The 243,793-nt window shown below is 43.3% G+C and overlaps 1 protein-coding gene across 2 annotated transcripts; it reads left to right on the plus strand.

Annotated features, from left to right (window-relative positions):
• Nucleotides 1–77,727: 77,727 nt before the first annotated feature.
• LOC128414733 (uncharacterized) lies at nucleotides 77,728–243,422 on the plus strand. Of its 2 annotated transcripts, none has more exons than XR_008330719.1 (2): nucleotides 77,728–77,987; nucleotides 243,037–243,422. XR_008330719.1 is itself a non-coding variant. In XM_053390442.1 (2 exons), exons 1-2 carry the CDS (start codon nucleotides 77,802–77,804, stop codon nucleotides 92,518–92,520), a joined length of 780 nt encoding a protein of 259 aa, XP_053246417.1. In that variant the 5' UTR covers nucleotides 77,728–77,801; the 3' UTR covers nucleotides 92,521–92,655. The 2 variants fall into 2 exon arrangements, 1 of the variants encoding a protein (XP_053246417.1); XM_053390442.1 differs by lacking the exon at nucleotides 243,037–243,422 and adding an exon at nucleotides 91,927–92,655.
• Nucleotides 243,423–243,793: the final 371 nt, after the last annotated feature.

Raw genomic sequence — 243,793 nt, forward strand, 5'->3', positions numbered from 1 at the left:
TGATTCAGTGGCATCATTTAGCTTGCAAACATGACCTCGTTATCTCCCCCCCCCCTTCGTTCCTCCTCCCCTCCTCCTCCCCACTTGCTCTGGAGGCTTTAGCAAAGCCAACTGCTTTCCCATCAAATAATCTCTCTGCAATATCCGGGCCAAACTCCTGTCCTTCTTCTTGTCTCCTGTTGACCTGCCTTCCTTGAATTGTGAGGTTTTGTCAGCGTTGGAGCATATGGGATGCTTTGGGATAAGGAAGCATCCTGTGGATTTACATCCTTGTATAAATAATTAATGCCACCGTGAACAGCATTTGGAGGAGTTTTTACTGACGCCTATACGTCAAAGCTGGTTTTAATTGTATTGATAGACAATCTGGGGAAAGGCTCCTCTGCACGTCAGCTTATTGCCGTGAAATAACTGCTTACCAGGTTTGTCCCTTTCCGCAAGGCTAATGAAAGTTTCACACGCTGGCATTAAAATATGTAGGCTCTTACATTAATATCAGGCTGTTGTAAATTATATGCACTCCTTAAAGTGACGCACTATTTCAAAAAGGAAAGGGGGGGGGAACTACTGCTGCTTAGCATAGATCGAGAAAGTTTTTATGCAACTACTGACTCTGCATGCACAGTTCCCTATTTGAAAGCATTCTCTTCTTTTTACAGATGCAGCAAAGGATTGATGCTCTCTTGGGTTCTGCTTTGCAAAAAACACAAACCCCTTTTTACCTCTTAAATTGCATCAAAATATAGGTTGGTAAGGTCACACTGTCCTGTTGTTTTCAGTGAAAAGAATGTAAAGTCAAGCAATACAATAATTTATTTTCTTTTCTTTTGTAGTTATACCCCACCATTTTGGCTTTTTGAATGGTCTTTTTGGGAGAGAAATTAGGTTTGGTACACAGTTGAATATGAACACAACTAATTTGCACTTCCTGAAACAATACACAAGCTAGGGGAAATACACACACATACATACAAAAATGCATTTTATTAGGGACAATTGTTCAAGAAAATGTGTACAAGGCATAACTGCATCCAAAGAAGTTTTTATAAGGGGAGAACTGGGCACTAAAATGCTAACATATTTTCATGAAGACTTTTCAAAAAAAATGTGGGACAAACTGAATTTAAGGCTGGCGAGGGAATGAGAACCCAAGTGCAACTGAAATTGAGAGATTTGTCTGCCCCCACCCTGATGTGGGCATTTTGGTGAATTGCAGGCCTTATTGCAATCCGAGAAAACTCATTTTTACCCTGTCTCTTCTTTGGAGTGAGATTTGATATCAATTAAGCCATACATTCTTTTTTAAAAAAATCATACCCTAGAATTGAAAGAGCCTCCAAAGTTCCTCATTCTGCTCTGTGCAATAAAGAGAGAGATTACAAGGATCTGTAGCACTGGCTTTCGCCTTTTGTAATGCTTACTCTTGCTTAGTAAATAATAATAAGGTTGGTGTGGGGGGAAAGTGTTGCAATAAGCTCCCTATTTGTGTTTGCTTTCTGCCTCTGGTCTGGCATAAGCCTGTTTGATCCCTGAAGAATGGCTGTACAGAGTATAATTCTGAGGAGACTTGTCCAGCATTAGCGTAATCCTAGCCAAAAGGGCGTAAATAAACTGACAGTTGGGGGAGGAGGGGGGAGGGCTGTTTCTCTATAACAAGGACCGATCTCATTTCAGATTATAGCTAGAAGCTGTAGGGGTGGGATAGCTTTAGGAGTGACGGACGACTGCCACCAAATGTGCACCACATAAGTTATTTGCATGGTTGCCATGGGGCAGAATGGCTTCTACCATCCTTAAGCTATGAGCACCCGATTCCGGCTTCCCAGATGCCCAGAAGGGCATCTTAGCTGTATTTTAAGGCTCTAATAAGGGAAGGAGGGGAGAGAATGAAATGTGCTTACCAGTTGCCAGGTGAAACAGGGAAACGGGCCGAAAGAAGAAAAAGAGAGGTGAAGAGGGAGAGAAAAAGGACATACAGGTTGTGAGAAAATCAGATGAGGCTGAAGTGTGATATTTTCAATCTTCTTTGGGGAAAACAGATTGAACAGTTTGGGCTGCATCGCCAAGACCAGTACAGTTATATCTCCAAGCAAAACCATGAAGTGGGTTTGAGGTGAAACATCATAAAAAGGTGCAAGCAAATATTGTATAAAGAAAACTTGGTACTGGAAAGCCCCGCTGCAGTTGCGAAAGTGTTCCTACTGTAGAATGAATGCAGTGGTCTAAATGTTATGGGTGGTACCGAACTAAGTTTTTCCATGAGTAGACCTATTGCCTCAGTCCCTTCATTTCCACTGGTAAAATTTAGTCCCTCAATTTCCTCAGTAAAACCCATTATGCATCAATTTATTAACGGATGAAAGAATTGTTTGTTGATTTACTGCCTTTTGGGCTTCCCTTGATGTTCTCAGATATTTTACCTCAGGAAGTAACCATAAATTTTGCTTCAGGAAGAGTTTCCATGGCAGTTGTAGCTACAGTTCAAGGTGTGTGCAGAGGTGAAGATGGATAGATGTGTAATTCATGTGATATGTTATCAGCAGATATCAGTGGAGAAGATAGCAAATTGCCTTAGGTGAATATAGAAATAATAGAGTACAGGAATAATGGACATAATCCACTAGGCAGTCCTCTCATGCAAGGCAAGGCTAGTTGAAATGAATGGATGAGTTGACCGCACTGCGTTTAAGGGACCTATGGTTGGATTTGAAGTAAACTGGTTTGTATGTTCACAACTGTGACGAATTACAATGTTGCTCCCAAGAGATTTCTTATTAAAAACCGCAGGTGTAAATAAGAACCATTCCACTGATCTTTCCTGCAGGGAAAAGGGGCTTTGATGTGTGGCAAGAGTGTGGGTTGTGTTCTTTTGGGGAAGGCTGGCTAGGGAGCATGACAGCTGAAGACCTACTGCACTCCTTAATGGAAGCATAAGGCATTTATCAGAAGCATTAATGAACTCTTTGATCTCTGTAATCACATAATTCAAAGAAACTGATTTCGTGACCGTTCGAGGAACAAGTTCCAAAATGATTAACAGTCATTCTCCAAAGACTTGTTTTAACCTCCTTTGCCCCAGAGATCCTGCCTTTAAGTCGGCTACAATGCTGTTCTATTTCAGTTCATTTTCATTCTAATTTCCCAAGCCTAGCTTTCATTAGCTGCCACTCTGTTAATAAGACTATAGAGTGAACTCCATAGACCTTCCTTCTGTCACTGGGAAGCTAAAGGATTGGCACAGACCTCACAAAAAAGGATATTGGGCAGTGGGGATGTGAAGCTATTCTGTTAGAATACAATATTTGCTTTGCTTGGGTCTATACCATTCAACATTCCCCCCCCCCCTCCAGCAGCAACCAACCAGCTGCCTCTGGGAGTTTACAAACAGGAAATGAAGCTGATGGCTCACTCCGTTCCCAATATTTGACATTCAGGGATAGAGTGCCTCTGTAAATGGGGCTTCCATTTAGCTGCCATGACAAATGGCCTTTCCTCAATTATGAACTGAAAGCAGAGTTGTCAGAACACCATGTGGGCAGCAAATTCCATGAGTTATATTTAGGGGGGGGGGATCCTTTTTGTCTGTCCTGAACTGCCTGGTAATCAGTTTGAACATTGTTTTATCAATGTGAGATACTGGAAGTGGGAATGTAACACTACGAATTTGTGATTTAGGCCAGTCAGCTGACATGCAAAGTGTTATTTGGTATAGGTCTCTGTGCCTGTGAATACTTGCTTTCCCGTTTATGATGGCATTACCACTGCCAATTCAGACTGGAACACCAATAGATCATCCATGGCAAACTCCTGTTGGAGCCATTGTTTGGAGGGATCCACCCGGTTTTTGCTGACACTGGTTCTTTTTGAAGAATGAAAGGAGTTTTGGTAAAGTCAATGTCATGTAGGAGAGTGCTGGCTGAATAAAGCAATTTCATATGCTGTTGGGGCTGGAATGATGGTGCTGAACTATGGGACAAAACTGGAAATCAGTACCAGGTTTTTCGTCCTACTTTAGTGGATTTCAGGGCAACATGTAACAGGGAAATATCACAATTCAAAAGTGATTCTCTCGGATCATTAGCTTTATTGACAATATTTTGGAATGGTAATTCTGGAACCAGAAGTCAATTAAAGCAAACAGTGGCAGAAGTATGAGGATACCTAGATGAAAAGTCTGGTTTTCAGAATGTTTACAGAGCAGTTCCTAGAACTTCTGCCCATTTGAAACCATATTGGGCAAAAAGATTCCTGCATCTCAGGAGGGTTGGACCCTTGTGGTCACTTCCAACTGTACAATTCTATGATTCTATGATCTCTAAATTGGTTTGATGAGCTGACCAACTGACCCGGTCACTTTCACACCATGGTTACCCTAATCTGGGTGTGGCTGACCATGATAATGTGAGAAGTAGCTATACCAATCAGTCTGTCCATGTGGCCTCTTCCTTCAAAGATTATCAGAGTAGAGTGCAAAGCTATAAGTCCTCCCATATCACTCAGACAATACATTAGTTGACAGTCATAATCAATGGTTTCTCATTCATATGAGTGCGCATCTCCGCAGTATTATTCTCACTCTGATATGAAATGTTTTTTACTGGATTTTGATGGAATACTTGCTAGCAATTTTAGGAGCACCATCCCATCTTGACAGGCTCACCACACACACACACACACACACACACACACACACACACAGTGAGACCTAAGATTGTGTGGGCAAAATAGAAATGTTAAAATTTTTGAATCGCAGCAGTTTTTCTTTTACCCATTTTTGATTACCCATGAGCTGTGCACAGTGTGTGAATGGAGAAAATCATTTCTTAATTTCATTTGCATTTCATGATCGTCATCACCATCCTCATTTATCATTGGGGGTTGTATCCAATGCTACGTAAGTGGAGTTTGCATGCAACAGGATCCCTGTCCTTCACCACCCTCCGTAAGTTGCCTCAGTAGGGTCTCAGCCCTCTAGAGGAGATGTTGAGAGTACATAGGAGTCTGGGGAAAAGAGACTGGGAAAGTTGCATTGGTGCAAGCAGAAGTCTGCTGAGTGAAAGGAACAGCAACATTGGGTACAACCCTATATTCCTACAGCAATGTCACAGCAGCAATGAGGCACACTCAGAGAGAAGGTCATTCATGCTATTGCCCAGAATGACCTTCTCATGCCAGTTAGTGGACCGTTAGAAGCACATAGCATCCCAACAATTGGAGTTAATGAATGGACGCCCTTAACTGAAAAACGACATCCAATCTGTGAGTGCACCTCATTGTCCTAACATTTCCCCCTGAATGCATCATAACCTGAATTTGAATTAGCACTTTCTCTTACAAAAGGGTCACTTTGGAAACTGCAGAAGAGTAGACATTGTCTTCATTTGCAGCAGCAAAGAATGTTCCTCTTAAAATAAATGTGTTCTGCCTACTTTTAGATCTATAGCCTGAAATTCATGTGAGTCTTTCCCTTGAGCTTATTGAATTCATTATTATTATTATTATTATTATTATTATTATTATTATTATTATTATTATCATCTTGCTGAGAAAGACACCAAGGTGATACCTAGAGAAGAGGCTCCCATCATCTGGCCATTTCTTCTCTCCTTCAGCAGCCACATTGACTTCCTCCCACTTTTCTGTTTCTTTCCGTAAGAGTTAAAGGAGAGGGGGAAAAGAATGGTTTTGTTTCCACATCTCAATTCAGTAAAGCAGTGCAATATGATGAAGATGATAGCTGGTTTACCAAGCAAACAAAAGTGCTTTAATCAAGCATGAGGAGACAAAGAGTCTACATTGCACAGATGGGCAGTTAATTTCTTTTCCATTGCATTTGCAATGTTCTCCATGATATTATAGCAGCTGTGATGAGAATGGTGGATGTCCCCAGTCTATGCTCCATTTAACTCTTGGAATTCTAAAAGCATCACATTGTGCAGGAAATGAAAACTCCCCTTCAACAATGAAATGTGGCATCCCAAAGCAATGTCAAGTGCTTTAATAATTTTTGGATTCGTGTCTTTTCCTAATGCCCAGTAATTGTTCATGCTGTTCAAATACCGAAGCAGCCCCCATAGATTTCCTGCAACCATCTCCTAACACTTCAAAAATAAGTGTAAATAGTGTGGTTTGGTCACCTCTGTAGCATTTTTTTCCTCATTGTACAAAATGGCATGCAACTCTTATCTTCACAATAACCATGCAAAGTAGGCTGGATCAAAACTACTGTACTAAGGCATTACTATTTATTATTATTTATTGAATTTATAGTCCGCCCTATAACCTCAGGCCGCAGGGCAGTTCACCATTTAGAAACCTTAGATAAGTGCATAGAACTTGAATTGCACTTATCTAAAGCAAGAACCACTGATGGTGTTAACCAGCAGAAAATTAGGCAAGAGGAGCAATATTGGCGACAAAACTTGGAAAGCTTGATTGCTTCAGTCAGTTTCTTGGCATGCAAAACTAGGCATTCTGTAATACTACTGAAAAGCTGTACAGTGAATTTTAACCTTTGTAAGGTAGGTTCGAAAGCACGTCAAAGTGCAAGGAGATAAATAGGTACCGCTCCTGCGGGAAGGTAAACGGCATTTCCGTGCGCTGCTCTGGTTCGCCAGAAGCAGCTTAGTCCTGCTGGCCACATGACCTGGAAGCTGTACGCCGGCTCCCTCGGCCAATAAAGTGAGATGAGCACCGCAACCCCAGAGTCGGTCACGACTGGACCTAATGGTCAGGGGTCACTTTACCTTTTTAAGATAGGTTAACATCTTCACACTTACTCCCCACCTCTACCCTCCATCGAAGCAAGCGAGAAGCATCTTCAGAGTTAAAATGTACATTCCCACAGGACATTCAAGCCAGGTGGAAAGCAGGAATGGTAAATGGCATGGATGGGGCAGATGGAGGTGATATGGTGAGGGGCAGATGGAGATTTATGGAGGGCCACATTTACAAACACACACCCCGCCAAGGCCTGAGGTTCTTCATTGCAGCTCTAAAGCAACCAGAACACAGTCTGCAAACCATTGTCCTAGAATAACGCTTGGCAATGAGGAAGAAATAATTTTGTTGTTGCTGTTAATATTCCATCTATGAATAGTTTCCTGTAGACTCAACATTATCAATATGGAGATAAGTGCACAAAGAGATCTAATTTCAAAGTTAGAATGACTCAGACTTTTTTTTTAAAAAAAGGAATATTGAGAACCACGTTTAATAAAAATTAAAACATATCCAATATAAATTGTTAGAATTCAAAAGGACAATGATATAATGCAAATCACATTTGGCAGGTATACCACAATGGCTTAAAACCAGGATGAGGACTGGATTAAGGGAAGGAAAATAGAGTAGCCTGCTGTGCATCGGCCATTTCAAAGAAAACCAGTAGGGCTTTCTGTAGGCTGAGTCTGGATGAAAGGGAAGTTTAAAAGCTTCCTGATGTTTGGTACATATTGGTAATGTGAGAAAAGGAATAAAAAGTATCAGTAGGCATCATGAAGAAATGACATGGGGAGGGACCTATTCTATTTCTAATAAACATAAAAGCAGAAGATGAACCTGCTAGATCAGGCCACTGGCCCATCTTGTCCCACAGCCTGTTATTACAGTGGCCAACCAGACTTCCACTCGAGGAAGGGCTGTAGCTCAGGGACAGATCATCTGCTTTGCATGTAGAAGGTCACAGGTTCAATCTCTGGCATCCCCAGGGAATCAGCTACATTAGTCTAAAAACAACACTTTGCGTGCATTATAAACACACAACACCAGATGGCGCTGGGGAGCAAAGAAAATGTCTAAGCAATTTTTACACAGCGTTTTTTTCTCTTTCTTTCATTATAATGATTTAATTTCTGACTTAATTATAGCGTGTGTTTTTCCTGTGTATAGAGCCACCCCAGGTCAGATTGTGACAGACTCCAGCACCTCCGTATGAACTGAATGTAGAGTTCTTTGAAGAGATACCATCACAAAACTAACAGCACCTCACACACACTCTCTCACACATGTGATATGTCATGTACTCAGTAATTTCATGTGATTCCAACCAGGATGAGCCACCAGCGCATTTCAAGAGATCATTGCATCAAGCTCCATTGTCACTGAGAAGTCTACAGAAGTCTATGTCCATCTTACAGTTTTGATCTATAAACCAGTTAAGCCTCACTCCGTAGATCTAATTTTAGCCAGTGGGATTTTACATGACTTAAATCCAAGTATTTGAGCACACATCATTTATAGATCAGGTGGTAAGACACAAAAATATTTGATCTTTTGCTTGGTGTGTTCATGATGTTTGAAAGTGGGATGCTTTAAACTAATGGTCCAGTTAATTAATTGCAAATTGCACTCGAAATCCCATTGATGTACTTATAGCCTCTGCACTTACATCAAATGAGTTCTTCATGATTAATGTTATTACAATAATTACCTAAAGAATTAATAATGATGAGGTTATTATTCTGAAGAGGTATCGGTGCCATTAAACTTTTTCCATAGTTATAAACTACTGCAGCCCAGGAAGTGTACACTGGCACTGATATTTCTCTCTCTCTCTCTCTCTCTCTCTCTCTCTCTCTCTCTCTCTCTCTCTCTCTCTCTCTCATATGATAATCCAGGTTGAGACAATTGGCTCAGTTCAGATGCTTACCTGAACTCAAGACCCCACCTCCCATTGTGAATGAGAATTCAGTCATGTTCCACTTGATTACAAGGTACATAACGTAACGTGCAATGTGTGAACTTCAGGGGACAAGCAGAGGCCAGAACTGTACAATTATTCCCTCTCCAAAAAAGGAAGGACAATTTAGCATTCTGCATACAGTAGTACCTCATGTTACAGATGCTTCAGGTTACAGACGCTTTGCTTCAGAATGAGAACAGAAATTGCGCAGTGGTGGCACGGTGGCAGAGGGAGGCCCCATTAGCTAAATTGGTACCTCAGGTTAAGAACAGTTTCAGGTTAAGAACAGACCTCCAGAACGAATTAAGTTCTTAACCCGAGGTACCACTGTATAGGTATCTACTTTGAGCATCCAAATCAGACGCAATACTGGTATGAAGGTGTGTGTGTGTGTGTGTGTGTGTGTGTGAGAGAGAGAGAGAGAGAGAGAGAGAGAGAGAGAGAGAGAGATATGGTGGGTTCTTGTACAGCTCACTAAAAAACATTTCAGCATCAGCATCTTTTTTGTTTTCTCTAGCATTTGGACAGCAGCCATCATTGGTTGTTTTTACTCTGATTCATATTTTAATGTGTTTAGCTATTTTGATTGTGTTGCTGTATTCTTTTCTTGTAAATTGTTCTTATAAATCCCTTTAAGACGTTCTGTTGCAGGAAGCTGTTTAGGGAGCAATCCTATGCACATGAAGCTGGTACAAAGCAGGCCAGTGTAAATTAAGTCAGTTACACCTGATCCAAACCCTGTTCAGTTGTGGGGCAGCTGCTCACTCTACTCTGCCTAGACCTGACATAGGGAAAACCAGCCTTTAAACAGTGTTCTATGCATTGTTGCCATATCACATGACCAAGCTGAATAAGCTTAGGATCAAGCCTAAGACCCCCGGTCCATGCTACGACCCCAGAATGCCCTTTTTGGGGGGACACACCAGCCTCGGCTGATTCAGATTCAGCTCAGCTCCTCAGCTGGAAAGAGCAAGTTAAGCCAGTATATCTTTGGCTGAACCAGGTTTGGGGACTTTGGCTGAGACAGCATTGGACTGAGCTAGGAAACTTGCCACAGGATTGTCCCCTTAATACAATAAACTAAACCAGTGTTTCCCAAATGTGGGTCTCCAGCTGTTTTTGGACTACAACTCCCATCATCCCTAGCTAGCAAGACCAGTAGTCAGGGATGATGGGAACTGAAGAAGAAGAAGAAGAAGAAGAAGAAGAAGAAGAAGAAGAAGAAGAAGAGGAGGAGGAGGAGGAGTAGTAGTTTGGATTTGATATCCCGCTTTATCACTACCTGAAGGAGTCTCAAAGCGGCTAACAATCTCCTTTCCCTTCCTCCCCCACAACAAACACTCTAAGAGGTAAGTGAGGCTGAGAGACTTCAGAGAAGTGTGACTAGCCCAAGGTCACCCAGCAGCTGCATGTGGAGGAGCAGGGAAGCGAACCCGGTTCACCAGATTACGAATCCACCGTTCTTAACCACTACACCACACTGGCTCAAACGTAGCTGGGTGACCCAAGTTTGGGAGACACTAACATCATGAATGGGACGCGGGTGGCGCTGTGGGTTAAACCACAGAGCCTAGGACTTGCTGATCAGAAGGTTGGCAGTTCGAATCCCCGCGACAGGGTGAGCTCCCGTTGCTCGGTCCCAGCTCCTATCAACCTAGCAGTTCGAAAGCATGTCAAAGTGCAACTAGATAAATAGGTACCGCTCCGGCAGGAAGGTAAACGGCATTTCCGTGCGCTGCTCTGGTTCGCCAGAAGCGGCTTAGTTATGCTGGCCACATGACCCGGAAGCTGTACGCCGGCTCCCTCAGCCAATAAAGCGAGACGAGTGCCGCAACCCCAGAGTCGGCCATGACTGGACCTAATGGTCAGGGGTCCTTTTACCCTTTACCTTTAACATCACAAAAGGCTTTGCTTTATAGTCAGCTGCATCATAGAAGCTTCTTTCTCTTTGGTTATGGCCAGGGGGGACCCGTGACCCCCAGTCCTTTTTGCTCCTTGCATATCTAGCAGTGCGAGATTTCTGTGTGGTTGCAGAGCGCTACCCTGTAGAAGGAGGCTCACCAAATGCAGTACTTGTTATGCTTGTCCCATCTGACTCTTGGAAGCAGAGATTAGAAAATGAGAGGAAGAGAATTCTACAGAGGAAGGGACTTATCCGTCTTGTCAGCTAATCGCACTGCAAACAAGAAACAACACCGGGTATATTTGACTGGTTTTCTAATGTTCAACGAACCACCCACACCCAACAGAGCAGTCTGATTACCAGTGTTGCTTTTGACAAGCCTTGTCTGATTTCCCATCAGTGATCTAATTGCTAGACCACATTTCCTACTCAGTATGGTGACAGATTATTTATTATGTGCTATGTAAGCTTTTAGCACATTAGTCCTCAAGGTACATGATAAATAGAAATATTATGTGCTGTTTCTCACCATTCAGGAAATGTCACTATGTGTTGACGCAGTAGGATCTTCTTAGATCAGGAATGTAGAATTTATCTGTTTTATTCATTCATTAAAACATTTATATACTGCTCCACACTTAAGAGAGTACTGTATTTATGTGAATCTAATGTGCCATCAAATCTAATGCGCAACTCCAGTTTCAAAACCTTGAAGCCAGAAAAAAGTATTTGCTGGCAAATGTAAATGTGCCATCAAATCTAATGTGCACCCTAATTTTCACGACTTAATTTGGCCAAAAAAGGTGCACATTACATTTGAGTAAATGGCTCAACCCCCCAGGCTATCACCTCACACAGGAAGCTTAGCCTATCTTAATTAGCTTTGGACACTAGCTGATTCCAGGGGATTAGAAGTGTCTACTACACAACTTTTAATACACATGGGTCTGGCTCCCAGTTTTAGCACTCCAAGCTTTGATTAAATTCTAACAGTTACTGATTTTGAGAATTTAAAAGTGTCTGGCACCCAGAAATTCATAACAGTATAATACAATGCATAGACAGGAATTGGTTGGGCTAAACGTCAATGGCCAGTGCAGGGTTGGGCACAGATTTATGTTTTAATTGATGGAGAAAACAGAATACTGTATGTGATGGCAGAATTCCAGAGTAGAGACTATTCCATAATGTTAGCACCACCACAGAAAAGGCCCTCCCCCTGGTTGCCATAAGCTGATGTAGGCCAGGACACATACCAGGCGAGCTAAGCATCTTAGTAAATGAGCAAAGTTTATATGGAAGGAAGAGTTCTCTTGAATAACTTTGATCCAAAGTTGTTCAGGGCTCTGATCAGGATCAGAACTCCAGAGATTACTGTTCTATAGCACAAAAGGCTCAAATTGAATAGGAGTCATCCCCCCCCAAAAAAAATACAGATGAAGGGCAACGCCGATCTAGAATGGGACCACAGCAGCAGATAAAGAAGATGAAACTCCCTTACATCCAAACCATTATATAATAATAATAATAATAATAATAATAATAATAATAATAATAATAATAATAATAATTTATTATTTATACCCCGCCCATCTGGCTGGGTTTCCCCAGCCACTCTGGGCAGCTTCCAACTGAATATTTAAAACAACACAGCATCAGACATTAAAAACTTCCCTAAACAGGGCCATCTTTAGTTGTCTTTTAAAAGTAAAATACTGTATTTTTCATTCTATAGGACGCACCCGATCATAGGACGCACCTAGTATTAGAGGAGAACAAGAAAAAAAAACTCTCCCTCTCTGCACAGCGCCCCTTCAGCGAAGCAGCAGAAGAAACGGAGCCCCTTTCATTTCTCCTCCCGCTTCAGTGAAGGGGCACTGTGCAGAGACGGAAAGCTGTGCAGCGCCTCTCCAGCGAAGTGAAGCCAGGAGAGCAAGAGGGATTGGTGCACACCGATCCTTCTTGCTCTCCTGGCTTCAGCGAAAGCAACGCAAAGCCATGGAGCCTGCATTTGCTCCTTAAGACACACACACATTTCCCCTTAATTTTTGGAGGGGGAAAAGTGCATCTTATAGAGCGAAAAATACGGTAGTTGTTTATTGCCTTGACATCTGGTGGGAGGGCGATCCACAGGGCCAGTGCCACTACCGAGAAGGCCCTCTGCCTGGTTCCCTGTAACTTGGGTTCTCACAGCAAGGGAGCTGCCAGAAGGCCCTTGGCGCTGGACTTCAGTGTCCGGGCTGGATGATGGGGGTGGAGATGCTCCTTGAGGTATACAGGACCGAGGCCTGGCTCCTCCCTGCCTGAATTTAAAGGCACAGATACACAGCTAACATAAGACAAAGTTTGACTCCGAGTGGCTTCTATGTGATTACAACACCACCTCACAGTCATTTCTTCCAGCAAAAATCATCTCTTGCAGCAGCTAGGGATGTGGGAAGTGGGGGGCAAGGTTCATTTCAATTTCCATTTGAGGGCAAACTTACATAATGTGCACTTTGCAAAACAATACACGAACTAAAACACAGCGATCTTTCGAAACCTGCACTTCTGTGAATTTTGCAGTACAGTTCTCCAGCCAAGCAATGTATGCGAGAATGCATCTATTGGGGCAGTGTGTGCATAAATGAGCGAAAACAGTAATAAAAAAATGCATTATCTTAGGTAAAATTGAATGCAGACATCTATTTTAGGAGAAACCCGTACTAAAATCTTAGTGAATTTCCACGAGGACTTTTTAAAAATCACAGCAATGTGGAAAACGGAACTCTACACTGGTGCAGTGATGAAACTGCAGGCACGTTTGCAAAGCTAAGCAGGATCCAGTGGGAGATTGTGTCTTGAGATTCCTGCATTGCAGGGGGTTGGATTAGATGACCCTCGGGGTCCTTTCCAACTCTGCAATTCTATCATTCTATGAAAAATGAGAAAAGGCGAGGAGGAACTAGCCCTGCATGACCTGATCACCAATCTGTGTAAGTCCAGTGTTGATCTGGACAGTCTTATCAGAGTCAAAGTTGGTTTGCAAGGGCACAAATTCCCACGGCCTTGAGTTTATTCCAAGCACTAAAGTGACAATCCCATCTTTAATCGTTTTAATTGTTCAGAGCATCATTGGCTTCCCTGGAGGAGCTCTTCAGTATGTTACCCTAGGATGCAACTTTTTAAATTATAAGGTTTTTTAAAATAATAATAATAATAATAATAATAATAATAATAATAATAGAAAAGCTAAATACAGTAAGTAAAAGAAACATTCGCCCACAGCAGCTGAGCCTCGGCCACTTTTGCACTGGACTTTACCAACTTCTGAGTCAAAGCAGACTGGTGTTTCTTCTGTGATGCTCTCCGAAATAGCTGCACTGGCATTTTATTTTTGTGCCCACAACATAACTGTGTTTCCCGTCATGTTCAGGTAATGCTCCACGCTAAACTAATTTCCAATTATGGCTTCCTTCCATTCTGCCACCCCCATTTCTTGCTAGATTGCACTCCTGGCTTGCAGACCACTTGATAATTTACTATGCAGAGAAGCTTCTCTCCCTGTTTCTCTAGCGTGAAGAGAAATCAACCACATCTCTTCTCTCTTTCTCTCATTGCCCCTTCTACCTTCCTGGGCTACATCAAGAATGAATCTGGGTGGAATTTTCCAAAAAAAAAAATCTTGATGTCAAGCTTACCCACCTATATTTTTGTCTTAAATTCCTGCCTCGCTCCTCGATCTCAATGAGAAGTGAGATGTCCCACCCATTTTACTTACCTCTATTACAAATACCTGTTCAGTAGTGGGGCTATTGCTAGATGAGCCAGCCTGAGGGAAGGAAAACATGCCCTTAAAATAGAGTTTGACTTAAAGGTAAAGGTAAAGAGATCCCTGACCGTTAGGTCCAGTCGCAGAAGACTCTGGGGTTGCGGCGCTCATCTCGCTTTACTGGCTGAGGGAGCAGGTGTACAGCTTTCAGGTCATGTGACCAGCATGACTAAGCCGCTTCTGGCGAACCAGAGCAGTGCACGGAAATGCCATTTACCTTCCCACCGGAGTGGTACCTATTTATCTACTTGCACTTGATGTGCTTTCGAACTGCTAGGTTGGCAGGAGCAGGGACCAAGCATCGGGAGCTCACCCCATCGCGGGGATTCGAACTGCCGACCTTCTGATCAGCAAGCCCTAGGCTCTGTGGTTTAGACCACAGCGCCACCACCATATCCCACAGTTTGATTTACATCATCTTTCTTTCTTTTTTTGCTGGAGTCGTTTCTGCTGGGTTGCTACGTCACATGGCTATGCTGACAGAGGTTTGCAATAGGTGTAAGTCTTCCCTTGCTTCATCCTGCCCCCCCTTTGTTTGGGACCTGCACTGCCATAAATTCCACCAGTTTAAATTGGGCCAGCTGAGCCACTGCAGCCCCAGCTTTCAGGGTTGGAGTCAGGTATAGAGGTCATCAGCAAACCAATAAATCACTCAAGTCCAGTGAAGTTAACTATTTATTCAAGGAAACAATCCACAGCTCTGGCCTAGTGGTCTCAGTAACTCATTCTAGGAGGTCTTGTCCCAATGAAGCAGTTGTGAGGACTGAAAGTCCCCACCTTCCCAGTGCCCCCTAAGTCTCCTCCTCTCCAGGGTCTCTCCCACACAGCCTCAGGCTGTGTCTGTGCACAACCACCCTCTGCTCTGCCCCTTTCATTTTTGGCATGTTCTAGGAAACCAGGGGGAGAGGATCTGGCTGCAAGAGGGGAAACAAGAGGAGAAGACTCCCTGGCTTCCTCAGCATCCTGCCTCTCTGGCTCCTGGCTCCACCCTCTGCAGCCTCTGCTTCTGCCCCGGAGTCTGAACTGTGCTCTGTCACAGTCTCTTCTTGTTCACTAAACCCTGTCACCTCTTCAGCTTCTGACAGCACCTCCTCCCCTCAGTTTGCTCCTTCTCTCTCGGACCGCTCATCGTCATCCCACCACCAGTCCCCTGGCTCCAGTGCCAGATTTACATATAAGCTAAACAAGCTATAGCTTAGGGCCCCACTCTCTTTGGGGGCTCCAAAAAAATTAAAGGGGGGAAACTGGATGTACATTTCCAAAATACATGATGAAAAACAAATAAAATAAAATCTACATACAGCAACAGTGTTTTGTGTTATGTAGGCTCCTATGATGTAAATAATGGCCCCCGCCTGCTAGCCTGCTCCCTAAAATATCACTGGTTTGCTCATTTCTATATATAGGGTGCCTATATTCTGCATGGACTGATTATTTTGTTATGTGGAAATGGCTTTAGATACCTATTAGGTCCATAAATTACCATATACCATACAGCGATGATTTGTTGTTGACAAAGGACAGCTGGACATATAAAGGGCCCCATTACCTTCAGTAGCTTAGGGCCTCATCAAACCTAAATCCGGCCCTGCCTGGCTCTGAACCATTTCCCCCTGGGGGTTCCCTAGGGTGTCCCCCAGCTGTGCTTCTCACCATTCCTCTCACCAGTCCATAACACCAGCTCAGCCAGGTTGAGGGAGTTACACTGGCATAGGCCAAGATCCACTCTTCCAAACTCGCACATCCCAGTAGGCCATGGGTTTGGTTTGCACTGAACCACTGAAACAAATGAGACAGATCGATTTAAGTTCATTTATTTCAGTGGGTCTACTTTGAGTATGACCTCCACACTTCTGTTTCCTCAAGTAACCAACATATACCTACGGGATAGCTCAGTTGGTTAGAGCATAATGCTGGTAACGCCAAGGTTGCAGGTCCGATCCCTGTAAAGGACAGCTGCATATTCCTGCATTGCGGGGGGTTGGACTAGATGATCCTCAGGGTCTCTTCCAGCTCTATGATTCTATGATAAACAGGCACATTTAATAATGAATATAACTAAATATAATACACATCTATTAATATAAAATTATGCTTCTGAATTAGAGTACACAATGAGGCTTCATATATAATGTGTGTAATTTTTTTGCATATATGTGTGTGTGTGTGCTTGGTTTGAGTCCGAACCACTAAATTCCATTTAATAAAAGACAATAACAACTTGAGGAGAATGGAATATATAAATGAGGTGGTATGTGGATCGGGCTCAGTTGTAAAAGTATTTAGCTCAGCTTTTTAACCCATGGCCACCTCAATCAAATCTCATTCAACTTTTCCACACCCACCCACAGTTATAGACATTCTCTCCCTCACCTTTGGCAGGGGGACGGGGGATGAAGCTCAGGTGAAGCTGATTAGTATTGGCCCTGCCCAGGTTCACATTTCTTTCTTCAGGAAAAAAGTACTGTAAATGAAACTATAAGCTGGGGTGTAATTGAGAGTGGGCAAATCCCTGACCTTCATTGGGTTCACCCATCACCTCAGTGCTGACCCTGAATGCATCTTCTTTTTACTATTGTGCTTATTAGTGAATGATTGAAATTACAGTCATTAGAGAAGATTACAGGACTGTGCTTGAGGAGACGGTGGTAGTGGAAGCACGGCATTGGATAGAGAACCATGGAAAAGGGGGGGATGCATTAGGTGTGACATGCATTTTGCTAATGATGGGGGACAAATTTGGTTCTATTCGCATTTCAATGAATGCAGTCCACATTTCCCCAAACAAGCCATTAAGCTGCTATCCTTCAAAACTTGCATTTCTCTGAATTCTAAGCTGCAGTTCCCCAACCCAAAAATGTACCCACACAGGTATATATTAGGAGAAAGGGTACATAAATATGCATATATTTGTGCAAATGACATACAAAAATTCATTGCAGAAGAGGAAACTGCTTGCAAAAAAATGTATATACTTATGCTGTCCAAATGCTAATGAGGACTTCTTAAAATGTTCAGGAATGTTGTGAACTGAATTTGAGATTAGGAAATAAGAGAAGCTGACATATCCACCCATCCTTATCAACATGTTGAATACTGTTGTTGTTTTACACAGAGTTGTGTGAAAATCATATCCTGCTACATCACACAGTAGACTCATGTTAAGCTTGTGGTTTACTAAGATCGCTGTGGCAGGAATGTAAACAGTGTTTCCATGTGCTCTGGTTTCTGTCACGATGTTCTGTTGTGCCAGAAGCGGTTTAGTCCTGCTGGTCACATGACCCGGACAGCTGTCTGTGGACAAACGCCGGCTCCCTTGGCCTGAAAGCGAGATGAGCGCTGAAACCCCATAGCCACCTTGGACTGGACTTAACCATCCAGGAGTCCTTTGCCTTTACCTTGTGGTCTACTAAGATCTCTAGATCCTTTTCACATGTGCTTCTGCCGTGCCAAGTGTCCCCTTGCCTCCTATACAATGGAACCTTGGGTTACATACCATCCTCCTTACGAACACTTCAGGTTACAAGCGCTGCTAACCCGGAATTAAGTGTTCCAGGTAGCGAACTTTGCCCCGGGATGTGAGAGGAAGTTGCGCACCGGTGTCATGGGAGCAGGAGGAGGCCCCATTAGTGAAAGTGTGCCTCAGGTTAAGAACAGATCTCTGGAATGAATTAAGTTATAAACGGAGGTAACACTGTATATTTGCATCTGATTATTCCTCTCTAGGGACGCGGGTGGCGCTGTGGGTAAAACCTCAGTGCCTAGGACTTGCCGATCGCATGGTCGGCGGTTCGAATCCCCGCAGCGGGGTGCGCTCCCGTCGTTCGGTCCCAGCGCCTGCCAACCTAGCAGTTCGAAAGCACCTCCGGGTGCAAGTAGATAAATAGGGACCGCTTACCAGCGGGAAGGTAAACGGCGTTCCATGTGCTGCGCTGGCTTGCCAGATGCAGCTTTGTCACACTGGCCACGTGACCCGGAAATGTCTCCAGACAGCGCTGGCTCCCGGCCTATAGAGTGAGATGAGCGCACAACCCTAGAGTCTGGCAAGACTGGCCCGTACGGGCAGGGGTACCTTTACCTTTACCTATTCGTCTCTAAATGGACAACCTTGTTTGGGATCCTACCCTTAATATGATCTGCCAATCCAGAGGTTTCTAATGAGAGTTCTCATGGAGTTCCTGTGCCCATAATGGTTCTGCTATTCACTTGTGGAGAGAGGAATGCTAACATGTGAATTGAGAGCAAATTGCAGAACACAGCCGGTGGGTTTGACCATGGACAATCAACCTGTGAAGACTGTGTTAGTAGTGTGTCTCAATAGTATGAGGGGGGCTTATGGGCCCAAGTGGTTCTTCTCTTCTGGTATGGCTTCCCCTCACTGCACTACTCACTGCACTACTCACAGAGGCAAAGGCATGGGTGGCAGCCTATGTTGCTCATTACATTAGCACCTATCTCATTCATTGGACTTATCATGTTGCACAGCTGTCAAACAGGTTGGCCACTACTCTCAAAGACTTACAAATTTATGTCATCCAAAACTTTGCATTATGACTCTAACAACTGGGGTAAAACATCAATTCCTGCAAAATGGACTTTTTGTGACATACATTTAATTGCGGTATATATTCTGCCTCCCATGGGATGGTGTGCCTTTGATGAATTGGATGGGAGCAGCACCAGAAAACCACACCAGTGACAGGTGATTATTATATTTCTTTCACAAGAGTATGAGAGTCTCATAACTCATAGGCTCACAAATGCTCATTGGGAAATATATATTTATTTACTAGCAAACTACTCAGTTGACGTTGGGAGAAAACATTTTATCGATCTGCATGCCAAGTATAGTGGGCAGCTAATAAACCACAAAGGAGGGTTTCTCTCTGTTTGTCAACGTTTCCATGACTTGCAGGCAGGCCTATATTTATTTGTAAGCATTTGTTGTTGACATGCTCCCCAAAAAATCACAGCAGACATGAAGGCAGCCTTTGACAAGTCAGAATGAACAATGCTAAACTCAGTCCACCAGCCATGGTGGCCCATCAAGGTGGTCCATGGTGGCCCATCAAGGATTCAACCAACCTCTGGTTTTCAGTGCCTCATTGGGTTGTCACACACCAAGCAGGCCGCAACACATGGCTGGTAGTTAGCCTTATAAAATATGGTTTACCACTTGTACACCGCAATGGAGGCTTTTTTTCTCCTAAGTGGCTGATCTATAGGTTAGGAGACAGATGAAGCTGTTGCCATAAATGACATCTTCATGTCTAGTTCTCCTCATGTTCCCTATAAGTTGTATGGTGCTTCCAGATGGCCTGTTTACTGAGCATTCATCCTGATTTGTTTGCAGAAACATTGGTATCGTCAGTGCTTTTTTTTCTGGGGATACTCAAAGGTACGCAGTACCAGCACGTTTCCCCCCCCCCCCAGGTTATAGCATTAAAACACAGCATTAAAAAGAGATTTCAAAAATTTACAATCGCAAAAATAAGGTGTGTCCTAGAAATACACACCTCAAGTGTCAAAAGAGAGTAGGTCTTCAGCATTCAGCATCTTCAGAGCAAAATATATTTGAGCCTAAAGGGAAGAACTAAGTCAGAGGGCCGGACTAGATGAAATGGGCTTATTTTGAGGCGGGCAAAGTAAGGGCAAACATGTTGATGGTAAGATCAGTTCAACAATTAAACCACCACCACAACAGCAAAAATGGATGTGTTGGCAGGGGCTGATGGGAGTTGGAGTTCAAAACATTGGGAGGGCACCAAGTTGGGGGGAATGTAGTATAGCACAGAACTACGAGGAAGATATCTGTATGAGAGCCATTCTGACAAATATTTTAAAAGTGGCCTGCAGGCAGTTGGGTGAGAATCACAAGTGTGGAGTGCACTGTTTTGCTCAAGTCCTACTAACCAGCCTCCCATGGGCATGGTGGGGGGGCGCTGTAAGAACAGGATGCTGAATTAAGCTTGCCTTTCACCTGACTCTTCTTATTTTCTGTCACCCAGCATTCAGAATTAGTGACTTGGCAAGAAATAGGGATGCTATTGTGGAATGATCACATGCCATACGAAACACAAAACAGAGAGAAACACCTTTCGCCCCTTCTAAAGGCCACCTTGTCTGTTTTATGTGCATCACGATTTCCAGAAACATATTGGCACTAAATGAAGTTATATCAAATTGTTGTGCTTCTTCAGAATGGTAGATAAGATGATTCCAAGTCATTAAGACATATTTGTCTAGCTTAGCATCCATAAAGGGTTGCTAAAGTATTTATCACTTGTTTGACAACCCAGACCGGCTACTTAATAACCGCCAAGGTATGAGCTTGAATTTTCACTGGCTCCCCCTTCTTTACAAGATATGAAACGGCAACCAGGAGAGCTAATGAATCTTAAGAATACAAATTACTGCTAGAGGGGGGGAGGGGAAAAGAGATTGGATTTGAGATAATGTATTTATTTCCCCGTTAAGATCATAATTTATTTAGAGGCATTCTCTCCCACCTTCGTCAAAAGTTGCAGCACTGAAAGCAGAGAGATTCTGGTATTTCAATTCTCTTTCAAGGGCAGTTAGTGTGTGTGTTCAGCAGCCTTGAGCACCCATTACATTTGTGTCAATTATCCTAAAAGAAGTTGCTATAGCCATCTGTCCTTAGATGAGCAGCAACTATTCTATGCTTAGAGATATCATTAGTCACATTCTAACGCAGGGTTAGGTATGTGTAAGTCTACTGAAATCAATGGGCTAATCTAATCTAACATTCTTCATTATTTAGGCCAGTCTTCCTCCTGGTGTGGAAAATCTTTGTGCATGTATATCAGAATGCAGTGGAGCCCCTCCACACACCATCTGAATATACAGGCAGCAAAAGTAATACCCATGGCAGTGGAAATGTGTCAGGATCCCACTCAAGCCTTCTATGGAAGGGGTCTGAGAGCCAGTGTGGTGTAGTGGTTAAGAGCGGTTGTCTCGTAATCTGGGGAACCAGGTTTGTGTCTCCACTCTTCCACATGCAGCTGCTGGGTGACCTTGGGCTAGTCACACTTCTCTGAAGTCTCTCAGCCCCACTCACCTCAGCAGCTTGCTGTGTTAAAAGGGACACCTGAAGATCTTGACATGGGGAATGATTCATCCACTTAATTTCTTTATAGCAGTTGCTGTTGATAACAAATAAGCAAAGGGGGAAAGTAAGTAAAAAAGCATAATTGTAATCAGAAATGAACTGGGGAGGGAATATGACTAAAAAGTAAAAAGGTACAGGTAAAGGGACCCCTGACCATTAGGTCCAGTCATGGACGACTGGGGTTGGGGCGCTCATCTCGCTTTATTGGCCGAGGGAGCCACCGTACAGCTTCCGGGTCATATGTAGGAAGGACTAAAAAATAAGGTCTGATGGACATCACAGAGCACAGTACATATCGGGAGAAAGGTGATAGATATGATGGGATTATCCCTGCTCTGTTTGAGGAACCAAGTAAGATTTGCTTAAACTCTTACAGGTGAGCCTACTGCCCAACCAACTCATTATTCTGATAGAGTCACTAATTGTGACATGACTCACTCAAGATGACAAGGGAGAAGAGAGAGAAGATTCTTTTTAAAGAAAAAGCTGAGCTGGCGTAATGCGGATTTCTCCAACGTGACATGCAGAGCTTGCTCAATCGGCTCCATGTAAAAGTTCATCCTGACAACTACAAGTACAATAGCTTCAAAACTAACAAGCCCTGTAACAGGCTGGCTTCCGTTTCTCTCGGTGAATTTTGCTAACAGACACAAGCTTTGAGAGGTGTTTCTGATCACCATTTCCCCTTCTGAAGAACTGCGTTAGGCATGCCAAGAGTTTTCAGACGTGAGGCTCAGATAGCTGTTTCGTGTATGACTGCCCGAGGATTGTCAATGAGGGAAAGGCAACCATCCCATGAATTAACCATCTGGCCAATGCATGCTTTATATGAGCATCACAGACCGGATTAAAGTCTCATGCATGAAGGTATTCTAATGCTGCTTCCACATTGGTTTTGCTTTGCAGAGCGACGAGGTGGAATCCACAAAAAAGGCAGGTGTCATGCACCCATCTGTCTGGACCCATCTCGGATCGAACACAGACTAACACATAGATCCACAAGCATTTCCCCAGAATGTTTTCTTTATCTTTAAACTGGGCTTGGACAGGACATTCTTTCAAATACAGGTCTGTCCACTCTGGTTCCACCCTGGTGGCAGAGCTGATATTTTTTGCCCGATAGCCAACTCCGTGTTCAAGGTGCCTGACTCATGCCAGGATAATGAACTCTGCTGCTCCTCAATTCTCAGACTCTGAAGTTGCTCACCCACGTACGCCATTAATTCCAAACTCAATGTTTCCTCATTTGCCGGGTTTTGTTAATTACTGCAGTTAAAACTGCACAGGCTTTCGCTTCATATCTGAGGGCACGGAAGAAAAATATTTACATCTCTCCATTCATTACGTATTACAGGGACAGATCATCAGTTTCAAAGTGACTAATGAACTTTTGAAAGTTGTTAAGGTCACTCAGCCATCAGTGCTGTACCTTTCACAACAGGCAAAATTAAAATAAAAAAATCACTAGAATTAGAGATGGAGAAAGATCCATTAGGTTATCCGGTTCATCTTTCTGCTGAGAAATGCACCAACTGTCATGTCTTATTACCTAATTAAAGGTATTACTCTTAATGGAGTCTTTTACTATGACTTTCAAAATAATGACTTCCAACGCTATTATCTGAGATTGCATTCCATTCCATCTTCTGGTGCATCAGCTTGAATTGTAACATGGCTTGATGGGTGGAAACACATGGAAAAGAGGCACTGAAAATTACACAGGTCTTGTATTTATTTTTTAAACGATGCCGCAACTTTAAATTCGTTGTAACTCCAGAGGTATGTTCACTGGCAAAAGCGACTGAGGCTTGGTCCAAGCAAGGTCCAAGTAAGGGAGAAAAGAGGGGCAGTTTGCCAGGACGTGAAGATCCTGTGGGGTGTTTGGTCTGGGTCGGAAGTGTTGAGTTACACCCAATATTGGTGTGGGGGGGAAGGCATCATGAGAGTGCAATGTTGTGTGCATGATGTCATGCATGTGTGAATTTTTTTCCAGATCTACAATGTCCTTTTGGAGGTGAGGCATTTTTCACATTTTCAAATGCTTCCCTTTATTTTTATTTTTTAAATATATATATATTGAAAATAGGAACCTAGCACAGCAGGCAAAGTGATAAGGTACTTCAGGGGTGCAGGTAGTACTGTGGTCTAAACCACTGAGCCTCTTGGACTTGCCAGTTGGAAGGTCAGCGGTTTCAATCCCCATGACCGAGTGAGCTCCCGTTGCTCTGTCCCAGCTCCTGCCAACATAGCAGTTCAAAAGCACACCAGTTCAAGTAGATAAATAGGTACCGCTGTGGCGGGAAGGTAAACAGCGTTTCTGTGCGCTCTGATTTTTGTCACGGTGTTCTGTTGCACCAGAAGTGGTTTAGGCCTGCTGGCCACATGACCCGGAAAGCTGCCTGTGGACAAACACCGGCTCCCTCAGTCTGCGAGATGAGTGCCACAACCTTTGACTGGACTTAACCATCCACGAGTCCTTTACCCTTTTTTAAGGTAACACCACTCTTCCTGAGGTGCTAGTATTCTATTTGCACAGATTTTATTATACAGTGGGACCCTTCAAATGCAGTTCTCTTCAGTGGTGATCTGAAGTGGTACTTGCCAGTCTACCAGCTCAGAGCTCTGACAGTTCATTCACATATCATCTATGGGGTCAGTAGAAAAAGATGTCTTTGTACAGCCATCTTGCAGAGCAGGGAAATCTCCTTCTCCACCTCCTGGTTACCCTTGTAATCATGAAAGCATTTCTTCTTCTCCTTTCATTTTTACCCTGCCCCAAGGATGATGTTGTACAGAGGGCAGAAAGTCAGATGGTTCTCAGTCATGCCCTGTCAAATAAATAATCTTTTTTCCCCTTAAAGGCAGGCTGTAGTTGGTCTGATCCAAGACTGCTTCAATAGTGATTGTCAGTGTAATCTCAAAGAATGAGCTCCAGGAACTTTGAAATGCAAATTCGTGTTCTATCTACTATGCTGGGCTGCAGGCATGTTGCTTCCTATTTTCCTCAAAGATGTTGCATTGGGTTTCTGTCTCCACTTTCTTTGTCATCTGCCAAAGCAAACAGGGAATAACATATATTTATGTAGCCTACTGAGAATTAATTAATTAGCCGGATGCTTCCGTGTTTTTTATTAGCTGATAGTAATCAGTGTGTTTCCTTTCAAGGCAGGGATGGGGAACCTGCAGCTTCCCAGATGTTGCTGGACTCCAACCTCCCATCAGACCCAGCCAGCATGGCCGATGGCCAAGAACGATGGGAGTTGGAGTCCATCCCTGCTTTATGGGGACTCTTTTATGAAAAGGGAAATGAAAGACATAATATTTAAGTTTGCACAGATACTATGCTTTCCTTCCCAACATCTGAATATGATCATTTCTTCCCTTGTCCATACATTCCCAGCACTAAGAAAAATGCTCAGGAGCATTCTACACTTATAATAATATCAACTTACAATAATGCACATTTTTTGCTATATCTTGGTGGAATTCACACGCACACCTTTACAGCTCTGATGGATAGCATTAGATCTTTCCACCTCTTCTTTTTAGCACAGAACTAGTTCTGCCAAAGAGGAAAGTTAATGCCTCATTATATTTTCCTCAAAGCACTGTATGTTTAAATAAATCCAGTGCTATAACTCAGAATGTAAAACTTCCCTGCTAAGGATACAGGCTGAAGAATTAAATATGGAAGTGGGAAAGGTAATAAAGAAAGAGCGTGTGAGTGGGGGGGAGGTGTTTCACAAGTGTTATGCCCTGGACAGATCCAGCGACATCTCTAGAGAATTGATTTTAATTATCAAATCAAATGGTGAAGCAGGATTGCTGGTCATCCAGCTGGTCCAGAAAGGTCAGGCAGATGTGGAGAGAGGAATGGGAAGTTGAACAGGTGAAAGCAAAAGAGTTTTGCTGCATCAGTTGATATATAATAGATAAATAGATATAGATAGATGATAGACAGATAGATAGATGATAGACAATAGATGATAGATAGATAGATGATAGATGATAGACAGATAGATAGATAGATAGATAGATAGATAGATAGATAGATAGATGATAGATAGATAGATGATAGATAGATAGATGATAGATAGATAGATAGATAGATAGATGATAGATAGATAGATAGATAGATAGATAGATAGATGATAGATAGACAGATAGATAGATAGATAGATGATAGATATAGATATAGATATAGATATAGATAGATGATTGATAGATAGATAGATGATTGATAGATAGATAGATAGATAGATAGATAGATAGATGATAGATAGATAGATAGATAGATAGATAGATGATATAGTGACAGAGACATAGAGAGAGACGATTCTACATTGCATTGGAAGGCACTATATTTCACAGACAAACTGTGCTCATAGGAAGGGGAGGGTATATACAGGAAGGGACAGGAAATGGCAGAAATCAAGCAGAACATGGATATATGAAGCAGGGAGTGGAATCCCTAAAATCACTTGGATCCAAGACTTTCCAAAGAGGGGCTATGCCTCACAGGGCAGCACTCCAGCTCAGCCCCTAGGAATTCTGTGGTTCTAGTCCATCTTCAGCAAGGTCTTTCCCCTTGCCCCTTTCTCCTGATGAGGATGTTATTTATTGGTTATATTTTGAAAAATGGGTAGTAAAGACCTCCATTTTACTTAAGGTTAGCCACCATTAGACTACAATTTCCATGTGCCCCCAGGGAATTTTTCAGAGGTAGGGTTTGCCTAACCCTATCAATATGAAAGATGCAGGGGCCACTGAGAAGGGGGGAAATGTGAATATTGCATTGTCAGGATTCCTCTACTGTTGCATCTTTAGCTCATTTGAAGAGCCATTGGCATCTACGAAACTGCTTTTCCTATGCATGACTACCTAGGATAGTCTGATATGAAGCCAGGTCATTGGTCTATCTAGCTTGGCATTGTCCACATTGATTGGCAGAAACTCTCCAAGGTTGCAGACAGTGTTTTTCCAATGTCAGCGACTAAACCTAGGAACAGTTGCTGGCAAATTTTGTGCTCTTCCACTGAGCTATCTGCTGTGTTGGGCCTGATAACTAAGCTAGTATGAGGAGCTTGGATGAAAGTAGTACAATAAGGTGTTGTTTGAATAGCCACTGTTCTCCCTGGTTCCATTAATGTTCTTTTGATACATAAACAGATTTTTTTCCTTCAAGGACAAAGGAATAAGACATAAATAGTTGCACTCTTGAGTCTTGTATAGGCTGTGCAAATTCAATTATTTGATGCTAAATATAAGCATTATACGCAGAGTCTGGGCTCCCAACCAAAAAATAAAAAATAAATACATAGCTGGAACACAAACATAAAGGTATTTCTTTGTCTCGGTCAAATAGAAGATAATTTAATGGAGAGAAACTGGAGGCAAAGCCAAAGCCATAATAAAAACACAACAAAACACAGCCATTCAAAAATAAAATAAAAATAGCAAGATTTGTAGTCTGGAAGATTGCCTTGAAGTCCACAATATTATTAAAAAAAACTGCATTCTCTTCTCTTTTGGAGTGTATGTGTTATTTAAAAAATACCATAGTTGCAAGATTTATGTGAAACGTAAGAAGAGTCTTTGTGGATTAGGGCAAATGTCTATCTTTTTTTCTTTTTGTAATTTTTTTTTGTAAATAATTTTTATTTGATTTCACAAGTGTAAAGTTATAACAATATCAGAGACATACTCAGATTTAGAGAGTTCTCTGAATATCTAGACCATGGGTAGGCAAACTAGGGCCTGGGGGCCGGATCCGGCTCAATCGCCTTCATGAGTAGAATGTGTCCTTTTATTTAAAATGCATCTCTGGGTTATTTGTGGGGCCTGCCTGGTGTTTTCACATGAGTAGAATGTGTCCTTTTATTTTAAAATGCACCTCTGGGTTATTTGTGGGGCATAGGAATTCGTTCATATTTTTTTTTCAAAATATAGTCTGGCCCCCCCAAAAGGTCTGAGGGACAGTGGACTGGCCCCCTGCTGAAAACATTTGCTGACCCCTGCTCTAGACTTCCCACCATCCCCTCCATGGTTCCTGTTGTCAACATTTCTAACAGCATGTTATTTCGTCGTGCATATTTTAAATCTCTCCATATTATCCAAAGTATTTCTAACATTACAAGGGTTGTTGAAATCTTGCTAATGTTTTCATTTGCTTACAGTGGTCTCTTAAATACATTATAAATATTTCCTATTCTTTCTTGAAACTTTTGTCTTCTTGGTTCCTGAGCCTTCCGGCCAGTTTTGCCGTTTCGGCATCGTCCAACAGCTTAATTTGCCATTCTTCTCTGGTAGGGACTCTATATTCTTTCCCGGGCAAATTTCTACCAAATGCAACATCCTCTTCTCTAACCAATGCCCATGGGAAGTCCACAAATGACATCTGAATGTAACTGAATGTGAATGTGAATGTACTCTCCCAACTTGTTGTTTACAGCAGCTGGTATTCAGAGGGATATTGCCTGTGACAGTGGCAAAACATCTGGCTGGAAAAATCATCTGCATATATACTTCAATTTTCAGGTAGCTGTTATGTCCTAGATTGTCTATATGGCATCATGGCCAACCTATAGAGTATTGCCTGCCATATGTTGGTGGGTTCTTGCTCCTGCTTGCCCCAGTAAGCATGGCCAATAGTAAAGAATAATGGGAGCTGTAGTCCAACTGGTTCTCCATCCCTTCTGTAGCTCCTTAGAGCATCAGAATGAAAGAGGCTTTGGTGTACTCTGGAAAATACTCAAGGGGAAGTACAATAGCCTGGCCCACTTCAAATCTGTGGTACAACAGTCTTGGCACAAGCAGGGGTCTTTGTCCCTCCATGTTGTGCCAAGGGCAGCTGCTGTTTTGGATTCAGAGGCAATAAACACACTTTTGGGTGTTGACCAAGTTTTATTAGTTCCACAGCAAGTATGAGACATAAAATGCACAATAAACCTACACAGAGTCACTAAGCAAAGCAGACTACTCAGCATTTCATAGAATCATAGGATTGCAGAATCGGAAGGGACTCGAAGGGTCCTTTAAACACAAGTAAAATAAAAATCTTCTCAAACTGGAGCTATAGCTGTCCCATGATCCTGCCTCTCAAGGTCACAACATATAACTAGACCTAGCAGGTGTCTACAAGATAACCACCTGAGTAAAACGTAGTTGAATACCACCCATATGAAGCAGGAAACTGAGTCACACTATTAACCCACTGAGCAGTCTATCGTCTACAATGACTGGGTCTCCAGGGTTTCAGACTTGGCTTTTCATCAGTCCTTGGTGGAGATGCTGGGGGACATTTGCATGCAAAGCATGCACTCTGCCACTTGAATTGCAGCCTTTCCCTCTCACCCCAGGGAAGTACAAGGATTCAAACTGATACAGAGTCCCCCCCCCAACCTGCGGGGACTTCTCCATTTACATTTTGACTGTGCAGCAGCATCAGTGCAAATAAATTTGCATATGGGTCTGCTCTCTGTCAAAGTTTTTATTTATTTATTTATTTATTTATTTATTTGCATTTTCAAAAACAGGAACAGAGAGAATATTTAACCCCCTCCCCTCCACCTGTCTCACTTACAACTGTACCAAATACAGCATATCTACGTATACCATAAGACTTCCCTTCCACACTTTTCCTGGTTCCTTTTGCTTTTCTACTACTCCACGTAATCCACTTCTTTTTAATCGTCCATTTTGTTATCTATTAAGTACTCTATCTATGTCAACTTTGCTGGATTGACACGAGACCTGCTAAGCTATGTATTTGTCTCTACTGGTTCTTGAAATAGTCAATAAACATGATCCATTCCTCCTTAGATTCCTTATCTCTGTTTTCTCTTATCCTGTTCGTCAGACCAGCCAGTTCAGCATATTCGAACAATTTGCACTGCCATTCTTTCTTAGCGGGTACTACACTTGTTCTCCACCTTTGTGCCAATAAGGTTCTAGCTGCGGTGGTGGCATATGGTAATAAACACTTTTGTCTTTTGGGGGACCTCTGTTGTTAACATCCACAAGAGGAAAATTTTGTGTGTTTTGGGGAAAGTTTTTTTTAAGTATCTTTTTTAATTCATTATACATTGTTCCCCAATATTCCTTAATTATTTTACAGGACCACCACCTGTGAATAAAAGAGCCCTCAATTTCATTACACTTCCAACATATACTGCTCTGTGTCAAAGTTAAGAGAGGAACCTATACAAAAAGGAGGAGTGTGCACAGGACTTTGGATCAGGGTGACAATGTTCAGAATTGCAGGGCTAGTTTCACTTGAAAGACTCCATAGAAATGAATATACTCTTGCATGCCACCCCAATCACTGAGCGGTGCAAGATTCCAGGGATTCCAGGCGCTTACCCAGGATTCATGTTTCCTTTTGAAAATGAAACACAGTGGAGACTGTGGTGCCTTCATTGTATATGATCAGAAGGTCGATGGTTCGAATCTGCGCGACAGGATGAACTCCCATTGCTCTGTCCCAGCTCCTGCCAACCTAGCAGTTCAAAAGCATGCCAGTTCAAGTAGATAAATAGGTACCACCGTGGTGGGAAAGTAAATGGCATTTCCATGCGCTCTGGTTTCTGTCACGGTGTCCCGTTGCTCCAGAAGCGGTTTAGTCATGCTGGCCACATGACCCAGAAAGCTGTCTGTGGACAAACATCAGCTCCCTTGGCCTGAAAGCAAGATGAGTGTTGCAACCCCATAGTTGCCTTTGACTGGAATTAACCATCCGGAGTCCTTTATCTTTACATTACAGCATTAACACACCACGATGGTCTTGCTTCTCCCATAGCCGCAGCCTTGGATTCAAGCAGACATCAACCATGGCTTTCTCTCTGCTTTTCCAGCCTGTGACCTTTTTTCAACCACCTCCTCACTCACATAACTCCTAACTCTAACCTCTCTACTATAACCTCTGGCTTTATCTGTAGTGGGAGGGCCTTCATCCCATTTGCAATCTTGCACTGAGTACCTTTGATCCTGTGTTCTCTTACTGGCTTATCACCCAGGCACTCACCTCAGCACAGAAAGCTATCCAGGCATAGTTATCTTTTAACACTTGTTGGATCCAGGGATTAGAGAGGTCTAGCACCCCACGAACTAAATGCACTGCCATGCATCTGCAATCTTCTCTTGTATCATATGGAATTAGCATTCAAAAGAATACTAAGAATGGTGATTTTAACTGGCCATTCCAAAAGCTACCCTAACGGTACAGAAAGCAGAACGTATATTATGTGTCTGAAGATATAATGATAACCGATTCTAGCAAGCACTTCGAAGGGAATATTTGTTTAGATCAATATTCAATTAAGGTTGTGGCTACTCAGATTCTACTGTTTGGTTCCCCATGAAATTACTAAGGCTTGGCTATTAGCAGATCTTATTAACTTCATGCTGGCCTTTTGAGAGTCTTTCCACCTGACCACTTTGTGTTCCTTAAAAGATAATTCTAAACACAGTATGATATCGATTGTCTGAAGGCTGTGATGGTAACAGTTGCAGCGAGAGTAAATCTTACTGTATGTGTACGTGTGTCAATGGGTTTCGCTAAGAGGCCATTCACTTCCCACTTAGCAAGGACATCACGGATTAACCATTAACTGAAAAATAATATACACTCACAGCCTAATAATATCTACTGACTGCCACTGGTCATCCATACTTGAGTGACCCATGCATGCTTTCTTATCCAGTGAGAAGGCATTGATGCCAACCTAGCAATAGTCATGTGTTCATAATCTCAGTGATGTATGCATTGTGCTTCATGAGGGCCTACCCTTGATGGCTGTTTCTTACTACTTTCTTTTTTTTCTCTTGGGGGACGCAGGGGTATGCATAGCCCTCAACATTTTGTGAATCTTTGTACAGTGGTACCTCTGGTTATGAACGCTTCTAGTTATGAATGCTTCTGGTTACGAACTCCGCTAACCTGGGAGTAATTGCTCCTGGTTGCGAACTTTGTCCCAGGAAGCGAACGGAAATCACACACCGGATGCGTGCACGCAGCGGGAGACCCATTAGCGAAAGCGCGCCTGAGGATAAGAACAGTTTCGGCTTAAGAACGGACCTCCAGAATGGATTAAGTTCGTAACCAGAGGTACCACTGTACTTTTGTCCATTTACTGTATTTATTTTCCCCGATTTGAAGTATAAAATGGTGATTTTCTTGAGTCAAAATGAGAGGACCCCTAAACATTTCTTTTTTATAGAAAAAAGCTCTGCATCTAAGTATGAAATCTGCATTGTGTTGCTAATTGCTAATTGCTATTAGTTCCAGTATTCTTCTTTGGACGTATTAAGTCTTTTAATAAAAGATGGTGGTATACTAGTGCATTCCCCCACAATTTAAAATTTGCTTCATTTTCAGAAAACATCTACATCTGCAGGACCCTGGGGACATATTTGCAGGGTTACACACATACAGATATATCTATAGAGATATAGACAGTGTTTTTTTTGTAAAAAAAAAAAAAAAAAGTTTAGGGGTACTCTCATTTTGACTCAAGAAAATCTTGGGGGAAAGAAATGAAGTTGCCACTGGAGGTGGTTACAACAAAGTTGACCAATCACCGTGCTAGATTCCAACTCCTACTTCACACATTAAACGCTCGCTTCTTTCTGAGACTCAGGAAACACAGGGACAGGAAATGAGGGTGCCATTAGGCGTAGCAAAGGAACTGACAATTCACCTTGTTATTGAAAGGAACTGACAATTCACCATGCTATAGAAGAAACTATATATTTATTTATTTATTGAAATTTTTAGTTTCTTCTCCCGTTAGATTCACAAAATGTTTAGGGGTATGCGTACACCTGAAAATGTGGCGTTTGCCCCTAGGATGCGTCAAGGAAAGGGTTAAAATGGGTGTGATGTGATTGGCCAGTGAGAATGCAAGGGGGGAGTAAAAGATAGAGTGGGAGGTTTTGAAAGGCAGTTGAGGTCTGGGAGTTGACAGTTGAGGTTTGGGAGTTGGGAGTTGAGGTTTGTCAGTTGGGAGTTGAGGCTTGGGTGTTGGAGAAGGAAGAGGGAGGCTTAGGTGTGGGTTGGTAGAGTTGTATTGTGAGAGAGTGAGAGGAATTGATAGGTGGAGTCAGATAGATAGTTGGGAATAATTCAGGTTGAAGTTGTTAGGAACTAAGATTTAAGAAACTGTCAAGAGAAATAAACAGAAACCATACACTTATTCTTGCAGTTTAAAAATAACTTGATTAGTTGTTTATGTTAACTACTGTCTGGACTCTGTGTGTCCCCGTGAGATACGGGGTGGTGGCAGCGAAGAAAGCAACCGCAGTGGTGGCACAGGGTCAACAGACCGTGAAACGTCCGGGGGCCCTGTATGATCGCCACAGCATCCCCCCAGAAAAAAACACTGGATGTAGATATGCACATGCAGAGACCCACAGACACACATACACAGTTTGGGCTAGTAAATTTCAAGCTTCTACCAACCATTTGCTTACCCCACTCTCTCACACACACAGATAAATGTTTCTTTCTCTCCCCTCATGCCTCACAGACTTGTTCATCTCTCATTTATCTTCCCCTCCCATCTTCAGTCCAATGTATGTGCTATTTGCTGTGAAACTTCACTGCCCCAAAGACAATGCAATGGAGATGTACAGTCAGGTGCCCAAAGCTGAGCATTTTAAAATGACATACCATATTTTTCCGTGTATAAGATGCCCCCTATTTTGGGGCACTCCAAATTAAGAAAACACCCCTCAGCACTACTTGTGTATAAGATGAGCCCCAATTTCTAACCTATTTTTTTGTAAAAACAAAACCCTAGTCTATACACGGAAAAATGCAGTACATATGCAGCATCTGACCTTAATTTGGAGAAAGCAGCAATTGCAGTGATGCATCCAGCTGTCAAAAAAGTAAAAAGGAAAGAGTAAACAAAACAAAATTATTTCCTTTTTTTTAAAAAAAGAGTGCTATGTATACTATGCAGCCTGTAATAAACACTCCTGGGGCTAGTAATTGACTAAAAAAACACCCACTAATTTATATTCACAGATGCTACTTCTGTAATATGAAAGCACATGTTAGTGTGGCCTAGTGTTTAGCTACATTATATCTGGGATTCTGGGACCATTACACTGTATGTGGATTGGGCTCTCTGACCCACTTGCAAAAAGAGGACAGAGATTTGCATATTCTTTGTGGCATATGCAAATTTGTGTTCTCTTTTGCAGGTGGAGTGAAGAGCCCAAAAATAAATCAGTGGCCACATGTGTAATAAAATGTCTGACGGACAGAATGTGACAAGCTGTTTCACATACTTGAATTTCCATACAAGAAAAGTATGGGGTCTTTGGCTGTTCTTATTCCTGTTTTTATTGTATATTTTTCTTTCTTTCTTTTTCATTTCTATGTGTGTGAACTTCCCTGACATCATCAGATGAAGGGTGGCATACAAATTAAATTATTAAATAATAAATAAAGTCTTAACTCGTTGAATTTCTGCCTGTCGCTGTAATAGGCACAAGAACCTTGATTTCCCCAATGCTAACTGTATACCATGTCTAGGCTGAAATCCTGTGTCCGCTTCCTAGTTGTAAGCCTCATAAAACACAGAGACTTACTTCTGGGTATACACGTAAACCCTTGTACTGTTTGTCAGTTATACAGTGGATTCTTAATGAGGGCTTAAGCCTCCCTGCAGTTTTCACATATTTCATTTACATTGGGGCAGGCGGTGTGTCTGTTCTTTAACATCCACCCACACTAACTGTGTAATGGCATTTTCATAAAATAATTGGTAGTGAGTACCTGATCTCAGATAAACTCATGGCAGGAAAGATACATCTTGCTTGCCAGGGAAAAGCAAAGATCAAACTACAGTTATCCCAATGGCTAGAAAAGGAGGAGCAAGAAAAATGCACTAGAGGAATAGAGAAAACAGCAGCTCTTTAGATTCCCTGGCATTGCTATTGGTTGGTGTTGCTCATCAATCACAGTTCTGACTTAACTCTTTGCTCTTTCTTGCCTTTCAGGGTTATTAGCCAACCAGGTTGACTTATCTCACAGAAATCACTTAGAAGGGTTCCCTGCACATTTTGCTTCATAACTTTTTTTTCCTAGAAAGGCTAGAAGCTTACTTTATAGAAGAAAGAATGCTCAGAGTCTGGGGGCCTGGTACATCATTACCCCCTATGCTTGCATCTTGGTAGCTCAAATATAATTTACCTTGTCATAATTCTATAGACTGGACCATTAATTTTTCAGATACAAGCAGCCACTTAATTAGCCTTTTGAAAATCTTCCAAGACATCAGTTAGGATGCAGATTAGGGCTGGTCAGTGTGGTACCCTCCACATCTTGTGGACCACAGATCCTATAATCCCAGACTCTTGGCCATTCTGCTTAGGACTGGTGGGAGTTCACAACATCAAGTGGGCACCAATTTGGGTACAGCTGCTGTAGATATATTAATCTCACTGAAGACAGAATTACTAAGTGGATCTAACAGCGTAGCCCTATGTATATTCAAATGTATGTATGTTCAATGTATATTCAAGTAAATTCAAATGTGTTTAAAGTGGCTTGCTCTCAGGTAAGCATGGATAGAATTGCATATGAAATCTACATACCCTCCAACATTTCTCTGATGAAAATGGGACATCCCATTCCATAATGATAATATTACCAGTTATACCACACACATCTTACTTGGTTTCCCCAGCCACTCTGGGCAGCTTCCAACGTATTTAAAAAACAAACAAAACCATAATAAAACATTTTTAAAAAACCACCTTATACAGGATTGCCTTCAGACGGCTCGGGGGTCAGATAACTCCATACCCTCCAACATTTCTCCAATGGAAATAGGGACATCCTAAGGAAAAGTGGGACATTCTGGTATCAAATCAGAAACTGGGACAATTTCTCCAAATCAGGGACGTCCCTGGAAAATGGGGACACTTGGAGGGTCTGAATCGAAAGTTTACTTATCTTGTTGCTGTAGCAGATCAGCAGTCAGGACTCAGGAGATAAAGGGCCTTGATTCATTTCCTGACAAAAAATAGCATCAAGTTATAAGGGGGTAGTATTAACCAACTTGAGGGACGTGGGTGGTGCTGTGGGTTAAACCACAAAGCCTAGGACTTGCCGATCACAAGGTCGGTGGTTTGAATCCCCGCGACAGAGTGAGCTCCTGTTGCTCGGTCCCTGCTCCTGCCAACCTAGCAGTTTGAAAGCACATCAAAGTGCAAGTAGATAAATAGGTACCGCTCCGGCGGGAAGGTAAACGACGTTTCTGTGCGCTGCTCTGGTTCGACAGAAGCGGCTTAGTCATGCTGGCCACATGAACTGGAAGCTGTACGCCGGCTCCCTCGGCCAATAAAGCGAGATGAGCACCACAACCCCAGAGTTGGCCACGACTGGACCTAATGGTCAGGGGTCCCTTTACCTTATTAACCAACTAGAATTGGTAGTTGGTCAAATGGCTATAATCTATGAGTCAGTTTTCCTCAGACATTTCATACAGTGGTGGGTGTACATGTTCATTTGTGACTTTTGACTGATTCCCTATCTCTCCTACAACTTAACTTTGACCAAAGGAAACTTTCTTGCAAACAGCTGAGTTCTAATTTCAGTGCACTTATTCAGGATTTCTTCTGGCATCTGGAAAATAAATTGGGTCTCCTTTTTTTGTTCTCACAAAGAGGAGGGAACATTCTTAGTATCTCCACGAGGAACTGAATGGATTCAATGATCAGAAACAAAATATGTAACACTCTGAAAATCTTAGATAAAAAAGCCTTATAAAGAAAGAATGACATAAAAAGAAAAAATAATAACTTGGAATGTGTTGTTAGGAGGACGCCAGCCTTGTTTAGGGCTTCCTCTGTGCCTGACTGCCTTTGGCACTCCTAAAATTAAGTTATTCACATTAATATTTTAATCTACATTAGACAACCAGAATTGATGTGAGAATTAAAACAAAGATGAAGCTAAGCGGGTCTTCAATTTTTTAATGTACTCCTGTAGACTCTTTGGTCGTGAAGGTTGCATATCGTTTTCTTGAGAGGCTTCATCAATAGGCATATTTTAAAGAAAGATTTTAGGCCTGAAAACTAGGTAACACTCGACTGAAGAAAAACCATAGTGGCCAAACTTTTTAAAAAAGTAGGCCTCCTAGTAGAACATTATCTTTACATGATACTTTCAGATTTTACCACGATAATAGAAAAACAGGACAAAAAGAGTGCACAGATTTGCACAGCTGTCTTATATCAAGTGAATCCATTGGTCCATTTAGCTCAGTAATGCCTGTGCTGATTGGCAGCAGCCTTCTGAGGTTTCAGACAGTGGATATTCACGGCCCCATCTGGAGATGCTTGGGATTGAACCTGGGACATTTTGTGTACAAAGCAGATGCTCCAAAACTGAGCTACTGCCCTTTCTTTGGTGATCACTTGTTGCCAAGTAAGATTGTCATGAACACGGTCTTAACAGTGAGTCCATAAGTGACTGTGGAAGCCAATTCTGGATCCACACGTCCTTCCACAGTGGGGACATATTTTCTGGGCAGGAGTTGGTCATGGTGAGGGTTTGCCAAACCTACCTTCCTCTTAGCACATTTCTCCCTTTTGTCCTGAGTTTGAGCATCTTCAAAGTCCATGACCCCTTTCGTAAAGGTTGTTCTCCAACTGGAGCACTCGCAGGCCAGTGTTTCCTACATTTTTTTTTAGATTTTCCTTGACCACAAGCATTTCACTTTCCATTTTTAAGTTCGGAATAGAGTAGTTGCTTTGGTAGACAATAATCAGGCATCTGCACAACATGACCAGTCCAACAAAGTTGATGTTGAAGAATCATTGCTTCAACACTGGTCCATATACAATACAACTGCTGTACCATGTAGAAGAATGACTATCATTTAAACAGAATATACAACGCATCTCACCGCAGTGGGGAAGACATGTGACCAAGCAACCAGCTCAGCCTGCTCATCGTGCTGTTCCTGTTGCTCATCCATAGCCTTTCCTGAGGTCACCACAACACTCTGGAAAGTCTTCTCAGGAAGCATTTAGGAGTAGGAGTACGGAATTCTCCTTGTGTGACTCAGCACCCTTATGCTATGCTGTATTGGAGCTGAAGGGACTGGGAATTGTGGGAAACCTGTAGAATGTGCACAGTACCATGTACAAAATTTGGAGATATATATATGACTCAAATGGAATGACAATGGAAAAATTATAATCCAATGGATTTATAATCCATTGGCTAGTATTAATATTTTAATTCATTACCCACCCTTCATCCTAAAGTCCCAGGGCATGTTACAACAAATTTAAATAAAACATTAAAAACAGTTTTAAAAACTTACAAATACAAAAAAACACAATCACAAAAAATAGAGTAGGTCCCAAAGGTACAGATCTCAGGGGCAAAAGGCCAAGGTTCCATTTTGTTTCCACTTTGAAAACAAGACCAGCAGCTCAGAATTACAAAATCCAAGAGAAATTACAGTAAATTAAGGAGTATTTTAGAAATATCCATGCAGTCACTTCATGGTCTCATCCACAACTTCATTTAGAAACCTGGAGGTTCACCCAAAAGCGTCATGTCATTCTGGAGGGTATGAAATCATACTTTGAAAATAATTGCAACAGAACTTTGGGTGTCCTAACCTGCTAAACAAAGGGATTGAGTATGACTAAAAATGTATCTTGATTGCTATATGACTCCCATACTAATGTGACCGTGATCCTGTAACAATTTGGGGACTAGATCCTGGATGTATTCAGGATGCTGCAAGACCACCCACCATTGGGATTTCCAGGTCTCCAGCCAAATGGGAGCTTTGGAATAGAAAATAGTTCAGTGTCCACCTTTGACATATTGTCCATAGCTTGGCATAGTGGCTGACAGAAACTGACTAGAAAAGTTCTGTAGAAATAAAAAGTGCTACCTAATAAGATTATCCTGTTGTTATTAAGGATACTGGTCACAAGCAACACATCGGTACTGAAATCAATGGCTCTTAAGCTCACTTAACTCTATCCCAAGTTGAAGCCAAGAATACTAATAGAGAGAGGTATATTCTATGATGTCACCTAATACTCTGGAGCTACTGAAATCATAATGATGTGGACATTGAGATATTATGTTATTTAATAACCTTTGGTGCTCTTTCTACTGTAAAGGACATTAAATATCAAGTAATGTACCTTCCCCCCACCCTCCGATGTCCTATGACTGCATCTGTCATGATGGCTTACTTGCTGATTAATGGACTCTAAAGGAATGCTGAAAAACTGTGTTCACCATATTGATCACTTGCTGACATTTCCCGCCTTGAACAATGTATTTTTTTTCCCCAAGAGGGGAAAAGAAATACAGAGTTGCACCATCAGATTCATGAGCAGCACACAAACAGCAAACAAACCTAATATTCTGCCTTGGAATTGGGATTTGTGGTTATGCTAAGGAGACGATATCTTTAACTAGTTTTGTAGTTTCTGCCATCATTCAGCACACCTTTGATCAGTGCCATCAGGGATTTCTGTTTCAGCAGAAGGAACAGATTGACTCAGGGATTTGACACTTTGGGTCAAATTAAAACTCTGTGAAGAAGATTGTTTTGGCGCATTATTATTTAGATGGGATATTTGGCATTCAGAATAGTTCATTAGAATGCTGCCAGCCCTGGGGAGCCACTTCAGATTTCAGCGTACGTGTATGTGCTAGAGGGGGAAGGAGATTCGAAGGAAGAGTCCCTCTCCTGGATATAGTTGAGACGAAACTGCAAAAGCGCAGTGTGTTTTAAGAGTTTTTTTGCTTATCTCATAACAACTATTGCACTATCAGTGATGCAGATCCAGCAGTAATACCACTTCTTTTGGGAAGCAAAGAGACTTTTGTCATTGGCAGGCATGCAAAGAAACCAGTTTAATTCCTTATAGAAAAGGGAGTTGCATCCAGGGGTGGTTTTATCCCAAAAGAAAACACTTCGTCTCATGAAAGTTGGAGAGCCTGAATTTTGCTGATCCCCTGCCCCACCTGCAGTCCATTTGCATGCCTGTCCACTGAAAACCTACTCCTGACATTTGTGAGACCCTTGAGAATACAAGAGGAGATGGCAGAGAAAGAGCAATTGGTGAACATAGCATAGCCAGTTTGTAAAGGTAAAGGGACCCCTGACCATTAGGTCCAGTTGTGGCTGACTCTGGGGTTGCAGCGCTCATCTTGCTTTATTGGCTGAGGGAGCTGGCGTACAGCTTCTGGGTCATGTGGCCAGCAGGACTAAGCCACTTCTGGCGAACCAGAGCAGCGCACGGAAATGCCGTTTACCTTCCTGCCAGAGCGGTACCTATTTATCTACTTGCACTTTGATGTGCTTTCGAACTGCTAGGTTGGCAGGAGCAGGGACTGAGCAACGGGAGCTCACCCCGTCGTGGGGATTCAAACCACTGACCTTCTGATAGGCAAGTCCTAGGCTCTGTGGTTTAACCCACATCGCCACCCACGTCCCGTTATAGCCAGTTTGTAGAACCCATTAAAACCTAAAGGGTACTATTCTACTGACTCATCTTGTTAGTACAAGGATTACCACTAGAACAATGGGATTTTCACCCTCTCTTTCTCCTATGACTCTTTCTTTCATGTATGTCCCACACCCTCCCCAAATCTACTATGGAAGGGCACATGATGTGGGGGGGGGGAGGAAAGAGGAATGTACCATTGCATTGTACCATCAATCTTTGGGTTGATGGGACCTTTACTTAGGGCTATAAGATGAGCACTTACTTCTCCTAACCCTAATCCTGCAGAAAGCCATCTAATTAGACTTTAATTTGATTTTGACCTGTTTTTAGGAGGTAATTTAATTATTGCTTGATTTTATACTAATGTTATATATTTGATGTTAGCCACCCTGAGCCCAACTTCGGCAGGGGAGGGGGAGATCTAAATAAAAGTTAATTTTTATTATTACTATTATTATTATTACATTGGACACGACCTACAGTCTTCACTTCAACAGGTAGCACCTTAGCTAAGTGAGAGAAACAAAAATGACCCCTCTACTCCTCCCTGCAGCCTGCCCAGGCCCAGATTGAAATACAAGGGGCCAATGTATGATCCCTATTGGAAAGTGGGGGGGGGGGCAGAGATCACCGTCATAAAATCACTATCTAAAATTAACAAATGCATTTGAATCAAAGGGAAAGGTTTTCATACATAAATCACTTTTAATAATCTTGAATTTTGCTGCGGCAAAGTTGTGAACGGCATCATTCCTCCAGGGAGGTTGAGATGGCAGACGTTCATGAATTTCCCTTTCCCCCATTTTGAAAACAACCATGTACAGAATGCAAAGCTAAGAGTCGATGACTGAGCCAAGATCACCCAGTAAGCTTCATGGATGAGCTGGAAATTGAAAGCCTAAGGCTATTGCCTTATGAGTCTAACTGTTGATCTGGTCGTGAGCCAGCCCCTAGCCTTGTGCTATTAACTACTCCACAGTCTGGTGCCCTAAGACAGAATACTTAGCTATGATCTTCCCTCTATGTTGCTCTGGCTCTACGTCTCCCTCTGAATGGTTAATGTGGCTAAACTATCTTCCTAGTTCTCAGTGCAGAGACCCACTGATGATATTGTCACCTGCCAGTGTGGTGTAGTGGTTAAGAGCGGTAGTCTCGTAATCTGGGGAACCGGGTTCGCGTGTCTGCTCCTCCACATGCAGCTGCTGGGTGACCTTGGGCTAGTCACACTTCTTTGAAGTCTCTCAGCCCCACTCACCTCACAGAGTGTTTGTTGTGGGGGAGGAAGGGAAAGGAGAATGTTAGCCCCTTTGAGACTCCTTAAAGGAAGTGAAAGGTGGGATATCAAATCCAAACTCTTCTTCTTCCTCTTGCTGACTACTTTTCATTCTTCTCAAATGTATTTTGTGGGTTGCGTGTACTCAAACCACAATCCCCCACAGAGTTTCAGGGAGCTCCCACTCCCTCTTAACTGGCAAAAATCCAATCCCCCCCTGATCAAAGATGTATAAATCATAGTCTCATTTTTCACAGGATGTTTCCTTTCTCTTAATCCCTTTGGCACGTGTACATATTTGCTGAAAAAGCAAATCCTCAAGTATGAAAATGGAGTCTTGAGGCAAGCTTCTATTGGAGTGTGACTGTTATCCAGCTGTGGACTTGGATACTGATTTCTAATTACTCTAATGCTTTTAAAGACACATTTCAACCCTTTGCTTCCCTTGTCAACAGACCAGTTATGACAGCTGACCCATTGGAAGGATGCTGCAGTAGGGTCCCTTCAAACAGCTGTATCCAAGACTAATGATCTTGGACAGCGATTGCCAAGGAACCATATTGTGAGCAAAGGTAAACAGAATCAGCTAGAGATTGGTGATGTGATGAAAGACAAACAATAACAAACAATGTCAGACAAAGATTGCCAAATAGATTAGGATGAGCAATGCCCTCTCCATTGCTGAGCACACTTAAGAAAATGAAGATGGATGATGCCAGATGTTGGTAATTGATTATGGAGTGAACAAAGAAAGTGTGGAAGAAAAGTCCAGAGGTTGGGGTTTTGGTTTTTTAAAAAATGCACCTACCCCAGATAATATCAGAGAACCTTCAGCCCACAGGCAAAACTAGGACCATCAAGACTCAGACGTTAGTCCACCAAGCTATTTTTGGTGAGCCATGCCAGCTTTCTCATGCTGGACGTGTATGATGTCATTTCCAAAAAAATTCAAGCCATGGCTGCAAAGGAAGAACCAGGAGTGCACACTAAGTTCTCTTCAATTGTAGGCAAAATTTTGCACGGTTTTCAAATTACCACCCATTCTAGTTGTCCTGCATGGTGATCTGTACATTATCTAATATTATTCAATGACATTTATGCTGCTTTGACTTATCCATTTCCTTTTGCTAGCACATTATATAGATATATAGTTTTCAAGCAGAGTTCAGGGGGGTCCTTAGGGGTTTATCAGGGGTTCCTCAATGACAGTGCAGTCCAATGTATGTTCACTCGAAAGTAAGTCCAACTGAGGTCAAGGAGGCATCTTCTCAACTCAGTGAATATAGGATTGCAGCTTGCAAGGGTCAGTAATGGTGGGGTTGCCGCTACAAATTCTGCTGGTCATCAATATCTATCTTTCTCCATCATGTACAATCACAGGGTTGCACTGAATGCTTTCTAGAGGGCACAGGGCAAGTGCTAGGTCCAATAGGACTGGCCAGCTCAGTGCATACTAATCATGCATCCTAGAATACTTCCTCATTGCCAGCATGCTCTGGAGTTGCATAACTTGCCTTCCCCAATCTGATTTTTTTTACTACAATTCCCAGCAGGCAAGTCACCCTGGATTTTAGGAAGGATGGGAATTGTTGTCTAACAAGATCTGGAGAGTGCTGGGTTGGGGAAGGCTGATGTAGGAGTTCATGACTGACACAGGATTCAGAGGAGGAGCTTCTCAATTCACATTCTTGGGCAGCTCTTGACACTGCAAGCCTGGTATGTGCAGAAACATCTACTAGCGATGTCAAGCTGATAGAATGCCCTCTAATCAAATGGCCCAGTGTGGTGTAGTGGTTGAAAGCGGTAGTCTCGTAATCTGGGGAATCGGGTTCGCGTCTCCGCTCCTCCACATGCAGCTGCTGGGTGACCTTGGGCTAGTCACACTTCTTTGAAGTCTCTCAGCCCCACTCACCTCACAGAGTGTTTGTTGTGGGGGAGGAAGAGAAAGGAGAATGTTAGCCGCTTTGAGACTCCTTAAAGGAAGTGAAAGGCGGGATATCAAATCCAAACTCCTCTTCTTCTTCTTCTTCTTCTTCTTCTTCTTCTTCTTCTTCTTCTTCTTCTTCTTTTCTCTCTCTCTCTCTCTCTCTCTCTCTCTCTCTCTCTCTCTCTCTCTTTCTCCCGCTTTTGAAGAGAGTAATATAAATCGTTTTCCCCCCTCCTTGCCACAGATGTATATTTATATAAAAAGGAGCAGTCCAAAGATATTCCACTATTCATTACCCCTTTCTTCCTATCCCATAAGAACATACAAAAAATTACTTTTAATGATGCATTTCTGCAACATCCTATTACACCAGAAATGACAAGCATGCCACCCCCATGGCAATTGAAATGCAAAACCATGCCATTAATTTTTTGATGTGGCCATCAGCTTTGTTCATTGGTTCGGGTTACCCTGACTTTATCTCCAAGGAAGAATGGGCTGCTCCCTACTAAATAGTACAGGAGAGAGAGAGAGATGCAGTTCATATGCAATATTGTATCTCAATCCTGAACGTTCCCCAATTAATTTGAATTGTGAAGCATTTCAAAAATAAAAGCAGGAAACATGCTATGCAACATTTAGTTCCATCGAGCCATTCAGTGGCATAATTGTTAACAATTCTTCCACCACATTCGCATTGTGTTCAAATCTCATAATTTGGCTCCCAACTGCAGATGGGACCATTTTTGTAAGGCAGTTAAGGCCATCCTGTCATAAACGGCAAAATGCTGCCTTGTGAGCCCCAAAATTTGAAAGCAGATCATTTGCTATGGAAAATTAATTATTATTTTTTTCATCACTTCTCTGGCTCATTTCTCTTCAAATACATATAAGGAAAGAGTAACTAAACTATAATTTAGAGGAGAAAATAGTCCAAAGAGAAAGTTGGGCCTTAACTCTGAGAACATTTACTCACAAATGAGGTCTGACATCATTCAGTTTCTGAGGTGGTGAGATTTTTCTGTCCTTTCATCAAGAGGTCCCTTCTGAATATAGTGAGATTGACCTAAGGTAAAGGTAAAGGTACCCCTGCCCGTACAGGCCAGTCGTGTTCGACTCTAGGGTTGTGTGCCCATCTCACTTAAGAGGCTGGGGGCCAGCGCTGCCCAGAGACACTTCCGGGTCACGTGGCCAGCATGACGAAGCTGCTCTGGTGAGCCAGCATGGAAACGCCGTTTACCTTCCCACTATAAAGCGGTACCTATTTATCTACTTGCACTTAGGGGTGCTTTCGAACTGCTAGGTGGGCAGGAGCTGGGACCAAAAGGTGGGAGCTCACCCCGCTGTGGGGATTCGAACCGCCGACCATGCGATCGGCAAGCCCTAGGCGCTGAGGTTTTACCCGCAGCGCCACCCACATCCCTTTTGTCCTTTCATCAAGAGGTCCCTTCTGAATATAGTGAGATTGACCTAGATCCCCCTTTATTTCATAGTGCTATGAGTCTGGATCCAGGCTTCTGTGGGATCACTTCCACTGAAAGTTTCCTAACACTGATCAACCACTGGTACTGAAAAGAAAAGTATGCAGTAATATATTATAGTTCAGAGATCATAGAATTGTAAAGTTGGAAGGGACCCTGAGAGTCATTTAGTCCAACCCCATGCAAAGCAATAATTGTTTTACCCAGTGTGGAACTCGAACCCTGACCCTGAGATTAAGACTCTCATGCTCTACCAAATGAGCTATGTTCTCTTGTTTGGGACACCACAGCCAACCCTTCCTTTGAAAACTGTTAATTTTGTTCTCATTTTTTGGAGTCTTGTTCGGTTCTCCACATTTGCACATCAGTTCATGTATATATTTTAATATTTTGTTGGAAGCCGCCCAGAGTGGCTGGGGAAATATGCGGGGTATAAATAATATATCATCATCATCATCATCAATATCAATACATGATAATTCATCAGCTTTTTAGTGTCAATTTCTCCTAATATGCATGTTTTTGAATGGGAATTTCCCAAATATAATGCATTTTCATATGCTGTTTTCACTAATTTATGCATCTATATACACGCTTTGCCCTAGCATATGCATTTTTGCACATATTACTTGGTGAGAGAACTGGAGAGGGAAAGATTTGCTGCACTGTCTCAGGGAGCAAAATATCTTGAGCCACCTCTGGCATTGCTCTCCTCCCCTCTTTCTTTCTTTCTTTCTTTCTTTCTTTCTTTCTTTCTTTCCTTCTTTCCTTCTTTCCTTCTTTCTTTCTTTCTTTCTTTCCCCACCACAGCTACTAGATATTTTCTAGGTTGGGGCAATTTAAATGTGGGAAGCAAGCAGCCTCTTCCCATAAGAGTCTCTTGAGAGGGGAAGTTAACTACTCGCAGGGGCGCTGACTAGGCCCCCACGTTGAGGGGGCACGGTCATGTGACATGTCATGTGATGCCACCCAGACAGGGGCGGGATGCGCAGAGGGCGATCTCTGTGCTTGCTCATCCCAGCCCCCGCTCCTGGGCTGCCAGGCAGAGGCTGGGGCTAGGGCAGACGGACGGTGCCCAGCGGCGGCAGTGGGTGACATCCCCCTCAATATTTTGGGGTGCTGCCCCCTGCCCAAAAATATTGTGGGAGCTGAAACTTCCTCTGCCCCCTATACCCAGTGCCGCTGACTACTCGCCACTAGTTCTGCAGCCCTGATCAAAATTGCCCCTCCAGCTTCTTTTAACCAAAGAGAAGCATGTCGGAAGATCTATTTACAGATCTATCTTGCCTTGTTTGGCCCTGTGTCTGTCTAGGAACAAAGAATGTCTGTGCTTATCAACACTCACATCCAAACACTGTGATGATTAATATACTTCTGCTGCGGAGAGCTCTTTTGGTCATTAGTGTGCATATATTTCCTAAATCACATCTTTCATCAATATTCTAATTGCGCTATACTTTCTGATCATTTAATTATCCACATGCTTTTTTCTTTTTTCTTCCAGATGCTATCGCAGAGATACACTGTGTATATCTGACCGCTCTTATAGCATTTCTCTTTCATGGTAACAACAATGAAAGAAAGCACTTCTTGGAGTGTTTTTTCTTTCTTTCTTTACCATTCCCAGAATTAATCAGCTTATTAAAGCTTCTTAAGTGAAAAGGAAACTCTCCATGAAAAGTCATTGTTGTGTAGTTCAAAGCCATTAAAATGCCAATGGCAGTTAGAACAGCAGAAATAATGCTCCTGTTTTACACATTCCACTGGTTTTCTCATAGACAGCTTGTGCATAAGGGCTGAAATGGACGTATATAGAAGCAAGAATTACTGGAAAGGCCAAGTGGCTTTTGCATGCAAAGCCCTGCTTTTGGTAGACTGTATGAAGCCCAGTTCATGGTCCTTGCCTGCAGTGAGATTGATGGATTCTTGATTCATAAATTTGGTCAAAGCATTGCTGACTCCACGGAAACAGCAGATTTCTTTTGAGTTGTACATTTTCATGAATTAGGTGCTTGTCTACACTTGACCAGCAAACACATCTCGGAAGCGCTTTGCAGAACCTTTCCCTCAGGCCCATGAAAGCCCCCTGTCTTAGAAAGTAGCTGGGGGAAAGCAGACGGAGAGATAGGTTGCAAATGAGAAGTGGTGACTGGGGTAAGAATTAAACACATAGACCTTGCCGACTCCTTTCCCCCAGCAAACTGGGCTCTCTGCCTTTCGATGGGGCAACTTTGTGCCCAGTTTGGGTAGGGAGAGGGATCCCACCAGAGAAAACCGTAACTCTGATGCCTGGTCATGAGTCAACCTCTCATCTTGGATTGGATAGACTATTTGGTGTGGTTGCTAGCCCACAGAGATGATTCTTGTCCACTAGTCTACTACCAGGCTATACAATTAAGACCTGATCGGGGCTATTCTGTTGTCATCTACCAGGTGTACCAGAAGCCTTGCTCTGCCCTAGAAGCACTTACAGTAGGTGGTTGGAGAGGGGGAGAAAAGTTGATTAACTCTTCGAAATGAAGAGCTGTGTATCTGTATTTTAGTCTGTCATGAAGTTGGAAGAACTTCTAGCTCTGGATGATGACCAGCTAATCAAGGAAACAAAATTTATTTCTACAGCTCGGGATTTTGAAAATATAACTTATTGGGTGCTATTTTCCAATTGATTTCCGTTCTGTTAAAACAGGTCCTCAAACTTATTCTACATCTTTAAGGGTGAGTAACCTTTCTTAATATGAGATAAGAAAAGCTTTGGGATTTAAGAAGCCTCTAAGAGCAGCGTGCCCTACAAGAAGTACAAAGTCAAAGTCTCATAAGTGATGGGTTATCCATTCCAGTTTTAACTGGATTTGTTGTTGGCACATACTTCATTTTATTAATTGTGGCCCACTCTTACAATCTGCTTTCCTCATTGAGGGAAAATTCCTGTTAATATTTCCATCTAATTGTGTGGTGCAGACCCAGGAACTACTCACCAGCAATCCTGGAAATCTAGCCTGCACTCAGTGTCATGTCAATCTTCATCTCACAATTTTGAGAAGACGCAATGGAGATGCTACTTCAAGCCAGTTCCACATGCCAGTGCAAGTAGATAAATAGGTACTGCTGCAGCAGGAAGGTAAACAGCATTTCCGTGCTCTCTGGTTTCCATTACGGTGTCCTGTTGCACCAGAAGCAGTTTAGTCCTGCTGGCCACATGACCTGGAAAGCTGTCTGTGAACAAATGCTGGCTGCCTCAGCCTGAAAGCAAGATGAGTGTTGCAAACCCATAATTGCCTTTGACTGTACCTAACTGTCCAGGGGTCCTTTACCTTTACCTTTATTCCAGAGAACTCCATTTAACAGGACTATTCTGGCACAGCTGGTTTCTAGATGGTAGCCCTTGACCTCAGTCTGGGTACAGATAGTCAAATAAATCTCTTCTGTAGAGCATCATATCTATTTGAGTATCCCTTGATTCCTTGCCAAAGCTCGGCTGTCCCTAATTGCTGGTTGCTATCCATCACCAAGAAAGCTAACTCTGAAGTCTTAGGTTCATGAGCTTTTCGACTTCCTGCTTTCTTTACTTTAAGAATGTGAAGGTTGGTGTGTATGGTTCTGAATATTCAGTTTTTTGTTTTTGTTGTGTTTGTTTTGAGAGAATATACTACCCAAACGTAGTATTGTTTGTTCAGGGAGAATATACTACCCAAACGTAGAGAAATGGCAAATCATGTCATCCAGGTTTATCTGGGGAAGTAAAAAGTGAAGACAAGAATGAAAGAGACAGCATTATAGGTAGGAAAATAGAATGCAAAATATTCGGCTATTTATCGTGTATCTAACTACTAGCTGTGCATTAGATTGACAATCATTAAAGGGGGGAGGGAATAAAAACCATATGTTTAGGAAAAATATGTATTTATATTTCCCATTTGTGTGTCACTTTTTTTACCCATAATTCTGTCCCATTTCTACAGTAATCTGATATGCTGGAAGATGAGTTATCTGATAATAAATTAAATATTACATGTGAAACTAACTTTAAATCCTTTAATGTTTGGTTGACATATGCAGATAATGAAACCTCCACAGGATATTAAATCATATTAGAGTTATTCATGCCACCACAATTGGCATGGTAAAGCTAGTACTGTAAACTATTTATATTTATATTATTTATGTTTATGTTTATATAAATCTTAAAATCAGCCTAATTACATGAACATTTATTTATGAAGTAAGCCCCCTTGACTTTAGTGGAACATTCTCCCACACTGAGTGCGTATAGAATTACAGTAAGGAAACCTGAATGTCTGCAAGGGTTCAAAAAATCTCTGAGAAGACTAATTTTTCAAAAAGAAAAGAAAACTGAAAACCAGGTGGGAGAGGAAGAGAATGGCATAGTTTGGAAAGAGAAAGAGACACAAATATGTAAAACTGGGTGATAGATTTTCCCAATAAACTGTTCCAGTTCCCCAGTCACCTTGGTTGCTTTGCTTATCACCTTTCCTGGGATCTTTTGCAGTTTCGAGATGATTCTAAGTTAAAACAGGGCTGCAGAAGCTGTGACCCTCTAAATATTACTGGATTGTGACTGACAGCACCCCTAACTATTGACCATGCTGGCTCTGAGGCAGATGGTATGAGGAATCCAACAATATCTAGAGAGCGTCTGGCTCCCTGTTCCTCTATTAAAAGTCTAGAATCATATTCTCTTAAAACTGCAGGACTGGGTGAAGTATATATTTGTAAAATGAAGGAAGCACGTTGACTTAACCAGGTGGATCAGACGATGACTATACTTTCATGTGACTAATTTTGTACCAGTATATTCAACAGACAGCAGGAACTGCAGAGAGGTGGCAATCAGTCTGCTTCCCCTGGATTAACCAAGGAGCAGCGGCAGAGAAATTCAGCGACAGAGAAAATTAGCCAGCCCACAGTTCTTGCGGTTCATGGAAACAGCAGGAACTACACAGGCAAACTGCAAAATTTATGGCGATAACTTGTGTTCATTTGTCAAACCCGGGTTTTGGTTTTTTAAGAAAACATTCTCCTGGATGTGTGAGTGTGAATGTATTAAAAATATGTGGATATATATGTATCCCTAGTAATTCTGAATTAATAAATATAATCCTATGCTTTGATTTCAGTGACTGATCAAGTGGGATCGCCTAGATTAGAGGCATAAGGTGATATCATACTATCAAAGTAGAACCATAGGGCTGTGAGATACCACAGCCAAAGGCTTCGGAAGAATACTACTTTCAGGGAAAGCAAATCCCATTCATCCCCAAATATGACAATAGAAGTTAAGCAGTTAGGAAATGCCATTGTAATATAGATATAGATATAGATATAGATATAGATATAGATATAGATATAGATATAGATATAGATATAGATATGCAAGATGTGATTTCTAAGATTTATTAATCCCTTTGGCAATCTCCTCAGAGACTTTTTTAGTCTCTGACCTCACTGTTTACAATTTCCTCCCCCTCACAAATCTCGAGAATTAGATTTGAGTCCAGTCTCCCTGCCTGCTATTTCATATACAGAAGCTGATCAGACTGGCAATGTGGGACAATTCAGCATCAAATCAGAAATCGGGACAGCTTCTCTAAATCAGGGACATCCCTGGAAAACAGGGGCACTTGGAGGGTCTGTTTTCAGGCCCAGTGTAGTAGTCAGAGTTTCTGACTAGGACCTAAGAGACCATGGTTCAAATCCCAACTCAACCACAAGGCTCAACTGTGTGACCTTGGGCCAGTCACTGCCTCTTAACCTAATGTACAACAGCTTGATCTACTTAGAGAAAAATGTGGTTTATAAATCCAATAAATAAGTAAATAAAAACAAGTAAAGGAACATTGGCAATTTCTGTTCCCATTTCTGTTTTCCTCAGAATTGTCTGAGATCCCTACTCATGGTATCCCGCAAAGTACACACAGCTTAATCCTCCAACATTTCACTGCTGTTCCCCAGGAACTGCTGCCTGAGGCAGCTGCTTTACTCTCCCTAATGGTAGGACCGGTCCTGTCTGTTACCCTTTCCCTGAAGAAGCCTCTTCCTGTATTCCTCCCAGTTGCAGATTATCTTAGCTTAAGACAGGCCCGGCAATCAGGGAGAAACCTGTTTCCCTTTCCTTCTTTGTTCGAGCATTCCTTGCCACTGATACAACTGAATATTGTGGCCACCTGTGACGTCAAGTCACTCCTCCAGAGAGCTGTGCCAGGCGCCTAAATAATCCAACAAGTATATCCACTGAAACTTTAATACTAATGGGCAACACAGCCATTAGGCATTCATATAAGATAAGCCATTTGAGTGAGTTACAGCCTGTCACCGTATTCAGGGATGCTGCAGATGTGACACGTTTTGTAATCAAACGATAAATCAACATATAGCTGTTCACAGGTATCACAGCCTCCCCGTTGTCCCAGCCTAGATGTAGAATGCCTTAGGAAGGAGAGCAGGTATGCCGTTATTTGCTTTCCTGCCTTTTCTTAAAAAAACCCCTGTAAATGCTTCCTGACTGGTTTCTATGGGATTAGCATACATGGCAAGGAAGCCAATTAAAGTTTATAAAGTTAGGATAGGAATGCAGCCTAAGTTTTCTTTCCGGGAAATCAAACACTTCTGGAGAACTTATCATGTCGCATATTTTCTGTCGGGGCGAGCCAAATGTTTTGCAGAAGTTTCAGAGAGAAATTTCCTTGTATGTGCCCCCCTTCCTCTTACCACATATTGTTATTATCTTTAATTTCCACAGCGAGCACTGAAATTGCCACCTGCATCAGAGTCTCCTGGGGTTTTTTGAACAGCGACTGTTTGGGTGTTTTCTTTTGACTCTCTTTGGAAACTTGACGCAGTAGCAAAGTGATTGTTTCCTCCTGAGTCAGCTTCCCAAGAACCTTGTCGTCAACTCCTTGACGGTTTTGTTTGTTCGGTATTATAATTGCCACCCCTAGTTATGCACACATGGAGTTTGACAGCCCGCGATTCTCCCAGTCCTCAAATTTCAAGAAATGGATTCTGCAACTTCTGATTTATCAACTCAAATCCAATGAAATTAAATTTGCCTCAAAGGGATAGCGTTCCAGGTTCAAATCCCAGAGACACCCAAATACCTTGTTGTTATGTTCTTAAGTGGTGATAGAATGGCAGCCTTAACCTTAAAAAAATGTCAAATGCCAAATAAATAAATAAATAAATAAGGCTATAGCAAGAGCTTTGCAGGGTCAGACCATGGGAAGCTGTGATGGCCTGGGAATCCGATTCAGAGGCTGAACCGGAGGAATCCCAGCCTGCACAGGAGTCCCCGCCTCCAGGGCCGGCTGAACTGGGGCAGGGCCTTGGATCTGAAGCGCCTGCACCTGTGCCGGATCCTCAGGAGCAGGCACCAGGTGAATCCACTCTGGCTCCGGAGGTGGTTGAGGACTCAGTGCCTACAGGTGATTCTCCCCCTGGGTCCAGTAACCCTTCAGCCTCTCCTGAACCGCAGAGGCTCAGGGCAGAGAGGCGAAGGGAACTGGTTTCTCCCAGGAGGAGTGCTTGCCTTAAGGCCAGGAGAGGCGGGTCTCCTGGGGGCTGGGGCCGCCCCTGGCCTCAGAGAAGATAAAGGCCAGTCAGCCCGGTCCCAGGTTGCAGGAGCAACGTCGTTGAAGAGCTATTTCAGCCAGCATCCAGTCCTGTTCCCCCAGAGTTCCTGTCCTTGCCTGGCTTCTTGCTGTGGACGATGCTTCGCCCATGGAGGACTGTCTGCCGTCCCTCAACTCAGGTCCTGGACCTCGCCCCATGGTAACCTCCCGCCTGGACCAGCACAGAAGCCTACTAAATGGCATGAGGCAAAGCGTGTTCTCCCTAGCAGAGAGCACGTGTTGCGGTGGGGGATACAAGCCACCCCATTGTTGCTGGGCGGATTTGCGGAGAGACCCAGGCAGTGAATTGGTTAATTGGGTCGCTGGGGAGAAATGCTTGTTGCCAATTTTGAAGGAGGGGTCAGAGGTTTTAAATACCGGATGACCAACTTTGGCCGTCCTCTTGGCTGCTTGCACCGGATCACTCGCCCGTCCTCCCTGTATTGGGGAGGTTGTTCGCTTGACCTTGCTATGCCTGTCATGGGGTCGTCTGCTTTGAGGCAGGAGCCTGGTAGGAATTTTGTCCATCTGGCTGATTGGCTGGTGCCATTTGGTTTTTGCCTACTGCGTAGCAAATCGTCACAACTTGTACGGTTGGCGGTTAGGCATTGGTTAAATTGGTTGGTGGAGGGGTAAGTGCCTACCCCTCCAATGGTGGTGCGGAAAGGGAATTCCGTTAAAGGAATCCAGGGGCTTGCCATTCTTTTCGTCCTTGTCCCTGGCATCAGACTTGGGCCATGCAAGCCACCAGGAGCATGAGGGTGAGAAGTTAGGGACTGATGCCCAGCTTCATTTTCTCCCCTAAATTGTTTCCCTGACTGGCTTCCACTGGAATCCGGAAGTCAGTTCTGTCCCTGGGCAAGGACAGATAGTCGGAACCAATGCCTAAGCAACCACTCATTTGTGTGTATTTAAATAAAGTTGTGGCAAAAATCGTGGCAAAAACCCAAACCAAAATTGATGTATGAATTATTGGGGGGTGGCTTGGGGACCTCAACACGCAACACTCTCTCACTATTTCCCCCCATCATCTGGCATTCCTCTGATTTTATATATAACAGTCTTCTCTTTGGAGGGCAATTTTTTTTTTAAGACACACAGCATTTGGTGAGGAGCACAAGCCTGCGAGCTTCTCTACAATTTATCTTTGCAACAATTATCAAGGCTGAGTCCCAGGTGTCATAAATCCTCCCTGAACATTGCAAGGAAGAAAGTTGATCTAGAAAGAAATATGCTTATTTTTACTTTGGGACAATCATGATAAACTCCTTTCCATCACAGGCATCTTACTTCTCCAAAACAATGCAATTTATGGAAATTCACATCACAATCAATCATGAGAGCATCTGGGGCTGTGATTTACATACACTGCAGAGGGTGTTCATTCGCCCAGCAAATGTTCTGCGCTGCTGTTAAAAAAAATAAAAAAATCATCTGCATAATGTTCTACTTAGAAGGCATTGTTGTTGACATCCAAAATGTGCTAAAGGTATCATAATCACACTAATATGCCATTATGCCATTTTTCCCCCTGCAAGGTAAAAAAAGGATGTTTGCAACTAAAGGAAAAAAAGCTAAAAGAGTTGTATCTGTCCAAGTTCTAGTCAGAGTAGACCCATTGAAATGAATGGTCTTAAGTGACTCGTGATGAATTTGGGATTTGGAAGTGCTAGAACATTGAACATAACAAAGATGGTAAGCATTGGTTCACACATTTATTTAGTTTTACATTTTAAAATATACATTTTAATTTAATAAAAATCACTAAATGGTTTACATAAAAATAATATACATGCAGCAACCTTCAGTAGAATTCCATAAAAACTGGATATAAACAAGATAAAAGCAAAATAATGCATCACAAATGAAATTCACCTTTGCACAGTAATTTCCAGAGTTGTTTAACAATCCATCCCTCCTCCTGAAGAATTGAATTTCTCCCTCATTTCCCTCTCCACTCTCAATCTTTCTATCGGGTCATGGGGCGCACCTTGAGGCCTGGGGTTGAAGCTCCAGGTCCCATCTTCCTTGTGGGTGATTTGGGTGCCGTCACACACAGCACACTGCGTATAGCAACATGGAGAGGGCAGAGCACCCAAGAATACTTAGGCCCACACTGCTCACGCCTCCCTTCTTTCAACTGTTGCACTCACCCTCCCACCCCTGTCTTTTGACTAACGTGGTCGCTTTGGGGCCAAGTAGGAATTTTTGGCCAGCCGGCTTTTTGGCCATTCAGGACAGGCTTTTTGCCAACTCTTCACTGTGAGAGATGGGATGGTGGGTTCGTTGTTGTTGTTTAGTTGTTTAGTCGTGTCCGACTCTTTGTGACCCCATGGACCAGCGCACGCCAGGCACTTCTGTCTTCCAGTGCCTCCCGCAGTTTGGTCAAACTCATGTTAGTAGTTTCGAGAACACTGTCCAACCATCTCGTTCTCTGGCGTCCCCTTCTCCTTGTGCCCTCAATCTTTCCCAACATCAGGGTCTTTTCCAGGGAGTCTTCTCATGAGGTGGCCAAAGTATTGGAGCCTCAGCTTCACGATCTGTCCTTCCAGTGAGCACTCAGAGCTGATTGCCTTCAGAATGTATAGGTTTGATCTTCTTGCAGTCCATGGGACTCTCAAGAGTCTCCTCCAGCACCATACTTCAAAAGCATCAATTCTTTGACGACCAGCCTTCTTTATGGTCCAGCTCTCACTTCCATACATCACTACTGGGAAAACCATAGCTTTAATTATACAGACCTTTGTTGGCAAGGTGATGTCTCTACTTTTTAAGATGCTGTCTAGGTTTGTCATTGCTTTTCTCCCAAGAAGCAGGCATCTTTTAATTTCGTGGCTGCTGTCACCATCTACAGTGATCATGGAGCCCAAGAAAGTAAAATCTCTCACTGCCTCCATTTCTTCCCCTTCTATTTGCCAGGAGGTGATGGGACCAGTGGCCATGATCTTAGTTTTTTTGACGTTGAGACCAAATTTTGCGCTCTCCTCTTTCACCCTCATTAAGAGGTTCTTTAATTCCTCCTCACTTTCTGCCATGGGTGGGTTTGTTAGATGAGCTAATAATCAGTCACTGTGGCATGGAGGTGCAGGAAGGGGAACAGATTAGGTCAGTTTGGTGACCTCTATAGACACCTTTTAGGGTGATGGGTGTCTCCCAAGTCCTGCAGCTCAGGGTTTTATGGATTTGGGCCACTTCTGGGTACATCTTTCCTCATCTGCTCAGAGTTTTGCGGGTCCAGGGAGTGGACTCAGCATATGGCTCATTTTTCGTTAGTTCTCACACCAGTGGTTTCCCTCTGAAAGTCTGCTTATGTTTGAGTTTAATTAAACCCAGCTACTGGTACCATTGCCTTTTATTTCAGCCCTCAGCCACAAGCCTATTTGAGAGGATTCTCTCTCCCCTCTTCTAAACTGACAGATGCCAGTTCACCATGCACACCGAATAAGAAGAAACCCTCCGAGGAAACTTCATTGATTCATTGCTATTCAGAAAGCCTGCATAGTGGGAGGCTTGATCTTTCCACTGGTGGGAATGAGTGTGTTCCGTCTGACATCCTCACTTCGGAAGCATACAGGGGTCTCTCCATCTCGAGGGTAGCTACATTTACAAACACTTTTAATTTTGCTTTATTTACTTATTGTCATTTAGGCAGTGATAATACATTTCTCAACATGATAACTTGCTTTCCCATCCTATGGGGGACCTTTTAATTATTACCATACAAATGCTATTAGCACTGTTGATTCTTGATGATTAGATATAGTGGGATTTGTCGCTTCTTCCCCCATGACTTAAGTGTCAGGAAGAGTGAGAAGCAATTATTAGCTGTTTTAATAATCTTTTCATCTGTGCAGCCAGCTTCTTTTCACGTTGTTTCATTTGAAAGTATCAGAATCTCCTCAGCCTCCTCCCATCTTCACCAACCAAAATCCCAAAACGACTTGGATGCATCGTGCTGGAGAAAATCACTTCCTCACTTGTATATCCTTTTTCCTTGTCTTCGTCTTCTTCTTCTTCTTCTTCTTCTTTTTTTACTTCTTCTGCTCAAGGCAGCTAGCATCAATACTATAAGTACAATAAAATATCAGAAAATACAATAAAACAGCAGTGTAATACGAAGTAAAACAACAACAACAAGCCTGTAAACATTGGTGAAGTATCCATTAAGCAGCCAAGTAGTTATTGTTTTAAACATCACCGAGAGCCTACCTAAGTAAAAGGTCAGCGGAGATATGTGGATCTGGGCCTTTCTTGGTGAGGAGTTTAAGAGCCTGGGAACATTCCCCAAGAAGGCTGGTTTCATAGGAGGGTTCAGATACAGTTCATGCTCCCTCAGATCTATGGAGGAAGACCATGTTTTACCTCAAGACAACTCACTTTCTATGTAGCTCTACACATGCATGCGTCAGTCATGTGTTTAGCGCTTCATTATACCTTGGCTCATGCAAGAACATGAGAAGAGCCCTGCTGGATCAGACCAAAGGTGTATCTATGCTGTATTGTTTTTAACACTCGATTGGAAGCTGCCCAGAGTGGCTGGGGAAACTCAGCCAGATGGAAGGGGGAATAAATTTATTATTATTATTATTATTATTATTATTATTATTATTATCATCATCATCATCATCATCATCATCATCATCATCTAGGCTATCCTTCTGTCCTACACTGAACAAACAGCTGCCCATGAGAGCAACTGCTGTCTTGTGATCCCTAACAACTATGGCCTTTGACTTGGAGGTAGTGCCTAGCCACCATGACTGGCAACCATTCAAGGTCCTATCCTCCAAAGATTTGTCTCATCCTCTTTTAAAACCAAGCAAGTTGGTGGCCATTGCTACATCTTGTGGTAGTAAATTACAGAGTTAACCTATCCATCCCCTCCATTTTTCCTGTCCTGATTCTTCCATCATTCAGATTCATCAGATGATCTCAGGTTCTAGTATTATGTGAGATAGAGAAAAACTTCACTGTATCCATTTTCTCCATATCATGTAATTTTCTACACTTGTACCATGTCAGACCAATGGCCCATCAAACTCAGTACTGTCTCTGCTAATGAGCATCAGCTCTCCAGTGTTTCAGACACTGGATATTTTCCAGCTCTATCTATAATAATTTTCAGTCATCATCATCATTGAAATACTTTTATTATTTATACCCCACCCATCTGGCTGGTTTTCCTCAGCCACTCTGGGCAGCTCCCAACAGAATTAAAAGCACAATAAAACATCAGACATTAAAAACTTCCCTAAAGAGGGCTGCAGGGATGGGGGTGGCACTGTGGGTTAAAACACAGAGCCTAGGACTTGCCAATCAGAAGGTTGGTGGTTCGAATCCCGCAACGGGGTGAGCTCCTGTTGCTCAGTCCCTGCTCCTGCCAACCTAGCAGTTTGAAAATACGTCAAAGGGCAAGTAGATAAATAGGTACCGCTCCGGCGGGAAGGTAAATGGCGTTTCCGTGCGCTGCTCTGGTTTGCCAGAAGTGGCTTAGTCATGCTGGCCACATGACCTGGAAGCTGTACGCCGGCTCCCTTGGCCAATAAAGTGAGATGAGCGCCGCAACCCCAGAGTCGGTCATGACTGGACCTAACGGTCAGATGTCTTCTAAAAGTCAGTTTATTTCCTTGACATCTGATGGGAGGGCGTTCCACAGGGCGGGTGCCACTACCGAGAAGGCCCTTCGCCTGGTTCCCTGTAACCTCACTTCTTGCAGTGAGGGAACCACCAGAAGGCCCTCAGAGCTGGACCTCAGTGTCCGGGCTGAATGATGGGGGTAGAGATGCTAGTGATTGAATCTCGGACCTGGAGCATGCAAAGTAAATGCTCTATCACTGAGCTTCGGCCCTTTCCTATTTCTGTTTCCCTTACCTGCCTTTTCTCTAAACTAAAGGCACCAAATGTTGTTACCTCTCCTCATAGGGGAGTTGTTCCAGCCCCATAACCATTTTGCTTGCTCCATTCTGCAGCTGTAAGGTAAAGGTAAAGGGGCCCCTGACCATTAGGTCCAGTTGTGACCGACTCTGGGGTTGCAGCGCTCATTTCGCTTTATTGGCCGAGGGAGCCGGCATACAGCTACCGGGACCGAGCAACGGGAGCTCACCCCATCACAGGGATTCGAACCACCGACCTTCTGATCGGCAAGTCCTAGGCTCTGTGGTTTAACCCACAGCGCCACCCGCGTCCCTCTGCAATGTCCTTTTTAAGGTGTGGCCAGATGTTGTCCAGTAGCCATGAATAGAAGCCCACCAGGGAAATAATAAATGCCCCATGTTTGCTTCTTGTCTAGAACTGCCCATATCCCAAAGGCAGCGTCAAGCAGGTGTCAGGCAACAATGCAGGGCTGCTAGAGTCTCTTGGGCTTTGTGAGCCACAATTGCCCCAAGTGGTATAGGAGCCACTATTCCCAAATCGCTTAGACTTTTCTTCAACCTTTCATTTACGGTTGTTGGATTGCAACTCCCATTGTCCCTAATCATTGGCTAAACTGACTGGGGATGATGGGACTTGTTGTCCAACAATATCTGGGGACTCAAGGTTGAAGAATGCTCACTTACATCATCTTGTGAGTGCCTGATGCTGATCTCCTCCTCATCTGAAATGTGGTGATTGATGATGTTACACTTTATCTTTCTTCAGTGATGAAAAGTTAGGCATCTAGAACAGCAAAGATGGGTGTTTCAAGGCCGAAGGCAATGCAAGAGTGTGTGTTTTCAACAAAGCAGTAATCTGCTTTTTCTGCTTCCAGAAGTGACAGCCCAATTAAAGCTTGACTTTTAGAAGGCTGATTGCACTAACAATTCTGCTGAAAATGAGGGGTGTTCTATGGTAATTACCTCAGCCCTTTTAATATAGCAAACATATTACATCTTTTTTGGATAAGCTTTTTGGAAGGCCCTAGAATTTAGCAGAAGACATAGATTACTCTCATCCGATCCTATAGATGAGTATAGGCATTTTATTGAAAGGTTATTCTCCATTTAATGCCTCAACACTTTTTTTCTGAAGGGTACATTTGTTCCTTTCTAATGTCATGTGGTAATGGCATTTCTTATAAACTTTCCAGTAATTAAATAATGGAGGGGTATGGTGGAAATGTGACATTTTCCTTAATTATAACAAAATGCAAAGAGGAAAGCAAGATCTAAGAATTGTTCTCCAATGTCTACAAATAGTTATGGTCTATTGGATGCTTTGAAGGGGCATTTTGCTACCATTAAGATTGGGTCTTCCAGTGGTCAGCTCCAGCAACTAGGAAACAAAATGGAAATCCTGAAAGGTAATTTGGAAATAGTGTCTTTCTACATAGGGTTCAAGAAATATAACAAAGTTGGAAAAGAACATGGGATGGGGGAAAATATGCATACAGTGGGGCAACCTGAAAACTGCACTGGCTTCCAGTCAGCTACTGGTACAAATACGAGATGTTAATACTACCAGACAGAGCCCTAGATGACTTGGAAGCCAAGTACCAAAAACAGCATCTCTCCCAATATCAATCATCTTGGGTTCTATGATTGGCTGCAGAGGTTCTGACTGGTTGGCAGCAGAACTTCTTTAGTGGTGGTTCCCTGTTTGTGGTGTACCCTTCAGGATGAAGTGCATCTGGCTCCCTCAATATTAATGTTATGTACTGAAGTTCTTACCCTGGGCCAGCAGGGGAATACTGTAGATAGTTTTCACTCAGGTCCACATATGCAAATAAGGAATTGAAAGTGACGTTCAGTGATTGGATAGTTACAGAAAGTTGTTACTGTTGCGTTGTAGTGGAGCTCTATATAAGCAGGCTGGCTGAACCCTTCAGTTCAGTTCTGTTCTGGCCTGTGAATAAATAAGAGCTGTCTGAAGAATCACTGTGTTATGTGATATGTTCACCCACAACTTAACAATTAACATTCTGGAGATTTTGAAAAACATTCCTGTTCTCCCTGGAACATAAAAATTAGCTGTGAGGGATTGTGGCTATTTTTAAACATTTTGAGATTTTCTTACCAGTTTTAAATATGTGGAGCTTATATTTTAATTGTATTGTTTTACTACTTTGCCATTCACCATTCTGTGCCCTTTGTGAGGAAAAGTGGGATACTTATAAGGCATATTGGTCAAGCTGCTCATGGATAAGAATCTTTTAGGCAGAAATTAGTCACACTATAGGAAGTCATCAACCGCTAGATTTCACAGAAATGCTACAATTAGGCAATACTCAAGGACTGGTTACAAAGAACGATCAGGTATTCAGTACCTCACAGCGGCAGTAAAAAATATGTAGAGCCAGACTTTGGAATGAATCAAGGGTCCTAAGTGTTAATAGCTGGCTGAAACAAGTCTAGAATATTTTGGTTAGTAGAAAAGGAACGTGTTTTGTTAGGTTAACAGAAGCCAGAATTAATAACTGAAACTTTTGGAGGGAAAAGGTGTGCTTTTAATTTGGAAAGTGCTTGGACAAGAATACTGATTTCAAAACTATGGATGCCAAAAAGAAAAATGAAATGGAACTTTTGATGGAGATCACCGTGTTTTAGGAATATAACTTTGTTTTTAACTGTACCTCCTTTTTAATATTGAAAGGTAAATCATTTCTATGGGAGGAATTCCACATCGTGCTAAAAAGATCATTCTGTCAGAGCAAGTATTTCTGCTTGCCTGCTAGATTGCTCCATTCACTGCTTGCGCTGTGTGCTGTTCTCCAGATTGTTAATGTATAAAGGGTTTATGAACGCAGAGAAAAAGGACAGGAAAGGGTTAAGTTAGGTGTGCTGGTTAATTTGGGTGCATTTGTCCTGCACCTGCAACTAGTTAAGCATGTGAGAGTGACTCAGCACAATCTAAAATATAAATACGCTTGAGGTTGTGAAGCAAATTTGCTTTTGGCCCTGGCCTGCCTCTGCCTCTGCTTCTGCCCCTGCCCCTAGCCAGGACCTAGTCTGTGTTTGGACACTGCAAGGAGACTGTGTGCTGCTGGAAAGACATACAACTGCATGTGACTGCTAAGCTGTGGAACTACATTACTCTGTCAATAAAGGAACTGACCCTACCTAGAACTGTCTGGTGTTTTTCTGTTCCATTGGCACACTCTGCAGGCATGTTGAATGCGCACTCTGCACATGCCCCAATACTGATTTCCCTGAGCCTATCTGTGTGGAGGGAGGAGAGGGAGAAAAGCTCCATTGTGTTTGTCAAAGTCCTTGCCTAGGCTTCCGCTAGTGGGACCAGTTAGTTGAATCGTGCCAAAGGAATATTATGTTCTGACTGAAAATGTGTTTAATACAGGGGTCGGCGAGGTTTACCTCACCTGGGCCAGTTCACTCCAGCGGAGATCACTCCGTGGGCCAGATTGGTGTCTGCATCTGTGCAGACGCGATTATCGGCACTGCAGAAGTGAGTCCCTGTGCCGTGCTGCACCAGTTTAGTGCAGCACGCAGGGACTCACCGAGTGGGTGGCTTGGTTCAGGGGCGACTCGTGGGCTGTTTAAACGACCCCCGTGGGCCGCGTGTGGCCCATGGGCCTTAGGTTGCCAACCCCTGGTTTAATATCTTGCTTCTCTGTCAGTGATGGAGGTAGCGGTGGGGTTCTACCTTGTGGGCTTCTGCCGCTGGAGGCAACTTCCTTGGTTCACCTCATGGGTGGAGCAGCCCTGATGGGGGCTTTAACACAGTCAGTACTTTCTGGGCGAGATCACTAGAGTGCATGGAATTTATTGACATGAGCATCATCAATAAAAAGCAATGATAGCTGTGCTGACCTATATGAAATGTTGAAACATCCAGATTAGAACAATACCTTTGTTAGGTATCAGCTCCCCTCATTACCTCCCATACAGTGGTACCTCGGGTTAAGTACTTAATTCGTTCCGGAGGTCCGTACTTAACCTGAAACTGTTCTTAACCTGAAACACCACTTTAGCTAATGGGGCCTGCTGCTGCTGCTGCGCTGCCGGAGCACGATTTCTGTTCTCATCCTGAAGCAAATTTCTTAACCCGAGGTACTATTTCTGGGTTAGCGGAGTCTGTAACCTGAAGCGTATGTAACCTGAAGCGTATGAAACCTGTACTATCTTCAAACCCTTCTAAGCAACTTCTCAGGGTGGAAAAGAGGCAAAGTAGGGGGAGAGGAGAATCAGAGAAAACCACTACTTTGCTTTCAGTGAGATGATCTCATGAAGGAAGGGCTGTAGCTCAGTGATGGAGCATCAGGTTCAATTCCCAGACAGGACTGGGAATGTGCCCAATCTAAAACTCTGGAGACCTGTTGCCAGTCAGTGTAGGTAGCACTTGCCAGCTGAACTGATGGTTTGACTTCGTATAAGTTTATTTTGTATGCTCCTATATTATATGTAGCTCTACAGTGATACCTCGGGTTAAGAACTTAATTCATTCTGGAGGTCCGTTCTTAACCTGAAACTGTTCTTAACCTGAGGTACCACTTTAGCTAATGGGGCCTCCCGCTGCTGCCGCACCGCCATCACATGATTTCTGTTCTCATCCTGAAGCAAAGTTCTTAACCCGAGGTACTATTTCTGGGTTAGTGGAGTCTGTAACCTGAAGCGTCTGTCACCTGAGGTACCACTGTACTCACACAAATTCTGGGTTCAACCCTCAGGACAGAATCAAATGTTGTCCAAAAAACATGGAGGGGAGGGGAAGGAGAAGAAGTCCGCTTGCATGAATGGAAGCGTATTCTGCTCACGCACTGACATCATGGGGTGCAATTTTCAATGTTTCACAATTTGTAAATAAGAAGCCATGCGGGGGATGACTTTGGGAAGTAATGCTGAAACATTGTTAATAACATAAAAGAACATTTTTGTTTGAGAGACAAACTGTATTACCATATAGCCCAAGAACCTGGGGATTCTTTTCATTCATAACGTTTATTCTTTCTGTGCTAGCACAATCTCTAGTCTCAATCAGTACGATCACAGGTACCTCTGTGCTTGAAGGACACCTGCATGATTTATAGCCTGCTGCATTTGCTAAAAATGAATACAGAGATAAGTTAGGTTGCCCAAGTCATCTATATTGTCTAAAGGCCGCATTTATCCTCATCCAAGGTCAAGTTAGGTTGTTATGCAAAAAAGGACAATGATAAACAAAGGCAATTATGGCCGGTATAAAAAAAAAGGTGAACTGTTACAGAACAAGCCAAGGATCCCATCAGCTATTCATTTTTCTTCTTGGGGCTGTGGGTAAGGAGGAAAAAAATAGCTTGGTGAGTGAAATTCATCCCCGATATAAACCCACACAGCTGTCATTGAGGCAAATACCATTTGCCCCAAATTATCCCTGATTTCAGTTAGGGCTACTGTTATAGGATGAAAAATGATCAAACCTCTTTGGCCAAGCCTCCTTCTACAAAGAAATGGAAATCTGAACTGCCACCTATTCTGAATTCACCTATAATAGCTAGGTGGGCTTGTTAGACCTAGACTTGGCCAAGCATTTTGTTCCTGACTGCAGATTCATCTGCCACCTTTATGACTGTGTTAGTTTTGTACAAAATGAGCCCTGCATTGTTGTTATTCAAATAAGTTGTAGAAAGAATAATAACACAGTGGTGTTAATATTCTCCCCTCAGCTATTTATCAATTTAATTCACTGGCTGCTTCCTTATGTAGAATTCAAAAGCAAGAAATTTGAAAGGAAGAAATTTTATATTCTCCGACTTGCGCTATCAGGGGCATCCCTTAGGGAGAGCAAGAAGATCAATCCCTTTTGTCCTTCATCCATCTTCTGGACCATATGCAATTACTGTGGCACTCCACACAGCCGAGGCTGCCAGTGCTTTTACTGACAGTAATGGATCCAGGAGAACTCTTCCAAGTTATGGATCTGCCTGACCAGGTTCCCATCTAGAACAGGTTGAGCGCTACTCATCCAGTCAGAGGAACTGCTCACAAACAGCATCTCAGTCTTGTCTGGACTGAGTTTCAGTTTCTCGGTCCTTATCTAATCTATTATCAGCACATCCACTACCTCACCAGTTGGTGAGAAGGAGAGTTGTGTGTCACCAGCATAGTGATGACAATGCTCTTCAAAACTCTGAATGAGCCCGCTCAGCAGTTTCCTCTGTCCTCTCTGGATGCAAGCAGTAAGCTCTAATGAGTGATGCCACCTCAAGTAACAGCAGCATGAAGCAAAATGCCCCAAACATCTGGCTAAAAATGCTCTCCATCCACAGAACTCTGAGAGAATATGTCGGTATTGCAATAGTCATATACTGGCCTCATGCAACTGATGAAACCTGCAGAGAATCTGACAGCAATTTAAACCTGGCTTTGCACTCAAGACAATTTAGCCTTGGAGGTCATGCAGTTTTACTTCTGAAACTGTTCTCCCGGGGAATCAAGGCCTGGCCAACATAATCAATTCTTCCTTCCTGTTAAATTGAGTTGCTACTGGTAAGACAACTCCAAGTGGTTGAAAAGAAAAGAAAGGAAGTTCAAGGCAGTAAAGGAGTCTTTTTGAAAAAGTGTTGGTTTTTTTAAAAAAATATATATTTTCTTATCAAATTGAAGGAAATGGAGAGGCTTCTTTGCTACTGTGGAATATTAAGAACAGTATAGAGGTATTACCTTTCATGATTGTGCACCGGAACTGGCTGAATTGAGCTGAAGAATCTCAAGTTCACTCTGTGTCAGATCAGCTCAAGCCAGAATGATCCATGGCTGTCAAAAGGGTGGAAAGAGCAGTCTGGCAGCAAGGAGAGTGGAGACAAGAACAAAATTCAGTCTGTGTTCCTCACCTTCTTCCCTGTCCCAGCTACATATTTTATTAGGATTTTAAACACATCTCCTGTGTTTCTCCTTCTCCTTGCCTCCTGACCACATGTTTACTCTCAGGTGATGTGGTTAGGATCACAGCCTTAATAAATAAAGATTTATTTATTTTAATGTGGCTTTATTTGCCTCCCCCTTAATTGTGGAGTGATAGATTCAGCCATCTGTATGTGATGGCTAGGTAAGTGGTCCTTGAGGACATCCTTCAAGGACTCCAAGACTCATAGTCTGCCAGTCATTCACAAAATCTTTCATGATGTGAAGATAAATATAGAGATGACCTTGAGCTGATAGTGGTTGATGAGCTGAAGATGACCAAAGAGAGGCTAGTGGTAAGTTCATTCAGTAATATTGTTCTATGAGTCATTCATTCTTTTCAGGCGTATGGATTTGGGATTTCATTTCATAAGCTAATTTGGATAGTGAATTGTTTCCCTTCTCTGTAGAGAAGGGTTTTTTAAGGCTGGCAAGGGCTGGTGCTGTTGGAGACTGTAATGGCCCACAGCCCAGCAGGATTCGGCTGCTGCTGTGGTCTAAACCACTGAGCTTCTTGGGGCTTGCCGATCAGAAGGTCAGCAGTTCGAATCCATGTGATGAGGTGAGCTCCCGTTGCTTTATCCCAAACTAGCAGTTTGAAAGCATACCAGTGCAAGTAGAAAAATAGATACCACTGTGGCGGGAAGGTAAACAGCAATTCTGTGCACTCTGGCTTCCATCACGGTGTTCAGTTGCGCCAGAAGCGGTTTAGTCATGCTGGCCACATGACCCGGAAAGCTGAACATCAAGAAAAATAATTAAAAACATGAATTAAGGAATTTATTCAACCAAAGGAGGATCCGATCATATGGGTCAGGAAAGCCTTTGCAAAAAGATATGACTTTTCAATATTTCTGAAGCAGCTGATGGCTCCTGCTTCGTGTCTGGCAGAGGGAAGGGTATTCAATAGCAAAGGAGCAATCACAGAAAATGCCCTATGACACTCTGCAGAGTGGTACCATAAATAGAATTTCCCCAGGTGATCAAAGTGATCTTGCAAACCTATACAATGCAAACCTAGTCCTGAGTTGTTCAGGGCTCTTTATATGTTAGCAACAAATCATTGGATATTCAGCTTCATTGGAAATCCCTGAATTGTAGGATTATGCAAGGGGCATGTGAATTTGGCTTGTGCTTGAAAGGTGAATGGGTTCACTCTCTGTAGAAAAGTGTTTTTATAGGTGAATCAGAGCTGGCATTGTTGGGCATTTGCCAAGACTTACATCCCAGCTGAGGCCCACTGGATCCCATCCCTGGAGTCTCCTGGGCAGGTTTTTGTCCTTCCTTGGTGTCACTGCCTGCTCACCTGTCCTCTCTAACCAAGTGAGCAATGGAAGGAGAAGCAGCCTGCTTTGCCTTCTCCCTATGGCCAAAGAAAAGAGGACAAGTCAGCAGTGGCCCATCCCATTTCACCACCTGAGGCAAAACAGGAATGTGCCACCCTCTCCCCACCACAACCACCACTGGGCCCACCCCGCCACTGCTGGAACCCCACCTGTCACCAAACTTGGCAAGATGCAGTTCTGGTGGAAGCAGAAGCAGTGGGGCAACATCTCTTGCACTTCTGCAGCCTAAGGAGGCTGCTTCACCCTGCCTCATGGTTGGGCCGGCTCTGGGAGAAATGAATGGCCAGGATGAATAGCCCATGAGATGGTCCCAATCAAGGAGAACATAGGAAACAACTTATTTCTCCATCTTGCTGTTTATTGTCTACACTCTACATTGAACAGCAGTAGCACTTCAGGATTTAGACCAGTGTCTCTCTCAGCTATACCCGGAGATACCAGCGAATGAACCTGAACCCTTCTCTCAAAACAGATGCTCTGCAACTGAGCTGCAGCCCTTTCCCAAATTCACACCAGCTTCAAAACTGGAGCAGGCACTCAGAAAGGCACCTCTGATTATCTTCTGAATGCTCTAAGAAGATGCAAACTTCATGCAGACTATTAGGCTGTTCACCTAAGTCCTCTCCATGTGTTCCACTGCAATTTCACAGGCCCAGTGTCCTGTGATATGCTAGTCATTCTCCCATGGCAGCCATGCATTTGGTGTTACTGTTAAAGGGACCTAGATCCTGTATGGGTGTGTGTTCTTTGCACACTGATTCTGAACACACGGCTGTCATAGACATGACCAGCATGTGCCCTGGAATGAAGAGGGTGTGGCTAGCACATGCAATTTTTCTGTATAATTGTGTGGGATGTGTGCAAAAAGGGCTTTAATGAAAGTGTGTTGGTTTTTGTTCAGCATGTATAAAACGGATCCTCTATGCCACTACAGAATAACACAAAATTTCCCATTCTATATGATTTGCTGGGAAGTTCTATGCATTCTTGCGAATGGAATCAAATGGAACAAAATTCAAGGCAGCAGGTGGAAGCAAACTGTTCTAAACTATCCTGCATCTGTCATGACTCATTTTAACAAGATCCACATTTCCCTCAAAGAGAGATTGCTAACGCATGGCACTTCCCAACTTCTTTTGACACCTCTCTGCGCAGACAGGCTATATGTGCGTGTAGGTACAATTTTTTGATAAATCGGAAGACGCTTTCATTCTGACGCATGTTATCTCCTTGAGTAGCTGAAGGAGGAAATGGGCATAGCTGGCCAACATTTTCTCATCTTCTCTTTTGCCTATGTCTTGATGAAATCTGCTTGGCACCTTGCTAGCTGTTTCATAATCCCACTGAGTAAATGTAAAGGCTACATCTGAACCAGAGCTCTTGTCACATTTTATTTCCATTTTCTATTAATCCCCAACAGTCCTCAAATAATCAAGTCACTTTTCCAGTACAGTGGGCCCTCGGGTTACATTAACTTCGGGTAACATAACTTTTGGGTTGCGAACGCTGCATACTTCCGGGTTTTGCTGCATGTGCATAAGCACTCTATTGCGCTGTGTGTGTGCACAGAAGCGGCGCCTCTAGATGTGGACTTTTTGGGGTATGTACGGACCCCCCCGGAATGAATTAAATTCATAGCCAGAGGGTCCACTGTACACATTGCCCCCTTTGTCCTAGAAGGGAATAACTTCTCCCCTACTGATGGGTCAGTTGTCATTGGGCCCCACTCTTTTGAACTATTGAAAGACACTCATGATTCCCAGGACTTTTTGTCTGTTCGTTTCAGCCCAATAAACTTCCTTAAATTTGTTCTTCTTCTCCACTTGTAAACTGAACACATATAAGAAGGGGGGAACACCCTTGCACATTTATTTGTTTTTGTTGTTCGAGGGGGAACCTTTTATGAGCTTTTATAATTGGAGATATAATTGTGAAAATGTGGTAGTGGAGGGAGGAATTGGATGCAGTTTTCACTGATGAAAAAGATTAGCCACCCAAAGCCCTTTCATCCTTGACAGAAGGCACCCCACTGCTTCAGATAAGGAAGGTGACAGAAAAATACGTTTGCCATTGCCTTCTCACCCCCCCCCCCCCGGGAATCATTTTATCCTTCCAAGGCATTATTTGCAGATGAACTTTCCTTAGAGAAAGCTATCAGCGGCTGTGTTGTGCCCAACGATCCCTCAGATTTCCTGAATGGATTCACTGAAATATTCAAAAGCTCTTCATAGATAGGCAAACAAACAAACACATGTCATAGAACTGGATTTATGAGTCTTGTTTCACTCATTCCACAAATGCTTCACATCTTCTGTTTGCTCAACGAAGGAAGAATAGCTCTAATCATGACATTTGCATCTCATGATTGTGCAGCTGAATTCCTGTCTTGATGCTGTATGCAGTTTATACAATTGGATGCTTTCGTGGTTGTCTTCTCAATGACAGTTTCAAGAATATAATGATGACTGTTTCAAGCATCTGTTGACTTCCTCGGGAGCCTTTATGTGCATACAAAATCAAGGGCTGTGTGTACACACCGTACATTTAAGGCACATTGAAAGGACATGACTTTCCCCAAAGGATCCTGGGAACTGGAGTTTGTAAAGGATGCTGGGAATTCCTTGAAGGAAACAATGTGCTTTAAAGGAGCATTAAGTGCATGGTGTGTGCACATCCAAAACTTCAGTAACCATCTTTTGCTGTGCCTCCTTCATGCAGGTATGAAGTAAAAAACATAAAACCACAAAGCTAAAATACAAAGAAGACCAAATGATATATGTATACAAAAAAACCCAGGGCCGTCCACCAGTCTTTCCACCTACAAACATAATCCCCCTTCATGTGTGTACCACCACTATCCTCTTTTAAAATTAATATCTGGAAGTTCAAAAATGGTGGGCCAGGCCAGAGGCGAAACTGAGCAGAGCAACAAAAGTCAATTTTACCTGTGTACAGTATATAAGTTTCTACAAACCCTTTTCTTTTCTCCATCTAAACAAGCAAGAGGCATTATCAGAGTCAGATGGCATATTTTTGCCAGGAAAAAATATTTGCAAACCCTCCAACATTTCTCCAATGAAAATAGGGATGCCCTATTCTATTATTATTATTATTATTATTATTATTATTATTATTATTATTATCCGCTCATCTTTTTTATAGATATAAATTTTATTAGTTTTTAACATACCATTTTCAACAGTGATTAAACATACTTTTACATCTTATTCAATTTTTTTGACTTCCATCAGTCCTCTCTGAAAATTTTCCAATCTACTCTCTTAGTATGCATTTCTTTTTTCCCCTCTTACATTTCAAACTCATAACCAATATCTCTATCTTTTTCTACTTTGTAACACTTCGTATATTTCTCCTTACAAAACTTCTTGTAATCCTACTAGCGTAATTTGTTGATTACAGTTGCTCTTCAAATAATTCATATACTTCTTCCAATCTTCTGTAAATCTCCGGTCCCGCAGGTTTCGAATCCTTCCTGTTATTTTGTCCAATTCTGCATAGTCCATTAATTTGATCTGCCATTCTTCTTTCGTTGGAATTTCTTTGGAACCCCGCTCATCTGACTGAGTTGCCCCAGCCACTTTGGGTGGCTTCCAATATATAAAAAACATAATAAAATATTAAACTTTTTTTTTTTTAAAAGCAAAACAAAACCTTTCCTATATGAGCCATCTGAAGGCAGCTCAGGGGTCAGATAACTCCAAAGGCTTCAACATTTCTCCAGTAAAAATGGGGACATCCTAAGGAAAAGCAGGATGTTTCAGGATCAAACAAAAAACCATGACAGCTTCTGTAAATCCAGGACTGTCCCTGGAAAAGAGGGACACTTGGAGGGTCTGTATTTGAAATGTGAATTTAGTCAGTGAGTGGTGTGGTCCATGGAGACTTCTGAAGGGCAGATCGAGAGAGCTGGAAAGCCTGAACTTGCCCACCTCTGTCATATAGAAATAATTCTCAGAGATGTCAGGCCCCAGAAAAGCCATCTTGCTGTGGAAAAAGGACTGTGTGGACATGCCTCTATGCAGAGCAAACCATTTCTTTTAAAACTTCCTTGAGACGACCTCTGACAGAGTTCGGAGTGCTACGCCACAGAATCATCTCTGTCAACAGATATTACTGTAGTAAACCCTTATTACTCATGTTGTAAAATGAATAGCCAAGGTTAAAGCTGGGAATATATTATTAAAGCTGAGTGTGTAAACACTTGGCGTTTTCTAGTTAAACATTCATTAGCTGGCTAGGAAGAAGAAAAACTAGGGGTTTGCTCGTCTTTCAGCAAGCCAGAGCCCTTTCCTCCGAGCTCCCAAGTTGTGCAAACACTGCTGCTTAAATCTACACCTTCTGTATTCCAAATCTGCTGCACTTCCAGGAATGTGTTTGTACAAAGTAATCCTTCTGGAAGAGGTTATTCTGAAAACATCCCCATGGTATAAAAATGGATTTCGTATATTACAAAAGTGCCAACAATAAAGCACCATTCTTGACATGCTGGAACACAGCCTGGCTAAGTAACCCCAGAGGGGAGCTGCATGCTTTCACATGAGGCTAACCTCAACCCAAGAGCTGTCTTCAGACTTTGAGCTATGTATAATATCAAGGGAGAAAATTGCAGGTTACAGAGATTCAGAAGGGGTAAAATGAGTGGGGTCTCTGTATTGACATTCTAACACATGTTGGGGGCAGGTGGAGCCTGTTAAATATAAGTGGTTTAATTCACACTGGAGTGGGAAATACCTAAATGTGTATTGGTGAAAGAGTTTTACCAGAAGATTCCATTGAATTATACTAAGCTAAATTAAGGACAAAAAGGGCTCTCCGAGCTGCCTTTATGGGTTGATAACTATTGTTGTTTTCTGCTATGTAACACGTGAGTGTTTAACCTTAGATTATGTGATTAAGGTATTGAATTGCAAATCACCATTTTGTAGAGAGTTCCCTTTAGGTTTGATTCTCAAGCTCTCTGAGAGGGAAGATGTAAATGAAGCTGTCCAGGAAAACAGCTGCATGCTGAAATGCATGCTGTAAGGAGGGAATCTTTTGCCTGTAGGTCATGAATGAATTGATTTATTATTGTCACAGACCAGAGATGCTTTTAGTCTGTTTGAAGGATTTTGTATTTTGAAAGATGCTGAGCCTATGCCTTGGACTGCTGTGAGTCTTATGAATCTGTTTGGATATATCATTTGATGTTTCTGTTTCCTGTTATGATGAAAGTTCTGTAAGTAAAGTTTTAAGTTCATTCCACTGTCAAACAGCAGCCCATGTCAGAAGTTTTGATTTTGGGGCTAATTTTTGGTTAATTGCCAAGAAAGCTCAACAGCTTTGCCCGCCCCCAAAGCTCAATTTTAAAAAAATGGTTTTGATTGTTCAGTTGCACCCAATATGCAAAGTTCACCACATTTGGGGGCTCCAAATGTGAGCTTTTGGCATGAGGGAGTAGTGAATCAGGGCTGCAGAAGGGGCAAAGGCTATCATAGAATTGTAGAGATGGAAAGGAATCCAAGGGTCATCTAGTCCAACCTGCTGCATTACCAGAATCTTTTTGCCAAACATGGGCCTCAAACTCTTGACCCTGAAAGTAAGAGTCTCATGCATTACTGACTGGGCTAACAGTCAGGACGTATCTCCCTCCATTCACGATCCAGTTGTAGGGTGGTGTGTGTATGCTTTCACCTGTTATTTTATTTATTTTTAAGTAAATATCTTCCAAATTACTGATTGTACGAATAACGTTTGACCTCATCCAGATTTTAGCAAGAGCATCACAGAAGTGAGGACAAAATTAAAAGTCCATGTTAGTATGTCAGCCTGGCCTATCATTTGCAAATCTCTTGGGTGCTTGTGTGACAATGGTGTGCTCTGAATGAAACTATTTTAAAATCTAATCAGGTGGGGGGAAATAAACAGCACTGCTGTAAAAAATCCTATATCAACTCAGTTTGTTCATTGCATGATCTGATAATCCTAGAAGATTTTAAAACTCCGTGGACTTTTTTAAAAAAGAAAGAAAAGGAAACCAAATCCATTTGCAAAAAGCTCAGTCTTGTATCCTAAATTGCATCTTAATTTTATTTGAAATCCCCAGTACACCAGATGGTGTTACTGAGAGGAGCTGAGGACCATATAGACTGCTGGCCACCTCTTCCATCACTCAAGCGTGTGTGTGTGTTTGTGCTGTAGGCCTTGTTGAAAGCCTGCTGAATTTAAATCGATGCATTGTTTTCCAACAGAAGTAGTTTACAATTAAAAGCAATGAAAACAATGCAGCACCTAGCAATGCAGTTTGCTAGGTGACCTTAGACTAGTCACTATGGGTGAACAACTCTAGTGGCTGCCACACCATTTTGTGGCCCTCTCTCTTTTTCCGCCGCACCTCCACAACAGCAATTTTGTGTACTGCTACGCACCCCATGGCAGCCATTTTGTGAACGGTGCCCAAAGCACTTTCTATACATTCCATATCTACCCAACTATCTCAAAGAGGTTGGTGATTCCTGAGGTAAAAAATCACAGGATGTTGTTGTAAAATGACGGATTCCCACAAGACAGCAGATGAACAATATTTGGGAGATTTTAAAAAGTTAGCTTAGGTGTGTTCTCCCTCATGGAGAGCACAGGTTGCGGGCGGGGCTGACAAGACACCTCACTGTTACTAGGCAAATGGTTTGGCCATCCTGTAAGCAGGGGCGGGCTGTTACTGGGGAAATTTAGATGTTGCCAATTAGTGATTGACAGCCCTATTTGTTAAATACAAGGCACGCAGCAACGGACGTCCTCTTTCGCTGCGTGCTTCGGATCACCCGCCCTCCCTTCCCTAATGTTAGGCTGTTTGCTTGACCTTGCTATTGCCTGTCATGGGGTCGTCTGCTTTGGGGCAGGGGCCCGGTAGGAATTTTGCCATTTGGCTGATTAGTGTGTGCCACTTGGTTTTCGCCTACCGCGTAGCAAATCGTCACAATTTGTAAGGTTTGCGGTTAGGCATTGATCTGGAATTGGTTGCTGGGGGGTATGGATTCGGCTGTGCCTGCCCCCCAAAATGCTGCTGGTGGTGGAGGGGTATGGATTCGGCTGTGCCTGCCCCTCCAAAATGCTGCTGCTGCTGCTGCTGAATGGTTTTACCGTTAAAGGAACCCAGGGGCTCCCCATGCTTTTGTCCGAAACCCCCTGGCAAGGGGCTAGGGCCACGCAAGCCCCTGGGAGCATGCTGGGGAGAGGTGAGGCATGGTTCCCAGTCCCGTCTCTCTCCCCAGGTCTCTTACCCTTCCTGACTTCGCGGGGGGTGCGAATGTCAGAGCTGTCCCCGTGCGGGGGCAGTTAGTGCTACCAATGCCTAAGCAACCACTCACATTGCTGTATTTGAATAAAGTTGTGGCCAAAATTATGCCAAAAACCTTAAACAAAAATTAAGTGTCAATTGTGTTTTTCTTGGGGGGGTGTCTTGGGGTCCTCGACGCGCAAGTAAGTTGTGCCAAATTCAGCTGACCTGACCACATTTAAAAGTTCATTCGTGGTTTGTTTAGCCCTCTGGTGAGAAATCAGCTGTGCCAGAGACCCATTTTGTTTTGTTTTTTTGTTTTTTAAATGATATTTATTAAAATTTCAAAAGAAATTACAAAAATAATAAAGAAATAGAAAAAAGAAAACAAAAGATACAAAATACAGAAAAAATAAAAACAGTAAAAAAAAGATCCATCTTTCCATACCTTGCCTTTCATTTACTTGTTTCCCTGACCTCCTCACACCTCTCTTTTTTGTATTCCAGTTCGAATGGTTAATTCAGCAAATCCTTTCCCTCTTTGTTTTTATCTTAATTCTTTATCTAAACATATTATAACTTTATATTTTCATCTATTAACAATCCATTTTTACATACTCCTTTTTAACATTATTGCTAAAACCACTTCATTTCATTCCGACATCATTTTAACATTCCTTAATTTTACAATGTTTCTGTAAATAATCTTTAAATTTCTTCCAATCTTCTTCCACCGACTCTTCTCCCTGGTCTCGGATTCTGCCAGTCATTTCCGCCAACTCCATATAGTCTATCACTTTCATCTGCCATTCTTCCAAGGTGGGTAGATCTTGTGTCTTCCAGTACTTTGCTATGAGTATTCTTGCTGCTCAGAGACCCATTTTGTATAAGGAATTGACTACCAGGGACATTCACTTGGAAAACAATAGACGACTTGCCCCCATGGCACATCGAAGGGATGTGTAGTTACAATTTTCAATCGGTGTGGCAAGTGTCTCACTTTCCAGCTGATGCAAACAGCTAGAAAAGGAAGGAAGGAAGGAAGGAAGGAAGGAAGGAAGGAAGGAAGGAAGGAAGGAAGGGTGAGCCAAGGAAATCTTTGACCCACTTCTTACAAATGTAGGTGTGTTTATTTATTTCCATATTTATAGACTGTGTTTTCTATTTTTAAAAAATACAGCAAGGAGATATAACATACAAAATTACAGTAAGATCAATAAATCCTCAATAAAAAACCTCAATAAAAACTGGCTGGGAAAAAGAGATTCGTGTTTCTAAGATCTTACTGAATAACACCATTTTCAGAAGGTCGCTTCAGTAATAAATTGTAGTAAACTGTGCTCTGGAAAGTTCCACAGGCAAAAGGCATGCATTCTAATCCACATGTCTACATTCTGATCCGGGCAGGATCCAGAAGGTATGGAATGGGGAAGTTTGCTCCAAATCGCCTGTGAAATCCTCCCCTGTCCCTTATCTGAAGCAAGCTTACAACAGCTCGCTCATCTCCACCTGTGACCTATTCGTATGGGGTAGTATTTAGTAGAGGCTTTTCATTCCAAGGAAATGAATCCTGATATTGACTGTGCTGACTTCTTTTGCCACATACTGAAGTGCCGTTCTATTCAGGAAAGTCGGTCAAGTAGATCGGTGCGAATAAAGGCACTTGAAAGCTGCACTCTCACACTTGCTGCTTGTGTAATGAAATGTCAGGTTAAATGAGAGGTGGGGAAAGCCCTCTGAAAATTATGTGCTTGGAAATAGCAGACTGGACCCACGCTGATAACCATCTTGCGACACAGAAGGCAACCTCTTAATACACACTAAAACTTTCCAGCCTGAAAGATTGCAGTGGCTCTAATTGCAACAAATTAAATTGTTCAAGGGAAAGCTTGCAAACACAGAAGGCATTATGAGCTCACCGAACAATACTGGAACGCCATCTCTTTTGTTTTTGTCGTGCCTTCTCTTCTGCCTCTTGGTTACAACGCTGAAACGTCAGATGAGCTCCAGATGCAGGAAGGAGCTGAAGTGAAACTCTAGAAAATATTACTATTTATCATCATCATCATCATATATTGAATTTATATACTGCCCTATACCCGGAAGCCTCAGTGCAGTTTACAGAACAAAATCAAAATATAAAACCACAAAATAGATAGCAAAACTAAAAACAACAACCCAACAACCCCCTCTCAAGAAAAACCACATTTTAAAGGGTAAGGTAAATGTAAAGGGACACCTGACCATTAGGTCCAGTCGTGACCGACTCTGGGATTGCGACGCTCATCTCGCTTTATTGGCCGAAGGAGCTGGCATACAGCTTCCGCGTCATGTGGCCAGCCTGACTAAGCCACTTCTGGCGAACCAGAGCAGCGCACGGAAATGCCGTTTACCTTCCTGCCAGAGCGGTACCTATTTATCTACTTGCACTTTGACTGCTTTCGAACTGCTAGGTTGGCAGGAGCAGGGACCGAGTAATGGGAGCTCACCCCGTCACGGGGATTCAAACCGCCAACCTTCTGATCGGCAAGTCCTAGGATCTGGTTTAACCCACAGTGCCACCCACGTCCCATTTTAAAGGGTATAGGATGTCAATTAAATCAATCAAAGCCTGGTTAAAAAGGAACATTTTTGATTGGGGCCTAAAGGTGTACAGTGAAGGCACCAGGCAAACTTCCCTGGGGAGAGCATTCCAAAGATGGGGACACACTGCAAAGAAGGTCCAGTCTCATGTTGCCACCCTCTGAACTTCTCAAGAAGGCACACAAAGAAAGGTTTAAAGGGTTGCCATATCTTGAAGAGCAAAAAGCAGGACAGCTGAGCTGCTGCCAGCCTGAGCCAGGGACAGAGAGAAATACAGATATTATAAACTTCTAACACTTCAATTCTTACTCCCTTTTTCTCTATAAACTAAAAAATCTTGAACACTACAGCCTTTCCTCATATGGAAGATACTGTGCCACTAAGCTACAGTCCTTAACGCCCATCTATGTTCCTTTTTGCCACTCTCTTAAGACTACCGTAGTTTTCCTCTCCAGTCAAGAAAGCGCAGTGGGGAAAGGATTAACAGGAGTCAGCAAACTTTTTCAGCAGGGGGCCAGTCCGCTGTCCCTCAGACCTTGTGGGGGGCTGGACTATAGTTTTTTGAGGGCTGGGAGAACAAATTCCTATGCCCCACAAATAACCCAGAGATGCATTTTAAATAAAAGGACACATTCTACTCATGTAAAAACATGCTTATTCCCAGACCATCCATGGGATGGATTTAGAAGGTGATTGGGCTGGATCCGGCCCCCAGGCCTTCGTTTGCCTACCCATGGGTTAATGTTGCTGTTGTTTAGTCGTTTAGTCATGTCCGACTTTTCGTGACCCCTGGACCAGAGCACGCCAGGCACTTCTGTCTTCCACTGCCTCCCGCAGTTTGGTCAGACTCATGTTTGTAGCTTCGAAGACACTATCCAACCATCTCGTCCTCTGTCGTCCCCTTCTCCTTGTGCCCTCCATCTTTCCCAACATCAGGGTCTTTTCCAGGGAGTCTTCTCTTCTCATGAGGCCAAAGTATTGGAGCCTCAGCGTCACGATCTGTCCTTCCAGTGAGCACTCAGGGCTGATTTCCTTAAGAATGGATAGGTTTGATCTTCTTGCAGTCCATGGGACTCTCAAGAGTCTCCTCCAGCACCATAATTCAAAAGCATCAATTATTTGGTGATCAGCCTTCTTTATGGTCCAGCTCTCACTTCCATACATCACTACTGGGAAAACCATAGCTTTAACTATACGGTCCTTTGTTGGCAAGTTGATGTCTCTACTTTTTAAGATGCTGACTAGGTTGGTCATTGCTTTCCTCCCAAGAAGCAGGCGACTTAATTTCGTGGCTGCTGTCACCATCTGCAGTGATCATGGAGCCCAAGAAAGTAAAATCTCCGCTTGTAATTGTCCTCCGCTCTTCCCCAGTAGCATGTTGGACGCCTTCCGACCTGAGGGGCTCATCTTCCAGCGTCATAACTTTTATACACCTGTTGTCTTTGTCCATGGAGTTTTCTTGGCAGGGATACTGGAGTGGCTTGCCGGTTCCTCCTCCAGGTGGATCACGTTTGGTCAAAACTCTCCACTATGACCTGTTCATCTTGGGTGCCCTGCTCGGCATAGTTCATAGCTTCTCTGAGTTCTTCAAGCCCCTTCGCCACGGCAAGGCAGTGATCCATGAAGGGGCATGGGTTAATAGCACCCACCAAATCAGTCTTCCAATCAAATGTCCCTCCCTTTGCATGTCGGAGACAAAGCAGTCCAGCATCTCCTGTTTGTTACAATGCCTCACATACCATCAGCTCTCTTACAATTTGTTCTTCCCATCATCAGTCCTCAATCCCCTGTCATAATCTGTGCCCACGTTTTCCCCTATTATCGCCGTCACCCTTGCAAAAAAAGGCACCCAGATCTAGAGCTTCTGTCAAATGAATAGGGCCACAACATGGATAAGGGAGAAGGATAGCTCATGAAATATGCTCCATGACTCAAAATTAAGGGCCAAAGAGATGATTTAAGGCAAGACAGCTGAAAATGTGCAAGGTGTCATTTAGACAAATGGGAAGGTCTACAGGTTTTCTTCACAGCGAGTGTTCAGAAACAAATAGGGCATTGTGTGTTTCCATATAAACTATGATTGGAACCAGAAACATTTCCCCCCTTGGGTTACATATAAATGAGAAAATGGGTGTTAGCATTTTTATGAGGTTGCAGTATGTCATTTATTGAATTGATAACTATGAATAACTGTGCCATCCACAGAATTTTGATCTTCTTTCTGTTTACAGTTAGTAGCAATATCAGCAGTGAAAGGTACCTTTTCCCTTTGTTGTCCCCCACCCCAGTACTCTTGTTTTGCAGAGAATTCAACCCAGTTTGGACTTTACCATCGAGCTCCTAACACAAGTTAGGAGTGCAATGCATACATTTTGATGGTGCAGTCTGATATCACAAGTGGCAATGAAGCATTATGTCACATGGAAACTATTACCCACAGTACTGACAGACGTGAGCCATCATTGCACTGGAACCACTGGGGCACACTGAAGGTTAAAAGAAAAGGGGGGTGGAGCCTAGGCTCATAATCCAATTCTGTGGCTTATGATCTTCAGAGTTTGTAGTGGAAAGCAGAATTGGGAAGAAGATGGGTGTTCTTGAGCCCAGTGGAATTCAGTGGTTACTTGCTGCTCAAAATGTGGACACAGGAGACTGGATAACGCAAAGGAACATCGGGAGATGCAGGTACATCAGATCAATGTGCCGTCTAGTCCAGCACTGTACTCTCACAGTGGATGACCAGATGTCTATGGGAAAACTGAAGGAGGACCTGAGTACAACAGCAGGTTCTGATTTTTCAGTCCTTGCACATATCAATCTGTAGAGCTTCGTAAGCAGCATTCTAGTCCCTGGTGACAAATATCTTATTTAGGACAGCTGTCTACCCATGTATTTTGAGGTACGGCAGAAGCGATGAACAATGGCTGGTTCCATGGAGTGGGCAGAAAGTCAGGCTTCTAAAATGCACACGTCCAGGAGACAGTCACTCTCCAATTTACGGAGGGCATTGCAATGGTGGCAGAGTCAGCATGCTTATCCCTGCAGTGTTTGCTTAAGGCCACATTTGCATCATTAATGATGGCACTTTAAACAGTCATGGCTTCCCCCAAGGTATTCTGGGAAATGTAGTTTTTTAAGGGTGCTGTGAGTTGTTAAGAAATTTCCTATTCCCTTCACAGAGCTACAATTCCCAGAGTGGTTTAACAGTCATTCCCTCTTCACAGGTAACTCTGGGAATTGCAGTTCTGTCAGGGGAATAGGTTCTCCTCACAACTCGTAGAATTGTAGAGTTGGAAGGGACCCCAAGTGTTATCTAGCTTGACCTCCTGAAATGCAGGAACTCTCAGCACCTTTAACAAATTACTGCTCCCAGAACTCTTTGGGGGAAGTCAGGAGTGTTAAAAGTGGTATCATAGCGCTTTAAATGTATGGTGTGGATGTACTTACAAGAAGAATTCCTGAAGAGCACTGTAAAGGTTCTTATAATGCCCAGCATGAAAGGAAAGAGTTCGGGGGGGGGGAAGAGCCAAATGGTGTGGTCTCTCAGCAGAATCAATCAATTGGCCTGGTTTTGCAGTATATCCTCTGCTGCAGCCTGGTGGAATAGCCACTGCCAGTTGACAGCTGAGGGAGCTAAGAGTCCGATGGAGCTGGTGTCTCAGTGAAGCCAACAGAGAAGCCCTGATTCCCACATTTTTCTCTACTAATGGACACAGAATACTGTCAACATACATGCAATCATGTTGACAGGTAGGCTTGCTGCTGTAGGAACATCATGGGAATAACGGTTGGTGGTGTTGTTTGTGCATTTTTGTGTTTTTATGTTGTAAACCAACCTGTGATCCTTGGATGAAGGGTGGTATGAAATAAACATAAATTGAGGATTTTTGGAAAAGGCACTAAATAACTTTTTTTTTTAAGAGGAGAGTGTGGTGGGCACTGCTAGGCTTTGAATGAATGTGCTAACCTTAATGCCAGGCAGACAAGCTGTTCAGAGCAACACAGCTTAATGTTGCATCACCAGTTATGTACAGGCTGTACCAGGGATTGGTCTGTTGATGAAAATACAATTCCTAAATTGAATTAAGCACAATGGAAGTGATGCAGTATAATGTTAAGAGGCATAGACAAGAGGGACGCTCTTTCCCAATGAGATTTTTTAAGGATATGGGGGAATCAATGAGGCGGAGAGATGAAGAGAGCATGTTCCAGATGGCAGGATCTTCTGGGAAAGGATTTGCACATCAGGCCGTTGGATGTGACAGCAAGGAAATGGGCAAGAGATGAGTTGAGGGAATCCAAAGATGCACCAGAGAAACAAAACACTGCATGGTCGAATGAATCGGAACCCAAGAGATGCGAGTTCTGTTCCTAGTCTACAACTGAAATGCCAGTTGACCTTGGGCAATGTCTTCACTTCTGTTGCCTTCGCTAATTAAATGAAGGATTGTTCTTTGCATTTGCACTGTCTAGCACAATGTAGTAGCATGGGGCTCAGCTATGGGAACTGAAGCATGCTCAGTATACACACCATCAAATGTGTCTGCCAGAGAGGAAATAGGAAGGGATAAAACCCCTCAGAGAAATGTTGATGGCCTCATTGAAAGCTGGGCTTCTTTCAAATGTCTCAGTTGATTAATCCGAGGTAGAACCTGCAGATTAGCTTTGCATATTTGCTGCAGGCAATATGCGGTGACTGCCAAGACCGTGCCAATTCTGATGAGTGCATGTACAAAATCCCCCAAGTTCCACCCCTCTCATTTCTCATGGCTGTTTTCCCCAGCGCATCTCTGCTTCTTTGTTTAACATATTTTTTTCCCTTTTAAAATAAACCATATGCAGGCTTCCCAGCCAATCAGCAATCACACTAGCCCTATTAAGGTGTGCAGAGGTGAGCCCACCAAGTTCCCTCACCCTCAGTGTCACTAGGCCCGTCTCCCTCTATAAGCTGAAGGCAATGTCTGCAGTATGTGAAGACCGCCTGCAAAACCAGGGTTCAAAATTGCACAGGGGTCACACCTGAGTAGAGGAGGCTTCCTGCGCCAGACCTCACCTTCCAACCTGATGAGGGGAATGGGCATAGTGACACGGGAGGCTGAGCTTCTCTGGTACCTTGTTGTGCGACTCACATGTAGCATTTCTCCATGCCAGTGGCATGCCCACACTGAGCCATTGCGGTTGTGGGAATGTCACAGTGCCATGTAGTCAATCAGACTTGGCTGCATGGTAATGTCAATGAGAGCAAGGGGCACATTCTCAATGCCTTCAGTCTGAATGGAGAGGTGGGGGAGAAGCAAGATATTGGCCTCTTTCCCAAGCAACAGAGTCTCCATTCCTTGCCTTTTTGTGCTGTGCTGACAGTTTCATTAACTGCAAGTGGCAGCACATCACGATGAGGCCGGGAGTTTGGGCCAAGTTGCCTTGGCAATGAGTTGGTGCATCCACATCCATCAGGGATACTTTTCCACCCTTTCCAACCCACGGATCCCTTTTTCACCCCTTCAACTCTTTATCTGAACATGCTTTTGTATCCTTTGCACTGCTGCTCCAAGCACCACCCCAATGTCACAAACTTATCAGGGTTGGGGAGATATTTGCCAAAACCACCTCACCCAATTCCAGCTTTGCACTAGTGTAGAAAACCACACACCCCCATCTCCTTCCCTCGAAGAAATTTTGCCGGTTGACTTCCCCTGCAATTCCACAGGCATTTGCTTCCCATTTTGCTTAGTCAACATTTTGGTAGCTACTCTAAGCTCAGTGCAGAGTTTCAGGAAAGGCCATTCACCAGCAAATTCAGGCAGATCCTCTGCCGATACAAAGTGCCTATTAAACTCTCTGTGTTCTAATTGGAAACTCAGGCAGATGCCTTGCTACTTAGTAATTCATCGCTAACCCTCGATTCCACTTTTGTTGCATTCACATACAACAGCTAATATTGAAGGTCGCCACCTCCGTTGATCCCTGTTAAGTTTCTGTTCGTCTCACGATGAACCCTTTTAATGAACTGATGTTATTAGAACTTGGTTCTTCAAGAGTTCTCAACGGTCATGCTGATCATCTTTGATATTCAGTTCAAGTCACCTAATTTGTTTCATCCAACCCAGTCTTTTGTCAGGCTTCTCTCTTATTTATTTATTTTCCATTTACCGGGCACTTCTAGTGCATTTCTCACCATCACATCATGCAAACCACATGGGGACGGTCCCAACATCTCTGCTGGCAGCCCACATGGCTTTCCAAGCTGTTAGTGCAAGAGTGAGGAATATGTGGACAACTCCTCTCAACCCCAGCCAGCATGGTCATCAGGGGAGTTGAAGTCCGTCATGAAGGGACTACAGGTCATTGTGCTTTTGACACCTGGATGTTTGTAGTCCAACAATGTCTGGATGACTGCAGGGTCCCACGGGTTAGCAGGTCACTGTGATTTTTTCATTCCTGAATATACCTTTTCCCCAATTTCCTGTTCAGCAATGCACGAAATCAACTGCCTTCAGTTCTTCTTCCACACTCCACACTTCAGAATTTCACACAAAGGTGGAAGATTGCCATTTGGAATAGAAATTCCTTCCTTCGTGGAGAATCCAGAAAGATGGAGGGGGGGACCACATTATTCATATTTATTCTTTAATTGTTCTGCTGAAACATCTAGACCAAACTTGATAGTTCTCCACCAGTTGTCTGACAGACTCTGAACATAGGATTTTGAAGATAGAGCTATGTTATGAGAAGTATGAAACTTTTACCAAACTTGGCAGACCCAAGCCAAGTCCTCTCTTGGTTTCCTGTACACCTCTCTAGTGTTTTATAATATTAGTAGTTTATAAATAGCAGATTTATACTTTAAAAGAAACACAAAATATAATAATTTGTGGTCCGTCAGAAAAATAAATAATAACAATGCTTGATGGGATCCATTTATCTCCTGAGGGAATGGTGGTCCCTGATTTTCTAGATTGTTACAACCACAGATGCTGTTCTAGGATTTAAAATACATTAAATCTTGTTGTTGTTGTTGTTTAGTCGTTTAGTCGTGTCCGACTCTTCGTGACCCCATGGACCAGAGCACACCAGGCACCTCTGTCCTCCACTGCCTCCCGCAGTTTGGTCAGACTCATGCTGGTAACCTCGAAAACACTATCCAACCATCTCGTCCTCTGTCGCCCCCTTCTCCTTGTGCCCTCCATCTTTCCCAGCATCAGTGTCTTCTCCAGGGAGTCTTCTCTTCTCATGAGGTGGCCAAAGTACTGAAGCCTCAGCTTCATGATCTGTCCTTCCAGTGAGCACTCAGGGCTGATTTCCTTAAGAATGGATGCGTTTGATCTTCTTGCAGTCCATGGGACTCTCAAGAGTCTCCTCCATCACCATAATTCAAAAGCATCAATTCTTCGGCGATCAGCCTTCTTTATGGTCCAGCTCTCACTTCCATACATCACTACTGGGAAAACCATGGCTTTAACTATATTAAACTATATTAAATCTTAGAATATATTAAATCATCCACCTCATACATTGTGGTGAAACATGTGGCATGTGATGGGTTATATCCAAAATGTTATAATCCACACACACACCCATCTTGCCATAAATCCACAGAAAATATCATTGCCTTAAGTCCACAAGCCTGAGCATACCTATTACAACATAAGTAACATTTAACTCAGTGAGACTTACTCAACTTTCTTGCTTGGAAGCACCAGTCTGTTGTTGACCTTATGCAATTAACATGGTATTTAACTATCACCTCTTTTCACAATGACTGGAATCACAAGGGATACACCCTCTGCATCTTAAAATTAATTTCTGCATTTATCTTGATGATCTTCTGGATTTATTGAAGTAATCTGATAAGAGTGTTATTTCTAATAAAATTACAGTCACTCATAACCATTCCTTTGCCTAGAAATCCCCTAATGTTAACATTAAATAACCTACTAAGGATTTGCAAGGTTAGAATGCCCTGCTCACAACCTGTGATCATGACAAAATGCTGACACTGGCCGATTGTGGACAGCTCTCAATCTTTTATTTATATCTCATGCTTATGAATATTTTAGCATATCTATCTATCCATGAAAAATGTCCAAGAAATAAAGAAATGCAACATTTTATCAGCACTATGAGGTTATTATGGCTTTATTAACACACATTTATAACACTTGATCTTCATCACTTGAGTACAGAAAAGTAGATAACAAGTATCTGAATGTGTTCAGTTGACGCCATTGAAAAGTGTTGTGCTTGATGACTTGATCAATGGAACACATATCACACAAACCAGTCATTCTGGCCAATGGTTCCTTTGGAAAGCGATGTGCATCCGTCTGACCTGGTCCTTACCAGGGTCACACACAGAGATTACTTGTATTCTGAGCAAGAGCAACTTGAATTCAAGGAAGGAACAAGGCATTTGGATTTGACAAAAATGCCCTGCAAAGCAGTTTACAACCATATAGATGACAAGTCCAGAAAATCCAACGTTAAATTATGGAACATTACAATCTATTTCCATCCAAGGTACACAGACCAGCACACCATAAAAGGAAAGAAAAATAACTCAGGTAGCTTAGAAACAATATCCAATTCACAGAGCTCAAGTAGACCCAGAAGGACATGATCAGAAACACCTGCTTTAAAATAATGAAGCATGGGGATTATGCAATCTCACTTGAAATCAAATTTTATGATGTGGGGGTCACCACTGAAGAGGCCCTGTTTTGTTTTTAAAAGTGAGCATCTCATCAGGCCCCCAAAAGTGAAGATACAGGCAGGTTGATATTGGTGAAGGTGGTTCTTAAGGCAACCCACTTAGGTCTATAAAGGTACCAGCATTTTGAAATGGGTCCAGAAATGTACTCGTAGCCACAAGAATTGACACAACATTTATGTAAAATGCTCTGACCTCTTTATCCCCCAACTAGTAGCCAGGCAGCTGCATTCTGCACTAGCTGAAGTTTCTAAGCCATCATCAATATGGATAAAGTAAACTTTCCCTCAATGACAACGCACAGCAAAAATAGCAAGTGAGAGGAAAGGGGGAAAGGAGTAAACAAAAGTTAAAAAACTGATGAAGGCTTCCTAAACCCACCTCTTAAAATTTTTGCTGCTATAGTTTCCCTCCTTCTGACTCTTAGCTTTGAATGAAGTGAGACCATGATCAGTAGAAAGAAAGAAAGAAAGAAAGAAAGAAAGAAAGAAAGAAAGAAAGAAAGTCAAACGGCTCACGATATGGTGGGCCACTGTGCAGCAGGTGCTCACTGCTCTTTTTTCACATAGTTTGAGTCTTAATCATGGAATTGGCATTTTGATAACCACCAATCTCTAGCGGGAATCAATCTGTTGTGTTAGACTATTCCTGGAAGATCAATAAGCTTCAGCAATACAACTAAAATTTTTAAAAAAGAGTCAGATTTTTATTTTACCGTCCCCTCTTATGCCAATCCTTCTGTCCTGAGAATCAGATACTGCGACAACCCACAGTTACAAGAACACCAGGCAAGCGAAATAAATAAATGACTTCTATGTGTTAAAAAATAGTGGTATGATGCCATCTACCTGTTAGTTTTGAAAATTACCAGGTGAGGGAGAACAACAAAGAATCATATGGCACCTCTGATACAATTAAGGCTGCAATCCTATATGCAATGACCTGGAAGTAAGCCTCACTGAAATGAATGGGACTTACTTCTGAGAAGCACCTTTTTAAATTATGGAATTTGCTCCCACCCAACTTGGATGACTTTAAAAGGGGACTAGAAAAATCCATAGAGGATAAGAGATATACTACCCATAATAATGGTTCTGTCCCACCTCTACTGTTGAAGGCAGCATGCTTCTGAGTACCAGTTTCTGGAAACTATAGGAGCTGAGAGTGCTCTTGTGCCCGGGTCCTGCTTGTGTGCTTCCCACAAGCCTCTGGTTGGCCATTGTGAGAGCAGGATGGTGAATTAGATTGGCCATTCGCCTTTTCCAGCAAGCTATTACATAAGAACATAAGAAGAACCTACTGGATCAGACCAATAGGCCCATCTAGTCCACCATCTTGTTCTCACAGCAAGCAGCACAGGAATACAGGCTGCTGTTTGTAGCTGTTTAAAATTCGTTGGTGTTGAGATTGCAGGTCCAAAATGATGGAACATCAGGTGGTTGCATGCCCTGGTTTCTCTGGTTAGCATATTACTTTTCTGCCCTCTATCAATTACAAACAACAAACGATGTGGATATTTGGCATGCTTTTGCTCTACCAACTTTTTCAGAACTTTTATTTTCCACGTAAAAATTATTAGAGTGTGTGTGTGCTATGAAAGGGTCTGGGAGAAGAAAACGACACATTCGTTCATGTAATTTCTTTCTCATCTGCCCACATCTTCTGATCACTGTCTTTGTTCCTTATCTGCTGCTACTGCTTTAGCATTTCCGCTTCCTCTCCTTCACAGTGGCAGGAGAATCATCATTAAGGTCTTCTTCACTGCATGATCTCAACCAACCAGGGATCACATCATGTGAAAGGGATGATGTTATGACATGGTATAACCTGCCAGACCTGGTGCTGTGTCAGTGTTGCTGAGAATAACAAAGGCTTTGCATTGCCCTCACTCTGAGTGGAAGGATAAGAGAGAACTGAACCCTGCACAGTTTTTGCACACAGCAAGACTTATAACCTGACCCAATTGCACTCCCGTATTTCTTAAGAGTCACTTCTCCATCCACGTTCTACCCAAACTATGCAACTAACTGCATCCATTGTATGTGACTGATTGGGATAAGGAGTGTCAACTAGAATGCTGGCTCCCATATTTTCCCCTTTCCACCTGCGTGTAAACATTAGACACACAACTTCACCGCTTTGGAGATGAAAACTTTTGCACTCTTTACCAATAAATATGGAACATCACCAAAGGGAGGGTGGGACGTCATTTCATGGGGGCACAAATAGTTGTCCCATTTTTGACCCAGCACAAATGTTTACTACCAAATAGTACGTCGGTAGAAAGTGCTGGGGGGGCTTGAAAGTAATGAACATTTTAGTAGGCCTCCGTTCCTTTGTGCCTAATTCTTACAGCCAAACTACAACCAGGCCCATGAACCAGGTCCTTTGTGACTTTACAGGGTTACAGTCACTATGGAAACCAGCCCCTTCCTATCTTTGCACTTGGTACATCTGTCTTACTCTGTCTGCCGCTCTCAAAGAGGAAACCTGCTGTGATATAACGCAGGATAATAGGGGGAAATAAACAGAGGAGGAGATGAGAATCTCAACCAGATATGGGAAAAGGAAAATTCCATGCAACTTTGCAGAACCAGGACACAGCTTATCTTGGCATTGGTGCAGGGAGGGAGATTCCCCCCCCCAAAAAAAAATAAACCTCTTTGTCTGTGTCAGGCTGTCACTATGGTTAGGATTATTATTTTTAAAATAGATATTTTTAGGAGGAGGAGGACAAGGGATTATCTTTTTTGTTATGCTTTGTTTCATATTAGCTTCCATCATCTGAATCTGCAGCAATAGGCCTAAGTGAGTCGGGAAATCTGCAAGAGTGTGCCGTGCCAATTATTAACAGCGGGTAGAGATCATACTGTATCTAATGCCGGGAAAGTAATAACAACCTTTCGCATTTATACAGCACTTCACCCTTTCAAAGCACTGCACAAACATTAATTAATTAGGCATTGTAAGCGGCCCTTTGAAACAGGCAACAATCGCTGCTTTACAGATGGCAAATTCAGGGTAAATTGAAACACAGCCTGATCCTTTGAAAGGGTTAGCACCTTCCTGTAGAGTCATATTCCCATGTACACTTACTAAGAAGTAAGTCCCATTAGCCTCAATGAGTTCCACCGCTGGGTAAACATGCATAGAGTGCTTTTTCTATTTTGGGGCTGGCTGCTCCATTCAAAAAAAGTAGAGACATCACCTTGCCAACAAAGGTCCGTATAGTAAAAGCTATGGTTTTCCCAGTAGTGATGTATGGAAGTGAGAGCTGGACCATAAAGAAAGCTGATCGCCGAAGAATTGATGCTTTTGAATTATGGTGGTGGAGGAGACTCTTGAGAGTCCCATGGACTGCAAGAAGATCAAACCTCTCCATTCTGAAGGAAATCAGCCCTGAGTGCTCACTGGAAGGACAGATCCTGAAGCTGAGGCTCCAATACTTTGGTCACCTCATGAGAAGAGAAGACTCCCTGGAAAAGACCCTGATGTTGGGAAAGATGGAGGGCACAAGGAGAAGAGGACGACAGAGGATGAGATGGTTGGATAGTGTTCTCAAAGCTACCAGCATGAGTTTGACCAAACTGTGGGAGGAAGTGGAAGACAGGAGTGCCTGGCATGCTCTGGTCCATGGGGTCATGAAGAGTCGGACACGACTAAACAACTAAACAACAACACAACAACAAGCTCCATTCAACCATTTTTTTCTCCTGCAGCAAAAACCTATGATCCTGATTCCTTCTTTGACAACCTGGCATTTTGCATTGCTTTCCATTAAGGATGGGGGAGACATTCAAATTCCGTTTGCATTTCAAGACATACCTACCTAATCTGCAATGTGAGAACTGAGACATACCTTCAAATTCACACTTATCTGAATTTTGCAGCCCAATTCTCCAGCCAAGTCATTTGTACCAAAATGCATATACTAGAGTTAAGTGCACATAAAATCCCAAGGGGAGTGAGGCTAACCTATTCTATCGCCCCAAATTCCATCCCACTCCAGTATCTCATCCTAGATCCCTTTCTCTCTGTCTTGGTTAGAGTTTTGGTCCCTCGTGCCACTCTCAGAGTGGTGACTCTCCAAAGTGGTGACTCCCCTGGCTGGTTCACACATTCCGGCATTTGTTTATTCACTTTATTAATTAAATTCACATACCGCCCTTCATCTGCAGATCTCAGGGCTGTTCGCAACATAAAAATACAAAATGAAAACACAAAATGCATAATGAAAACGAAAACAACCCCCCTCCCAAAACTAATAAGCCACCCCTGCATCTGCAACATGGGCACCAGAAAATTGTACCTTGTTCAGGAGAAAGCTACCTTATATACTGAGTCAGATCACTGGTCCAGCTAGCTCAGTACACTGACTGACAGAGGCTGTCCAGGGTTTCCAGCAGAGAACATATCCAGCAATAACAGGAGATACCAGGGATTGAATTTGGGACCTTCTGCATGCAAAGCAGATGCTCTACCACTGAGCTACAGCCCTTCCTAATTCTAGCCCTAACACACCCATTGCGCTGCTTTCACTGCATATTAATCTGAATATGTATTAAAATGCATACAACTGCCAAAACTTACACCACATTTGGAAAGGTGCAAAATCCAGTGGATAGCTAAGTTTCGATTCAGATTTTAGAATCATGCCATTTCATCCGGAGCTCTCCCCGAATTCCTCAAAGGGGAGAGTTGTAGCTCACTGGAAGAGCATCTTGTTTGCATGCAGAATATCCCAGGTTCAATCCCTGGAACATTCAGGATGGGCTGGGGGGAAATACACTCTGTCTGAAATCCTGGAGCGTCTCAGCCAATGTAAATGATGCTGGGCAAGATAGCAGGGCAAGTGCTCAGTGTGCTTAGGTAGGAGGGCTCTAGGACCCTGGCAGAGGCTTGTCCTCCTTCCCAAAGCCCAGCTTAAACCAGTGTCATGAGAGCTGTAGGGAGGGCATCAAATGGGCTTCATCTTACCAAGGTCCTCTTCTGGACACAGCCATGTTGCAGAGATTGATTATGTGGGTTATTCGTAAATGATAGCCCATGCCCTCGCCTCGCTCCCATGTTGTTTGTAACTAGGGAGGGTCATATCATGAACCACAGGTACATAAGAAGGGGAGCCATCTGTGTGCTGGAGAGCAGTACTTACATTTCTTTCCAGAATTTATACTTTCAGTACTGCTGGCTGTTTTGGTAGTTTTCTATTGCAAGGATTCGCTTTTCATGCTGGCTTCTGAAATTGCATACCTAAAAGTTTGTGTTGCATGCTGAGCACACAGATTTTGTGCAGATGGGCATTTTTGTTTGTTTGTGTGTGTGTGTGTGTGTGTGTGTGTAAACTGGGTCACTGGACACACAATTGCACTACTTTGGAGATTAAAATATTTTGGAGGCATTTTTGCTCCATGTAATCTTAATGCTAGGTAATATCCCGAATAGCAAGATTCATGGCCCTGAAATCTAATTCACTAAATCATTACTCATCTTGGAAGACTTTGTTCACCTGAGCAATCATAACAGTCGCCAATTTAACCTGCCACTGCATATTGTAATTAATATAACAGGTTTTCAGAAACATACAATACTTCATGCTCAATGTGCTAACTAGGATGGAGTAGCCCTCATAAAGTGTGCTTTGTATGCATCACATGGAAATATTTGCCGCAGAAACAAAACTCTCAGGAGGACCAATGGCTCAGATGATTGCTAATGGAATTTGCAGCTTTTCATGGATAAAGTCATGTGCTGAATTACGAGCAGGTACTTTAACAAACCATCTAAATTCCCTTCAAATTTAAATTTCGGTGGTGTTTGGTTCCATCTGTGATGTCATTGGCTTAACTCCATAGTCCCCATGCTCTACTGTAGCGGAAGCCAACATGGTGCCGTCCAGATTTTGTTGGACTACAACTACCATCATCACTGATAATTGGCCATGATGCCTGGGACTGAAGGGAGTTTCAGTCCAACAACTGGAGGGCACAGCATGGACTTTCTTCCTGTACCCTACTGTGGGTGACTAGACTGCTGACTCCCTATGTAGGAGAGAGACCCTGGGAGCACACAAGGACTTGCTGTGGCCACCTGGATGCACATTTGGAGATTAAGTCACTTGACTTTGGAGTGACCTAGAAGATGCAGTGCAAGCTGCAAAAGGGGCCTTCTTCACAGTCTGCACTGCCACATGGTAGGCACCATTATTCACACTAACCAGTGTTTGATCAGGTTCAGAGCAGGACTTGTGATACCACTTTAACTCTAGTTCATCTGCCTTGCTTCATAGCCCAAATAAGAAGGAGTCACTCCAAAGAGCCATTTGTTGGAGATGGAACTCAGGAGTAGTCATGTCAACTGCCCATTTCATTCAATAGCAAGATCAGGGTCTCAAGTACACCCTGCCAGCGTAAAAGAATCTTTCAGAGATATCTGAAAATCAGCAGCAAAAATCCCTGCCTAATCTATGTTTCAACAGTATTCCACTGTATGAGACTGCTGTTGGGGATTGGAAGGGCTTTGAAGAGTGTGTGGCAGAGGCAGGGGACCAGGGAAGTGACTGAGGAGAGGAGGCCAATAATTTATGGGGTGTCATGGGAGTGCCTGATCATCTCATCTGTCTCCTAAGAAATCTCTATGTGGGACAAGAAGCTACAGTTACAACTGGATATGGAACAACTGATTGGTTCAAAATTGGGAAAGGAGTATGACAAGGCTGTATATTGTCTCCCTGCTTATTTAACTTATATGCAGAATTCATCATGCGAAAGGCTGGACTGGATGAATCCCAAGCCGGAATTAAGATCGCCGGAAGAAGTATCAACAACCTCAGATATGCAGATGACACAACCTTGATGGCAGAAAGTGAGGAGGAATTAAAGAACCTTTTAATGAGGGTGAAAGAGGAGAGCGCAAAATATGGTCTGAAGCTCAACATCAAAAAAACGAAGATCATGGCCACTGGTCCCATCACCTCCTGGCAAATAGAAGGGGAAGAAATGGAGGCAGTGAGAGATTTTACTTTCTTAGGCTCCATGATCACTGCAGATGCTGACAGCAGTCACAAAATTAAAAGACGCCTGCTCCTTGGGAGAAAGGCGATGGCAAACCTAGACAGCATCTTAAAAAGCAGAGACATCACCTTGCCAACAAAGGTCCGTATAGTTAAAGCTATGGTTTTCCCAGTAGTGATGTATGGAAGTGAGAGCTGGACCATCAAGAAGGCTGATCGCCAAAGAATTGATGCTTTTGAATTATGGTGCTGGAGGAGACTCTTGAGAGTCCCATGGACTGCAAGAAGATCAAGCCTATCCATTCTTAAGGAAATCAGCCCTGAGTGCTCACTGGAAGGACAGATCATGAAGTTGAGGCTCCAATACTTTGGCCACCTCATGAGAAGAGAAGACTCCCTGGAAAAGACTCTGATGTTGGGAAAGATGGAGGGCACAAGGAGAAGGGGGTGACAGAGGACAAGATGGTTGGACGGTGTTCTCGAAGCTACAAACATGAGCCTAACCAAACTGCGAGAGGCAGTGGAAGACAGGATTGCCTGGCGTGCTCTGGTCCATGGGGTCACGAAGAGTCGGACACGACTAAATGACTAAACGACTAAACAACAACAACATGTCACTCACAAGATAGGAGGCAGGGAAGGAGGGAGAGTTGGGGCAGTCCAAGATGGAGGAAGGCACACAAGTTATGGCAGAGGAAGAAGGGACAGCTCAGACAAGGGATGGGTCAATAGATTCCCCATCTTCTCCTGCCCCACTGTCTCCTAGAACCAGGAGAGGCTTGGAGAGGGAAAAGCACTGACGACTTCCATGCTGGAGAAGTCTCAGGTAAAAGGCCTCTAGTGAGAAAGATGTATCCCAGAGCCCTCCCACTCTATGTACCCTCTCCTTCGGAGGGAGTGCAACCCCATCCAGGGCAGGAAATTGACCCATTTTGCAGACAAGGGAACCATTTACCCACAGAGCCTTCATCTTCCCAGTTTACTGGCCCTCATCCAGTCTACAACTGCATTAGGACACTGACCCATAGTTTGCATTGCTAGTCTTAATTTAGATGCTATGGAGCAGGGGTCAGCAAACCTTTCCAGCAGGGGGCCGGTCCACTGTCCCTCAGACCTTGTGGGGGCTGGGCTATATTTTGAAGAAAAAAATGATGCAAGAGTACCACGAGCCCCGGTGGCTGCTTACCTGTGTCTTGCGAGCAGCAGGGGCTGGCGGCGGTGGAGGAGGAGGGGGAGGGACGATGAGCAGCGTGCAATAGGGCTCCGGAGAGGGGCTGCTTAAAATGGCAGCCACTCGAGTGCTGCTGCTGCTGACACCAACAAAGCCCAGCCCCCTTCTTCCTCTAGGCAGGGCGGGGAGAAGCCAGGAGGAGGGAGGGAGGAAGCGCCGCCGCTGTCATGTGAAGGAGAGGGAAAGAACGCGTGCACTAGCAATCCACGTGGCGATTCCCAGGCCATCCGCAGACCGGATCCAGAAGGCAATTGGGCCTGATCTGGCCCACGGACCTTAGTTTGCCTACCCATGCTATGGAGCAATCATGCCACCAGGCTACATCTTGACCTTCACCTATGGCAGCAATACGTTCTTGGCTGACCCTTGAAGATGTGACATATGACATATTCTCCTGTGCTTTTTGGATAGATAGATCATGTGTAGGTACACACACAGAGAGAGAGAGAGAGAGAGAGAGAGAGAGAGAGGGAGGGAGAGAGAGAGAGAGAGTGTTACTGTCACTGTTATCCCCATTAAAGCATCCTTTCATCAATAGATGCAATGTAATGAGAGATACGTTTATCTAGGTTGCTGGCATTTCTGCAAGCCTGTAACCTACATTTTTATTTTCTGTTCAATGGATGAATGTTAAAGGATGACCCAAGCTAGAATATATTTTATAGGTGCTGAACCTGCAGAATACTACTGCTATGCTAGCAGAGGCATTTTCCTTATTATTCACTTGATTTACTTCTCGGAAGGTACATCTAGCATCAGTATTTTTAACAGGAAGAAGAAAGAAAAACTCAGTGGCTTTGCGATGTCCAAGTCTCAAATTATGTAATGGCTGCCATCATAAATGCTCAACTTGGAAGTTGCATCTATCTTGGTTCCATGCAAAACACAGAGGAATAATTTCACTAGCAGTTCCAGTTCCATTTTCTTAGCTCTAAACTGTAGATTGTCAGCCAATTGTCAACTGGCTTGGTGAGTTGGTATGTTAGAGAACCGACCTCCTAACTCCGGTATCAGGTATGGAGGTAGGGCAGAGTGACAGTAAGGTCAGGGCTACACAGAGACAGCAGCAGGAGCCCCATATTAGGTCCACTGGTGTGCCTGTGCTACCCCAACCTTGCTGCCACCCTACTCCACCCACACCATACCAGTAAGTGGCAGCAACATTGACATGGGGAGGGTGGCTCCACACCACCACACCACCGTACCAGCTGCTCCTGCCTTAAATTGTTTGTTCCTCATGTTTTCATGCAGCAGTTTTTGTTCACATTTGCAATGCATTGTGGGGATTTGTCCTCCATTTAGGATATCTAAATGTATAGTGATTCTGTTGCATGTATTTGTAACTGTGGTCACACCGCCTTGTGGGTTTTCTAGTCAAGTCACTCTCCAGTCATTTTCAGGCATGTTGTTTTTGTTCACAGCCACTCTGTGTTTAGGTTTTTGCAATCTTAAAAGCTGTGTAAAACTTCCGTCTCATTGACTGTCAGTGATGCCGACAGGATCTTTCTCTTCCACAAATCACGAAGTTTGCAGTTCAGCTCCATAATTCCAATTGTTTGAAAGCCATGCTCAGCAGGGATGCATGAAGGACCCAGCCTCCTCACCCACCACTAAACAGGACACTATTTACACACTTCTCCTCTATTGTCTAGCATTGGTCCTCATGCACCTGGAGTAATAGTTTGATATTTCTGGCTGTCTTTGAACACTCATCCATGTTGCTTCCTGTGGAGTTGTGACCTAGAACAAGACTCCATCTGATGACTCCAGTTCTCAAAACCCACATTGACCTGGCTGTTAGAAACCATCGCTTTGCCCCTTCCACTAAAATCTGCAATGTATCAGTGGGAGGTTTCCTTCCTGTTTCATAAAATCCTAGGTGATGGATTAAATGAAGGGAGGGTTATTTATAGTCTACATTATTTTCCACCCATTTTCATGAGGATTTACTAGTTAATGATTTCTCTCTCCCTCCCTCTCTTCCCTCCCCCTTCTCATATTGCAAAGTACTACTGCTTGAGGCAGTGCAATAAAAACATCATACATTTAATATGCCCCTGGTGCAGCAGGTGATGCCACAGCTGGGGATAATGGCAGGGCGAGACTGTCTATCTAAATCACTTCAGGTGCCCGTGGAACATTTTTCAATTGTTGAAAGCAATTTCTAAAAAAAAAAAATCCCTACCTCTTTTCCACCCACAAGAGGATCAGCAAAATCCCCAGCTCCTCTATGCAGCTACATTAGGCTTTGAAGCTCACGAATGTTTCGAGAGATCCATGACCACTGATGCAATCAGGGAGTATTCAGTATATTCTGCGCTCTCTTTTCCGGTTCCATTTGGCTGCTTGAGAAGCAAGTGGAAATGAGCAATTGAGAGGTGGGGGGAGGGGGCGTTGAAGGGAAATGGAGAATTGTTTTCCCCATTTAGGCTTTGTCAGAGAAAAACAGTTTGGCGCCCGTTCGCTTCCAATACAACACCTGTTTTCCCAGTGTTCTGAACAATGCCTGCTTTACATCGAAACAAACAACGATCTTAACATTAAAATGAAATGAGCAATGAGACATAAGGGATGCTTGTGTTGTATACAAACAAACACACAAGTTGTTCTTAGTGTCCCTTCTGCTTTGCTGCCAGAAGGCTCAAGGGACAGTGGTTTGCAGGGGGCCAAATTGCACATGACTTGGTGGGTGGAAGGATCAGACCATTTCTGGCCCAGGTTCATTTTGCATGTCATCTACAAGGCCATTCTGCCCCACTTCTGCAGGAGCTTACATTTAAACAAACAAACAAACCAAAAGCTGCAAGGAAAGGCACCTCTAAATGCTATCTGATCACAAAATAAGACTCTAAAGATGCATTTCATCTCAATGTATGCATTTCCAAATTTGAGCCGAGAGCTGTAATGCAAAATTCAGAGGACAAAAATGTGAAGGACAATTCGCGCTTCCATTCACATATTTGTCTAGAAGGAGTAGATCAGATCAGTTTCACATTGGAATTCACATAAATCAATTTTTTTCAAGCATCTTCTCTTACAGAAATGAGAGGCCCAATCAGGAGCATGTGGTGAAGGGTGTTAATGCTTTTCATCTATGCTGCAGTACCACCACCACCCTAATTCTCGATTTGTCTTTGGTTGCTATTTGGCACAGTGTGGAAGGAAGCTTCCTTCTTACAGTGATTTTTATGAAACCCACATTGTAGAAGGGAAAAGTTAACACTTCCATCCCCACATGCTGGAGTCCTGATCCTCATTGGGCAACTCTGCAGCCATTCATTACATGATTTTAAGGATCCATGAAGCTGAAAATTCAATGTCCAGCCTTAAGAGTTCAACTTTTCTGCACCTGTTCCATGATTGTTGTTGTTGTTTAATCGTTTAGTCGTGTCTGGCTTCTCGTGACTCCATGGACCAGAGCACGCCAGGTACTCCTGTCTTCCACTGCCTCCCGCAGTTTGGTCAAACTCATGCTGGTAGCTTCGAGAACACTGTTCAGCCATCTTGTCCTCTGTCGTCCCCTTCTCCTTGTGCCCTCCATCTTTCCCAACATCAGGGTCTTTTCCAGGGAGTCTTCTCTTCTCATGAGGTAGCCAAAGTATTGGAGCCTCAGCTTCAGGATCTGTCCTTCCAGTGAGCACTCAGGGCTGATTTCCTTAAGAATGGATAGGTTTGATCTTCTTGCAGTCTATGGGACTCTCAAGGGTCTCCTCCAGCACCATAATTCAAAAGCATCAATTCTTTGTCGATCAGCCTTCTTTATGGTCCAGCTCTCATCACTACTGGGAAAACCATAGCTTTAACTATACGGATATGATTATCACTGAATAACTTGAATTGATACAGATGAGTAGCTGAGATTATATTTGCATTGTGTCAGGTCGCTTTGATTCTTGTATTAAAAAAATAAGCATTTACATGGTGGCAAGAATCTTCACAACGTGGAATTCTTGGTAACATATATGGTTCTGTTTTTGGCTTCATAACAACTCTGTGAGGTAAAAGTGCATTTTGAAGGATTTTGCATATGGTTTCAAGAAGCACAAATTACTAAACTGAATTTATCTCTCCTCCCTAACCCAGAGAATTGCATTGCCCACCCATCACACCTGTAATACATGGATTCCTATCCCTTCCAAACCCCTGTCCATCACAATGGTAGGTATCTCTCTAGTTCTTCTGATAAAAAGAACAATACAGATAAACAGCTTAAATATTTGCTAAAGCAAATTAGAGATGCTCCTTGCCTTTTAAAAGAAAGCTAACACTGTGTTCTGAAAGTTATTTTTTTTTAAGATCCACATACAGCCAAGAGTAGCTATAGCATGTCTGTCAACCTTTTCAATGCAATTGCTTCTGAACTGTTCTGTAATAATATCTTACATAACTTTTTATTCATCAACAGATTGACAGAGGCAGCACCGCGTCCGAGAATAACCCTGACAATAAAATTACTGTGTCACACTATTATTAGCACCACAATCAGTCAAATGCTTGAGATTTTAAAAAGAAATGTGAGAGCACTGATATCTTGTCAGCAACGTGCTAATGACGGCAATTCATGGTCACTGAAATCGTGCACTGAGACTTAACATTTCAAGGGAAAGAAGGGGCTTTTGATCTTCTGTCTTGATCTTGTGTTCTCAGTCATTCTGCCTTTGGAGTTGCTGGCATATATAAGATATTTCCTTTTCCTTTTCTTTCTTTTTCTGGCCAGGTATCAGTCACAATTCGTTTCTCTGATAGGTACGTCAAGCACTGACACTCATATGTCCTGCTTCCAAGGTCAAGCTGAAAGGAAACAGGGAGGCGGCTTAGTCAGAGACAATATTGCATAGAGCTGAGGTCAAAACCCTCTGGGGACCTAGGGGCACATTTGCAAAGTGAAAGAACTGTTTCAAATATTATTTCATCAAGGGGCAGAGAAGAAGACCCTGTGGGCACCAGGAAAGGCCTCTTTGGGCATATGTGTGCCCATGGGCACCACATTGGCAACCCGTGGCATAAGTAGGGAAAGGTCATATATATGATGGCCCCCTAACCACATAAAAAGCTCCTGTTGGAAGAAAATTAAAACACCAGAAATTAAGGATTAATGTAGCCATCTCCCTGATGGGATAAGGTGTATCCACAGCAGTGACCGGAGGAGGAATGACTGCTGGGAGGAGAAATACTATGGTGCATCTGCAGTAGCACAACTGGACGCCTTCATCTGCCCCAGCTGCAACAAAACATGTCTCTCCCAGATCAGTCTCTATAGCCACAGCAGGCACTTTAAACTTCCAGCACTTTGACTTCACCTCCAAAGAGCACATTCCTCCATTGTCTCAAGACAGAAGGATAACAACAACAACAACAGCACTATTTTTCTAGAAAAAGAACTCCCCATGAATACCTCTCTTGTTCTCAGAGAATGGCAAAGGCACCCACTTGAGGGGTACTGCAACCCACCTAAGAGGTGTCAGAACTAAGTCCTGCCATGTTCTGGTTGAAAAAAAGCAACCCTGAACAACACACACATGGTTTTAAACATATAACACTTCCCTGTGTGCAGTCATGACATTCATTCTACATAACTTGGGACTGGAGTTTGCCCCTGCCTGAACATTTAGGAGATTCTGAAGTTCTGGTAGTCTTCAGGAGACAAATTCAAGTGTTTTAAAGCTTTTTCCCACATGCAGAGCACTAAAGTGCATCCTCTACAACCAGACTTTGAGAAATATGAAAGCAAGGCTCTCCTGGACATCTAGCCAAGAGTCACTACTATATTGCTCTGAAGGTGTCATTCATGAAGTCTGAGCTGCCATTTGCAGCAGCACTTCCATGATCCTCAGGATGGCAACAAAAGACAGGGACCTTTCAGCTCAGCATGTGCACGAGAACACAGATCTGATCCATGCATCTATATTTTAAAGCAACCATAGAATCGTAGAATTGGAAAAGATCCTGAGGGCCACCTAGTCCAAATGATCTCAAAGAGTGGTGCTGGGAACTTCTTCTGCCTGAAACCTATGAGATCTGCTGACAAGTCAGAGCAGCCGGTGCTAAGGCTAGATAGAGCAATCTTCTTCTTTGGCGATCACTCGTAGCCGAGTAAGACTGTCTTCTATAAACACGGTTTTAACAATGAATCCGTAAGTGATTGTGGAGGCCAATTCTGGATCCACACGTCCCTCCACTGTGGGAACATTGCTTTCCGGGAGGGAGTTGATCACGGTGTGGATTTGCCAAGCATGCCTTCCTCGTAGCACATTTCTCCTGTGTGTCCTGAGTCTGAGTGTCTTCAGAGCCCATGACACCTTTGGTAAAGGCTGTTCTCCAACTGGAGTGCTCGCAGGCCAGTGTTTCCCAGTTGTCATTGTTTATACTAATTTTTCTTAGATATGCCTTGAAACAGTCTTTAAACCTCTTTTGTTGACCACCAGCATTACGCTTTCCATTTGTAAGTTGGGAATAGAGTAGTTGCTTTGGAAGACGGTCATCAGGCATCCGCACAACATGACCAGTTCAACAAAGTTGATGTTGAAGAATCCTTGCTTCAACACTGGTGATCTTTGCTTCTTCCAGTACACTGATATTAGTTTGCCTGTCTTCCCAAGTGATGTCCACAGGGCAGGATGATATTCTACTTTGAGAAACACATTTTCAAAGTATTTAGCCTGAGGTAACAAGAATGCAGCGTGTGGGAACCTTGAGGTGTCAGGACCCAAACCTGAGACATAGGGATGGCCCCTGGAGATGTCAAAAGGGCAGGCCCTGGAGATGGAGGTTAATTGGGAGAAGGGAGTAGAAGGTAGAGACCCCGTGGACCCCGAATGTCTATGCTATAATTTTCAGCCAGGTCCTACTGGGCTGAAGCTTACAAGCTATATACAGTCTTAATATGTTTTCTTTCCATTATTAAAGGGACTGTCACCCACCTGGAGATGCAAGCCCTTCATCTGCCACCAGCAGGCTTTAGGTGAGGCCTGGTGGTCTGGCAACCCTAACAGTGTATGCTTTTTCAACCCCTGTTTTGTTTCATTTTCTTACGTCCACAACATTCCTGTGAGCTAAAGTTCGATAATGACTTGTCCACTGAGCGTCAGGGATTTGGATTCCAGCTCTCTGAGATCTTCTTCTAACACTAGCTGCAACACCACACTGGTAATAACACTCTGAATTTAATCCCATGATGGTGGTGATTTAATGCTTCAAATTGTAATGGAGGATTTCCTGCAGAGGCTATTTCTGCAGGAGGTGAGAAAAAGAAAAGTATGAATGTGTGGTCAAATATCACGCTGACATTGTGCCACAGGAGCTGGGTTGCTTTTTCTAGTGATGTGTGTGTGTGTGCTGAAGTTAATTAGCTCACAATATACAAATGGTTTTAGCCTGTGAGCTCAATATGTGAACTCAGAACATTAAATTGCTTCTCATTTTCAAGTCAAACAGAGCACTCCCTAACGCAAAAGAATCAACTTCCATTTCCAACTCAGTGATCTCAGTAAAATGGGTCACTCTGTTTTAGAAATGACTTAGATTCATCATAAAGAAAGTGTCTTAACCCTGCTATAATTCCACACTATTTAGTTAGGCTATTACTCATGGAAATGGCCCAGTGAAAACCCAGGTTACATGAGCACGTTAAGTGGTCCCAATTATACAGTTAGCGGTCCTTTGCCTCCCAACCTGTACCTGTATTTCACAGTCCAAAAGCACCATCAGTACAAGCAAAGTTAGGATGCTACACAGCAAAGGATCTGTGTAGACATTTTATAAGCAGTGCCATCCTTTTCAGTGTCTGGGACAGAGAACATGGTATCACCCACTAGTCTTCCACATAGAAAGCAGCCTTGTATTGAGACCATTTATATTTCCTAGGACTTCTGCATAAGGTAAAGGTAAAGGTACCCCTGCCCGTACGGGCCAGTCTTGCCAGACTCTAGGGTTGTGCACTCATCTCACTCTATAGGCTGTCCGCAGACACTTCCGGGTCACGTGGCCAGCGTGACAAGCTGCATCTGGCGAGCCAGCGCAGCACACGGAATGCCGTTTACCTTCCCGCTGGTAAGCGGTCCCTATTTATCTACTTGCACCCGGGAGTGCTTTCGAACTGCTAGGTTGGCAGGCGCTGGGACCGAACGACGGGAGCGCACCCCGCCGCGGGGATTCGAACCGCCGACCATGCGATCGGCAAGCCCTAGGCGCTGAGGTTTTACCCACAGCGCCACCCGCGTCCCTGAGGACTTCTGCATACAAAGTATCTATTCCACCACGGACCTAGGGATTTTCTTGTGATCTCCTTCAGCATATTTAAAAGTCGGGAGAGGACTCCCCCTTGACATTTAATCCCTTCCAACTGTCCACTTTCTTCTTATTCTCAACTCTCTGCCTCTGAAAACTCTGATTTTAGTTGCCATAAAAGGTCAGGAAATGGTTAATTATTCAGTTTACTCATTGTATTTTGAGGAGGCAGTTCCAAGGGTGGGAGGGGGGATTTTCTGCCTTAGCTGCCAATATAACTTGACCAGACTTGGGTACTATTTGCCATGTTGGTGGGGGAACCATTTACTGTTCTGCTTCAGGCAGCAAAAATACATTGGGCTGCCTCTGCAGAGAAATGTACCCCAGGACTTACATTTTGTGAAGCTGCATGCCTCACCCCCAAACACTCCATCCCTGCTTCAGAATGGGGGATACCCAGAGGACTTTTTTTGAACTCTTAAAAGGTGAATAAAGTTTTTACCAGAAGAGAGACAGTGCTGCAACTCTCATACTAGAATTGGCGGGACTGTGGATTCAGAAGCAGACCAATATCCAATCTGGGTCATGATCCACTTGGATCAAATCCAGGTGGTCCACTTCAGAATATGGGTTGGGCAGATTCCTCCCCTTACTTAGCCCTTAATAAACTCATTAGGATGGATAGCTGCTGAAAAATGAGAAAGCCTTTAATTTCCTGTACAGCCTAGGACCCTCATATCTACGGGATCGCCTCTCCTGGTTTGTGCCACGGAGGACCTTACGGTCTTCAAACAAAAACATCTTGGAGGTCCCAGGCCACAGAGAGGTTAGGCTGGCCTCAACCAGAGCCAGGGCTTTTTTGGCTGTAGATCCGATCTGGTGGAATGCTCTGTCACAAGAGACTAGGGCCCTGCAGGACTTGACATCTTTCTGCAGGACCTGCAAGACAGAGCTGTTCCACCAGGCCTTTGGCCAAGGCACAGCCTGACCCCCTCCTTTGGTAATTCTTCACAGAACTCTAGCCCAATGGTTGCCATCAATTTGATTTGAACTGATTTTATAATGAATTGATTTTAGAATTCTATATTATTTTACTGTTGTTAGCCGCTCTGAGCCCGGCTTCGGCTGGGGAGGGCAGGATATAAATAAATTATTATTATTATTATTATTATTATTATTATTATTATTATTATTATGGTAAAAAGGTAAAGGGTAAAGGGACCCCTGACCATTAGGTCCAGTCGTGGCCGACTCTGGGGTTGCGGCGCTCATCTCGCTTTATTGGCCAAGGGAGCCGGCTTACAGCTTCCAGGTCATGTGGCCAGCATGACTAAGCCGCTTCTGGCGAACCAGAGCAGTGCACGGAAACACCGTTTACCTTCCCACCAGAGCAATACCTATTTATCTACTTGCACTTTGATGTGCTTTCGAACTGCTAGGTTGGCAGGAGCAGGGACCGAGCAACGGGAGCTCACCCCGTCGCAGGGATTCGAACTGCCAACCTTCTGATCGGCAAGTCCTAGGCTCTGTGGTTTAACCCACAGCGCCACCCTCTTCCTTGTTATTGTGGTAAAAGGACGTATATTCCAAAGAAGGTTTTATTTTTATTGATAAACTTACAATTGCTCATGGGAAAGGCAGGGGAAAGGAATGCAGCTCAAGCATTAATCATTGTTCAAAGGTATGACAGCAACTTGCCATATCACCAAAACGTTTTCCTTTGCAAATCCAGCAACCCCTAAAAATGTATCATTCCTAGAAGCTGATTATAAAGCAATTTAAAGGAGCATGTTAACACAGAACAGAAGACCAAAGGACCAAAAGGAACAAAAGCAAAGCCAGCTCTTTGTACAAATAGTTTTCCACGCCATCAGCCAAGTTGTTTTACCATTGCTATGGCAACTGTAGTAAACCACTGGTAGCTTCCTGGGATACACTAATATATCTTGGCTGTTTATGCCACAAAATTTGCTGCTGCATATGGGGAGAGGCGAAGCAGCCAAGGAAAATTTTCTGGGATTATATACAGTTTACACTGGGGCAATAAAATGTGTTCATTTAGCTTGTATTTGTTTAAGTGGTTTCAGGCTTAAATGTCAGAAACACCATCTCCTGCTGAAAGTTCCAAGAAAATTCTGTGCAAACCAAAAAAAATAAAATAAAAGGAAAGGAAACCCACAATGTTTTAAGGTTGTTAATGGTTTATAAAGGTCTCTTCACCTCTCTTAGAATCTAAAGAGCTTTGAAGACATACAGAAAATACCACATTCCCACAGAGCTGATTTGCACAGTATTTACTTTTGTATATAAGAACATCCCCAGCAATCCATAGAAATATGACGATATTAAAGATTAGGGTATAAGAAGGCACCATTTTCCGTTGCAGCATGTGTTTGCTCCACGCAGCACTATTTCTCTTCTGCTGCAATTCATATTCTACCCCAAACCACATTATTCATCTTTCTGTCCACTGTGGTGAAATGTGATTTACATGAGTTAAGTAAATAATTGTGTGAATCACAAAAGTTACTCTTCCATTCCACTGATTTCATTGTAAAGGAAACACAATGCAAGTGGCAGGGGTGGGGAAAACATAAACAGTTATGTTTCATTTGCAGATTGAAAGCAACAAGAACAACAAGGCACCAAGTGAGCTGTCCTGGGGGGAGCATTGCACAAACAGGAGCTGCTGCAGAAAAGGTCTATTCTTGCATTGCTGCCCTCCATGTTGCAAATATTAATACAGTGGTACCTTGGGTTGCAGACGCTTCAGGTTACAGACTCTGCTAACCCAGAAATAGTACCTTGGGTTAAGAACTTTGCTTCAGGATGAGAACAGAAATCATGCGGCTGCAGTGGGAGGTCCCATTAGCTAAAGTGGTACCTCAGTTTAAGAACAGTTTCAGGTTAAGAATGGACCTCCAGAACAAATTAAGTTCTTAACCTGAGGTACCACTGTACTGCATAGTTTGAAATGACTGAATTCATAAAAACTGACTCCTTTTTGGAAATAAAACATTGTCAAGGCCCACAAGTTTAATGAAAACTCTATTTGCAGAACCTTTTTCAAAACATAACAAAAAACAGTAAATGATATATCCAAACAGTTCCATAAGGCATATGCCAATCCAGCACATAGGCTTAGCATCTTACAAAATATGAAATGCTCCAAATAGATGTATAAGCAAAAGTCTCCTTCCTTACAACATCCATTTTGCCTGGAGCTGTTTTCCTGGAGAGCTTGATTTACATCCTTACTCCATGGAGCCTGGGAACAAAGAACTAAAGGCAACTCCCTTCAAAATGGTGCTTTGCAATTCAATAGCCTCCCATGTGATCTAAGGTTAAACACTCACGTGTCAGATAGCAGAATACATTCAACAGTTAATTATCAACTCAGTTAAAGCTCAGAGTTCCATTCTTGCTCTTAATTTAGCTTCAATGGATTCTCCCCATGTTAAACATTTTCACCATTACACAGGCATTCACCATTTCACTGTCAATTAAACCAATTATACATAATGCTCCAGACCTCTTGCAGAGGAGGCACACAAAGAAGTGCCTAGGATGATGATTGTAGGATCTAGGTTGGTTCATATGGAGAAAGGCAGTCCTTGAGGTATTGCAGTCCTGAGCTGTTTAAGGCTTTATAGGTCAAAACTAGCACATTGACGTGGCTACGGAAACTAATTTACAGCCAGGGCAGTTGGACCAGGATTGGTGCTGTAAGCTCAAACCCAGGGAGCAACCTGGCCAATGAATTCTACACCAGCTGAACCATCTTCAGAGGTGGTCCCATGTATTTCTCTGTGTGTGTGTGTGTCTCTGCTCTCCTCTTTTCTGATTTCAAAAGATATTTTTACTGTACCATGATTAACCACGAGCTCCTTTTTAACTGATCACAAGGTTTTAAATAGATGGATCTAACCAATGAATCAACTCAACAATGTGGCTGTAAGAAAGAAGTATATAAGGAAAGAGAGCTATTACTGTTCACCATGGGGGGTCTGAAAGGTTGCTCCTTTTTTTAACCAAAAAAAAAAAAGTCACCGTGAGATTGAGAATCCTCACTGCAAGGTCATTTTAAGTGTGTCAGCTTCACCATGTTGTACTATAGGGTGAGAATTAGCAGAATGCAAAACAACTACAAAACAAAATACAAAAACCATCTGGCATGGAAACTTGTACTCAGCAGATGCAGTGCCTTTGAAAGCGGACCATTCATTTTTATTGTGCACTAAAATTAGATTTAACGTGTACTCAAAAGCATAACTAAAACAGATTGCCCCTTCTAGCATTTATGTTGCAGGCATCAACAAGAGACTGTATCTGCTGATTCTTTGCTCAGACCTTTGATCTGCTTATTATCCCTGTCGAGATATTAAATGGGGAAACATCTTTCTTTCATCTAACTGTAACTCCAGGTAATCACGTAAATTGTTCCCTTAAACTTGTTAGCTGTTCAAAAACAGCCCCCTTTTTTGAAAACAAAAAACAAAACTCACGTTCTTTCAACTTCAGGTTCTTCCTGAAGTTGTGAGAGCCAGTGTGGTGTAGTGGTTAAGAGCGGTAGTCTCGTAATCTGGGGAACCGGGTTCGCGTCTCCGCTCCTCCACATGCAGCTGCTGGGTGACCTTGGGCCAGTCACACTTCTTTGAAGTCTCTCAGCCCCACTCACCTCACAGAGTGTTTGTTGTGGGGGAGGAAGGGAAAGGAGAATGTTAGCCGCTTTGAGACTCCTTAAAGGGAGTGAAAGGCGGGATATCAAATCCAAACTCTTCTTCTTCTTCTTCTCTTCCACTTGAAATCCATCAGGTTACAAAGCCGTCCCACTGGAAGGGAGAGCATTTATTTATTTATTTATTTATTTATTTATTTATTTATTTATTTATTTAACAAAATATTTCCCTAACAGCGTAAAAAACCAACACTATAGTGGCACGGGGGGGGGGTATTTCCTCTTTGCCTGATGCCCCAGTAGCCACAATTTTTTGAACAACAATATCACAAAAAAATGGGTTGGATTAGCAACGGCCCCATTTAAAACATGTGCATGAATGCAAGTGCATATAGAAGCTGCTGGCCTGTGGAACTACCAACCACAAGAAGAGATGGTAGGCAGTTTCACTGATTTGAAGAAAAAATGATTAGATGGCTTAGGGGTGTTGCATTCAATGTGTGTACAATTGTACCTGTCTACACAAATTGTGGAGCTGTATACAGTCGTACCTTGGTGGTCAAATGTCTTGGTACTCGTACGTTTTGGTTCCCGAATGCTGCAAACCCAGAAGTGAGTGTTCTGGTTTGCAAACGTTCTTTGGAACTGGAATGTCCGACGCTGCTTTCTCAGCTTCCAACTGAGTTCAGGAAGCTCCTGCAGCCAATCAGAAGCTGCACCTTGGTTTTTGAACATTTTCGGAAGTCGAACAGACTTCTGGAATGGATTCCATTTGAGAACCAAGGTACGACTTTACTTGGACACCTATTGTTCACATGTAACATTCAGCAATTACACAGTCTGTGTACCTGTGCACAGAACTGTTGAACCATACAAAGCAACAGTGCATCACCTGTCACACAACTTATACCTGTGTCAAGCGAGTGTGTACTTGTGTTTAGTGCAATGTGTCCACAAGTCTAAAATCAGAAGCACTGAGATGCAGGAAATGCCGTCCTGTATCTCACCAACAGGATTCTCTGCAGAGCCTATCTGGGTGCCCTTTATGTATGAGCTATGCAATATGGTCAGTCTAAACTTGTGAATAGTCACGGTTTCGGCAAAATCCTGCCAGATATGCTTCAGATATTTGGCACTTTAACAAGGAGGTTTTTAATCACAATCAGGCCAACACACTTATGACTTCCCCTTCAGATCATGTGTTAAACATGCAGAGGTTGGGGATAATAATAATAATGATAATAATAATAATAATGATAATAATAATAATAATAATAATAATAATAATAATTTATTTATACCCCGCCCTCCCCAGCCAAGGCTGGGCTCAGAGCGGCTTACAAGCAATAATAAAAACAAGATGAATGATTACAACTTAAAAACAAAAATAAAAAACAACATTAAAATAATGGAACATTAAAATATTAAAATGTAGCCTCATCGCAGGAGGAGAAGGAAAAGAAAAAAGAAAGGGAGGGAGGGAATCAAATTGGCTCCAAGCCAAAGGCCAGGCGGAACAACTCTGTCTTACAGGCCCTGTGGAAAGAAATCAGATCCTGCAGGGCCCTGGTCTCATGAGGCAGAGCGTTCCACCAGGCCGGAGCCAGAGTTGAAAAGGCCCTGGCTCTGGTTGAAGCCAATCTAACTTCCTTAGGGCCTGGGACCACAAGGGTGTTGTTATTTATGGACCTTGAGGCTCTCCGTGGGGCATACCAGGAGAGGCGGTCCCGTAGGTACGAGGGTCCTAGGCCGTGAAGGGCTTTAAAGGTCAAAAGCAGCACCTTAAATCTGACCCTGACCCTTAGATCTGAGTCGGTCTATCTGGTGCAAATGGAGTTACTAGGGGTGCTACTGATGCATGTACCCCAGACCTTCTATACACTTTAATTAACTGATTTTTCATTTTGGCTTTCCATTTTTATACTTAAAAAAAAAAAAAACAACCACCAGTGTGTTATAAAACATATCAGCTGATGGCAGCATGTTGGGCAGGTGGGATCTAAAGCAGAGAAATGGCCAGGAAAGAAGGGGTTAAACACCCTCCTCTCCCTCCCTCCCCAGCACTGACCCTCTGATCAAATTAGTGCATACCCACTGCCTGTCCAGCTCCAACTGTCAAGAGCCAGTTATATCCATATAATATGTCATGTCAGTTTTGGTCCCCAAGTAAAGCAGAAGGCATGCATAAAGAGCTGGATTTGATGTGGAGGTGATGGATGTGGCCCTTGTTTTTCCATCTATTGGCTTGAGAGAAAGGCAGAAAAAACAGAATGCAATAACCTAGCAACACTTGCATTGTTGTTGGTTGGCTAACTCACTAGAGCAGGCACAGCCAAACTTGGCCTGCCAGCTGTTTTGGGACTACAATTCCCATCATCCCTGACCGCTGGTCCTGTTAGCTAGGGGTGATGGGAGTTGTAGTCCCAAAACAGCTGGAGGGCCAAGTTTGGCCATGCCTGCACTAGAGACTGAAGCCGGTCTCACAAAGTGGAGTTCCGGATGGTTCTATGTGAGCTCAACCCTTGGGACAGGCAATGGAGAAGGGAATTCAGGTCCTCATTCCCTGGTTGTGTGATCTATGGATGTCCGATGACTTGCCAGTGAGAAAAAGTAAGAGGTGGATTTAGGGGAGCATGACTGGGGCATCACAACTATGATGTAGAAAGAAGGCCCAAGGCGGCAGGGGATACCAAATTTTGACGTCACCCAGGGTGCTGATGAAATTTGAGACCCCAAGGTCTGCCACTGCGAAAAGTAACACCTGACTAGCCCGCACAACACAGGGCAGTTGGGCTGTGTGTGGGTCACAAGAGGTCCAGCCCTGGTCTGCATACCGGTGGCCTTGTGGATTGCTGATTCGTCAGTAGGCAACACTGGAAAGAACATCGTTCCGCATTGTGAATAATGCAGTATCTTGTTTACAGCTACTACTCTTGCAAGCAAATCCTTTTAGATTTGAACTGACAACACACACAAGAAGCTACTGAACAGCACCGAGTACCAGCACTATGCAGCACATTCTTGGTTCTCTCAAAGAGGCAGAAAGACAGAGAGAGAGGAGGGTGGGAGCTTTCCGAGTATTCTGCTCCAACTCCACAAAATGTATAATATTGGAAACAGCAACATGCTTCCAAAAGAGTAAGCAACAGAGATGAGAATGCTAAAAAATGCTCACGCATGAATGGTCCTTATAAAGTACTTAGCAATATTCAGCTAGTCAGGCTGCTCCGTTGGTTTAACAGTCCACAAGCTATAATTAAGCAATAAGAAGTGACAGACAATGCATTTTAATGAGTTTGTGGCGTGACTCCCCTGCCCTTTTCAGATAAACTGGCTTCTGGAACGTTCCCACTTTTGCTCACGACCCTCCCGGAGAAGAGAGGCGATTTTATCACCTGGACCTGGAAATAAAGTGGAAGTTGCTGTAACTTCTGCTCTTTATAAGCAAAGCAAACAAAAGGCACCGTCGGGCCTCCATATTTGGCCACAGGATCAGACTGGTTTGGCACCACCCAGGCAACCGATACTGAGTGTATCTGAAAGCTAGTGCCACATTTTGGCCAAACTGAAGGGATGGCTCAAATGGAGGGAATTAAACAATGCTGACAGAAAAGATCCCCCGATGGCACAGAATAAAGTGGTATGTCCACAGAGATGTTCCGGTGCTATACAACGCAAGGCATTTATTTTTATGCATCAGCCTCTATTCAAAGCATCATCATAATACTTTATAGCCCACATCCATCATGAGCCACAAAGACAAGCCTAACCATGGTGTTATGGAATCCCTGAAGTTTAGAGAGTGGAAATTTAAGGAGGATATAAAAAAGGAAGGGAATTGCAATACAGAAGAAGGGAAGGGTGGTGTCTGTCCTATTAATACAGGTTTCTGATGAGTATTGGGATATGCTTTAGGATATTCATAAACAAATTGAGATAAGAAAGAAAAAGGGGAGAAATTGAATGGTATGAGCTAGACTGGATACACAAGGTAGTAAAGGGGCTGCATGCTCTCCCTCTTAACCTTACTTACAGTGCTGTATCTGTAACGATGGATGCTAGTCTGTGGAATATGGCATTGGTACATCTGGCATAAATTTGAGGTAGAAGTCATTCCCCCCATAAACTAGCTGTAACCCTGGTACAGCTCCCATCTCACACGTGACCTGGAAGGAATAGCATGCATCCCGACCCTAATAGTTGCAGAAAAGATCAGCACACAAATCCTTGTGTCTGTCAGAAGGCCTGTTTATCCATCTCCTATAAGCAGAAACCAAACTTCAATCAGACATGAGTAGATTTGTGATCCAGGAACTGTAAAGATAAAGATGTGGTCTTCACAAAATTGAGGTTGTGTCCTCTTCACTTCAAATTTATCTCACAGACACATAATGGTAAACCAGGAGGAATAAACAAAAGTTCAAAGGACTTGGTGTCATATTAGTCACTCCCTAAGGAAGCCCCTTCCCTTCTCTACAGAAGTTACTTAGAGTCAAAGTATGTGCGAACCCCGGCTTTTCAATGGTTAATTAGCTGCAGCTCCATATAGATTTGTTGCAGTATAGTACAGTCGGTGCTTGGGTTGTGAACGTGATCCATGCAGGAGGCACATGCACATGCGCAAACCCGTTCTGGTACTTCCAGGTTTTGACGCGTCCGTAACCCGAAAACGTGCAACCTGAAGCGTCTATAACCCGAGATATGACTGTATAGCATAGTAGCTTCATATACATGCTGAACAGCATAGAAGGCAAGATTAAACAATATGGGGCACCACAGGCCAGTTCAGATAGTGTTGATCAAGAATTCCCCAGGGCTGCTCTCTCAAAATGGCCCTGAGGGATGAGTGGAGCCTTTGTAAAATAGTGCCTCCAATTCCTAATCCATGGAACCTTTCAAGCAGGAAACTGTGGTCAACAGTATCAAGCCACTGAAAGGTCAAGGAGAACACACAATGTTATACTCCGCTTTCCTGAAAAAGATAATCAACAAGGGTGAGCAATGTCATCATAGTGGAGCAGACTGCAACCAGGGAGACCTATGCCTGCTCAGTCTGTTGTCTGGGTACGAACTGTTGACAGGCAATGTCACAGTCCTTTAACTTTAAACCAGGCTTGGGCTGGACTGGGCTTCCCTTCAAACAGATGAATATCCTTTGTAAAATAGCACACATAGACACCCTAGCATAAGACTCTGATTGTTTTACCCTTATCCAAACTCTAGAATGAAATGTAGATTCCCTGGTTAGCTACTGACCTTTCTCCACTCTTCCATCCAGAGGGAAATGTCACATATCTGGCACAAACAACGCTACCCCCTCCTCTTGCAGATGCATCTACAAAGGCACAGCAAATCGCACTTCTTGGACAACAGCTTCCTCCCATCCCTCCCCCTACATTGCTTTCTTATGGAAATATTCAGCTGTGATGTTTTCATCACTATCTTTTTCAACTCAAGCCACTCTCCTTTGCTGCTAAGGCCTGCAAATTCTTTGGTTTGGTGGAGTGGGCTTTGTTGAAAAATGTCAAAGGTGTTTCAGTGTAGAACTTATTAAATGTGGCTTTGAGGCATGTGCCGGTAGGATGAAGATCAGTAAGAACCTTGAAGGGTTGCAAGGATTCTTGTGGCTGTCAGAGATCAGTCACTCCCAATTGTCAGGTGGTGCTGAATCACTTGTAATGGCAAATTCAATGTAACAAGTGTTTGCTGCACTAGACTGCTGCATGGACAGTTAGTTGCTGCACCAAAATAATATCAATGGGAGGTGAAGATAAAGCAAGGAGACTATAAGAGGAATTGTTGGATGTTAAAACAAAATATGAGAATGGTGAGTAGACCACAATATCAATGAATCAAAGAGTTCTTTTCTAACAAATCAGAGTTCTTCATCACTATGGGATAACCTTTCCTTGAGGAGACCAACGTATCTTGAATATTTTTAGGCGTGGGGGCTAAAACTCAGTAGTCCCAGAAGGTCCTATGATCAGTTCCTTGGTGATCTATATTTAATATGATCTCAGGAGTAGGGATGAAGGAGTAATTCAGTTCATTTCACACTTCAAAAGTTAAACCAACCTAAAATGGACACACACAAAAAGCCATTCGCCAAATTTCACAATACATTTCTCCAGTCAGGTAACTTTAAAACAAAAAACAAAACAAAAACCCCAACTTGCACATAGGAGGGTAAAGTGTGACTTTTCACTACATCTATTAGTGAAAATGTGCATGTATTATATTAGGAAAATTTGCTTTCCAAAAATGTGTATTTTAGGTAAAATTACATATAAAATGAGTATATTAGGTGAAATTCACAGTAAAATGCTAACGAATTTTCATGAGGATTTTTTTAAAGAAAGAATCACAAGGTGATGTGGAAAGGGGGAGAACTGAACTTAAAATTTGAAAAATGAGAAACAGAAAGAAACCAAAACCAGCAGATTCACTCATCCCTGCTCACGGCCTCTGCTGGAGAATGCTTGGGGTGTCACTACCATTAAAATGAAGGATCCTGGGCTAGACTGCCAATGATCTGACTCAGCATAAGGTAGTTATTTATGGTAACATATATTGGCTCTTTGGGACCTCCGGCGATATTGCCAGCTATGGCACCAATTTTGATGGTAGCTTCTGAGCTGCCGACACCTGGTCATTTGAAACCAAGCTCGGACTATCCACTGACTTCACATGAGTCACCCCCACAAGCCACTGCTTTGTTAATGACTTGCAGTTTTATGTATTCAGAAATCATGGGGCTATTATCTGCAGCTGTTAGCAATTGCAGTCTTTTGAATATTCCTGTGTTTGACAGTTTGTTGGTACCTCATTCTCCCAAGAGGTGATTTTACTTATGGTGAGCAATCGCCTAGTGCTTTCTTCCTGACTGCGACGGCATTTTATTGTGATGGAAAACAAAATTATCACTATCCATTTAGAAGTGGGCTATAATTTTCATTTCCATCATCTGTTACTGAGAGTGAAGTTCACTCACCTACAATTAGATTTGGGGAAATTACTCTATTATCATCTTAACAGCTGGTGCACACCATTTGGTACAATGCGTTGGGACACTATATTCGATACCAGTATCATGACATGCATCCTCTTAAATATGGTCTGGCCTCGAGGCTAAGTAGGGGTGCATTATGCAGTCGTAGAGCCATAAATGTCTAAGGTTCAGCCCTTTTCACTGTACTGGATCCTGAAGCTGCCCTATGGTAGACCCACTCAATCTCCCAGTGGTGGTGAAATGCAGCCAAGGGAACATACGGAGGCTTTTTTTATACACCTCTCCACTAACAAACTTGCATATGAAGGGAAACGGCAACTAACAAATGAACAAATGATGGGGTTGCTTGGAAGGATCATGATCTCTGTAGCAAACTTCCATTTTTAGAAGCCTGTCTCTTTTGCTGAAATGAAAATGGTAGCTTGTGGGCTAAATAGGAATGGGGGTGGGGGAATAGGCTTGGTCCACATTTTAATGTGAGTGTACTAAATTAACGTTTACTTGAACACCATTACATTGTGAGACTAGCAAAGTAGCATTAACAGATTTCCTCTAAGTCGGGGTGGCCAGATATTGTGGGTTCTACTTTTTGTGTCTGAGATCTATCAACCAGAGTCTGGTGAAAAGGCCACATACTTAGAATAAAAGACTTCTGAGCCCCAGGCTTTTTGAGTACCAGAAGTGAACAAAATTCACAGGCCCTCAACATTACCATTGTCAATTTATTTGTATCCCGCATTTTCCACAAGTAAGTGAAAGCGGTTCACGCAAAAATAAATACAATAATTCAATAGCAACACATAATAAGACATATAGTACATACACTTCAGGTTACATACGCTTCAGGTTACAGACTTCGATAACCCAGAAATAGTGCTTCAGGTTAAGAACTTTGCTTCAGGATGAGAACAGAAATCGTGCTCCGGCGGCGCGGCAACAGCAGGAGGCCCCATTAGCTAAAGTGGTGCTTCAGGTTAAGAACAGTTTCAGGTTAAGTACGGACCTCTGCAACGAATTAAGTACTTAACCCAAGGTACCACTGTATAAACATTTAAGTAGGCATACAGCTGTCTAATAGGTCAAGTCAAGGTATCCATTAAGCAACTCCTAGGGCTACAGTGTGTGGTAACATAAGTGATTCCACCCATCTCATGATGGCAACCACAAGGAACAAAAAAACCCTTCAAGTTGGGACAGCGGAGGCTGGGGAGAGAATTACAGTGTTACATGTAAGCATGTAAGGCAGAATTATAATGATACAATTGGGGCAATTACCACTTCCACCCTCAAGAAATGGACCTCACACTCTTGTAAATTTACTCCTGGTGAGCCAACCCTCCCCAACTTGTGCCCTCTGGATGTTTTGGGCTACAACAACATTCAGCATTCCTGCCATTGACCACACCAGCTGGGGCTGATTGGAGCTGTACTCAAAAACATTTGGAGATCATCAGATATTGGGGGAAGCTCCCCCAAGCTTTCCTCATTGCAACGATATCATTTGCAGCGTCATTTTCCTGCTGCTGTCCAGCAGGTTGGTTTTAAACGGATAAATAGTTGGTGGTAAGCAATGAAACACTCTCCTTCTCTCACCATCTTGGTCATCCACTCAACCAGAGCCACCTGCTTTGCATGGTAAAAGAAAACCCTTCAAGTTGGGATGGTGGCAGGGATGGGAGAGAGAGAATTGCAGTGTTGCATGTATGGCAGAATTATAATGATACAATCTGAGCAATTACATCAGGTCCTTGCTTTCAGGAAGACCCATTGCTGTTCTGGACCACTGGCAGACGAGTCATCATGGAAAGGGTTGCAAACATGTGCTTTAGAACATATTATTGATTTCAATTAAATTAGGATCAGCCAGACTTAAAATGTACACTTCTTTTGTGATGTAATTGCTCTCTTTTCATTTTAAAGGAAAAGATGCTAGAAAAGGGAATGCTAGTCATTATGTCCATTCTTCCCCATGTTGTTTTGATTACTATTAAATCCAATTTGAAACAAAAAGGGGAGCAATGAATTGGGCAGATCATTATGAACTTGATGTCTTGGATGATTATTGTAATCTCAATCAAACGTTGGCTTTTGCTGAATACAGCGGGCTGTGCTAGGGCTTGGTTAGGCTGTTTTTGTGCTGACAGAATCACATTTCATTGAAGAGCACTTATTCTGTTCTGCACTCCCTTTTCTTCACTTGTTTTAATAACGTGAATGGAAGTAATTCAGATGAAACCATGTTAAGAAGACACCGCTTGGTTTTGCTTAATATAGGCATCCATCAGATTGGGTTTCAGGAGGTATTTGCTATTTCATACAGATGTTAGCTCTGAAATTGTTAAGATAATGGTTGTAGCAACATAGAAAGCTGCCTGAGATGTACCTACTGGACTATCTAGCTCAGCATTGCTTTCACGGGCTGGCAGGGGCTCTCTGGGGTTTCAGGCAGGGGTGCCTCCCAGCCCTACGTAGAGATGCCAAGTATTGAACCTGGAACCTTTTGCATGCAAAGCAGACCACGGATCCTGGTGCATGATTCTCCCTCTGGAGAGACGGCCCTCTATTTAGATGGCTTTAAAAAATGATAGGACAAAATCATGGAGGGCAAGGATATGGTTAGCAGCCATGGTGTCAGGGCTACTTCAGCTGCAGGTCAGCACAGAGAATCAGAGATGAACAGTAATGTTGATTCTTTATTCAGAAGGACCAAATAGAAACAAAGAACTACACAGGCAGGGCTAGTCCAATGAAGCAGTTGCCAAGACTAAGGATCTGAACCTCCTACTTTTTCCTAAGGCTCCACCCCCAACAGTCTCAAACACCTTCAAGGAGGGGCTCACTGTGCCTTTGGTTCGGCGACATGTAATGTCCTCCTCGTTCTTGGGGACAGGGGAGGAGGAGAGAGGAAAACAGTGGAACTGGCAGGTTGTGTCAGGAGTGCATGCAGGAGCCAGGCCCTGGGACCAGTAGGGCTTCGCAGGACTGGGGCCTTCCTAAGTTTGTTCTGGAGAGGCAAGGCGCGGCCACAGAGGTGAGTCCACTTGATAACTTGCTGCACCTGGTGGCAAGAGCCAGGAAGGCATATAAGGTCAGCATTTCCGTTCGGCTCTTTGCCACAGCAACACGTTTCCTGCCTTCCTGTGTTTGGCTTCTTGCTTCCTGATCCTCGGACCTCGACTTCTTGACTCCTTGCTTCTCAACCCTTGAACCCTTGACTTCGTGACTCCTTGCTTCTCAACCCTCGGACCCTTGACTTCGTGACTCCCTGCATCCTGACCCTTGGGCCCCTGGCTTCTGGACTCTCATTCTTACTCCCACCCCACCATCTTGCCCCCGGTCCCAACGTCCTCAGCCGGGACTTCGATCGCCGTAGACCAGACTGTGACAGGTTGCTGTGGATCTGTCACAGTCTCAGCCTCCTCCTCCCCAGACACTTCACTCTCACTCAAACCTGTTGTTTGCTTAGCCTCCAATCAGTCTGCCCCACCCCCTTCTTCCTGTCTTCTATATCCCAACTCCATTCTCCTGGCTCTGAGCTTTCCTCCTCTGATGCTGCCCTGGTGGTTTCCTGTCCTCCCACCATTCTTCCTCATCTAGCAGGTCCCTGACACATGATGGCTATGTTCTGCCTCCATGGTTGAAGGCAGTAATGCTTTTGGTTACCAGTTGCTGAAAACCACAGGTGTGGAGAGTGCTCTTGTGCTCAGGCCTGCTTGCAGGTTTCCCACAGGCATCTGGTTGGTCACTGTGAGACGATGTCAGACCAGATGGGCCATTCTTCTGACACAGCCATACATAATACAGCCATGTTCTTACATGACACAACATGTTCCTACATGTTGCTTTCGTTGCACAAGCAAAGATAGGCAGCTGCCTTTGTCCAAGAAGATTACAGTCTAAACAGACAATGGGTAATATGCACAGCATTCCAGAAAATACAATATGGTGGCCTTCACAAGTAGCACAAGATCCAGCTCCACCTGATAAAGTCACCAGCTGTTTGTGTGTACATATAGCTACAGACTTGATGACAGAGCCAATGGGTTAACATACTGTATATATGACTGTTCTTGCTGCCAGTGCCAGAGAATTGAGCCCAGTTCTGATTTACATTCCTCCCAAAACAAATGCTCGAATCCAGTGTGTGTGTGTGTGTGTGTGTTTGTGTGTTTGTGTGTGTGTGAAAATTGGGGATTGGTAAAAATGATTTGATACAGCCAGTAGCTCAGAAGAGCAGGCTATTTTATTAGCTGAAGATTTTTCTGCCAGAAAGAAGACATTTTTAATGTTTATATCATGGATGTGATTGCTAGAGACTTGAGGACAGTGCCAATGAGAGAACCCTTAGTTCATTGGTAGCCACTGGGTGCATTAAATAACATCTAATTAACTCTAAACCTGACAGACACATCCCAAAGAGTGTCTAAAGAACTGGGCTCCCAGATCCTTCTCTGCTGAGCTAGCTGGCCTTTTTGACATACGCATTCCCTTGCTTCTGAATGATTGTCTCGATTATTAACTCATTGCCCCTGTAGCTTTCTCTCTAGGGCTGGAAGGATGAAGATGAATTCCTTGCACAGGAAATTTCCCTTTCATGGAATGAAGCAACTTATGACCTGAAGAAGAACTGCAGAACCCTTCAAATTGCTTGAAGTATCTGTAAGTTAAACAAACATGTCTTTATTCCCAAGAGACCTTCTGTGCCAGAAATATCGAGGTGACCTATTGTACTGTGCATGTTCCTACTTCGCCACTCAAGGGATGGCCTTATCATTAGTTAGTTAGGTCCAAAGAGATGTCAATGGAGCAGAAAGTTTCAGGGGCAACCTGAGAAGAAAGTTGGGGCTAACTTCTGTCAGCAATTTATAATTAATTTGTGTGGGCAGATGGGGTTTGTGACCTCATTTGTTAAGTTTCTCATTATTTGTAATTTAGAGTTGTTCCTGAAATTCATCCTAAAGCAAATTCTCAAGTCCGTGCAGGCGTGTCTTCCTTGGATAAACCAACCTGAGGACTATTGAGAGAAACTGGGAGCTTTGGGCTAGGGTGGGGTAGCTTCTCAAAGAGAATCCTCATATTGTAAGTAACTTTAATATCCAGGCGACCCTGTCACAAAAATCAGAACACATCCCCTTTAGAATAGATCAAGGCTCAACTAGGCAGTTTGCTGCTTCTTGCTATTGCAGGCCCAGTAAAATGGATCAGGACAGCAGACTAGGGCTGGATCTATACTGATTGTAAAAACGCTTTAAAAAGAAACGTTATATAGCTCCCAATCCAATTTTACATTGACGATTTTACATTGCTCCACAGCGCCCTTTGGTGTCACAGGTGTGTAATGCATTTATAACATTTTAAATTGACCAAGATAGATGAATCCTGGATGTTGATATCCCTTAACCCTCATTGGCTACTTAACTCTCATGGCCCACCTGCCAATCACCTGACATCACCATGACACCACGTGATACATTTTCCTTTGCTTATCTGGGTTGCAGCGCTCATCTCGCTTTCAGGCCGAGGGAGCTGGCATTTGTCCACAGACAGCTTTCCGGGTCATGTGGCCAGCATGACTAAACTGCTTCTGGTGCAACCAAACACCATGATGGAAACCATAGCGCACGGAAACACATTTTACCTTCCCGTCACAGCAGTACCTATTTATCTACTTGCACCAGCGTGCTTTCAAACTGCTAGGTTGGCAGGAACTGGGACAGAGCAACAGGAGCTCACCCCATCGCAGGGATTCGAACTGCCGACCTTCTGGTTGGCAAGCCCAAGAGGCTCAGTGGTTTAGACCCCAGCGCCACCCGCACCCCTGAGTGCACATTGGTCTAGGCAAGGTCTTGTACTGTGATTGTGCTCCCCATACATGCATTCACAATACAACTTTTGACTGTGTGCATATGGAATAGGCCTAGAGCCACAGGCTTTTAAACTTAGGGGTGGGTGGGGAGACACCCCGTTGAAAGGATGCCAGCATGCCGCTTGTTAGTTTCACAAAAAGGGGAGATAAATCTTGCCAGGCATTTTGTTGCTGTTGTTTTAATTAAGCAGTAGGTGAGGCTGCCCAATAACAACATTCCAGATGGATTTGAAATGCCCTTTATCTTTCCAGCAAAGTGTTGATCACAGTCCAAAGGGTGAGGCAAGCCGAATCAGATGAGCATGTATATATCACTGCAGAGAGTGTCACACTGCAGAAAAGACGCGGGTGAAAAGCAAAGGCTCATAGAAGGAGATTGACTTCAGGATGCAATTTGGGAGATTAGAACAAGGAAAGATATAATCAACCAACCTACCAATTAGGACGGATTTATGGCCTTCTCTTATAAAGCCTATTATTATGGCAGAATATTGCTTCTGATATGATTTGACCCTGGCATTTTAAAAATAAAAAAGCCATTGTCTAAACTTCTGTCTCTAACTTGGGGCTAATTATTGCATGAAGGAAGTCATGTTTCTGCCCGTCCCCTAGACAGCAGCCCATGCTGCCCCAAGACATGGGAAAGGTGATGCTTGGGGGGGGGGGCATAGATCAATAGCAGAGTCCACATCTGTCATGCAGAAGGTCCCAGGTTCAATCCCGGCCACTGCCAGTTAAAGGATAGCTGCACTGGGATAAACATCTGCATGAGATCTTGGTAAACTGCTGTCAGTCACCATGGATGATATTGGGTTAGACTTGTTGTTGTTGTTTAGTCGTTTAGTCGTGTCCGACTCTTCGTGACCCCATGGACCAGAGCACGCCAGGCACCTCTGTCCTCCACTACCTCCCGCAGTTTGGTCAAACTCATGCTGGTAACCTCGAAAACACTATCCAAACATCTCGTCCTCTGTCGCCCCCTTCTCCTTGTGCCCTCCATCTTTCCCAGCATCAGTGTCTTCTCCAGGGAGTCTTCTCTTCTCATGAGGTGGCCAAAGTACTGGAGCCTCAGCTTCACGATCTGGGGTTAGACTTATCCATGACCTATTTCAGTATAAGGCAGCTTCTTATGTTCATAGATCTGCGGATCTGCAGATCTTCAACTCTGCTGGCTGATTTCCATCTTAGTTGGACTCAGCTGACATTAAATCCCCAATCGCATCTGGAGATATGCCAGCGTAATTTGCTCATCCCAACTCAGCCATTATGCAGCCAGCTAGGGATGGTGTAGACCAACAACATCTAGAGAGCTCCAGTTTGAGGAAGGCTGTCCCAGGACTATCTGGCTTGTACTGACCTTTTCATGCAAGTTCCACTGATAGAAGGAGAATCAAAAACACCCCCTCAACGGAATATTCTACAATAAACTGGATTTTGTTTTTCACACTTATGAAAATAATTAAGGTCCCACTCCACCTCTCAATCCCACTAGAATTGTTAAAATTATATTGATTTCTAGCAACGTTGGGTCATAGACATTATTAACCTTAAAAAGATGTCCTTATTCCATTTCTATTACATAAGTAGGCAAAACAACTACAAACCTCAAAAAGACAGCAGAACTAGAAAAATAATAAGGAAAATAATACAATAAAAGAGAAAATTAAGCACTACAGTGGAAATGCAAATACTCAGGATCTTTTACCTCATGGGAGAAAGCTCCACTAAGCTAAAATGTCTTGCAAATACAGTGGTACCTCTGGTTGCGAACGGGATCCGTTCCGGAGGCCCGTTCGCAATATAAAGAGAGCACAACCCACAGCGGTGCATCTGCGCATGCGTGGGTTGCGATTCGCCGCTTCTGCGCATGCACGTGATGTCATTTTGCGCTTCTGTGCATGCACGAGTGGCAAAACCCAGAAGTAACCCTTTTTGGTACTTCTGGGTCGCTGTGGGACGTAACCTGAAAGAACGTAACATGAAGCGGACATAACATGAGGTATGACTGTAGTTCAAACAATATACCGAACATTACAATTGATTGCAATCCCAAAGCAAGTGTTTTTAAAAGTTGAGCTGTGAGAGTGGAAGTTGACCAGGTCATGTAACAAACACCAGGAGAGGCCACCAGATATTTATCAGATGTAGCAAGACCTTTATACCAACAAACACGCTACATTAAGCATCCATTGGGGCTAGATGCCAACTCTTAACAGTGAAGGGGAATAGAAAGTGCCAGTGTTGTTCAATTTCCAGCACAGTGGCCACCAAGAAAAAGAAATGCTAAGTTCTTTATATACCACCTGGTTCATATTTGTTGAAGGGACTATTCTTCCAGATCTTATACTTCCAGCACTGCATTGATTATGAAGGGAGGCAGTGATGCTGTGATAGTTTACATTCCTAAACATGGCCAACGACTGTCTCGCAACTATGCCTTGAGAGATAACATGACACCGCCTGAAGTAATTACACAAAGTGGTGATTAATTTAACTGTTAATTTACAGTTCAACATTGGTTTCAGATGAGCTGTACCACAGAGCAGATTTAGATGAGGAACATGCCTGATTCTTATAATTGACTGTGACTAATGAAATCCAAATCTTGAAGAAGATACAGAAATAAATTCCATTATTGCCCACCAATTTGGAAAAAAGAAAAGAAAAGAAACAGCAAAAAGATAACCAGATTATAAAGTAAAGCTTTAGAGAGACAGAAATACAATCGTATTTTAATGAAGAGGTGGGAGAATCAAAGTGTAGTTGTCTGTTATCCTAAGTATAATGGATTTTAATCCCTAGCAAGGTTTTAAGGCAAAGATGTAAGAAAGATATCCAGTAATAAGTCACTTGTTGCTTTTAATTAGTATCACTGGTAATTTAATGTTAACTATTACAGAAAATGCTCTATTTGCACTGTTCATATTGCATTTGTTCCACAGATAGCTATTTTAATAGTGTTTGCTACATTTATATCCCATGTTTCTTCCAAGGAGCTCATGATGGCTTCGTTCCATCCATCCATCCATTTACTCACTCACTCATTTATTCATTCATTTATAAGTCACTTTTTAGGGTCAAGCGTTCACAAAGCAAAATACATTTTAAAATGATGCAAGACACATATCAGATAGGGTTACAGTTACTGTGAGAAAGTAGGTTTGAATCACACACACTAGGAAAACTCTTAAGGAAAGGAAGCAGTGAAAAGTTCATCAAGGTTTTCAAGGCCAACTTTCAAACCTGTAGTGATGGGGCCAATTGGAAGTCGTACTGGAAGTGAGCTCCATCACTGTTGGGCAAGACGGAGAAGGCCCTGTCTCACACTAACCTAGCTGAGCGTTACAGTGGGGTCACAAGCAGAACCTCCTGAAGCATGTCTCAAAAGACATGGCAGTACATTGTACTTAAGGTAGTTGTGGATATGGTGCATGAAGAAAGGCGCTTGCATGTTGACAGTTCTGAATTCATGGGACTAAGGAGCCCTGTCTAGAATCCTTGGCTCCAGAAGGAGGTTGTTCTTTTGATTTAGTGCAAAGTTAATATTGGTGTGGTTTAAATGTCAAAGGTAAAGGGGCTGTGAAATCAAAAAGGCCCTCCTCTCCATGAGGGGAGATGCAACAGTCTTAACTGTTGCCCAGAGTCATTAAGCAGTGGAGAAACCACAGCATCTGTAAACTGAAAGTCCTTTCATAATGTGCCTGTACATGCGAATGCCTACAATTTATTTCATTTTTGCAGCTTCCCTTGGGATTGGTCCAGAAGCTGTAGATTGTGCAGAATGAGGAGTACCAGGACATATACATATTACACCTGTGTTGAGGGAACTGCACCACATCCCCATCAGCTACTACACCATGTCTGAGTTCTTGTTAATACACAAAACCCTGAACAACTCAGGACCATGGTAGCTGAAAAGCCACCTGCTCCTCTGTAGACATGTAAGGAACCTGGGGAAATTCTACTCCTGGCACAGCACACTACAGACACTCAGAGGGCATTTTATCCCATTGTCCTTTTATTATCCAGTACCCTTCCTTCTGCCACACATGCCTTGCAAAGGCAGATTCTTTCCCCCCAGACTTTCCTTGATCCATAATATTGGATCCTGTTGCACACATTTGAATCTTCTGAATTTCTGATCTGTTTTTATATGCTTTCGTGCTACTGCTGTATTTTCATCTTAATGATACTGTTTGTTTTCATATTGCACAAAGCAGAGAGATTTTTAAAATATTAAGTGCTTTATAAGTGCTTTTTAAATAAAATAAATAAATATTGAAAGATTTATAAATCACTCATATTATAAAATACCAGAGGAGGGAAGGGAGGTAAAAAATACACACCAAAATAACACAGTTAAAATAACTGTGCAACACTAGAAGATGATTCGTGGACAATAATTTACAAATTCATTATGAAAAGGTTTGGTTAAATGAAAGGGTATTAAGCATGCATCTGAAATAACAGATTTTTGGAGATAAGTCAAGGAAGAATTATTCCACATTAAATGGGCCACAATTTCTGGGCATTTGCTTTATCACATACATTAGTTTTGATAAAAATTTTCTGCATAAAATGTAAATCAAGCAGCGTTCTTGGAGGGCTTTTCCCACACCCATTTGTATAGGGAAGAAAGGGGAGAAAAACTCATATTTACTCATACGGAACAAAGCTGAGGTAAATCTGAGCTTGAGTACCAAGCCCAGCTGCAATAGTTCTCATGCAAAGTACCTCCCAGCTGTCTTTGGATCTGATGCCAGAAGCCATCATGTTCATAAATCCATAGCAATAGCACATCATTGCAGGACCAGTGTCTTTTGGTTGGGGAGGGTGGGGGGAAATGAATCTTCCAGCTTTTGCTGTGACATTTATACGGCGGCATAAAACTTGAGACAACGTTCCATTTCAGAGGCTCGCAAACATTCCCAGAATGTGCCAGCCACATTTCAGTACCAAGAGTGCTGCACAAGCTTGCCTCCCTTCTCACTGACAATCATGTGGAGACACTCCCCAGATTTCCCAGAACCTCCTCAGAAGCATTTGGTGAAAAATTAAAAGAAATGAGCTACGTTTCAGCTGCCTGTCTTTGATGGGAAATGGCCACAGTGCCAAGGAGGCTTATGTGTACAATAGCGGGTAGCCAACATGGTAGCCTCAGATGTTGTGGACTGCATTTCCCATCTTCTCTGATTATTGGTCATGCTGGTTGGAGATGAGGGAAGTTGTAGTTCACAACAGCTGGAGGGCACTGAGATGGGCAGAAGATGGGGTCAACCTCCTGGACACCCTTAGCCATGTCTGGGATTGGAAGTGTCCAATCAGGACGGTGAGAGTTTGGAAAAGGGTCGATTTTGACATTTTATCAGCCAGAGAAAGCCTGGCTAGGAAAGTAGTTAGGAGGCTTAAGGGTTGCCTCTGGTAGGATAAATCTGGTAAACTCCTCAAATGGAATGGTCCTGGGAAGTGGCTAAATTTGTTTTACAGACACGGGGAAGTGGATAGCCATTCTAGGGAGAAATAGTTTTGTTGAAAAGACTCAGAAGTGTAATTCTCATTTAAGCCAGCAGCAGTGTTTTATGATCCAAACTTGTTGTTGTTGTTTAGTTGTTTAGTCATGTCCGACTCTTCATGACCCCATAGACCAGAGCACGCCAGGCACTCCTGTCTTCCACTGCCTCCCACAGCTTGGTCAAACTCATGTTAGTAGCTTCGAGAACATTGTCCAACCATCTCGTTCTCTGTCGTCCCCTTCTCCTTGTGCCCTCAATCTTTCCCAACATCAGGGTGTTTTCCAGGGAGTTGTCTCTTCTCATGAGGTGGCCAAAGTATTGGTGCCTCAGCTTCAGGATCTGTCCTTTCAGTGAGCACTCAGGGCTGATTTCCTTCAGAATGGATAGGTTTGTTCTTCTTGCAGTCCATGGGACTCTCAAGAGTCTCCTCCAGCACCATAATTTAAAAGCATCAATTATTTAATAGTGAAACTGTTAAGTATTTAACAAACACTAAGTGTATGTTAAATACAGTTTGTTTCCCAACATGCCACAGCTTATACCCTTGTCTAACAGAATGACCTGTTTTAATAATTATTTTAACTACGTAATGTGTTTTATTCTGTTTTATGTCTTTTGGTGTTTTTTAATGGCTTTGGCTGCACGAATAAATGATATTTGTATACTCAGAACTGGGAATAGGTTGCTTTCGGAAGCCCCAAAATCAAAATTCCTTGCTGTGGATTCATGACCTGGACCCTGCAGACATCATCTGAGGCCCTCCTTCACGTGCCTTCGCCATGAGAGGGCTGGAAGGTGGCAACACAAGAACGGGCCTTTTGTACAGTGGCTCCTTGCTTTTGGAATACTATTCTCAGGGAGGCCTCCCTGGCGCCTTCGTTACATGTATTTAGGAGCCAGGCGAAAACATTCCTCTTCTCCCAGGTCTTTGGCTAATAGCCCTGAGGTCATCAAGAGGGCTTCATGGCTGAAAGGGAATGCTTGTGAACTTCCTATATGCATCTGGTTGGCCACTGTGAAAATTAATTAAAATTAGTGCTTTTTTCTGGGGGGACACATGAGTACACATACCCCTAAACACTTTGTGAATCTTTGTACTTTTGGCCATTTACTGTATTTATTTTTCACGATTGGAACTATAAAATGGTGATTTTCTGGAGTCAAAATGAGAGTACCCCTAAACATTTTTTAAGAAATAAAAGCACTGATTGAAATCAACAGCAAGCTAAAAACATATGAAAAGCATTGTACAAATGCTAAGGATGAAGAGGAAGATGAGGAAGATAAGAGCATCCTGAATTGCCCTATAATGATCGTATCACAGACTTACATACCTGTACTTTATCCAACATCTCTCCTGCCTATACACTTGGGTTGTTGTCTTTTCAATGACATCATTGCACACGGTGGGGGTTTTTTATTTTTTAAAAGCGCATCTTTATTTATCTTTATCTGTAAGGAGAGCTTCTGTTCTATTAAAGTGTAAATTATTAATATTTTAGTACTGCGGCAATATGTTCCATTCCTTTTGAGATGTCAGTCCTTAAATATTTAAGCCGCCTCACATTTGCTGCAGGTTTGGTTTTATCACATATATAAAAAGCTTTTAATATATGAGTTTGTGATTTCGACTGACAAGAGATTTATTGTTTATCGTACTTGGGTTTTGGATGCAAAAGCATCCAAGCTCCAACTTTATAGCGTGGTTCTGTATGCTGGCTAGGATGAATAATAGGCCGTAGCAGAATCACAGGAGGTGAATGGATGAGGACTATACACACAATGAATTGCAAGGCTAATGGAGCCAACAGAGCAGATGAGATACATCTGTGTATTTCCTTGGGCAATGCAAGAATCCACACATAAGCAAAGTAATTAAATCTGCTTTTGGGGGATGCTTCAGACGCTGTGGCACAAACAGAGCTTTTATGTCCTGCATTGACATCCAGTAATAGTGTAACAAAGACCTCCAGCACTCACCATCTAAGCTTCAGAAATAGACAACCTAGTTCACAGAAACTAACAGCAGATGAGTGGGCAGACCCATCTTTGCCTTCCACCACTTCAGATTGCAGAGGGAGATTCACATGGTGGAATCCTTTCTTGTGAAAGATTTTCAAAAGTCCTAGCCACTACAAGACGAGCACATCAGGAAGAGATTCAGTCATCTCCCTGGCATTTAGTTATCCATATTCACGTCCTCATTATCATCATGCGTATATTGTCAAAAGTATCATATTAAATGCATTGTATTAGGGGAACAATGACAAACCTAGACAGCATCTTAAAAAGCAGAGACATCACCTTGCCAACAAAGGTCTGTATAGTTAAAGGTATGGTTTTCCCAGTAGTGATGTATGGAAGTGAGAGCTGGACCATAAAGAAGGCTGATCGCCGAAGAATGGATGCTTTTGAATTATGGTGGTGGAGGAGACTCTTGAGAGTCCCATGGACTGCAAGAAGATCAAACCTATCCATTCTTAAGGAAATCAGCCCTGAGTGCTCACTGGAAGAACAGATCCTGAAGCTGAGGCTTCAATACTTTGGCCACCACATGAGAAGAGAAGACTCCCTGGAAAAGACCCTGATGTTGGGAAAGATGGAGGGGACAAGGAGAAGGGGACGACAGAGGATGAGATGGTTGGATGGTGTTCTTGAAGCTACCAGCATGAGTTTGACCAAACTGCGGGAGGCAGTGGAAGACAGGAGGGCCTGGCGTGCTCTGGTCCATGGGGTCACGAAGAGTCGGACACGACTAAACAACAACACAACAACAACAAATTAGGGGAAAGCGCCTGCAAAAATGTGTTTTATCAGTTGAAATGGCTTATGAAAATGTGACCAGTAAGGAGGAAAATACATTAAAATGCTGGTGAACTTTTATGTGCTGCACTCTTTAGCCCAGGGGCATTCCAAGGGGGGGAGGGGGCAGCCAGCCCTGGGTGCCATTCCAAAGGGGGGGCAACAAAATGCCGACCCCCGATTAGTGGCCTCCCTGGGGCATGCGCCACCGCCACCCCCCCGGACACGCGCCACACCCCCAGAACGAGCACCGTTCCGGGTACCAGAGCAGGTTGCTTCACCTCTGCTTAAGCCGGAAAAACTGAGAGTAACTGAAACATTTGTTCTGGTTATCTAAAATGATGGAATACTTCCATATTGCTGAACTAACAGGGAGGATAAGAGGAGATATGGTACAAAAAGTGAATAAAGAGTGGGCTATCTTTAAGGAATACATCAAAATTTATGTGGAAAAAGTAGAATTTCTGACAGCTATTGAGTGAATCCAGAAAATGATTAGAGTGAAAGGAGAGTAAAGTTAAGATAGAAGAAGAGATTAAAGAAATAATGAAATGTGTTTAAGCTAGTTGGAAAAATAAAGTAGCATAACAAGAACGGCTGGAAGTCAAGTCACTTGGTGGGTGTCCGTGTGGGGTAGGTGTGTAGGTATGTTGATATGTACAGTATTGGAAGGTATTATATAGAGTAATGTAGGTATGTTTTATGTTATGAAAATAAGGTAGTGTGTTATGTACGTGTATTGTGTAATTGTGTAAATGTATATGTATGTGTTTTATATGTTAATAAAAAAATTTTTTAAAAAGAAACATTTCTTCATCCCTTCCTTTCATCTAAGTTTAGGAACTCTGACCTTTCAAACATGGGATTTCATTGAATTTTCAGATGTTTTGAAATGTTGTTTCAGCTCTACGGGTACAATGTTATGGTCTGTGGGAGGGTGTTCCAGGGGGCACTGGGTTTTTGCCGACCTCCTTCTCTATGGGAGAAGAGGGACGTCTGCCCAACCAGTCACAGTGGTGCTGCTATTGCCCTTCTACCATCAGTGATCTGATGGTGGAGTGGGCAAAGGGGAAATCCATAGGCAAAACAGGAGTTTTCCTGTATGGAAAGCCCAACTATTCTCCTGTCAAGCCCTTGGGATGAGAGGGGTGGTATGCCAGCCCTAGAGCTGGCATACTTCTCCCTCCAAACAACCACACACATATTTCACTCCTGGATAGTATGGGCCTAGGAAAGCTCTGGATTTGGACGTTCTAAAGCACAGATTCTTTCTCCACCCTCATTGGATTGCTCTGTCCATTTTCCCCACATCACTGAAGAGCAGAAGAAGAAGAAGAAGAAGAAGAATTTGGATTTGATATCCCGCCTTTCACTCCCTTTAAGGAGTCTCAAAGCGGCTAACATTCTCCTTTCCCTTCCTCCCCCACAAAAAACACTCTGTGAGGTGAGTGGGGCTGAGAGACTTCAAAGAAGTGTATGGAACAAGAGGGAGACAGATTAAAACTGCAGAGTTTTGAAAAATTAAAAAATAGAGTGCGAGACTGGCTCCATTATTACCAAATAATGGAGGCATATAATTTGGACAAAAAACTTGGCTTCCAGGTGGAAAAATCAAAATTGGAAACAGAATTGTTAGATCCCAAAGTTAAGAATTTGTCAAGAATGTATAACTTGCTGTTGAAATGGAACACCCAGGATGAAACGGTGAAATCTGTTATGATTAAATGGGCACAAGATGTTGGACACAACATTATGATGGCTGACTGGGAACAGTTATGGACCACAGGTATGAAGTTTACAGCATGTAATGCCTTAAGAGAGAATCTAATGAAAATGATCTACAGGTGGTACATGACACCAGTCAAGCTTGCAAAAATTTACCATTTGCCCGATAATAAATGCTGGAAATGTAATGAGACTGGAGGTACATTCTTTCATCTTTGGTGGACATGCCCAAGGATTAAGACTTTCTGGGAGATGATTTATAATGAAATGAAAAAGGTATTTAAATATACCTTCCTGAAGAAACCAGAGGCCTTTCTCCTGGGCATGGTCGGCCAATTGGTGCCCAAGAAGGATAGAACTTTCTTTATGTATGCTACAACAGCAGCAAGAATACTTATCGCAAAGCATTGGAAGACACAAGATTTACCCACCCGGGAAGAATGGCAGATGAAGTTGATGGACTATATGGAATTGGCGGAAATGACTGGCAGAATCCGAGACCAGGGAGAAGAGTCGGTGGAAGAAGATTGGAAAAAATTTAAAGTTTATTTACAGAAATACTGTAAAATTAATGAATGTTAGAAGGATGCTGGAATGAAGTTATATGGCTTTAGCAGAAATGTTATAAAGAATTAAGTAAAAATAGATTGTTAATGGGCCAAAGTGGAAAAATTAAGGTTAGATTGTGTTAAGATAAATTATAGAACAAAAATTGAGAAAGATGGAAAGGATTTGCTGAAATAGCTAACTGAATTAGAATACAAAAAAGGGAGGTGTGAGGAGGTCGATGAAACAAGTAAATGAAAGACAAAGATATGGAAATATTGGATGTGTTTTTAATTGTTTTTGCTTTTCTTTTTGTTTTGCTGTATTGCTTTTTGTTTTTTGTTTTTTCTATGTATTGTAATGTATTGATTTGTTTTGTTTAACTTTTCATTTTTTCTTTCTTATTCTTTCTGTAATCTTTAAACTTTTAATAAATATTATTTAAAAAGAGAGAGAGAGAGAGACTTCAAAGAAGTGTGACTAGCCCAAGGTCACCCAGCAGCTGCATGTGGAGGAGCGGAGACGCGAACCCGGTTCCCCAGGTTATGAGACTACCACTCTTAACCACTACATCACACTGCCTCTCTCTCACACTCCCTTTCATTCTGGCATTAGTTGGGTCTGTTGCCATCAGAGGCACCTTAAAGCTCATGATGCCTAGGTTTGGATTACACACCCTGAAAGTTTATACAATGCTTTTCTGGAAGTGTGTTGGCTTATTCTGGACCAAGCTAGGGAGAACCAGGTGGAGACAGTGCTCTTCATCCATCATCCTTCATTAGAGGAACCACATGGAATACAAGCTACATAAAAAGTATGGACGGGAGAATTGGTATATTTCCTGTGTTCACCCATCAACCCATTTAATCCTGTTTCCATGTTACTCTCTGGTGGTGGTGATACACACACACACACACACACACACACACACACAATCTTCATTTAAATGCATATTTCTAGCTGCATTTTTCACCACAGTATGCATTTTAAAATGAATTCCACTACATTTCATGAGAACTGCAATAGAATATTCAGGAAGTGTGAAAGCTGCTGGCAAATAACAAAGTTATGATCTACATTTTGGTCTGGGATGTGTGGATCAAGTCAGTTCCTTTCAGAATTCACAAACATCATTTCTTCAAGCATTATTAATTGCACCCTATGTGTTCCTTGCAACAAACAGAGCTTTTCTCTTACTGTTTCCCTCCATCATCATAATTGGTATCTTCTTACATAATTTGTCTAATAACCCTATATTAGTAAATTTAGTCCATCTCACAGAGCTATTCTGTGCATGCCTGTTCAGAAGCCAATGCCATCGACTTCAGTAGGATTTACTTCCAGGTAAGAATAGGAGTGCAGTTTAAGAAATCTAAAGCTCATTCCCTTGCAAATATACTGGTTTAGAGAGAATATAAACCATCACTGTCAAACTCCTTTTATTTATTTTTTCCTGGGTGGCTGGTCCTTGGTGGTTCAGTGACAATTCACTTTCCTTGATAAATGTCAACTGCTCAAACCACACTTGTTTCATTTCATTTTCTTTTATAGGTACTTCTATTCCCCGTGCCATAATCTGAATCAGTTTTGTTACCTGTGCTGTTATATTTCTTCCGCCAATTGTGGTTGTATCTCAAAAAAAGAAAAAAAAAGCATGTTTGGTTTTTATTACCAGAACCAGAAGGGAAAGAATTAAACAAATCGATGACACTTTGATGAAGAACGAAGCAATAATATTCTGTGGCTGTCATAATTTCTCAGTTCCTGGGAAACATTTGCTTTCACACTTAAAGTAAATGCAAATAGGAAGAAACATAGGAAACTGCCTTATACCGAGTCACATAACTGATCCATCTAGCCCGGTATCGTGTAAATGTTGGCAGTGTTTTTTGGGATTTCAGACAGTGGATGTTATGTACTGAAGTTCTCACCCTGGGCCAGCAGGGGGATACTGTAGATAGTTATGCAAATAAGGGATCGAAAGTGACGTTCAGTGATTGGATAGTTTTAGAAAATTGTTACAGTTACATTGTACTGGAGCTCTATATAAGCAGGCTGGCTGAACCCTTCAGTTCAGTTCAGTTCTGTCCTGGCCTGTGAATAAGCAAGAGCTGTATGAAGAATCGCTGTGTCGTCTGATATGTTCACCCACAGTGAACTTAACAGTGGACATTTGCAACCCTACCTGGAGATGCCAGGGACTGAACCTGGGACCTTCTGCATGCAAAGCAGTTGCTCTAAACACCTTTTGTTCTCTTTGCCTAAGAGTTTTAGAGTTGTAGAAGCAACAGCCATGTAAAGTGCTGTTGCGGCTGTTGACATCAGATAGGTCTGATGCGCATAACACCACAGGAATCTGAGTCAGATCAGTGGTCTGTCTACATTAGTACCATCTACATAGATTAGCAGTGCCTTCCAGGATTTCAGATAGGGGACATTATCAGCTCTCATGCTTTTTTTGGGGGGGAACCTAATTTTGTATACTACTACTAATAATAATTTATTATTATTTATACCCCGCCCATCTGACTGGGCTTCCCCAGCCACTCTGGGCTGCTTCCAACAAAATATTAGAATACAGTAATGCATTAAACATTAAAAGCTTCCCTAAACAGGGCTGCCTTCAGATGTCTTCTAAAAGTCAGGTAGTTGTTTATTTCCTTGACATCTAGTGGGAGGGCATTCCACAGGGCAGGTGCCACTACCGAGAAGGCCCTCTGCCTGGTTCCCTGTAACTTGGCTTCTCGCAGTGAGGGAACTGCCAGAAGGCCCTCGGCGCTGGACCTCAGTGTCCGGGTAGAACAATATTAGTTATAATAGTTATAAAAATAACTAGGAACATATTTGATGAGGGAGAAGTAAAATATCAGACCCTCCAAGTGTCCCTATTTTCCTGGGACAGTCTCGGATTTACAGAAGCTGTCCCAGTTTCTCATTTGATCCCAGAATGTCCTGCTTTTCCTTAGGACGTCTCTGTTTTCATTAGAGAAATGTTGGAGGGTATGGAGTAATGCGACCCCCGAACCAAGGAGATAAGTAACTATACAACCTTTAGCAGACATCTAATATTTTTAATGTTTGATGTTTGATTACCGTATTGGCCTGAATATAAGCCTCACTTTTTCCCCAAATTCCAACCATGAAAAGTTAAAGTGTGGCTTATATTCACGACCTTACGGTATGCAGTCCAGAGTGGCTGGGGCAACACAGTCAGGTGGACGGGACATCATTATTATTATTATTATTATTATTATTATTATTATTATTATTATTAAATAGGATGTCCCTATTTTCATCAGATAAATCTTAGAGGGTAAGAAATATCCTGAAACGATTAATGAAAGCTGTGGAAAATAAGCAGAGCAGTCAGGACAGAAAAACCTGAGCCAGTGTAAAATTGCTACAAGCAGTCAGTTATGCTTTTCTAGGTGTTTCAGAGAAGTCACAGCACAATAAGACATAGGAGAAAAACTGCTTGTGTGGAAAAGAGATGAAGCAAAGATGGAGTCTAGAGAAGAAAAACATGAAGCTATTCTCAGTTCCTCAACATCCCACTACACTTTTCATGCTCACTGATTGGGTCCTTTAATTGCTTCTTTGCTCCTAACTAAAATTTGGTTCTGCATTAGTAAATGACAGAAAGTTCACCACATTGATTTTCACCGTGCAGAAACAGTAAAAACAATAATAATAAAAGTTTCCCTTTGTCTTGGGGCAATTAACAGAAACCATTTCCTTTTGTGTTAGGGCAATTAATGTGCTCCTAAGCATTTATTAGCGTACACTCTGGGCTTAGAGCCATAGAAGTATTCAGAGTCTTCTTCACACTATGGTCCATTGTGGCACAATTTGGCCAAGGTATAGTCACCATGGCAACCACTACTTATGTGTCTTTCCCCTCATTTCAGGATCCATAGGTCCAGGCTGAGAAAAATCTCTCAGACAGGCTGTTTACAAGCCACAGTTGGAACCAAGCCATGCTATCTGGGGCTGATGGGAGCAGCATAATTTAGGAGGCCGTAGGTTTCCTCACTCCCGTTGTAGAAGAAGGAAATGGCACTGTGCAGGACTGAGAATCCTCTTTATCGGCCCAGCATTACAATGCACTTTACACTCATATCCTGCAGACATCAGAGAGAAATGCGTGTCCTCTATGCCTTCTTCAGAAAGGCCCTTGAAATTGCAATAAAGAAATTACTTTGAGGATTTTAAACAAAATGGTGACTGTGCAGCCCTCCAGCAAGCAAAGGTATTTCTCCTTAAATCTAGCTATCATGCACCCTCACATTTCACAGCATTTCAACTTATTCGATTCATGAATCTCCACACAAGTTACCAATGCTGCTGCCTTGAAGCTTTTCCGGATAGGTAGAAAATGCTGATAATAACTGATGGCCTGTTTGCGTCTTTCAACTGTGCCTTCCTTTTCCAGAGCAATACGATTTTTTTATTTTTTTATTTTTTAAAGCGCAGGTTGGTTTTGTTAATACCTACCATTATCTGGCCAGGAGTTGGAGACATGTAAATTGCCAAGTTTCTCCAGGTTGAATTTCAATCTGGTAACTTTGATAATGCTGCCACCGTGAGTTTTGAAGACATAAATGGTAAACTGTCAGATGCTGTCAGTGAGGACAATGAAAATTGGCAGATCTACCCAAGTATGAAGCATGACAAATTGTAGCAAAGCAAAAAGGAACACAGGGGTGTGCTTGACTCAGAAGTGAGCTGACATTTGCTAGAAAACCTATTGGGAATTCTCCAGACAGGCAGCAAGACATGTGTTAAGTGTTGCTGCTGTTCGAAAGATCAGCAGGTATTCACAGCATAATTATTTGCCTTTAATAGAGACTTTGAGGAATTATAAATTGACTCTGTTTTCGTTAGTATACGGCAGCTTCCTAAGTTCCTGAGTCAGAAAATTGGTCAATCTAGCTCCATATTGTCTACACTGACCGGCAGTGGAACTCTAGGATTTCAGGCAGTGAATCTCTCCCAGCCCTACCTGAAGATGTTGGGGATTGACCCTACATAGGACCTTCTGCATGCAAAGTAGATGCTCTACCACTGAGCTACAGCCCTTCCCCAAAGTTAGAAATTTGTATTCTACTTCTAAATGTCTTGCACTTTCTTCAAGGAGTTAAGGTCAATGTACATACATGCTATGGGACGCGGGTGGCGCTGTGGGTTAAACAACAGAGCCTAGGACTTGCCGATCAGAAGGTCTGCGGTTCAAATTCCCGCGACAGGGTGAGCTCCCGTTGCTCGGTCCCTGCTCCTGCCAACCTAGCAGTTTGAAAGCATCTCAAAGTGCAAGTAGATAAATAGGTACCGCTCCGGCGGGAAGGTAAACGGTGTTTCCGTGCGCTGCTCTGGCCCAAGGTTCCAGTGAAATCTCACGAGAGATCAACAAAATCCCATGAAATCTTGTGAAGCTGGTGCCACTTCTCCACCAGAGCTGGAGGTGGCAGCGCTGGAAGGGTTGCCCAATGTGGCTGTCTCAGCCCACCTCATGGGCAGGCTGGTCCTGCCTCCAGCCCTTATCTCAGGTGGCCTTTTTGCTACTGACAGTAGTCTCAGGATTGTTCCCAGTTGTTGTGCCTCCCTTGCAATATTTTCTTTTTTAAAAAAATAATAATGAGACAGTCATATATCTTATGCACTTTGAACCTTCCAGAAATGAACATTATTTTAATTTAATGCGCTGTTGTTGTTGTTGTTGTTATTTTAAAAAAGAACCTTAATAAACATTTAAGTCAGCATTGACTAATGCCTGTTTCACATGGTAAAGGTAAAGGGACCCCTGACCATTAGGTCCAGTCGTGACTGACTCTGGGGTTGAGGTGCTCATCTCGCTTTACTGGATGAGGAAGCTGGCATACAGCTTCCGGGTCATGTGGCCAGCATGACTAAGCCGCTTCTGGTGAACCAGAGCAGTGCACAAAAATGCCGTTTACCTTCCCGCTGGAGCAGTACCTATTTATCTACTTGCACTTTGACGTCCTTTCGAACTGCTAGGTTGGTAGGAGCAGGGACCAAGCAACGGGAGCTCACCCCATCGCGGGGATTCGAACTGCCAACCTTCCGATCAGCAAGCCCAAGGCTCAGTGGTTTAGACCACAGTGCCACCCGCGTCCCTTTATTTCACATGACTGGGATAATAATAGAAAGACTAATGATGAAGAAACACAGAATGTTAAGTAATTCTGTGGGAGCAATCCTCTGCACAAAAACTGGTGTAAAGCAAGCCAGTTACAGTTAAGTGATGTAAGCAACACCATATCTGATTCACGTTGAACCGCAGAACTCTGCCCAAACCCAGAAGTGGGAAAATAAGCCTTTATTCTACAAGTTGTATGTCAGATGGCCAGGTCATGGGACTGAACTATGATTTTTTAGGCGAGTCCCTCCCTCCCTGATCCTGTCGCCAGCCCCACCCTTATCCTTTCAACTGATATTGTTTGATAAATATAGTGAACTTTGACTTTTTCTTTTTGAAAAAATAGAACCCTGCTTGGTACCTCCTGGCGAAGAACACATAGCAAATATATTTAATACATGATTAATAGATGTAATAAATTCTGCTGCAATGCAATGCAAAAAACGAAGAAGCAAATCTAATGATGTGAACTATGCAAAGCGAATTATTGGTGTGTTGTGTTAATAGGGAGGTGGTACAATGAACTGAAGGATGCAAATTGTCTTAGCAAGAGCTAGATGTGGATTGTGGGTATAATTCCCGTCCCATTGTTTCAGAGTGCCTCTGGTAGTGGGAAGAGGCATTGTTATTTTGATTAATCTCCCTCAGATACTAAAACGTCTGCCAAAGTTGTTGTTCTTGCTGTTTTGCTCGGGTGACATATGGAATGAAGCTTTTAACAATATGTGTACGCCCCATTCATGCTCGCGGGTTTGCTGTCCTCCATTATTCTTGCCCAGAGGAAGGCGCCTAACTGTATCATCCTGGACATTTTTTCTTGTGATTGCCTGAAATGTCCGCTGTTATGTGGCTGTAAATGCTTCTCAATGCATTAATTTGAGGCTCCTTTCTTGAGCACAGCCCTGCTCTTGCTCTCTTGAGACACACTTCAACTTGACCTCATGACTGTCTGCAGCCAATTAAGGCATAAACAGAGCAGATATATATTTCCCTGCACTTTTACTTGCTCCTTTGCAGCCCGGATTTTCAACCTGTTCATTGTTCAAGTAAAAACACCCATTGTACTTTCCACACGAAACTTGCTGGTTGTGCAAGCAAACTCTTATCTTTGTACTTTCTCTCTACAGGAACAGAATAACCCATCTTATTCTGTCAGTCTTGAACGTGTTCATTCATAACTCTCCTGTATCCCCTTTTCTGCATGAACCTGTAATTTAGACAAAACCCGCGTGAAAGCAATCACACTAAAATATAATCATCATTATATTTATTTATACCTCAACTTTTTTTCCTGACAGGTGCTCAAGGTGGCTTACTTCAGAACAGCTAAAAACATGGGTAGAATAGTATTTCAAATTAAAACTATATATGTATACATTCTTAAAATCTATTTAAAACATACAGATAATTAAAATAAAAAGAGCACAGCCACAGACCTTTCATTAAAAGCAGCCAGTTCCCAAAAGCCTGTTGGAACAAGAAAGTCTTCACCTGCCGGTGGAAGAACAACAGCAGGGAAGAAGACTGTCTAGCATCTCTAGGAGGGAGTTTCAGAACCTGGGAGCAGCCACTGAAAAGGCCATTTCCTGCATCCCCACCACGTGTGCCTGTGAAGGTGGCAATACCAAGGGAAAACCTCCCTTGGAAATCTCAAAACCTGGGCAAGTTCATACGGGGAAATGCAGTCTTTCAAAGAGCTGGGACCTAAGCTGTATGTTATAACCAGTTTAGCTGTACCTTGGTTCACAAACGCCTTGCAAGTCGAACCTTTTGACTCCCGAACGCCACAAACCCAGAAGTGAGTGTTCCAGTTTGTGAACGTTCTTTGGAACCTGAACGTCCAATGAGGCTTTCGCAGCTTCCGATTGGCTGCAGGAGCTTCCTGCAGCCAATCAGAAGCCACGCCTTGGTTTCTGAACATTTTGGAAATCGAACGGACTTCTGGAACAGATTCCGTTCAACTTCCGAGGTACCACTGTACTTTGAATTGTGCCTGGAAACAGACTGGCAGCCCATGGAGATGGTGTAGCAAGGGAGTCATCAGCTCCCTATAACAAACCTTAGTCGGCAATATAGTGGCTGCATTTTTAACCAGTTGAAGTTTCTGAGCACTTTTCAGAGGCAGCCGCATGTAATGCTCATTACGGGATGCAACTGCGGCCAAATCAGACATCTCAAGGAATGGTTGCAGCTGTTGCATTAGCTTTAGCTGTGTGAATGCAGTGGTATCACAATGGAGGAGCGGGGGGTGGCGCGCCCCGGGTGGCATTTTGGGGGGGTGACAAGAAGGCACCCTGCGAGGGCTCACAGCAATGCGAGCAGCCATCACGCCACCGCAGCCACATGTGGAGGATTCTCCGTTTGCTGCTGCAACCATGAGCAGAGGATCCTGGTGCCAGCGGCAAACTGCTATTTACAGCACATGTGCGGCGCCACATGCATGCGCTTTACGTAACGACACCACACATGCGCTGTACATAGCAGTTTGCTGGTGGTGCTGCTCCAGTGCTGTACAGACGGCAGTGGGATCCCTCCGTCGCTGCTGCAATTGCGAGCAGAGGATCTCAGCGCTATATGGCGCTGGAGCGGCGGCACCAGCAAACCGCTATGTGCGGCGTTGCTACGTACAGCGCATGCGACGTTGCACGTGTGCCGTACATAGTGGTTTGCCACTCCAGGTGTCATGACCCCTTCGTTCACCCCTCTGTGAATGTACTCCTGGCTAGTGCAGAGAACCAGGCATTCATGTTCAGGACTGAGTCCAAAAACACACCCATCCAGAGAATGCATACAAAAATGTGTGTATTGAGAGAAGGTATGAGTAAATATGCATGTATCGATGAAAATAACAAACAACAATGCATTAGATCCAGGGAGGAAAATGCTTGGAGGAAAATGTGTACATTAGGCAAAGCCACATACCAAAATCTGTATTGGGGAAAATGCACATTAAAACGCTAAGGAATTTTCATGAGCTCATAAAAAACAAACAAATACAAACTGGTGCAGAAATGTGAAGAGCAGTATTTAAGATTTACAGAAACTGCTCTATGTGAACACTGTAAAACTAACCAAGAGATTCATTTTCAAGAACACTTATTTTCAAGCCTACTTGGTCGCATTTCATTCCTGGAGTTTTCATATGAAAGCAGTTTCACTGACAAAGATCTCCACAGGTGAAACTGCTGTGAAACAAATGACATTCACATGTAATAATCTCTTGGTGTTCTGCTGCCCGAGGTGGCTGCCTCAAGTTGCCTCCTGGGCAGGCCAGCCCTGAGCTAATGGGTCACAGTCCCTGGGTCATGGCTCAACCTCTTAGGGAGCAATCCTATGCACAAGAAGCTGTCGTAAAGAAAGCTGATGTAAATGAAGACAGCATGAAGTTACACGGGATCCAAACCTGAAGCTGGGATAGCTTAGTCAGTAGAGCATGAGACTCTTAATCTCAGGTTCATGGGTTCAACCCCCACATTGGGCAGAAGATTCCGGCATTACAGGGGGTTGGATTCAAACCCTGTTCCAGTAGCAGGGCTGTCGCTGCTGTCCTACCTGACCCTGGCCAGTGGAGTAGGGAGGGGGGCACAGGGGCAGTTGCCCCAGGCACAAAATCTGTTAGGGGTGCAAAATTTCAACACCCAGTGCTGCCTCAATACACCTGCGCACTTCTGTCTCTGGGCTCCATTGAAAACGGCTTCTCCATGCAAACTAGGAAGTGACTTCTCCAGCCAACAGAATGGCTCTTCTTTTCTTATATCTGCAGCTGCACCCATTTCCTGGGTGATGCAGAAGCCTTACGCAGTTGAATGAGCATGCATATTCCATCCGTTCCCCTACTCCACCCACCCCTCTGCACGGCCCCAGGGGGTGGCAACCCACGCTATGCCACTGACCTTGGCAGAGGGAAATCAAGTCTTTAAAACAGTGTTCTGTACTGGATTGCAAGGCCATGTGACCTTAGCATCTAGCCTAAGTCTCGCACTTTGGTCCTGCCCCCAGCACACACCCAGAATGCCCCTGAGTTTACACCAGGGTTGTCTCAGCTAGCTTCATCTCAGATAGCTGAGCCCTGGTCTGCTGGAATGAGTAAGTTACACTGGTATATCTTCAGCTGAGTCAGGGTTGGGGACTTCATGTTGGATGAGCCAGGAATAAGTCTGATGAGCCAGAGACCCACTGCATTCTAATGTTCATCGTGGTGGATCTTGTCATAGGGTTGAAATCCTATATAAACATACATGGGAATGAGTCCCATTGAATTGGCTTGCTACTGAGCAGACATGTATAGGATTGCACAGTCAGGCACTTTGCCACATTTGCTCCAATTAAGAAAGTGATTCGCTTGCATTAGGTTGACAAATGTAATTGAATGGAATTTGAATGCGTTCTTACTTTGGTATTTGCAACTGACATAAGTAAAAACCTCTTCATTGTCTGTCTGTCCTGTCCTCCCGCCCCATTTGTGCATCTCAGGCACATCTTCCCTCAACATCCCAAGATATCTGCAGAGATGGAAGCTAAAACAATTTAAAAATTATAGCCCTTCCACATTTTATACTGCATTTCAATCAGATTTAAGCCTCGTCCTTTATTTTTATTTTGCTGCTGCTGTTGTTGCAGGAAAATAAAAGGAGATAACATGCAAGACAATTCTCTATATTATCATGAATGTACCTGCAAGTTGATTTTTATAGCTCTGCATTCAATAGATGTTATTTTCCTCTCTGGGAAGAGCGAGCGCTAACTTCTGTGGTGCCAGAAAGTGCTGCTTAAATTGTTTTAAGGTCAGTGAATGGAAACTTTCCATCTGCAAATTTTGCCCCAAATCTCCCGACAGTAATATTGCAACATCACAATGATATTCATTATTCAAGGTAGACACGGCAGAGTGAACAAAAAGCAAGACACAAAGGTATCTTTTGTATGATTCAAAAGCCAAATGTAGCTTTATTTCAGCTGCTGGAGCAGCGGGGGTTAGGGTGGGGATAAGCAGCTCTGCTGGAATCAGCATGTGAATACATTATGATGCATAAAGGCTATATCAGAGCAGGTGACAAATATTCTAAGACGCCATTGATCCCCATGATTCCTATGAATGCAGACTAGCCAGAGAGACTTGAGGACAGGAGCAACATCTTCAAAAACATGAAAACAATGACCGCTCCCCACATCAAATGGGAGGCGCCTTTTGCATGTTCACGCGCAGCCCCCGCGATCCCAGTGTGGCTCCCAGTAATATGGACTGGCTTCGCCCTCCCCAGGCTGGATACCTGAAGGTCTCCACCTACCTCAGCCAATCGCCCTATCCCGCCTGGGGAGGCATTGCCAGGGGATCAGCCAGGTAAGGGGAGAGACCACCCTGCCAACACAACAGAAGATGAATCTTAACTGTGAAGCATCAGTTGGCTCCAGAGCTTCTCCCACCCTGCCCTCCCTCAGTTAAGCCTTCTTTTGCAGGTTAACCTCTTCTCCACAGGTACACGGGCGTTGCTACATCATGGTCGCTGTTGAAGGGCCCGAAAGGAATTTTCCTGCATTGGCAGGTTTTGCCTTCCCCGTAGCAAAATGTCACAACTTTGGCAGTTTCAGGCCTTGGGCAGAATCCTTTAGTCTATCTTCCTAAAGGGGAGGGGCATGAAGCGGTGACCCATGCCCCTCTTGCGGCAGTGATCCCAGGGTTCCCCTTTAAAGGGGTCTTGAGGGGAGGCATTAGCTTGAATATATGTTCTCCAATCCCCACACATTCTGGATAACCTTGAAGTCTTCCAGATCCCTGGCTGGGGACTGGGAAGGATAAATGCCCAATGCCTGAGCCAAGGTTTCCTACATCTGAAACTTAATAAAGCTGTGGCCAATTTTAATCCCATAGCACGATGTCTTGAGTCATTATTCCGCTAGGGGGTTGCCTGGGGTTGGAAGGACTCTGCCTGTCATGCAAAAGAGTCTGATGGATCACTGTGGCCAACCAGATACTCAGTTGAAGGCTGCAAGCAAGACCTGAGCATCACAGCAGCCTCCCCACCTGCAATTTCAAGCAACTGGTATTCAGGTGCATACTGCCTCCGACAGTGGAGGTACAACACCACCACCTTGGTTGGCAGCCACTGACAGCCTCATCCTCCACGAATTTGTCTAATTGTCTTTTAAAACCATCCAAGTTGGTGGAGATCATTGCCTCCTATGAGAGTGGATTCCATAGTTTTTCATCCTCTACATCAGTGGTTCTCAAAGGGTGTGTGGAACCCACACCGGGGTGACAGGAGAAGATGGCAAGTGTGGTAGGAAGATTCAAGGATGAAGGAACGTCTCCACCCCTATCATTCTGCCCAGACACTGAGGTCCAGCTCCGAGAGCTTTCTGGCGGTTCCCTCACTGCAAGAAGCAAAGTTACAGGAAACCAAGCAGAGGGCCTTCTTGGTAGGGGCGCCCGCACTGTCAGATGACCCTCCCATCAGATGTCAAGGAAATAAACAACTGCCTGACTTTTAGAAGATATCTGAAGGCAGCCCTGTTTAGGGAAGTTTTTAATGTTTGATGTTTTATTGTATTTTTAATCTTTTGTTGGAAGCTGCCCAGAGTGGCTGGGGAAACTCAGCCAGATGGGTGGGGTATAAATAATAAATTTTATCATCATCGCCATCAAAGAAACATTTAAGCATTTCAGTGTATTATAGTATAGTATAGTACCAAAACATTTTTTGGGATTTACAGCCAGAAACAGTATCCACTTCAAGAACATTGACTATTCTACAGTTCTCCATGTAGTGAACAGAGATTTCCAGCTCTGAGTAATCTGAGAGCTCAGAAAAGAGAAAGGCTTCTTTGCATTGATGAGAAGATGAGAGTCTGTTTGCCTCAAATTAGACATAACATAAACGAGATTACCTGGCAAAAACAAGCTCACACCTATCATTGAGTTTTTTTACGTACTTAAGGTGCATATGTAATAGGCTTACTTAGAGTTATATTTTGGGAATGATTAGTGTTCCTATGTGTCTGCATTGTTTTATAATTTCTGGATGTCCTATGATCATATAATAAAGTGTCTCTATGTTATAAACCAAGCACTGCTAGAAGTTGTTTCCTTTTGTTATCCAACATATTTCTTATCAATAAAAAATGAGCAATTTTTTCTTCTGAAAGTGTGGCCCATAGAAAAAAGGATGGGAACCACTGCCCTATATACTCAACCAGTCACTGTGTTCTGCAAGAGAGGGCAGTCTGCAGATAACTGTCCTATCAGGAGGTCCATTGTGAATGATCAGGAAGATTTATAAGATTTTCTCCCAAGTCTGAATCTTTCTTGCTACAAGAATGCTCCAATGTTCCAATGTGAGAGGAGTGGTCCAGCTGAATCATTATTTATATGGCCCGTAATTAGTCTGCGTTCTGTTTTCCTATGGCCTTTCCTTCTCACCAAGGCTCAAATGTTGTTGGCACACACATACCTGCTAAGCTCTTATGTCATATATCAACCAAGGAAAATGAGACTCCTTTGCTAAGGGCAAGTGGTTCAGAATACCCTGACAACCAGTCATGTCAGCATGTTCATAGTCATCATTAACTTCACAATGTTATAATAATGAAAGTTCTTTCTCCTGTTTTACACATTCAGAGATTCATAATACAATCATTAACTCTGTAGTCGGGAAGTCAAAACAACTATTCCCCAATGAAGGAACTAAGATGTCAAGGAAGCATGGAGTGCCATAGTATTTACTTACATTTTTCAAAGTCACCACTTAGTCCATCAGCACTGTTAATTTAAGTTTAATTATGCTCAATTAAAACTTTCACAGCTGGCAGATCTTTGATAATGATAGTTCAAGTGTTACAGGCAGGAATATCACTAAGTAGAAACTTGGTTGCAATCTACACATGTAGAGAAATTCATACAACTAAATTCTGAGTAATAACAGAGTTATACATACAGGGAAATCAGGTGGTACAAATTTCCATGATGTTTCCCCCGACTCGCAGTCAGACTGCATCATTGGTTTTGTTGTCTTACGTTTGAGTGACATTGGATCAGGATGAGGACTCAGATTAGAGATCTCTTAAGATGGTGACAACATAGGACTGTGCAAGATTACAGAAGAAGGGTAAACGACATGAGAATAACATATGCCATGTTGTACTTACTATCAGAGTATTGGCCATTTTTTTTGCTTGTGTAAGTATTGTAAGGCATGCATTATCAATTACATATCTGGCACATAGCCCTTTAAAAGAAACAGCTATGACCCAGGAGGCCAGATTATGGAGAGTTGATTCATGCAGCAGTCACATGGCAGTTTTCACCATCTCCCCAATGTTTCGCTAAGAAATCCATGTGCAACCCCATCAAAAAGCCACAGTCCCATAATGTGGCAGCTATTGCAGTGTGAAAGGAACTTTAGAAAATGGGACAGACATTTCTGAGCACAATTCAAAGTGTTGGTGCTGACCTTTAAAGCCCTAAACGGCCTCGGTCCAGTATACCTGAAGGAGCGTCTCCACCCCCATCGTTCTACCTGGACACTGAGGTCCAGCGCTGAGGGTCTTCTGGCGGTTCCCTCACTGCAAGAAGCCAAGTTACAGGGAACCAGGCAGAGGGCCTTCTCGTTTTTTTTTTATAAAATTTTTATTGGTTTTTCAACATATAATATAAGACAATACAAACAACAAACACTAACAAACAAACATATACACATGTATAATTTCATAAATATTTTCATATACCCAATTCAACGACTTCCCCATGCCTCCCTTTTCTGCATCCCTGTTTTAAATTTTTTCAGCAACCCCTGGTCTGAATTACTTATTAATTGGCAGAGGGCCTTCTCGGTAGTGGCACCAGCCCTGTGGAACGCCCTCCCACCAGATGTCAAAGAGAACAACAACTACCAGACTTTTAGAAGACATCTGAAGGCAGCCCTGTTTAGGGAAGCTTTTAATGTTTGATGCATTACTGTATTTTAATATTTTGTTGGAAGCCGCCCAGAGTGGCTGGGTAAGCCCAGCCAAATGGGCAGAGTAAAAATAAATTGTTGTTGTTGTTGTTGTTACAATCAGGTAAACTAACACAGTATTTCCTATGTCTGAATGTACCTTCAGAGGCGTGGCTCGACTGTATGAATTTAGCTTCTACTTTGTGCAGGTTCCCAGGCCTAATCAAGAATAAAGCTTAAGTTACCATTAACTCTGCTTGTAGTATATTTATATATAAGCAGCAGAAGAGAAGAGAAGTATGACATGGCAGGCTCATTAAAAATATGCTGGATTTCAGATGCAGCACAAGCATGAGGTGATTTGGCCAAGGAAGTCCCATATGATTTGATGCACATTTCAGGTTTTACGAACTTCAGTGGTGAACTGCTGGAATGCCCCCAAACTGCTGGAATGGTCTGATTCCTGTGACAACTCTACCTTCATGACCGTTTGCCAAGCACGGTTGTGAGGATCCTTGTTTCGGTAGCTGACATCTGCCTGTTCTCACCTATCAAAAAAAAAAACAAAAAAAACCCACAACAACCCAGCATTTCACTTAGCAATTAAGTGTAAGCTGTGAAATGCATAGCTTTGCAGTCCATGACCAGATGGCTGACTCTGCTAATTGTTACACTTAGTGACCAATTAGAAAAATGCCTTATGCACATTACTAAGTCACTAATAAATAATTAGCCGAGGCCACTTTTAAGTTATGAGCAGAAATACTGTTAATATTGCTGAACCTCAGGTAGGAACCAATGTCTTCAGAGAAGACTTTTGCAAAGGATTGGAGGCTGGGTCCAGGTTATGGGCACGATAGCAATTTGAAACTCTGTGGCAGCGGTTGGCAAGGTCTTATCTCCTGCTGCACTAAGCAAGCTGCTGTTTGCTTTGGGAACTATTGTCACAGTGGCCAGGTTAACTCACAGTTGGATGCCGTAATGGTTATTGCCTGAAAATAGCACCGTTACCACCTGCCACTATTATTTGCACAGTGGGTATCCACAATGTTCCCCATTCCCAGTGATTGGCACACTCAGTCCAACGCCATTTTTTGGAATTAACATCTATCCACCTATGAACACTTGCTTTGACTTTCATTAATGTTGCTGGCCAAATTCGCATTGGCTTTAATAACAGGGCACTGTGGCACATATTAAAAAGGATTCGGCGCTGGAACAGAGGAAAGAAATGAAAAGAATTTGTGTGGGTGAGAGAAAATCTAATGATGTTCGTGCCTAGGACTTTGTAGGCACAGTACAAAGATTAAGAACCCACAAGCTAACACTCTATGATCATTGTTCTTTCAATTATGGTTATTAAGTTGGAGACAGATTTACAAAGCAATCAAAAACCCCAATCTACTGGGCTCAAGAGGGTTTGGATATGGCAGAAATATCCCTCCAGCTGGGTCTTATCAGTTCTGCAGGTGGCAGGATGGGGTTGGTGTTTCTACTGCCTCAGAGGCCTTGGAAAATAGTCTCAAATAAAAATTGCAGGAGAGAGAAACAACAGTGACTTTATTGTGGGTGTCTGCTATAGAACGCCAAGCCAAACTAAAGACTTGGATGATGCCTTCCTAAAGCAGACCAACAAACATTCAAAAAGGAGAGCTACAGTAGTCATGGGAGACTTCAATTTCCCTGATATCTTTTGGAACTCAAACTCTGCCAGGAATGTAAGGTTCAAAAAATTCCTCCATTGACTCGCTGACAATTTCATTTCCTGGAAGGTGGAAGAAGCTACAACGGGGTCATCTATCTTGGACCTGGTCCTCACCAACAGGGAGGAAATGATCAACAAAGTGGAAGTACTGGGAAACTTGGGAGGAAACGATCGTGTCCTCTTGGCTTTCATGATACAGAGGCAAGTGAAAGCTGTGTGTAGTCGGACATGCACTCTGGACTTTAAGAAGGCCAATTTCAGAAAGCTTAAGATGCTATTGGGTAAGATCACATGTTCAGAAATACTCAAAGAGAAGAGAGTCCAAGATGGATGGGACTTTCTGAAAGGTGAAACATTGAAGGTACAAATGCAGACAATTCCAACAGGAAAGAAAAGTGGGAGGCATCTAAAGAACCACTGTGGCTCAATAAGGAGCTTGCAGATTTGAGATTTGAGAACTGCATGTATAAAAAATGGAAGAAAGGGGAGATCACTGCTCCGTGAGTGAAGTGAAGCAATGGACCACAACTGCAAGAGAACTTTAAAGAGGCAGCACATCGCCTGCTTCTGTGGGAGCTGATAGCCTGATAAGAACTCTACAAGCCAGAGTAGGTGATGCTCAAAAGCCCCATTTTGGGGGCAGGGAGCGGGGAAGGAGGGCTATACAAAGATCACTCTGGGACAGAGTGATCAAACTGGATTTAATCAAAAGAACAGCATCAAAAGCCTGCTTTCTGAATAGATCCTGTTCTCTCATAGGAAGTTTACGCTCATGATTTTCTGTTTTAACCAAAGATGTTATCTTGTTCCCATTCTTCTCTCTCCCCCCCCCACCGACATCCTTTTAGCCCCTCTAAACAGAGCATAAGGAATACAGATTAATTAAACATCAGACTGAATCTAGATTGTTGTATATGTCTCTCTCTCTCCCAGGACAGCAGCGTTAGGACAGAGAGAGAGAGAGAGAGAGAGAGAGAGAGAGGAAAATGCATTTATGCAGTTTATCATAATTTTATTCGGGGAAGGGAAATTATGCTTTTCTGGGAAAGTTGAAGTTGTAGCTTCTTTCCCTGAGCACAAAGGAACAAAAGCAAGTAGGTACATTATAACTGTTATCTGCACACAGAGTTAGAGTTCCATTTCCATTTGCTGGTGACTCTGCATATAAGTTACCTGTTAAATGCAAGGGGGAAATGGGCAACACAGCATCCATAGAACTGATGGAATGAAACAGTGTGTATTGCAAAAGCGTGTTTACAGGTGAGTGAATCTGGCTGCCTACATCACCCCCAGATCTGAAGCACTTCAATGTGGCTGCCTTCATCCTAAATGAATCTCTGGAAGCCCTGGGCAAAGAGATGAGGTTAAACCAGTGGTGTAGTGTGAGGAGGGCACAGGGGCAGTTGCCCCGGGCACAAAATTGTTAGAGGGTGCAAGATTCTAACACCCAGCGCTGCCTCAATACAGCTGTGGCTCTGTTGAAAACGGCTGCTCCATGGAAACCAGAAAGTGACCTCTCCAGACAATGGAAGAACTCTTATTTTCTTATCTCTGTGGCTGCAATCTCCTGGGCGACACAGATACTGTTAGGCATTCCTACCACCCCACCCTCTGCAGAGCCCTAGGTGCTGTGCCACCGAGTTGAAACTGAAAGGAGACAAGATGGAGATGATACAGGATTTCCAAGCTGCCACAGGCAAGCTGTGCTCATATTCCAAGTTTGATTCCAAGCCCAGGGAGAAAATGGAAGAGGAATCGATTGCTACTCTATCCCCTCATATTGCTGTGTCTTTTAACAATTTGGAAGCATCCGAATTCTTTGCTAGCAGCTCCAGCTGGAATAACCTGTCATTTGCTCTAACCCTGAATGTTGTTATAACTCCATGCATGCATGTTAAGCCTCTTGCAAGATTATTGTCAGTTACTACATGGCTTTATTCAAAAAGGAAAAGCTTTTATATGGGCAGTTGTCCCCAAGTTTTAATATCCTTGTGGTGTCTGCTAACCTGTTAGCCTGCTAATGTGGGCTGGATGTTCTTGATGTATTAATTTTTCTCTTTTGGTTTTGATGTATGTTGGTTTTTTGGGGTTTGTTGTAAGTGGCATTGAGTTGTCCTGGCAAGAAAAAGTGAAGAAGAAGAAGAAGAAGAAGAAGAAGAAGAAGAAGAAGAAGAAGAAGAAGAGGAAGAAGTGGTGATGTATGGAGGAGATGGGTTTAAATAACCCCTTTGTCCATCATGGAGTACTTGGAGTCCATATGCTTTTTTATTTCATAGATGTGGATTTTTCCCCTGTTGGGTCCTCTCTCTCTCTCTCTCCATAAGAGGGAATAACGACTCCATCTGCTCATGTGGAACCTGATGAATCCAAACAGTCATCATTCAAAACAAAAGACATTTCAGTGCTTCATGAATACGAAAGCTCAGCTCTCTACAACATTGGTGAACCCATCTGCTGGAATCCCAAATCATTATTTTCTCGGGCGTTCATTCCCACCTCCCTCGATAGGCCATTTCTTTCACTGTTTTCAAAGCCAGACAGCTCAACATCTCAATTATGTTCTGAATGTGCTATCAAGTCAGTATTCAGGGCACTAGTTTCTGTTAGTGTGGTTTTCCAACTTGGCAGGTGTTCAAGTTTTCTTTAGTACTGCATTTAGCGTTGAGCATTGCCATGTTACAATATGCACCATTTATCAAAGTAACCTGTTGTCTTCCGATGCCAATCTCTTATCAGATGTAACATGCCCAATTTTTAAGATAAAAAACCCACCTCTTTTCTTCAGAATTTGGTAATAGCAATAGGCCTTATTTTGATTCTTACACATCATTCACCTAGTAACTGCTTTCACTCTTAATTTAATAGAAGATAAGGGCAAATTAAGCCTATAAAACTCTAAGAGCTTTAAATGAGGTTTGTGCACCTGGCCTTTGGTAAGCATCTTCTCACAATTAAAGAAAAATGCTAATATTATAGGGACATTTCAGGTTATTCAAAGGCACTTTCCTTGCAGAAAAGGATAGCATAGGCAATTCCTATTGTGCTAATTGTTTCCAGAAAAGCAAGACAAATATTCTTCATCCCTCCCACCCCCTTTTTCACACTAAAATGAAGAGTCCCCCTTGCTGTTAAAGGGAGGATTAGTAATAGCTTTCCATGTTCTAAAGTACCTGCAGCAAATCGTTAGCTCTATGTAGATCATACCGCAGTGAATAGATAGTGAATGTAATCACCTAGGGAGCACAGAAAAATGAAGCAAAGAAACGAGTTCACAGAATGTCATCGGACAGAACAGAAGCACAAGGGAAAGCTCAAAGGCTGAGTATCCAGTACCAGCTCCAGCATGCTGCCATTCTTGGTGTTTGAAGCTATATACACGTGACATTAGCCACAATCCCTCTGTATCCTGCAGCTTCTTGAGAAACACTCCTGTTTGATCTGCTTTTCCTCAAAACAACTTCCATCCAATTAGAAAAAAGAAGCTGCGATTAGCTGAGGTGTGCACAGCGGAGGCAGAGATTGCACACGTACAGACGAGAAAACGTAGTATAAACACCGGCAACTGGGAAACACTGGCTTGCAAGTGCTCCAGTTGGAGAATAGCTTCTACCAAAGGCGACATGGACTTTGAAGGTGCTCAAACTCAGGACGAAAGGGAGAAACGAGCTAAGAGGAAGGCACATTTGGCAAATCCTCACTGTGATCAACTCCTGCCCGGAAACCTATGTTTCCACTGTGGAAGGATGTGTGGATCCAGAATTGGCCTCCACAGTCACTTACAGACACACCGTTAAGACCATATCCATAGAAGACAATCTTACTCAGCTATGAGTGATTGCCAAAGAAGAAGAAGAAGCTACACAAACGACAAGTCAGGAAATTGGAGTTCAGTGCAGGGAAGCAATCCTGATAATGCACATCACTTCAAAACATTCCCACCCCCTCTCTGGTGTGTGTAGCAAGGTAAGAAAGTCACTTGAAATACAGCAGGGGGGATGTATTTGCTGAATTTCAAACTGCTGATGTGTACACAGCCAAAGTTTCATGGTGCATCGATCCCCATAGGGAGGGAAGGAGAGGAGAGAATCTATGTTTTCCCCATGAAAGCATGATGAAAAACATGATGAAAACCCACCAGCTCTTTACTACATATTATTCCTAAAATATGCATATATATTTTTGCTATACAATCTTGATTAGCATTCACATTTTTGCAAGCCACTTCCCCATATGCAATGCATTTTTGTTTGTTACTTTACTAATACGTATTCTTAATGCATTCTTTCCCCATATATGTGCATTTTAGGAACTGTGCTTTAAAATGTAAATGAAATTTCTCCTTCATCCTTAAGCATAAATAAAACTAGACAAGACTAAAGGAGCAGAGGACAGACTCTTGCATAGCTGTCAACTTTTCCCTTTTCTTGCGATGAATCCTATTTAGAATAAGGGAATTTCCCTTAAAAAAAGGAAAATGTTGACAGCTATGGACTCTTGCTATCTAGGTCCAGGGCAGCATGTGTGGTCATACAGCTGACTATGAGGAGAACTCCCTAAGGGCCACATGAACTCTCTCATCATCTCAGGATAACCCAGGTCAGTAGTCAAGTGTCTGGAATATTTTCAGGTAGCAACCAATTTCTGGGTAACCCAACCTGACAAAGTCCTTCCACCAAGGAAAAGATCTCTCATATTCTTTTTTTTTTCTTTTTTTTATAAATAATTTTTATTATTTTCCAATACAAATATACAATTCTGCCAAATTTTCACAATTTTAGTTCTTTTTAGACTTCCTTCGGCTTCTCTGACAATCATCCATATTTATCTCTCAATTTACGCATTCCTCTGTTTATACTGCCATTAAACTTCCCTCCCACTCCTATTTCTTTTTAACAATATATCTCAAGATCTCTCATATTCTTGCACCACTCAACTGGGCTATAGACAAACTGCTTGAGGAAGAGACATTTTTTCAAAAGTTATGGAAACTAAAGGGGATGGAAGACGCAGAGCGCACTTGTGACAGGGGGTCCACAACCAAGGACTCATTGTGCATTGTTATATAAAAATTGATGCAAGAGCAACTAGTCCAGGCTTCTTCAACCTCAGCCCTCCAGATGTTTTGAGACTCCAGTTCCCATCATCCCTGACCACTGGTCCTGCTAGCTAGGGATCATGGGAGTTGTAGGCCAAAAACATCTGGAGAGCCGAGGTTGAAGAAGCCTGAACTAGTCTATGGCTACACATAGGGTCCAGCACAACCATGGAACCAAAGAGGAGAGCAGGGTAAGCCCTACCACGCAACAAGATGAAGTAGGCCGCTTCAGGCAGTGGATATTTTTTCTTGGCAGAGGAGTAGAGATGGATAAAGGCAGAACTTGATATCTGAATGGTAAAATGAGATTTTAAAAGTGCTGTCCTATAATGGGAGGGGATGGCATTAGGTGATCTGGTTCAGTTAGTAAAATGTATTTTTGGTAGTTGAACTAAAGCATCCTTCTCGAACCTGACCCTTTCCAGATGTTTTAGGCCATATTTCTTATCATCCCTGATCATTGGCCATTCTGGCTGCAGCTGATGCAAGCTGGGTTGTAACAACATCTGGAAGGTGCAACAGGTTAGAGAAGGCTGAGTTTCATTCTTGGATAAGGTCTTAGACTACGGAGTGCAGAATTACAACTAGGTGTCACATCCTAGAACATTAAGGACTGGCAAAGGGAAGATCTCATAGATAAAGTTTGGCAGAATTCTGGATAGGGCTCTGGGCAGCAGCCACAAGGCTGAGTCAGCTACACTGATGTATAGCCAAAAGACAAAAGCATACAGGTTTATCTTCAGATAATCAATCCAGACAGTCAGGTTAAGGTAATTAAGGGCTCTTCTCACTTTACAATCTCCATACCATTTTGAGAGAGTTCTTTTTCTTCTTCCTCTTTAAGGAACAGCCAGACAATTATGTGATGAACAGCAGGTGTATTTTGCATTAAGAGCTCTGTACCCAAGTTCAAACTTTAACTCAGAATTGGCTACATTAGTTCAAAAATGAAATCTAGGGAGCAGGGCTGAATTGAGAGCCAAAGAAGCCATTTTCCAGGGCAAAGAGAATTTGTAAGGAGAATTAAGAAAAATAAATATTCTACAAAAATTAATGTAAAATACCTTCAATTAGACTCACAGAACTGAGCTTCAACCACTGGAACTGCCAGGTTCAAAGGCGAAACTATTAGTTTCTGGGGAGCAAGAAGAGGAATGGTATATTGCAGGGTGAAGAATGTGCCCCTCGAGAATTCATTAGGCTTCAACACCCATCGTCCCTGATTAGTGGACATGTTGGATGGCACTGTAGGAAGTTGGAGTTTGTCAACACTTGGAGGCCACAGGTTCTCCACTGTTAGTGTGTTGCCTTCATGCCCATACCCAGGGCCATCTTGTGGGCCCCTGTAGTAAACAGGATGCTGGTTTAGATCAGAAATAGTCAATGTGATGTTCTCTAGATGTTGAACTACAACTCCCAGTATCCCTGAACATTGCCCATGCTGGCTGGGCTGATGGGAGTTGTAACCCAACAACATCTGAAGAGCATCACATTAGCTATGCCTAGTCTAGATGGCAAAGGTATTCTACCTATTTCCATCATAGCTGTGGATCATCTGCAACTTGTAAAACTTGTAAAATCAGGCCCTTTCAGTTAGTCTCAGCCATGACGGTAAGCAAATGCCCAGTGACTTTTCATAAAAGTAGGAGAAGACACCAGGAAAATTCTATGGCCCATTTATATTCATCATTCTTTTCCCACCTGCTACTGCAGTAGCTGCAGCCAGTGGCTGCCTGCATCATTACCAGCATGCAAGGCTCTCTCTGATGGATTGCAAAGGGGGGAGGATTTAAAGGTGCCCCTCTCTCGCTTTCCCCTCCACCCTCTGTCAGAGCTTCAGGATGCGAGAACCTGTCTTCGTGCTGCTGTCTAATTGCCTAGAGAGTCTGCCAACTCATTTTCCAGCGCTATATATGATGGTGCTGGAGTTTTCTCAACTTCAGTTCAATGCACTGATAAGACTGAAACAACAATGATCGGAGCCAAAAGCTATCACTACGGCATTATTCCTAGCAAGGGACAGGCTCATTTAACACAGGGAATCCAGCGAGAGAAGCCAGCGTTGTTTTTGCTCCCATCTCCTCTCCCACTCTAATTTCAATGCAGAGCCAGTTCAGGAGGAACTTCTCAATTTTTCAGGAGTAAGCAAAAGAAGAGGAGTTGAATCATGGGCTGCATGGATGACCTCTATTTCACACAACACTGACCACGGCAGAGACTAGTCTATTAGGGCAAATGGGGCACTGCACTACCAGGCTCCTCCTGCCTTCAAGCAACCCCCACCAGCTTACCTCCTTACTTAACAACAGTCCTAAGGGGTGGCACTCTTCCTCCTTAGTCTTGCTGTTGACTTCGTAGAACCCAGCCTGGAGAAGGGTGTGAACCAAAGGCAAATTAGTTGGCTCTGCCTGTCATTGACTCCACCTCTGCCAGCCATTTGCTCTATTGGCATCCCTGCCAGTTCTACCAGCCCCCACTGCTGCCCAACCCTTTTTAGGTTTACTTACAAAAGTAACTCCATTATGTTAATTGAACCTACTCTTGTGTAAGTGTCTAATTGACTGCAGATTTAGGAACATGAAATCTTGTGGGTCTACTCTGTCTCCAAAAGAGATATTTCTCACCTATCTAATCCTCAACGTATCGAGACAATGACAATTAATAATAGTGACCATTAAAAAAGAATTCTCCCCCGTCCAGCCAAGGACTGTATGCATGTGAAAAGAGACAAAGGTGGAATCTACACGCATATAAAGAAACACTGTGAAAAATGCTTTAAAAAAAAAAGTTTTGAAAAATGTATTGAATTTGCCATAGCTCAGCATCGCCATCTAGTGTCACATTTGTATACTGCACTTTACATCACACTGAAAACATTTTATTTGCAGCTGTATAGCTGAAACCCATATGGTGTCCATACTGGAAAGGGAATTGAACATGTAAATGGGTGCTACATGCATATTTCTCCAGCTTGGGTCAGAAACCAGAATTGCATACATTTTTTAGCCCTTTTAAAAATGATGGAGTCATGCTCATAAGCTCATACGGAGGGGAAGCAGAATGAAATCTTTCCTCCCTGATCACAATCCCTTCAACCGTTAATCAGCGAGATTCCAACTGTGGCAAAAGGGCTGTGTGCACAGATCCCCAGCTGTTTCATACATACTCTGTAGAACTAGATCCCATAATTATATGTTGAAAATATTGCCATATTTCCAACACATACTTACTGATTCTGGCCAGAGTGTGCATAGAAGCAGCTCAGAAATTTCAGAAAAGCTAGATCATCTGGTCCCTGGATGCAATGCCTTTGCAAATGCTGAGCTATGGACTACTTCCTATTCATTCGGTTCCATTATGTCCTAGTGAATCATTTTTTATCTTAGAGAATAGTATCTTCTTAATCTGACAGCATGTCCATCTAAGGATTTGTGAGCTGAAACAATCTATAGATAAATAGATAACCGATTTATTGATTGTTTAATCACACAGCTAAGTGGTGTATATAATAAAAGTATCATTAAAATGGTTATAATCTATAAAACTGTTTAAACACAAGTACGCATAAAATAATTATCAATGAAACACAGATTAAATTAGTGAAATGTTTAAAACAAACATAGATGACTAAATTATATGTCTGTGTACACTGGTTGTGGGAATAAACTATTATTAGTATTTATTAACTTATATACCACTTATGTGCCAAAATGGCTTCCATATAGCAAGCTTGCCTGCCTAACGTCAATATGGAGGTTGCAATAGTGGGTGGGGCAAAAGCTGAAAGAAGATCCAAATATCAAAACCTAACAAGAGGAAGCTGGTTATATGGCCTGGAACAGAAACGGATGAAGTGAATACAATACGATTATGCTGTCGTTGTTGCTTTCAGTTTGCAAACAAGACATAACTGATTATGTCCCCTCACTCCCTACATTTTTGCATTGTGTTTCCTTTGCATTGAAACGAATGGAATGGAATAATGTGATATCAATGCAACTTATGTAATTTATAATAATTCACAGAATTAATTACGTAAATGAGCTGTGTTGTGTAATTTCATCACATCGGAAGCGACAGCAGAAGGTGAACTGCAGCGAAACAGAGACAGCACTGCCTGCAACAAATATAGGGCAGAATGATTCCTTCTTACGTACCTAGAATCATAGAGATGGAAGGGAGCCAAGGGCCATCTAGTCCAACCCCCTGCAATGCCATTTATATATCTAATTTATATCTCTCATTATGATATATAAATGTAATAAATGGTAAACGAATAAATAAATTTCGACAGTCTTGTTTTTGACCCCTTTCCTAGTGATCCCTAGCGTGGAATTCACCAAGCCAGCTGCCACAGCCCCAATATCAGCCACTGCTAGTTAAGACATTTTTAATGTCTACGTGAAGTAAGAGCATCAACATGTATCTTGAATTTGGCACTCTCCAATCAAGGGCTTTCTGGGAGGGTTCTCAGGCCTCTCCCAGCAAATGCCTCCGAGTGTCTGTCGTTTCACGGCCAATCTATTCGCTGTGCCAATCCATTCCTTAGCACCGTTCCCTCATAATGGCGCCTCAATTATAGCATTCCATCGGAGAGCAATGAGGCTGAATTAAGCCTGGGACGTCTGCCAGTGAAGTTACACCCCTTTGCACCAGGGCTGAATTTGAGCCTCCCCTGTGACCCATTAGGCTTAAGTTCCAATTGTTATGTATCTTCTTTACGCTTCGTTTAAAAGGAGCGCTTCGAATGAAGGTCACCTGGATCTGCACCAGGTGGATGGGCCTGATAAGTAGAATACTCCCCCCTTTTTTTTATTCCTTAATAATGCAGCAGTGCCTGAAAATAAATCAGTACTTCTTCAAAGTTTTGGAATACATTACGTTATATAACACGGGTCATCTATGAGCAGATTAACACTAAACCTCTGAAGTACTTTTGCGGAGATGTAAGCACATCTGCACTGAGGCTCGTGCTCTTTCATCTCATCTGTGTCAGACAAATTCTCACACGTACTGGTTCAGTGCGGTAGAAGAAAGCCAGTTGAGAGAAGAATCCTAAGTATCAGAAGTCACAGGAAATTATGCCAACTTATGCCAGCATCAAGCATGCCAGAACAAATCCCCATTCAATACTGCTGACTGAGACAGCCTAAGCCTGGCAGAGAGGGTAAAAAAAACCCACATGTCTATAAAACAGAGTTTGTCTTACACCACCCTTTTTGTAGGTGTAAGTTCTGCCGAGTCACCAGGGACTCATCTACGCAGCTGCAAATAAGACATTTTAAATGTGTTGTAAAGTGCAACATACAAATGTGACACTAGATGGCGAAAGTGAGCTATGCAAAATTCGACGTATTTTTCAAAACGTTTTTAAAAAAAGCATTTTCACAGCATTTTTCTTACATATGTGTAGATTCCACCCAGGTCACACAACCGAGCCGAATAGAGTTAGGACTGCAGCATAACTCCCCACTGCCTGGTCCTGCCACTCCCCAGAAAAGCTCATTTTCCAGGGCTTATGCCTGCAGAAGTTCCACTCAGTTTGACTCAGCTGTCTGGCCCCCCAAGTCAGAATGGGGGGTGTCTCTAGAGGAGCTGTGTTTAGGAATTTATGTTGGCGTAACCTGGCTGAAGGGACGCGGGTGGCACTGTGGGTTAAACCACAGAGCCTAGGACTTGCTGATCAGAAGGTCAGCGGTTCGAATCCCCGCCACGGGGTGAGCTCCCATTGCTTGGTCCCTGCTCCTTCCAACCTAGCAGTTCGAAAGCAACACAGTGCAAGTAGATAAATAGGTACTGCTCAGGTGGGAAGGGAAACGGCGTTTCCATGCACTGCTCTGGTTTGCCAGAAGCGGCTTAGTCATGCTGGCCACATGACCCGGAAGCTGTACGCCGGCTCCCTCGGCCAATAAAGCGAGATGAGCGCCGTAACCCCAGAGTCGGCCACAACTGGACCTAATGGTCAGGGGTCCCTTTACCTTTACCTTTAACCTGGCTGAACCAGGAACCAGCCAGCTGAGCCAGAGATCCACTACATCCTAATTCACTCATCCCTTTACAGGGAAGTTTTTAATTGTTGATGTTTTGGTGTGTTTTTAATATTTTGTTGGGAGCTGCCCAGAGTGATGGTGGCAACCTAGTTAGATGGAAGGCATTTGAATTATTATTATTATTATTATTATTATTATTATTATTATTGATCTAGGATTAGGATTGTGCCCTAAGGAGCTACCCCACAGGTGCTACAAGCCTGCTAAGAAATTGTACAGCCTCCTTCCAACAAATAATCATTTAGGGTGCAATCCATACTTGCCACCGTGTGCCCAGCCAAACTGAACAGGATTGAACCCTCCAGTCACCAGCTCAAATATTCCAAGGATAAGACATGGAAATGGAAGTTACTTTCACAAGGCTGGGATGGGTGGGGCAGTTTAGAGAAGTTGGCGGACAGAGTTCTTTGCAGCAATAGTCAAAAGTGTTTAACTTTTAAGATGGCTATTTAGGGATGCTGGAAGGCTACATTACAGTGGTACCGGGTTAAGAACTTAATTCGTTCCGGAGGTCCGTTCTTAACCTGAAACTGTTCTTAACCTGAGGTACCACTTTAGCTAATGGGGCCTCCCACTGCCGCCGTGCCACCAGAGCACAATTGCTGTTCTCATCCTGAAGCAAAGTTCTTAACCCGAGGTACTATTTCTGGGTTAGCGGAGTCTGTAACCTGAAGCGTCTGTAACCTGAAGTGTCTGTAACCCAAGATACCACTGTATATAGATCAGTTATTCCATATCTAGAGCATACTAAGGTGCTTTAAAGACAAACATTATTATGCCTTCAAACACTTGGAATGCTTGTGCTTTTAGAAGAAACATGGGATGTTTGAACTGATTATGCAAATATAGGACTATCTGCTGACAAGCCCTCTTGCTACAAAAAATACGTCTAGTCGCTCTTGGCACCAGAAGGCAACCATCAGATTTGAAAGCAGATTCCTTGGGACTTTGCATGAAACCCACTCTTCAAATGGCAAGGCAAGACAATAGAGCAATATATTGATTTGATGCTTCCTTCAGCCTTCAGTCTCACATATGAAAAGCTCTCAGAGACCGTGGTTCTCTGCTTCGTTTCATACCTGCAGATTGTGATACTCGAAAACCCGTTTCCATGCACAAAATCACGTATGTGAACCATAGGCAAGGAAGGGCAGGCTGTGAATCCACCCACCCTTTATACTTCTTCTGAACAGCAAGCCAACATCCATTGTGTTTCCTGTCCCCTCCCTCCCTGATTTTCATTCAGCTGAAATGGTTCTCAAGCAAGCTTTTGTTTTGCCCAAAGCATCTTAGAACTCTTACTTCTTCTTTCCGACAGAAGTAGTTCCAATAAAAGAAAGTACCATCGCTATGCTTTATGCATTACTCTCTGCAACAGAAGGCAGAGAAACGTATCTCCCCATATTCTTCAGAAGGCAATATGCTTGTTAGTGAGGGAAGAGAATATAAACCATTTTCGTAGATTTGCACTTCGCTGGCAGTGCTTAAGGTGCGATGAAGGTCATATGTGACAGGGTTTTAGTCATTCCTCTCTGCAGTTTGAGTTCTCATTATGAGACTTTCTCCCATCACTTGCAAAACTGTGGCGCTCTTCATAAATGCCAAAGGGAGTTCTCCCCCTTTAGAGCGATGAAAGGACACCGTGTTCTTCACCACTGCCCAATTCAGCACTGCATGAGCCATTGAAATGGGACATTTCCACTTGCTGAGCTCAAATCTCTTCTTTGTAATACAGTCATGGAGCATTACTCTGCTAACCTTTCCATTCTCCTCTGTAATGGATCATACAAAAAGCACCTTAAAATTGGCCACCATTTGGCCAGTCCCTTTTGTAATTTGTTAAGAAAAATGAGGCAATGGGATAAATGTTTAGTTGTAAGAATGTTTCCCATGAAGAGAACTGGAATTGGAATCATAAAATTGCAGAATCGTAGCATTGGAAGGAACTCCAAAGGTCATTTCGTCCAACCCTCTGCAAAGCGTGTTCTCCTTCATGGAGAGCATGTGTTGTGGTGGGGGCTAACAAGACACCCCACTGTTGCTGGGCGGGTAAAGTTAGTTGGCCACCATTGCGATTGGACTCCCCTTGTCATTGGGCGGATTTTGATGTTGCCATTTTGTGACTGACAGCCAGAGGAGTTAAATTCCCTGTGTGCAGCATTGAGCTTCCTCTTTTCACTGTGCGCATCGGATCATCCACCCACCCTCCCCATATTTAGGGTTGTTCACATTGACCTTGCTATGCCTGTCATGGGGTCGTCTGCTTTTGGGGCAGGGGCCCGGTAGGAATTTTGTCCATTTGGCTGATTGGTTGGAGCCATTTGGTTTTTGCCTACTGCATGGAAAATCGTCACAACTTGTAAGGTTGCGGTTAGGCATTGGTTTTTTGAATTGGTTGGTGGAGGGGCATGGATTGTCTGTGCCTGCCCCTCTAATGCTGCTGCTGCAAGGGTATTCCATTAAAGGAATCCAGGGGCTCACCATGCCTTTGTCCGAACCCCTGTCAAGGGGCTACGACCACACAAGAGCCCCAGGGAGCATTTGGGGAGAGGTGAGGGCATGGTACCCAGCTCCATCGCTCTCCCCAAAATGTTTCCCCTTTTCTGACTTTCGCTGGCATGTGAATGTCAGTCTGTCCCTGTGCAGGGTCAGATAGTCACAACCAATGCCTAAGCAACCACTCACAATTTTTGTATTTTAATAAAGTTGTGGCCAAAATTATGCCAAAAAACCTTTTAAAAAATTCCGTGTGAATTGTGTTTTTATTGGGGTGGCTTGGGGACCTCGGCACGCAATGCAGGAATCTCAGCTAAATCATCCATGACAGCTGCATCCAACCTCTACTTAAAAACCTTCCAAGGAAGGAGAGTCCACCAAGAGAGTCCAAAGAGAGTTTGTTCCACAGTCAAGCAGCTCTCATTGTTCTTCCTGACGTTTTTGTTGGATTCTCTTTTCTTGTAATTTGAAGGCTTCCTCTGTCCTACGACAAGAGCTGATTCATACAGCAAAGCTAGAATCAATGTTGTATTTGCAAAGATGGGCCATTTTGCTGAACACCATATAGGTACAGCTGCAGACTGTAATTTTTAGCATTTCATGTCCATTAGAGCTCAATTTCCCAATGGTGGTAATAATAGGATTTCTCACCTAGCTTTCATTGTAAGATTCCATGGTGGGTTAAAATAATATTAAAATACAATATTAAAATCCATTAAAACTGTTTATAATCAGAAGAATGGGGTGGGTTCCTAAAATGCATGTATTTGGGTGTCAAAGGACAGGAAGAAGAAGAAGAAGAAGAAGAAGAAGAAGAAGAAGAAGAAGAAGAAGAAGAAGAAGAAGAAGAAAATAATTTATTTGTACACCACCTATCTGTCTGGGTTTCCTCAGCCACCCTGGGCGGCTCCCAACAGAATATTAAAAACACGACAAAACATCAAACATTTAAAACTTCCCTATACAGGGCTGCCTTCAGATGTCTTCTAAAAGTCAGATAGTTGTTTATTTCCTTGACATTTGATGGGAGGGCGTTCCAAGGGGCAGGCACAACTACCCAGAAGGCCCTCTGCCTGGTTCCCTGTAACCTCACTTCTCACAGTGAGGCAACCGCCAGAAGGCCCTCAGCACTGGACTCAGTGTCTGGGCTGAACACTGGTGGATGGGGCCAGACTGGTCCGTTTCCGTAATGTGGCCATCCAACCTCTACTTAAAAAGCTTCCAAGGGAGTTCGTTCCACCGTCAAGCATCAATTATGGTTCTTCCTGATGCTCAGTCAGAATCTCCTTTCTTGTAACTTGAAGGCTTCCTCTGTCCTATGACACAAGCTGATTCATACAGTAAAGGAGGAATGAATGTTGTATTTGCAAAGATGGGCCATTTTGCTGAACACCATATAGGTACAGCTGCAGACTGTAATTTTTAGCGTTTCATGTCCATTAGAGCTCAATTTCCCAATGATGATAATAATAGGATTTCCCACCTAGCTTTCATCATAAAATTCCATGGTGGGTTAAAGAAGATTAAAATACAAGATTAAAAATCCATTAAAACTGTTTATAATCAGAAGAATGGGGTGGGTTCATAAAACAACTGTATTTGGGTGTCAAAGGGTGACAGAGCTTTGTAGCACCGACGTAAAGAAGTGTGTCTTCAGAATATGATGAGGCGGCGGGAGAAGAAACTGGAAAACCACATGGGAGGGAGAATGGAATGGTTTGATTAAGGAGGGCCTGGCTGGCAAATTGGAAAAGTAAACAGGAGCACTCCATGCCACGTCCTTCTTGGAGCAGGTCCCACTTGAAATAAATTTGTTATACTTTTGCCCTAACCATTCCTACTTGGGTGTAAGCGTTATTGAGTTCAGTGAAGTTTATTCCCAGGCAAATGGATTTAGGATTGCAGTTTTAGTCTTTACGGTGCCCAAGGCCTCTTTGTTACTATAGCCGATGCAGAATTATTTCTGCTTTAGCAGAGAACAATGGGGAGGGGGAGTCCACAGGTGGGAATCAACTCAGAGGCTGTAAACTGCAGCCTATAAAGGATAATAGTTCACTTTAAATTACATTCAAATCCTCAGTTTGTCCACAAGATGGCATTTTGTTTGCTTACAGTCCTGCCGCTCTCGACAATGTACTGCATATTGTTTGCTGAGGTGACATGACTATTTTACTAGAACAACGGATGCAATCCCAAGGAACAGTATTGCTTCGGATATTTTCACAACAGCTCTCATTTCCATCTGCCAACGTCGGTGCTACAAAGCTCTGTCACCCTTATTTTGTGGAAATGTAACACTCTGGCAAATAATCAGCCCCGTGGATGAGCTCTGCCAAATTGGTTTCCTAGGTTCCTGGTACCTCAAATTCAAAACACAGGAATTATTCCCAAATGGCTTGAAAAGAAGCCCTGGGGAAATGGAGGTTCCCACTCCATCTCTGAAATCATTACTATGACTTTATTATGTCACACACACACACACGCCTTGTAATAGGCTGAGAAATGTTCACCAATCACTGGGTGCTTAAAACCGTAAGAAAAGCTCTGCTGGTGAGCAGGCCTTGTTTCTTCTAAGAAAGAGTTTACTTCATATACTCCGTGTGATTTATTGCTGGCTGGCTCCCTGACATCAAGGCGGCTTACAACATGAAAAAAATACATGACTGTTGTTGTTGTTTAGTCGTTTAGTCGTGTCTCCAACTCTTCGTGACCCCATGGACCAGAGCACGCCAGGCACTCCTGTCTTCCACTGCCTCCTGCAGTTTGGTCAAACTCATGTTGGTGGCTTCGAGAACACTGTCCAACCATCTCATCCTCTGTCATGCCCTTCTCCTTGTGCCCTCCATCTTTCCCAAGATCAGGGTCTTTTCCAGGGAGTCTTCTCTTTTCATGAGGTGGCCAAAGTATTGGAGCCTCAGCTTCACGATCTGTCCTTCAGTGAGCACTCAGGTCTGATTTCCTTCAGAATGGATATTTTTGATCTTCTTGCAGTCCATGGGACTCTCAAGTCTCCTCCAGCACCATAATTCAAAAGCATCAATTCTTCGGCGATCAGCCTTCTTTATGGTCCAGCTCTCATTTCCATACATCACTACTGGGAAAACCATAGCTTTAAGTATATGGACCTTTGTTGGCAAGGTGATGTCTCTGCTTTTTAAGATGCTGTCTAGGTTTGTCATTGCTTTTCTCCCAAGAAGCAGGCATCTTTTAATTTCGTGACTGCTGTGACCATCTGCAGTCCTAAACAATAAATAAAACGTTAACAAAAAAACCCACCAAACTGAACAATTTCCACATAAATCACAAGAAGAACTGAAATAAAGATATAAAAAGACAACAGCAACAACCCTCCCATACCAACAAAACACCCCAAACAACACCCCAGACCAAGACTCTGTTCAGTAACCTCAGTTTATGTAGCTGGAGTCAGTCAGGGCCCTGCTCTTCCACACCAGGTGGAAAAAGACCTACAAGGCAGGGAGCAGGTCTTCCAGGATTCACAGCCAAGACACAGAAGAAGAAAGGTTAGAATGTATAAATGCTATTCCCAGCAATGGTTTAGTAGTGCTATATACTATTGCCTGGTTGGCTCTGACCCTCCACAGGGCCTTTTTAGTGGTGGTTCCCAGGTGTGCCTGTCTCCATCATGATTAAATTTCAGGAGGAATTTGAAAACCTTCCTGTTTACACACACATTTGGTGGCTGGAGAATACTGTTCCTGGCATCCTTGAGATAATTTGATGAATGCATGTTTCAAATTTTTAATTTATTTATTTTTTAGAAAGCTTTAATCAGTTTTGGGATGTTTTTGCTTTGCTTTTGTCTTAAAATTGTATATCTGCTGCTCTGAGCTCCTTGGCGACAAAGGGTGGGATATAAATTCAATAAACAAATGCATACATCTTGGGAGTGGGAGTAATAAAGGTGGAATCCTGTACAGTCCTAAAGCAAATACTGTGTGAGCCTCTAACCAGGCTACATGCTTATTTCTGAAACACTGAGCAATGTTATTTCGATGCTTGTGATAAAGAATTGAGTTTGGCTTTCCACAAATAGCCTGTTTGCAGAGGCCGAGTCTGCCTAGCATTAACCAACCGAGTCTGTGTGGTACAGCTGTTTTCCCTCTCGTAGTCTGGGCTAGATTAATCTCCTCGGACATATCACTATATTGGAACATATGAGTAGCAGCGGATCAGCTTGGTGGAGTCACCTGTTTCCTGTTGTACAACGATGACATTTATGTTTCCTGCCATCTTTGCTCCTGCCCGATAAGCTGAAAACTGCTGCCACTTATCAGGAAGGGAAAGTGTTATAAAACATACTCCAGCCTTCAATATCTACCCAGACAGTGTATCATGATGCTTGGCTTCTCATATCTGGGAGGTCATATCCATTAACTCCCACAGTATGGTTTTCAAACACATCACCTGGGAGTCTACAAGGAGGATTTGCACACACAAAAAGTTGTAGAGTTGCGACGGAAGATTTTGGACCCTGGTGGGTCTGCATGTAATGAATTAACCAATCATTTTCTTTTGTTTTTATTTCATTGATGGATCGCTTCCCATGAAACAGCTCAAAATGATTTACAATAAAACCATGAACAATAAAAACACAAATAAAAACAAATTCAGATCTAATACGTGTACTGACCAGGATAAAAATACAGTGGTACCTCTGGATATGTACTTAATTCGTTCCGGAGGTCCGTTCTTAACCTGAAACTGTTCTTAACCTGAAGCACCACTTTAGCTAATAGGGCCTCCTGCTGCTGCCGCGCCGCCACCGCGTGATTTCTGTTCTCATCCTGAAGCAAAGTTCTTAACCCGAGGTACTATTTCTGGGTTAGTGGAGTCTGTAACCTGAAGCGTATGTAACCTGAAGCGTATGTAACCCGAGGTACCACTGTAGTTATGAGCTTTTTTCAGGAGTAGGCTGAATGCAAATGCATGGGAGCCCTTTTTAATTGTAGGCTAGCTTCCTAGTGAGCCGATAACCTGGGTGATGGGCCATTAAGGGGAACAAAGGAAGGGGCTCTGTGCAAGACGGCAAATGGGTGGGGCCTCCTCCCTCAACTGGCGGTTAGTTAGAAAGACAAGTGCAGAATTGAGAGGAGATAGAGTTGAATACAGCCATACCTTGTTTTGCAGCTGGGATCCATTCCGGAGCCCCGGCCACTAGCCGAAAAGGAGGCAGGGCAAAGTTCCACATCTGCGCACGCACGCAGAGCAGTTTGCACTTCTGCACATGCATGAGCGACAAACCCAGAAGTAACCCAATCCAGTACTTCCGGGTTTGCCGCTGACATTCATTGGAATGGACGCTAGATGAGGCGGACATTCGTGGAGGTATTACTGTAATGAGAGCCAGAAGCTAGAAGAAAAGCTGTAGACTGAGAAACTAGAGAGAGTCAGAGCAATAGTTGATTTATGTTTGAATCCAAGGCTGCAGCTATGAAGGAAACAAGGCCCTCTTGGGGTGTTAATTCTGCGAGCCCCTCCAAACTACAAGAAAGAAGATTCCACCTAAACATTAGGAAGAACTTCCTGACAGTAAGAGCTGTTTGACAGTGGAATTTGCTGCCAAGGAGTGTGGTGGAGTCTCCTTCTTTGGAGGTCTTTAAGCAGAGGCTTGACAACCATATGTCAGGAGTGCTCTGATGGTGTTTCCTGCTTGGCAGGGGGTTGGACTCGATGGCCCTTGTGGTCTCTTCCAACTCTATGATTCTATGATTCTATGATTCTATCGTTGGCTCAGGTTGTATATATGTGTAAATAAATCATGTATCATAAAGACATGACAGTCTCCTCTGTGCCTCATTCCTGAAGAACCCTGGTTAAACACCGGGGACCCCTGGAATCTAGCACCTCTCAGAGATTGGGGGGGTGCCACAACATGTACTAAAGGCTTGTTGAAGATAGGAAGGTCTTTGAGAGGTGCTGATAGGAAGTTCTTTGAGATGGCTCTTATCTGATGTTCAACGACAGAGGGTTCCAATGGATAGGTGTGGCCTCACTTAAAGGCCCGATTCCTACAATGTGCATATGTAAATTGATTATTTATTAGTTTAAGTATTTCATAGATTGTACAGTTGGAAGGGATACCAAGGGTCATCTAGCCCAATACTCTGCAATGCAGGAAACACAGCTAAAGATTCCTTCCCTGACAGATGGCCATCCCACCTCTGTTTAGAAACCTCAAGTGAAGGAGAGTCCAATACTTTTCGAGATGGAATCATGTACATGTCTACTTGGACATTATCCCCATTGAGTTCAATGGTACATAGTCCCAGGCTTTACAGTGTCCCAGGATTTACAGAAGTCATCCTGGTTTATGATTTGATCCCAGAATGTCCCGCTTTTCCTTAGGACGTCCCTATTTTCTTCAGAGAAATGTTGGGAGGGTTTGTTTTTCATTTGGAAAAATGTTGGAGGGTATGGTCTATCTAGAAGTGCAGCCTAAATATTGTGGGAGGAGATGAGGAGGGAATATTGGTTGTTTTTGTTCTCATTTTTATTATGCATTTTATGTTTTTTATCTTATATTTTTATGTTGTGAACCGCTCTGAGATCCATGGGTGACAGGTAATATACCAATTTAACTAATAAATAAATGCTATTTTTAGGCTGTAGTCAGATATCCACCTACCAGGGAGTAAGACTAATTAGATTCAATGGAACGTTTTTTCTAAGCAGACATGTACAGGATTTCACAGTTAATATTTAATACATTAACATTACTTTCTACAGTGTAATGATATGTTCTGCATGGATTTTTTTTGCTGATGGTTTCTTTGAAACAGTATTCTATCATTTTAATTCTTTATTATTATTATTATTATTATTATTATGGTCCATGGGCAGTAAGAATAAACTCTGACCATGCGCCACTCAAAGCTAAGCATTTTTCTATCCCACAGATCTCAATGGGACAGCTGAACCAAGTACCTTGATCTCTTCAAGCGGAATTTATGGCATAGAAGAAGTGCTTTGTTGCAGTGCCATAGCGTGGGTTGCCTGTGCCCTAGGCCACTCAGATATGGGTGGGAGGAAGTGAGGAAAACAGACTGAGTACGCATGCACATTCAACTGCCTAACAGTGTCTATGTCACTCAGAAGATCACTCTCAACACAAATCTGTTTGTTAGGGACTGGATAACTTCAAGGGAAGTGTGTGTTTTTTAAAAGGGGAGGGTAGAAGAGGGATGGCCAACATGTAACCCTCTTAATGTTGCTGGACTCCATCTCTCATCAACCCTGACCATCAGTCATGCTGTCCTGGGCAGATTGGATTTGGAGTCCAACAGCATCTGAAAGACATTGAATCAGAGAGGGACTGGAAACCAAGTAACCTAAAATGAGTTCTGATCCAAGCATCATCTGCACTCCTGCATGGGAGACGCCCCATTGACATGCCATCCCTAGCTTGTTCCTGCAGAAATTGTGAAGAAACCATGGCAACAGGAAGCCCCATGGAGACCTTTGATGAGTGGTTCACGGTGAATGGCTTGATATGAGAATCAAAAACAAAACAAAAGTCCATGCTCCACACACACACACACACACACACACACACACACACACACACACAGAGCTAGTTTGTCACTGGTATCTTCAGACTTGACTAAAGAAAGAGGCAATTAAATTCAGGACAAAGCAAGGCATGAAATGCAGAATCTGGAGGACAAAGAGAAGGCTCCACTCATTTATCATTTGTGACAACATGCTGAGAGAAACTGTGGATGCCGCACTGACAATCTGCGCACACAAAAAATGCCCTGGGGAAAACAGGAGAGCGGAACTTAGGACATATCAACACATGATGGCCAAATGCTAGATAGCAGACAGGTTTGTACCTTTGGTTTGTTGCCAATGAGATGGTTAGTCTGCATGGCCTAGAACTCCTTATCACTGTGGAGGGATATCTCATAGAATCATAGAGTTGGAAGAGACCTTGTGGATCATCTAATCAGCTGTCCTTTATGGGGATTCAACCTGCAACCTTGGCATTGTCAGCCCCACACTCTAACAAACTGAGCTATCCAAGGATGCATCTCTTCAGACTGCAGTGAAGGCTCACCTGATTGAATCCAATATACAAATTCTTGACATGTGCGCTCTCTCTCTCCGAAAGTGGTGGTACAAGTTTACAACCCCAATAAGAGGTAAAGGTAAAGGACCCCTGGATGGTTAAGTCCAGTCAAAGGTGACTATGGGGTTGCAGCGCTCATCTCACTTTTAGGCCGAGGGAGCCAGCGTTTTTCCACAGACAGCTTTCTGGGTCATGTGGCCAGCATGACTAAACCTCTTCTGGCGCAACGGAGCACTGTGATGGAAACCAGAGAGCATGGAAACGGTGTTTACCTTCCCGCCGCAGCGGTACCTATTTATCTACTTGCTCTGGTGTGCTTTCAAACTGCTAGGTTGGCAGGAGCTGAGACAGAGCAACAGGAGTTTCTCCCCGTCACGGGGATTTGAACCACCAACCTTCCGATCTGCAAGCCCAAGAGGCTCAGTGGTTTAGACCACAGCGCCACCTGCATCCCTGCTCCCAATAAGAACAAGGTATTAGCAGTAACAGTTGACTGTTAGAGATGCAGGATATGTCAGTGTTACTTTAGCGACTTTACCCAACAAAAGTGATGGTTCCATATCAGCTAAGTTTTTGCGGCACTTGATCTGTTAAGCCTATTGTGTATTACATAGGTGTTTTACAGAAGTCTCCAAATATTTTGCTGGCCTTGATAGCTAAGCCTATTTATTTATTTATTTATTTATTTATTTATTTATTTATAGCAGCTTTTTTCCCAAAAAGGTGAACTCGAAGCAACTCACAAAAGCAAACATTAAAAGCAAATTTAAAATATAAGAATAACAACATAAAATGCTTACCAATCGTATATATAAAAGAGCAAATCCAACATTGTGGTTACCCAAGCTCTCCCTTCTCTCAAGGAAGCCACCCTACACCAGCTTCTTGTGCATAGAGCCAGTGTGGTGTAGTGGTTAAGAGCGGTAGTCTCGTAATCTGGGGAACCGGGTTCGATTCCCCGCTCCTCTACATGCAGCTCTCCTGGGTGACCTTGGGCCAGTCACACTTCTTTGAAGTCTCTCAGCCCCACTCACCTCACAGAGTGTTTGTTGTGTGGGAGGAAGGGAAAGGAGAATGTTAGCCGCTTTGAGACTCCTTAAAGGGAGTGAAAGGCGGGATATCAAATCCAAACTCCTCTTCTTCTTCTTCTTCTTCTTCTTCTTCTTCTTCTTCTTCTTCATAGGTTCGCTCTTTGGGAGAAACTGTGCATAACAATGCACGTTAGTGAAAATAATATCAGAAAATGCATTATATTAAGGGAAATTGCTTACTAAAAAGTTCATGTATTAGGGAAAGTTACCTAAATGAATATATTAGGAGAGATTCACATTAAAACAAATTACAATTTTCAGAAAGACCAACTGTGTGGGAAAATGAAGAAATGAGTGTAAAGTTGGAAAAACGAGAAACTGAAATCTACCAAAATTGACAAATTCACACGGGCTTAAGTACATTCAGTTTAAGGCACATTGTCCTCCTTGTGATTGAGAACCCTACACCCTTCAACCAATACAAGTCCAGAATGCCTGAAGATGACTCGGGTGACCTTGAATTCAAGCACTGATAGACAATAGGTGCATTTCCCACCCCCCTCAATCACAAAGAAAAAGTAGCAGGCACAGGTAGTCATCTGTTGTCCATTGATGCCTTAGGAACTGAATTAGTTCCAAAGATTTTGTGCCTATTTACCACTGTGTATTGTCTGCAAAAATGAGGCATAAACCATCAAAGCCTTTCTTTTACATTAATTTGCATTCCAAGTGACAGTTTGCATGCCAAGTTTCAACATGATGTAGATTAAGAGGTCTGAGTTATGAACTCGTGCCCAAGAAGGTTTACAATGGAAGCGGCAATGAATCCTTAATTATAGCATCATAAAGACGATAATGTAAACACAAGATGTTGCAATGGGAAGTAACAGATATATTTGGCATGGCCTTTAACTTATGGTTTGCTGCAATTTCACCATCTCTATTGGAGAGTGGTCTTTTCCATTTATTTATTGTATCTTTTTTTAATCTTTGACAGTTATTTTCCAACTGCAAATGCAGTTAGAGAGAGTACACATTATTCCACCAAACAAAGAAGGCCTAAAAGATGAACAATTTCAAATCATCTGGATTCCAGGTCATCATCATCATCATCATTATCATCATTTATTATTTATACCTCTCCCATCTGGCTGGGTTTCCCCAGCCACTCAGTGTGAGAGGGTGAATCACAAACTGAAATACATAGTGTACATTTATTTGGTCGTTCAGGGCAAGCCCTATCACGGGGCAGAGTGAGGCAGCCGCCTCAGTAGCAGATGTGTGGGAAATGGTGGTGAAGTTTTGGAGTTATACATTCAAGCCTGCTCTACCATAAGTAGCCCTCAGGTATAGTGGAAGATTTCCACTGCTAGCTATTTAGGAGAAAGACTGCCATCAGTTTGAAGTGACTCCTGGGGTTTTTTCCCACCCTAGCCCTAACCTAACCCGTAGGAGCCAATGTCTAGGGGCCATAGGGACTTCAGTCCCCCGAATAAAATATTTGAGGGGGCCTGGCCCTCCAAAGTTGATGGGCATTGTCATTCAAATGATGCGCCTCATGTGGTCGATTATGCAGGGTGGGACTTACTTGCCCCCCCCCCAATATTTTATTCAAGTTGGCACCCCTGCCCTAACCCTAATAGCCTTCAACTTCCAAACTTCCTTTCTTTTTAACATTTATCCCCAGTAGAGTTGTTTTGTTTTGTTTTGTGCATTGTAAGTAGAAAACCTGTAAGTAGAAATCCTGAAGCTGAGACTCCAATATTTTGGCCACCTCATGAGAAGAGAAGACTCCCTGGAAAAGACCCTGATGTTGTGAAAGATGAAAGGCACAAGGAGAAGGGGACGACAGAGGACAAGATGGTTGGATAGTGTTCTTGAACAAAGTGGAAAACCACAGGTATTGGTTGCACCTATGTAAGTGATTAAATGACAGAAAGTGTACTGATCTATAAAGGAAATGGTCTCTGACCCATTTAGGATCTGGTCAAAACCAGCTTTTGCTTTGTTCTAGGGCCTGTGGTCCTCCAGATGTTGATGGAATCCAACTTCCAAGAGCCTGAGCCAACATTACCAACAATAGGGAATGATGGGAATTGCAGTACAGTGATGTGCACAGGCTAAACATCTGTTCCAATCTGTGGCTCTGGTGGCTTTCCACACAGCATGCTTTTACAGTACATATAGCGCTGGGTTCCCAGCATCAGGACAGGCAACTCATGAAAGGAGCTTAGCTGCAGGTGGGCAAGTCAGCCAGTAAGAAATTGCTGCAGCCCTTCTGTGGACTTGTTTAGAAGTCTAGGTTAAGGCTATGGCAGGAGAAGCCATCCCAGGAGGTAGATCTGTATTCTGCTAAGAGTGAAAATTCTATGAAATTGTCTCACTGTCATCTCAGCCTATTAATAAGGAAGTGAGTTCATGCTGCTCAATTCTCATCTGCAAGTCATTTCTATGCATTTTTTACATTTAACCTAATCACATCCCCGAGAAGCTGATCGCCTAGTACTATTGCGGAGCATCATTGAAAGCCAAGTTATTATCCACTACTGTACCGTCCATCATTTCCCAGAGACCATAAACACATAAGACATAATCTCTACGAAGAGTTAAAAGGGCACTGGGAAAACTTGGCAAACGGAGCTCAGTTTTAACAGTCCCCATAAAATAACATCTGCCGCTTGTTTTCATTCTGAATGGGCTTTTTTAGATCACTGCAGGGGACACCACTGTTCGTATCTGGTATGATTCATCTAAATATTTAATAATATTTTTTGTGCACATATATATGCTATATACAAAGGGGTGTGCAACTACCATAAGATTTCATTTGGATCCTGATTCAGTACTTTGGAAAGCATACTGCTGCCCAATTTTATGCAGGGTCAAACTGTATCTGCTCCATTACCGCTCCCACCCCCAGTTCACTATGGTGAGATTAAAAACAGCTGTAGCTGATTTTTTTGCCTTTGACAGAAGTGGATGAAATTTGCAGGCAAACTAACCTCTCCCAAGCTGATAAAGTCTGCCAAACTACAGACAGCTAGGTCTAGGCGCTTTTGTTCCAGATACCTTTGAAGTTTGTTTTTCAAAGAAAAAGAAAGCAATGCCACTGAGAGCCAGTGTGGTGTAGTGGTTAAGAGCGGTAGTCTTGTAATCTGGGGAACTGGGTTCGCGTCTCCGCTCCTCCACATGCAGCTGCTGGGTGACCTTGGGCCATTCACAGTTCTCTGAAGTCTCTCAGCCCCACTCACCTCACAGAGTGTTTGTTGTGGGGGAGGAAGGGAAAGGAGATTGTTAGCCGCTTTGAGACTCCTTTGGGTAGTGATAAAGCGGGATATCAAATCCAAACTCTTCTTCTTCTATAGCTTTGGAGTAGGGTGGCATTTGATTAAATTTTTAAGCATGAATCCTGCCAAATCATAGGGAGGAATGGTTTACCTGCAAGGTTTGCTGATATAGTTTTGGGGTAGGTAAAACAAAAATCATGCTGACCTAGCATTTGTGAGCAATTGGCCTTTCAGATGTGAGATAGGTGTTCCTGGGTAAGAAACCTAGAAAACCACAGACAGATAGGTCCAGGGCTTTCATGCTAAGCATTTTTAAAGTTGAATTGAGGTCTGGAAGACCTGGCAGTGATTTGCAATCTTGGTAAAATAGTCGAGGCTGCATCACCAGATATATGGTGTCCCAAGCAAGGGAAATAATAGTCCCACTCTAATCTGCCTTGGTCAGTGTCCTGGAGTACTGTAAGATGATCAAGGGCCTGGAAACCAAGGCTTGGGAGGAACAGCTGAGGGAGTTGGGTATGTTTAGCCTGGGAAAGAGGAGACTGAGAGGAAAAATGATAGCTACCTTCAGATATCTAAAGAGTTGTATCATGGAAGAGGGAACAAGCACAATATACATCAGGAGGCTTAGTTTGGTCGGAATTGAGCATACACTTCTAGAGTTAAAACTAAATACATTCCTTCTGGTAAATGAGCCACCATATCCGCTTGAGGGCCATCAAAAGTGGTGTCCCAGGCTTTTTAGACCTGTCTACCCCATGTACTATCTGAAACGAAAGGGGTACATTGGTTGCCAGATGTGGTGGTGCTTTTTCAGCTGTCCAACCCCACTATAAGCTCTTTTCCAATAATATGACAAGGTTGCCATCCCATAAGCAGATGCCTAGATGGAGAATGAAGAGGCAGCTGAAGTAATGCACTTTAGCATTATGTTGTCACTCACACAAACAAACACTTGTGCTTCTGACCACATCCACTTTCTACTCTGTCCCCACCCGCCATTGGCATCAAGGAAAGTGACCCATAGGCTTTTAAATCCTTCCATCCACACAGAGAAAGCCATTGTGGAACCTCAGTCTGAATTAACTGTGTTAATGGCTTCAGGCATAATACCCACAAAGAGCCACACACAAAAAATAGGCATGGAAAAGGAGCTTGCAGGTATCAAGATACATTATGAGCCACTGGTGTTTTTGGGTTTTTTTCCCATTTCTTTTTTGAAGACAATGTTATTAGCGCTGTTGCTTGCCAAACTAACCAATCAAGCAGTTCACCCAGAGAAAAGGTTTCCAGTGTTGCCAAATATAAAAAGCGCATCAACTGAATCTGTAATTGAGCTTGAAAGCTAATGAAAAGCCCATGCTTAACCTTTCTTCGCTTCTGTCTATGTTTCGAATGCTGTTGGAGATGCTTGCTTTGCATATCCCAACAGACAAAAACTTCAGGTCAGTGCTTGCATTAATCTTTGAGCTGGACAAATTGTATGTTTGTAAGGTATAAAGGGCAGCGCGGTTGTGTTTTCCATTATACACCAGGGAGCCGCTGCAAGAACAGGTGGAACTCGTGTTATACTATGAACTATTGTTTAAGCTTCTGGAAGGATGTTTGGGATACTGCTTGCACAGAGAAACACATTCACATGATGGAAGTAGCAGGACTGTGTCAAGTGGCCATGCCCCATCCATGCTGATACACATCATGGCCACATGAATTCAGTGTCTGTGTCAGATGTGTGTGCATGCATCATGCATGTGAATGAGAACCCTTAGCAGTCAGAGTTTCTGCTTGAACGGAGGACCTCTTATGGACATGCATCAATCAGTGTGCAGGCCCCCTTCATGCTAACTGTGAATGTGTGGCCCCTAAGAGGGAATCTGATGGGTTGCATCATGGAGCTGCTGGATGACTTCTCACCCTCTTCGTCACACATTCAGTGAGCAGATTAATACCCCCAGTATTAAGTTCACATAGGAGACTGTCTTATACCGAGTCAGATCATGGGTCCATATAGCTCAGTGTTGTCTACCCTGACTGGCAGTGACTCTCCAAGGTTTCAGGCAGGAAATATTTTGAGCCATCCCTGGGATAGGGTCTTCTGTATGCAAAGGTGTCAGGAGCTCGTCCTGCACTCGAGTAGGACCCTGGTAGAGACACATGCCCAACTGGCATGTTCTCTCCCTCCTGGTCTTTCGTTCGGGAGCTTCAAAAGCTTTCCTCTGCCCAAACATCACAGCGACCGATGCCAACCGACAACGGCACACTTAGGGATCCACAGAGTCTGCAGTGTTTGCGTGACAGACCTCAGCAACTCAGCATTTTGGCTAATCTACTTTATTTACATATAAACACACACAGAGCACTGCAACATGGCTCCGTCTCTCTCTAGCATCAGACAGCAAAGAGAATGAGCAAAGGACAATAGTCCCACTTCACGGAACACAGTAACACAAACATCCTGTCTCTGTCACTTCCCACTCTGTGGAGTCAAAACATACACCGTCATGTGAAAGACAGCAATCCCATGACTGCAATCACGCAGCAGGAATTCTAGCACTAATCTACAACACAAGCAGCCCCATAAGACACCAATAAAAGCCTCTCACAAGAGTCAGGGACCCTTCTGAATGGGGTGGCCTGTCATGCAGAGACAATCAGGTGGGGCGATTCCTGTACACAGAAAGTGTTTCAGCCCGATTTCGGACAGTCTCTCACCCTTCTTCCTCAACCTCTCATAACACAGCCAACCCCATTCATCAGGGTCCCCCAAACTTTGGGAAAGGCAAGTCTGCTGAAGGAGGAGGCATAGGTGGGAAAATCATCTTCCACTCACCTCTTTCTGTCGATGTTTGTTCTGCGCATTGTGCGACGTGAGATTTCAGTTGAGATAACCTTTTGATATTTTAAACAATAGCTCCATCAAAAAGGAAAGGCCAGCTCCACCCACTCTCCGTCTCTTCTTCAGAACTGGAATGATGTATGTTCCTACAGTGCAATCTAGCACGTCTGTTCAAAAGTAGGCCCCATGGGATTCACTCTCAGGTAAGTGTGTGTAAGATTTCAGCCTTAATCAACCAAAGAGCACTTGGAGATCGATAACGTTTTGTAAATCTGTTTTTCTTACATTCGGCTTGTGAGCACAATGGCAGTCTGATTATAAGCAAAAGGAGACGTACCGAGTTTTCTTTGGTTTGGGCAAGGAAAAGGTGAGCAAGATGCAGAACGATGAGCTGCTGCTACTGAATAGGATCCCTTCACTGCTCAAGGCTCTCCATCATCTCAAAGCCACTCACAAATTATTAGGTAATTACTTTCCGTTGTTTAGCAGGCAGCTTGTTCTGATTTCAGCTTTCTTTTGTTGTCAGCAAAAGAGCTAATTATATCTCTATTGTGCGACCTGTAGCAACAAGTTCAAAATCCAGAAGATCTCCAGGCTAATCAGGGGGAAATTGGGTGCGAATTGTGTATACTAGGCAAAATCCATACAAAAATGTGTATGTTAAGACAGAGGTGCACGGAAATTCTGACCCATTTTCATAACCACTTTCGAACAAAACAAAAAATCACAAACTGTTACAGAAATGTGGTGAACTGAAGTTTGGATATACGAGAGATTCAGAGGAAGCAAAATGGACTGGTTCATTCCAGTGGCGGAGCTTCATGCTGCAGCACTGGGGGGGGGTGGAGTGCAGGCAGGATGGGGCTGGTGTGTGTCCTGGGGGTGTGGCGCACCGCCTGTGGGGGCGTGGCACCCAGCGCGGGTGCGAGGGCAACCACGATGGCACCCCACCGGCATTGCACTGCCGGGGGGCAGTGCGCTCCCCCCGCACTCCTCTTCCTCTGCCAGTAATTCATTCATCCCTACCAGCAGCTGATCCACAGGCTGGGGACAGGGGCGGGACATAATCCTTGGCATTAACCCTACAATACTAGCTCCAGGCACTTTGCCTTGCATGAAGATAAGCACATCTCTCCCCCATCGCATGAAATCTGGAAGCACAAGAGGGGGAGACACCACTTGATCGTGTTCCTTCTCTTACCATTTCTCAGGAAAGTGGAAGCAGGCTTTGTGTCATGCGCCTTTATCATTCACTCTCTGGGCATGAAGACATAGCACTTCAATTCCACAGGGAACCACAATAGGGTTTGTAAGGCACAAATTGTTCCATGTAACCTTGGTGATGTACCTGCAGCATCTTTGAAAGAGAATGATGAAGTGATAGGTCAGTCTTTTTTAGGTTCCATTGTATGCTCTCTCTCGTTTCCCTCCCTCGCTCTGTTATCGGGTAACCTGCTCCCTTCTGCAAATCCTTCCACAGTTCCCAGCTGGATACCAGTTTCTGGCAATATAAGAAAGCCTGGAGGCTGTACATCTGTTCTGGAACTGTCAGGTAGTGCAGTGAGTGAAGAAGCCCATAAATCTGTAGTGCTCGACTTCGCCCAGGAAAAGAAAACCGGTCTGTTCTTTTGCAGCACCAAAGAATACCATGCATCTTGAGTTCGCTTGGAGCATTTTGCTGACAGACAGCCTGAACATCACATGCTTTTGTTGAATCAAACAGCATAATGGATAAGCAAAGTATGGTTTTGCATGGCGATCCTGAATCTGAGTTCCTTATTGATTGCACAAGGATTTAGTCCACATTGTTCTAGTTATTATTATTATTATTAAGGAAAGGTAAAGGTAAAGGACCCCAAACGGTTAAGTCCAGTCAAAGGCGACTATGGGGTTGTGGAACTTATCTTGCTTTCAGGCCGAGGGAGCTGGCATTTGTCCACAGACAGCTTTCCAGGCCATGTGGCCAGCAGGACTAAACCACTTCTGGCACAACAGAACACCGTGACGGAAGCCAGAGCACACGGAAACACCGTTTCCCTTCCTGCTGCAGCGGTACCTATTTATCTACTTGCACTGGCATGCTTTCTAACTGCTAGGTTGGCAGGGGCTGAGACGGAGCTCACCCCGTCATGGGGATTCGAACCGCTGACCTTCTGATCGGCAAGCCCAAGAGGCTCAGTGGTTTAGACCACAGCACCATTCACATCCCTTATTTATTTATTTATTTATTTATTTATTATTGTAGTAGTAGTAGTAGTAGTAGTATACTGCCCTTCATCCAAAGTTCACAGGGCAGTTCACAACATAAAAATACAAAATGAGAACACAAAATCCATAATAAAAACATGAACAAAAACAAACCAATCACCCCTCTTCCACACCCACATTTTAAAAGCCATATAATGATCAGCCAAAAGGCCTGGTTAAAGAGAAACATTTTTGTATGGCGCCTAAAGATATGCAATGAAGTTAGCAGGTGAGCCTCCCTGGGGAAAACATTTCACAAGCAGGGAGCCACCACAGGATAGGTCGTTTCTCATGTTGCCACCCACCAGACCTCTCATGGAGGAGGCACATGAAAAAGGGCCTCAGAGTATGAACTCAGGATCTGGGTTGGTTCATATGGCGGTATTGGGTCCTTAATAAACTATGCCGGCATATATTCAGCTAAACCAGGGTTGGGGACTTAATTCCAGCTGAGCCAGGAATCAGCCAGTTGAGCCAGAGAACCACTGTATCCTACGCTGCTCATCCCAGTGGAACTAGCCATGTGATCATCCCCTAGGATGATTCCAGGCAAAACACAATCATCCAAAATAAATGGAATGCTGCTATTTTTGTTTTTGCTTTTTTTAACTGAGGCACCACCTCCAATTACAGAGGCAGGATGAAGAAATTAACAAATTCAAAACACTGTTTATGATCAACTCGCGTTGAATTATTTTCTATGCAAACACAGTAAACTGCATGTTTAAAAACTGACATAGTATCATGCCTTTTTATGCCGAAGCTGTGCATTGTTGCTACGGAAATGATGTATTGTGTCTGTAATTACAGCTTTCCTTCATGAACAACATAGGTAAGTGACAAAGACAATTTTCAAAGGACCTACCAAATAGAATTCGTTTGTTCAGGTACAGGTAAGAAATGTACTAAGCAGATGCTTGGATTTCTTAAATTTCATGGACTGACCTATCTTGCTCACTGATTCTCTCATAGGTCATTAGATTCCTGCATTGCAGGGGGTTGGACTAGATGACCCTTGCGGTCCCTTCCAACTCTATGATTCTATGACCATAGATAAAGTTGAAGTGAGGGGAAATGAGACCAAGGATGCTGTAGGCAACGCAGCAGAATAACAAACAAACTGTAAAGGGAATTGGGGGTTGCTTGTGCGTAAAGGGTGCTGCAGCTCTAGGCAACATTGCCTGGCTAAACCTTTCCCTGGCTGGACAGCCCTTTCTCCATGACTGTGTCAGTCGCTGGCAGAATCCGTCAGTGGGCATTTTCTGAACTTCTTCCAACATAAAAACTCTTTGACCCCAAGTCTCCTCCTAGCCTCTCTGCGCGGAAGTCTCCTGCGCAGAGTGGGCGTGCCCAACGGAGGTCCTGGGCTCTCCCCGCTGCTCTCTGTGGAAGAGTCTTGGAGCCCTCTCTCCGCAGTCCCCCCTTGCTTCCTGGTGTCCCTCCTATTTCCTTCCTCAAAGGAAGTTTGCTCTCCCTGCTGGTCCCTTCTCCTGCATCGTTAGGGAGCCTTACCTCCACTCTAGGCTCCGATGTCAGTTCCCTGACACAAACAAACAAACAAACAAACAAACAAACAAAAGCCACAGCGAAGCACCAGGGAGACTGAAGCAACTTGAATAGCAAAGGGTAGGAGGGGTGTTGAATTTTACTATTTGGTCATGAGTTGGGTATGTTTTTTGTTTCTCTCTCCCAGCATCAAATATGCTACTTTCAAAGAAAATATTACAATTAGAGAATGTTTGGCTCTTTCATCATTAGACTTTCCCTTTGATGTCAGAACAAATGGCTTGGAGACTGGTTGCCCGAAGGACTGTCTGCTTCCATTTAGATTTGCCCAGACCTCAAGATCATCAGAGGCCCTTCTCCAAGTTTCTGCTGCCTACGGAGGTGAGATGGGTGGTTTACTAAAGTGAGGACTTTTAGTGGAATACCCTCCCCAGGGTAGCATGGCACCTACATCAAGATCCTTTGGTGCCTTTAAATAAAATAGATTTCTGATTCTCCAAATTGTCCATATAATTATTAACAAAACAATGGTTGTTATTATTTTCACACATTCAGAATTGATCATTCACAGAATATTTAAAACAAATTGCATGCAGATGAAACAGAATCACTTAGTTACCTATTTGCTTTAAGATTAGAGAGACATGGAGAAGCCTTTCTTTTGTCCTTGGAACAGATTATTTGTCCTGGGTTTAAAATGTTGGTATGGAGTCGTTGCTTTTCTGCATTTTAAGTAATGTTTTATTGCTTTTAACTCTTATTTAAATTGCTAAGAGGACTCGTATTTATTGTGTGGTCAACTCCCATGACAGATGGTCCTCCAACCTTTCCTTTAAAGGTGATGGAGAGTCCACCATCTTGTGAGGAAGTCCATTCCACTGCTGAACAGCTCTTACCATCAGAAGATTCTTCTTGATGTTTCATCAGAATCTCCTTTCCTGTAACATGAATCCATTGGTTCAGATCCCACCCTTTGGAGCAGCAGAACACAACTTTGTACCTCTAAGAACTAAGAGCAGGAAGCTATGGCTTTGCCATTTGATCAGTTGCCCTCTCTCTGAGACAATGGGCACATTTCTCCTAACACACATATAATGCATTTTTGTGCACATTATCTGGAGAAAGGAGAATTTCAAAGAGGTGGCTGTATTTCAGTTCAAAGGATTAACTGCACGTCGGAACGTGTCCAGAGGAGGGCAACCAAAATGGTCAAAGGCCTGGAAACGATGCCTTATGAGGAACGGCTAAGGGAGCTGGGCATGTTTAGCCTGGAGAAGAGGAGGTTAAGGGGTGATATGATAGCCATGTTCAAATATATAAAAGGATGTCACATAGAGGAGGGAGAAAGGTTGTTTTCTGCTGCTCCAGAGAAGTGGATACGGAGCAATGGATCCAAATTGCAGGAAAGAAGATTCCACCTAAACATTAGGAAGAACTTCCTGACAGTAAGAGCTGTTCGACAGTGGAATTTGCTGCCAAGGAGTGTGGTGGAGTCTCCTTCTTTGGAGGTCTTTAAGCAGAGGCTTGACAACCATATGTCAGGAGTGCTCTGATGGTGTTTCCTGCTTGGCAGGGGGTTGGACTCGATGGCCCTTGTGGTCTCTTCCAACTCTATGATTCTATGATATTTCAGGAACTGCAAATTAGGTAGGTTTGTCATAAAATGTCAACCAAACTGATTTTCTCTCCTCTCCCTTCCAGTCAAATGGGAAGAGCAGATGAAAAAAGGGGCAGATGGATATACACTTTTCTTTTCTCTGATGCCAAGGCAAATTCTACCCTGAACCATCTCTTATAATGTTTTCGCCAAGGAAACCAATTACAATAGCCATAAAAATATAATTGCATAAAATCATATTTTATTCATATTAATTATCTGTTTCAACACCACATAATAGAATTGTATTTCCGTGTTTCACACAATTTGTTGTTGCTGTTGGAGGAACGTTGCCTGGTCATAAAGTATGAGAAATATACAAGAGAGAAAAGAAACTCTCGAGTCAAAATGTTAATTAAATGGGTCCTATTTCATGAAGCATTATGCCTAAAAAGTATAATGAAAAAAGAAAAGGACCAAATGCAGTAAAAATTCTCAGCGCTGCAATCTTTTGTCACTATAACACAATGCAATGAAACAGAATGATCAAACTTCTAGCTGAGATTTCTGAAATTCCCAAGACCAGAAGTCACACAGGTAGCAATCTAGCCTACACTTCCGGGAGGCCAAGTGGCTTCCAGTGAAATATTCAAAGGTCTGTGTTGTTATCCTAGAACAGACATCGGCAACATGGTACCCGCAAGAACACTTGTGCCCAGAGAGGCCTTCCTTGATGCCCACGGGATCTCCTCCCCCCCACAGAAATTAGGCCTGAAAGAAACAGTCCATTGCAGCCAATAGAAAACATTGTGGAGTGGACTTAGTTGTTGGGTGTATGTGTCGTGCTTGTGACAGTTTCTCCTGTTTGCAAATGTGTCCATTGTCCCAAAAAGGTTGGCAACACCTGAAGTCTCCCCCTCAAAAATGGTATAGTGGTAAATTTTGAAGTGGAGGATCTAAACGTGACCACTCCCCTAGCCGCCCTTCCTAGGACAGTCCATAGACATGCCTCTCTAAGGAGAGTCTTAAAATACAAGCTTTGATCCAGTTATACGTATAGCTGCGTACACACATGCACCAGTGTGCAGTGCATAGAATAATGCCCAGTTTAGAAGGATATCAGGACATGTGTTGGGACCAGGTCAGTCTCATTGGAACCTGAAGTAAGCAGCATGAAATAAGTAAGACTGCAATTCATCTAATTATTTGCCATTGCGCAACCAAGGTCTTCCCTGATTATGAGTAAGAATGATCGCTCCCCACATTAAATGGGGGGCGTCCTTTGCGTGGTTGCGCGCAGCCCCCTGGACCCTATGCAGCAACATTAGCACAGGCTTGGCTTTGCCTCCCCCCAGGTGGGATACCTGGAGGTCTCCGCCTACCTCAGTCAGTTGCCCAATCCCGCCTGGGGAGGCATTGCCAAGGTGATCGAACCAGGTAGGGGGAGGAACTACCTGCCCACACAATAGGGGGAGGATCTTACCTGGGAATCGTCAATTGGCTCCAGAGCTTCTCCCACCCTACCCACCCTACCCACCCTCAATTAAGACTTCTTTTGCAGGTTAACCTTTTCTCCATCGGTACACGGGCGCTGCTACGTCAAGGTCACTGTTGAAGGGCCGGAAAGGAATTCTCCTGCACTGGCAGGTTTTCCTTTCTCGTAATAAAGTTGTGGCCAATTTTAATCCCATAGCACGTTGTCTTGAATTGTTATTCCACACAGGCGCCGCCCAGGGTTTGGGGGACTCTGCCTGTCCACGCAAAATGTTTTCCAGGCATAAAACTCATTCTGATGAGCCCATGGTCATCTACAACAATATGTGGAAGGCTCTTAGCTCCGTGGAGGGACATGCAGAAGGTAGAAGATTCAGTCCCTGGCACCTCCAGGCAAGCCTAGGAAAGAATTCTGCCTGAAACTTGGAGAGTCTCTGCCAGTCAGTGCAGATAATTCTGAACTAGACTAACAGTGGCCTGACATGGTATTAGGCAGTTCCCTATGTCCCTGTGGCCCGAGAGAGTAAAGGGATGGGAATTCCGTTTGTGCATCTATGTATTACTATGCAGATATGAATTTAGGTGGGCATTGTCCAGCACCTAGTATATGTACACAGCTCACAATCCATGATGGAAGCTGCATTCAGAAATGCTTCTTCTGTGTGGGCAAATCTCCTTATGATATGATCCAAATAAGCTCATATCCTCCAACATTTCACTGGTCGAAATTGGGATGCTTGTGTTTTTGGTCCCCACCTCTCACGGGAAACAGCTGATTCACAAGAGAGCATGAGATTAAAAAACTAGCATCTTTTGGTCCAACACACTGGTGTGAGTCAGCTGATTTGTGCCATAGCTTCAGACCCAAAAAAAGGGACATTCTGGGTATCCAGTCAGAAACTAGGATGGCTTCCAGGATGTTCCGCTCAAATCAGAACTATTGAGGTCTATGCGGGCCACAATAAAATACGCAGTATTTGAGCATGCTTAAGCCCAATAGCTGAAATTGACTATTCACAGAACAGTCTTGGTTTTATAACATACCTCAGTATAAAGCCCATCTATTATGATGCAACTGCCAGGATGAAAGGCACAAAAGAAGTTCAGCAATGCCTCTTAGAAGATCAATGTCTAATAATGAGAGCTTACTGGCTTTGCAAGATACAGGATAAAAAGCCTATACTCTCTTAGCAAATGTGGTTGGCTGAACCAGTTATTTTCTACTCTCCCTTTGTCTCCTTCACTCTTTCAAATATGACAGCAAAACACTCTAAGCGCTAACCAGACAAGTAAGCTTTGTTCAGGTTTCTTTAGAAAGCTGCTCCTGGATTGTGCATTGGGATTTTTTAACCTCTTTATCCACATATGACGTTTGTTGAGACCAGCTAGCTGTCCACACTCAAAGGGAACTCCATAAATTGCTTGTTTAGAGAAACTCAGGGCCTCAGAAGGTATATTTCCAAGCTCCTTTCTTGATTCGTCATAACCTGTCCTATTATTTATTTCTTATATTTTTTAATATGTGAACTAAACTTTCAGCTAAAATGAACATTGCCTCACAATGAGTTTTTGCCAGCCTTCCATCCGGGCTGTACTGTAGGAGAATCTTATTACATTTTTGCCCTGGCGTGCGTCACTTTCTGCTTGTTTACATTGAATTGCATTTCCCATTTTATGGTCCACTCACTCAGTTTGAGGAGATCTCTTTGGAGCGCTTCACAATCCCTGTTTTTTTAACCACCCTGGATGATTTTAGTATCATCAGCAAACTTGACCACCTCGCTGCTCAGCCCTAACTCTAGATTGTGAAGTTAAAAAGCACAGGCCCCAACACAGATTGAGGGACTTTCTACATCTTGCCACTCAGAGAACTGTCTGTTTATTCCTACTCTCTCCTTCCTGTTATGTAACTAGCTCCTAGTTGAAAAGAGAACCTCTCCTCTTATTCCATGACGGCTAAGCTTGCTCAGCAGTCAAATGTCAAAAACATTTGAAAATCAAAGTACGCTATGCTAACTCAAGTCCATTGATTTCCACTGGTCTACTCTGACTAATGTTGTAAATCATCCATAATACAATATTTATATAGCCACGACATTATAGGCTTTTACAATTCTGGTGCGTTACTTAGAAATAGGTAGCATCAGGGAAAGGTAGCGTCACCACAAGACCAGATGCTGACTCTTCAAAATCTTGGTTCATGCTGGGCAGCAGGGGAGGGAAACCTAAGGCAATTCATATGATGCTGGACATGAATTTCCATCAGTCCCAGCTATCATGACCAATGATTAGGGATAACTGGCGTTGTAACATACAGTTGCACCTTGGACCTCAAATGCCGTGGCTCCCGAATAAATCTGCTCCTGAACAATTGAAACCTGGAAGTGGGTGTTCGGTTTTCGAACTATTTTTGGAAGCTGAATGTCCAGCGCAGCTTCCACGGCTTGCAATTGGATGCAGGATGCTCCTGCAGCCAATCGGAAGCCGCGCCTTGGTTTTTGAATGGTTCTGGGAGTCAAACGGACTCCCGGAATGCATTCTGTTTGAGAACCAAGGTACGACTGTACAGTGGTACCTCAGGTTAAGTACTTAATTCGTTCCGGAGGTCCATTCATAACCTGAAACTGTTCTTAACCTGAAGCACCACTTTAGCTAATGGGGCCTCCTGCTGCTGCCACACTGCCGGAGCATGATTTCTGTTCTCATCCTGAAGCAAAGTTCTTAACCCAAGGTAATATTTCTGTGTTAGCGGAGTCTGTAACCTGAAGTGTATGTAACCTGAAGTGTATGTAACCCGAGGTACCACTGTACTTAAGCAGGGCTACAAAAGGATCTTAGCGTGTATATCTGCCTATTGTATTACTTCTTCAGCTTCTACGGAGGTAACATTTTATCTGCCTCAGCATTGGAGTTCAGCATTTGACACAAATGCTTTCTGGGCTAAATCAGAACACAAAGCGGGAAATCTGTGGGATAGGTCCACTAGCTTTTTCCTTTCTTTCACTGCCTCTGCTGCTTGTCATGTGTTGGAGGGCGAGCTTCTGCTCAGGGGAGCCTGCGCTATTCATGTGGAATCTGTTAAGGTTTATTGTACATAAAATGCTGCGTTTGGATGCCTTCTATTTAAGATACTGTAAAGGGAAGTTTACCTTAAGCAAGAAATGTTAGTCTGGCAAAAGCATCAGAGAACGCTTGTAATTTTCCATTACCATGACATTACAGTGGTCATTAGAATGGCATATCCAGTAGCGAGGTCACAACTGAAGAAAAATGGCAACTTAAACTGGTGGAATGTGCGCAGCTTGCGGACCTAACATATAGAATAAGAGAACAAGAAGAGCATACGTTTAAAGAAGATTGGAAAATGTTTATTGAATATATGGGGGGGGGACTGTGTACACTTGAAAACGTTGGCAGCATTAATATAAATTCAACAGTGTAAACAAGATTTGATGGATGTAATAATGGAATACTGAATGGTTTCTGTAAGTTTATGTAAGTTTCTGTTTAGTTTATGTAAAATACGCAGGGATTTATGATATGCAAAATGAACCATGGAAAGAGAAGAAGGGAAGTCATTGACATTTTGAGGTTGTTTAAATGAATATTCTAAATGGTAAAACAGAAAATTTAATAAAAATTATACACAAAAAAAGAATGGCATCCCCAGAAACACAGAGAAATGGAGCTCTCACAGCAGGAAGTTGAAACTTGAGATGCCTGTGTGTGCTTGTCCAAGATGACTGAAAGCAGCAGCAGTTGCAGAGAAGCTCTCCAATGATAGTCAAGCTTAGAACCTGCCTCTGGGACCTGAGAGAGGAAGTTTATGGAACTGCATAAAGGTCTGCAACCCATTGCTTGTTTGCAGTGTGTTACTTTGTTATTTTGTCTTATCGAAGCTGGTATTTAAGACTGCTCTGCAGCAAAGCTTCGAAACTTGTTCTTGCAGTGGAGGGAATTCATTTCTACACAAGGTCAAGATCGGGAATCCCGCTGAAGAACTCTTAACAGGATCCTAGAAAATCGGGGCTGCATCTCCCCAAATCCAGCCAGCACCCTGCTGCTAATAGGCACCCTCCAAATTATGATGGGGCAGCAAGAAGGAGGGCAAATGCTTGAAGAGGGCCATAGCCATGCTCAAACTTCAAGGCTGAACAAGCTTGCCAGATCACTGATGCTGGTCCAGACACTCCAAAAATTGTCTTAGAATACTATTTCTTGCCTACCTCTCTGGCTTGGAAGTGCTCTATTGCCACCTACTGGCACATCTGTTACATTTCACAGTAGAGTCGTGATTCTTTGTGAATGAAGCAACAAATGGGGGAGGGGGCTCAGTATCTCTGTAACATAACAGGATCAAGTGTTTCAGCCACACCGGGGAGGTGGGTGTATTAATTTCACATGCGCAGCAAGCAAAATGCATAGATTTTGCATTGTGTTCTATTGAAATGAGGGACTGTCCGTTTCTAAAGACGCAAGAGAGATGATGAGATGGAGGTTCAGAATATCCAGTACTTATGAACCTTTGCACTGTTATCGTCCTCAAGCCTTTTCTGCCTATTCCAACATCTCTGAAATAGCCTGTTGGGTTCTGAATCTGTATAAGCAGGGAGTTTCACCCATACTGTCCAGTTAGCCACCAGGAGTGCCGTCAATCAGTGGAAGGTTTTAGGTTGAATTCTTGGCATCTACAGCTAAAAGGATCTCGAGGAACTGGAGCTGGGAAGGAACCACTGGCTAAATCAGGTGTGAGGAATGTTTTTTGTGGGTTTTGTGTACCAGTGGGTGGGCATAGCCACAGGGAAAAGGTAGGTAGGGCAACAGATGTGATTCTTACCTTTTTACGGCAGGCTATGATCAGGGGTTTCTGCACACAAATATCTCCATTGCAGCAAGTTAAGAGTCATTATCAAAGTTCAAGGAGGCCCAGACAAAAGGAGGTGGAGCAAGGCATGTGAGGGGTGTGGCACGGGAAGGGGCGTGGCTTGGGGGTAGTCCTGAGGCCTGACTGTCGTATGAACACCTTATTTTGGAGGCCTGTGGTTCCACAACCTTCAGGACTTTAGTCTACCTCTATTATATGCCTCTAAATATCTGTTGCTGGGAACCACAGGAGAGGAAAGTGCTGTTGCACTCAGATCCTGTTGTAGGCTTCCCATGGGCATCTAGTTGACCTCTGTGAGAACAGTGTTAGACTAGATGGGCTTTTGGCTTGATCCAGCAGATTCTTCTTGTGTTCTTATCCCTGGCAAAACTCATAATTTCAGCAGCAGGAGCAGCTCCTCGAATTGTGAACCACTTCCACTACTGATATTTGCTGCATAGTAGAGGGGACCCAATGCACTTACTGGAGGTTGTCAAGAGGTGGCAGGGAAGGCAGGGAAACTGCTGACCAGGGGCTGTGCAGGTTCACAGCTGCTGAATTGCTAGCTGCACTCAATGCACCCTGCATGGGTCAGTCTAGGCTAGGACCAATGGTGGGGTGAAAGCTTGTTGAAGTCCTTGTGGAATTTCCCTTAACTGCTTACAATGGGCTGAACTGATTGCTATAAAAATTATAAGCCAGCTGGAGAGAAAGAAAAGGACTAGCTGGTAGATTTGGCTGCTGAGTCATTCAGGGAAGGGGAGTGGGATGCAAGAGTATTCCTTGGCCCTCAGTCTCTATACTCTAGCCATTAAGTGACAACACTTTTGCTGCTGTTATGGCACTGCCAAAGAAGATTACCATCTAAATCCCATCATTTTTACTTGTGACCAGATGGTCACAGATCGTGTGTTCCAAAAATTAAAGCTTATTCCACCACTCGCAGAATTGCAGAAGAGTAACTTTCCATTATGTTCCTGGTGCCACACTATCTACTCCCTTTATTGAATCAGTTTTAAAACTAAACGAGGTGTAATGGTTCTGCCCCCATGGAGTGAACAGTTCAGAATCTCCTGTTCTTCCTCTGGACTCTCAGGGAAGGTTATATTAGGGCTTGCATTCATCTTCCATCCAAGTGCGGATCCCATTCAAACTTGGTTAACTTCAGGTTTTCATGCTCTCGGATTATCCATTTGAATCTGTTGTCAATACACAGGCAATCTGTTCCTGTGCAAACTACAACTGCAAACATTTAGCTCAGAAAACAGTTTTGAATTTAAAAAGCTGCCTTATACCAAGACAAGCTCTTTGTTGTATACACTGAGTGGCAGAGACTCTCCAGTGTGTCAGACAGAGGACATCACTAGCCCTTCTTGGAGATGCAACCACCAGATTGATCTTTGGTAATGATTATGCTTATAAATTATATTGGTAAACATCTATGTACTTAATAAACAAATATAACATTTGTTTCCTTTTTATTGTTTATTTTGTTGTTCTTGTTTAGTCGTTTAGTCGTGTCCGACTCTTCGTGACCCCATGGACCAGAGCACGCCAGGCACTTCTGTCTTCCACTGCCTCCCGCAGTTTGGTCAAACTCATGCTGGTAGCTTTGAGAACACTGTCCAACCATCTCGTCCTCTGTCGTCCCCTTCTCCTTGTGCCCTCCATCTTTCCCAACATCAGGGTCTTTTCCAGGGAGTCTTCTCTTCTCATGTGGTGGCCAAAGTTTTGGAGCCTCAGCTTCAGGATCTGTCCTTCCAGTGAGAGGAATATGTAATTATGTTTATAAATATCTCAATAAATTAAGATAAAGTAGTGAAACAGTAGCAAGAGATTGGTTTTCAGTGGCAATCTAGAGTTTGTTGTTTGTGCAGGCAAAATTAGTTAAAAGGGATGAAAGCTCTGTAAGTATCAGATTCCCCTTCCCCCTTACTTGTGTAAGCACACCCTTAGTCTCTGTTCTTTGACATGGGAAGTTGGAGGGGGAAGGGGTGTGTTACCATGGTTTAACGGAACATAAACACTGAATGTAACCCATGAAACAGTCTCCAACGAGCATTACGAAAAGAAAACAATTCAAAGGATTCCATTCTTGAAAACGAATCTCTTTTCAAATCCTGGCGGGTGGTAGGAGAGTGTGAGTTATTCAAGAGTGTTCTTTTATGAGGGCTTTCTCATCTGTAGCTCAGATATCAGAGAAATGTCGAGTGTTGTTGCCGGCTCTTGAGTTGTCAGTGCTGTTGGAATGAAACTCACTGATGTGTGCCTTTGTTGTCAGCTCTTTGCTTTGTTGCCGTAAAACCTGCAACTTCCAGCACCCTCCCTGCAGCTTTTACTAGGATTGGCCACCCATTAGCCACATCAGGAAAATGTTAACAAGGGGAAGCTCAACCTCTAGGGCAGTGTTTCCCAAGCTTGGGTCGCCAGCTGTTTTTGGACTACAACTCCCATCATCCCTAGCTGGCAAGATCAGTGGACAGGGATGATGGGAATTGTAGCCCAAAAGCAGCTGGAGAAGCAAGTTTGGGAAACACTGCTCTAGGGGAAGAAGAAGAAGAAGAAGAAGAAGAAGAAGAAGAAGAAGAAGAAGAAGAAGAAGAAGAAGAAGAAGAAGAAGCAGCCCTGCTGAGCCTCCCACTCATAGATGGATGCACTTGAGATTTGTTTGTAGAATGGCTCATTCTGTACCAACTTTTGATGATATCATAAGTGTCACCTTTGCAGTTCCATCTGCGAAATCTGGAACGTGTGACACAGTACCCAAAAGCAGTTTCCTGCTTCCTCGCAATTTTGTTCATCATAATACATTACCAAATCAAGAGCACTTAGATGTCTGGCTGAGTTCTCCAGGTGTAGCCATTAAGGCTCTGTGAGCGACTGAACTCACTCCATTTGAGCTTCAGATTTGCTTTTCAGTATGAGCCTAGCATCCCTAGTTAGGTATGAAGTGAAGGAAGAGAAGCCAATTGGACTGCAGATACACACCGCTCAATTCTCATAATTTAGCCTATTTCATGCATAAGGAGCCCAAGAGAAAGTAAGATTGAGCTCAGCTCCATCTAGACTTGATAACAAAAGTTTCTCTCTCCCTTCCTTTCATGTGACAACTTCAAGTGAACCAGTAGTCTGGCCAAGAAAACTGGAAAGACCTTTGGAGATGTTGTCTTTTATGGTGTTATGGGTAATGGGAGACCTCTGCTACTAAGAATGTTAAGAACTCATCAAGAATGGCACATCAACTTCTAAATCAGGGCTGGAGAACATGTAGCCCTCCAGGAGCTGATGAAGGACAACTCCCAATCATCTCTAACTATTGGCCATTTTGGCTGGGACAGATGGAGTCCAACAACATCAGGAAGACTACATGTTACTCACTCTTGTTCTAACTACTCAACCCTATGTTTAAGCACACAAATCCAAAGAGCCACCTAACTTCCTTACAAAGTACACAATTCACCTGGGGCTTACAAGGGAGGAATCTATAGCAAAGGCGGATCTAGGGGATCCTAGGCAGAACTGGTGTGGTCACACCAGTGCTTCTGTGGCACTGCATCAGGCACTGCAACTATGACATCCAACAGAAGGTGGGGGGGGGAGATGACACCGGATTTTGGCATCGCACAAGGCGTCACTGAAATTTGAGATGCCAATGTCCACCACTGATCTACAGAAGTCCTTGATTAGCTATGTTTATTTCATTGACTTTGTCTCCATCTTCTATCTTAGCAAAGCAAGATCAATTCACAGAGAAGTGTGATTGATTGTGATGGATGCGACAGCAGAGGATTTAGGTCTGTGAATTAGAGCTGTCTGGTAGATCAGCTCTATTTGGAGGGACTTCAGAAATGAAAAGATGTTGTACAAGTCTGAGAATGCGATATCTCTCTACTTACTTCAGAGAGATTTCAAATGGGCTGTCTTCTGAACCATCAGATCTCCAATAAAAGCCATTCAGTCCCAGCCATGTGCTGGCTGAGTGACTGCCGAGGGAGCTGCAGGTATAATAGAACCCATTTAAGGGTAATCCCCTATAGATATGAGAAACTGTGAGCTGGCCACAAGGTTAATGGTAAGTGATGGTCTGTGTGCCTTAAGATGCCTTGTAGGCTCTGGATATGTGGCACCCTTCAGATCCTGGACACAGATAGTATCTTGTGAATGTGGCTTTCAAGATGGATTTGGAACACAGGAAACTGCCTTATATTGAGTCATGCTATTAAGGACATATGAACAGACTTCCTGGATCAGGCCAAAGGCCCATCTAGTCCAGCATCCTGTTCTCACAGTGGTCAACCAGTGACAGTCTGTGGTGCTCAATGAAGGTTCCCTTGGAGTAAACCCATTTAAATTAATGGTCTTAACTTAGTCAGGTTCATTAATGCCAGTGAGATACCGCTTAGTGCATCTAAGATAATAATGGCATACATGCAATAAGAAGATGTGAATGTAAGATGGCGTCCGGCACGCTTCTGCTGCGCCGATCGGACATCTGTGCCGATAGAAAAACTTCAGCTCCCCTCAGCTCTCTTAGCATAGTCCTTAGCAGAGTTTTGCAGCGGCAGAAACTGTTGCCGTGTGTGGGTAATAAATCAGACTGAAAGCAGGCTTCTTGCTAATCTCCAACAGTCTTTTAATGAGAATAAAAACATCATAAATCAGCCCGGCAAGAGAGCACACATCCTTCTCATCTCTCAGCCAAAAACGAAAGAGAACTCACACACAGAAAGATTCCCGTATGTGAACATAACCACGCCTCAGAATGTGAGACGTCACACAGAACTGTTTAACCCTGTAAGTTCTGAATCTCCTCACAGAAGAACCCTCCTGGATCACGTCAAAGACCCAACTAGTCCAGCATCCTGCTCTCCCAATGTGGCCAATCAGATGCCCATGGGAAGTCCACAAGCAGGACCTGAGTATAACAGCACTCTCCCCACCGGTAATTTCCAGCAACTGGTATACAGAGACGTGCTTCCTCTGAGAGTAGAGGTAGAACACAGGCATTAAGGAAGGGGAACTGCCAATGCAAGTGCAAGTGCAAGTATTGAGCACCTGTCCATGCATCTCTGCCCATCACTCAGGACTCTTCCTAAGCCACACCCCTTCTCATGCCACACTCTTCGCAGGACTTGCTCAACCCACTCCTTGGCTACTGTCTCCAACAGAGGAAGGAGAACACAGCCATCATGGTTAGTAGCCATGGACAGCCCTAACTTTCATGCTTTTGTCTAGTCTTGTTTTAAAGCCATCCATGTTTATAAGAACATCATACACTTGGTGCATTTGATAACAACAACAACAACAACAACAACTTTATTGTAATTGTACAACCTGTGTACAATGAGCCTCCCCCCCAAAAAAAAACACTCAATCTCTTATCAAACAACACACCACCTTGCAAGTCAATTTCGCTATGTTATTTTCCATTCAACAGCCTAACAGCCCATGGATAGAAGCTATTTTTTAGCCTGTTGGTACGGCTGATTATACGTCTATATCTCCTGCCCGAGGGTAGAAGATTAAAAGGTGATGGCCGGGGTGTGAGTCATCCCTGATAATTTTTCTCGCTCTCCTAAGGCAACGATCCCTTGCGATGTCATCTAGCGGACTCAAGGGACAGTCCATGATATCATGTGCTGTATTCACCACCCTCTGTAGAGACTTTCTGTCCGTGGCTGTCAGGCCAGCATACCACACTATGATACAATATGAAAGGACACTAATCAGGAGTTCATCAGTTGTTGTTTAACATTATTCTTTCGCAAGACCGTGAGGAAATGGACTCTCTGTTGGACCTTTCTGACCACCTGAGTTACGTTGATTTTCCAAGTGAGGTCCTCACTAAGGTAAACTCCCAGGAATTTAAAGGAGGAGACTCTCTCCACACAGCCCCCCCCCTCCCGATATACAACGGGGCAGGTTCCCCTCTCTTCCTCCAGAAGTCCAACACCATCTCCTTTGTCTTACTAATATTTAGGTGCAAGTTATTCTCTAAGCACCATGTAGATACTTTTTGAACCTCCCCCCGTACGCTGTTTCATCTCCGCCTGCAATTAGGCCCATTGTGGTAGTAACATCTGCAAACTTAATAATTACTGTGGATGGATCAGTAATTTGGCCTAGTACTGTCAACACTGATTGGCAGCGTCTTTCCCAGACCTACCTGGAGATACCAGGGATTGAGCCTGAGACCTGCATGCAGAGCATGCATCCTCTACCACTGAGCTATGGCCCTTTACATGTGCCCGGATGGAAACCTGATACACTAGGATTCAACAGGAGCTACACCAGTTAACTCATCTGCCATCTAAAATTCGTGGTCCTGAGACAATGACGATCCATGGACCTACAACCTGGAGGCTCCTTCAAGCCGCTCTGTTACCTATTGCAAAGCAAAACGTTGTTGTCGGCAGCCTTGATGCATGGGCGCACTGATGTGTAGGTGATCATCTCTCTGTAGTCGAAGGAGCACACTCAGTTAATGGCTTAATTCGGTGGCTCAAATTTACCCATGGCATTTCCATAGGTTTATTACAAAAAGCTACATGATTGAGGTACATCATATTTTACCGCTGCCTGTTCCCAGGCAATGGAGGGAAGCATTATCCAACTGAATAATCTGCCCACTCACACAGTTGTTGCCTGCTAGTTCATAAATCAAAGTTAATTAAGCTGAAGCATCATTTCTGATGGGACTGAAATTTGCATGTACATATTTAATAATGAATAACTGCAGATACTGCTTTATCAGGAAAGACCTCTGCCATTGTATTTCTATTAATCTCTGGGGAGTGTGCTAAATGGAGGTTACACAAGTCGATTAAAGCTAATTTTTTAGAGCAGGATCCTAAGATGAAATAATGATATCCTTGGCGAAATGTAATGGGCACCAAAGCTGTTAGACTTTGGATCAAATTCCCACTCCGTACTTTGTCCACCTCAAGCTAGAAACTAAATTGCTTTTTCTGCCTTCTAGGTTAACAGCACCATCCAGGGTGATTTTTTTGTTGTTGTTGTTTGCTTTATTTGGCTTTTAGACCTATCTTCATCAAAAATAAATAAAAATACAAGAGCCGTATAGGTACTTTAATTTATTTGCCTCTGTGTTTCTAGTGCTAATGTATGTGTGCAAATATTAAGGAAATGCAATCTTATCATGTCTGCTCATATGGAAGTCCCATTCAGTTCAATGAGGCTTACTCCCAGAGAAGTCCAACCTAAATATTGCATTGATCTGGTGTGTATTGTCAAGTATTCCTCTTTGTGCCCATTCACCATTTTGTCAGCCACCAGGAAGATGTTTATGTGTGATACGTGTGTGTGTTGTACACTAACAGTTGTTGTTGTTGTTTAGTCATGTCCAACTCTTTGTGACCCCCTGGACCAGAGCACGCCAGGCACTCCTGTCTTCCACTGTCTCCTGCAGTTTGTTCAAACTCATGTTGGTAGCTTCAACAACACCGTCCAACCATCTCATCTTCTGTCGTCCCCTTCTCCTTGTGCCCTCAATCTTTCCCAACATCAGGGTCTCTTCCAGGGAGTCTTCTCTTCTCATGAGGTGGCCAAGGTATTGGAGCCTCAGCTTCAGGATCTGTCCTTCCAGTGAGCACTCAGGGCTGATTTCCTTAAGAACGGATAGGTTTGATCTTCTTGCAGCCCATGGCACTCCAGCACCATAATTCAAAAGCATCAGTTCTTTGGTCAAACTCATGCTGGTAGCTTTGAGAACACTATCCAACCATCTCGTCCTCTGTCGTCCCCTTCTCCTTGTGCCCTCTATCTTTCCCAACATCAGGGTCTTTTCCAGGGAGTCTTCTCTTCTCATGAGGTGGCCAAAGTATTGGAGCCTCAGCTTCAGGATCTGTCCTTCCAGTGAGCACTCAGGGCTGATTTCCTTAAGAATGGATAGGTTTGATCTTCTTGCAGTCCATGGGACTCTCAAGTGTCTCCTCCAGCACCATAATTCAAAAGCATCAATTCTTCGATGATAAGCCTTGTTTATGGTCCAGCTCTCACTTCCATACATCACTACTGGGAAAACCATAGCTTTAACTATACGGTTAACTATACAGTAACAGTATAATCCTATATATTTTGAAATATTTCTAGACCACTTTTCCATCCAAAGTGGCTTATAAAAGTCATGCCACATTATAAAAAGGGGAAACGACATGACTTAGCAGTAAAGCATCAGCAAAAGGTCAGTGCATGCAAAAAAATCCCATGTTCAATTCTCAGCATCTCCAGGTACAACTGAGAGAGAACCCTTTCTAAACTCGGGAGACACACGGCCGGCCAGTGTGCACAATATTAAACTAGAGGATCCAATGTTCTTGAGCAAGTCTATGCACACGGAAGTAGTGTGAAACAAGCCAGTGTAAATTAACCTCGCACCATACCCAAATCTGGTTCAGCAGTGGGGCACCTGCTGCTGTGCCTATGTTGGGGGGGGGGGACCTTTAAAATAGTGTTCTGTGCTGAGTTGCCAGGTAATATGACTGGGCTGAATGGGGCTAGGGTCCAGTTTAACCCACTGCCCCAGTCCTGCCCCTGCCACACACCCAGAACACCCTTTTGGGGGGATTAAACAGGCCACGGATTAGCCAGGTTCAGCTCAGTTGGGATGAGCAAGTTACACCTTTGTAACTTTGAACGAGCCAGGGTTGAGAATTTAAGCCTGGCTGAGTGTGGCTGAGCCAGGAATCAGCTGTCTGAGCCAGAAATCCATTGCATCCTTAGTTGCTCATCTTGCCACAGGATTTCCCCCTTAGTATAAAACAGCTTCCAATGTTCCCAAGAATCATCATTAAAGGTAAAGGTAAAGGGATCCCTGATCATTAGGTCCAGTCGTGGCTGACTCTGGGGTTGCAGCACTCATCTCACTTTATTGGCCAAGGGAGCCGGCATACAGCTTCCAGGTCATGTGGCTAGCATGACTAAGCCGCTTCTGGCAAACCAGAGCTGCACACGGTAACACCGTTTACCTTCCCACCAGAGCGGTACCTATTTATCTACTTGCACTGGCGTGCTATCGAACTGCTAGGTTGGCAGGAGCTGGGACCGAGCAACGGGAGCTCACCCCGTCGCGGGGATTCGAACTGCCGACCTTCTGATTGGCATGTTCTAGGCTCTGTGGTTTAACCCACAGCGCCACCCATGTCCCCTCAGGATCATCATTACAAAAGAACAAAACATATCTGCGCAGAAGTAAATTTCCCATTGTTTTCAGTTGGGCTTACTCCTACATAGTGCATAAAGAACTGTGTGTTTGTGGAGCCATTTCTAAAACGTACGTTGATTGCTTATATTCCACCCCATCACAAGCTTTGAAGAAATGTACAGCAAAGCCCACAATAAATTATATCTCTACATAATGACAAAGGGCCAGTCAGCGACGAGCAGTGAAAAGAGAGGGAGGGGAAAGTTTAGAGGAACATGACGAAAGTCTCCTGCAGAAAGCAAGTGAGTTGTCTCTATAAGCTCCTTAGATCGGAGATCACCTCAGAATGACATGCAAACCCCCGTTAGCTCCCTGTAGGAAAGAATACATAAACATATAAAATGATGTGAAGTATTACACCCTGGAGTGTGAGGCTGCATAGTCAAAACACAGAGCAGCCTCGTATCATGTCAGCCGCCGTATGCCAAGCGACTTCCGCTGCGCATTTTAAGTGGATCAGTTCCGCGCAATGGCTTTGTCATTGTCAAGATGCTCTTTCGAACAGGAACCAAAAGCTTGCACCCATCTTGGAGCTCTGCAAATTGTGCATGACACTCTATGGATTATCACGTGGTTACACCGATCTTATGTCGGACAGCCCCTCTGAGGTTCCGCAAGTAATTAATTATGTATGGATCTACCATTTTACACTTAGTAGCCTATTATTCCTGTTTACAGGCATGAAGCATTTGTGACATGTGTTTACTGTTATGCTTGACGAAACAGCATTTGCGTCTCTCTGAGTGACAGCCAAACCACACGCTACAGCAAGGATGGGGAACCACATCCCCGTGGCAAATTTGTCTCCTCAGGTTATGCCCCTGACCGACTCTGCTTCATACTCTCCTTTTTTTATATAATATTTTTTATTAATTTTAACATATAAATTATAAAATGTACCACAAAACTTATCACTTATACAATCTTTTTGGACTTCCATCAGCACCTCTGATGATCCACCATTTTAACCACTACTTATGCATTTCTTAACTTTATATTGCCTTTACATCTCTTAACAAATCATCCTCCCCCTTATCCATTTTTACAATACTTCTAGTAATACTCCTCACAAAACTTCTTGCAACCCTACAAACGTCTGTTCTTCACAATTACTTTTCAAATAGTCCGTAAATTTACTCCAGTCTTCTGTGAATTTCTGGTCTCGAAGGTTTCGAATCCTTCCTGTTAGTTTATCTAATTCTGCATAGTCCATTAACTTCATCCTCCATTCTTCAATCGACGGTAACTCTTCTTGCTTCCATTTTTGGGCCAATAATATTCTTGCTGCTGTTATTGCATATAAAAAGAGCTTAAATTCCTTTCTATTTGTATCACTCCCCACAATGCCCAAGAGAAATGCTTCTGGTTTCTTTATAAATGTATATTTCAACATTTTTTTCAACTCATTATATATCATCTCCCAGAAGAGTGCTTCACACTCTCCTTGAGTGCTTTTCCCTGCCCAAAGTAACACAGCGTATATGGAATTGGCTACCATAAATCACGAATGGCCACCAACTTGAACAATTTTACAAGAAGATTAGACAAATTCTGGATCAGACCAACATGCCATCAAGTCCAGTATCCTGTTCTCATAGTAGCCAACCAGACGCCTGGTGAGAAACCCGCAAGCAGGACATGTGGTACCTCGGGTTAAGAACTTATTTTGTTCTGGAGGTCCGTTCTTAACCTGAAACTGTTCTTAACCTGAGGTACCACTTTAGCTAATGGGGCCTCCTGCTGCCGCCACATGATTTCTGTTCTCATCTGGAAGCAAAGTTCTTAACCTGAGGTACTATTTCTGGGTTAGTGGAGTCTGTAACCTGAAGCGTCTGTAACCTGAAGCATCTGTAACCCGAGGTACCACTGTATGTCATTTTACATGTCTCCACATCACCTACCTCCATTGTGAACCAGTGGTTGAGAAAGGATGGGGAAGTGAGGTTTTTCAACAGAATGGCGCACAAAGTTTCTTCTAAATTTGCCTTGGACGTATGTATTACTTGCAAAGTGTTTCTGCGATTGGACCTACGCTAATTATCTTCAGCAAAGAAAGGTGGAGGGGGGAAGAAAGCAGATGTAGCAGGCTAAAAAAAGACGTACAAAACAACATCTTGAATTGTATGCACAAAGGAAGGGTTGTTGTTGTTGTTTTATCATACCCAGCTCAGTTAGGTGTTTACCTGTTTCTGTGGCTCCAGCCTGGCAGGACGCCTAGTAATTCTTCTGGGGATTCTTGCTTCCGAAAACACCTTTGCATCTGTGTACAAAGACTAACCTCAGCTGTGGGGCAGGACTGCCTTGCTGCAGCTGGTTTGAAAGCCTGCTACGACACCTGTTGTATTGCCCAGGCACACGGGATAACAGACAAAGCAAGAAACCTTTGGCGATGCAGGAACATCACATGCTCCGAGTGCCTCTTTGGCCTGTGTTCCTTTCTTCCCCTCTGACCAATATTGTCAGCGATCCAAGATCTGACTGCAGGACTTGGGGAATTGTGCACAGCTCAAGCAGGGGGGCTAGAAAGGAGAATCCACCTTTCAACCAGAGCTCTGCTTAAAAAATATAGGCAGCCAGTTTGGTTACCTCTGGGATAGAGAACTTTGCTGCTTTCTCTTTGGCTGCATTGAAGAAGTACTTTATTCTGCTTTTCAAGTGTTTCTTCGCTTGATAATTTCGCATTTTATTAGATCTGCCACCCAACATTAAAGCCACTTCTGAAAATCTAGTGGAGTCCAGTATGGTGTAATAGTTGAAGTGTTGGACTAGGACCTGGGAGACCAGGGTTCGAATCCCCAATCAGCCATAAAGCTCACTGGGTGATCTTCGGCCAGTCACTGTCACTCTCAGCCTAACCTGCATCACATGGTTGTGTGGGGATGAAACTCATAGGAGGAGAGCTCTGTACACTACCTTTATCTCACTGGAGAAAGGTTGGAATATATATGGAATAAAAAGATTAAATAGTTTGGAGCCAGTGGCGTCTTACCCATAGAGGCTAGTGGTGTGGGGCGCCAGGGCGCCAAGTTCTGGAGGGTGCCAAGCAAGAGGCGGAGGGAATTGTGGTCTGAAAACAGGGGGAGACCCATGTTTAGGGAACCCCGATCAAAAAGCTTTGAAGGCAATGGCTAGCAGTGCCCTAAAATACATACCTGGACTTGTTTTGATTAATGTCTTCAGGAGACTTTGTGGATATTTAAGTTCTAATTAGAAAAATCTTAATAATTATTCATAAAGGAAACAGTTTATAAGAAGTAAATAAGGAGGCCAGATACAGGATAAAGGAAGTTTTTTATTTGGTTGTTTGTATTGTTGTGTGTTATGCTCACTGTATGTTATGTTCACGTTTAATGAGGGTGGATTTGTGTATTGGGGGGTGGGGGGGTTATGCTATGTTATAAATAAAATTCCAATAAAAATAGACTTAACATGAAGGCAATGGGTAGCATGCCTCATTCTTCTCCAACCTGGTGCCTTCCAGATGTTTTGGACTACAATTCTCATCTTCCCTGACCATTGGCTATCCGTGCTGTTTGGAGCCGATGGGAGTTGGAGTTCAAAACACCTGGAGTGTATTAGGCTGGAGAAGGCTAGATGTGAACATTGTTGATGTTGTGTTCTATAGAATAACACATATGGGGGTGGAAGTGCTACACATTTTCTACAGCGGATTGATGAGCGACTTACAGGAAGTTCCACATAAGCTTGCTGCAGCAGAGAAAGATGTCATCTTGTACCAGCATATAACAATAGCACACATCAAGGGTAGGAAGGAATGGTTTACTTTTATATCTTCATCAGTAAGTGTTGTTTTAACACAGGCTGTGACTTTCATTCACTCAGCCTTTTATTACATAATTGGATTTTATGTAGCCACATTATTGCAATTAAATGGGACATTTCTCATCCTTTGCGACTTCCATTTCACTGAATGCTCTGCTCGCTGCCTAACCTAAAGAGACATTCATCCTACCTGCAACAAATTGCAGAGATTACTACAATCTTGTTGCACAAATGTAACAAGCACAGGGCCATATCCAATGCTACTCCAACTCAGAGTAGGTGCATTGAAATAGACATGGCTAACATTGGTCAACTTTTTTCAATAGGTCTACTCTGCGTAGAATTATTTTTAATAATGTTATTATTTGTACCCCACCCGTCTGACTAAGTTGCCCTTAATTCCTTAAGTGTTTTTTTCCATGCTTAGTTTCCTTAAGAACAGTGTCTATATTCTGCATACTTAATCTCTCATCCGTATATTACATCTGAAAGAACAGGCCTAAGCATGTGGCCTGGCTCACTACCTCGAGTTATCTACTCTGCTTGTGTTTTGAGATCTCTGCATTGGACTCACTGATGGCAACTGCGTTAGGCTCAGACTAGAGGCGTAGCTAGCCGCTCGGGTGCCTGGTGCGGTGCGTGCACCCTGCAGCTGGGAGCAGGGCAAGCTGCCCATGGGGGCGGGCATGCTGCGTGGAGCCTCTCCGCAGCCTCCCCCTGAGCTGTAGGATGGCTGAGGGAGAGGCTGTGGGTAGGCGCAAGCTCCACGCTGCTGTTTCAGGCAGCACCGAGCCTGCAGGTCCTCAAGCCAACACATCACTCCCAGGAGAGATGTGTGGCTCGGGCACGCTGCAGGCCCCATGGTGAGTGCTGGCCCCCATGGTGTGGGGCCCATAGCTGTCAACCTTTCCCTTTTTTAAAGGGAAATTCCCTTATTCCGAATAGGATTCCTCGCAAGAAAAGGGAAAAGTTGACAGCTAGGGTGGGGCCCAGTGCCAGCCACTTTTTGTTGCATTTGTTGACAGAACTAAAAAGTTTCGTGAACCCCCCTTTTAAAAAAACTCATATTTTTATCATTTTGTCACACACACACACACACACACACGTGATGACACCCGGGGTGGCCCACACCCACCACCACTGGCTCAGTCTCAGTGTTCCCCATCTGTAAATAGCAAAATGTTTTCTAGATGCTTAATCCCTTGTCTAAATAATGATATGGTTGACATGATTTGTAGCCCTTGGTTCCCCTTTCTTCCTTGAGCCATCTGCACTGCATGTAGGATATTTTAATGCTTTTTGATCATAGCAAAATTATAGTTTATGGAAGGCTTGCCTTATGCCGACTCTGACATCAATCCAGCACCAGGCAAAAACATTTTTTGTATCTCCAGGCGTTCAAAAGCTGGTGTGATTGTTCTTGGGAATGGACCCAGGATCAAGATTGCTTTGTGGTGATTTTGCCATGGTTGGGAGACAAGATGTTTTTAGCTGGGCTATGCTTCTTTTCTTGACATGTTTACCTAATTGAATAGTTTTATGGTGTTTAAACGCTGGGTTTTAGGCAAGTTTCATATTTTTCTATATTTTTTCACTGCACTGAGATGTCTTTGTAAAAAGCAATTCTTAAACACTTCATCATCCTCTAGATCAGTGCTGGAGAAGCTGTGGTCCTTCAGATGTCTTGGACTCCCAACTCCCCATCGTGGTCAGAGATGTTGAGATAGCCAGCAACATCCTGATCTGGCCACAAGATCCTCATCCCTGTTCTAGATTGTAAGCAACTGCAGACATGTATGGCTGATAAAACTAGTGGCAGGTGACCTGTGAACCATCAGGTATGTGTGCTCTACTCCTGCCCAGCAGGATCCACACTTTCTTAACTCAAGGGATAGAAGAAGAAGAGTTTGGATTTGATATTCCGCCTTTTACTCCCTTTAAGGAGTCTCAAAGCGGCTAACATTCTCCTTTCCCTTCCTCCCCCACAACAAACACTCTGTGAGGTGAGTGGGGCTGAGAGACTTCAAAGAAGTGTGACTAGCCCAAGGTCACCCAGCAGCTGCATGTGGAGGAGCGGAGACGCGAACCCGGTTCCCCAGATTACGAGACTACCGCTCTTAACCACTACACCACACTGGCTCATCCATTTCTCCTTGAAGAAAGGCTATTTATGGAACATTAACGGAACCAGGGTGAGCAGCTGTCTGTCCAAAACATACTTTACTATAGGACTTTCGCCCATGTCACTCATACAGTCTTAGTTATCTGGCCTGTTGTAGTAGATAACTCTACTGGGAGGCACTGATTTGCATTCAGAAGGTCCCAGGTCCAATCCTGGGCATCTCCAGGAAACTCAATGCCCAATCAGTGTGGACCTTAGTTAGTTAGACCATTGACCCAACTTGGTGCAATGCTGTTTATGTTCCACCCTAGCTTGTTTGACCTTTACAAGACTTGGCAATTGAAGCACAATTTACTGAGCATCTCTTTTGCACACTTCATTCTCTCCCTGCATGTTCCTTTCAAGAAAAGGTACCAAATATATTTGTCTGGAAAGTGAAACATCCGATGCCATGCCATGATAAGTGTGTGTGTGTGTGTGTGTGTGTGTGTGTGTGTGGTATTTCACTATATTATTTCCACACACACCCTCCACCGCATTGAGATAAATGCAGCTTAAAGGCAAACCAAGATGCATCTTAAAAGATTAGCCTGATAATTCCAATATGTCCTTTAATATGGAGGCCAGCTGTGAAACAGAAAGCATGACAAGTGGAACCAACTCCTTATATTCGGTTGGCATGGCACCCGTCGCTGGCATGGCCTGAGCGGTGGCTATGGCATCTGGAAAGCCGTTGATAAGAAAATCCTGTTACAATGTGGCACTTTACTGCAATGATTAGTATTTATTAATTTGCACCTCATGTGACTTTGCTTTGACTCGATCTGTTTGTAAGCATGTGCGTCAGGCTGTAGCATTCTCTGGCATCAAGAAAAGGTACAGAAAAGCTTTTCAGTCAATTTTGGGTACAGGGGAATACAAGGGTGGTATCCGGCGATGTCTGCATGTGAGGGAAACAGACTTTAGCTCATGCAGTAGGACTTCACTTTCCTCTCATACCCCCTTCCCCAATCTGCTCTGTGTTGCTGGGGGGACAGTGTCAAGAACAGAGATCAGGGGGCTGAAGAAGAGAGGGAGGGAAGGAGGGAGGGGAAATGAAATCCCAGCACCCATCTATCAAAGTGACCCACAGAAGGTTGGCCACTTCTGGATCTGGTGTTCCAACTGGATCCAGTGTCGGACCTTGCGTTCAACCGAGCTCCTCCGACGTGATTAACGACCTGAGCCTTTGATGAGGCTCCAAGCACGTTCCCCCATTACGCAGAGTATCCAGCATGCAGGGAAGGACAAGATAGTATGAGCTACATGGCTAAAGAGTTTTAGTTCTCGCTACGCAGAAGAGAAACATCCTCTCTCTGTGAAAGCAGAGAGCAACCTGAAAAACAAAGGAACAGGAAACAGTAACATCACATCCGTCTCCCGTCTTCCGTGAGTCTGGAATCCCTGGAATGTAAACAGAGTCCTGTGACTCCAAGCAACTGCACAGTGGCACAAACAGAAATTAACATCCAGTCCCACACATCTGCCTTATCCCATGCCATTCAAGATCTCCCAGCCCTCCAACCAGGTTGCAGGCCATTGCAATGATCAAAAACTTTCCTTCCCTGGAATTCCAAATGTTTCCCTCCTTCCCTTGTTTTGCTCACCCTATTCCACAACCAGGACTAGGTTAAAAGAGAGTGGGGAAAGAGAGTCCCCCCTCCCTCCACACACATACTTCCCCACCCTTTACTAAACTGTAATTACAGTTGTGGAGGGGAAAGACTGTCAGGCCCGCTGTCTGCCTCTTAACTTGAATGCATGGGATGGTTGGATTTTGATGAGATGAGCAGTTCTGGGGAAGAGGATTTTAATTCCCCCTGTAGTTTTCTAAGTCGGCTTCTAGGAAGTTACTCTTTTGGGGATGGTTGATCCAAGTTCAGATCACAAGTTTGAAACTACATTGTGTACTTTGCACTCAGTAGTAATCTACCTGTGTTCTCTTTGCTGCTGCATGGAACAATGCATGAATCAGACCTTTGGAATTAGTATGCAAAGCTTTTAAACTTACTTAAGAGTGTGTGGCCTGTTCATTGCTAGAGGTGTAGATAGAGGGGGCAAGTGTTTTAAGGCAGAGGAAAAGGGATCTGCAAAAAGGTTTAACAACCTATATTCCACTTTATGCTGCTGGTTAGCTCTGAGGGTGTTTTTAACTCTGCTGGGGGTGCTCTCCCACAGGAGGCTTTGTAAAGCCATGCATTCTGAATCTGGGCACCCAGCCAATTCCTTTGTTCTATTTTCCTCCCACAAATATAACTTGTCAAGAGAGTTCATTAGCCTTTAGGATTGGCAGGCATGCAAAAAAAAAATAATCTATGGTATGAGAACTTTTATTTAAATGCCACTTCATTATTAAAATTATTCTTAAGCCTTCTTGGTATAATATTAATGCCTGTATTAACAGTGAACTGTGACATTTCTTTGCAAGCTGTTTATCCTGAACATGATCATTAGTGGGAATGCATTTGGGTTAACAAGAATGTAATAAGAGCCCTGATGGATCAGACCAAAGGCCCATCTAGTCCTGTTCTCATAGTGGCCAAGCAGATGCCTATAGGAATAATAATAATAATAATAATAATAATAATAATAATAATAATAATAAATTTTATTTATATCCCGCCCTCCCTAGCCAAAGCACACAAGCCATTCCTGAGTACAACAGCACCCTCCCCACTTTGATTCTTGACAACTTGTATTAGAAAGCATAGAGACAGAACACTGTCTAGTTAAATCACAAGCCTGGACTTTCCTTATTTTTAGTCACATGGGCCTGCATTGTTGCAGAGATAAACTGGAAGAAGATAGACCAGAAAGCATTTGGAGAAGGTGAGTTCTTCATAGGTGTGTCCATCTTGAGAACTTGTATCTATGTGATGGCTTCGGTAGGCTGCCAACAGAGAACAACAATAATGTGTAGTTTTGTGTGTGTGTACATTGTTGGCAAGCAACCAAGGAAACGGGGGCAATTGGCAGGCCCCCAGCTGGCTCCAGCCCACTGGCAGGTGTGCAGGGCAAACTCCAGTCCTTGGTGCAGCATGAATCTGCGACCCAAGCTTCAGAAGCTGGGGCACACTACTCAGCAGAGTAAACGCTGCGCAAACAGAAGTGGCAGGAGAGGCTGTGTGAGATTATTTACAAGCTGTTTTTTCAGCGTACATCAGGACGAAAGGAAACATGTCTGATCTTGTTCGTGTCCAAAGCAAAGCGGCAAAAGCTATACACAAACGGAAGTTCCCAGCAAGCTGTGCTGGAGTGTAAACAGGCATGTGACACACAACAATCATGCCTGTTCCTTAAGGTGGAACGGAATAGCCCAACATACATGTGTGCGTTGGAACTCAGGCTCACTCAGCCCCATTCCAAGCATGTTTACCTAGAAGTAAATCCTTTTAAGTAGGTCTTAATTCATACTTTTGAATTATTGTGCTGGAGGAGACTCTTGAAAGTCCCATGGACTGCAAGAAGATCAAACCTATCCATTCTGAAGGAAATCAGCCCTGAGTGCTCACTGGAAGGACAGATTGTGAAGCTGAGGCTCCAATACTTTGGCCACCTCATGAGAAGAGAAGACTCCCTGGAAAAGACCCTGATGTTGGGAAAGATGGAGGGCACAAGGAGAAGGGGACGACAGAGGACGAGATGGTTGGATAGTGTTCTCGAAGCTACCAGCATGAGTTTGACCAAACTGCGGGAGGCAGTGGAAGACAGGAGTGCCTGGTGTGCTCTGGTCCAGGGGGTCATGAAGAGTCGGATACGACTGAACGACTAAACAACAACAACAGGTCTTACTCCAAAGCAAAGCTGTATTAAGGACTGCAGCTTTGCAGCCCAATCCTATGACTATGCTTCCTCAAAGTCATTGCCACTGAATGACTGAATCCCCCAGGGTTCCTTTCCAAGGAAGTGTGCACCAGACTGCAATCTTTGAAAAGATGTGTTCATTTCAGTCTGCATTTTACTAATTGCTCTGTTTGGGCTCATTCTCACTCTTCGTTTTAAAAGGCACGTGTGTTTTAAAAGCTGGCTATTTTATATGTTGTTAGTCTCGTACAACATTGTCTGGGGGAACTTATGTCCTAAAAGGTGGTTTAGAAATCTTTTATTAACAGCAAGGTGAGGGTAAGCAGGAAATGGATGCAAAAGATCGATCAGCTGGAAGAGGAGAAAATATGCTTTTAACATCTGATCACAGATGAGTCAGTCTCCAAGGCATCCCATCAGAAGAAAGTTTCTGTAGGTCAGACTGAAAGCCATTTAGAATCTGAGTTTGGAAGAACAGGCTGAAAGTCATTCAGGAGCTTAACTAGCTCACTTGACACATGGTGGGGTAGCTTAACAAGTAAAAATATTGTCATAGCTGCTTAGTCCCCATAAGAAAAGGCTTTTGCTAATAGTTCCAAAGGACCTGGACTAGACTCATCAGTTCTTGAACAGGACCTGCAGTCTCTATCAACAGCTTTATGAGATGAGGCTCAAGTCCCATGCAGAACTCTCACAGATCCTTGTATAATCATACAATCTCTAGGGTGGGTGGGTGCATTTCATCACTGGACTACCAATGGCATCAATGGAAAGCTGCCATTTCACTGGAGAGTCCATTCCAGTCCAGACTCTATTATTGCAAGTGAAAACATACATCCGCAAGGGTAGCTGTTTACATAACTTTACAACTACAAAACCCATGATGCAGTGTGGTGGTGAGTACAATTTCTGAAGTCTCCAGCTGAGCCACAAAGTCCTGATGTCATGAAGGAACTGCTGGGGAGACCTATCAAAGTGGCTATTGGGTTTTCAGTGGAATTCTGCTATGTGCTACTGAGAAATGGAATTGGCAAGAAATGGAATTCCACAAGAGGTTTCACACGTGATTTAAACACACAATTCCCTGGGTCTACTCCTGATTTCGTCTCGTTTCCTGTAACTCTCCAACAGTTTGACTTCACCCCTGAAAGTATACTCCTCTGTTGTCTCCCGGGACATATGGACGGCAACAACAACTGCTTAGACTAGTGATAAATGGATACAAGTTGCTTTCTGGCTGGTGGGTGTCAAAGGCACTAAGAAGTAGAATTGAGACAAGGGTGGGGTGGGGAAAATAATTTGGTCTGGAAGGGACTTAAGGGTGGATTTAAGTGTATTCACAATGTCAGAGGTCTGAAGAGCAGATTACCACCACCATCACAAATACAAATGTGTGCCTTAAGTCAGCTTCCCCTTGCCATTTTATTTGGAACATGAGCTAGGATCTCCTTGACTAAAACAAAGGTTGTCTTAGCCCAGGTGCTTCTGAAGGCAATGAGCCTGGCGTTAGGAACATAGGACGCTGCCCTATACTGAGTCAGAACACTGGTCCATCTAGATCAGCATCTGACTCTCCAGATTTCAGGCAGAATTCCCTTACACCCCTACCTGGAGATGCTGGGAAATAGACCTGGGACCTTCTGCATTCAAAGCAGATGCTCCATTACTGAGCTATTTAGGTGGTTACAGGCAATTGCCATTCATAGACCACTCTACCATTTCCCCACCCCCACAACTCCTCCTTCAAGGCCAGTTTACTTCTGAGTTGATCTGGATAGGATCGCACTGTTAGCCTAGTGAACAACTTCACAACTTGTGGCCCTGAACCTCCTTCCATGTTAAATGAAGGAGCACTTTCTTTTGCTTGTCCTAAATATACTGCCAATCATTTTTTATTGGTTCTAGCATTATGCAGACTATTCCTTCCTTCTTCATCTCCTAAATTCACACCATTAATGCCCCTGTCACCCACATCCCCTGTCATCATTCTTCTTAACTAAAAAGTTGAAATCCAGTGGACAAGGACAACAGGCTGAAAATTAGCACAATACTTCAAAATAATCCTGCATTTGTTGACCAAACTCTCTTTCTAAATTAGTCCCTGAAATTGACTATTTTCTTTTCTTTTTTTATAATAGATTTTTTAAAGAAATTGACTATTTTCAAGTCGTTCATGTGCTGCATTTGTAGGCAGGTAAGATGGAGGCAGAACTGTATGGTTCTCTCTCTCTCTCTCTCTCTCTCTCTCTCTCTCTCTCACACACACACACACACACACACACACACACACACAGCCACCATTGATCAGATCAGAATTAACAATTACCTCCCACTTCTTTAACTTTAATGTCCTTTCTGGAATCTCCACGGGACGTTCATTTCACAACATTTGCATAACACAGAACAAACATGATTTTCATAATGGCTGAGGAATCTTGCATGATATCTCAGGAGACCCGAGAATGAATCAAGAAAGTGTGAATCATTGTTTACCTTAGAAATAGTAGCCTGAAGCCCAGATAAAATATGCTAATGGATTTGTTCAATTCTAAAAGAAACATAAGGGGCAACTCAAACCACTTCATCAGTTATACAGTACCTTGTATGCAGATGAACACCAAAAAAATATGCCTGTGGGATTTTACTCTGGATATCACTTCTTCCTTCATATATTCACGAATGTAATACCCAAATGCCTATCATTCCAATGAGTGTGATATCTGAGGGCCTGTCTATGAATGGAGAGGGAGCCATTGTGTTTCTGCCGGGCTTTCAAATTTCAGTGGCACCCTTTGTGAGGTCAAAATCCCACACACACTTTTCATTCTGCTCAATTCACTATGTCAGGCATAGGCAAACTCGGCCCTCCAGATGTTTTGGGGCTACAACTCCCATCATCCCTGACCACTGGTCCTGTTAGCTGAGGATGATGGGAGTTGTAGTCCCAAAACATCCGGAGGGCCGAGTTTGCCTATGCTTGCACTATGTCATCATTATGACATCCTGCACGCCCCCTAGGCTTAGCACCCAGTGCCACAGAACCAGTTGTGTTGCCCTAAATCCGCATCTGTGCACACTGTGTGAGAGGCAGCTGTTCATTTAAATTGGGATGGGTAAACATTTCAGTCCCCAAATGTGGCTGTGGATGGGTATTCAGGGGCTAGTGGACATTACTGGTTGTGGACACGCCTGGTATTCGTAAGTTTAAAATACTTTAAATTTATTGTTGAGGCCACATCAGTCCAATTTTTGCAGTTGATAGCTATTACAATATAAATCACACCAAAACAGCCACCCAACACCCCAACCCAACAACCAAGAATATTGGCAGAAGTGTGTATTATTCAGTAATTAACACTGCTAAGTTTTCCAAATCCATGGATTATTATTAACATCCCAGAACACTTTGTTCTTTTCACTCAGTTGCCTTTTGGCATGCTGATCCATCACTACCACTCTGTTTTTCCACTTATCTTTTAATCTTTACTTTTCAGCATTTGCTTATTATACAAGATTACCATTTTTACCCTGCATTGCTCTATATCAGGCTTCCTCAACCTCAGCCTTCCAGATGTTTTTGGCCTACAACTCCCATGATCCCTAGCTAGCAGGACCAGTGGTCAGGGATGCTGGGAATTGTAGTCTCAAAACATCTGGAGGGCGAAGGTTGAGGAAGCCTGCTCTACATTTCCAAAATACCCCTCCTGTTTGTAGGACAGTCTTCTACCACCAGCTAGATTGGGGATAACCAACATGGTGTCCTCCATATGTTTTGGACTCCCATTCTCATCAGCCCCCAACCAACATGGCTTGTGGTCAAGGATGATGGAAGATATGGCCCGCAACATCTGGAAGGGGGCCCTGTTGGTTCCTCCTGAGCTTGATGATGTTTCTATGCTTCATTTTCTATTTCTGTATCCCATTCTCCAAGCTACCCATTCCCTACTCTTTCTTTCTTTCTCTCTCTTAGCAGCAAATATCCTTATGATATTTACAAGAGAAGTAATATTTGAATAGTTCCTCTGTTTGGTATTTCCCCTGAAAATACCAGAAGCAGTCAGGTTTCCATGATATTTCTATTGACATTAATATCAGCAGAGAGGAGGTTTCAGGGAGAGAATGAAAAATATCTGAGCTCCTGCCGACCTCCAACTGGTTGATTTAAACTAGAGGGTCTGGGAAGAAAATAAAATTCAGATAAGTGTACATGTCCAATGTTAGTTGCGTTTTGGTTCACATATTGTTTCAGGGAGTGCGAATTAGGTAAGTTTTCATTGAATTGGGTACCGCACCAAATTTCCCTCCTACCCCTAGCACAGGCGCTGACGCCTAGGGGCTGAAGCTGTTTTGGCCCCCCAATTATATTTTTTGAGGAGTCCGGGCCTCCTCAATATTCAGAGCAGGATGTGCATGTGATGTCGAGTTGCCCTCCCACCTGATCATCTGGGGAAGCTGGCACTTCTTATGCCTAGATAGGTACCATTTCTCCCTGAGACTCCTCTGTGCTTGCCTCAGCCTACACCAGTGTAACCAAGATGTTAAGGAGAGTGTGCAACACCTCAAAGCCTGTGGCAACCAAGATGTATGGTTTCATTATTAAAACCTCTTCATACCAAAAGCCGCATATCTTGTCACTTTACGCTTGTGTTTGAAACTTTTAATTGTATAATAACATTCTCCGTCAGATAATAAAGCATTTGTGATAACGTCTCCTGAAATTCCAAGCTGGGGCTTTAGTTTATGGTGAGATTCTAAAGGCTCTTCTTCTTCTTTGCCAAAGTCTTAAGGCTAGAAACAATCCATAAATGAGAAACATATGCACTGCAGAGGAGCATTAATTTAAGACTTTTGCTATGATTACTAGCATGGAATGCTTCTGAGAGTTATTCTGCCCCCAATCCCCACTCCATACAATTAAAACGCTAATGCTGCACAATCCTGCATGATAAACAATTTGCATAAGCCACTTTTCTATTCTACAGGCATTTATTAATTCTCTGCTAAAGGTTATTAGTATCTTTGTTTCCATGTTGTTTCTGTGTGGATCTTTCTCTAAAGAAATGTTCATTATCATGCCATATTCCTCTAATAGACTTAAGCATCAGTTTCACCATCCTTTTCACATATAAGAGACAGGCAGGAATAATTATTAAGTTCAACAGAGGCTCATTCTGTTGCTCCCCTTTAATGTAAGGGCATCTGCAATTATTTTTATTTTTATAGAGCCCGACACCTGCGGATTGTATTATGTGTCTGTTTCAGAAGACGCCCACATGTCTTTGGGAAATGTGTATAGAATTCACTGATCTAACACTCTGTTCATTTGCTCAAATCACTGTATGGCCTTTTGGAAATTGGCACAAACACCCCTGTTCAGTATTCATTCATTTCTAAGCTTATTTCATGGACATTTAGCAGAGGAAGTTTAGAAAAAGTAAGTCAAGTCGCTTTTTCCTCAGTCATGTATACATGAACACTTCTGAAACTTTGAATTGTGGACTTATTTCATCCAAGTGCCCCTATTTTCTAGGGACAGTCCCGGAATTGTGAAAGCCGTGCCAGCTTCTGATTTGATACCAGAATGTCCCTATTTGGGGGAGGAGGATAAGCCGGCGCTTGTCCCTTGGGCAGCACACTCAAGCTAATACCTATGGGAAGCCCACAAACAGAACAACCCTCTCTTCCCCCCACAACCTTAGCCCAACAACCCTCTCTCCTTTGTGGTTCCCCAAAGAAAGTGTAATATATGGATCAGCTCAGTGTTGAGTCATGATGACATATCGCACCCTGCTTTCGTGCACAGGAAAGGAAACACACACAAAATTCAGCCTTTCTACATTCTGCATAATCTGAGTCAACAGCACAATCCTGCTCTATTAAGGCCCACAACTGCCATCAAACAGCCATACTGTCTAACTGAAATATGAAACTATGCACCAAGACTGGCTTTTGATGAGATGGATGGTTCTGAGCCGAGCCATAAACTTCCCTTCACTGGGTAGCTCACATCGCTCACATATTTATGTCTGGCTTCAAACATTTCATATATAAAAAAGGCTTTGGCTCTGTGTGCTGTCCCAATATTTTTTAAAGTTCAACTTCCTCCAAAGTTTGCAAAGGAGTTGGGTAAAGAGACCGACAATATAGTCGTGGTGGCCGGGGACTGAAACTGAGCTTCCGAATGCTATGAAATTTATTTATTTATTTTAAACAGCTTTATTTGGATCAAGACTGCTAGGGCCTACAGTAGCTCCTACAAGCAGGTCAAGAAAGATTACCTTCCTTGAGTTAACCTAGAAGTCCAAAAACTCCATTGCCCCAAGATTTTCATTTATCTTTTCTGTGGCTATGCAAGCCTTCTCTTTTGGAGGCATAATTTAACTCAGTGGGATGTTGTCTTCCATTTCAAGCCATGGGGATGCTATGGGTCTTAAAATGAAATATGTTTCTCCGATATTTAGGCGAAAGCTCATACTACTGAGCAAAAATAGTACCTTAGTAATTCCTTTATTCCTTTGCCTAATTCAGTTGTGTCCTGATATATTGAGCTGCAAAAGATTTATAAGTTAATTAACTGTAGGTACGGCTAGCCGTAATAATTTGTGAAGTCCATCAGCATTTTTGGACCCAAAACAATGAAGCACTAAGAGCAGTCTTCTCCAACCTGGTTCTCTCCAGATTTTGCTGGATCCATCGGCCCCTTGGCCAGTAGTCAGGGATTATGTGAATCATAGTCCAAAACATTTGAAGGCCACTGGGTTGGGGAAGGTCAACATCTAGAGGTCCACAGTCACAGTACCACCGCTGTGAATATTTGCCACAATATTGATGGTCATGCAGCCACATGAGTAGCTGCAGTGCTCCAACACTGGTTAGGCCTGTTACAGAGAAGCAGAAGGGAGATCACATAATGGTACCTTAGCAATTCTTGAGCACAGCTTCTGCCACTCCTGCCTTCTCTCCATCCTCTGCCCACCTCCACCCACCTTGCCAAAACCCCTTGACAAGGCCCCCTTCCCCTTCTTTTTACACCTGAACAAACTCCCTTTTCAGCTCACCTTCAACCTCCCTCTCACCTCACTGTCCCCCATGGCAAGCAGCTGTAGCTCAGTGACAGAGCATCTGCTTTACATGCAGAAGGTCCCAAGTTCAAGCCCCAGCATCTCCAGATAGGACTAGGAATGTCCCCCGCCAGAAAGCGTGTTCTCCTTTCAATGCCCGCCAGGTCCTTGGAGAAGGGAGGTCTGGAATGCCTTCTAATGCTAATGAGAGCACGGGTTGCAGTGGGGTTAACAAGACAGCTCGCTGTTGCCGGGCGGGTTAGTTTGGATGTCCACCGTTCTGATTGGGCTCCTCTTCTTGTTGTGGAGAGTTGATGTTGCCAATTATTGATTGACAGCCTTAGGTTATATATTCTCTGCGCTCAGCATTGAGCTTCCTCTTTTCTCTGCGGGCATTGGATCACCCGCCCACCCTCCCTAATTTTAGGGCTTTTGCATTTGGCCTTGCTATGCCTGTCATGTGGTTGTCTGCTTTGGGGGCAGGGGCCTGGTAGGAATTTTGTCCATTTGGCTGATTGGCTGTTGCCATTTGGTTTTTTTGCCAACTGCGTAGCAAATCGTCACAACTTATAAGGGAAGTTTTTAATGTGTGACATCTTAGTGTATTTTTGGTCTTTGTGGAAGCCGCCCAGAGTGGCTGGGGAAATATTATTATTATTATTATTATTATTATTATTATTATTATTATTATTATTATTAGGTTGCGGTTAGGCATTGGTTTTAGAAAATTGGTTGGTGGTGGGATATGGATTGGCTGTGCCTGCCCCTCCAATGCTGCTGCAAGGGTATTCTGTTAAAGGAATCCAGGGGCTCAACATGCTTTTGTCCACACCGCTGTCAAGGGGGCTAGGGCCACACAAGAGCCCCTGGGAGCATTTGGGGAGAGGTGAGGGTCTGGCACCCAGCTCCATTTTCTCCCCAAAAATGTTTTCCCTTACTGACTTTGCAGGTTTGCGGATGTCAGTTCTGTCCCTGGGCGGGGACAGATAGTCGCAACCAATGCCTAAGCAACCACTCATATTTTGTATTTTAATAAAGTTGTGGCCAAAATTATGCCAAAAACCTTAAATAAAAATTCCTGTGTGAAGTGTGAATTTATTTGGGGGTGTCTTGGGGACCTCGACACGCATCTGGTATCTGAAGAAGTGTGCATGCACACGAAAGCTCATACCAAGAACTAACTTAGTTGGTCTTTAAGGTGCTACTGGAAGGAAAAAAAATTTTTGTTTTGACTATGGCATACCAACACAGCTACCTATCTGTAACTGAAACTCTTGAGAGTTGCTGCCACTCAAGGCAGACAATGCTGAGCAAGGTGAACCAATGGTTTGATTCAGTATGTGGTCTCTTTCCATGTGCCCATCCTAACTCTCAACATCAGAAATATCGTTCTCGCTCACGTGTGTATGTTTTAGGCCCCAAAACTTGTCAGGTTTTTACTCCTCTTGTTTCTTCATCTCTCACATCCATTCTCTTTCTAAGACTGATTATTTATTCCTCTGGAGGAAGCAATTATAAAAAGAAGGAACACGAGAGGACATACGGAGTCAGAATAATCAGTCACTCTTGATTTCACTCTGCAACCTTTGAATTATTGATTATTACGTAGATGGCAGTTTTGCTCGGCTTCCCTTCCCCTCCCCTAGAATTTCTTCCATTAATTTAGTTCATTAGATCAGAGGTGGGGAACCTGTGGCTGTGTTGGTGTTGCCAGACTTCAACTCCCATCAACCCCAGCCAACAAGGCCAATGGTTAGGAATGACAGGAGTTGGAGTCCAGTAGCGTCCAGAGCACCACCGATTCTCCACCCCTGGAAAGAGTAACTTTTTTAAAGATGGGGGGCCATGGTGTGCGCATGGTGAGGGTTTACCATACAAAATAAGCCTCAGCCATTCAATTAATAAATGAAATTGTGCAATGTGGTAAGCACAGACACTTAAGAGACATGCAGACAGACAGAATGCAAGTTTTGTTAAATTTAGCATTGCAAAGATTGTATAACGAGGGTGGGAGCTATGTGGTACCCTCAGACGTTGCTGGATTCCAGCTCCCATCATCCCTGACCATCAGCCATGCTGACTGGACCTGATTGACAGGGACTGTGCATCAAAGGAGGAATGGTGGAGACTGCCTCCTCCCGCCCCAGACCTTCCTGAGAAGAGGACAGTATAGATTTACAACGGTGGTTTGAGGGACAAAGCTGGGAGATAGTGGAAGGAGAGAAAGGGGAAGCAGCAGAGCCGGAGCAGCTGGCAGACACGTTATCATTAGAAAGCATTCCACACCTCCCTTCTCCCAGTGGGCATTGAAAGCAGGAGAACAGAAAGCTCAAAGGCAGAAAGCACAGATCAGCCAACAGGGATGACGTATAATAGGAGAGACGGAGGGGTGGGGCTTTACTCAAAGCAACACCATTATCCTAGAGACAGCATCCTACATCTCTCTGTGTGAATATTGAATAAAACACCTTGGTAAGAGCTTTTGTTTTTCCATTACTGGCAGCCTGCCGTGAGGGAGGAGGATCGGATTCCCTGAAGCCTGACACTGATGGGAGTTGAGAGATCTGAAGGGTCCCAGTTTGTCTATCTGTACTGTATAGAAACAGAAGAAAGGCTTTTCGGAGAAGAATGTAAGAAGAGCTTGGTGGATCAGACCAACAGCCCATGTCATCCAGCATTCTGTTCACAGTGGCCAATCAGATTCCCAGGAGAAGCCTGCAAGCAAGAATACTCTCTCCTCCTGCAGTTTCCAAATACTAGCATTCAGAAGCATACTGCCTTCAACTGTGGAGGCAGAGCGTCGTCATCACGGCTCAGAGCCATTGACAGACGTATCTGCCATGGATTTGTCTAAAGCCATCCAAATTGGTGGCCATCACTGTCTCTTATGGAACTGAGTTCCAACTATGTACTTTGGGAAGAACTGCTTTGTTTTCTCTGTCTTGAATAATCCAACACCCAGCGCCATTGGATGCCCGCAAGTTGTAGTGTGATGAGATAGGGAGGAAAAAACTTTTCTCTATCCGCTTTCCCTATACAGTGGTACCTTGGGTTAAGTACTTAATTCATTCCGGAGGTCCGTTCTTAACCTGAAACTGTTCTTAACCTGAAGCACCACTTTAGCTAATGGGGCCTCCCACTGCCAGAAGACGATTTCTAGTCTCATCCTGAAGCAAAGTTCTTAACCTGATGTAATATTTCTTGGTTAGTGGAGTCTGTAACCTGAAGCATATGTAACCACCGAGGTACCACTGTACTGTGCAATTTAATAAACTATCACCTATTCCCTAAACTAAAATGTTCCAAATCCTGGATTCTGTTCTCACGGTGGTTAGCCCAGGGCTATGGGAATTCTTTGCAAACCACTTAGAAGTTTTACTTACGGTTAAGCAGGTTAGAAATTTTGTGAAATAAATAAATATGAAGTCCAAAGAGACTGATGGACTCTGGTGGATTTCTGATGGCTCTGTGGGATTTTGCAGTGGATGGAGCAAATGACCACATCAAGGCTCTTGTTTCACTATGGAACAGTGAAATGAGTAGGATCATTGACATCATCATTTCCACAGGTGCCATGCATAGGGCATTGAGCTGAAGGGGCGCAAAATTGAGATGATCCATCACTGAGAAGTGCTGGATCGGATGCCACATTTTGACCTCACTCAGAGCACCGTACTACAAAAGATTACCAAATCCACCATTGTTCTCAGGTGTCATGAAGATCTCATTACTCACTGCTATCCTGAGGAGGTGTAGTTGATGGGTCATGTTGGAGGAGGACTGGGGCGCAAGTGATAGAAATCTCACTCTGAAGCCAACCAAACACATGGTATGACATATCATCATGCCTACTATACGATGGTGAAGGCAGCAAATAAATTATATTTAGCTGCATCCACCACATACTCGTGGAGACAGCTGGCAGAGTAGTTCTATGTAATCCAAAAACTAGTTCCAGGGGGTGGGACATGTTGGAGGTTCCATACGACCGAGCTGAAATGGCTCTCCTCCTCCGGTCATGTCTTCAGAATCTGCCTAGGCCCTCCTCCGACGATGATTAACAACCTAAGCCTTTGATGAGGCTTAGGCAGGCTCCCCCATTATGCAGAGTATCCAAACAGCAGAAGGAGCCGAGAAATGTGTGCTACATTGCTACGTTTATTCCTAACTACGCAGGACAGATAAAGAATATGCGACTGCTCTCTCTGTGAGAGTCAGTGGAAAAAACTGGAACAAAGGAACAGGAAACCAGTAACATCAACATCCGTCTCCTGTGAGACTTCCAGCAGTCTGGAATGTCTGGAATGTCAATAGAATGTCAATAGACTCCAAAAACTTCACAGTGGCATAACAGAAATCTAACAGGACAATCCTGGGAACAAATGGTGATTAGTTTTGGTTTTTTAAAAAAATTACGGTAATTTTTATTAAAGATTTCTTAGTTTACACAAAATGTGCATTGTGATTAGTTGTGAGCAATCTGGAAGGCATTTTGAGAATAATGCCACTCAAAATTGCTGTTTCTTCCAGCAGAACTTGTAGAATACTCTTCCTGCAAAAATTCTGCAGGCATCCTTGCTTCTAATCTTCTGGCATCTCTTGAAGGAATTTTTCATGATGAGCCAGTCTTTTTGATGGTTGTTTTGGACTGTTTTATGGCATTCTGTGTTGTATTGTAATTGCATATTTTGTTGTATGCTGCTTTGATATTTTATATGAAGGGATGCCCTGTAAATATATCTGTAAATAAAGGAGGAGGATATTTCTGCAGTAGCATTCTTCTGCTGATTATACCCTAACCCCTCAGCCTACATATCACTAATATGACCATCACTACCAATCATGTTTCTTACAATCTTAGCAAAACCTTCCTTGTCCATAGAACAACAACAACCAAGTATTTCCCTTATGGAACTTTGAACATTTTGGAACCGTTTTTGTTCCAAAGATACAGCAAAGGTGTCAGCAAAGTAGAAGACAGTACAGCAGTTTGGCAATAAATTTCAGTTACCTCTTAAGCGAGATAAAATGCAATCACTGGTCTAGCCAAGGTATACTGAAAGTTTGCACAGTAAATTTCTCCCAGATAGAAGAATTTTTCTAAGGTACTCCACTCTAAAGACTTTGTTCTTCCTTTGCAGAACATTGTTTGGAACTAATATATAAGCACTGGCATTTATATATTCATACTATTTATATTATACCCTACCCCCATGGGAAAGGAATGAGTTGGCTCTACACCAGAGACAGGGGAGAAATTTGATTCTGTTTGCATTTATTATTAGCAGCAATAATTATTATTATAATTGGATTTATACTTTCCTCCGGGGAGCCCAGAGTAGCAAAACTTTCTGAAACAATAGGAGCGCTGAAACATAGCCATCGTTTGAAATGCTCACTTCTCTGAATTTTGTGATGTAATTCTCCAGCCAACCAATGTTTACCAAAAAAAAAAGCATATATTAGAAGAAAATGTGCATAAAAATAAATACACTGGTGAAAATAATGTGCAAAAAATGCATTCTATTTGGGGGAAAATTGTTTGCAAAAATATGTACATTGCTCAAAACTACATTATTAGGAGAAATTCACACTAAAATACTAATGAATTTTCATGAGCATCTTTTAAAAAATCTGCAGATTGCTGCAGAAAATGTGGACGACCGTAAGATTGGAAAAATGAGAAGCTGAGGAAACTGAATTCAGTGAAAGCATTCCCTTGCTGGCTTAGCCAGCCTCTTGCCAGCCAACACATGCCCTCGCTTCTGCCCACTAAAAGGGCAGAAAGGCAGTTGGTGGTATTCCTGCTATTGGAGCCTGGCAGAAGGCTACATTCTGGTAGCGGGGCTGAACCTCCTGGATCCTGAGCCACTCTCACAGCTGATCCAGCACCAATCTGCTCTCCACCCTCCCACCTTCCACCACTGCCTTCATGAATGGCCATGCTGTGGATGTTGTGATAGGTCCATCACTCCACAGAGGCAGAGCAGTGGCAGATTGGGATGGCTGTGCCCACGATGCTTAGAATATAAGCATGGGAATCCATGGGACTTAAGTGAATCATAACTTGTCAGCATCCAACCCGATATATTTAAAATGCAATAAAGCAAACAATGGGATGGGACTTTCCTCACCTGTTATATTTACCAATGAATGCTGACTGGGGCGAAGATGGAAAGCTGAGGAGGAGAGTGAAAGGAATCCTGGAAGAAGGTTTAGCCGATTAGCTGGATAGAAGGAACACTCTGCACTGTGTCATTTTATTAAAGGTCCCACTTGCTTCTTATGCACTTTAAATGAGAGAGAGAGATGGGGAGAGAGGGAGAGAGAGAAAAGCTGGGTTGACTTACAGTTCATTGCTAGTGAAACAGACACTCTCTGAGTGATCAGTACTCACGATGGTCATCATGTATACTTTGCCCTGGCAGGTATACTTTCAAAAATGCTACTTCTTCCAATAGCTGGCTTCTCCTTGGGTTACTTTTATGGGACCGTTTTGTTGGCTCTGCTGGAGTAAATTGGCTTTAAATTCACCCCAATGACTCCCTCGAGAAAAATCTGTTTTTCTTGTATGTCTCTGTTTATTATAATCATAGATGGCCATCCAGCCTCTGCTTTAAAAATGAAGAAAAGTCCACCGCCTTCTGAGGGAATCCAACATAAGAGGAATCACATCAGTTTGCAAAGCCTTTTCCTATAAAAACCATTTTGCCTCATTGACTCATGCTTCCGATACTTCACACATTTTCCTGATACCTGGGCATACATCTGCCCTGATTGTTCCTGTGGCGTAGCATCACTAACTATGTAGGTTTGTATTAAACTTGGATAGCTTGCTTTATTGTTTTATTCAGACTTGCATTTTTCCCATCCTTGTTTTCCAACAATATTCTTCTTTTGTGTGTGTACTTCCATGGGTTCCCTTTTATGCCCAATTTTTATTCACTGTAAATAAACTACCTCACTTAAATTTGGTGTGCTTTATTCTGGAATGACCGTTCCCCACATCAAATGGGGGGCGCCTTATGCGTAGTCGTGAGCAGCCCCCCGGATCCCAATGCAGCTCCTGGTAGCACAGGCTGGCTTCACCCTTCCCAGGCTGGATACCGGGAGGTCTCTGCCTACCTTAGCCAATCGCCCAATCCTGCCTAGCGAGGCATTGCCAGGGGGTTGGCCAGGTAGGGGGAGGGACACACAACAGAAGGTGAATCTTACCTGTGAAGTGTCAGTTGGCTCCTGTTTTTTTGGACTTCTTGGTTAACTCCTACTGTATCGTGTAACTGCCTGAGGTTCAGAGGGCAAAGAGTGGACTTTTAGTTCTTGCCTATCTGTATCTCCAGAGATCCGTAAAGTCTGATGGGTCTCTTGTCCCAGACTGTACGACAATCAGGAATGATGGCTGCCTCCTTTTTTTGCAGAGTCTAGTTGGAAGGCTCTGGTTGGAATTCTTTACCAGCTTAGGCCAAAACAAGATTTCTGACTGCTGGGGCTTGCAGGTCAGGCAATCTTGACACCCATCACCCTTGAAGATTGGCTTATGAGCACAGGGGTGGCATAGGGGTGCCAGGGGGGCTGTTGCCCCAAGTGCACAATGGGTAGAGGCATGCAAACCAGGCGCCATCTGCAGAGATCCCCATCACAGCTGCTTGCATGGGAGGCGAGGACTGAGCGATTGGAGGGTGGAGAGTACCCTCTGTGCAGCACCCATCCCTGCCCAGCATGCGAATGGCAGCTCATTGGGGGTGAGGGCTGGGTGAGCAGAGGGTGAAGAACACCTTCCATTCCCTGCTCCTGCCCAGCGTGTGAGTGCCTGCCTGTTGGCAGCGAGGGCGGGTGAGGCACAGAGGGTGGTCTTCACCCTTCAATTGCCCAGCCCTTGCCCCTGATGAGCAGCCAGCAGCTCCACTCCTGGCTCAAGCCTGACCTGGGGAGAGGGGAGAGGAGAGTGTCAACAGCAGCGTTGGTGTTCCTCTCTTTGGCTGGGTGACACCGTGCAAGGATGCTGCCTTGGCAGCATCCTCTCACCTGGCCAGGCTGGAAGCAGTGTTAGAATTCCTGCTCCGTGATTCCAGTCATGGGACTTTTCTCTTTCACATGACGGTATATGTTTTGATTCCTCAGAGTGGGAAGTGACGGAGACAGGATGTTTGTGTTACTGTGTTCCGTGAAGTGGGACTATTGTCCTTTGTTCTTTTTCTTTTTGCTGTCTGATGCTCTAGAGAGAGTGAGCCATGTTGCAGTGCTCCGTGTGTGTTTATATGTAAATAAAGTAGATTAGCCAAAATGCTGTGTTGCTGAGGTCTGTTACGCAACTGCGCAAAATCTGCGGATCCCTAAGTGTGCCGTTGTCGGTTGGCATCGGTCACTGTGATGTTCAGGCTGAAGAAAGCTTTTGAAGCTCCCGAACGATTGACCAGGAGGGAGAGAACATGCCAGTCGGACATGTCTCTGCCAGGGTCCTACCCGAAGTGTATGCCATGCCCCTTGGGGTGCACCTGCCCTGGGAAGCTGAAGCATACGCTCCACCACTGTTTATGAGAACTAGAGTTCAACCACAGTTGATGGGTCACAAGTTCCTCAGCCCTAGCCCTTCATGCCATGGATCAGCCCCCAAAACCTGTATTAGTACCATAGTTTAGCCACGGAGCACATGAAGTCATAACTGGAAGCATATTCCAAGTGACCTTCTGTCATCATTGAGTAACTGCAAGTAGAGATGGAATTAGGAGGAACCGAGGAGCCATTACTCTAGGCCCTGAGGGGAATGAGGACTTAGATTCCATGTTGTGTTGCTTGGATGCCAACCAAATTCTCAAATGAGCTGGGTACTTGCACCCAACCATACACATGTCAGATCTTCTCCAAGTCCCAGAGCTGTACAATGCAGTGCAGAATAATAATAATAATAAAGTACATTGGTTTGGATTTAATCTATTTTGTATGAATGTGTTTGATGTAAATAATTCAGAATAATTGAAGGAAGATTGCATACGGTTTATTCCTGTGTGAGGACACGATGAGAAAAGCCTTTTAAAGTCATCATAGACATAACTGACATGACAATCTAGCTCAAACTGAGACACTATTATTTTTCTGGTGGAAAGTAAGAAAAACTTTATCAATATAGCTACTCACACAGGCATGCACATACATATATACAATACCATAATCAGAAATGTGTTCTAGAGCAAGGAGTTCTTAAATTACTTCTCCTTTTTTTAATGAACTGAACTATGCTTTCTCTTTGCCTGCTGAATTTAAGGCCAGGACTCTATCCAAAGCAAGGTGCAAATATATGTATTTTAAAAAAAAAAAGCAAACAGTAAAATCCATATCCGTGTTCAATTTACCTAAAAATAATCTTAGGCTTCAAATAAGAGAAGAGAGGCTATTAACCAACCTGCCTAGTGTTGCATTTCATTTTAAACAAAAAAATCACCTAAGATTTAGTCCGTTACATTAAAAGAGACTGCAAATAAAATATAAGTAGAAAATGATGGCATAAAACTGCAAGCCACACCAGGGAGAACTAAGACCAGCTTTATCTTTCCTTTGCAATGCATATTCCATTTTTCTTTCCTGAATGGCTTCATATATAATTTTAATGAAGTTTAGGGGGGGGAACCTTTTGATATCGGTTTAATTTTCTCTCTGTTTACTTCTGAAGATCTCGTGCTGCAAAGCACCAAGCACTCCTAGACCTTCCACTGATCCAGGCAGGTGGTTATATCCAATGAAGACAGGCTCAGAGTAGACCCGTTGACATCAGTGGACTTGTTCATGACTAGCTGAAGTCCATTAATTTCACTGGAGCAACCTTTGAACACCAAGCCAAACGTGGTTCACACTTCCAACTGTGGGGAAGGTCAGAATTAGGGTTGTGCACAAAGCCACAATGTCCACAGCGAAAGAGAAAGTAGCCTACAGCGGACCCTGCTTAAATAACTGTTGATCCCACCCCTAAATTGGCAACATCAAATTTGCCCCAGCAACACCATTCTCCAACCATGATCAGGCCCCTTAATACAGCCTGCCTTTTTACCCCAGGTGCTTTGTCTGGCCCCATCCGCAACACGTGCTCTCTTTTAGTGAGAACACGCTTTGTCTCACTTCTTAACCCATTCCTGATCTACAGCAAGACGACTCATCCATTTCACTGTAAAAACAATCCCTGGATTACTTTACAGTAAAATGTAATTGATAAGCGTAACCAATAAAGCATAAAAAGCAATATAAAACACAGTAAAATGATACAAATGAAATACAATATTAAAACTTCAGGGCTTTTCTGGGTGAATTTTTTAACTTTGGTATCTCTCCACTTCATATTTTTCAATCTTAAGTTCAGCTCTCCACATTTCAACATCAGTTGGCAGTATTTGCAAAGTCTTCGTGAGCATTCACCAGCATTTTAGTGTGAATTTCTCTGAATGCACACATTTTTTGTATGTAATTTAGCCTGGTGCACATTTTTGCAAAGCAATTTCCCCAGATACAATGCACCTACGTATGCTATTTTTATTAATATATGCATTTTTAGCCACATTTTACCCTAGTATATGCATTTTTGTACAGATTACATGGCCAGAGAACTGCACTGCAAAATTTAGACCTGTGCAAATTCTGAAGGACAGCTTCAGTTCATGTATTTTTTCAGAAAGTGTGAATTATGTAGGTTCACCTTTAAGTGCAAATGGAATCAAATTTCTCCCCAATCCCTAGTGATGCATAAATTCAGTAAACTGAAACTTCCTGCCCGAAGCTTCTCCCTGTGGACCCTGAGTCTGTCCACTTCCTTCCATTATTGATTCCATGTGCAGAGATTGATATATTCAGTGCTCTGGGTTTTTAATGCACATTTATCTCGGCCAATAATTTCTGTTTGCTCTCGTTTCCCCCCTGTTCTTGCCTTTGTTTCCCAATTCTCTCTCTATCTCTCTCTTCCCCCATTACTTATTTATATTTACAAATCCAAAACCGCATTTCATCAAGGATAAACTGCTGGTGCTCGAGGCTAGCTCTAGCTTTCAAATGTTCAGCAAAAGTATGCGCCTCTCAAAAATAAAACAAATGCTTTATTATCATTTGCCACATTCATTCTTATGCAATGCGTTTGCTCCGAAAGTTAAGCTGGGTTAAACTGTAATCATATTTTTGCTGTGCCCATAACGACTTATTATTCTGCATATTTTTCAGTAAAGCTAAAACCATGGTGACAAGCTACAATTGGCCAGTTTTTATACTGCCCTGGGCCTTGTGAGCCCAGATTCATAGCTGATGCTGCGTCATCCAGGGTGACACACTGTTTGGGTATCATGATATAAAAATGGCTCACTTCACAACTGGTAAACCACCAACACCCAGGTAAATGCAGCTGGGGCCTGCTCTAGGTTTGAGTGCCACATGGGAACATAATAAGCGGCCATATGCAAGTCAGACTATTGGTTCATCTCGTTCAGTATTGTTTATACTGTCTGAAAGTGGCTTTCAAGGCAGCTGCAAGAATACTAGTGGCCAGAAGTTGGAAATGCAAAACAACACCAACAATGATAGAGTATTTCCAATTAGCAAAGCTGACTGGAAAAGTCAGGGGAACCTTAAATCAAAAAGTATACGGAGAATGGAAAATATTTAAGGAATATCTAAGACTATATTGTAAAAATGATACCATCCTAGCAGAATTGAATGATATTTGTGTGTAATACATAAATGGAATAAATATCTTAGAGGAATATATGGAAAAATATATAAAACAAACTGCGTGATGAAATCAAGCCAATAGAAAAAGTATAATGATAACGATTGGAAGCTTTTCACAGGAGACTTTATTGTATAAGACTTGATATTGTATAAATATCTGGTACTTTTAATTGTTATTTTCTTTTTCTTTTCTTGTTACTTTTAAACTTTTTGATGCGGAGAATTCTTTTTTTTCTCTCCTTTCTTTTTTCTTTTTCTTTCTTTTCTTTTCTGTGCTTAACTTGGTTGTACTTACCTTTATTGTAAGATTGCATTTTAAACCGAGAAAGATGTAATTATAAATAAAAAAATTAAGTGGCTCTCAAGGGTTTTAGATGAGGCATTCCCAGCCCTGTTTGCAGATGCCAGGAACTGAACCTGGGAGCTTCTGAATGCAAAACAGAAGTTCTACATCTGAGCTACAGCCCTCCCCCTAATTCCTCACCATAGGATCCTCTGGTGAGCTGGCTTAACCAAATGAGGAAAATGGCAAAGTTATTCTTCTGATGAGCACTGCACAGAATGACCCAGAGTGATGTAGCACCTTCCTGGAGCATTGTGGGGCAATTGCAATGCTGATCACCAAGTAAATATATATTTAAAAAAATAAAAAATTGTCCAGTAGCACCTTTGTTGTTGTTTAGTCGTGTCCAACTCTTCATGACCCCATGGACCAGAGCACACCAGGCACTCCTGTCTTCCTCTTCCTCCTGCAGTTTGGTCAAACTCATGTTAATAATAATAATAATAATTGTACCCCGCCCATGTGGCTGGGTTTCCCCAGCCTCTCTGGGCAGCTTCCAACAAAGATTAAAAATATATTAAAATGTCACACATTAAAAACTTCCCTGAACAGGACCTTCAAGAACACTGTCCAACCATCTCGTCCTCTGTCGTCCCCTTCCCCTTGTGCCCTCAATCTTTCCCAACATCAGGGTCTTTTCCAGGGAGTCTTCTCTTCTCATGAGGTGGCCAAAGTATTGGAGCCTAAGTTTGTTCTTGGTATAAGCTTTTGTGTGCATGCACATTTCTTCAGATACATGCACACGAAAGCTTATACCAAGAACAAACTTAGTTGGTCTCTAAGCTGCTACTGGACAATTTTTTAATTTTTTTATATATTTCAACTGCATCAGACCAACACGGCTACCTGAATCTGATCACCAAGTACTCATTGGAGAAATGCTGGGAAAGGAGGGCTCAGCACAATGACATTGGATGCTGCTAGAGGACGGTGCCTCATGTAGCCAGCCAGCCAGCAATATATAGTGGCCCATCAGGCATGAGATAGAGCACTCTTTTTGCTGCCTGTCTGGAACAGCAGAAATGGAGGTGTGGATTGCCACACACCTTAGCAGTCTACAATCCATGGCATTGGATTTTCCATTTTTCAGCACCCTAGTGCAGCCCATTCCCTGTGGGTCTCACTGCCAGTGCTGATCAGATTCGTCCTAAAAACAAACCCTTTTGAAGGCAAGTGTTTCCCTCACCTGTACCAGGTCACCTGCAGAAGGGGGTTTGCAATTGGGAACTCCCTGGTATGGCCAACCCCAGTGGGGCTCAGTATGGGTGCCAAACAGCAGATCAGTAGGTCCTGCTTGCAAAGGAAGAACCAGGATCTCACTTCAAGCCTGCAGTTGCACTTTTGGAGCCATATTCTTATCTGCCTCACACCTGATGTCACATACAGCATCAGGTATCAGGCAAGTAATGATGTGGGTTTGTGGGAAAGGCTTTGGCAAGCCACATTGGGGCCTATGAAGAGCACAATTAATCCTGCAGGCTGGAGGTGCCCCACTCCTGCTCTACAGAAGTGTAGAGAAACCTCTCTTTTCTTTAGGATGTCAGTATGGATATGTCAACATCTTACTTATGTGAAATCAAGGTGACTACCTTCACTCCAAGTATGTGTGCTGAGGATCCAAGCCCTAAATAAGAATCCTGCTTAGAAAATGAAAGGAAAAAAATCCCCAAATGAAGAAAAATCAGAAAGCACAGACTTCCTCTACTTTACTCTTGATTATTCGTTTCACAGAAAAGGTGGCAAATGTGCTAATTTCTGGATATGGTAAAGGTATGCCCTTTCCTGTTTAGACTTGGTAGAAAGGGTAAAATTAAACCTGCAGTAAAGAGGGAACCTGATGCTTTCTAATCAAATGTGGTTATCCATGCTCTTCACTGCATTCCCTAATTCAAATTTGCAATGCTCACAAAGTTTGTCAAATACATTTAATATGCCACTTCCTATGTAGTACTTTAGTATCTTTTTTTCCAGTGTTTTGCTAAAACACATCCAGCTTTCCCTTGAAAATCTCTGGGGAACTAGATTCTACAATATCTTTAGACAGCTTGTTTCATTGACGAACTGCTCTTGTAATTAAGACAGATAGGCAGATAGAGAGGAGGAATGAGTGTGTGTGTGCTTTACCTTGGTGTTTAAGCTAAATCTATCTTCTTGCAGTTTAAATTACAGAAGTTTGAAACGTTCCAGAGAAATTGCACTGGCCTCACAGTGACTTTTCTTGAAAACTTCAACATTTGATTCAAATTTATCTTCAGATGAAATTTGCAGACATTATAGGAAAGCACAGAAACCCTAGGAGAAATTTTGCAAGTTGCAACTGAAGTGTTTTGCCTTCTCTCAGAACTCCTTAGGTATTTCACCTGCAAAGGAACCATTCACTCTGCAAATGGGTTTTTTTTTCTTAATGTCCTAGACAAGCCCTTCTGAAGAGGATAAAGTAGCTGCATCTTTAGGATGGGACCACAATTCAGTGGCAGAACATTCTGTTAATAATGTTTAAACTTTCCAGTTAAAATGATTCCATGTGGCATGTCTGAGAAGAACCCATGCCCAGCACCTTTACAGAATGACTCCCAGTTGGAGTAAACAGCAGAGCCAGATCTAATGATATGACAGTCTGGATACTGAAGGACAGGCAGCTTTGGCAGACCTCTCTGGGTGGCCAAAGGTTCCTCACACCTTCGCTAAGCCATGGTTTGGCTAGGTGTGGCTTGTTTAGTGTATCTGCCCAGATGGAAATGTGGTCCTCAGTCTGGAAAAAAACTCTACTCTAGACAAATGATTAGTTCTGTCTCATTTTCTCTTCTATCAGGTTTTGTTTCATAACGCCCTGCCCAAATATATGGCTGCCATTGTTTTCTTTTACATTCTTATAGCCTATAGCCAGAACCTGAAGAATGCACAATGCAACTTATCCCCCTTTCCGCTGCAAAAGTTTGTTTCCATTTTGTGTTATCATCACTTCAATAAAGCACCCATAGCAGCTACACCCAGCCAAATTGTGTTAGTGGGATTCCTTCCTTTGTACTCCAGCGAGCTGAATGCTAGTGAGAAAAGGCCGAAACGCTTTCTTTTTCATCTCTTGCATATTAAGAAAAAATACATTTCTTCAGTAAATTACTTTGACACGAGGCCAACAATGTATCTGCATGTTGTGTTTCAAAAATGTTCTCTTCTTACTAGAGCAACGTTGGTGTGAAACGCAAGCGGTTCGGAGACAAAATTCAGAGGATTGATTCCAGACAACAGCTTAATATTGCAAACAAGGAGCTAAGCAATTGCAGAAAATTGGATTTTCGATAGAAACCCCAACTCTGTGATCCTCTTCTGAGGCTCTTCTTCATCTGCCTCTTCCACCAGAGGTCTGGAGGGTGGCAACATGAGAACGGGCCTTTTCTGCAGTGGCTCCCCATTTGTGGGAAGCTGTCCCCAGGGAGGTTTAGCTGGTGCCTTCATTATATATCCTTATTGTTTAGTCATTTATGGTAGTCATGTCCGACTCTTTGTGACCCCACAGACCAGAGGACGCCAGGCACTCCTGTCTTCCACTGCCTCCCGCAGTTTGGTCAAATTCATGCTGATTGCTTCGAGAACACTGTCCAACCATCTCGTCCTCTGCCGTCCCCTTCTCCATGTGCCCTCAATCTTTCCCAGCATCAGGGTCTTTTCCAGGGAGTCTTCTCTTCTCATGAGGTAGTCAAAGTACTGGAGCCTCAGCTTCAGGATCTGTCCTTCCAGTGAGCACTCAGGGCTGATTTCCTTCAGAATGGATAGGTTTGATCTTCTTGCAGTCCATGGGACTGCAAGTTACATATTTGAGGAGGGCCAGGCTCCCCCAAAGTGGATGAACATCACCATTCAAATTGTGTGTGTGTGTGTCACATCTTGTGATTGATTATGTGGGGCGGGGCTTACCTGCCCCCCCCCAACATTTTATTCAGGTTGGCACCTCTGCACAAACCTGAGACAGCTCTTTGGATTCCAGACACTGAGGTGTAGGGCTGTCCTTGGACAAGTTTTTGTTCCCATAGCAACCGCATGCCATCGAACAACTATTCTGGGAGGCCTATCTGCAACTCTGAGGACCAGGAGGCTAGATTACCTTAGCTATCTATTCCTGTCTTCAAATATGTCAGAACTATGACTATACCAAAGAGCTCGCAACACCTCAGTGCAGGCTTCACTGACAGCTCCCATCAAAACATTTGCCATGATGGCAGCCATTGCCAGCTGGGAGATGCCATCCAAATTAGTGAGAAAAGAGAAGGGTATAAAAAAGTCCCCGGAGGTAGCTCACAAACAACAGCAGGCTACTGAATCTGCAGCCAGGCAAAACTTTTAATTTTTGAGTGTAATGTGGAGTGGCAAAGATAAAGTAAATGGAATGTCAAGAACGACGGCCTTTTCAGAAATGTAAGATAGAGTTTCTTGTGGTATCTGTTAAGATAGGGTGGAATCAGGAAACATAGTTAAAACAGTGCTGCTCTGTTAGAAATAATGGCCATGGCAGCCAAAAGGAATAATAATCTCATATTATTTATGATAACAGCTCCTATTAACATAAGCCACAAATGCACCCTGTTTCAAGTGTTCTGTGCCCACACAAAAAAAAATCTACCATGTTAAGGGCCTTCTCAGTAGTGGCGCCCGACCTGTGGAATGCCCTCCCATCAGATGTCAAGAAAATAAATAGCTATCTGACTTTTAGAAGACATCTGAAGGCAGCCCTGTTTAGGAAAGCTTTAAATGCTGATGCTTTGTCGTGTTTTTAATATTCTGTTAGGAACCATCCAGAGTGGTTGGGGAAACTCAGCCAGATGGGTGGGGTATAAATAATAAATAATAATCTACCCAGAGCTTGGGGTACAGATACAAACAATTTCAGTGAATATTATCAGAAATGCATCATTAAACCTGAAAGAATTTACAGTGGTACCTCTGGTTATGAATTTAATTCGTTCCAGAGGTCCGTTCTTAACCTGAGGTACCACTTTAGCTAATGGGGCCTCCTGCTGCCACCGGAGCATGATTTCTGTTCTCATCCTGGGCCAAAGTTCTTAACCTTAGGTACTACTTCCAGGTTAGCGGGATCTGTAACCCGAAGTGTATGTAACCCGAGCTGTTTGTAACCCAAGGTACCACTGTATTGGGAAAGTTGGAAATTTAGAGGCAAGGGATCAAGTAGAAGCCTTTGGGAATAAGACAGCTCTGGGCAATATTCATGGAGCAGAAGAGCCATTTGCCTTGTGGCTTCCCCCAAATGCATGAAGATTCTCCAGAGAACGACTAGACTCTGTCCAGAAAGTTTGAGAATCTGGCCTGCATATACAGTGGTACCTCGGGTTACATATGCTTCAGGTTAACATACGCTTCAGGTTACATACTCTGCTAACCCAGAAATAGTGCTTCAGGTTAAGAACTTTGCTTCAGGATGAGAACAGAAATCGTGCTCCGGCGGTGCAGAGGCAGCAGGAGGCCCCATTAGCTAAAGTGGTGCTTCAGGTTAAGAACAGTTTCAGGTTAAGTACGGACCTCCAGAACGAATAAAGTTCTTAACCCAAGGTAGCACTGTATAGCTGGCAGCAATTTAGTGTTGCAGCTACTGCATGGTGCTGCCATCATGTGGAAAGCATGCATTTCATTTATTTATTTGTTTGCTTCTTTGATCAACCATCATTATCCGATGGCATTTTATGGAGGTGCATTACAAAAAGACTGGTGCTCTCATTCAAAATTAAATAATACTTCCCGCCGCCGCCACTCCTCCAGGGAGCACAGGGTGATTTGCATGAGTTCCCTGCCCCTTCTTAATGCCTGACAACCCTCTGATGTAGAAAAGCTAGTAAGAGAACCCAAGCCCAGCAGTGCCCTTCCTACGTGAGATTCCAAAAAACTGACACTCAGGAACTTGGTCTCTGACGGTGGAGGTACAACATGAGCATTGTGGCCACTGATACTGACATTGTCTAATGTACTTAACTGGAATGGATAGATAGATATAGATATGCAATTGGGTGTCTATCTATACTGCTGAGGATGATTACCGTTTTTCTCCCTTGAAATGCACATAGTTCTGGCAAGCTGCAGTGGAGCTTAGCAAAATGTCTGGAATTGGGAGAAATGGACTAGCTGACCAAATATGTTCAAAGGAGAGATGGAAAGTTGTAGAAGGTTAATTTTGCTGAAAGGTGGGGCTGTTTTGTTGAATTCTGGAATATAAGGCATGGACCTGTAAGACTTGAAAGAACTTTGTTTCCGCAAATGGCATCACTTTATTAAAAGAATAGAGTTGCTAGGTGGGGGAACTTACATAGAGCTGAAGCAGGAAGTTGAGAGTGTGGTCCTCTTTCCCACTTCCTCTTCCAGCTCTAAGGGCTTGTTAATTCTACTGGGTTCAATTTTAATTAGATCCCTTGGAAAATTAAAAGGTGTATACACACTTCTCTCTCTCTCTCTCTCTCTCTCTCTCTCTCTCTCTCTCTCGGCCAGGGGGTGGGGGGAGCATGATCCGGGGAGAGAAGTGACCAGAGAGGGTGGCAGCCACAGCGCTAACTCAAAAATCCAAACATGTCCATGAGCCCGAAAAGCATTAGTAACCCATCCTGCAAGCTACACTGGTTCCATGCGGCCTGTGAGTCAAAAGTGCCTGGAATGAGCACTTTGGAGACCTCAAAAAGTACCTTAGCTTAGAGGCACTCTCAGGAAACACTTTAAGACCAAAAAGTCCTACATTCAATAAAGGAAGAAAGAAAACCACAATTTTGATGTCTAATGCTCAGCTGCTAGCAACCGAAATATCAGTTGTAGTCAGTGACTGTGACAATAACTTCTAAATCTGTCCTATTTCACAATGTAACTTTTTCCCCTCTTTCTAAAGATCTCAAGAAAGAAAGAAAGAAAGAAATGGGGTTGCATTTGATTTCCTCTTCTTTCTTTCCCCCCTTTTAAAGAAAATGTTCATTTGCATGTGTTCTAGTTTCATCTCGAGCAAGAAAATTGTAACATCTCTATGACTGTCAGGCCATTTTAATGAGTTGAAGAAAAGTGTTTTCTTATAAATTATTCATCCCATAACTCTTCTATTTTCAAGTTTCTTCCCATTGCTATAGGACATTAGTGTGCTGTTCCTTCTGTGGGGGGGAATACAACTCCAAAAGTGCCGTGTGACAGCTGACATTTTCACATGAGGATGTACAGATTTTGGATATCTGAAAGCTCTGGGATAGAACTTTCAGAGCTCTGAGTGTTGGCAGCTGCAAGGTTGGCAACATTTTTATTTCGTACGTCAGAAAAGCAGGGGATTGTATATCTATAATAGGTTTTTTTCTGAAGTTTTTTTTCTGAAGTTTCAGTCCCTCTGTAAAACTTGGGGTTCCCTTGTGCCTGGCAATTCCCCTCACCCTTTGCGCATGGGTGATGTCATTTTTGCTATATAGAGACTGGCTCTTAGACAAAGAGTTCACTGTTAATATATAAGATGAGTGAAATCTGCCCATCTCATTTCAGAATAGCTTTCTCAAGGAATGAATCACTTTTTACCAGGGGTGGGGAACCTTTGGCCCATGGACTAGTAATGGCCAGCCAAGGGATCCAATTTGGCCCAAGAGACTGATTCCCCAAAGCCACACTCACATCTCAGTCACTGGGTAACATCAGTGGGCTGAGGTTCAATCCTTCTGGATAATGCCCTCCCCTCTACCCACAGAACAACTTTGACATGTGAGTGAGACCACTCGCTTGTCAATCACCTGACATCATCATGACATCACTTGGCTGACAGGTGAGCCTCTCACGTCCACCTGCAAAAGTTGGGTATGGGGGAGAGGGAGATAAAAGATGTGAACCACTGAGGAAAAAAGGTTCCCTACTCGTAAAGTTCACACTCCACTCCTCCTTTCTTTAAAAAGGTGTGGGTTTTATTTGCTGCGGATGCATACCCTGTAACTTGGTAAGATGTGCAGTTATACTAAGGTAAGTTATACTAGGGATGTGGGTGGTGCTGTGGTCTAAACCACTGTACCCCTTGGGTTTGCTGATCCGAAGGCCGGTGGTTTGAATTCACGTGACAGAGTGAGCTCCTGTTGCTCTGTCTCAGCTTCTGCCAACCTAGCAGTTTGAAAACACTCCAGTGCAAGTAGATAAATAGGTACCCCTGTGGCAGGAAGGTAAATGGCATTTCCTTGTGCTCTGGCTTCCATCATGGTGTTCTGTTGCGCCAGAAGCGGTTTAGTCATGCTGGCCACGCAACCCAGAAAGCTGTCTGTGGACAAATGCCAGCTCCCTCAGCCTGAAGCAAGATGTGTGTTGCACCCCATAGTCACCTTTGACTGGACTTAACCATCCAGGGGTCCTTTACCTTTTTACCATTTTGCAGTTGTACTCTTCTGAAAGTAAAGATGCCACTTGATTTGGTTGGCCAACCAGTGAACTGGAGCACAAAATAGAACTGCAATTTCATTTGGGCAAAACAATAAATAAGAGAACTACATTTTCAAGACACCCACACCCACAGATGCCTACATTCCATACTTACAGGAATATGTCAATACAAACAATTTACTATACTACAGCAGAAGAGCGCTGAGCAACAGAGAGCCTGCAAATGATTGTTTTTATCTCTCATAAAATGTTTCTGAAATGTGGCACTGTGATGCTCTATCAAGCATACGCAATTGCATCTTGCTGTTAACCAGAAGGTTGGTGGTCTGAACCCACCCAGGGATGACTGTGGGCAAGATTCCTGCATCGCAGGGGGTTGGGATCGATGACCCTTGAGGTCCCTTCCAACTCAATAATTCTATTATTCTGAGCAGATGACTCTTTTAGAGAAAATCACAAGCCTTTTAACAAATGCCCAAATGGTACCAGATATGAACTCCTAAATAAAATCAGATAATCAACTATTTTCTTTTTGATCTCGTCATCGCTACTCTAATTAAATTAACTTCAAGCACCGTATTCCACAAGGAAACTAATGAAGGATTTTTTTCTATTAGGAGATGTGCTGCACATTAATAGCGAAATGAATGGAAAGAAATGAGCAATACCTTATGCATGTTAAATCTTTGTTTAACAAGATGTCTATTAGGACAAGATGTCTATTGGTATCAGCACTGTCTGGAGGCTATATGTTTTGACAATTTATCTCTCATTTTCTTGTCTAGCAGGGTAGACTCACAAGAAGATGTAGGCATGCAAATTCAAGCTGAGCTTTGTAAGAATAGTTTTGCTGGATCAGACCATCCACTATCTCATCTATGGGGGCAGACTTTGGTAATTTTTTGTCATATCGTGTCCCATGTGAGGCCAAAATTTGGCACCCCCAAGTGGATCGTCTCAATTACAGATCTTCTCAATTTTGCACCCCTTCGGCTAAGCACCCAGTGTAGGGGAATCGCTTTGTTGTTGTTGTTTAGTCGTTTAGTCGTGTCCAACTCTTCATGACCCCATGGACCAGAGAACGCCAGGCACTCCTGTCTTCCACTGCCTCCCGCAGTTTGGTCAAACTCATGCTGGTAGCTTCGAGAACACTATCCAACCATCTCGTCCTCTGTCGTCCCCTTCTCCTTGTGCCCTCCATCTTTCCCAACACCAGGGTCTTTTCCAGGGAGTCTTCTCTTCTCATGAGGTGGCCAAAGAATTGGAGCCTCAGCTTCAGGATCTGTCCTTCCAGTGAGCACTCAGGGCTGATTTCCTCAAGAATGGATAGGTTTGATCTTCTTGCAGTCCATGGGATTCTCAAGAGTCTCCTCCAGCACCATAATTCAAAAGCATCAATTCTTTGGCGATCAGCCTTCTGCCCTTCATGGATCACTGCCTTGCTGTGGCGAAGGGGCTTGAATAACTCAGAGAAGCTATGAACTATGCCATGCAGGGCACCCAAGATGGACAGGTCATAGTGGAAAGTTTTGATCAAACGTGATCCACCTGGAGCAGGAACCTGCAAGCCACTCCAGTATCCCTGCCAAGAAACTCCATGGACAAAGACAACAGGGGAATCGCTTGCACCACCCTAAATCCAGCACTGTGTCTAGTATTCTATCTCCAACAACAACCAGACAAATCCTTCTGGGATTCTCACAAGCATAACAAGAAGGATACCCAGTTCTATTTTTCCAGAAAAAGAAGTGCTGACCATGAACACCTGCTCATTCTCTTAGAATGGCAGTGGTGTCCACCTAAGAGGGGCCAGAACTGAGTTCCAGTGATTTCTGGCTGAAAAAAAGTCCCAAGAATACCCTTTGCTTCTAGTAAAAGGGTAGCCAGCACGGTTACCCCATGCCAAATGCCCTATTGTCAGGGATGATGGGACCTGTAGTCCAGCAAAATCTGAAGGGCACCATTTTGAAATCTGATCTAACAGAGGCATTCCCTCTGAAGATAATAAAGAAGAGTATATTTGTAAAGATGTCCAAGCTAGTGTCCATTGCCACATATTCTAGCAGTGAATTGCTTAAAGTTTATGAGTTGCATGAAAAATTATTTTTGAATACCAGTCCTGAGGGCAAGACAGACAGGCAAAGAGGGCTTCATTCAGCTTCTTGGTGTGAAATCCCACCTCCTCCTTATTAAAACAATTTAAAAAACCCCAAAGCTGAACAATAAATAACAAACACATAAGAAAGCATTGAAACAGGGACAGGAAGCACATGTCACAAAAATACTTAGAATAGTGAAGAAGAGGAGGAGGAGGGGAGGAAGGTGTACACCTAGCATCTAAAAGATATCAAGACAGTCACTCTGTTGGCTTCCTTGGGGACCAAGTTCCACAGAAAGGCACCCAAGCTGGAAATGTTCTCTCCCTGGTTGCCACCCATCAATGGTGAGAGCAGTTGAATGGTCCCACTCTTTAATTCCATCCTTGTACTACTCCAGCTGTTGACACCTTGATACAGAAGAAGCTGTGTGATAACCGAGACATATAACTCCATGAATGGCGCAGGGTCACTGGGTCTGGCAACACAAGTATTTTGTGTTGTCTGAAGCCCTCTCTTAGTTCCTTTGAATGAGAGGATTCTGCCTGTAGCCACGCTTGATCAAGTGGGAACTGCTGTTGGGGTTACAGATGAATCCATTGTGGGGGCTCCAAAGAACCAACAGGTCCCCAAAATCTCAGAACAGCTACTGCATGGCTAGAAACAGAGTTTGTCAGAGGATGCCTGGATACAAACAGTACTCAGAAGATCCTGTTCAGATCAGCCCTGAGTGGGAAATATATTAAATCTCTCTCACAGCAGAATTTGCATATATAATCTACTCTATGTAGTGCAGAAGGTTTATCCTGTCAAATAAACATACAGTAATAATTTATGCTCTCTCTCTCTCTCTCTCAGCAATCAAGCTAACGGTTTTGAAATATGTAAATGGTTAGGATAGAAAATGGCAACACTTTGGAGTAAGTGGCAAATCTTCATTAATTCCATTGGCAGCAATTATATTAACGAAACCAATTTCGAATAATTTGTATTAATGTGGAAATGGCTGGAGAAGCTGCCTTTAATTACCCTCGTAACTGCAAAGATAAAATAATATACATTTTTATGCAATGTCCTTTTTTTTTTTACAAAGAAGATGTAAATAAATCTTTAAAATAATTTATTCTGTTAGTTGCTGGGGAAACCTTATTGTTGATATGACAACCGTGGCCAAGTAAATCAGTTCACAGCTTGCCTCCCGTTCGCCTGCACTCCACACTTTCATTGGAGATAACTATTTTCTATCTGCTATGCGACAGTGACATCTAGAGAAAAGGAAGCAAAGATGAGGACACACAGGGGAAAGAGGCTGAATTTGGAGTAGCAGCTCACAACAATCACTGCTACCCTCATAACAGCATGAGTAGCCATAAATCAGGGGTAGCTAGGAAGTCTATGCACCCTAGTCCAATATGGGGCTGGATCCGAGAGAAATTTGCTTCTTCTGCTGGGCCTCTGCACTTTCGGTCCATCTTGCAGGAAGGTCTGGGAGCAGCATGGCTACATATATGAGATGCTCTGCCAAGTAGATCCTTCATCAATCCATTATCAGAGAAGAATGATTACAATCCATAGAAAAGGGTCTCCCGTTTCATTCCCTAGGATTTGTAGTTCAACGGAACGAGAGAGAGAGGCCAGGCATCAGTAGCAGAAAATTCTCAGCACCTTACCAAGCTACAATTCCCAGGATTATTAGGGGAAGCAAGGGTAAGATCAAAACAAAGCAAGTTTGTTATCAAGTTACAAGGTAGGGTCAAGAAACACATTTTGCTGTAGCTGAGAATGTATCATTAGGATGGATTTATGTTAATAAAAACATGCTACTTTGGGAGGACACCTGTGTAAGGTCTGGATTGTAGAAGCGATCATGATTCCCCCTCCCAAAAGACTGGGGAACAAACAGTGTGACACAATACTGACTCTAGGCTTTGCATCAACAGTTCCAACTGCCAAGCAACTTTTCTAAACCAACTAGTGGCTTGTCTCCTTGGCTATGGGAACACGTAATAGAAGACAGCAACCAAAGCTAAATCTCCAGCTGAGGTTCTTTCTTGTTGTTTTTGTTGTTAGTTGTTTAGTCGTGTCCGGCTCTTCGTGACCCCATGGACCAGAGCACGCCAGGCACTCCTGTCTTCCACTGCCTCCCACAGTTTGTCAGACTCATGATAGTAGCTTCAAGAACACTGTCCAACCATCTCGTTCTCTGTCGTCCCCTTCTCCTTGTGCCCTCCATCTTTCCCAATGTCAGGGTCTTTTCTAGGAAGTCTTCTCTCCTCATGAGGTGGCCAAAGTATTGGAGCCTCAGCTTCAGGATCTGTCCTTCGAGGGCTGATTTTCTTAAGAATGGAGAGGTTTGATCTTCTTGCAGTCCATGGGACTCTCAAGTGTCTCCTCCAGCATCATAATTCAAAAGCATCCATTCTTTAGCAATCAACCTTCTTTATGGTCCAGCTCTCACTTCCATACATTACTACTGGGAAAACCATAGCTTTAACTATTCGGACCCTTGTCGGCAAGGTGATGTCTCAGCTTTTTAAGATGCTGTCTAGTTTGTCATTGCTTTTCTCCCAAGAAGCAGGCGTTTTATAATTTCATGACTGCTGCAGTGACCATGGAGCCCAAGAAAGTAAAATCTCTCACTGCTTCCATTTCTTACCCTTCTATTTGCCAGGAGGTGATGGGACCAGTGGCCGTGATCTTAGTTTTTTTGATGTTGAGCTTCAGACCATATTTTGCGCTCTCCTCTTTCACCCTTAATAAAAGGTTCTTTATTTCCTCCTCATTTTCTGCCATCAAGGTTGTGTCATCTGCATATCTGAGGTTGTTGATATTTCTTCCGGCAGTCTTAATTCCGGCTTGGGATTCATCCAGCCCATTATGAATTCTGGAACTCTAGCTTTCTCCATAATCCAGCACATGTTTGCAATTTGGTCTCTTGTTCCTCTGCCCCTTTGAAATCCAGCTTGCACTTCTGGGAGTGCTCGGTCCACATACTGCTTAAGCCTGCCTTGTTGAATTTTAAGCATAACCTTGCTAGCATGTGAAATGAGTGCAATTGTGGGGTAGTTGGAGCATTCTTGAGAGTTGTTAGGGGACCCTTCTTTCCCTCCCAAAAAGGTAAAATTCCCAGAGTCCCCTGAGAATGGATTGGCTTTTAAACTACTCTGAGAATTTTAGCTTTGTGAGGGGAATAAGGGTTTCTTAACAACTCCCAGCACCCTTAACCAACTATGGTTCTGAGCACTGGGAAGCCATTGCTGTTTAAAGTAGTATTGCTTTAAGCGTACACAGGGGCCTCACTCCATGCAGCCACTGAGCAGCCATTTTCTGTGAGGATAAAAGGGGTGGGGAAACTTGGATTTGTTAGCCATCCTGAGAACCCCTGTGATGAAAGAAGAAGGGGGAGGGAAAGAAACGCCTAAATAAATGATCAAGCCAACACTGCGAGCCGCAGTTCCTTAAACCACTTCAGGAGTGATCACCTTCCTTGTACCTTGTGCAATTCTTCTTATGCTGCTGTGTTTAATCCTTAAATTTAAAAATAAAATAAAAATGCCAAGATTGGCCACTGGTCTTGGTTGTCACACAAACTCTGGTGGAAGGGAATACAAATGTGCTTCCGGTGTAACTCTGAGGCAGTTGAACGCTGGCTGTGTTGTGCTGTGACTTATTGCTTGCTGCTTATTGCAGCGGGAGATGTGATTTTGCCATAAGCTGAACCCCAGGTGAGTTCAATTTGCAAGGAACAGATAGTGCACCTAGTAGGGGAGCCTGGAAAACAGGTGCCTACTCTCTTGTTTTATATCATGATCATGCCGTGTTACTAAGAGAGCGTGAAAACCACTTCTGCCGGAGACAGAAAATGAGGAGGAGGACACATAATAACTTTCCTGTACATTGGTCTAGAAGTGTTGAACAGAATTAAGGCAGCACAGAGTTAGATGGTACCTAAAACAACTGCAGGAACAGGCTTATTTATTTGAGAAAGGAAGTGTACTGAACCACCCCAGAGAATACAGAAAAACCAAAACAACTGAGGAAGAGATGACATGACTTAGACAGCTGAAGTGGGAGATCTGGTATTTGGTATAAAGAGAGCTGGGCCAGCCCTATCATTAGACAGATTGAAGCAGCAGATGCCAGACTGAAGCAGCAGATGCCAGAGTGCAGGAAGCTTTGGCATCCAGGTGCTGGAGGACAGAGCTGTTTAGCTGTATGATCCCTAAGCTAGTCTGCTGCCCTCTGGTGTGCTGGAGGATCCATCGCAATGTGAAAGTAAGATTCAACCGTCAGCCCAATCAGCTTCTGTAAATGAAATGGGCCGGGGCAGTGCGGGGAGGGAGGTGGAGGCCATCTTGTTCTTTGCCTCAGGCGGCAAAATGTCTTGTTGCAGCCTGGATGAGAACTGCATTGTGATGCTCAGCAACATGGGAATTGTAATGAGGTAGCGCATTTGACTATGAGCTGAAGCTGGGAAGTTACCTCAGCCATCAGCTCATTACGCCTCAGGCATGTCTCTTTTGTCTCTTACTCTCAGTGGGGACTCACTGACTTCTGGTGGCTGCTGAGGATTTTCAGACAAGAGTCTCTGACTCCTACCTGTGAGCTATCCTTCCTTGTGGGAAGAATTACTTGAGGACTGAATGGAGCCATTTTCTGAGCTCGTTTCAAGAATCCAGGTGCATGCCTTTATTTTTATTTTCCATTGGCAAGATCCCAAGGCTGCGTATCATAGAGTCTATCACTTCAATTTAGCCTAAAGTGATGGGATAGCTAAGTGAGATGCTGGAGGAATAAAAGGTTCCAGTTTCAAGAAGCCCTGAGCAAGGTGCCCTTTGGGGACCCCACCGCCACCCCACTGCCGCTCACCTCAGTGAAACTGACCAGTGGCAGCAGGCAGGGCTCCTCTAAAAAAACAACCACCACTTTTTTATTGGGTCTGCAAAAAGTGTGGCTGAAGCTGGTCGCCATCTTCTTTCCCTCACAATTGCTCTAGGTCTCGATATAGCAGGACCCAGAGGCATTCTGGGGAAATGAAGGTGCTGGGCTGCTGCAGCCTCGACTAGCCTTTCACTTCCCAGAGTACCCGCTGACTAAGTGAAAATGTAAAATGTCAGCTGCAGTGCAACTCAACATTTGCCAGACCATGATGGGTACTGACACTGGGCCTGGTGTCCCTCCACTGGCCACCTGACCTCACTGCCACCCTGTCCTTCTGCCCCAGCCCTGTAAACTGCAGCATGAGGTGTCCAGAGGGTGACTCTATGGCTCTGCCCCTCACTGCTGTTGATTTTTCTGGATCCCTCAGTGGTTTTTCTGGGAGAGGGAAGTTTTCCCCATGGTCACCAAAAGCCTTTGAGGACACCTAGGGAAATAAAGGTTGTTGACAGATTACTCCTGATTCTGGACACCAGTGTGGAAGAGGAATCTCCACCCATAAACTAGCCCATGGAACACACTTACTTTTTCCCAGTTCTGCTTTTTGCCTCTTCAACTAAATATATATTTATAAGTTTGTAAGAGAAGTGAATCCCGGAGGACAAGAATTGCCTTCACTTCACTGAAGATTCCCCTCCCCACCCCCTTGAAGTCTTTTGAAGACAGATTCCTTTCCACAGATGTGAAGTCTTTGATGTCATGCTATTTAATTTTCCCATTAACATATAAGTATGTAAACGTGCCAGAGTGGGGGTGGAGGAAGGGTGAGTCGCTGAAACTGCAAGAAGGGAAGGCAAAGGGATCTGCCTGAAAGGATGACAGGCTGCCCACTTGGGACTTTCTCAACCTTCAGAAAGCTGGATTACATTCGTGTCGGATTTGATTCAGCTTCTGCTTTATGGGCCTCATGCCCCACTCCTCCACAATGGGGAAAAAGCTGACCAGTTCTTGTCCTAGCATAAGATTGTAGGGAGCTGTCCATCAAGATCAATAATTTATACACTGACTGGATACAGGTTATTGGATGAGAAACCTTCCCAGTCTTAACTGAAGTTGCCATAGATTGAACCCTGGACATTCTGCAATGAAAATAGCTACTTTATCCATGGACAATCACTTGGATGGCAAAACTCAATTCACAAGAAGCATCCCAATGTATCCAGGTCTTGAGAGACAAGGACTGTAATGGGATGGACCAGGGAGGTGTGGGAGTCTCTGGAGAAACATTTTAGCCCCCCCCTTTTTTTTTTTTTGCTTCCTAAGTTAGTCTTCTGATTGGCTAGAACCTTCAAACTCACTCCGAAATTTTGCTTTAGGTGAATTTTGTTGGCAGTGCTAGTTAGTGTTAAGCAACCTCTCACCTAGAAAGAAGAGAGGTACATATATTTTAAAAGAATCTCCCCTGGTATGCAAGACCATGAGAGCAATGGAAATCAATAGGAAGTCTGAAAACAAGGGCTTCTTTTGCAAATTCGATGGCAACACAGGAAACAAAGTGCTGATCATCAAAACTGTAGCGTTAGTGCCTCTAAAGAACTGTTAATAAGGTGGATTCAGCAATTAGAATAACTAACATTGCCTGGAAAAGCACTCTTAGCAGGATTGTCAGACATGGCAATGGTGAGGGCGGCTGGGGGAATCTTATAAATTAGGTCCAGGGAGACTTGTGGATTATTCAAAAGTTTCCTCAGCTGTGTTCATTAAGTATTTCCTAGCCTGCTGGAATTGCTTCTGGAAGTGCCCTTGCTGCTGTAGGAGTCAAGCATTCCCGAGGGAGAAGACAGTCTGTAGCTCAAACACAAACATTGCCGGCAGAACCTCATGGTACTGGAGATGCCAGAATCCCTGGCATCTCCAGTGCAATGAAAAACCAAAGACCCTCCAGGTATTGTTAGACTCTAACTCCCATGAGCGCCAGCCAGTATGGCCAATGGCCAGACATGATGGGAACTGTATTATTTCTAGAGCACTTCTTGGTTGGGGGAAATGTCATAGCTAAGCAGCAGAGCTTCTGATTTGCATACATTGTACCAATGGTCTGAACTGGTATAAGGTAGCTTCCTTTGTTGCTAGTCCCATGGAGTGGGTGGGTTGCACTCACCTGACCTCCAACTCGCTGCTGCTACCAGGAGTTAGAGGGGGGACAGGTTCGGTGCCGGTGAAATCAGCATGGTGCAGACACACCAGGAAAGTCAATCTTTCACTTCCTCTGGTGTGTTTGCACTGTACTAAGCTCACTGCCACCTCCCCCTCCCTCCCAGGAAGCAGAAGCAACATGACCAACAGGAAGTCAAGTGACTGCCACACCATACCATCAGCTACTAAGATTAGACAAAGTGAGTTAGAGCAATTAACTGACGGATCCACAATGTGCATGCAGAATTCATCATGTGAAAGGCTGGACTGGATGAATCCCAAGGCGGAATTAAGATTGCCAGAAGAAATATCAACAACCTCAGATATGCAGATGACACAACCTTGATGGCAGAAAGTGAGGAGGAAATAAAGAACCTTTTAATGAGGGTGAAAGAGGAGAGCGCAAAATATGGTCTGAAGCTCAACATCAAAAAAACGAAGATCATGGCCACTGGGCCCATCACCTCCTGGCAAATAGAAGGGGAAGAAATGGAGGCAGTGAGAGATTTTACTTTCTTGGGCTCCATGGTCACTGCAGATGGTGACAGCAGCCTTGAAATTATAAGACACCTGCTTCTTGGGAGAAAAGCCATGACAAATCTAGACAGCATCTTAAAAAGCAGACATCACCTTGCTGACAAAGGTCTGTATAGTTAAAGCTATGGTTTTCCCAGTAGTGATGTATGGAAGTGAGAGCTGGACCATAAAGAAGGCTGATCGCCGAAGAATGGATGCTTTTGAATTATGGTGCTGGAGGAGACGGACTCTCCACGCATGACAGAGGTTCAGTCTCCAGTACTGAACTCAGGTAGCAAGCCTAGAGACCTGTGCCAGATGTCTGAGGTCAGTCACAGTAAACAGTAGCTGGTAAAACAGATCAAGGACCTGACTCAGTATGAGCACCCTTTTAGCACTAAGGAGCCAAGGCTTGGGTTAGATGGGTTCTTGTGATCCCTTGCAACCCTTTGGTTCTGTGATTGCAACCATTGGCAGTGTTCTACTTGTGAAGACTCACCAGTGTAGTCCTCATCATCCGGGATTCTGCAATGTTCAGGAAGACGACATGAGTACAGCAGGCTACCTGATGCAGACAGTCCAACCAACACACCACTACTCT

Source organism: Podarcis raffonei, chromosome 5 (genome assembly GCF_027172205.1).
Source record: "Podarcis raffonei isolate rPodRaf1 chromosome 5, rPodRaf1.pri, whole genome shotgun sequence".
Taxonomy (NCBI): domain Eukaryota; kingdom Metazoa; phylum Chordata; class Lepidosauria; order Squamata; family Lacertidae; genus Podarcis; species Podarcis raffonei.

Bases quoted from the DNA above. Each gene is read 5' to 3' on its own strand.
- LOC128414733 (XM_053390442.1), top strand. From the start codon at position 77,802: ATGGAGTTTTCTTGGCAGGGATACTGGAGTGGCTTGCCGGTTCCTCCT. The intron at 77,988-91,926 runs GTTAATAGCACC...GCAGAAAGTGAG, and splicing joins TGATCCATGAAGGGGCATGG to GAGGAATTAAAGAACCTTTT.